At 48.6% G+C, this 270,210-nt stretch overlaps 3 protein-coding genes and 1 pseudogene across 13 annotated transcripts; 2 read left to right on the top strand and 2 right to left on the bottom strand.

The window, feature by feature from the left end:
• Positions 1-29,853: 29,853 nt before the first annotated feature.
• GTF2IRD1 (GTF2I repeat domain containing 1) lies at positions 29,854-145,286 on the top strand. 5 transcript variants are annotated; one of them, XM_043455666.1, is made up of 27 exons: positions 29,963-30,492; positions 68,907-69,035; positions 71,513-71,654; positions 74,058-74,213; positions 76,594-76,777; positions 77,552-77,862; positions 78,872-78,961; positions 81,228-81,311; positions 86,519-86,702; positions 92,053-92,078; positions 92,986-93,094; positions 93,924-93,961; positions 94,545-94,625; positions 95,415-95,504; positions 99,811-99,858; positions 100,997-101,062; positions 102,117-102,300; positions 106,629-106,678; positions 106,891-106,947; positions 108,683-108,766; positions 110,245-110,428; positions 111,285-111,313; positions 134,855-134,932; positions 137,155-137,347; positions 140,876-140,913; positions 143,577-143,713; positions 144,808-145,260. In XM_043455666.1, the coding sequence occupies exons 2-27, from the start codon at positions 68,913-68,915 to the stop codon at positions 144,874-144,876; spliced, it is 2,835 nt and encodes a 944-aa protein (XP_043311601.1). In that variant the 5' UTR covers positions 29,963-30,492; positions 68,907-68,912; the 3' UTR covers positions 144,877-145,260. The 5 variants fall into 5 exon arrangements, with proteins under 5 accessions (XP_043311605.1, XP_043311603.1, XP_043311601.1 ...); XM_043455668.1 differs by lacking the exon at positions 95,415-95,504 and having other exon boundaries at positions 29,862-30,492; positions 144,808-145,286; XM_043455667.1 differs by lacking the exon at positions 106,891-106,947 and having other exon boundaries at positions 29,965-30,492; positions 144,808-145,247.
• A 3,779-nt stretch (positions 145,287-149,065) lies between these two features.
• LOC122433592 lies at positions 149,066-150,067 on the bottom strand (annotated as a pseudogene).
• Positions 150,068-185,535: 35,468 nt separating this feature from the next.
• LOC122433566 (protein transport protein sec31-like) lies at positions 185,536-204,578 on the bottom strand. Its single transcript, XM_043456605.1, has 3 exons — positions 204,431-204,578; positions 188,590-189,025; positions 185,536-187,909 (listed from the first exon to the last, which is right to left on the bottom strand). Exons 1-3 carry the CDS (start codon positions 204,576-204,578, stop codon positions 187,633-187,635), a joined length of 861 nt encoding a protein of 286 aa, XP_043312540.1. The 3' UTR covers positions 185,536-187,632.
• GTF2I (general transcription factor IIi) lies at positions 187,918-269,745 on the top strand. Of its 7 annotated transcripts, none has more exons than XM_043456729.1 (35): positions 187,918-188,308; positions 207,111-207,214; positions 210,217-210,355; positions 213,106-213,240; positions 214,372-214,555; positions 214,722-214,750; positions 217,453-217,507; positions 217,963-218,006; positions 220,482-220,559; positions 226,922-226,978; positions 229,128-229,184; positions 231,036-231,098; positions 238,780-238,890; positions 240,307-240,372; positions 241,413-241,596; positions 245,194-245,252; positions 246,017-246,088; positions 249,750-249,933; positions 250,966-251,024; positions 254,776-254,847; positions 255,993-256,176; positions 257,046-257,104; positions 257,473-257,547; positions 258,639-258,740; positions 259,425-259,490; positions 259,815-259,998; positions 261,670-261,728; positions 262,100-262,180; positions 262,605-262,688; positions 263,053-263,236; positions 264,749-264,777; positions 266,469-266,510; positions 267,293-267,334; positions 267,805-267,880; positions 268,599-269,745. In XM_043456729.1, exons 2-34 carry the CDS (start codon positions 207,116-207,118, stop codon positions 267,861-267,863), a joined length of 2,997 nt encoding a protein of 998 aa, XP_043312664.1. In that variant the 5' UTR covers positions 187,918-188,308; positions 207,111-207,115; the 3' UTR covers positions 267,864-267,880; positions 268,599-269,745. The 7 variants fall into 7 exon arrangements, with proteins under 7 accessions (XP_043312664.1, XP_043312663.1, XP_043312666.1 ...); XM_043456728.1 differs by having other exon boundaries at positions 226,919-226,978; XM_043456731.1 differs by lacking the exon at positions 226,922-226,978.
• Positions 269,746-270,210: the final 465 nt, after the last annotated feature.

The raw sequence follows: 270,210 nt of genomic DNA, 5'->3' as shown, positions 1-270,210 counted from the left end.
CAGTGGAGGCTCAGAGTCCTAACCACTGGACCACCTGGAAAGTCCTGAGGCTGGATTTAAACAGCACCCGATTCTTAGGCTTCCACCGCCTCAAATATAAATGGTCTTTATTTTTCCAGAACTCATCATGCCAGTATTTTGGAATTCAGAGAGCTTCTGCAGAAAGATTCTTTCTTCTGAGACCAAACACCACTGTTACTTATGTGTTTTTCCCCCATTTTACCCAAGGCACTGGGTTGGCCCTGTCCCCTGCCAGGTAATGACACTGAATGGGTCACCCTCCCCAGAGTAAAGCATTTCAGGGACTAGTTTAACCTTTGGTGGAAACGCTGGGGGCTCCTGGTCAAAGAAGAGTGAGATCCCCACCCACTCATGGCTCCCAGGCCAGCAGTCAGCGGAACCCCATGTTAACTGCTTTGAAGAAAGGATTGTGAGGGGTGGAGGAAGGGACTGTCATGGGGAGGGTGAGGGGCCTGGTGTCTCTGGCCCTTACTGCCACCAGAGGGTGCATGGGACCTGAGGCAGGGTGGACAAGGGCTTGAATCTCATGAAAGGAGCCTCCTGAGTCCTTGTCTGCCCAGGGCTTGGCATCCAGAAGGTGGAGGATGGAAGGAGGGCACCTGAAGCAAGATGAGGGGGGCCCTCCACCAGGTGTGAAGCGGTGATGACAGTCTGCCTCACAGAGCCCTGCCCACAGGGTGCTCAGAGCCTGGGGGGGTGGGTAGGAAGCCCCAGGGCTGCAGCTGTGGGGGATGGGCAGATTCAGAGAGGTGGCTACAAAGTCAAAGCCCAGGAGAGCAGCCTGGAACCCTTCAGCTGGTGGAGGGGGTGGGGGGAGTGGTCTCTGACTGCATCACCCTGGAAGAGACCAAGCACTGGGCACTCCTGGGGTTCAACCCAACCCCCCACCCTCTGACTGCGGGCCAGGCGTGTTGCTTTACTTCCATAAGTCTGTTTCTTCATCTGTAAAATGGAGAACATAAAACCAGTCTTGTGCACCCGTGGAGTCTGAGTGAGTCCACAGAAACCCTTAGGTTAAAGCCTGCCCCCAGTGGTTTTCTTCACTCTCCCATCCAAGCAGGAAAGTAGCTCCTTCCCCATCTGCCTCTGTGAGCCCCCACCTCTGGCTTGCTGGGCCCCTGGACAGTCCAATTTAGAGGCAGCAAGAGTGCTTCCCCCAGGGCCAGGTCTGGGGTATGGTGGGAGGGGGTGGGAGCCTGCCACTCCAGACAGAGGGTGTCTCCACACCACCCCCTGGGCCAAGTTTCCTAACTTTGAAGTGTTAAAATAATGTCAGCCGTGCAGAAGAATTGAAGGTAGAATTCCCACATGCCCTTTACCAGCTTCACTTCTTGCCCGATCATAGGACTGTGATCCAGCCAGAACACTGACACTGGTAGGGTACTGTGAACTCAAGTACAGACTTTATTTGAATTTCACTAGTTTTTCCTCTAAATATCTCTGTTCTGTTCCAGAATTCCAACTAGGATCCCACAGGGCATGGATTCATCATCCAGTCTGCAGTTTCTCAGACTTTCCTGGTCTTTCACGACCTTGACACATTTGAAGAACACTCAACAGTTATTTCACCCAATGTCCCCCAGTTTGGTGTTTTCTCAAAATTAGATGCAGCCCTGAGGTGATGTGCCCTGTTGGGGTGCCATATCAGGGGTACCTGATTGCATCTGTCTTATTACCAGTGAGGGTTAACTTAGACCACTTGGTTAAGGTGATGTGTGCTAGGATTCTCCACCATCAATTTACTCTTTTGTCCATTTATAATTCGTAACTGTTTTGGAGGAAATGCCTTGAGATTATGCAGATGCCCCCTTTCTTCTTAAAGTTTCACCTCCGATTCTTTTTTTTCTATTTTTTGGCCATGCTGCACAGCTTGTGGCATCTTAGCTCCTGACCAGGGATCAAACTCGCACCCTTGACAGTGAAAACTTGGAGTTGCAACCATTGGACCTCCAGGGAATTCCCTCACCACTGATTTTTGCTTCTGTCTGCAGAGCTTGCCTGCTGTAATTATTACTGTGATATTCCAGTAGTGGTTTTCTAGTTATCCATTTATTCTGTCTCCCTTTATTGACTAGAATTCTTCCTTAAGAAAGAGTTGTTTCTCCCCCACTTATCTATCTATTTATTTATTTCGCTATGGACTCATAGGGCTTCCCTGATAGCTCAGTTGGTAAAGAATCCATCTGCAATGCAAGAGAGCCCAGTTCGATTCCTAGGTTGGGAAGATCTGCTGGAGAAGGGATAGGCTACCCACTCCAGTATCCTTGGGCTTCCCTTGTGGCTCAGCTGGTAAAGAATCTGCCTGCAATGCGGGAGACCTGGGTTCGATCCCTTGGTTGGGAAGATCCCCTGGAGAAGGGAAAGGCTACCCACTTCAGTATTCTGGCCTGGAGAATTCCACGGACTGTATAGTCCACGGGTCGCAAAGAATCGGATACAACTGAACGACTTTCACTTCACTTCGTGAACTCAGATAGTTATGCTGTCCTTTGTGTTATTATCCCATACAATTGCTATTTACTTTGGTGTTCACATTGTCCTGGCCCTGCCACTGGGCGTGCCTTTTGTTGGCCCCCCTAACTCGCCTGCAGCTCTGGGCAAGGCCTCAGCGTCCTCACTGTACATGGGGAGAACAGTCCTCAGGTGTGAGGAGTCAGGGTCACAAAGGAAATCCTGGGAATGGTGAGTTGGGCAAGGATGGAGGTAGTATTTCTCTGGGTCCCTCCTCCTGGGGGCCTTTAATCTTTGGGAAGATTAAGACTTGGAGCAGCAGTGTCTGGGGTGTGGGACTGAGCCGCTGGGGACTGCAGAGAGGACCAGGGTGTCCCCACGACACCTCTACCCCGATGTTCACAGCCCTGGCCCTTGGAGAGTGGCTCCCAGGGATGTGCAAAGACCCTGAGCAGGCTTAAGAATTGGACAGCATGGGGAATTCTCTGGCGGTCCAGTGGCTAAGACTCTGCATTCACTGCTGAGTTCACGGGTTTGATCCCTGATCAGGGAACTAAGATCCCACAAGCTGCGATATGCATTAGTCGCTCAGTCATGTCTGACTGTTTGCAACCCCGTGGACTGTAGCCCATCAGGCTTCTCTGTCTATGGGATTCTCCAGGCAAGAATACTGCGAAGCATGGCCAAAAAAAATCCCCAAACAAACAAAAAGAATTGGATGGTCTGGTTTTGAATTTCAGTCACTTACCCACTTACCAGGTTTATGACCTTCGCCAGACCCCTAAACCTCTCAGAGCCACATTTTTCCCTCTCTCTTTGGTAGGGACAGTGAAATACATCGCATGGGGTGGTTGTGACGATCGAATGTGACATCCTCTCCCCCCAACACAAATCTGTCTCCTGGAGGAAGCAGGTCTCAGGAACTGGGATTTCTCTTGGCCCACTTCCTCTCTTTACTCTGCCTGCCCCGGGGAGACATCAGCCGGACCCTCGAGGTCGTTTGGGAGGTCTTGGCTGTCTCCTCAGAGGGAACTGGGGGTGAAACTGGCCTATGGATGAAACACACACCGCTGACTGCCTGGGGACCCATCCAACCGGCCAAGCCTGCGATGCTTCCCACTCACCACCAGGTGTCGCCCTCGGCCCTCTCACCGCCGCGTATTCACGGAAGGCACATGGCCACATTCACAAACCAGAACGAATGCGGGCCCAGACGTCCCGGCGTGTGTCCCTACAGCTCTGCCCCTGTGGCCTCCCGGTCTTGCTTCCAGCCTCTCTGCGAGTATCTGTGTGGGACCAAGGCCAGCTGGGGGTGGACATTCATTCCATCACTAGGACCCTGCAGACCGGGACATAACCCATCCCCACCTGGCATCACTGTGGCCTCCCCACTCTGCAGCACCTAGGGTCTCAATGTGCCCCTCCTCACTCTAGGCCCTACCCCGCTCCGTGGAGCTGCCTCCTAGACCTGGAATCTCTGTCCTCAACCTTTTCATCCCGTCCTCCTGGCCAGCCCCAACTCGGCGTACTTTTTCTGTTCCTCCTCCTGCTCCCCAAAAGGGGCTGGAAGATGTCTTAATTCAGAAGTTTGGGGCCCAGTGTAAATTTAGGAGACAGTATGGCATGGAGTGAATAACAGGAGACTTAGTTCTCGAATCTTCTCTGGAACCTTGGGCAAAGCTTTCTGCTCTTTCCCTCGGGTGTCCCAGCAAAGGGAAGGACCCGCTGCCTCCAGGGCTGCCCCAGCACCCGTCTAGACACCCCTCACAGCCTCCCTCTCCCGGTCGCATCGATCACCCTGGCCTCTGACCTACACGGACAACTTGGCCTCCAATTTCCCAGAAGCCTCAAGCCTGAAACTTAGCCGGGGCATCTTCATCTTCCCCCTAACCGGGTGTGCATCCCTAGACGTCATTAGGTTCATCCCTTCTTATCCTTCATCCCTCAGTCCTGCGTGGACCTCCCCCAGGTACCCGTCACCCTCATCAGGGCCCAGCCCTCAGATCCTGGCTCAAACCCCACAGCCTTGGAGAAACCATTCCAAGCACACACACATGTTTTTCTCCTCCTGCACGCTCCCCGCCCCTCATGGCAGAGACCACAGTCTGAACTTGTGCGTCACCTGCCTCTCCCAAAGGCGGGCACTATGTATTTATTGCTCATCCACATCGCTCACTTTTAGCCCAGTGCCTGTACATAGTAGATGCTCAGTAAACAATTGTCGGATGGCTCTATCCCCACCCTGAGACACACACCTAAATCTTTAATCTCTCCCTCCTCACGGTCATCTTCCTTGCGCTCCAAACGTTCCCAGGTTTGCCCTCTGTTCTAAAAAATGTAGTCCTTGGGACTTCCCTGGCGGCCAGTGGTTAAGAATCCACTTGCCAATGCAGGGGACATGGGTTCGATGCCTGGTCTGGCAAGATCCCACCTGCTGCTGGGCAGCTAAGCCCACGTGCCACAACTACTGAGCCCTCAGGTTCTAGAGCCCGTGCTCCGCAACAAGAGAAGCCCCTGCAATGAGGAGCCCTCGTACCGCAACGAAGAGTAGCTCCCACTGTCCACAACTAGAGAAAGCCCACCTACAGCAATGACGATCCCGCTCAGGCAAATATAAATAAACAAGTAAAAATAAATGTACAACTGTGCATTGTTGTTGTTCAGTCGCTAAGTCATGTCTGACTCTTTGCAACCCCATGGCGCTGTAGCCCGCCAGGCTCCTCCATCCATGGGGTTCTCCAAGCAAGAGTACTCGAGTGGGTTGCCATTCCCTTCTCCAGACAATTGTGCATACTAGGTGTTTAAAAAAATTAAAAATGTAGCCACTTAAAAGTCTCTTATTTGTTCTCACTGACTTGTAATCTCAGTTTATTTTCTACATCTATGATCTTCTCCAAGCTTTTTGATGTTGTTCCCTTTAAAAAGGTTTTTCTCTTAGTCCTCTTTCAAGGTTACTTCTTGTTTAGAAGGTAAACAGCACTGTCTTCATTCTCAAAGTCACATCTTCATCCAGGGTCCTGTCCCCTTGAAAAATCTCTCTTCATCTCGTGGGTGGTCGTTTCCATCTCCTGAAACTGTTTACCTCTTTACCTTTCCCAAGTTTAATCTTTTAATCTCAGACTTTAGGCTTTGATCTTCGATCTTAAATCATATTCATTTTGTCACTTTATTTTATCATAATTTTAAACCTCTTAACTTTCATCTCTTGTTAAGGGTAACCTTTAAGCCCGATTTCCTGGTTGATTACAACTTTGTGTTATATATACACAATTTAAAGCTGTCATCTTCGTTTTCTTTCTCATTTCAAAAAATTCTCTACGTCTTCACTGGCTTTTGATTGTCTCAGTTTAAAATCATCATTTTTCTCGGGGATTATGTTTTCTTCATCTTCTCGGCATTCATCCTCGTTAAACCCTATGCCACTGGTGTTTTGAGGTTTGTCATCAACCCTGTTTGAAAGGTGAGCAGATGAGATGCAAGTAGAATAAACAGTTGCTGGAGGTCATAGGAGTGACCTGAGTGGCCTGAGGGGTGACCAACCGGGGCCACATGGCCGAGTCCAGGCTCTGACTCTCTGCTTCCCCCACTCCTGGCTCCAGCCTCTGCTTCACCCCAAGAGTCCACGTGGCCCTACTCGGAGATCCTGTCTCATTCCCCTGACTGTTCTGCAGGCCCCCTCAGGCAGCCCCGTGCATCCCTCTCCCCGTTCACTGCTGCTTTTTCCCAAAACCTTGTTCCAAGAGACTCGAGAGGCTCCCTAGCTTCTTTGCAAATGTCACCTTGATTTACTGAAGCACGTGGTTGCCTCAAATCTCAAGCCAGGGCAGCCAGGCTCTCATTAAGGACCTGCATGCTTTAGAATCCATGGTCTCTGACGCCCACAGCATTGGAGTCAGAACAGATTCTGCCAGGAGGATGGCCGGACCTAGAGGCCTGCTGGGCGGGAGGTCCCACCCCATGCCCCCTGGTCTTCAGTGGGGACTGATGCTGGGGTCCTCTAGCTGGTGATGGAGGGCAAGACTGTCTTCACCAAGAACCTGGCCCAGCTTTACACCAGGCTGCCCTGACACTCATTTCCTGGATGGTCCAGTCTTGTTCTCTGAAAGGCTGCTTGAAAGCCAAGCCACCGTGTTGCACAACTCCAGGGGGCGCTATTCATGTATTGCCGTGCAGGGATGCTGTGTGAAGGTCCTCCCGGTGGGCCGAGGCTCAAGGAGCAGCTGGCGCTCTCAGAATTTATTGTGAACAGAAATCATCTTTGGGGTTCATGATTTAGGCCACCCCTAGATTACCTCTGCATCCCCAGCCCTTTCCTTCCAGGACCAACACCAGTCACCAGGATCCCTTAGAATGTCCATTCCTTAGGCTTGTCTCACCTCCTTCCCACCCCTCACCCCCAGCAACAAAGAACAGAAGGGAAGTAGGCAGTTTTTAAAAAAAAGGAATAGATCTGTTAAAAGGTGCCAGGCAAAACAGTGCATATTGTACAATCCCATTTGTATACAGAATAAAACCTGCGACAATAATCGATGCTGTTGGAAGTCAGGTGTGACTAGGAGGAGGTATGGGGGGATGTCTGGGGGCATGGAAAATTCTATTTCTTCACCTTCATGCTGGTTACATGCAAGTATTCAGTTTATGAAATCCGTAAGTTGTACACCTTGTCATGTGTACTGTTCTGTACGCAATACCTCAATAAAAATTTTAAAAAATTTGTAAAGCCTTTATTGAATTTGTCACAACATTACTTCTTTTTTTAATGTTTTGGTTTTTTTTGGTCAAGAGTCATGTGGGATCTTAGCTTCCCAACCAGGGATCGAACCCACACATCCTGCATTGGAAGGAGAAGTCTTAACCACTGAACCACGAGGGAAGTCCCTAAATTTTTTTTTAAAAAAAGCAAAACAGGAAGCATTCTCCTGCAGGCAGAAGATATAACTTTCCCGGGGCCTAGACCAGGTCTGGCCAGCCCGCTAATTATCGCAGTCAGAGGGCTCAGATCTACCATCCCAGGTCACGACTCTGGGAGATGGTCTGGGTTTTTAAAGACTTTTAGATAACAACCCATTTCTGCAAGTCACCCCGCTGAGTTTGGGGTCTTATTGAGAGCCTGGAAGACTCAGGGTTCACACCCACACATGTATGACACCTTACTGTGTGTTTTTCTTTGTTCTCTTTTTATTTTTTTTAACAGCTTTCTTGAGATCTATTTCATATACCATGCAGCTCATCCATTTAAAGTGCTATGGTTTTTTCATATAGTTACAGAGTTGTGTGACTCATCACAACCAATTTTAGAACATTTTCATCACCCCCCGAAGAAATCCTGAGCCCCTGAGCTGTCACCCCCTAAGTGTCTCCACTGTTCCCAGGAACAACTGTGTTTACCTCATTAATGTTGTTGCTTAGTCACTCAGTCGTGTCCAAATCTTTGCTTCCCCATGGGCTGTAGTCCGCCAGGCTCTTCTGTCCATGGGATTCTCCCAGCAAGAATACTGGAGCCAGCTGCCATTTCCTCCTCCAGGGGATCTTCCCGAGCCAAGCATAGAATCCACATCTCCTGCTTGGAAGTGGTCTGCTCTTACCTTTTGGATAAAAATAGATGTTTCCCTCCATATATCAGATGCCAAAAATTTCATAAGGAAATTGTGGCCCGTCTCTGACAACTGCAAGAGCCATCACCTCTGGTTTTTTCTTCTTTTCTTGGTCTTACTTTCCCTAATTTCCTAACCTATTTTTGTTTATCTTTGCAAATATAACTGGGAAAACCTACATTAGGATTTGATTGGGGGTGGCATTGAATTTATAGATTAGTTGAAGGGAGAATTACCTTCCCATCCATGAATTATCCTTCCATCTGTATGCATGGTGTATCTTTCCATTTATCTAAGTGTTTTTTGTCTGTTTATTTTGACCAAGCTTCAAGGGCTTCAAGATCTTAGTTCCCTAATCAGGGATTGAACCCATGCCCCCTGCAGCGCAAGTGCGGAGTCTTAATCCCTGGACCACCAGGGAAGCCCCTGTATTTAAGTGTTTTTTTTTATATTTGTGTCCCAAAGTTAATTTTACAATGCTATCTATGTGGGTCTTGAGTAACTTTTTACTAAATGTATTCCAAAACACCTTTTACTTTGTTTTGAATTACTCAATAAATGATGCTGGGACAATTAGCTGTCCATATGGAAAAAGAATAAAATTAGATTCCCACCTCCCACATAAGCAAAAATCAACTGCGGACAAATTAAAGAAGTATGTGTGGAAAGTAAAGTTGTGAAACTTCTAAAAGAAAATGTAGGATAGGGAAATGTATTCAACTTGAAAAACCCAAAGCAATAGTGGCTTAAGTAAGCTCTCTCTTATTTAATATCATTTATATCTCAGGTATAATTACTCTAGATGTAGGTAGAGTAAACTAAACAAAACCAGAAAAACTGTTATGACTGATTCACAGTGATACCAAGAATTAGGCTTCTAACTTTTACCCTGCTGTATTCAGTATGTTACTTCCATTCTGAGGTTGCCTCAAAGTCCAAAATAACTTCTGGAGCTCCAGACATCACATCTACATTCTAAATGGCAGAATGAAGAAGGTAGGGAAGGGAAATGTCCCAGAAGTCCCACAAAATGCTTTCACTCTCGTACCATCAGCCAGATATCAGTCTAATGGCCATACCCGACTGGGAAAAGGACTGGAAATGTAGTCTCTAAGCTGAGTGGCAATATGTTCAGCTAAAAACTGGAATTCTGTTACTAAGGCAGAAGGGTAAAATTAATATTGGAGGCCACCAACACAATCAGTCATAGAACATTTTTTCTGAAAAAAAAATACAAACAGTGCAAATGTTATAGGAAAATGTTGACAACTATGACTAAATTAAGATATAAAACTTCTACTAAATAAAATAATCAAATTATTTTAGTAAATAAATATTGAAAAGAAGTGAACATTAGCTCAGTTTGGGGAAAGATTTGCAGTGCATATAGCTACACATTTTTAAATTTTACACAAAAGCATTGGGATCTATTATATATAAAGAATTCCTACAAGTCAATAAGAAAAAGATTAAAACCCAGTACATGAAACTTACCCTCATGTACCTAACAAAGACCAGAAAGGATGTGTTTTGTCTGAGCAGAGGGGTTCGAGGCAAACCAGCAAGGTTCACACAACCCCAGAGTACACTGCTGGAGGGGGAAGTGATGCCTTAAGGGCCAAGCCACGGCAAAGGCACGATGTCATTTGATAAGGCACGGGGTGACCCCGCTGACGTGAGTGCTATACACGTGTTGTTGAAAGTGGCCTTAAATCTTCTTTGAAACGAGGTACAGTTGAGATAACTGAATAAATGAAAGGGTGAAGATGCAACCTTTTACCACAGATGCTTACTTCTGGGGTGTCTCATCATCATTTCAGACATCCCTCTTCCCTGGGCCTTCTGTAGCCCCACCCTCCTGAGTGATGGTCGCTTAGTCATGTCCGACCCTTTTCGACCCCATGGACTGTAGCCCGCCAGGCTCCTCTGTCCATGGGATTCTCCAGACAAGAATACTGCAGTGGGTTGCCATTTCCACCCTCCTCAGATGCTTCTTAAATAGGAGTCAATTTGAGAGAAATAGGAGATTCTGGCCATCTTTGCTCATGTTCCCCAAGGATTTGGGTACAAGTGATTGGGAGGTAACCCAGGATGACCGTGAGGGGGTGAAACAGGAAGAAAAGCCAGTCAAGAGTGTGTCCGTGAGCAGGTGAGTTTGGGGGTGACTGGGGCTTAGAACATTCTGAGATCTGTGGCTGGCTTCATGCCTCAGGATCGTCCCACCAAGGAGGGGCACCTGGGGAGTTCAGCTTCCAACTGTTGCCTCTCCATGATTTACGGTCCCCGCTTCTAGGTAGTACCTGGACCCAGACCCTACCTTCAGGTGGAGTCTCAGGATGCTGTTTGCAGTTGATGCCAGGTGGGTCAAGGGTACATGGAGAAGGACTTCCCTGGCAGCCAGTGGTTAAGCATCCACCTGCCAATGCAGGGGACACGGGTTCGATCCCTGGTCTGGGAAGATTCCACATGCTGTAGGACAACGAATCCTGTGGCCACAACTACAGAGCTCAAGCTCCATAGAGCCTGTGATCTGCGACAAGAGAAGCCACGGCAACGAGAAGCCCGTGCACCGCAACTAGAGAGAAGCCCCTGCTTGCTGCAACCAGAGCAAAGCCAGTGTGGAGCAACGAACACCCAGCGCAGCCAACAAACAAACAAACGTATATGGGGAGGACACCAACAGCAGAAGCGTCACAAACGGCATCGTGTCCTCCCAACATCAGGGCTGCGGTCCACCCCTGCCCGCGCCTGCAGGGCTCTTCCCAGTAAGCCTGCCACATCCTCTCTTCTCTCCCACATTTGGGTCAAGCTGGACCACTCACTACTTCTGATGCTTCCTCCACTGTCTCTGCCTCCTGGATTGTCCTCGGGCATTTCCATCTGATCTGTCCTCACTCCTCTCCCATCATTTCGGTCCAGCTCAGAAGCTAGTGTGTGTCCCCAACCCCCTCCCTTGCTCTGTCTCTCATTCCCACGGCCTGTTAATTGCCCTCCTCAGAGCATCCATCCAACTGCCCGGTATTTATTCCTGGATGTCCTGTCTCCCCAGCTAGCCTTGGGCTCTGAGAGGACAGGCATGTTCAGAGCTGCTTCCTCTGCGGGTCCCAGGGTCCGTCACTGGGCCCTGCACGTAGCAGATGCACCACGGAATGCTTGAGGACTTTCACTTTGTAGATGGAGACGTGGACCTGAGAAGCAAAGCAACTTAAATCCCAGAAGCCTTATGGATCACCAACAGCAAACTGAGCCGTGCGTGCGTGCTCAGTCCTGCAGTTGAGTCCGACTCTTTGCAATGCTATGGACTGTAGCCCGCCATCCATGGGGATTCTCCAGGCAAAAGTACTGGAACGGGTTGCCACACCCTCCTCCAGGCGATCTTCCCAACCCAAGGATCCAACCTGTGTTCCTTATGTCTCCTACCTTGGCAGGTGGGTTCTCTACCCACTGAGCCGTGGGAAGCCCATAAACTGAGCTGCATGCATGGAAATCCTGGGGTAGGATTTGTTGATCAAAAAGAGGTGACCGCTTTGTCCCTGCCCTCCAGGAGTGTCCAGTCCGGCCATGAACAGAGTGACCTATGTCAGTGCCTGAGGACTGGCACTCATTCACGTGTCCGGGGCACAGGGGGCATCCTGCCGTATGTTGGGAATGCAGGCATTTGAGGATGACCAAATCAGGCTTCCTCAACGGCTCAGCAGCTAAAGAATCCGCCTGCCAATGCAGGAGACTCGGGTTCGATCCCTGGGCTGGGAAGATCCCCTGGAGAAGGAAATGGCAACACTCTGCAGTATTTCTGCCTGAAAAATCCCATAGACAGAGGAGCCTGGTGGACTACCATCCAAAGGGTTGCAAAGAGACAGACATGACTGAGCAAGCAAGCAAGCAAGCCCTGTCTGCTCAGCCACTGGTGGGACTGGGATGCAGGAAGCCTGGAAACCTAGGGATACCTCCTTGCCCTCAGTGAAGACGTGGTCCATCAAGGAGATCAGGGCAGCCTGGGAGAAGAGGACCACCTGGAGGATCAGGCGTCAGTGGGCAACCTGGGCAGTCGAGGATGAAGTAGCTCAGAGAAGTGAGAGATCCAGGAAGACTTCTGGGAGGAGGTGAGTTGGGGCTGAGACATGGAGAACAAAAAGGAAGGGTTTCTGGCTGCCCCATCCCTCAGGGACCATGGCCTTTTCTTGCCTCGGTTTTCCTTTCCTCATTTTTCTCTGAGGGTCTGGTCTCCCCAGATTCCCTGGGGTCTCATAGAGCCTCCTCAGGAGGCCCTACAGCATGAGATGCAAGGATGTTGAAGCCCTGAGTAATGTTGGACAAATCTCTCCCTTTCTCTGGGTCTCATTGTTCTCATCTGTTAAATGGGTTCATCACCCTCATCGCCCTTACAGGTTTGCTGGGAGGGAAAGAGACAAATTGTGGTTTCTGAGCCAGGAGAAGGCAAAACTCCTTAGAGGTCACACCACCAGCCCCCTTATTTCACAAAGGGGAAACTGAGTCCCGGAGAGGCAGAGGGCCCTCGGTCAGGCTCAGTGAGACCCCATCTGGGCCTGAGCTTTCAGGATGATGGCAGTAAGCTCCTAACCAGCAAAGTGGGGTTCCTCCCCCAGCCAGGGGGTCCCCAGTTGGGGGTGTGTGAGCTGTCTTCTTCTTTGGCACCGTAGAAATGTTCACTGAGGAGCATTATGCAAAGGAGCCCAGCTCAGAGATGCTTATCTGAACCTCAACAAGGTTCTATGTTAAAAACAGCAGGAGGATGAATTAGCTTTGGGATTGGAGGTGGGCAGTGGGCCCGGTGCCTTGGGGGGCTCCAGGCTCCTGGGTCTCTGGTAGGGCATCCAGGCTTCAGACCCTGGGCCCAGCTCTGACCGCCTGGGATCCCCACTGCAGTCGGGCTCCCACAAGTCCTTTTTTTTTAATGGTTTGGCAGCACGGTGTAGCCTGTGGGATTCTTAGCTCCTGGACCAGGAATCGAACCTGCACCCCCTGCGTTGGCAGCATGGAGTCCTAACCACTGGACCACCGGGGAAGTCCCCGCCCACAAGTCCCTTTCACACACTGGACACCCGAGCGACGATTCTAAATATCAGATCTGACCCCGTGGCTCTTCTGTATACGAAATGCTGTCTGTTGCCCTGAGACTTACCCTCCGTCCTGCGCTCAAGTCCTGTCCTCTCTGCTCCCTCAGACTCTTCTCCCACCAAAGCCTCAGGGCTCCCTGGCGCTCCAGCCCAGGGACCATCCTTTCTGATCATCCCCTCTTGTGAGCAAACTCCAGGAGACGGTGAAGGACAGGGGAGGCCTGGCGAGCTGCAGGCTACGGGGTCACAAAGAGTCGGACAGAACTGAGCAACTGCACAACAGCCACAGCCTCCGCGCCCGCACTCAGAGCCTTTGTACGGGCTCCTCCTGCTCCTGCGGAGCCGCATCTCCTCTTTCCCACCAGGAGACCTACGTCATCCTTCACTTCAGCGGCTCAAAGGCACCTTCTCGGCGCCTCCAGGCCAGCCAGGCTGGCTGGCTGTCTGCTCTTCCAGAGACTTCTCCTCTAGCACCTGCTCTTAGAATGGATGCGTCTGTGGGTCTAGCCACCCCGGAGCGCTACATGCTCTCCAAAGTCAGAGGGGCCTCCTCTGGACCTGGCCCCACCCAGAGGCAGCTCTTCTGCACAGGGCATGTTCGGGGGAGGGGTGGAGAGGTGTAAGGAATGACTGCATGCCTCCCTCCAGAGCTGGCCAAACAGGCCTGGGATGACTCTGGGTCCCTCACCCTGGCCTGTCCTCAAGGACAGCAGCGGGAGGAGAGGGGAGCGAGGAGAGAGGCTGGTTATTAATTAAAAAGCAAGTCATGTGTAGGTCCTGCCTTGTTCCAATAAAAAACCATCAAGGGTATTTAATTACCAGATCTAGTGATAGATGTGGGTAGGTTGACTCAGGCCAGGTAAGGATGCTGGTGGTCAGAATGTCAATGAACGCCCGGCCTCCGTGGCTCCGGCCTGGGCCAAGGCGGGGGGCTGGGAGCTGAGGGGCACCTTGGGGGGACGTCGGTGATGAAAATAACCCCCCACTGCCAGTTCCCTCCTGCCGAGCAGTTCCCGAGTTCCAGGCGGGGTCCACGTGATCGCTTTATGTGCTTTCTGTCATTTCACTCCCTCCAGCCTCGTGAGATTGGTCCTATTTTTATCTCCCTTTTTCGGCTGGGGCCATTCGGGCACAGAGAGGTCTCGTTACTTGACAAGGTCACACAGCTAGCAAGTGGCCGCGTGAGGACCGCAGTCTGGACTCTTAAGCATGGGGACGTGAGGACCTAGCATGCCCCTGTGATGCTGGCTAGGGTCATCCAGAGGCCCCTCGTCGCACAGCTGGGGAAACTGAGGCAGGAAAAGGCATCACTTGCCAAAATCATACTGCACATTGGTGGGATTGAAACCTTGGCCCTGGATGCTCCGTCCAGGAGTCTCTCTCCTCCTCAACAGCTAAGTGTGTGTGTTGGGGGATCCGGCCAGGATGGAGGGGCTCCAGGTGGGCCAGGGTCTGGGGCCAGGGCCACCTGTCCAGTCCCATCTCCCTCCACACCTCCCAGTTCCTCCCTGACAGAACCCTCAGCAGCGCAGTCAGACTGAACCAACCCAGTACTTCTCTGGGTCAGGCCCAGAAGGCGGTCTCAGCCCAGCCCTGGTCCCAGTGGAATTAAAATAGGCCTGACCTAAATACAAGCACAATGCCAGTGCTGAAAATACAGCGGTGTCAGCAGAAACTTCAACTGGTAGGAAACCAATGCACTTGGGGATGAATGTCCCCAACCCCACCCCAGGAAGGGGCTGCCTGACCGTCAACACCAACAGTTCCTGAAAAGCGTCCCCACGTCTGACAAAGAGGTGGGCAAGAGAGAAGGACCCCTCCCCGCCGCTGGCCTGGCTGATGGCAAGTCCAGGAAGCAGCCACGTCATCACAGCTCTCAGCTCTCATCGTGGCTCTCAGCTCTCATCTCACCCCAGGGAAAATGAGACCCAGAGAGGGGAGGTACCCTACTAGAGGATGTACAACCCGTGAGCCGCAGACGCAGGGGAGGCAGGTCTCTGGTTTCTGGGAAGGAGGACCAGCCTGGGGGGATGGGGAGGGTGAAGGAGCAGAAAACGGGCTCCTGAAACCAAAGTTTGGGTCTGTGAGGAGGATCCAGTTAGGGACGATGCCTTTGACCAGCCTTGGGGTGGGGGCTTCAGGCAAACCCCCCAGGGCTCTGCAGACTCCCTTTGGCACCAAAATGAACCAGCCCTGCAGGTGGGCAACTGATGATGTGTCAACAGGCATAGGAGCCAACCTTCCCTTCGGCAGGACCCACATCCTGGGCCACGCGGAGCCCTGAACTCAGAAGGGTTCCTCACTCAGTTAAATGCACTGTTGTTGCCATCTGGAAATTCTAAATAGTTCTATCTTTGGATGTGTGTGTGTGTTGTAAGTGAAGTCCAACAGGACAATGAGCATGGGCGGGAACAGGGGGGGTACCCCTTCCACTTGGGTGTGAAATTCCAGTGGATCCACCAAGAGCAGGAGACTCAAAGCAAGTGCAAGGTGAGCATGCCAGATGAGGGGGCTGCTGGCAACCTGGAGAAGCCCTGCCTTCTGCTCAAACCAGAACTTGTTTCGAATGCAAAAAGAAGACAATGACTTTTTTCCCCCCAGTTATTTATTTATGGCTGTGCTGTGTCTTCGTTGCTATGCACAGGTTTAGTTGCCCCGAGGCATGTGAAATCTTCCTGGACCAGGAATCGAACCCATGCCCCCTGCATTGGCAGGCAGATTCTTAACCATTGGACCATCAGAGAAGTCCAAAGGCAATGACGTTCTAAGAATCACAAAGAACCAAGGGACCCTATCATATCCTGTCTTACTTCCCTGCATGAGCCAACCACTCACGCTAAAAAAGATGACATAGAAGGAAAAGAAAAGACAGGGCAACTCAGAGTTTCTTTTCCTTTTGGTCCTTCCTTACACATCATAAGCCAAAGGTCAAAGGAGTTGGTCGAATGTGTGTATATCAAAAATTAAGAGAGCTGAGTTGGTTTTGCACCGTGTTTCCACTATTGGAGTCAGAATAAAATACACAGGCATGTACAAAGCATGATATAAACTCTGTAACTTCAAGGAGATTTCACATGAGTTAAATGTTCTCACAGCTGCATTTAAAGTTTTATTTACTTATTCTTTAATTTTTTGGCCATGCCTCCCAGAATGCAGCATCTTAGTTCCCTGACCAGGGATCGAACCCGTGCCCTCCACAGAGGAAGTGCAGAGCCTTAACCACTGGACCACCAGGAAATTCTCCCTTTCAGCTGCATTTAAAACTGGCATTGAACAATATGAAGATGAAAGGTAAAGAATGAAATGGCACAATGCTTATCATTTAACATTTTCTTAGAATGACATTAAATAACAAATGTTATTAAACACCATGATAAGTTGAAAGAGAGACTGCGGAAGAAAGGGGCAAGTTTCATGTTTTAGAACTCTTAAGGGCACACTTTTTCCTGCTTATGGAACAGCACACACCACCCCAGCCCTCTGTCTTCATTCTGAAGTTCTGTCACTGGCCCCAGCTCTGGGTGAGGTAGGAAGAGAAGCATGTGCTGTGTGGCTTTTTTTTTTTTTTTTCCTTTATTTAAGTCTCTGCAAACCTTACTGAGCAGGGTCAGAGTGCTGTGGGTCCATGGGGGCCCAGAGGGGCCGCTGACCAACTTGAGATCAGGGATTCCTTCCTGGAGGCAGTGACATGGGAGCTGAGCCAGGAGAGGTGAACAGAAGGCTGGCGGGCAGACAAGGGGCCTTGAGGATGCCAAGTGGCCAGCCACCTCGGAGCCTTGGGGTTCTCTGAGTGCCTGGCTCTGGCACGTGTGTCCACCTGAGTGGGAGCTGCAGGCAGCCTGGCGCTGACCCCTGGGGACCCATCATAAGGCGAGCTGGAAGATGGTGTCCCCGGGACGGAGGCCCTGGCCCTGCAGGTCCACGCCCTACCTAGGTTCACCCACTCCTCCTTCAATAAAGGTACATCTACTGTGCTTCTGGCAGCGTGCCGGGCACAGGACACAGAGCAGAAAATGACACAGACTGGAGCCCTAGATGCGTGGGGACAACTGATTGGAAATGATCAAGAGTTTGGGAAGGGCTTCCATGGTGGCTCAGTGGTTAAAGAATCTGCCTGCCAATGCAGGAGACCCGGGTTCAATCCCTGGGCTGGGAAGATCCCAGAAGCCACAGAGCAACTAAGCCTGGGTATCACAACTACTGAGTCCGAGCTCCAGAGCCCAGGAACCGCAACTACTGAAGCCCGCACGCCCGCCCTAGAGTGCTCAGCCACAAGAGAAGCGACCGCAACGAGAGGCCCTGGTACTGCAGCTCCGCTCACAACTAGAGAAAAGCCTGTGCACAGCAGCGAAGACTGAGTATAGCCAATAAATAAACAAATAAATTTATTTTTTAAAAAGAGAGAGAGCTTAGGGAAAGATGGTCTCAGCCATCAGTGGCAACAGGAAGCTCCAGGTCCATGCCTTGATGAGCTGGATCTCAGAATAGGAAGTTGTGGGACTTCTCTGATGGTCCAGTGATTAAGACCCTAGGCTCCCAATGTAGGTTCAATCCCTGGTCGAGGAAGATCCCACATGCCGCATAGCATGACCATAAAAAGAACCAGATATTGTTTTCCAGGAGCTTGGGCAGGTGACCGAGATTCCACAGGTGTTGAGGGTTGCCTCTCAGAAGGGCCCAGAGGGCAGGGACCGGTTGCCTCCGAACATGTGAGAACATGGCTCTGCTTTGGGCAGATGCTGTGCTGGGCGCTAAGCGTGATGAGTTGACCGTGGAAGCAGCCTCACACCACTGGGCCCGGTGAGCTGAGGGTGGCCTGGACATCAGCCCTGGTCACCTGCTCATAGCCTGTCCAACCACCAAGCCTGGCCCGGTAGGTGTGGACCTCCGGTGTGTCTGTCCTACCAGGTCCCTGGCCTGCCTCCCCCAGAGGGCCCTTCAGAGCTGAAGGCGGGGGGCACTCATAGATGATGCCATGGAGGCTTACACGTGCCAGACAGAGCGCTGACCTTTCAGATGCACCCTCCCTCCCAGGGTACCTCCTCACGGTGGGCAAGCTCCTCATCCCCATGTGATCAGTGTGGTCACTGATACACAGAGAGGTGAGGTTATTTGCCCAAAGACACACAGCTAGCAAGGGCCACAGCTGGGATTTGCACTCTTAACCATCAGTCCGAACAATCTCTTTCTCTTTGTCTCTTGGCTCCCTTAGGTTCTGGCTTAGATGGCCCTTTTTAGATCATTCTGGATGAAGCCCAGGGGAATCCACTCAAGTGTTAGATAACTCCTCCTATTTTGAAAAAAAAGAAAGCAGGTTCAGAGAGGGAAAGGAACTTGCCTTCAGTAGCAGCACAGCAATTCCTGACGCCCTGCTCCGGAGCAGAGCCAACAGTCCCATGCTGGCTCCCCAAGGATACTTCCCTTTTGAGATCTCAAAGGGTCCCTCAGCCTCCTGGGACCTGGGAGGTGAGAACTCTAAGACTGGGCAGTTCGTGCTGACGGGGCAGGAGGAGACTGAAATCTCACCCGCATTCAGCTTGCAGACAGCAGGACGCGGCCCTGGAATGGGATCCTGGTTATGGGGATGCAAGAGGGAGATTCTGAGGGTGAGACCCTGGCTTCTTGGGTCTGTGTATCCCCCCCTTGTCTCCTGAACAAGAACACACATTTTGCCCACAGCTCTGCCTTCCTCGGGGGCCAGAGCTGATGAGTTTGTTGAATGTATTCCTTCAGGCTTGCTACCTGGGTGGCTTTGCCCTCCCCTCCCTCGTCCATCAGCCCAGCCCCGAAGATACAGCTCCCGCAGGTCTCTGACCACGCAAGGTCTCCACTTGAACTTCAGATGGGCAGTGCTCCATCTACCCCCTTGGTGCTAAAGCCAAGTCCATTTTCTGTGACCTTGGCGTAGAGCACCGACCTCCTTTTCTTAATTACCATTGACGTGGGTTCAATCGAATTAACATTCCCATCTTCGATGCACTTTCTGGGAAGGGGTCCACCCTGAGTTCTGGGCCCAGGGCCTCCTGGGTGACATGCTTTTCCCCAGGGGAGGGTGGGGAAGGGCAGAGGAAACTTGGGGGGGGGGGTGCGGGAGCATCTTCCAGGCGGTGGAGACAGGAGGAGCGCGCTGCGTCTTTTATTTATTCTTCAGGCCACAAAAGCACCAGTTAAGTGTGTGTTCAGCCTGACCCTGGCAATGAGCCAAGGCAGTTCCTCCGGGCTGGGCCAGCTTCCAGTCCCTGGAGGATCCCAAGATTGTGCCAACTGCCTGGGACCCAAGAAGTGCCAAGGACCAGAGAATCACCTGGGTCACCTGGATTGGGGGCGGGGTGGACTCTCCCTGGGCCGGGGCAGGCAAAACGGGCAGACAGAGGCCTCTGGCCTCAGACTCTCCTCTGGGCTCGACCCAGCTTGCCAAGCGTGTGGGTCTCAGGCCCTGCTGGTCAGGGGCCCCAAGTGAGGGGACAGAAATAGGCCATCTGTGAGCATTCCCAGGGCTCAAAGGAGTCTCAGCCCATGGCCTCCGTGTGTGCTGGCATTCTCTGCTCATTTATTTATTTTCAGAGCAGGAAAGTGGATTTGCAACGCTCCTTCTGAATGTTTATCCCCGGGGGAATGTGGGACTCATGAATAATGCAGCACACAGGGGGCGGGGGGCTGGGGGCCAGGCGGGCTCCGTCCTGTCCGGGAAGGCTCCAAGTCGCCACAGATGGCAGGCCCAGGGCACCTCCTGGCTGTGCCCCCTTGCTGCCCTGCGCGTTTGGAAAGTGTCTCTGAGCCCCACAAGGCAGCGTGTACAAGGCTTGCCACCACCCTGGCCCTCTCCTGGGTCACCCCTGTGCTCACTCACAGCCTCACTCTGACTCTCAGAGCCCACCTGTCTTCCCCAGTGAAAGATACTCAGTCGTGTCCATCTCTTTGCGACCCCATGGACTCCAGTCCATGGAATTCTCCTGGCCAGAATACTGGAGTGGGTAGCCTCCCCCTTCTCCAGGGGATCTTCCCAGCCCAGGGATCGAACCCAGGTCTCCTGCATCGCAGGCAGATTATTTCACAGCTGAGCCACCAGGGAATCCCTGTCTTTTCTAACCATGCACTTAATAGCGTCAGAGATGGATGGTCATTCCCCACTGCTGGAGGCTGCAGGCTTACGGAGAACCTGGCCCCACCGAGACCAAGTGGGCTCAGCTCAGAGTGGACCGCTGGGTGGCTGCGGTGGGCACATCTCCTCCCTGTCCTTGGATGATCTGGGCGGGCTCCTTAAAGTAGCTTACGCCGAAGGCAGGAGTTATTTCCTGATCTTGTCTCCACCCTGAGCCTCCAGCCTCATTTCCCCTGGGTAGAAAGGTGGTCCTCTGGATGCCAGAGATGTCCCCTGTCCCCGGGGACTGTGCTTGGGGCAGTGGCTCTGTCCTGCCCCTCAACCCTCTGCCAAGACCCCTCAGATCACCTCCAAGTCCTGTGGGGCTGTCGCCAGTCAAACCCAACTTGGGAGTGGAAGGAGCATCCTTCCTGTCCCCCCTCACCTCCCAAGGGCTTCCCTGGCGGCTCAGATGGGTAAAGAATCTGCCTGCCATGCAGGAGACCCAGTTGGATCCCTGGGTCGGGAAGATCCCCTGGAGAAGGGAATGGCTACCTACTCCAGTCTGCTTGCCCAGAGAACCCCATGGACAGAGGAGCCGGGTGGGCTACAGTCCATGGGGTAGACACGACTGAGCGACTAACCCTTTAACACTCACCTCCCAGGTGAAAGCTCTACAGAGCCCTCTACTGTTGGGGCGACACCCTGCAGGCTTCTAAGTGCTTACCGCTGAGCCTAAAGCAGGAATGATTTTAAGGCAGATATGGGGAGGATCGTTGGGGTTAAAATAGATCAGCAAATGGCCGAGCAGAAGTTGTCTGGGGAGGGGCAGGTCAGTTTGGCTGGGAGCGGCTGGGGCATGGGGACCACCTAACCCCTTGTGGCTCCCCGTCCTCCACCCCATCCTCACGCTCTGGGAGGCAGTGACCTCACGCTACTCTCTATCATAATATTTACCAACAGTGCTGAAATTGAGCCAGGCAGCTCGGCAATTATAATCATGTTATCATTATTGCTGATAATTCTGATCATAAGCATAAATTATAAACAGGAGCAGGGCCTGGCGGTAGGCGCAGGGAGGCAGGGACACCCCTGAGCCGGGGCGTGTGGGGGCATGAGATTGGCCTCCCTCCCCACTCGCCCACTCCCCTCTTGTTTCTGGCCAAGGCCAAGCGTCCCCTCCATAGCCTGGCCCTGCGGTACTGGCCGCTGCAGGTGGCCCTTTCCCACCAGGGTCCCCCGACCATCCTGGCCACCTCACTCCAAGCCCCACTCTGTCTCCCAGAAACTATTACGGTGCAATTATTACAGAGACGGTCGTTCTAAATTGATCTTTCAGTTACTCCACAGCTGCAACCATGGAGACGGCCCCAGCTCAATTACATGCTCCTCTCTGTTCCTGAAAGGTTCCAGCGGAGGAGAGTCGGAGGAGGAGGCAGAGAGCAGAGACGGCAGAGACCGAGGCGCAAAGAGAGCTGCAGAGAGCAAGAGACAGGAGGATCCCCAGAGACAGAGAGAGACAGAAACACAGAGACGCAGACACAGAGAGAGATGACAGACCCCGGGAAAGCTGGGAGAGACACAGGCTCGGGGAGAGACAGAGAGGCCAGGGAGCATCCCACGAAAGAGCTGATGCGGACAGAGAGATGGACAGAGTCAGAGAGAGACGGAGATGATGAGGGAGAAAGAGAGACCAAGCCCAGGGCAGGCACAAGGACATAGAAACAGACTCACACGCACATTTTGCTGGAGAGAGCTTTACGAAAAGACAGCAACAAACAGACAGAGAGGAACCGAGACAGCAAGAGAGAGAAAACAAGAGACCAGCAAGTCACGTGACAGCAGACGGATTGCGGCCCTTTTCATTCATTCATTTGTCCATTCATTCATTCATTCAGCAAATGTTTGTAGAGCTCCACAGTGGCAGCTTGGGTGCGGGGGACCCCGGAGGCACACCAGGACCCCTCCCCACGTCCACCCTCACATGAGTTTAATGGGTGAGTCAGACAAGGCTCCAATCATTACTCACCCAACGTACAATTATTCCAACTGGAGCCAGGGCTCAGAGTTTCCCCTTGCTCTTTCCTGAGGGGCTCCGAGAGCCGTGATGGGGTAGGGGTCAGGATCAGTGGAGTCAGGAAGACTGAGATCTGGAGGAGGAGGAGCTGCCCTGGCAAGGCAGGCAGGGTGCTGGGTTTAGAAGGACTGTGTGTGCAAAGACCCGCTTGCACACGCTGATGCACAAGCAAAGACTTGGCTTCAAGGCCTAGACCAGACCTCCCCTTGGAGGATGGGGTGGTATGGAAGGGTGGTGGGCGAGACAGGGAGACCCTATGTGATGCCTTCTCCTTGAGTTGAGGGGACGCAGCAGAAAATCCTGGGGCAAAAAGGACTATTTAAGCACCTGCTGAGGCCCTGGACCAGCGGGCCCACGGAGTGGAGGCCAGAGGGGGCTATGCTGTTGGTTCACTATTTCCTACGGGGCCGGAGGACGTGGCCTCGGCAACCCATTCCTCTTCAGGCTGAGCTGGGTGGCCCTCTGGCTCCAGTGCCCAGGGTCACTTCATTGCTTCACAGACCACACTGTGTGCTCACGCCTGGCTCAGAGCTCCCAGGGGCCAGTGGCGACTGGGTCTACAGGATGTCTGCTACACAGAGGGTGTTTTCATGTGGAATCCCCCATCGCAGGCCTGATATGGCCCAACCAGATGTCAGGCCTGCCTGACTGCAGGGCTGGGCACTGGCAGCCTGTGACAGAGGAGCCAGTGTGGAGTGCCGCGGGGCACAAGGGACGCGGCTGTGGACTGGACCCGCGGGGCTGAGAGCGGTTAAACCACAGATGCCGGAGCCCAGACGACCCTTCAGTGCAGTTCAGTTCAGTCGTTCAGTCGTGTCTGACTCTTTGCAACCCCATGGACTGCAGCACACCAGGCCTCCCTGTCCATCACCAACTCCTGGAGTTTATGCAAACTCATATCCATGGAGTCGGTGATGCCATCCAACCATCTCATCCTCTGTCATCCCCTTCTCCTCCTGCCTTCAATCTTTCCAAGCATCAGGGTCTTTGATGAATGAATCAGTACTTCACATCAGGTGGCCAAAGTATTGGAGCTTCAGCATCAGTCCTTCCAATGAATATTCAGGACTGATTTCCTTTAGGATGGATTGGTTGGATCTCCTTGCTGTCCAACACCACAATTCAAAAGCAAAAGATGACCCTCGGAGAACATGAAAGCTAGTGCTCCTCAAACTTAAACGTGTATCAGAAAGAGCTGGGGACTGGGTACTAAAGTACGAAATTCCCTCCAGTGTCTGAGCCAACCCACCTCTGGAAAGGGTCTGAGCCTGCGCTTTTAAAAATACATATTTATTTATTCATTTGGCTGCATCGGGTCTTAGTTGCGGCGTGCGGGACCTTCCGCTGCAGCGCGCCGGCTTCTCTAGCTGTGGTGTGTTAGCGATAGAGCACTTGCATTGCAAGGCCTTAGGTGCTCCCACAGCTTGTGGGATCTCGGTTGCTCGATCAGGGATGGAACCCGCATCTCCTGCATTGGAAGGTGGATTCTTAACCACCAGACCTCCAGGGAAGCCCTTGGACCTGCACTTTTAACAACACTCAAGGGGGGAAACTGGGGCCGAGGGCCCCCCATTGGTAGCTGAGCTCAGACGGAAGATGCCACACCACCAACTCCCAGTTCCAGCCCGTCCACTTACCGCACCTGGGCCCCGCCCTGGTGTCAAGCGTGGGGCTGGGGCTGAACTCACCAAAGGCCTTGGGCTGCGGTAGAAACCCCTTCTGCAGATGAGAAAACTGAGGCTTGGAGACAAGAAACTACCCAAATGATGCAGCTGAGTTTCTGATCTTGCTGTGATAGACGTCCAGCAGGGGTGGGGGTGGGGTGGAGAGCCGGTTGGCTGCTCAGAGTCCCTCTCCCCACCACCCTCCACGGACGCATGGGCAGAGCGGAAGTCCCCCTGAAGCTTTTCTACTGACTTTGCTATTTTCCTGTAGTGTATGGGGAAGTTGCTTTGAAGTGTTTTCCCCTTTGTCTTTTCCTCTTCTGGCCCTGAGGTTGTTCTAAATCTTCACTAATTTATAACTCTAAATTTGCTTAGCAGAGCAGTGGCCCGGTACTGCTGTTTCCTGCTGGGGGTTGGGGTGGAGGGTGGGAGGCTGGAGGGCCAGGGCCTAAGAAACAGGGGCCCCTTGTGGGGGATGACACTGCGCCCCCCTTGTTCCTGCTCCTTCAAATTGGGATCATGGAAGACTGGCTTCTGGGTGGGAAGATGGAATGGTAAACTTGACCGTGTTTCTCAGGGACCTCCTTGAGCCTGTGTCTCCACGGAATGGGCATGATGGAAGATGTTTAGCATCATGGCCTGGCTTACCGTGGGCTTCCCAGGTGGTGCTAGTGGTAAAGAACCTGCCTACCCATGTAGGCATTATAAGAGATGTGGTTTCGATCCCTGGGTCAGGAAGATCCCCTGGAGGAGGGCATGGCAACCCACTCCAGGATTCTTGCCTGAATCCCATGGAGCGGCCTGGAGGGCTGTATAGGTCGCAAAGGGTCAGACATGACTGAAGCGACTTAGCACGCACACTGGCTTATAGTAAGCATTCAGTAAATCAAAGTTATTGGCGTTTTTTTTTGTTTGTTTGTTTGTTTACAGGATCTTAGTTCCCTGACCAGGGTTTGAAGCCGGGCCCATGGCAGTAAAAGCACCAAGTCCCAGCCACTGGATTGCCAGTATAAGTGTGAAATTGACACTGATTTCAAAGACTTTAGTACAAGAAAAAGAATAAAAAATGTCTCAAAAAAAGTCTCAATTTTAAAAAATATTATTACATGTTGAAATGAACACACTTTGGGTTCTCATTGTTGTTTAGTCCCTAAGTCATGTCTGACTCTTTGTGACCCCATGGACTGTAGCCCACCAGGCTCCTCTGTCCATGGATTCTCCAGGCAAGAATACTAGAGTGGGTTGCCATTTCCTTATTCTGGGGATCTTCCCGACCCAGGGATCAAACCCTCATCTCCCTCATTGGCAGGCAGATTCTTTATCACTGAGTCACCGGGGATCACTGGGTTAAATCAAATATATGACTAAAATGAATTTCACCTAGTTCCTTTATTCTTTTAATGCAGCTACTAGGAAATTTAAAATTTCCTCCGGGGTGTGTGTTTGTGGCTCACGTCCTATTTCTGTTGGCCTGGGCTGTCATAGACTATATACCAGAGCCAAACCCTGGGGCCAGGGAGCTGGGGTTGCAGATCTACCGGCTTGTGTCGTGAACAGAAGACCTCCTTGCATCCCAGTTGTCCACCCCAGCTTGCCAGGGTGCCTGAAATCCCAGGAGTAGGGCTTTGCTTCTGGGGGGTCTGTAAGATTCTAGTAGGTTCCTCTGCTGATCAGATGCCCCAATGAGGGAAATGGTTTCTGCCCTGAGCAGTCTGGGTGAGCCAGGGAACAAAAATCTGGGAGGATGGGGCCCGGGCAGGGGATGAAAAGGAGATGCCCGGAGGCCTGGGGAATGGTCCTTTGTCAGTGCAGGGAGTTGGAAATCTGGGTCACAAACTTGGAAACCCCAAGCAAGCCCATCACCAACCCTTTGTCCCTTCACAGCCCTCAAACCATTTGAGCACCCTAGCTGTGTGAGAGCTCAGTCGCTTCAGTTGTGTCCAACTCTTTGAGACCCCGTGGACTGTAGCCCGCCAGACTCCTTTGTCCATGGGATTCTCCAGGCAAGAATACTGGAGTGGGTTGCCATGGCCTCCTCCAAGGGATCTTTTTGACCCAGGGATCAAACCCATGTCTCCTGCATTTCCTCTGTCCCCTGCACTGCAGGCAGATTTTTTTTACTGCTGAACCACACGGGGGAAACCCCCCTAGCTGGTAGGGATAACATTTAACATCCAGACTTACAGATTCTCTGCTCACCTTGCTTGACCTTATTTCATGGATCCTGTATACTGCCTTGAAAGCACATTTCCATCCATTGAATCTCTTTTCCCTTTGGTTTCCAAGATGGAATACGAGATAGGTGACTCTGAAGAGAAATTGGAGTAGTTAAATCCAGAAACCATTCAAGTCTCACTTTTAAAGGCTAAATAGCAATTATCAGATAAAATCATCTTCCTGGAAATCCAAAGAAAGCCAAGGAGATGGCAGAAAAGAACGGCAGGTGGGGGATCGGGAGTCCTTGAAGTCCACCCCTGCCCTCACCGCGGGGCTGCTGTGGGTCAGTGCTGCCCGCCTCGGTACTGAGGGATGCTTACCTGTAAGATGAGGGCATTGGGCTCACCGTCCTCACCTTTCGTCCCTGTAGTCACATCCAGGGCAGCCAAGCTCCTGGCTTCCTCTGGGCTTGCCCCAGTGTCAGAGAAGGGATACCTTGATGGAGACAGCTGGGCTGTCTTTCTGTCCACATCCCCTCCTACCCCAGAGAGTCTCCATTCCAAGGAACAAGGAGCCAGAAGTGGCCCAGAATGACGGGAAAGGAAACTGTGCAAGAAAGTAGGGATCCAGGCTGGGCCCAAACCCCAGGGGAGCAGAGGGCAGAGTTCATATGGCAGTTCACTCCGGTGGCCTGTCTGCTGGTCAGAGACCCTACACCAACCACCCTGGGCCTGGGAGCTCCTGGGCTAATGAGGAGACAGGATGCCCAGATGCCCCATCACTTCCACAAAGGACCCACTGTTCTATATTCCCATCTGTGAAAAGGGGACTGGCAGGCCCACCTGGTTAAGTGAGTGAAGGCACGGAAAGGGCTTGTTGATGGGAGTAATCCTGGAGCTTTTTCGTTGTTTTTTAAGATTTTTTGATGTGGACCATTTTAACAGTCTTTATTGAATTTGTTACAATATTGCTTCTATTTTCTGTTTTGGTTTTTTGGCCAGGAGGCATGTGGGAATCTCAACTCCTGAACCAGGGATCGAACCTCCAGCCCCTGATCTGGAAGGTGAAGTCTTAACCATTGGACCGCCAAGGACGTCCCAACCCTGTGGCTGTGAGGGAGTTAGGGGGAAGGAGGAGAGAAGAACCTTGGTTTCCACATCTACATACATAGATGGGGAATCTGACCAGGCCAGGGCAAGGATGGGGCAGGGCCAGTGCAAATGAGCTTCATAAAGCCGGCAGGAGACATTCCTGTAGGTGGGAGGTAGCCACTGGCAAGGACTCCTCAAACAAACTCCTCTCTCTGCTTAAACAGCTGTTGCTGCCCTTCCCAGGAGAAGGAATTGAACTTGACAGAAATGTGAATGTCCATGACCCTGTCCTTAGAATCCCACCTCCTCATGAAGAGCAGTTCAGCAAAAAGTTCAAGTCTGACTTTGCCCCTAGAGGAAACCAACAAATTTTAAACATGAGAATTGTCTTTGGAAAGTTCCTGGCAGTCCAGTGGTTAAGACTCTGCGCTTCCACTGCAGGGGGTACCAGTTTGATCCCTTGTCAGGGAACTGAGATCCTGCAAGCCGCATGCTGCCTCCAAAAAAAAGAAAAAGGAGAATTGCCCTTTATTGAAGACCTGCTACACACCAGGCACTTTGATAAATTTTTCCCTGTATAATGTGTCATTTAATCCTCATAACAATCATATGAAGAGAGGACTACCTTGGCTCCATTTTACAGGTGAGGAAGTTGAGGCCCAGAGAGGGCAACCAACTGGGCCTAGGTCACACAGCCAGTGAACACGGAGCCAGCGGTCATACCCCAGTCATGCCCAATTGAGTGGGACGTGGACACGGTAAGCCAAGGCCTTCTGCTGTGTCACACTGCCCCCAGTCTCTGCCTGGGTGAGCTTGGGGGCAGGCAGGCTGTTGCTTCTGGGAGGAACAGCCCAGAGGCCAGAGGCAGGAGGGCACCTTTCCCTCCCAGCACTCCACTTACATATCTGCTGCTCCCGATTCTGCCTGCAGAGGGCAGTCCTGAGCATGCACCTGGCTTCAGCTCCTTTAAGCCCTGGGGTCCAGAGGTTTCTGGCACTCTGCCCCTGGACTTCAGGTCCAGGAAGCGTTCTGTCCAGAAACCAACAGCCCAACCAGCCAGCCCTTCCTTCCTGGGACCAGCTTCCCCCAGCTGGGCCCACTGAAGCCATGCCTAACCCCCAAATCCACATGGTAATGGAGGGAGCATAAGTCAGTGGGCCCAACAAGGACTAAGGAGCCAGACCCTGCAGTGACACTCACATGTTGAATGTCCGGATATAATCACTTCACCTCATTGTGAAATGAGGCTAATAGGACCGCCCTTGCAGGCTTCAGGTCAGGAACATACACCTAGTTAATATGCCTAGTAGACGCTTAACTAGCATGCCCATCATCACTGTTACCCACTGGGGCAACTGTGTGGTTGACTCAGGGGCTGCAGGAAGGGGGGAAACCGAGGCTCTGAGGGGTGAACTGTCTTGCCCAAGGTCACAGGTGTTAAGAGGAAGAGCCAGGATTTGAACCCACACGGTCAGGCTCCAGACCCTGGCCCTTCCCCTTAGACACTCTGCCACACCAGGGCCAGCACAGGGTGGGTAGGGATGTGCGTCTGAGAGGGACCACAAGACAGGGTGCTTTGAAGTGTCCCCAGGAATCAGGGTGACACGGGGGATGGTGGGTGTCCCCAAGAGGGCAAGGGTGGCGTGGGATGGAGGGGCGTCTATGGCCTCATTCCCAATCCCCTGCTCTGGCCAATATCCTCTGTGGGCAAAGTGTTCGGTGGGCACAAGGGCCCCTCTGGGCTTGGTCCTTACGGACTTCCCTGCTGGCTCAGACAGTAAAGCGTCTGCCTACGATGCGGGAGACCCGGGTTCAGTCCCTGGGTTGGGAAGATCTCCTGGAAAAGGAAATGGCAACCCACTCCAGTATTCTTGTCTGGAAAATCCCATGGATGGAGGAGCCTGCTAGGCTACAGTCCATGGGGTCGCGAAGAGTTGGACACGACTGAGCGACTTCACTTTCTTTCACTTTGGGTTGGGCGTTGTGGACATGGGGCTGCCAGGGAGAAGCTCTGTCTGGTGGGCTGGCCAGGGGGGAACCAGACCAGCCAAGGTCAGCCTTTACCAAGTGCCGGTCGTGTGCCCAGAAGGGCTGGGTGGGCTTTGCCAGGACCTAGTAGATTCTCAGTCTGGCTCTCTCCCTCTAGGCCAGGTGCTCCCTGGGGTGGCAGCCTGCCTGTCCCTCCCCACAGTGTTCAGCATAGCCAGGGTCTAGCCCAGGGCTCAGGACACTTGGTGAATCTCCAGGCTCCTGGCGATTTAAGATGCATGCTCTGCAGAGGATGGGAGGTGTGCTTCTGACTCCGTAGGAAGGCTGGTATGGAGGGGAAGGGGGTGGCAGAAGCCTGGGTCGGGCGATCAGAAGGAGCGCTGCCCAGACAAGATGGGACCAGGCGTGTCCAATCGGATCAGCTGCGACCTTGGGCTTGTCACTGCCTTCCTTCCCATCCCAGGGGACAAAGGCTGAAAGAGGAACCCGGGCCACGCCACAGGGGGAAATAACCTGGGCACGGCAGAGGTGACCAGCCGCTGCCACTTCACTTTCCCCAGCGCGCGGGCCCCGGCGTCTCCGGGGATCCTCCCGGCGCCCGCTGAGTGACCTTGACCCTCCGGGCCCGGTTCCCGCGCCCGGGGCGGGGGTGAGGAGGGGGGTCTCCGGGGACGAGTCCTGGCTTTCTAATCCGTCCCGGCGGTGGGGCGCTGGGGAGGCGGAGGGGCGCCGCGGGCAGCCAGGGGGCGCCGGGGCCGCCCCTCCCGCGGGCCCCCCTGGCGGCGGGCGCTGGGGCGGCGCGCGCTCTGGGCGCCCGGCGCGGGGCGGGGGGCGCGGCGCTCCCCCCGCGGTGCCCAGGCCGGGGCGCGGGGCGGGCTAATCCCGTATGTAAATGGCAGCCAATGGAGGGTGGTGTTGCGCGGGGCTGGGATTAGGGCCGGGGCGAATGGCTGGCAATCTTACTGGGATTACAGAACAAAGAGCCTCCCTGCGCTCCCGCTCTCGGCTCGGCTCCCCGCGCCGCGCCCCGCCCTCCGCCGCAGCCCGCGCCGGGGGTGGGGGCCGCCGAGCGCCAGCCCCCCGGCCGGCCCGAGAGCCCCCGCCGGGCCCCCTCCCCGCCCCGCGCCCCGCTCGCCTCCCGCCCGCCCCCGCCGCCGCTCCGCGCCTCCCTCCGCCTCTCCTTCCCCCATTCTCCCGGATTAATTAAGGAGGCAGCGGCTGGAGGCTGAGTCCTGGCCGCGGGCCGGGGCCGGGGCGCCGCTGGCAGGAGCGCTTGAGGATCCTCCAAGGTAGGAGAAACTTTTGCGGGGGGTGGGGGGGAGGGCGGGCGCCGAGGCCCTTCTCCCCCTCTCCTCCCATCCTCGGCGGGGGGGGCCGCCCCTCCCCCTCCAGGTGTTCCAGAATCTGGGTCCGGCTTTTGGGTGCCTCGGGAGGCACGTGACCGGGATTATAATTCGGGCCGGGGGCGGGGAGGGACGGCCGCCCCCACCTGCCGAGAGGGGGAGCCGGGAGCTGTCACCGCCGCCGCCCCCGCCCCCCCACTCCCGGGCCCTTCCGGAGGTGGGGGGCCACCCCGGACGGGCAGCGGGCGCCCGCAGGCTGCTGCAGTTGGCGAATGAGGTCAGTTGTGCTATCCGGGCGGCGGCGGGCGCCAGTGTGGGAGCCGAGGGGGGCTGGGCAGGCCGCGGCCCCCGCCCCCCCAACTCCCCCCACCTCCGCCTTGCTGGGGCCGGGCCGATCTCCAGGCCGGTGCACCCCCCCCCCCCCCCTCACAGGCTGAGTCCCACACAGCCAGTACTGCCCCAACACAGTGGTTCCTGCTGGGGTCCCTGGGGAGGGAGGGCTGGCCTGAGTGGTGACCGCTGGGCTCCTGATGGAGTGCAAGGGAAGGAGGCTCAGAGGATGGCAGTAGGGGGGCCACAAAGGTTTCCGAGGAGCAAGTTGGGGATGCCCTGTCTGTGGGTGGTCTCTGAGTTCCCGCAGATGGGTGGGGAGGCCAGTGGAGCGGGCCACGGAGTGTTCGATGCCTCCCCACTGCCACCATCCTGAGTCTCTGGGAATGAAGGGTCCTGGGTGCCCCAGCCCCAGCCCCAGCCTGTGGGCAGGAAGAGGGAAGGTTCCCTGGCCTGGGCCCAGGACAGAGAGGGACTGTACCTCTGAGAGTTCTGCCCTCCTGGCCTCGCTGGAGCGGGGCTCAAGCCCTGGACATCCGGCCCTGGGACTTGGGCTCCCAGGACTAGACCTGAGGTGGGAGGCTCCCGGGTCCTGGTCACAGCCCGAGTGAGGGGGCCCGCATGTAGGGGTCCCCTTTGCCAGGTCTCGCGTGGAGTATGGTGCTGGTGAGGTGGGCAGGCCTGGACAGCTTCTCGAGGAGTGGGCATTTGCGGGGACTCCTCTTCCTGCTCACGGCAGAAGGAAGGGGTGGCCAGAAGCCACCCCGACCCTGCTGGCCCTCGTCTCCCTCACACGTTCGGTTGCACCCGTGGTGAGGACTGCTGCTCCCCGCTACTGACCTGGGCCCTCGGGACTGGGGAGGTGCCTTGGAGCAACCCATTTATTTCAGCAGCGTCATTCCCAAAGGGAAAGGGCATAAGCATCGATTATTTATTCAGAGTGAGAGGGAGGCAGTGGTGGCAGGCAGGCTGGTGGTTGCTGGCAGGGAGGAGCCGGGCACAAGGGCAGCAAGGATGGGGGCGTCAGGGCAGGAGCAGGGGCCCAGGAGGGTGGAAGTCACCCTCTGCCTTCTTCTGAACAGGGACCTGTGGACCAAGGGACAGGCCTGGTTGCAAGAAGATGGGATGTCGGAACCCCCAACCTGCTTTTGGGATGTGGGGAGCTTCAGACCACACCCCATCCCGTAGCCTGCTCTGAGGGTGACCTAGAAAGTTGTGGCTCTGACTCAGAGGGTCCCAGAGGACCCCAGCGGAGGAGACGAGGGTGCCCGCTTGTTCAAAATGTGGGAGGACCTGGGGAGAAAGGTTGCAAAACTGGGTCTGGAAGATAGCACTGGAGGGGCAGGCTTAACCTAGTTAGGAGGACTGTTGTCTGGATGCCTGAGGAAGGGTCATGTATTTGCAAGTGTGCTTCGTTTGTTCATTTTAGGCAGCCTCCGTGAGCTGCCTGCCAGTTGTCAGTATCTGATGCTTGCAAATAGTCGGGAAGGCAGACGTCATGATAGGGGTCCGGGAGGCACCTGTTTGTCCAGCCTCCCTGTCTCCTCGACAGCCGGGGTGTCCCCAGTTTGGTAACGGTCTGTTGTTGGAGACCCCAGGTGATGTGGTGGGTGACAGCTTGGGGCTCTTGTGTCCTCAGCCTGACCTTGGAACCGAAGACCGTATCTGCTGGTCCACCCTCATTCTGGGTTCTGGTTCGAATCCTCTGGCTCTCGTTGGGGTCCCCACTGCCTCCTGGGCCCACTCTTTGAAAATTGCACCTTCCCTGAAAGGCCTTTTCTCCTGCTGTTCCTCTAAACCTCAGGGCTTCCCCCCTCCTGAGGGGGTGGGGCTTCCTTGAAGGGCCCTCCCTGCTTAGGATGAAGGTGGGTAGGGGCTGTAGAATTTGTCTTTCTCCCCTTCTCTGTCAGGACTCAGCTGGCACTCATGTCCTCGGGCTGGAAACCTGCCGAGGAACGTCGCCAGGACTGGCCAAGGTGCGACCTCTGTGTCCCCATGACATCCTGTCCTTCCGCATCCCAGCAGTGATCTCACTCAAGAGTAACATGTCCCCGATGGTACGAGGACAGGACAGGGACCGAGGCTTGCCTTCGGCTCCGTGGTGCCCGGGTTGTTTTTCAGTCGCTAAGTCGGTGTCCGAGTCTGTGTGGCCCCATGGGCTGCAGCACTGCCAAGCTCCCCTCTCCTCCACTATCTCTCGGAGTTTGCTCAGATTCATGTGCTTTGAGTCAGTGACACTAACCACCTCATCCTCTGCCGCCCCCTTCTGTTTTTGCCTTCACTCTTTCCCCGCATCGGGGTGTTTTCCAATGAGTTGGCTTTTTGCATCAGTGTTGGCCAAGGTGTTGGAGCTCCAGGGCTGCTCCCCAAATACTTACTGATTGAGTGAATGAATGAATGGATGAAATTCTGCCCCAGTGTCTGAATAGCTAAGCTGGCTCTCTCCTGTTGTTCCTGAATTCGAATCTCTGGGTAGGTCCCCACAATGATGGGACCCCGAGGGTCTTTCCCTAAGCTCCCTGCCCCAAGTCCTCTGGGAGGTTCCTCTCCCCATTACCCCACACCTGAGCCTGGGGCTCTGCTCCCGGAATGTCCATGCGGTTTCTCTTGGTCCAGGCCGTCTGTGGGCATCTCTCTCTTTGATGCCTGGCAACCAGGGACACCGCCATGTTCCTTGGGACAGATCAGCAGTGTGCGCCCAGCTCCAGGGGGCCTGTGGAGGCCTCGGGGGGCACCGGGAGCAGGACCTGCAGGGTTAATTCAGTAGTCCTGGCGAGCAGAGTGGGACCCAGGACCTACGGCTCAGGATCTCCCCGGGGGGTGTGGGGCCCGTGAGATCCAAACCCTTATGGAGACCGGAAGGTTGGAAGGATTGTTTTCTGTGGGAGAGGTGAAGGAGATGGACCTGGTCAGAAAACAGAGGCGGGTCACCCCGTTGGTGACCGGGTGACAAGAGAGACTTCTGGGTCTAAGGGTTGAGCTGTCCAGGTGAGTCCCAAGGGGATCCAGCTTCGATGGGCACACAGGTTCCTCATCGGCAGGGATGTCTGGCTGGGACCATCTCACTGGGTCAATAGTTTGTCATTTCAAGTGTTTTTTTTTTTTTTTTGCATTTGTGGTTTTCCCACATAGCACGTGGGATCTTAGTTCCCCAACCAGGGATCCAACCCTCACCCTTTGCATTGGAAGCCCAGAGTCTTAACCACTGGATCACCAGGGAATTGATATTTTGTCATTAAAGCAGCAGTGCCATGGGTTGTGTCTGATGACAGCAAAAGGGCTCAGAGCCCTGGGGGAGGATGGCATCCAGGGCACCGCCGTCATTCACTTTGGGGTGAGTTAGGTGTCCTGAATGAGCTTGGGGAGGCTGTGCTTTGTCCAGGGGCTGGCTGGGGGTGACCGCTGGGGGTGTGTCAGGCAGGGAACAAAACTCTCATTCCAGACACCCTTCCTCTTGGTCCCGAGCTGGGCCTGGCTGCCCCAGCGCTATTTGTGTGCCCACCTGTCTCCCTCCTTCAGGACCACCTGCTCCGGGTGGCCCGATTTAGCCAGTTAAAATAGGGACGTCCGGTTAAATTTGGATTTTGGTTAACTGACGGATAATGCAGTATGGGGGTTATGTGCGTCCGTGCTAAATCGCTTCAGTCCTGTCTGAGTGTTTGCGACCCTGTGGATCGTAGCCCGCCAGGCTCTTGTCCATGGGATTCTCCAGGCAAGAATACTGGAATGGGTTGCCATGCCCTGCTCCAGGGGATCTTCCCAACCCAGGGATCGAACTTGCGTCTCTTACATCTCCTACATTGGCGCCTCCTGGGAAGCCCGTGGGGATTATAAATGACACTACAAATTTGCTTGTTTAGCTGAAGTATAGACTGAACTGGCGGTCTTGTGTTTTATCTGGTAATTCTCCCACTGCGGCCTCTGGGCAGTGAGACGTTTGGGGTCAGGGGGGATGCGGGTGTGGTTGGGGCCTAGGTTTGGGGTCAGGATTCAACCTGAGGCTCCAGGGATGATCTAGAGGGAGATTGAATCAGGTGGCGCTGTTTGTGATTTCCTCAGTTCTCCAGTCTGGAGTTTAAGGGTCCAGATCTATTAGACCTGGGTGGTGTGTGTGTGGGGGGGAGCTCAGGGACCCCCAGTCTGGGAGGCCTTGTGTTTCAGAATCTTCTGTGCCACCGTGGTCCAGGCTGCTGCTGCTAAGTCGCTTCAGCCGTGTCCGACTCTGTGCGACCCCATAGACGGCAGCCCACCAGGCTCCCCTGTCCCCAGGATTGTCTAGGCAAGAATACTGGAGTGGGTTGCCGTTTCCTTCTCCAGAACTGTGGTCCATACGGGGTGTTAAGCACAGGGAACTCTGCTTAGCGTTGCATGGCAGCCTAGATGGGAGGAGAGTTTGAGAAAGAAAGTCTGCACCTCTGTGTGTGGCTGAATCATTTCGCTGTACACCGAGGCTAACACGGCATTGTTAATCAACATCGACCCCATGGACATGAGTCTGAGCAAACTCCGGGAGATGGTGAAGGACAGGGAAGCCTGGTGTGCTACAGTCCATGGGTGTTGTACAGTCCAAGGGGGTTGGACACACCTTAGTGACTGAACAACAACAATTCCGATATAAAATAAAAAGTTTGAAAAATGAGAGTTTGTTGGGAGGAGCAGGAACTTGCTGGGGATACCCTATCAGACGCCCAATTAGGATCTGTGGTCCCAAGATTCACAGAGCCAGCCCCGAGCACTGGGAGGCTGTTTCTCTGATGCTCCCCTGTCGAGGCTGGGGGTACTGTCTCTGGGGGGGCCCCCGCCACCAGTCTGGGCTGTGTGCTCACACATGAGATGGCAGTGATGCCCCGCATCTGCTGAAGCCCCAGGATGGCCCTGTGGGTTGGGTGGGGAGCTTGGTGGTACATGCTGGGGACTCTCCAGCAAGGTAGGTGGGTCACCCCAGGGAAGGTCCGAAGTGGAGATGGGGTGGGAAGCTGGAGGTGAGAGGCCCCAGCCTGAGGGGTTGGGGTCTTGGGCAGCTTGTAGGTGCCCTGTCAGGCTGTGTGGCTGGGGAGGAGGACCAGCTCTGGGGCCATGTCCCTTCCTGGCCTGCAGCTGGAGGAGACCCTCCAGGCTGCTTCTCCCCTGGAGGCTTGGGCAGGGCCAGGCCGCTTTGCTGGTGGGATCTCAAGGTACGTTGTTGCTGAACCATGAAAAGACACCAGGATTCTTGGCCTCCGGAGGAGAATTCAATCCGGGGCCAGAGACGAGGCTGGATCGCTCAGAGCTTTTGTGTAATAAAGTTTTATTAAAGTATAAAGGAGATAGAAAAAGCTTCTGATATAGGCATCAGAAGTGGGCAGAAAGAGCACCCCCCTGCTAGCGTTAGCAGTGGAGTCATATACTCTCCAATGAATCAAAAGAATGTCTGGAGGTTGTAAAGAGCTCACCAGACCTACTCCCATAATTTACATTTTAAGATAACAGGATTAGTCAGAAGGTTTAATCCAGAGACTGTCCTCAGGCAGGATACATTATTGCTACATAATCCTTGTAAAGTGAAGTCCGCTCAGTCATATCGGACTCTTTGTGACCCCATGGACTATAGCCTACCAGGCTCCTCTGTCCATGGGATTTTCCAAGCAAGAATACTGGAGTGGGTTGCCATTTCCTTCTCCAGGAGATCTTCCTGATCCAGAGATTGAACCCGGGTCTTCCGCATTGTAGGCAGACCCTTTACCATCTGAGCCAGCAGGGAAGTCCAATCCTTGTGAAGACCTCACCAGACCTACTCCCATAATTTACATTGTAAGATAACAGAATTAGCCAGAAGGTTTAATCCAGAGACTGTCCTCAGGCAGGATACATTATTGTTATACAATCCTAAGGAATGTAGAGGGAAAAAAAGTTTCTTTTCTTCCTCCATGAGAATTCCAGACCCCTCTCTCCTTGGGGACCCTTAGACTTCTTATCAACCTGCCTAGGAAATGACTCTCTCATTCCCCCCTTTTCTTTTAGGAGAATTATGTTGCCAAGGGGAAGGAGTGTCATTTTCATTCCATAACTACTTGCTGCTGTTTAGGGGTGTGGTCCCTAAATTGTTGAGGCAATATATTCTCCTAACCCTCATATTGAGGGTCAAAAGAATGTCTGGTGGTTGTAAAGACCTCACCAGACCTCCTCCCATGATTTACATTGTAAGATAACAGGATTAGCCAGAAGGTTTAATCCAGAGACTGTCCTCAGGCAGGATACATTATTGTTATATAATCCAAAGGAATGTGGAGGAAAAAAAAATTTGTCCTTTTTTCCTCCTTGAGAATTCCAGACCCCTCTCTCCTTGGGGACCCCTAGACTTCTTATCAACCTGCCTAGAAAATGACTCACTACTACCATATGGGGTGTGTGTATCTGTCCATCCATTCATTGGTCCCTCCGCAGACTGGTGAGAAACTTGCAGAAGCATATGTCTCAGTTCCTGGCATCCAGCCCCAGGCTGGCACATAGGAAGGGCTCACCTCGCATGTTACCATATATATTGTCGAGGGGGTGAGGAATAGCTGTGAAAGGCCCAGGTCTCAAGGGTGCTGTCCAAGGAGCTCAACCAGTGCCTGCGTTCACATAGCCCAGCCCCCGTCAAGACATGGGACATTCCACCACCCCGCAAAAGTCCCCTCAAGCCTGTGCACCGGCAGCCCCTGGCAACCGCTGGCCGGGTTTCTGTGTGTATAGGTCTGCCTCTCCAGTGCATCACATACACGCCATCACACAGAAGCCTGCGTCTCGCTTCTTTCACTCTGCGTGATGCCTGGTCGGGGCACCCGGAGCCGGTCCTTTTGGTGGCTGAGTAGTATTCCACAGCACGTCTGTGGCACAGAGCCCTGCTGCTCTCCTGATGGAGATCAGGCCCTCCCAGCTTGCTGAGCCCTTAGCTGGCGTGGGGCCGCCCAGCGGAAGGCGCGCCTTTTCCATCATGTTCACAGAGGTGCCCCATCCGCCTCCCCACCCCCACTGAGCCAACCCTGAGCCAGGACCGCTGCACCTTTCTGTCCGCAGAGCTGGAATTTCATCCTCCGTTTCTGGTGACTTGCTCGGGAGGCTCCTGATGAAATTACACCTGCCTGCAGCTGCCCTCAGGGCTGCGGGCCTCCACCCTCCTGTAGTGCAGGTGGACTCGGAAACAGGATGCTCCGGGTGGGGGCAGAGGGTGGGCCTGGAGGGAGGGGGGCTGTCTCAGCCATCTCCGTGTGCCCCCCTCCCCAGGGAGCCTGGGAGTCCCTGGTCTCCACTTGTGCGGCTGTATAGTTTGGGATGCATATTCTGTGTTTTCCTGAAACAAGGGGGTAGGGGAGGAGGGTGAACAGGAGCATGATTTAGGATCAAACAGTGGGGCTGTGAAGGAGACCTCGGTTCGATTCCTGGGTCGGGACCATCCCCTGGCGAAGGGATAGGCTACCTACTCCAGTATTCTTGGGCTTCCCTGTGGCTCAGCTGGTAAAGAATCTGCCTGCAATGTGGGAGACCTGGGTTCGATCCCTGGATTGGGAAGATCCCCTGGAGAAAGGAAAGGCTACCCGCTCCAGTATTCTGGCCTGGAGAATTCCACAGACTGTATAGACCATGGGGTTGCAAAGAGTCGGACCCGACTGAGTGACTTTCACTTTCAACGGGGCTGTGTGACCTCCGGTGAGTTACACTGTGTCTCTGTGCTTTGGCGTGGTCATCTATGAACAAGAGAACAGCATGTGGTTTCCAGGGCGAGTGTGAGACTCAGCTGGGGTCCCACAAGCCCCTGGACTTCCCCAGAGCCCTGGAGGGCACGAGACCCCATCCAGGGGACAGAGGTGGGGACGTGTGGGCCTCCAGTGCCCAGTGTCCACCTCTGTGCTGGGGCCACTTCTGTTCAAGTTACCTGTTAAAAAGGTTGAAAGATTCAGTTTCAAAAAATCGCTCAGTTGCATCTGACTCTCTGCGACCCCAAAGACTGCCTGCCAGGCTTCTCTGTCCATGGGATTCTCAGGCAAGAATACTGGAGTGGGTTGCTATTTTCTTCTCCAGGAGATCTTCCCGACCCAGGAGAAGAGCTACCTGTCGGGGCCCTAAATAAAACTTGTTTGACAAACAGCTGAGGTCCATGGCTGGCCATGGCCGCTCTCCTGAATGCTCGCGTGGGCAGCGGCACTGAGATTTTGGTTGGTCGCAGACTAGTCAGGCCGATTCCAGGTCTGCTGCCCTGCCCACTGTGTGGCTTGGACGGCTGCCTAGCCGGCCGAGCCTCAGTTTGTCCCTCTAGGAAATGGACGCAGTGCTGCCCATGGGCTCACGAGTGGCAGCGCCTGAGTGAAGCAGGTACCCGGTAGGAGCTTGGGGGTGCCCCAGGGGTCATGGCTTCCTAAGGGAAGGGAGCACCATGGGCGACAGCGGCATGAGATTTGGAGGTTTTAACGTCGTTTCTTGTGAGGAGGTCGTGGACTTTTCCTGATGAGCCGGCTGCCCCCGCCCTCCCACCATTGCCCCTTCCCCCGTGTCCTCAGAGGCTAGAGGCACCCTTGGGCTGTTCTTGGTGCAGAAGGGTTCTCGGGTGGCCCTGGGTGGCTCCCTGGAGCAGGCAGGACCCCTGCCTGCCCACCCAGCCAGCCGGCTCCAAGGTGGTCCTTTCGGGCTCCGAGGGGGTCTTGTGACGAGGCCGAGGCCGGCTGGTGTTTCATGTTGATCCAGGAGCTGGTTTTTCAGGTGTGGCTGCTTTCAGCAGAGAGGCCCAGCTCGGGAGAGGTAGGGCCTTTGGGAGGGAGCTGGTTGCCCCTGTTCTCCATGTGTACCTGGCTTCCAGCTGGGGGTGCAGCCCTCCAAGCAGGTGAGCTAACCACATCTTCCCTCTGATCCTGGTCCACCGCCCACCCGCCTGGGGCCAGCCGCTGCCCAAGACGCTCCGTTCTCAGCCCATCCGGGAGGGAGATGCTCTTGGTTGTCCTGGATGGGAGACCAGTGCCCCTCCTTGGGGGTGAACTCCTTTCGCTATTCCAGAGCTTCCCCTCTTTCCAGCAGGGTCCCTTTGAAACCAGACAGGCAAGGGTTCGAGTCCCACTTCTACCCCCAGCCAGCTGTGTGGCTTCAGGCAAGTGACTTACTTCTCTGAGCCTCATCTGAACAGAGGAGCGTGCTTGCCCCTGCCTGGCGGGGTTCTTGGGAGGATCTGCAGGTTCAGTTGGGGGAAGCTGATCCTCATCCCAGAGAAGTGTTTTCTCCACTTGTCAGATCTTGGTCCTAGAGGCTGGCCCTTGGAGAGCCCCAGGCCTGCCCCGAGAGGAGCTGGACACCACTGTTCGGTTCTGCTCGTAGCTGCTCTGCCCATGGAGCATGGGCGATGCTGTGCCTGACTTTGTGCAAGCTGGGGAAAGCCCAGAGGCAGAAGTGCTTAGTCCCCGCGGCCGGTCCACCCCTCAGCCCCTTGGAGTGGGTGATCAGGCTTCCCAGATGCCAAGCCCTACCTCGGTGCCAGGCTGCCCAGGGGTATGGGCCCTGTGGCTGGGTTTTGGAGACATGCCTACCCCCCCAACTTGCTGTGGGCAGCCTGTAGGAGGTGACCAGAGGGCAGGTGGGATTCTGACCCAGGAGTAGGCTGGGGTGGGGATCAGGGCTGAGGAGTGAGCAGTGTAAGAAGGGGTCCAGAGACGGGAAGTGGGACCCCAGATGTGGCAAGACCTTCCTTGGGGACCCGCGGGACGTCATTTCAGGTCCAGGCGAGGACCTTCATCGGATCGCCTCCCTCCCTGCCAGGCCCCGCCTCTTTCTGTGATGGCCATGCCGAGTTCCGTCGTTTTCTAGAACACAGTGCATTCCAGCTTGCTTCCCAGTGTGCTGTTGCTTCCCCTTGGAACACATTTTTCTGCTGCCCGTCCATCTCTCTGGGCTCATTCTCGCAGGTCCCAGCTTGGATGTCACCTCCCTCTAGAAGCCCTCCCTGATACCTCCTCCCAAGTCTGTGTTAGGCGCCCCTGCGCTGCATTCCTACCGCCCAGCCCTCCTCATCTGCTATGTCCCAGCTGCCCTTGTACTTGTCTGTCCCCCTCCAAGGGGTCAGGGCCATGCTGCCTCGTCCCTCTGCACCCCTGCCCCCGGCTCCCCCTGCTTGACACAGAGAGTGTCCTGCACCAACTTGTCAAGTATTGAATTAGAAGCAAGCTGGGTGCTTGGACATTCAGGGCAGGGCCTTGGAAGGGCAAGGGGCTTTTCTGCCCTTTGATCACAGCTCTCACTGGCCCACCCCACCCTTCCCAGTTGCTGCCTCTGCTGGCCTGGCTGTGATTCTCAGAGGCATCCAGAGGGTGATGGTGGTAGGGTGGAGGGGGGCATCTTGTCTCCATGGGCTGGGTGCAGCCCGGTTTGGAGGGGGTCCCCCGCTCCGTGAAGGGCAGGTGGTCTGTGTGGAGAGCACACAAGTGTGAAGCCTCAGAACAGTTAATCCCCTGGGCTATTTAGACACACGCCTTTGTGCGTGCACGTGTGTATGCGTGTGTGCCTGGCTGTGCGGTGATGCAGAGACTGGCTGGTGACCGTGCCCAGTAACTTGACGTTTGGCTGAATCCTGACCACCAGCCTTGGACACCGACTGCCCAGTGTGTGGCTCCCCCCCCACCCCCACCCAGGCCCAGCGGGTGGCCCAGGGGACAGACCATCAGTTAGGAGCGTGTTTGGCTCCAGAATATAGAAGACCCGAGTGTAGAGGCGTAAACCCCTGAAGGAGGGGTTTGGGCCTTCCCTGGTGGTCCAGTGGCTAAGACTCCACGCTCCCAGTGCAGGGGGCCCGGGTTTGATCCCCGATCAGGGAACCTGATCCCACATGCTACAGTGAAGGTTGGAGATCTCGTGTCTGCCAGCTACAATCTGGTGCGGTCAGATAAATAAATAGAAATAAATAGTTTTAAAAAAAGAAGTTTATGTACTCTCCCCAAGAAAAAGCCTGTAGGTTGGTCCTCACAGCTTTGACTAGGGGCTCAGCCATGCCTTCGGGGACTTTGTTCTTTTCTTCTCTAGCATGTTGGCTTTTTCTTTTAGTTTATTTGAAGATTATTTCCTTTAACACATCCACTTCAGGACTTCCTTGGTGGTCCAATGGGTAAGACTCCAAGCTTCTAGTGCAGGGGGCACCAGTTTGATCCTTGGTTGGGGAACTAAGAGCCCACATGCCACACGGTATGACCAAAAAAAAGTAAAACGCACACTTCAGTGTGTTTTCGTATATTCCCGAAGTTGTGCAGTGTTCACCACGGTCTAATTTCAGAGCATTTCATCACCTAAAAAGAAGTCCCGTCCCATTAGGTAGACGCACACACAGACACACTCATATATACACACCCATCCCCTGGCAGCCGGTTGGGGTCTGTCTGTCAGGAAGACTGATGTGACTTCTGCCCAAGGCTGGGGCCCAGGGCTTCTGTGGGGGTCCCCCTGCCACCTCCCTCAGGCACCCTTCTCCACTCCTGAGCTTCCTGGGGGGTGGGGACCTAGGAGTTCGTTGACCTCTTTTCCTTTTCAGATGGGGAAGCTGAGGCCCAGAGCTGGGAAGACACATGGCTAAGGTCCCAGAGTTACAAGAATCAGGATCTGAAACCACATCTCATGAGCCTCGGTCTGGGGCTCCCTGCCCCACTGCAGGTGCCCGGGAGCCTCCCCTGGCTGCCTGATCCGGGAGGCTGGGCGGGCGCTTGGAGGCAGAACAGCTGGTGGGAGGTTTGGGGGCAGACCATGGTGGATTGGGGGCTGATAGAGGGGTGAGAGTGATCAGGGCTTTGGAAACACCCCCAGATGAGAGGAGAGTCCCCAGTGGGCCATGGTGACTGTAGATTCTGCCTGGAGGCAAGAGGCTGCTCAGTAAGTTGATGCAATGGACTGTAGGCTGATGGCCCCTGGGAGCAGGCAAGAGAGAGGGGCTCCGGTTTCTGCCCCCCGGGAGCCCGAGGCGTCACCTTGGGGAACCCTCAAGCCTCATTACGCGTCCAGGTGCGTCCCAGGAGAGGCAGTCCTTGGGGTCTGTAGGATGGGGCTGACGAACTGGCAGAACCACCTGCAGGAGAGCCCCCTGGAGCCCGGGGTGGGGGGTGGGCAGGTGGGGTGTTGGGGATGGTGAGGCTCCCAGGCGAGGGGGACCCAGTCTCGGTGATGCAGGCCCTGAATTTATCTGGTGTGATGTTGAGTCACTGCCCGTGTGGGCCATGCTCATCCTCATGGCGCTGCTCAGAACTCGGGGTGGTGGGCAGGTGGGCGTGGCATCGAGCTGGCTCACGTCCAGGTGCCCACCACCCACCTCGGGGAGCCAGTTCAGAGCTATGTCAGCCCCACCAGGAGGGTTCTCTGCAGGCCTTGGTGGGGCGGGGGGGGGGGCGGATGGGACCTGGGAGCCCAGTGGGAGGGGACATACGGTTGTCAGGGCCACCGTCTGGGACGCTGAGCTGCCCCTCTGCGGAGACTGGAGAGGAGTGGTTTTCTCATGCCAGGCTTCAGACATGAGGGCACGGACTGGGTGACCCAGAGCCTGGGGACCGCGTGGAGGGCTGGCAGCTCCCAGAATTCTCTGCTGTCTCCCCCCACCCCCCCAATATCCTGGAAGGCCCGTGACCTTGGCAGCGCCCCCTGCCCTGTTTCTGGCTCAGAAGATGACATCTCTGTATCTCTGGGGTCCCTTCTGGTGGTCAGGACCCCAACAACTCCGGGAAGCCCACCCTGGGCCTCCCCGTGACCCCAGAAAGGGGACCCAGCCCCTGTCCTGAAGCCCCTTGCTCTCTGAAAGGAGGCAGAAAAGACAGTTTGGAATATTGAACCCTGGGAGAACCACTCAGCCCTTTCTGCAAATATCTACACACGTCACTGGGCAGTGAGCAGTGCTTGGGGGCGCTGCTCAGGGGAAGGGTTGGGGGTGGGAATCAGGCGCATGTTTGCTCCTCTGACAGGCTTTGCTTTGAAGTCTTCCTGCTGTGTGCCCTCAGGCAAGTTACTCAGCCTTTCTGAGTGCCCGTGTCCTCATCTGTCAGTTGGGGAGAGTCTTTGTGCTTGGAAGGGGAGCTGTGGGGAGCCGAAAGAAAGATGTTAACAGCACAGAACTGGGTGGTCACACATGGTTGCTCATGATGATGTCCGTGATGTGACTCAGGTTTCATGGAGTTCAGCCAGACCCGAGGCCAAGGTGGGATTCGGCCAGAACAGCTCCATGGGGGCCTGGCTCTTAACCTCCCGCCACTGGTCTGTGAGGGGGGAAGGAATAGGGTGCTGTGGATATCTTTACCTGGCAGGGGGAGACTGAAGCCCAGAGCAGGGGGAGCAGGTTGCCCAGCATCATTTTCCTGGTGGGTGGTGGAGCTTCAGCTGGACCCAGATCTCCCAGGGGCTGGACCCCTGCATGCTCCTGAGACCATGGGCTGATGGAGGTCTGCCCATCAGGAGTGATCAGGACGTAAGGAGGGGATGGTGTGACCTGGGCTGGGTGCCTCCAGGCTCTCCCTGACTCTGGGGTTGGGCGAGGACAGGCACGGGTCACTTTATTGGATCATATCACCTGGCTGGAGCTTGAGGGGAGTCCTGGGTTGTCCCTGGTGGATCAAGGCAGCCAGGCTCACCTCACCTTATCTGAGTGAGGGTAGAGGTGGGGGCGACGAGTTTGGAGAAGGAGGTGGTGTCTGCATGAGTCTGAGTATACTCAGGACCAAGGCCAGGGAGAGGAGCCAGAACGAGGCTGGGAGCCCTGGCCCTCGCTGGCTTGTGTGATGGAGGGCAGGTCACCTACCTGCTGGGCCTCAGGCATCCAGCATAGGGTGGATGATGGTCTAGATCCTGCCTCCCTCCTGGGGTCCTGGGGCCTCAGACATGACGGTGTGTGAAAGCCATGGCTGGAGAAGGGTGGTGGGTGTGCACGTGTCGGGGTCTGTGAGCATCCAGCCACAAAATGCATGTCACGCCCCCCTGGGGACCTGGTTATTCCCAGATGGCTCAGTGGTAAAGAACCCACAGGAGACACAAGAGATGTGGATTTGATCTCTGTGTTGGAAAGATCCCCTGGAGGAGGAAATGGCAACCCACTCCAGTATTCTTGCCTGGAGAATCTCATGGACAGAGGAGCCTGGCGGGCTACAGTCCATGGGGTTGCAAAGAGTTGAACATGACTGAGTGAGCAACCCCCTGATTCCATAGGGGCAGAGAATTCACCACAACACCCCTGTGTCTCCGTCTTGTTTGGTGGCCTTCCTCATCTAGAGCACACAGTGGGTGTGCAGACGGTACTTAAATAACTGTGAAAGGAATGGATGGGGCTTGGGGCATTGGCAAGTGTCAGCTAAGACGTGTGTACGCGTGTAGACAGAGGGTGTGTCCACACACCCTGGGGAGGTGGCAGGTGCAGTTGACATACCTGTTAAATGGACATCTGCATGGTGGTCACCTCCTCTCACATGTGGGTCACCGTGTATGACCTTTGGCTTCTCTTTCTTCACCTGGGAGCTCTGGGGTGGGAACTGGGCCTGATCCATCCCAGTTCTGGGTCTGGGTCACAGCAGGTGCCATGAAGATACCATGCAGTTAGAGTCTCAGGGCTTCCCAGGTGGCTCAGGGGTAAAGAACCCGCCTGCCAGTGTAGGAGACACGGCTTCCATTCCCGGGTTGGGAAGATCCGGAGAAGGAAATGGCAACCCACTCCAGTATTCTTGCCTGAGAAATCCTACGGACAGAAGAGCCTGGTGGGCTCCAGTCCACGGGGTCGCAAAGAGTCGGACACGACTGAGAACACCCGAATCGGTCAGAATCCCACGGTATCCTTTCGGTGCATAAGAGGCTCTGCAGGGTGGACTGGACGGGGACTGGGGGAGCCCCCGGAACGGGCAGGGCAACAGGAAAGGGTCCTGGCAGGGGTGTAGAGCCAGGATTTAAAAGAGCGTGAACAGGGACTTCCCTGGTGGTGAGCTCCCAGTGAATGGGTCCTGAGTTCAGTCCCAGGTCTGGGAACCAGATCCCGCATGCCACAGCTAAGAGTTAGCAGGCTGCAATTGAAGATGCCTCGTGCTGCAATGAAGATTGAAGATCCCACGTGCCATGACTAAGATGCGGTGCAGCCAAATAAAGTATTTTTTAAAAATAAGTAAAATAAAGGAGCAGGAACAAGAGGTGATGGGGCTGGAGAGCATCCAAGTTGGGGGGGGTGAGGCCTGTGGACAGGAGGAGTGTGCTTCTCACAGCAGTGAGGAGCGAGTGACTCTGGGGCAGATCGGAGCAGGTATAGGGGGGCAGATGGCCGGGCGGGGTGGTGGTGCACCTTCCATCTGGACCTGAGAACTTCACGCCCAAGGACTCGCCTTCCCGATGGGGAAACTGAGGCTCAAGGAGTGGGATGGTGCCCAGGCTCCAGTTCAGGGTTGTCGTCAAGAGCTAGAAGCCAGGTTCCTTCCCTGGGACCTTAGCCCTCCACCCATGCTTGCTCAGAGGCCAGGGCAGTGGGTGGAGTGGGAGCCATAAACAGGAGGAAGGAGGCAGCCGGTGGGCGGGGCCAGGTTGCCGGTGGAGGGTGGGAGCCTGGGTGCCAGCCCAGCGCCTGGGGGATTAGCTCACCCACAAGTGATTAGCGTGTTTTGTTTTTTTTTTTTTGGCCCAGTCTTTTCCTGACAAGAAAAGGCCTGAGGCTCCTCGTCCACATCCTTCTGAGAGGTCCTGTTTACGTCTGGCAAGGGGGCTCTCGGGAGACACGGTCGCAGCGGGGGCTGGCAGCACCCCAGTGCTGGCCTCTCCGCATCGTCTCCGGACACCCAGCCCCCCAGCTGTATGCGTGCCCGAGAACCAGTGCATACGGTACACAGCTGAGCTGCCCAGGGGCAGCTGAGTGCCAGGCCTTCGTTTCCCTCCCAGGCTCCCCACCCCCCGCCCCGCACTTAGGGAACAGAAGGGTCCTTGTGCCGCCCGTCAGGAGTCCGGGGTGAGCTCACCTGGAGTTAATGAGACAGGTGATGTCAGGGAGTCAGCTGCTCAGCAGGTGACGTCAGCGTGACGTCATCACTGTCGTCCCCGTGATGCTAAGACCAGTGGATTTGGTGGTGCCATTTTGCTCAGGAGGAAACAGACATGGAGTGTTTGGGTGCCCAGTGGGAGTCGCAGGCCGGTGATAGCTGGGCAGACACCGGACCCCAGCTTTGGTGCACCCTAAAGCCCAGGCATTCCCCCCCCACACACACTGAGAGGGGCAGACGGGACAGCACGGGGACTCAGGCCAGCCGGCCCCATGCACGTGGGAGGGGGTTGGATGTGCTGGGGGAGGGCCTCGGATGCCAAGGGTGGCGGAGTTTGGCTCAGCCTGGTTCTTGCCTCTCCCTCACTCTCGGACTTCTGCTTCCTCTAAGCAACTCATTCACCCACCCAGCAAGTATTATGGACTGCCCTCTGTGGTTCTGGGGGACAGCCATGGGCAAACCAAAATCCCCTCCTTGGGACTTCCCCGGCAGTCCAGTGACTAAAAGTCTACACTCCCACGGCAGGGGACCCAGGTTCGATCCCTGGTCAGGGAACTAGATCTCATATGCCACATCTAAAGACCCTGCCTGCTGCAACTAAGCAGATCCTGCATGCCTCAGCGAAGATCCCATGTGCCAGAACTAAGACCTGGTGCAGCCAAATATTTAAAAAAAAAAAAAATTCCCTCCCCACTTGTGCATGTCCAGTTTGGGAGACTGGTGAAACCACCACTTTCTCCACCTCCCGGCTGGCCTTGCGATCCAGCCTCCACCAGCTCGAACACACCTTCCCGTCCAATCGAACGAAGCGGCTGTGGGATTGGGACGCTTCATTGTCCTGAATTGGTGGAGGGCTTGGCATAAGGGTTCTTCTGTCTGGTTCCTGAACTTAGAGGCTTTGGGGTCCATCTGGAAGGAACCGGGAGGCTTGGTCCCCAGCAGAGACTGTGTTTCCATCTGACCCCACTAATTCTGTCTGGGTTGCTGCTTCTGTCTCGTTGCTCAGTTGTGTCCGACTGTTTGCAACCCCCTGGACTATAGCCTGCCAGGCTCCTCTGTCCATGGAATTCTCCAGGCAAGAATACTAGAGTGGGTTGCCATGCCCTCCTCCAGGGGATCTTCCCGACCTAGGGATCAAACCCACGTCTCGGGTCTCCTGCTTAGCAAGTGGATTCTTTACCAGTAAGCTACCTGGGAAGCCACTATCTCGCTGCTAATTGAGCCTTGAGAGTCCTTTCCTCGCCTTCGGGTCACCTGGTTCTGGGTTGTCTCATCCTAAAGAAGGAAGCCCTGGGAGTTCCCTAGTGGTCCAGTGGCTAAGACTCTGCACTCCCAATGCAGGGGGGTGGGGTTTGATCCTTGGTCAGTGAACTAGATCCCACACGCTTTCAACTAAGATCCTGCATGCTGCGACTGAAAGATCTCACGTGCCTCAACTTAAGATCCTGCATGCCACAATTAAGACCCAGCACAGCCAAATAAATTAAGGAAAAAAAGAATGAAGCCCTTTTGAGCCCACCCCACTTTTCATACCTCCTTTCTCACAAGGACCCCACCAGTCTCCACCCGCTTCCACTCAGCTCTTTGCCTCCACTCCCCTCAGGCCAGCCATTTGCTGCCCGCCTTCCTTGTGTTCCTCTAGGCTCCTTGCCCAGCCCCCTGACCTCTGACCTCTGCCCTTCTCCCCTCCCTGACTCTGACTCTCTCTAGTCCCCGGTTTCCCTGATTTCTCCCACTGTGTTCTCCCGGGCACGCCCGTCCACGCACGGCCTTGGCCGCAATCTTAGTTACCCCATATCAGATCTTGTCCCTCCCACCCAGGGCTCCCAGTCAAGCCCTGATCAACCCCGGGTTCTCCAACACTTTGGCCACCCGATGCGAAGAGCTGACTCATTTGAAAAGACCCTGATGCTGGGAAAGATTGAGGGCAGGAGGAGAAATGGACAACAGAGAATGAGATGGTTGGATGGCATCACCGACTCAATGGACATGGGTTTCGCTGGACTCCAGGAGTTGGTGATGGACAGGGAGGCCTGGCGTGCTGCAGTTCATGGGGTTGCAAAGAGTCGGACACGACTGAGCGACTGAACTGAACTGGGGACCCCAGGCCCGCCCTCTTGGCCTCCTGTCCAGCCTTTTCCTTCTGTTCCCTGCTCAGTTGGGGGCACCGTCATCCACTCCATCAGCAGGATCAGGAACCCAGGTGTCACGCCAGGTGCCTCCATCTTAGGCTTCCTCAGCCCCATTGCCACCCCCAACCACTCAGACATGGAGCTCTGCCTTGCTTTCTGGTCAAATCAAATCCATCCACTCCTTCGCCACCCCTCCCCCTTGCCCCCCGATGTGGCCATCTCAGGCCCGGACTGTTGCAGAAGCTTGACAGCTGCCACTTCCCCATCCCTGGTCCTGCCCCCTAAAGTTCACCTGCCAGGACCCCCCCTAAACTTCCCGACCCATTGGTGGTTCCCGTGCCCTTGAGCAGGATCCCCAACCCTCTGTACCGTCCTTGGGAGGTAAGAACTGGGCTGCACAGCGGGGGAGCAAGTGAAGCTTTGCCCCTCCCCGTCGCTTGCATTTCCGCCCGAACCATCCCCACCCCCATCCTTGGAAAAATTGTCTTCCTCAAAACCAGTCCCTGGTGCCAGAAAGGTTGGGGACCGCTGCCCTAAAGGATGGTGACCTTCTGAGGTCCTGGACCCTACCCGAGCGGCCGTGCCCGTATCTTCACCCACCACTTCCTGCCCTGCCCTGAATGTTCCAGCCATGGGGAGCCTGGCCCGTCCCCCACCCCATCCACTGCTCTGCTTGGGCTCGACTGAAACCGAGACACGTGGGCGGCCCGGGCTGGTGGTTGGGTTTCCCGGGCAGCGGGTGATTTGGCTCTCCTTCAAACAGTCCGGCCGTATTTGCTCAGCATTTGATTCCAAGGAGGTGGGCCCAGCAGGGGGCAGGGCAGTGGTCCCCCTTGTTGACGGGTATCGCTCCCCTGGCTCTGCCCCTCCCCCGCGAACTCCTGCTCCTCCGTGACCTGACCCTGCACTCGGTTTGGGTGTCACCTCCTCCAAGGAGCCTTCTCTGATTCCGCCTCCTGCCATCCTGTGCTTCTGGCATATCACTCATTTTTACCTCTGATGAAAGTATAATTTACTTACAGTAAAATGCATAAATCTTAGGTATCCAGTGTGATGAATTTTTACCTGTGTGTGTGTTAGTCACTCAGTCATGTCCTACTCTTTCCAACCCCATGGACAGTAGCCCACCAGGCTGCTCTGTCCATGGAATTCTCCAGGCAAGAATAGTGGAGTAGGTAGCCAGTCCCTCCTTCAGGGGATCTTCCCAACTCAGGAGTCGAACCTGGGTCTCCCACATTGCAGGTGTATTCTTCACCATCAGAGCCACCCGGGAAGCCCTTAACCTATGTATTTAACTCCATGTAGTATGTGTTAGTCGTTCAGCCGTGTCCACGTCATTTCAACTGCATGGACTATAGTCCATCAGGCTCCTCTGGCCATGGAATTCTCCAGGCAAGAATATTGGAGTGGGCTGCCATTCCCTTCTCCAGTACCTCATGTAACCAGCATTCAAATCAAGAAGTGTTATCCTGTTTTAATCTCTTCTTTCTGAACTTATTTTAACTGTCCTTTCAACTCCCAGCCTGGGACTCTCTTCCAGAGCAGGAGCGTCTGCTGTCTGTCTCTGTGATTTGTGGAAGGAAGTGTGATGGTTCTGGTGTGTGTGTGCGTGTGGTCACGTCCCCACGTGCGTGATCATGCTTTCGGGGTGGAGCGCGGCAGGGGCTGTGGTCGTGGGAACCTGTGCGTTTAGAGCTTGGTCCTGCTGCAAGGCCAGATGCCCCATCCTTGGCTGGGAGAGGGCCCGGTCCTGCTCCCCAGGCCGGGGCCTCTGCAGGGAGCCACCGCCCCGCCCGGAGAGGCCCCTACCGGCTGGCAGCCTGGAGATTAGTCTCCAAGGCCACAAGGCCAGTTGCCATAGGCACGCGGGCCCGAGTCAGGATCCGATTGCTCATCCTGGTCACGCAGGCGGTGGCCGCCCCTGCCCGCCCGCCAGGAGCCAGAGCCGGGCTTTAAATAACGAAGTGGAAACCCGACCCTGGGGAGCTGTCTGCCCATGAGAGCCTAGCCTCCCCGCCTGCTGGGGCAGGCCCGAGGGTGACCCAGACACTCGATGCTGCCAACAGCACCCGCCCCATCTCCTCTGGGGCACAGCCTGGGTTTGAGGGTTTCCCTTCCTGTCTTAGCGCCCAGAGCGCAGGCATGGCCCTAGCCTGGTCCTGGGGGCCCCCATCTGAGAAGAGAACACCATCATGAGTCCCCTTCCCCACCTGGGAAGGGTAAAGCCCTGCTTTCCAGAACCCAGGGCTCGTTGGAGATGGGGCCTGGTGGAGATGGGGCTTCACATGGCCCGGCCCCATCTCCTCCTCCAGGAATGGGGACGGCCTCTGTGGCTTTCCCAGGAAGCGGCGTGATGCACTGTGTGTCCCTGAGTCTGCCCTTTGCCCTGGCCTGGGCTGCCTTCCTGTGCGGGGCATGGGGCGGCAAGTGGGTTGGTTATTTAAAAAAAAAAAAAACTTGTTTTAAGAATGTGGTTTCTGTTACTTCTTTCCAAATGGCAAAAAGTCATACTCCTCATCTCAGACCACAAAACTGCAGAACAGTAGAGGGGAGAAAGCCATTTATGGATGCTGCCCATTGGAGATAAAACGTCTAGAATCTCCATCTAGGCTTTTCCATGAGATCATCTGTCTGTACGAAGCTAGTTTTCAGCCCCCGTGGGGCACTTAGGTTGCCTGCCATTTCTCATTCTTGTATGCTGGTGTGTTTATTTACGGAGGTCTGACCTGCTTGGATGAAACATCTTTGTACATAAATCTTTGTGTTTTGCATAATTTTCTCAGGATACATTGATAGGGAATTCCCTGACGGTCCAGGGGTTAGAATTGTGAGTTTTCACTGTCGAGCCTGGGTTTAATCCCTGGTCAGGGAGACAAGATCCTACAAGCTGTGTGGCCAGGAAAAAAAAAAATAGTCTAAATTGAGAAAAGGACTGGGTCAAAGGATTATTGTTGTTCAAATTTCTCAATTGTGTCTGACTCTGGGACCCTGTGGACTGCAGCACTCCAGGCTTCCCTGTCCTTCACCATCTCCCAGAGCTTGCTCAAACTCATGTCCAACGAGTCGGTGATGCCATCCAACCATCTCATCCTTGGTCGCCTGCTTCTCCTGCCCTCAGTCTTTCCCAGAATCAGGGTCTTTTCCAGTGAGTCGGTTTTTTGAATCAGGTGGCCAGAGTATTGGCGCTTCACCCTCAACATCAGTCCTCCCAATGAATATACAGGGTTGGATCAAAGGGTGGCAACTCGGTTAAAGCTCTGGAGAGTTATCAAGACAACGTTCTTTTTTTTTTTTTTCCTGGGTTTTTTCTTAAGGTGTTTAAGAAATTATTTAGTTTATTTTGGGCTGGGCTGGGTCCTCGTTGCTGCACATGGGCTATTCTCCAGTTGTGGTGTGTGGGCTTCTCACTGTAGTAGCTTCTCCTGTCGCAGACCAAAGGCTTCAAAGTGTGGGCTTCAGTAGTCGCGGCACACGGGCTTCGTTACCCCTTGGCATGTGGACTCTTCCCGGACCAGGGATTGAACCCGTGTCCTCTGCATTGGCAGGCGGATTCTTAATCACTGAACCACCAGGGAAGTCCAAGACAACTTTGCTGTGTAACTGGGGATCCCAAACCTGTCTTTTTAAAAACTTATTATTCAGGGGAAAAATAAAAGCTATTTATAAATCAGCAGCTTGGTGAATGTTAGAAACCAAGTCACCCAGATAACCACCCAGATCAAGCTCAGAGCATTCCCAGCCCCCTAGGAGCCTCTATCATGCCCCCTTCCATCTTTCACCCCACCCCACCTCTCTGCCAACATGACTACCATCCTGACCTGTAACGTCGGAGTTCAGCCTTTGTTTGAAACGAACATAAAGGGGCTCTGCTACAACCCGATCTTTCTCGCCTGGATTCTTTCATCATATCGGAGAGATTTCAGCCGTGGCGTGGCCTGTCGCTGTGGTTAGTTCATACGTCTGATGTCTTTTTCAACAGACCAGGCACCAGAGAGAACGCAGTGAAGGCAAGCCTGTGGGCAGTGCACTGAAAACAGGATACCGTCTGAATTATTGACCGTTTTCAAAGACATAAAGTGCGTTTCCGTAAAGGCCTTGCTCTGATGAATAGGAAGGACTCTGCAACCAGTGCGGCACTTAAGCTCGTGGGAGAGCATGCTGTACTCTGGGGCGACCGTGTGCCGAGTGTGCAGGGATCGGGGTACAGTCTGTGCCCTCTGGATCTTGGTTTCCCCAGAGACACATGGAGGTGGTAGGATGAGAGTCCATCCTGCCCTGAATGCTAGGACTCTATACACTTAGAGACACTGAGAGTGCTTTTCTTAAGTGGGTGAAGTTTGCTCCTGTGATCCTGTTTACCAGCTTGCTGCACTTTTAAAAAAAATATTTGTTTGCAATATTAGTTGCATGAGGGATCTTCAATCTTGGTTTGGCTGCGCAGGATCTAGTTTCCTGACCGGGGATCAAACCCAGGCCCCCTGCATTGGGAGCGTGAAGTTTTAGCCGCTGGACCACCAGGGAAGTCCCACTTGCTTCACTTTCTACATAAATCGAACGTGAACAGTCCTTGATCTCTGCCCTCGTTACCCCCAGGCCGGGTGACTTGACGGAAGGATCTTTGCAGGTGGTGCCCATCTGTTCTTTAAAAACATCCACAGACCTGAGTCTCTATAAGAGGCCTTGGTAAGTGGGCAGCTTTCACTTGACTACCCCCGGGGATGGGGAACCCTGGGGACAGTCCTCCCAGCGCGGAAGCGTTTCCTGTATAGAGTCAAGGCCTGTGTCCTTATACCCTCTACCAGAGTGATGTCAGCGCATCTGGACCAGTGTGGGGCTTCCGGAGCCAGTCCCGGAACCAAGGACTGGGTGGACGGTAGGCGTCACCAGGCCTGCATCACGGGTCCCCTTGCTAGTGCTCGGTAAATGGTAGCTGCTGCTGTTAATATTATGACTTTTTTCTTAGTTGAGGAGGTTTTTGTTTTGTGTGTGTGTGTGTTTTATTTTTGGCTTCACCGGGTCTTAATTGTGGCATGTGAAATCTTTAGTTGTGTCTTGCAAACCTCAGTTGCAGCATGTGGGATCTAGTTCCCTGACCAGGAAGCGAACCTGGGCCCGCTGCATTGGGAGCAAGGTTTGGGGAGATGAAATAACTTACTTCCTACAAGGCAGGGCTTTTCTCTCCTGGATCGGTGCCCGGCACCAGGGCTTTCTAAAAGTTATTGGGGGACTTCCCTGGTGGTCCAGTGGTTGAGAATCCGCAGGGGACGCTGGCTTGATCCCTGGTCAGGGAACTAAGATCCCACGTTCCTCGGGGCAACTAAAGCCACACATCCCAACTAGAGCAGCGGCCCACAAGCCACAACTAGAGAAAGTCCATGCACCACAATGAAGAGCTCGCACAGCCAAAGGACAAAAAAGGATTAATGGATGGATTTATTTTCATTGCTTTATATCCCACCTTATTTCAGAAGTGATTTGAAAGACTGATAAAGAAACATGAACTATATAGGAAGATGATAGAAAGAAGACAGTAACTCAAGAGTTGTGTCCTAAAGTGGAAGCGGAAGTGAATCTGAATTTGATGCACATGCATGCCGTGGAAGCCGTTTCTGTTAGCATCGTGACCGGTTGTAGGTTATCTGGTACACAGAGACTTGAGAAGTGAGAGGTTTGTTTTCTCCTGTAATCAAGAGGCTGGAGGCGGGTGGCCCAGACCCGGGGCAGCCTTCTGGGACTTCAAGGAGAGCAGTGCCTGTCCTGCCCTGGCTCTTCCATCCTAGGTGGTGGCTTCGGTCATCCTGGTCTCAAGGGCGTTCGGGCCACCAGGCAGCAGGGGGGCGGGTGGGACAGCCCGTGCCTGCTCCGTGGGCAGGAGGGTAGGGGCTGAGTGAGCCGGCTCCACCAGTGGCCCCAGAACCCTGGATTCTTTCTGTTCATTAATCATCAAATGGGATGGCCACTGTCTAGTCGCCAGTTGGAAAGGGAGTGTTGGTCTGTTTTGAAATAGACCAGAAGACAAAAATAAATGGGGTTTTTTTGGCTGTGACTTGTGGGATCTTAGTTCCTTGACTGGGACTCGAACCTGGGGTCCTGGCAGTGAAAGCACCAAGTCCTAACCACTGGACTGCCAGAGAATTCAATGGGTGATTTTTTTTTTTTTTTTTTTACAACTGGTAAAGGTTGATTGGGCAATCCCACAGACAGAGGAGCCTGGCAGGCCACAGTCCATGGGGTCAGAAAGAGTCAGGCACAACTTACCGATGAAACAACAAAAAGTAAAGGTTGACTCAACTAGGATGCTTTTAGCTGCAAGGAAGAGAAACGTCCGTTGACTGCAGCTTACAAAACACAGACTTTTATCATCCAGCTTGAAGCCCGGAGGCGATGGGCCCTGAGTCACGGGGGTCCTGGTTTTTCTACCAGTGAACTCTGTCCTCTGCGTGATGGCTCCACCACCTGGGTGGCTCCCCGCGTGGTCCTCAGGTGGCTGTCATGGTTGGAGGTGTCCCTATCAGACCATCCAGACGTCCTCGCTTCAGTCCCTTTCTAAGAGCAGCGGAAACTTTCCTACATGCTTCATGTCTCAGTGGCCAGAAGTGGGTTCTGTGCTTCTCCTTAAACCAGTCCCAGGAGAGGGATTGGGATCGCCTTGATCTAAGCCTCAGAGCATCACCAAAATTCCCTGCCCTGGGCACCTGCCTTTAGGTGGCAGGACACAATGGACACTCTCTTAGTAGGGAGGAGGGAAAGGACGAGGGGTCAGAGGTGGGATTGTGATTCAGGTGTCTCAACCAGAAATCTGGCCTGGACGTCCCTGGTGGTCCAGTGGTTCGGAATCTGCCTGCCAATGCAGGGGACACGGGTTCCATGCTCTGGGAAGAATCCCTGCTCTGGGAAGATTCCACATGCCTCAGGGCAACTAAGCCCGAGTGCCTCCACTTGAGAGCCCGCGCTCTAGAGCCTGCGAGCCACAACTTCTGAAGCCCATGCTCTGCAACAAGCCACCGCGATGAGAAGCCCGTGTACCGCAAGGAAGAATAGCCCCCGCTCACTGCAACTAGAGAAAGCCCGCGTGCAGCAGCAAAGACCCTGTGCAGCCATAAATAAGTACAATTAATTAAATTTTTAAATCCGGCTGTCTTTCACAGGACAGCAGCCACTGTAAGACCCCCCCTCCAGCTGCCCGAATCGAGCCGGCCTGGGCAGACGGGAGTGGAAGTCAGGGCCACAGCCTCTTTGTTCTCTGCCAGCCGCAGCCATGGGTGGACAGTGGGGAAGGGGCGTGAACTCGGGGCCCCGGGTAATTCCTTCCCTGCTGGGGAGCCCCTGGGACAGGACATGCAGTGGAGGGTAGGGCTGCTGGGCAGGGCGGGGAAAGGGATGCCCCCCCACCTCAGGAAGGGAGAAAATACTTTTTGTTTGTTCTCTCAAGCTTCTTTTTCAAGAAACACAGGCATATGGCAGCGGATGGTGCGGGGGCCGTGTTTGGGTGGTGTATCTGCTCTTGCCTTTGCCTTTTGCGTGGTGATAGTATTTTTTTCCCACGGGCTGTAGTGCCCAGCTGGTACATCGGGCAGTGAGACTTGAGTCAGGTGTTCCCCGGCATCCGGAAGAATTTTCAGCTCTTCCCAGCAGTGGCTCCTGGCGTTTCCCATAGGGAAGGAATGGGAGAAATTTCCAGCAAACCCAGGTCTGAGCTTTGTAGAGGTCTGAGCTGGGGAATGTGTGTCCAGGAGGTCAAGGATGTGGGCCAGAATTTGTGAGGGGGGATGCGGTGGCTCAGTGGTAAAGAAGCTGCCTGCAGTGCAGGGGACATGGGTTCAGTCCCTGAGTCGGGAAGATCCCCTGGAGAAGGGAATGGCAACCCACTCCAGAATTCTTGCCTGCAGAATCCCATGGACAGAGGAGCCTGGCGGGCTACAGTCCATGGGGTCGAAAAGAGTCAGTCGCTCAGTTGCGTCCAACTCTTTGCAAGTAACACCCACTTCCCTGATAGCTCAGTTGGTAAAGAATCTGCCTGCAATGCAGGAGACCCTGGTTGGACTCCTGGGTTGGGAAGATCTGCTGGAGAAGGGATAGGCTACCCACTCCAGAATTCTTGGGCTTCCCTGGTGGTTCAGCTGGTAAAGAATCTGCCTGGAATGCGGGAGACCTGGGTTTGATCCCTGGGTTGGGAAGATCTCCTGGAGAAGGGAAAGACAACCCACCACTCCTCGGTATTCTGGCCTGGAGAATCCCATAGACTGTATAGTCCATGAGGTTGCAAAGAGTCAGACACGACTAAGTGACTTTCACTTTCATGGTGAGTGAAGGGTCCTGGATTCATTCCGGAGGCTCCTGTAATGGATTACTATAAACTTGGTGCCTTGAAACAACCCGAAGTAGTCTCTCGCCGTTCTGGAGAACAGAACTGAGTCAGCGCCACTCGGCCAAAACCCGTGCTCCCTTTAGTGGCTCTCGGGGAGCATCTGTTACTTGGCTCTGGTTTCTGGTGGCCGCATCACTCTGGTCCTCAAGGCCAGCATCTCCCCATCTCTCTCTGCTTTGTCTTCATGTGACCTTCTGCCTGTGTCACACCTCTTTCTGTCTCCGTATCAAGACGCGTGGGGACTTCCCCGGTGGTCCAGTGGCTAAGACTCCACACTGTCAATGCAGGGGGCCTGGGTTCAATCCCTGGTCAGGGAACTAGATCCCACATGCTTCAACTAAAAAGAGTTTTGAGTGCTGCAACTGTAAGATCTTAGGCCTTCCCTGGTGGCTCAGACAGTGAGGAATCTGCCTACAATGCAGGAGACCTGGTTCCATCCCTCGGCTGGGAAGATCCCCTGGAGAAGGGAATGGCTACCCACTCCAGTATTCTTACTCCGAGAATCCCATGGACAGAGGAGCCTGGTGGGCTGCAGTCAATGGGGTCGCAGAGAGTCGGACGTGACTGAGGGACTTTAACTATAAACTATCTTGCATGCCCAAACTAAAAACAAAAAGATCCTTCGTGCTGCAACTAAGCTCTAGAGCAGCCAAATTAAATTAAAAAATAAATATTTTTTAAATTAATTTAGAAAATTTACTTGTGTAATGGCATTTAGGGCCCACCCAGATAATCCAGGATAATCCCTGCATCTCAAGGTCATTAACTTAATCATATCTGCAAAAGTGATTTTTACATATAAGGTGACATTTCAGGCTTCAGACATGACTGTTTTGGGGACCTACCACAGGTCCTTAAGGGCACATTTGAGCAACCATTCTTACAGAAGGGCTCTCTGGTAATATATACCAATTAGGAAGAAGGAGGGGGTGGAAATTCCCAGCTAACCTCACTTCTCTTCCCAGCTCAGCTCTGCCCCACACTGGAGGTGGCCTTGCCCACGTGCCTGTTTTCATTCTAAGTGTGTATTCAAGTTCTATTCATTTTCCCAAACAGCTGCATGCCCAGCTTGTGGGTGGCACGTCACTCACCCTACCCACCGCGGGCAGGCTGCTTGCAGGAGGGCCGGTGGCGTTTGTATCTTGGGATCTGGCCTCTTGGTCTCACTCTGGCTGGGGGCTGCCCTTATTCTGAGTGTGTTATATACACACTGTCTCTTGCTCTTTTTTTTTAACTCATCCCCATTTGAACACAGGTGCTCACTCACACCTCCATCCCTTTAAGGACACACTCTTCAACCTCTGGGGTGACTTTGAAGGTCTGGGGATTCCCAGTTGGGCCACTGGCCAGGGAAGCCATCCGCCAAAGTGGCCCTGGGTTCTGGGGACAGGCTCGCTTTCTGCAAGCCCAGGGAGGAGAAACAGACCATCCTCCCAGGAGTCTCTTCACCTGTGCCTGCACTAGGGTCTCACAGATAAGGAAGCAGGATGCCGGGTGGGCCCCCTCTCTGCCAGCCAGCCAAGCCCACCGATCTTTCACTGCTCCAGGGGGGAGGTGAGTTGAAGGCTGAGTCGTGGGGTGGAAGGAACCAGGCTTAGCTGGCGGGATCTGGACTCAGGCCCTGGCTTTGCTGCATCCTGGCTTTGGGACGCTCAAGCCTTGAAATCCTCCTGTGTGGGATAAGGATGGTTGTCCTGCTATATTTAAAGTGGATCACCAACAAGGACCGACTGTAGCGCGCAGGGAACTCGGCTCAGTGTTCTCTGGCAGCCGAGATGGGAGGTGGGTTTGGGGGAGAATGTGTGTGTGCACGCTTAGTCGCTCAGTCATGTCTGACTCTGCGACCCCATGGACTGTAGCCCGCCAGGCTCTTCTGTCCATGGAATTGTCCAGGCAAGAATACTGGAGTGGGTAGCCATTTCCTTTTCCAGGGGATCTTCCTGCCCCAAGGATCCAACACGGGTCTTCTGCACAGCAGGCGGAGTCTTTACCGTCTGAGTCACCAGGGAAGGTCCTTTGGGGGAGAATGGATCCATGTGTATGTCTGGCTGAGTCCCTTCGCTGTCCACCTGAAACTATCACATTATTAATCAGCTATTCCCCAATATGGGCTTCCCAGGTGATGCTAGTGGTAAAGAACCCGCCAGCCAATGCAGGAGACGTAAGAGACAGAGGTTCAATCCCTGGATTGGCAAGATCCTCGGGATCCTTGGCTGCCCAGTCCAGTATTCTTGCCTGGAGAATCCCCACGGACAGAGGAGCCTGGCGGGCTTCAGTCCATAGGGTCGCAAAGAGCCAGACACGACTGAAGTTGACTTAGCACATACCCCAATACAAACTAAAAAGTTCCAAAAAAGATGAAGATAGTATAAGGACTGGGAAAAAAAAGAAAAGAAAAAAAAATGAGGATGGTTGTGAGAATTAAGTGCTTTGGGGTCTAACCCAGTCCTGGGACCGGAGGAGCAGCCCTGTGGCTCTCCGCTTCCCCGCCGGCCACCCCCTGCTCTGACTCTGGCACCCTGTGTGTGTGCCCTGCCCGTGCCCCAAGTCCCTCATGGCATGGAGGACTTGGCACCTGGGCTCCTGCAGTCAAGTTCATCAGCCCTGGCCTGGTTCCTGCCTGCCTGCCTCCAGCCGGGAGCAGGCCCAGCCCACCGGTCTTATCAGTCAGCCACCCAGCTGGCCTGTCCCTGCTCCTGGGGTTCCTCTGAATTAGGGGTCCTGCCCCGGGGAGGAGCAGAAAGAGAACAGAGCATGTATGTCAGATGTCCTGAATCTCGTCCTGACTTCGCCACTCACTTAGTGAAAATGTCATCCCACTGGGGCTTGGTTTTCTTCTACCTTTACGATGGGCCCAGGGGACTTCCCTAGTGGCCCAGTAGCTAAGACTCCATGGTTCTAACACAGGAGGCCCGGGATCAATCAATCCCTGGTCAGGGAATTAGATGCCACAACTGAAGATCCTGCCATGCCGAAAGTAAGACCCGGCACAGCCAAATAAATAAATACTAAAGGGCTTCCCTGGTGGCTCAGTGGGAAAGAATCCGCCGGCCAATGCTGGAGACACAGGTTCGATCCCTGGTCCAGGAAGATCCCATGTGCCTCGGAGCAACTGGGCCCAGTGTGCCGCAACTAGTGAGCCTGTCCTCTGAACCCCAGGAACCGCAGCTCCTGAAGCCCGTGCACCCCAGAGCCCGTGCTCCGCAACAGGAGAAGCCACTGACGTCAAAAGCCCAGGCCCCACAGTCAGACTGTAACCCCTGCTCGCTGCAACCACGAAAAAGCCGGCACAGCAGCGAAGACCCAGCACAGCCAAAAATAAATAAATGTTTTTAAAATGGCTAATTTAAGAAAGAATGGGCCCTGTTACACTCCAGGGATGGAGGTCATAGCTGTCAGCATGCTGGTAAACGGGCACTCCCAGGGGAGGTGGACAGGGAGAGGAGGAGGGAGCTGGAGGGGGAAGCAGGGCGAAGAGGGTTCAGTTCAGTTCAGTCGCTCAGTCGTATCTGACTCTTTGCGACCCCATGAACCGCGGCACACCAGGCCTCCCTGTCCATCACCAACTCCCGGAGTTTACCCAAACTCAGGCCCACTCAGTCGGTGATGCCATCCAACCATCTCATCCTCTGTCGTCCCCTTCTCCTCTTGCCCTCAATCTTTCCCAGCATCAGGGTCTTTTCAAATGAGTCAGCTCTTTGCATCAGGTGGCCAAAGTATTGGGGTGTTGAACCCCTGGAGGAAGGTCCACTTCCCACCAGAGTGAGGTCTTCCCAAGCACCCAGGCCATGCATGGCAGTAAGGACAAGTTCAAGGACAGTCCTCCCCGCCCCCAGCCTTCCAGCTGGCCCCGAGCGCCCAGTGTGGGGTATTTAGGAATGGAAACCCTTGCTGAAGTGCTGTCTCCTTGCCCTCTCTCTAGCCCCAGGGCCGGAGGAAGTGGTCTTTCTGGGCCCAGCTTCCGTGGGGGCCTCCCTCCCAGGGGCAAGTCTGCCTTGAATCAGGGCAGCCATGACTCAGCCATGGACACAGCACTCAGCTAAGCTTTGGCTCCGACCCCGGGCAGGCCTCCAGCTGTCGGCGGCCAGCAAAGCTGCCACTGTCTGGGCCAGGAATCCCAGGCAAGTGTGGGAGGCGGGTGGCGGGCAGGAAAAGCCGAGATGCTTGGAAACTTCCCCGGAGATTATCCAGGCCTGGTACCCAACTGCGTGTCAGAATCCCTGGGGCACTGAAATGTACAGTGTCCTGAGTTCAAGGCAGACCTCAGGGCTTCTGGGGGGCGGGGCCTAGGAAGCTGGACTGGCAGGTGTGGGTGGCAGCCGGGCTACCTGCCCTCCTCACTCACCAGTGGGCAGAGCAAGGCTGGGAAGCCGGGTGCCGGGGGAGGTGTCACAGAGCAGTGTCCCTGCAGACCAGGGACCCAGGGTCTGCCCTCCACCTCCCCCAACTCCGCCTTTTGTTGTCGTTTAGATGCTCAGTCGTGTCTGACTCTTGGCCTCCCCATGGACTGTAGCCCACCAGGCTCCTCTCTCCATGGCATTTTCCAGGCAAGAATACTGGAGTGGGTTGCCATGTCCTTCTTTCCCCACCCAGGGATTGAACCCGAGTCTCCTGCATTGGCAAGTGAATTCTTTACTGCTGAGCCACCAGGGAAGCCCGATCTGCTTTTTGGCGCTTCATAAAAGCCCCAAAGGTTGTCCTGTCTGCTACCCGTGTGACCTTCAAGCACATCAGGAGAGTGGCTTCCTCCCCATTTCTGTGATCTCCTGGGTGAAGCAGCACCCCGCCCCCCCAGGAGACCTCCCTTTTGTCCCCCTCCCCTGAGGAGCTCCCAAGACCATCTCTCATCTCTAGATGAAATTGGGTGTTTTGGACCCAAGGCAGGACCTATTGTCCATGGCTTTGTCTCCCTTTTTAGTGTCTGTCCTTGTTCTCGGTTCCAAGAGGGGTGTCTGGGCTCCTGGTCCTCCTGATCCCTGTGTCCTGGGAAGACCGCTTTGCCTGGGACTAAGGGGATTCTGTGCTAAAGCCGGGACAGCCCCAGGCAAACCGGGGTGAGTTGGTCAGTCTGGCTGAGCATCAGCTGTCGATTCCATCAGCTGACCTTCCTGCTCCCTGCATCCTGGCAGGTGTGAGCAGTACGGTCCTCACGGCGCATGTCGAGGGGAGAGGACCAGGTTTGGGGTCAGAGAGACAGATGGACAGACCTCATCCTCACTACCCACTGACTGGGGCTCCCTTAGGCGAGTCTCTGCGATGAAAGGATGATGTAGCAAGGAAGGATGCTCACTTGTGCAGATGCGCCACCCTGGACGTTCCGACAAGCGTTGAGGTGGTGCTGATGCTGCCAGTCCTGGGACCACACTTGCAGGAACACCTGTACAGGACACCTGTCGGATCCCTCACTTTCAGTTTCTGGACGGTTCCTCCTCCGTGATCCAAATACGTCCAAAGTTGCAATCCCCCAGATTACCTGTTGGGAGCCTGGCAATAGCTTTTGAACATCCTGGCTCCCAGCCAAAGTGGCTGACCATCACATTTGTTATTATCCCACGTGGTTTGCTGGATTTTGGTTCCCCAGCCGGGGATCGAACTCCTACAGTGGGAGCTCAGAGTCCTAACGCCTGGACCACCAGGGAAGTCCCTAGCTCCCCGAATATTCGTTGAGTGTCCTTGAAAACTCGAGCAGGCATTCGAGGCAGTGAAAATACAGTAAAGCAGACACCCTCTGGTCTCCCAGAGCCGAGTTCCAGTTGGGGAAATCTGGCAGGAAGCACGTGAGCAGGTCACTTCAGATACTATGAAGGAAATGAATGAAGAGATGGGGGTGGGCTGCCACGTGGCTGCCGGGTCAGGGAGCTGATGGAGCGAAGGGGGCAACGGGAGAATATAGGGACCTGCCAGAACCTTCTCTTCCGGAGGAGCCGAGTCCAAGGCCCCAGAGGGGAGCACACGATGTGTTTGGGGAACAGAAAGAGGGCAGCGCTGGAGCCCAGTACAGTGGGGTTGGAAGGGGGAGGAAAGGGGCAAACAGGCCTGGGTCACATGAGCCTACAGCTCGGGGAGGCGACCTTCTGCCTGTGGTGGGAACCCCCTGGAAGCTTCTTAGCGGGAAAGCCACGTGAGATGATGTGGCTGCTGTTTGCAAGGGGACCGTGGGGGCAGGAGGAGGTCAGGGAGATCCGTGAGAGGCCATTGGCACGGAGTGGGTGATCGAGGAGGGCGGCCTGGACAGGGAGGCGGCGAGAAGTGGGCAGACCTGGGTGCGTTCCGGAGCTGAGCGCTCGGGACTCCCCTCCGGATCGTTTCAGGGGTGAGAGAGGAGGGACTCGGGGATGAGGTCCCCCGGTATCCGCCTGCATCTGAGCCGATGGCGGGAGAGGAGAGGATCTGAGTGGGGAATGTGGGCCGTGTTGTGTTTGGATTGCTTGTTGGGCACTGAACAGTTGATGCGGAGGAGGCAGCAATCTCAGGAGAGGAGGGAGAGAGAGAGGTGGAGAAGCACCAGCGAAGAGATGATGTGTAAGCCGAAAGAAAGTGAAAGTTGCTCAGTCCTGTCCCACTCTTCGCAACCCCATGGACTGCACAGTCCATGGAATTCTCTAGGCCAGAGTACTGGAGTGGGTAGCCTATCCCTTCTCCAGGGGATCATCCTGACCCAGGGATCGAACCTAGGTCTCCTGCATTGCAGGTGGATTCTTAACCAGTTGAGCCACAAAGGAATGGGCTTTCCTGGCAGCTCAGTTGGAAAGAATCCGCCTGCAGTGCAGGAGACCCCAGTTCGATTCCTGGGTTGGGAAGATCCCCTGGAGAAGGGGTAGGCTACCCACTCCAGTATTCTTGGGCTTCCATTGTGGCAAAGCTGGTAAAGAATCCGCCTGCAATGCGGAGACCTGGGTTTGATCCCTGGGTTGGGAAGATCCCCAGGAGAAGGGAACGGCTACCCACTACAGTATTCTGGCCTGGAGAATTTCATGGACTGTGTAGTCTATGGGGTCACAAAGAGTCTGACACGACTGAGCGACTTTCCCTTTCAAGCCGAGATTGCCTCCCGGCGGGGAGAGGGCCTCGGACCCTCAGCCGGCAGCACCAGGAGGGTGGGGAAGCCAGCTGTGTGGCCCTGGTACCCTCCGGAGAAATGTTTGTGGTGGGATGCTCACGGCCCCCGCAGATGCTCTTGTCCCCCGAGAAACCTGGGCGTGAGTGGAAGTCCCTTGTCACTCAAGGCTTCCTTGCTGCTTGTGCCCCAGGTTGGGAACCGGTCACCCATGATGCCACTTCTGATGGCTTCTCCCGGGTGACACAGAGCAGCCCTTAGCTGCTGCAGCCTCACCCTGTCCCCGTCCTCGCTGGCGTGTGACCTGTGTCATGGCTCAGGCGGTGGCTATCCATCCCTCCCCCCAGGGACTGTCTCCTGTACTTTCTGGGTCACTTGCCTCCTGCTCAGCTAGCATACTCCATCTTCTCTGTTCTGTGCAGTCTGTTGGTCTCATTGGGTGGCTTTCTTCTCCCTCATTTTCAGATTAGAAGCAGCCCCAGCTGATACATTTCTCACCTTACACTTTACATTGGGCTTCCCTGATGGCCCAGACGGTAAAGCGTCTTGCCTGCAATGCAGGAGACCTGGGTTTGATCCCTGGGTCGGGAAGATCCCCTGGAGAAGGGAATGTCAACCCACTCCAGTATTCTTGCCTGGAGAATCCCATGGACAGAGGAGCCTGCTGCTGCTGCTAAGTCACTTCAGTCGTGTCCGACCCTGTGCGACCCCATAGATGGCAGCCCACCAGGCTCCCCCGTCCCTGGGATTCTCCAGGCAAGAACACTGGAGTGGGTTGCCATTTCCTTCTCCAATGCAGGAAAGTGAAAAGTGAGAGTGAAGTCACTCAGTCGTGTCCGACTCTTCGCGACCCCATGGACAACAGCCTACCAGGCTCCTCCATCCGTGGGATTTTCCAGGCAAGAGTAATGGAGCGGGGTGCCATCGCCTTCTCCACCGAGGAGCCTAGCAGGCTACAATCCATGGGGTCGCGAAGAGTGGAACACAGCTGAACGACTTCACTTTCACTTTTTCCACCTTGCACATGAGAAAACAGGGGGTTTAGGTGGTTGATCCCCTGTGGTTCTGGCAGCTCCAGGCCTAGGTCTCACCACATATGCGTGGCTCCCGGCTCATAGCTCCCAGCCGGTTCCAGCACTCTGGGCCCCTCTTCTTCCACTGGCAGCAGCTCAAGCCACAGGAACCTGCCCCTCTCAGGGGTCCAGGAGGGTCTTCTCTGTTCTGGGAGCACGATGGACAAGGAATCAGGGGACGGCCCACAGCCCAGCGCCCTCCGCACCGCGCCCCCCCCCCCACCCCTTCCCTGAGCCCCTGGCTCCTTCCTAAACGGATTAGGACCTGTGCCGGAAGGAGCCGGCAGCCGTCTGGGGCGACCCGGAGGCCAGGGCTGGAGATCTGTCTGGTGCCTCCTGCTCTGCCCTGATTCGATTTGCGCCCAGCAGCTGGGAGGCTGGCAGCCTGAGGCCCTTCTGGAAGTGGCTCAAGGGACTGGGGAGGGCAGGGGGTGGCTGAGGGGAGGGGGCAAGCCTCCATGCACCCCGGTCAGGCCAGCCTCTCAGCTGCTCTCGAGACAGCCCCGCGGTTAGGCTTCGTGTCGCAGAAAGCCCCTGGTTGCTGCTTGGTCCATCAGCATTTCCTATCCAGGGCCTGGCATAACCCTCAGCATCCCTTAATGCTGCTGGTTTCAAGCTTTTTTTTTATTAAAAGTAAGGCAAGAACTTGCCTGGCTGTGCAGTGGTTAAGATGCCTCGCATATACTGCAAGGGGCATGAGTTCGATCCCTGCTTGGGGAACTAAGATCCTCCATGCCACGCGGCCAAAAAAAAAGATGGTTGATAGTGTATTTCAGGTGTTCTCTACCTTTCCTGTCTGCTTGTTATCAAAGTTATCAAAGTTACTGAGAGTGGGATATTAAAACACTTGACTGTAGTTGTGGATTTTTTTTTTTCTTGGTAAGACAACCTAGGAGAATAAATACATTTTATAAACATTTAGAAGTGAATCCATACTCACTTGGGGCAACTGCTGACCTGGCCAGTTATTAAAATTAATATTTATCTACAACTAAGTAGCCAGCTTGGGCCGGACAGCGTCCAGAGCCAAGCTCTTGCTGTTGTTCCGTCACTAAGTCATGTCCGACTCTTTGTGACCCCCATGGACTGCAGCATTCCAGGCTTCCCCGTTCTTCACTTTCTCCCAGAGTTTGCGCAAACTCATGTTGATTGAGCCGGTGATGCCACCCAACCATCTCATCCTCTGTCACCTCTTTCTCCTCCTGCCTTCAATCTTTCCCAGCATCAGGATCTTTTCCACTGAGTCAGCTCTTCACATCAGGTGGCCAAAGTATTGGAGCTTCAGCTTCAGCATCAGTCCTTCCAATAAATATTCAGGACTGATTTCCTTTAGGATTGACTGGTTTGATCTCCTTGCTGTCCAAGGGACTCTCAAGAGTCTTCTCCAGCACCACAGTGTGAAAGTATCCATTCTTCAGTGCTCAGCCTTCTTTATGGTCCAACTCTCACATCCATACATGACTACTGGAAAAACCATAGCTTTGACTGTATGGACCTTTATCAGCAAAGTGATGTCTCTGCTTTTTAATACAGTGTCTAGGTTTGTCATAGCTTTTCTTCCAAGGAGCAAACGTCTTTTAATTTCGCGAGAAACGCTCTAGCGCATCCCTGATTCCTTTGAATGTTTCCATCACTGAAGTTGGACATGTCTCACCATGTCATGTGTGGCAGGCTCTGACATTTGCTGTTCTGTGGCATCGATTTCACGAGCCACTAAAAGGCCACGGTCTGTGGTTTGGACAACACGGAGCTGGGCCCTTGGGGTGCAGCAGGAATTGGCCAACCAGTCCCTGCCCTCATAGAGCTTATGATCCGGGAGGGGGAGCAGCTCTGGGGGCAGAAGACACTCTGGCCTTTGCACCAAGGCAGCAGGCCCAGCCGTCACCTGCCGGGGCTCTCCAACCCCCAGCCCCGGTTTCGTGCACAGATGCCTTCCCCGCCAGGAAGCCAAGAGGGCAGGACTCACAGACTCCCTCTGATGCTTGCAGCTCTGTTCCTTGCTCCCTCACCAGAACTGGCCACCTGGGGCCTCCACACAGAGGCCCACAGAGTCTCAGCCTGGGGAGGGGGACCGAGGGTCCCTGTCTCTGCTCTCTGCCCTCTCCTTTGCTTGGACTGGCGAGGGGGCAGGTGGCCCATAGGAAGATGCTGGCACTGGGGCATCCTGGGGGAGGGGCCCCCCGGACCTGGTTCCTGGGGTCAGGAAAGGGAGGGGCAGGATGGATCAGGGGTGTTGGGGCCCAAGGGAGGCTGACCTTTGTTATCTAGTGGGGCCCCCTCCCGGCTGGGTGATGTAGGACCAGCAGGCCTGTCTCTGCCAGGCGCAGCCCCCATAACGGGGCCCTGATCTGAGGGCGCCCCAGCTCTGTCCTCCCGGAGTCTCATGACGAGGGGCAAAGTCCTGTCTTGGGGAAACCTCGTCTGGGATGAAGGGGCCTCTGCCCTGCTGTATCTCTCTGCAGCTCTGAGACTCAGTTGTGACCGTCTACAGGAAGTAGACTGAAGCTCCACAGCCTTGGGGCAGCAGCAGCCTTGCCCCTGGGAACTGTGATGGGGTCGCTCAGGGACAGAGGGGAGCCCAGTGATACCTGACCCATCCTGGGAAGGAAGGGGTAGGAGAGGGGGCAATCCAGGGAGCCTTCCCAGCAGAGGTGACAATTGAAAGCTAAGGGGGCAGGGGTTTCCCTGACGGTCCGGTGGTTAAAACTCCGCCTTCCAATTCAGGGGACAGGGGTTCAATCCCTGGTTGGAGATCTAAGACACCCCCCACCTCAGCCATGCTGTGCAGTGTGGCCAGATACTAAAAAAAAAAAAAAAAAAATGTTTACTTTTAAAGCTAAGGAAGCAGTCAGTAAATGCCAAAGGGGCCAGGGAGGGTATTCGGAGAATAGAACCCCTGACAGCTGAGGACCCATAAAGGATGGTCATATGTCTGGAGGATGGTGACATTTAGAGGACTCAGAGCATGGAGGTATAAGGGGGAGCTGAGGCAAGGGACAAGTCTGGAACCTTGAATACCAAGCTGAGGAGTCGAGAGCTAACGTGGGCAGTAGGGAGCTATGGAGGGTGTATGAGCAAGGGAGGGCCATGCAAGAACAGTGTGTGTGGGGAGAGCTGGCATTTAGGGCCTGCCAAGCAGACTGCTCATGACACTGGCTTGGCTCCGGGGTGCAGACCTGGGGAGACATGCCCTCAGTTACTCTGCCGTCCGTTTCTCACACCTGTAATGCGCCGTGCAGGCTGCGGCGGGTCCGGGCCTGATAGACCTCAGAGTCCTTCGTGCGTGGAAGACCCTTAGGGGAAGAGAAGACCAGTCCTTGACTCATCCCACCTGGGAGGTGGAGGTGGTCTCAGGGGCTCGGCGGGTTATGGGGGGACAGACGCTACGTGTGCCCCGCCCCACCCACCTCCACCTGCTCCCCGCCTCCCTCCCTCCAGGCGACCATGGCCTTGCTGGGAAAGCGCTGTGACATCCCCGCCAACGGCTGCGGGCCTGACCGCTGGACCTCTGCCTTTGCCCGCAAAGACGAGATCATCACCAGCCTCGTGTCTGCCTTAGATTCCATGGTGAGTGCCCCCGGGGCAGTGGGACAGCCGGCCTTCATAACTCTGCTGCTCACAGGAGCCCCGCCAATCTGGGCCTCCGTGTCCCCCACCTGCCCCAAGGCCTCTGCCCTCACCAGCAGGCGGGAGACTTAAGTGAGATCAAGCCTGTGAAAGCTCAGCCCTCGTCCCCTCACCCCTTGTCTTCATTTCGTCACCTCTCGAAGTTCAAGTCCCATCCCCGGGATGGTCACAAGTCTCCCTCCCTGAGACTTCCCTGGTGGTCCAATGGATAAGACTCTATGCTCCCAATGCAGGGGGCCCGGGTTCGATCCCTGGTCAGGGAACTCAAGATCCCCCATGCTACAGCTAAGATCACAGATCCCTTATGCCATAGCTAGGACCCAAAGCAGCCAAATAAATGTTTATGAATAACCAGATAAAATATTTCAGTGACTCCATTACACTAAGCATCGTTTCTGGAGCTTGGGGGGGGGTGAGGCACATGTGGCTAGTGGTCATGTTATCAGACAGTGTAGAAATAGAACATCTCCGTCACTGCAGAAATTCTAGGGGACCATCTCCGATGGCTCAGCGGCAAAGAATCTGCCTGCGATGTGGGAGACCTGGGTTTGAAAGATCCCCTGGAGAAGGGAATGGCAACCTGCTCCAGCATTCTTGCCTGGAGAATCCCATGGACAGAGGAGCCTGGCGGGCTACAGTCCATGGGGTCGCAAAGAGTCGGACATGACTGAGTTCAGCTGGCAATGCTGCCGTGGAGGGTGTTTCAGGGGCTCCTTGGAGGAACGGACGTGCCGTGGACAGGACAGGCTCCCCCGCTGCCCTGCATCGAGGCCTGTACAGGTGTCCTGAGGGACTGTCCTGGGTGGCGATGGCACTTGATTGACAGTGCCTTAACTCTGCTGGCACCCTCTCGGCCTTGGGCCGGGTCCTCAGGCAGTCTGCAGTGGAGGTGCGGGGAGGGCAAAGCGCTGTCTGCTCATCACCTCCCCCCATCCAGTCTCCGACCCTTTTCCAGACACTTCCTCGAGACCCTCATTCTCTGTGCCTCTGGGCGAATCCGCTCCCTGCTGTGACCTCAGCTTCTTGGGCTGTGAAGTGACCACATAGCAGAGGCTCACCTCCAGCCCTGGTGGCCTCCCCTTGGAGACAGCTGAATCTATTTGTTTGTTTGTTTTACCATGTTGCCTCGGGGAAAAGGAGCGCAGGGCTTGGTTTTAATCTTAGAGAGAGGAAATCAACACCATCCCTGCCCCAGGGGACAGTCTTGCTGGCCCGATGTCCCCAGCTTCCTTAGGGCGATTCCCTGCCGGAGCTGCCACTCAAGGCATGATTGTGGCCCAGAGAGGGTGTAGAACCTGGCCTAGATCACATAGCAGCAGAATTGTGATTAGAAGCCAGACTTCTGACTGTCCACAGAGCGCTAACTCAGATAAAACCCAGCACTTATCAGATGCTGACTGCACACCTAAAGGAAATTAGTCCTAAATATTCATTGGAGGGACTGATGCTGAAGCTGAAGCTCCAATACTTTGGCCACCTGATGCAAAGAACTGACTCATTGGAAAAGACCCTGATGCTGGGAAAGCTTGAGGGCAGAAGGAGAAGGGGGCGACCAAGGATGGGATGGTTGGATGGCATCACCGACTCAGTGGACATGTTAGAGCAAGCTCCGGGAGTTGGTGATGGACGGGGATGGACGCCTGGCGTGCTGCAGCCCATGGGGTCGCAAAGAGTCGGATACAACAGAGCGACTGAACTGACTGGCTGACTGCATGTCACAAGCTTTGCAGATAGGTTTCCCAGTGAGGTGGGTTAGAGGCCTGAGATACTGGTGGTCTTGGTTGCAGGGCCCCCGTGTTAGGGCTTCCTGTGCCGTGGGCCTGCCAATCTCAACTCTGGGGCTGCAGAAAGAAACTCTTTGCCTCATCCCTGCACATGCTGCCGTGGTTTAGAGGTTCTTTCCCACCAGCCAGGCCCCATTGAATCCCCAGAAAAAGCCCATTGCCACTCTGGGAGCTGGACAGCTTGTCTCCATTTTACAGACTTAGAAACTGAGGCCCAGAAGAGGGCATGACTTTTAGGAAGAAGCTGATGCAGGATTAAAACCTTGATTCTCCTGGTACCCGTCCCACCTCCTCTTCAGGGACTTAGAGCCCAGGACAGGATCGCCCCTGGGGCTGAGGCCAGGCCTGAGGCCAGAGGCCCACCAAGAGCAGGAGGGCCTGGGGATGGGACACAGATCTTGTGTGCCTTTGTCCTCCTCCGGAAACCATAACCTTGTCTTCTTCCCCTGACCTTGGCCAAGCTCTGTGGGGGTCGTTCATTCATTCCCACTGCAGCATCTAAGACCCAAGACGTTGAGCTGCTGGGGAGATCTCGGGCAGCTGGGGCTCAGCTCTCACCCCCCCAAAGCTGGCCCTGGGGGTGTCCAGAGTGGGGGGCCCTTTCCCGAGCTCACATCCCTGCTCCCCACGCAGTGCTCAGCGCTCTCCAAGCTGAACGCCGAGGTGGCCTGCGTCGCCGTGCATGATGAGAGCGCCTTCGTGGTCGGCACTGAGAAGGGGAGAATGTTCCTGAACGCACGCAAGGAGCTGCAGTCAGACTTCCTCAGGTTCTGCCGTGAGTACCCAGGGCTCCAGAGGGCCGGGGCCCGCCGTCCTGGAGGGCAGGAGAGCTGGCCGCTTGCTGGGTCCCTGGTGCAACACCAGGTGGCCCTGTGTTGGGGGAGACATAGGGCAAGCTGGGCAGGTGCAGGCTTCCCAACATGGCATTTTCGGGGCAGGATCACACTGCATCCCTCGGCCAAGAGAGACGAGTTGACCCAACCCTGGGAGGTCCAGACGCGGCCGCCTCCATCCGCTCGGGGACAGAAGGGGACACTGAGGCCCAGCGCTGTGGCCCCGTTCCTGCGCATCCCTGACGTGGGGACCGAGTCCACGTGCTCAGCTAATATTTATTGAGTGCCTGCTGCGTGCGACACCCTTGAAGCACAAACTCCCTCGTCCTGACGTCAGCCCTGGGAGGCTGGCACTGACCCTGTCACAGTAACAGAATCTTGGAGCTGCCTGCTGGAGGCCCCCGGGGGTGACGTGACTGAGGACTCCTCCAGCACGTAGGGAACGCTGTAGAAACAGGAGCAGTTAGGGCTGGGCCCTGGCGCTCTCTGCTGTTCCCAGAGGGCTCGGGACAGTCGCCCCTGGTGTACAGATGAGAACTTGAGATGCGGTGAGCGTAACCGGGCGGTGAGGGGTGCAAAACGCAGCTGACGGGTGATGGAGATGGGGTCTGCCCTTTCTTAATGGGGGGGTGCAGCGTGTGCACCCCCTGTGACCCCTGCCAAGGGCTCCTGGTCACTCCCGGAAGAGATGCGCCCTCTGAGCTGTGAGCCACTAGCCCCGATCCAGAGGGGTCCCTCTGAAGCCCCCAACTCTTCAGTGCTACCTGGGCCTCCAGGGCTCCTCGGAAGCAGCCGGGCCTCTGCGTTCTCTCCTCCCCGCATCCCCGGTGCTCAGGCGCACACCCCCGGCTCCGTGCGTGTCCCTGCTCACCGCCGCCTCCGTCCCTCCCGTGCCCTCTTCTGACAGGCCCTCCCGCCCCCCTGTGCCTGGCAGACGTCGCCCCAGCCTTCAGACTCACACCCCTCCCGGCCTCATCCATGCCCCTCTGCCCTAGCGCCCAGGCCATGACTGCCCCCCACCCACTCCATGCATTCCTCCTGTGCCCACAACTTCCATCTGCACGCCTGGTGCCCCAGCTTGGCGGTGAGCTCCCCAGGGAGCGGGATCTTCTTCCCCTCTGTGGGAGGTTAGAGCCCAGGTGGGCATGCAAGCCCGTGGTTTGGGGGACCCAGAGCTCTTGGGGCTAAGAGCGGGCCCTGGAGCCAGACGCCTGGGGCTGAATCCTGGCTCGGCCACCTGCTGGGCCTCAGTCTTCTCATCTGTGAAAGGGGACCGCAGTGCTACCCTCTCCTGGGTCGAGCTGAGGATTAAACGAATTAATACATGGCAAGCACCTAGAACAGTGCCTGGCACATAGTTCACGCTCAATAAATGCCAGCCAGTTTTCCTCGCTGTTAGTAGTCCTTTCATGACCCCAGCCCCACCCACCCCTGCCCGGGGCTTGGACTCTTGGATTAGCCATTTCTGGGAAGGCTGACCCCCAGTGCTGGGACACATCATTGTATCGTTACTGGGGACCAGCTCCCTCCCCAGCCAGCCCCCTCTCCCACCTGGCTCTCGGAACCTGTCCCCTCTCCAAGGTTGGGCAGGAGACCTGGACCTGGGTAGGGTGGGCAGTGGCGGGGGTCTGTGGCCCTCATGGGCCAGGCTGGGAGCCAGCCCGGAGCCTGGGGAAGGTGCACCTGGCTTCCCAGAGCCAGGCAGAGCTGCTATTTATAGTGCCGGGAACTTGGCTGGTTTATTTCAAGCTTCACAGGTCCCCAAGGAGAGCAGACTCCAAGCTGAGAGGGGGGGCCCCCAGGCCCCCCCTCTCATTCTCTTTCCAACGAAGTTTCTAGCATCTTCCCCATGCTCCCAGGCCCCCACCCTAGCCCAGCCTGGCATGAAGCACTTCACAGCCCCCTTCAGCCTCTTGCTGGGGTCCCCATCATCTCCCCATATGGCAGAGCAGAGAGCTAGGACCTTGATGGGTTAAGACAGAAAGGGGTGATGGACCGGACACTCATTGAACGCCAGTTCTGCCCCAGGTCAGCTAGTCTCCCGTTGAGAGCTCAGAGACTGAGGCCCGGAGAGGGAAGGGACTTACCCAGGGTCAGCCGGTGAGTTAGAGGTAAGCAGGGATGCGTGCCCTACGCTGAGTACTGGGCGCTCTGATGACCAGCCTGGCCCTAGGCAGGTGGCTGGGGCAGGCCTCACTCACTCATTAATCCTTCCTTCATTCCTCCGTGGGCACTCCGTGTTGGGTGCCCAGCCGCAGGACTCGACCCCAGCCAGGGACATCCCCGCTCACTGGGCTGGTGGTGACGCGAGAACTCACCACGGCCTCACCTGCTCTGTCCCGCAGGAGGGCCCCTGTGGAAGGAGCCGGAGGCAGAGCACCCCAAGAAGGTGCCACGGGGTGAGGGTGGCAGCCGGAACATCCCACGGTCTGCCCTGGAACATGGCTCGGACGTGTACCTTCTGCGGAAGATGGTAGAGGAGGTGTTTGATGTTCTTTATAGTAAGATCCTTCCTCATTCCATTTGGGGCCCCCAGGTGGGTGGGAGCCCCCGGCCCCACCCTCCCCAGCTGAGGAGGCCCCGCTCCCGCCACTGCAGGCCGTGGGCAAAACCTCAAGGCGTGGGGGCCTTCTCCCCCTCACCCTCCAGCTCTCCCCTGTTCTGCATCCCCAGGCATGGATCTCCCAGCCCAGCCCCGTTTCCTTGAACCACCATCCCTGCCCTGATCGCCTAGCCTCCAGCTCCCTGCTGCCCCCCACCTGCCCCGTGCCAGGCATCTTCCTAAAGCACAGGTCTGACCACAGAGCTCTTTCCTCCACTCCCTTCTTGGGCTCCCCGTCACCCTGGGTGTGGCATCAGCCCCCACCCCAGCCTGCCAACCCCCCCTCCAGCCCTTCTGACCACCTTCCTCTGCTCCCACTCACTCTGGCTTCATTTCACACCTCCTCACCTTTGCTCTGCTGCGCCTGTCGGGCCGGCCCTTCCCCTCCTCTGTCTGGTGGACATGGCATTGCTGTCTGAGGCTCAGCTCCAGGAAGCCCCCAGCTCCCAGCTGGGTTAGGGTCCCCTGTGGGCACCCACTGTGTCCTCACCCGGTTGCTCTCCAGGATCCTGGACCACACCTGCACTTTCTGCTGTTTCTAGCTTGCAGTTTCAGAGCCCAGCATTAGCAGGAGCCCAGAGGGTGTTTGTTGAATGACTGAATGAGGGCTAACTGACCACCCAAGTCTTTCTCCTGGAGTGGGAAAAGGGGAAGGGATGAGCAGGCCTGGCCTCCCTCAGGAAATGTCAGGTTGCCACCAGGTCTCTGGCCCGGTGGTGACTTCCACGCTCCCTGGGTGACCTCAGGTGGTCCCTTCCATCCCTAAGGGACTCCTTCCCTCTCCCCCCCACACCATTATTTCTTATCTGCATTATTCCTTCTCCTCCTGCAGCCTTTGGCTCGCTGGAGCAGAGGTCTGGGCGAGTAGGGGAACCCTGCTGGAGTCTAGATGTCAGTAGAAGGAAGCCAAGGGGAGTCAGGATCTGGAGGCCCTGGGATGGGAGGACTGGTCACGCGTGGTGGGCTGTGTCACTGCAGAAACTCTTGCCATATACAGGGCACATGCCCAGAGCCCTGCACCCCTGCTCACTGCACCCCAACTGCCTGCCTGCCTCGGGCAGAATCAGAAGTGGCTACGAGGGGCGTAGCTTCCTTCTGGCTCCTGGTAGGTGCATGCTCAGTCGCTTCAGCCGTGTCCGACTCTTTGCAACCCCGTGGACCTTGGCCCCCCCTGGGCTTCCCAGGTGGCACTAGTGGTAACGAACTTGCATGAAATGAAAGAGACATAGGAGATTCGGGTTCGATCCCTGAGTTGGGAAGATCCCCTGGAGGAGGTCAGGGCAACCCGTTCCAGTATTCTTGCCTGGAGAATCTCAAGGACAGAGGAGACTGGCAGGTCATGGTTCACAGGGTCACAGAGTCGGACATGACTGAAGTGACTTAGCATGCCTACATGCGCTGATTAGCCCACCAGGCTCCTCGGTCCCTGGGATCATCCAGGCAGGAATACTGGAGTGGGCTGCCATTTGCTCCTCCAGGGGATTTTCCTGACCCAGGGATCGAACCTGCGCCCCTTATGTCTCCTGCATTGGCAGGCAGGTTCTTTACCACTAGCGCCACCTGGGAAGCCCTCAGCCTCCTGGTGGGGGGCGGCAGAAGTCCGTGAGCCCAGGCCCCTCGCCACCCCTTCCATCCCCCCTTCCCTCATGCTCACCATCTTTTTTTTTTTTGGCCACACCATGTGGCATGTGTGGGATCTTCCTTAGTACCCCAGCCAGGGACCAGACTTGCGCCCCTGCATTGGGAGTGTGGAGTCTTGATCACAGGCCTACCAGGGACGTCCTTCCCCATCTTCTCAGCCTGTCTGTTCTGTCTCTTGCTTCCTCTCCATCCCTCGCTTCCTCCCCTGCCCTCCCCTCTCTCTTCCTTTCTCCTTCGTCCCCGCAGCAGTTGCCCTTCCCCTGTGTATTCTCTGTCTCTCACCGCCCCCCCCTCCTCACCTCCTGCCTGAGCCCCTGGCCCTGCTTTCCCTTCCACCCAGAAGCCCGGAGAAGAGAGTGGCAGGGAAGCCAGGGGACCCCTTTGATGGGCAGCCACGGCCCTCAGCTGCAGACAGCAGGGAGGTGGGGGGGCCGTCCACAGCCCCCACCCGCTCCACCTGCAGGGGGTCAGTCTGTGTGAGGTTTGCAATTGAAGGGGCCCGTGGAGTCCAGTCTCCTGGGGACCCGGCACCGTAGGGAGTGGCTCAGCATGGCCCCAGCTCTGGGGCGCGCCCGGCCCCCGCCCCGGCCTGGCTGCCCTCTCATCAGGCCTCTCTCCTCCACCCCCTGCGCCCGCAGGCGAAGCCCTGGGGAGGGCCAGTGTGGTGCCACTGCCCTATGAGCGGCTGCTCCGGGAGCCGGGGCTGCTGGCCGTGCAGGGGCTGCCCGAGGGCCTGGCCTTCCGGAGGCCGGCCGAGTATGACCCCAAGGCCCTCATGGCCATCCTGGAGCACAGCCACCGGATCCGCTTCAAGCTCAAGAGGTGAGTGAGGCCGCCGGCCCGGGAGTAGCCGAGAGCCAATAGTCGGACCGTGGGGGCCAGGCCAGGCGATGACCTTGCGTGCTGTGGCCGCTGGCCCAGCCGGCGGGGAGGGGACTTCAGATTCCCAACCGGGGACCCTGCTTGTAAGAGCTCCCAGTCTGACGGCAGGAGTGAGGCAGAAACGCAGGCACAGAGCATGCCCCAGGGCAGGTGTCGAGTCACAGAAGTCTTCCCTGGGGACTTCCATGTGCAGAGAGGCTAGGTTGGGGAACAGATAGCACCGGCAGCCCCGCAGGTATCAGGAACAGCCTGTGTGGAGGCGGGAAGCTACATCGTGGTGCTGCTTGGGGTTGGCAAGCAAGGTTCCATTAGGGGCTGGTGGGTGGGGGAGGGTACCGATCGCCCGGTCAGCCGGGAAGCAGCCTGAGTCACCCATCGGGGCTAGGGCACCGCGGCCAGAACATGAGCCTGGGGAGGAAGGATGCATTAGGAGGTGAAAGCCGATTGGCTGCAGCTGAAAGGATGCGATGGGTGGCCGCGGGGCACAGAGGTCGAGGGGCAGGGCCCCGGTCCTCGAGGGGGGGGTGGTCCAGGCACAGGGCCCTGGACGTGTCACACCCCCGCCCAGGCCTGCACGCCCGCCTGTAAATGAGGACTTGCTCCCATCCCGTGTGCCTCACAGGCTGTCGTGCTCTGGGCAGGGAGGGCTGGGGGCAGACGTAGCCCTGGCTGGACAGGGGTGCGAAGCCATCGCGTGTCCTTTCCCTCACCCAGGCCGCTCGAGGATGGCGGGCGGGACTCGAAGGCCCTGGTGGAGCTGAATGGCGTCTCTCTGCTAGCCAAGGGGGCTCGGGACTGTGGCCTGCACGGCCAGACCCCCAAGGGGCCACCCCAGGACCTGCCCCCCACCGCCACCTCCTCGTCCGTGGCCAGCTTTCTGTACAGCACGGCCCTCCCCAACCACACCGTGCGGGAGCTCAAGCAGGAGGCACCCGCCTGCCCACTTGGCCCCAGCGACCTGGGCCTCGGCCGGCCCGGGCCGGAGCCCAAGGCCCCTGCTGCCCAGGACTTCCCGGACTGCTGTGGTAAGCTGCTTCCGGGACCCCTGAGTCTGGGAGTGGGACAGAGGTCACTCCTGCAGGGGCAGCTTCCCAGGGGAGGTCGGGGTGCTCAGGGCTGCAGGAGGTGTCTTGGAGCCAGGGGCTGGGGTGGGGCAGCTGGCGTCCTAGCTTAGACTCAGTCAGACCCCAGCCTCCGCCCAGTCATCTGTGATCTGGGGCAAGAGATGCCCAAGAGGATCCCCAGGGGAGTCTCTGGAGGGGGAGAGTAAGCATACCAATCAGGTCCATGCATAATGAGCACCTACTGCATACCCAGCGTGGAGTAGGGGGTACCAGAAACAAGGAAAAACTGGGCATGAGAAAGACCTGTATCCTTATTTTGGCCCCTCTACAGAGTGGCTGTGTGTTCCAGGGCAAATCTCTCTACCTCTCTGAGCCCTAGGTTCCTCCTCTGTAAAATGGAGATGCTGAGAGTACCTGTCTAGCTGGATTGTCATCGTGATGAAATGACGGAGCACGTTAGCAGTGCGCATTCTCGGGCCCAGCCGCAGGCCTGCTGAATCTGGCACTTTGGGGGTGGGGCCCAGCCACCTGCAAACTGACAGGTGTGCCAGGTGGTTCCTGTGGGTGCCCAAGTTTGAGAAGCACTGTACTGAAGCGGCGAGTGCAATGCTTGGCACAGAGTGGGTGCTCTTGAGTCATGAGAAGGAGAAAAAGGGACCCCACCCACTGCTCCACAGCGTGGGCGGAGCAGGAGGACAGGGCTTGTATGCCTGAAATGTGTCCCCACCTGTAAAAGGGGAGCTGGGACTTTCTTCCCCATCTGCCATCCAGAGAGCAGACTCTGCTGCAGCATGTCTCAGGCCTCTGGTCAGCGAACCTGCCTTGCGTTCCTGATCACGGGGCTCAGTTCTGTGTTCTCCCTGGTCGGGGAAATGTTACCCCAGAGCTCCGACCTATGCACCCAGGCCAGATCTAGGGGAACCCCTCTTAGGGCCCACCTTGAACCTGTACCTTCCGCTCCCTTGTCCAGGACAGAAGCCCACTGGTCCTGGAGGTCCTCTCATTCAGAACGTCCATGCCTCTAAGCGGATCCTCTTCTCCATCGTCCATGACAAGTCAGGTAGGACAGTGCCCATGGCAGCACCCTGCCTAGAGTGGGGATCCAGGACTGGGGTGGTGCTTCCTGGCATGGATGTGTGTCCCCTGAGTCTTTTTGAGAGATAGGAGGACCAGCACTGCATAAGGGACTTGTGAGTAAAACCAATATGTAATAGTTACACAGTGCTGTGTGACAAATTGCCCCAAAACTTAAAACGACAAGCACTGATGCCTGATGGTTTCTGTGGATCAGGAATTCAGGAGCAGGGTAGCCAGGTGGTTATGGTTTTGGTATCTCTCATGAGGCTGTGATCAAGATGTCAGCTGGGGCTATGATCATCTGAAGGCTTGGCTGGGGCCAGAGGATCCACTTCAGCCTCGCCCATGTGGCTGTTGGCAGGGTTTGTATTCCTTACTGCGTGGGCCTCTACAGGGCTGCTTGAGTACCCTCACAGTGCGGCAGCTAGCTTCCTGGAATTAGTGATCTGAGAGAGTAAGGAGGGAGCCACATGTCTTTTATGACCCAGCCTCAGAAATCACTTGTCACTTCTGCCATGTTCTACCCATCAGAAGCCAGGAACCTGGGACTTTGCTGGCGGTCCAGTGGTTAGGACTCCATGCTTCCACTGCTGGGGGCACAGGTTCAGTCGCTGGTCAGGGAACCAAGATCCTGCAAGCTGCATGACATGGCCATAAAAAAAATGAAGCCAAGAACTTGATCCAGTTCATACTCAAAAGGGAGAGAGAGGAATTAAACTCCACCTCATGAAGGGACAGGTGTCCAAGAAGTATGTGGCCAGATGGACAGATATTTTTTGTTTTAATTTCAGGCCCTTCAGGCAAGGGAGAGGCTTCTTAAGAATATATTTATTTACTTGTTCAGCTGTGCCAGGCCTTTGTTGCAGCATGCAGGATCTTTAGTTGGGGCACATGAACTCTTAGTTGTGGCTTGTGTGATCTAGTTCCCTGACCAGGGATCAATCCCAGGCCTCCTGCTTTGGGAGTCCAGAGTCTTAGCCACTGGGCCACCAGGGAAGTCCTGTGGACACATTTTTAAAGTACCACGCAATATAGGGAACAGGAAAATGTGGAATTCATTTATACCAGAAAAAGGATGAAGTAAGATTTTGCAGCAACTTTGCCTTGTGGAGGTCTCAGCCTCTCTTCAATGAGAAGTTCCTTAAGAAACCTAATGTCCTGGGATCAGAGTAGAGACCCCCGAACAAGGTGCATGTCAGGCAGGGAGGGGGCCTGGATGTTCACGCAGAACAGCCTTGTGGAAGGCCACTGTGGGCAAGGGATCCAAGCTGAGACAGAATCTCACCAGGTACTAGCTGGGTGATCTGAGGCAAGTTACTTAGTCTCTCTGAGACTCAGTTTTCCCATCTACAAAATGGAAATAATGCTACGTTTGCTATCTATGTTTACAGATTGTTCTGAGGAGTTAACTAGGATATTGCGTGCTAAATTGCTTCTGTCATGTCCAACTCTTTGCGACCCCGTGGGCTGTAGCCTGCCAGGCTCCTCTGTCCATGGGATTCTCCAGGCAAGAATACTGGAGAGGGTTGCCATGCCCTCCTCCAGGGGATCTTCACCCAGGGATTGAACCCGCATCTCTTACATCTCCTACATTGGCAGGCCGGTTCTTTACCACTAGTAACACCTGGGAAGCCCCAACTAGGATGTTACATGTGTACAAAGTACTTAGCCCAGATAACCACTTAATAAATTAAAGATGTTCCTTTTATAATTTTAACGAACCAAATGATCTCTTTAGTGATTCCTGCTAAATTGAGGCAGAGACTTTGGCTTTGTGGGAGAGGCCAGCAGGGCTGAGGGTTCGAGGGGACGCCGTCAAGGCCAGAGCTGGTTGAGAACCCGGTTGCATCAGACATGATGGTTAGGTTTCAAAGGTCGAGACTCAGGAGAGGCCCAGGATGGACTGGCTGCGCCTGCATGATACGCACTGCCCATGGGGCGGACCGGGGGCTTCCCAGGTGGCTCAGTGGGTAAAGAATCCACCTGCAATGCAGGAGACACGAGTTCGATCCCTGGGTCGGGACGATCCCCTAGAGAAGGAGGGCATGGCGACCCCCTCCAGTATTCTTGCCTGGAGAATCCCACGGACGGAGGAGCCTGGCGGGCTGCAGTCCACGGGGTCGCAAAGAGTCAGGCATGACTGCAGAAATGGAGCACACACGTGCTGTGGGCGGACAGAGGCCAGAGGCCTCCAGACCGCGGGGTCCCCGCTCGGACGGGCCTCACTCGCCCCTCCTGTGTTTTGATAGAGAAATGGGACGCCTTCATCAAGGAAACCGAGGACATCAACACCCTGCGGGAGTGCGTGCAGATCCTGTTTAACAGCAGATATGGTGAGTGGGCGGCGGGCCCGCGGGGTGGCCCTGGCAGCGCGCTGAGCAGCTCATTATGTGGCAATCACTCGTGTTCCCCAACATGACAGCGGGAGCCATATGCTGGCACCCGCGCGCCGTCAACGCGAATGTCGTCTCCTGTCTGGGGAGGGGGCGGTTGTGTCAATATTTCCCTTCCAGATTCCCCGGGGCGGGGGGCGGGACTGATGGCCTAGCCCTAGACTTTGACTCACCTGTGGGAGGCGGGCCGGAAGCGTGGTGGGGCGACTGTCCATCTGGGGGACCATCCAGAAAAATGTTTGTCGGCCTCGCCTGCCCACAAGCTCCCCATCGCACCGCGCCGTATGCTACCACCTCACCTGTGTACCCTTCTTGGCGTGCCCCCTGCCTGGCGAGCCCTTTGCAGGTTTTTCGGACCAAACTCCTTACTTGTTCTTCAAAACTCAGCCTGGAAACCCTAAAATCCCCGATGGTTTCCTCTCTGTTCCGTGTCGCATGCGTGATGCACCATGTCTGTATCTGTCCCCAGACAGCCCTGGCCCCTCGGTGTCCCTGGCACCCAGGACAGAGCTGGGCTCAGAGCGCGTGTCAGCTCACAGTATTCCGGGAGACAGGCACAGGTGGTAACCGGGGCCGGGGGGGTGGTCTTCCACGAGATGGTTCTTCAGCCAAGTGTGCAGGGCAGCCACTGTTGGCTCGGAGGCTGGGGCCAGACCTGTAAACTCACGCTGAGACCCGGGATCCCCAAGTCCCCCCCCACCCCTGGTCCCCTCTGCAGTCCCGTCTCACTGGCTCAGCCTCTGTTGCGCTCTGCCTGTGAGCCCCACTCAATGATCAGCTGCAGTGTGGCCCTGGCCATGGTGGGATGAGATGACGCAGGTACCCCCAGATCACTCGGCACGCAGCTGTGATGTCACTGAACTCACTGGCATCGTGCAGCCCCCCGGGGGGTGGTCCTTCTGCATGAGGAGACCGAAGGAGGAGGCCGGGGGGAGGGGGCACCACCCAGAGCTACAGGGACAGAGAGGAGGGTCTGGGACCTGCAGAACTGCTGCTCCTGTGGGGTCAGGGGAGGGCACCGCCCTGGGAGTCCACGGCCACTTGCCGGATGCCCTGGAGTTGCCCAGTCCTCCCTAACCTTGGCCTTCTCACTGTGACCAGACCGGCCCCAAATCAAGATGGCTTCACTGCCCTCCCTCCCCTCCTTGTTGTTCAGTTACCAAGTTGTGTCCGACTCTTTTGTGACGCCATGGACTGTAGCCCGCCAGGCTCCTCCGTCCATGGGGTTCTCCAGGCAAGAATACTGGAGTGGGTTGCCACTTCCTTCTCCGGGGGATCTTCCCGACCCAGGGATCGAACCCGAGTCTCCTGCTTGGCAGGTGGAGTCATTACCACTGAGCCACCTGGCCAGCCCCTCTCCCCGCTTGCTTGGCTAAAGAAATAAACCCTCTTCCTCTGCTCACAGCACTTCTGACAGCAGAAATCTGTGTTTTCCACGCCATGCAACCCTCCAGTTCTGTGGACACTAGCTGGGGGCCCGACATCTTGTTTCAGTTCTGACCCTAACTGCCCGGAGTTACAGACTGCCCCCCAGGTTAAGGGCACAGTCCCCCAAGACTGCACCCTTGCTTCAGACACCATTCACAAGTAATGGGTCCCCAGGGTACCCACACTTCTGTCCAACTTGTCTACCCATCTGCAGTTCCCACCACCCCCTCCGGGGATTTAGCGACTTGCCAGAAGGATTGCCAGGTGGCTCAGCGGCGAGGCATCCACCTGCCAATGCAGGAGGCGCAGGAGATAGGGGTTTGATCCCTGGGTCGGGGAGATCCCCTGGAGGAGAAATGGGAACCCACTCCAGTATTATCACCTGGACAGAGGAGCCTGGCAGGCTATAGCCCATGTGGTCTCAAAGCGTTGGACACGACTGAAGTGACTAAGCATACACACATACACACATGCATACACACACACACACATACACGCGTACACACACACACACACCAGAATTGAAGATCACATGTGTACCTAATTATATCACATACCGCACTTGCTTCTTCCCTTTTTTTTTTTACAAGAATTAATGTTATTGATTTATCTTGTCTGTGCTGGGTCTGTGTTGCCGCACAGGCTTCTCTCTAGTTGCGAGGCTCAGGGGCTGCTCTCTAGATGTGGCGTGTGGGCTTCTCTTGTTGCAGAGCATGGGCTCTGGGGCACAGGCTCAGGGGCTGTGGTGCACGGGCTTAGTTGCCCAGAGGCACGTGGGATCTTCCCCGATCAGGAACTGGCCCCACATCTCCTGCATTGGCCGCTGGGTTCCTCACCCCCGAGCCCCCAGGGAAGCCCCTTTCTCCCTTCCTTTTTGCTCTCACTCGTTGACCTGTTGGCTCCCTTCTCAGTCATGCGTTTTGAGCCCCCGACCTTGTGCCAGGCACTCAGACCGGCTCTGGTCTCAAGGTGCTTCAGCGGGTGCCTGAAGATGTGTCTGCGGTGGTACACAGTGGTATACGGTAGTGCGTGCTGCTGTGTCATAGCGTGCAGGGGGTGGGGGGCCTGAGAAAGGGAGGATGACTCAGAGCCAGGCTTGGGGAGTTGGGGTGGCTTCCTGGAGGAGGTGTTCTCTGATCCACCCTGGGGCTGGGGAGGCTTGAGTCCCGTGGGCTTAGTGGGCTGGGCCGTCCGGGTTGGGGTGGGGCTGAGCGAGGCGGGGTACTGCAGAGGGCTCTCAGCACCTGAGCTTCTCCCCTTCCTCCCCAGGCAGGTGTGAGCCGGATGGGGGAGCAGAGAGAGGGTAGCTGGGGAAGGTTGGGTCCGTCTGCAGTGGGTGGGTTCTGCCCTCACCGCGTGGGCACAGCAGGTGCCAGTCTTTAGCCTGTTGTGTGTGCTGGATGTTTCCAGAATGTTGCGCCTGTCCCCGAGGCCAGCACCGTGGCCCACCACTGTGGCCAAACCCAAGGAGGAGTGTTGGGGTTGAAGTGGTTGAGACCTCGCCCCTCCTCAGGCCAGGGCTCCCTCTGAGCTGTCCCTTCGGCTCCCCAGGGGAGAAGCTGCTCCCCACGACTATTGGGAGACCCTCTGGGTGTGGGGACGTTGTCTGGATACCTGAAGCGTCCCACAGACCCAGGACTTGCAGATCTTGCTCCTGGTCCCCACCCATGCCGTTTCAGCTCCCAACTCTGGGCGAAGTGGGCCAGTGATGGGGCTGGAGGTGCAAAGGGAAAAAACAAGAAAAGAAATGCGGGGACCCCAGCCTTCAGGAAGCCTCAACCATCTCTACCACTGAGGAGAGGTTGAAATGACACAAGGGCCCAAGGATTGTACATGGGGGCTCCATCCACCCCTTCCAAGCAGTCAGCAGCTGGGGCTTCTGCGAACCAGATCTCTGTCCGGGCCGGTGGCAGGACAGGCCCAGCAAGTCAGATGAACCCGAGTGGAGTTGGATTCACATGGACTCGAAAAACCCAAGAACCCATCACTCAAGTACTGAGGCTGGGGGGTGGCTGGTGATACTCGGGAACCGGTGCGGGGGGTGGGGGAGAAATGGTTTGACAGCTGCTGAGATTTCAAGGGTTTAATTAGACAACAAGCCAAGTGTGATCTTCACAGTGGGATCTGGCTGCCAAAGCCGCCAACGCAGACCTGGGCTGCGTCAACAGAGAAACAGTCTTGGCGGCGCCCCAGGGAGCATCCTGGACAGGGACTCTGCCCTGCCCGGGGTCCCGGCGTGGCTGACGGCAGGGAAGGCGGTCCAGGTCTGGGCTGGCACTTGTCTGGATGCAGATGAAGCCTGGCATGACCCGAGGAGCCAGGCCAGGATGGAGAGCGGCCTGAGGGGCAGAGAGGAGCTGGCGGGGCCTTGGGACAGGCTGGAGACACCCTTGGGCAAGGCATGAGCAAAGCGGACACCCGGCCCAGCTTTGTCTCCCAGGCCTTGGGGCCCCATGATAGCACCATCAAGCCCATACTAGGCATTCAAAACTATTGGGTGAGAGAATAAATGAAAAGGAGGAGCCTGATGGCCCAGTGGTTAAGAATCCATCTTGCAATGCAGGGAACGTGGGTTCGATCCCTGGTTGGGGAACTAAGATCCCACATGCCATTGGAGCAGCTAAGCCCGCACGTGTCAACTACTGAGCCCACGCATCACAAGGAAAGACCCTGCCTGCCACAACTAAGACCCGATGCAGTCAAATTAATTAACTAATTATTTAAAATACTAAAAAAGAGCATAAAAGGAGAAGCTGGGGTGTATGAGTGACTGAAATGGCAGGACCACACCACATGGTCTGGAAGAAAAGAACAAAGAACCACTTCCCGAGCTCGGATTCCGTCTACATTGCTGTTGGCAAAGCTGTCCGCTTCCGGCGGCGTCTCATCTATGTCACTGACGAGGGAGCAGGGCACTGGGCCCCTCCCTGGAGGAGAGAGCATGCCTGTCTGACCGGAAGCATCTTGCCGAGAGCCCAACATGAGCCTGGAAGCTTCCTGAAGCCGCTCATTCACTCCCAGATACACAGGGAGCACCTACTGTGTGTCCTGGCCTAGTTCAGTCCCAGACAGTGAACCAATGCGCAGATAAATGTGTTTGTAACGTCAGGTTATGATAAGTGTGGGATGAAAAACAAACCAGAGTGGGCTTGGGAGGGAAGGAGGGGGCTGCTTTAGGCTGGTAAGGTGGCAGTTGAGCAGATGCTTGAATGGAGAGAGGGAGGGAAGGAAGGCTATTGTGATCTGGGAGAAGAGTAAGTAGACAGAAGAGCAGGTGCAAAGGCCCTGGGGTGAGTGTGTGCCTGGCACATTAGGGAAGCAATGGGGAGGCTGGAGAGGAACTTCCCTGGTGGTCCAGTGATTAAGACCCCGTCCTCCAATTCCTGATCAGGGAACTAAGATCTCACATGGCAAAAGAAAGAAAAAAGAAAGCTGGAGAGACTAGGGTGAGCAAGCAGAGAGTGGTGGAAGGAGAGAGACAAGGTCAGAGGTTCTGGTCACATAGGGCTTTGTAGGACTTTGGCTGTTGCTGAGTGGGATGGGAGACTATGGGCGTTTTTTGAAGAGCAGAGTGACATATTTCAGGACGATCCCCTCTGGCTGCTGTGTGGCCAGAGTGGTTGGTACCTGGGAGGTGGGAGGTGGTGATGACCAGGCCCTGGGGCCCCGCATGTCCTGCAGCCTCCATCCCACGTTCAGCCTTGCCGTTGCCCTTCCAGCGGAAGCCCTGGGCCTGGACCACATGGTCCCCGTCCCCTACAGGAAGATCGCCTGCGACCCAGAGGCTGTGGAGATCGTGGGCATCCCAGACAAGATCCCCTTCAAGCGCCCCTGCACCTACGGAGTCCCCAAGCTGAAGCGGATCCTGGAGGAGCGGCACAGCATCCACTTTGTCATTAAGAGGTAGGGGGCGGGGTGCAGAGAAGCCCGCGCTCGGGGTACCGGGGTGGCAGGGCTGGGCAGGGGGTGACAACAGGCATGACGCGGGGCCCTGGGGCAGTGACAGGGGGTTGGGGTGAACGAAGGGATTCTCTGACAGTTGTGTGGCCTCCTCCTTCTGGCCTCTTCTGAGAATGAAATGGAAAAATGGAGGCACAGTGCTTGGCCCATGTGGGCACTTGCTAAGTTTTTAGAGGTGTTTTCCTGCCCCTAAAGAAGACCTGAGGGTTTCATGGTGGTGCAGTGGTGAAGAATCCAACTGCCAATGCAGGAGACGCGGGTTCCATCCCTGGGTCGGGAAGATCCCCTGGAGGAGAAAATGGCAACCCACTCCAGTATTCTTGCCTGGGAAATCCCATGGACAGAGGGGCCTGGCGGGCTACAGTCTATGGGGTCACAGACGAGTCGGACACGACTGTGTATCTAAACAGCAACAATAAAGAAGACCTGAGGCCTTTGCCCTTAACTGGCTTCAGAGGGGGCCCACCTGAGCTCAGACGGGACTGGGCCGCCTCTCGCCTTCTGCGCCTCCCACTGGGTGGCCCCGCCTGCTGCTAGCTTGTCTGCCTTCCCTGTTCCTCCAGGTGACCAGTTTCCCGGGGCAGGTGGGTGGGAGAGGGCAGGCACGACGGACTCCAGAACGGCAGCCCCTGCTCCTAGACCTAGACCTACCACCTGCCCGCCCATCGCCCACCCCCGCCTTGTCTCCCAACTCCCACAGGGGGCCTTGCCCTCACATCCGGCTCAACTCACTGCCGAGCCAGCGTCTCCAGGCAAGGCCAGGCTTCCTGGGATGCTTCCTCCTAAATAGTTAGAGGTGATAGGGAGGGGGCCAGAGGCCATTCTGTCCAGCCCCCTGCCTCCAGCGGCCCTGATTGCATTGGCCCCCTCCCAGGCGTCTGTTCCGGGAGCTCTCTGAGGGCGCACTCCCACTGTGTGCGTGGACTCACATGCCCGCTTGCGTGTTTGATGCGCTAGACTGTAAGCTGGGGCTTTGTGGCTGGTTGCCGAATCCCCAGCACCCACAGCAGTTCCTGGTATGCATGAGATGCCAATACCTATCTGTGGAACAGATGGATGGATGGATGGATGTAAGTGCTTGTCCAAATTTGGATTCATGCCATCTGATTTCTTAGAGCTTAGGAAATAAACAGGGTGATAGGAGAAAGGAAAAATGGTGGGGGGAGGGGGTGGTGAATAACCGTTGAAGGTGGTCAGGAGGTCTCTGAAGGTCCCATCGGTTAAGCCAGACCTGGAGGCTGAGAAGGGCCGCCCACACCCAGCTGGGCAGTGTCTAGGCAAAAGAATTGACCTCAGTGAGCAGCCCAGACACCCGGGATGCCAGAGAGTGGGGATTGTCTTTGAGAGCATGCCATTGTTCTGGAGCCTTGGGAAGGACCTCTGTAGGGTTGCTCGATGCCAGCCTGGCTCCTAGAATGGACTCTAGGGAGCAGAGCAGGAGACTGGTGTGAGTTGGTGACTGCAGCCACAGGCCTGGTCGGCATGAGGGGTGGAGGTAGAGAAGTGGCTGGATTGGGGATCGAATCTGAGTGGTGATGCCAATGGCATGTGTTGGTGGGTGGACTGTGGAAATGGGGTGGGGGGGCGGGGAAGAAGGATCACCCCCACATGGCTGCTTGAGTTCCTCTTGGAGATGCTCAGGAGATGAAATTTTCAGAGGCCCCACTGAGAGTTCAGAAGCTCAGGTCTGAGTTGGAGATAGAAATCTGAGAGTTGCAGACTTCCCTGGTGGTCCAGTGGTTAAGACTTCACGCTCCCAGTGCAGAGGGCTTGGGTTCAATCCCTGGTCGGGGAACTAAGATCCCTCATGCCATGCAGCATGGCCAAAAAAAAAAACTATAAAAAATCTTGAGAGTTGGCAGTGTGGTCCAGGAAGGGATCACAGGGCAGAGGAGAGAAAGAGAAATGAGCAGAGAAGAGAGCCCACATTGGACCCTGGGATCTCCATGTTAGAGGCTGGGGTCAGGAAGGGGAGGGGTCGCCAGAAGAGGAAGCTGAGCATGGCCCAGAGCTGGGCAGGCATCTCGCTGCCACTGAGGGTGGTGACTCCGAAAGTCAACTCTAACGGCGGGGGACCCCCTCCCAGAACCCTTCACCATGTGACCGCTTCCAGGGTACCCCGCTGTCATCCATCGGCCACCTCCATACGCACCTTGGTTTCTCTGCACCTTCCCTCCTGGTTCCCTGAGCTCCTGCTGCCTCCCCTGTCTCCATCCTTTGCTGAAACCCTTCCCTCTGCCTGGAGCTGCTCCCCACCCTCCTTCCCATCTGTCTTGTCTTTCAAGGGTCCCTTTCCTGCCTGGAAGCTGCCCGTTGTCCTCCTTCAGAAAGAATTTACCCCTCCAGCAGCAGGTGGCTTCTTCCCCCCATCAGCGCCCCCACGAGCCCTCCATCACACGGGTGGCAGTGGGACCACCTCTGAGCCGCCTCTTGTGCCCTTGTCCCCTCCCCAGGGCAGGGATCCCACTTGATAAATCACTCTGGAGGTGATTTGAAATCAAGCGCCCTTTTTTCGGGAAGTGCCTACTGTTGTCTAGCTTAAATCTGTCTTGCTGCTGCCTGGGTCCTTTGTCTTCAGTTGTCTCCTGGTAGCGAGGGAGAGGGAGCAGAAAGCAGCAAGGACACCCCAGTAACCCTTTACATGCTGACTGTGGTGTTTGCATCCTCACTGTGACTGACCTTCATCTCCCTCTATCCAAACTGCAGTTCGTTTAATCCCTCACTAGTATTTGCCAGGCGCCTCCTGCAGGCCGAGCCCGTCACTGAGTTCTACTGAGGACCTCGTGAAACGGCAGGCACAGTCCTCACCTGCCCCCAGCAGTGATGGTCACTCCTGTGATGAGTCCCGGGAGAATCAAAACAACTTGTTTTCAGGTGCAGACTCGGTGGCATCTGAGCAGCAAGCCTGTGGGACTTCCTGGAGGAGGAAGCTCGGAATCAGGCAGACCGGGCTTGAAATCACATGCTGTGTGATAAGCTTGAATAGCACTTCTCTTCTAAGCTTCAGTGTCTTCATTTGTAAAAACGGAGATAATGGTGCCCACACCCCTCACTGACATAGTCCAGTGGCTAAGACTCTGCACTCCCAATGCAGGGGGCCCGGGTTTGATCCCTGGTCAGGGAACTAGATCCCTCATGCCATAAGAAAGAATTTGCATGCACAACTAAAGATCCCCCATGCCGCAACTAAGTCCCGACACAGCCAAATAAATTTTTTTTTTTTTTTTTTTAAATGATGCCCCACCTTTCAGGTGTTTCTCAACCTAAAATGAGGAGGTGGACCTAACATACCTGGCCTGTTGTAGCTGCTCAATAAACACAAGGCCTTTCCCTTGACCTCATCTCCCTCCACATAGGCGAGTACTTGAGCATATCAGTGCCGAAAACCTAGGTTTGAATGGCCCTACCATTTCCCAGCTGTGTGTCCTTGGGCAAGTTACTGAACTGCTCCGTGCCTCGCTTGCCTCATCTGTAAAATGGGACCGATGATTGTTCAAGCCTCATAACACTGATTGGAGACGAAATGGATGTGAGTAAGGGGCTTAGGGGCTTCCCACGTCAGACCTTCTCCCTGTCATCTGCCCGCCGCCTCCAGTTCTACCAGGGACTGCAGGCCAAGGTCTCGAGCCCCCTCCGGCGTGCTCCCTGGTAGTAAATGTAACCATAGATCATAAAACAGCCATTAATGCTGGCGGCCTCCCATCGCTGGGCGGGGCTGAGGAAGTGGTTCGGAGAAGAAGGCAGGTGGCCCCAGAATTACTCCCTGTGGCTGCTTCTCAGCCTCGGGGGACCCTGACAAGTATGAGCCTCCAGGGACATCGGAGGAGCCAGAGGCCTCTCAGAATCAGAGAAGGCGTCTTGCTTAGAGGCTCACCGCCCCGGCCACCCAGACTCTGCCTTGTGTCACCAGCCTTTTTGCCTCCGTTTGAATTTCCCTCTGGGCCCGCCTTGGGCACTTTTGGGTCCGGTTATATTTTGACTCAGACATCCATTCCTTTTGGGGGCTTCCCTGGTGGCTCAGAGGGTAAAGAATCCACCTGCAAGGTGGGTTCAATCCCTGGGTCGGGAAGATTCCCCTGGAGAAGGGAATGGCAACCCATTCCAGTATTCTTGCCTGGAGAATCCCATGGACAGGGAGGCTGGCGGGCTATACAGTCCATGGGGCTGCAAAGAGTCGGACACGACTGAGCGACTAACATACACACACTTCCCTTCATTTGTCCCACGCCACCTCTGCAGCCTGAGTTTAGTGCCCAAAGCCCTGGCCCCTTGTCCAGCCGCTCCATGGCACACAGGCTGTACCGCAGCCGCCCCCCTGCCCCCCGACCGGCTGCGGGAAGCTCCTCAGCCTGCTGGGGGTCACCCTCCTGGGGGCTGGGAGCGAAGCAGACAGAACAGCAGCCCTGGAGGCAGGCAGCTAGCCTCGCCGACCTTTACTCCATCCTTGTTTCCTGGAATTAGAATTCCAGGTGTCTTATCAGAATGACTCAGGAGTCCCCGAGTGGCCCCTGGGCCATCAGCCATCCCCGCTCCAGTCCGTTCTCTGTGTGATGGTGGAGTGATCTGCGGGTGCCATGCCCTCTTGGAGGCTCCCTGTTGCCCATGGGGTAGCGACCACCTGCCTGGGCACAGCGCTGCAGGCTGGTCACCTCCCACGGGACACCTCCAGCTGGCCACGTGGAACTGCCAGCCGTCCCCCATGTCTCTACCTGACCGCCTCTCAGGCCTCTCACCTGAGCTCCTCATCCGCGGCTCCAGGAAGTCTTTTCCGACCCCCTTCCTGCTTGGGTCCCCTAGGCTTCTGAGACACCCCTGAGAGGTCCCATATGTCACCCTGTGAGGCTGCAATCTGGGACAAGCCCGGCCTGTGTTGGGGGATCAGGGTCTCCTGTCGCTGAGACCCAGGTGGTGGTAGGTAAAGACTGCGGAGCCTTGGTGGGAAAGAGGTGTGAGTTACCCAGCAACTGTGCCCAAGGACAACAGGGGGCTGGAGGAAGCCGCCCCCCTCCACGTCCCTGGGTGTCATGATGAATAGGTTGGACCCTCTGGGACCCCCCCAGGGCCTGGCCGATGGATGCCTTCCCTGACTGTGGAGAAGTGGTTTGGGATGTCTGGCTGTTGGCGGGTATCTGGCTTTTCTGGACCATGCCCTCTCCTGCCCCCACATGTGGCCAGCCTGCACCTGGGGTGCCCAGGTCTGCAGCTGTAGCCGTGCATGTGGGACTAGAGTGACTGTCATGGAGGGGACCTGAGCCCGGCTCCCCTCTCATGCCCGTCTCTCCTCTCTCCCCAGGATGTTCGACGAGCGAATTTTCACAGGTATGTGTGGGGACCGTCCAGTTCGTTCTAAAGCCGCCAAGCTGATGCCCCTGAGTGCCTGAGCTGCCATCACACTGGACCCTGGGGTGGGAAGGGAGCCTGGGGGTGGCTTCCGCATGCTGGGGCAGACATGGGGGGCCCCCAGCTCCCAGGTGCAGACAGACTGTCAGGACACCCAGCCCCAGATGTTGCCAAATGCTAACATGTGAGAGGTACTCGCCTCAGCTGTCAGCATTTTTAACTTTAGTTTATTTTAGTTTTCCATAGTCCCTCAAGTGGGTTCTGTTCTTTTCCCTGAAATCCAGCTAGTGAGCTCCGGGGTCTGGATGCAAACCCACGTGCCCAGGCTTTGAGCAGTGGGCGGGCTGCCTCTCACGAAGAAGAGGTGGGCTCTGCTGGGTAGAGCAATGGGAGCTCGCATCTTGGGGTGCAATGTGTCTGGGTCCCTACCTCCCCCCAGCTTCGTGACCTTGGGCAGGGTCATATGGGCCTCAGTTTCCACATCCGAGAAATGGTAAGGGCTCCGTCCTCTGGGTTGGTGCTCTGGGTTCCTGGGATAACTAAATGTAGAGGGTGGTCCCGTGGTACAGCCCTGGGGAGACTCAGCCCCTTTCCCAAGGGCTGCCTGAGCCCCAGTAGCACGTGTGTGGTCGGGGTGGCCGTTTCCGGCTTCTCCTTCCTGCCCCATCCTCTGAGATCCTCACCATCATTACTCCTCGTCCCAGGAGGGGCCTCTCCCCCTGGACCCCTTCCCGGCTCGGCTGGATACGGAGACCACAGGGAGGGGCGGAAGCCAGGCCACGTGTGAGGGGAGCCCCCCAGCAACTGCCCCCAGGCGTCCCCCAGGCCGAGAAGGCTGGAGACCTCCACCCTGACCGCCCTGCCCCTCCCTGCCTCTCCCCACCAGGGAACAAGTTTACCAAAGACCCCACAAAGCTGGAGCCGGCCAGCCCGCCAGAGGACGCCTCTACGGAGGTGGCCCGTGCTGCCATCCTGGATCTGGCTGGGACCGCCCGGTAAGGCCATCCACCGTCCCCACCCAAGCTCTGCGGGGAGGAGCAGGGACAGGCTGGCTCCCTCCACCTGGACACCCCACATGGGGCCGTCCCACACAGACACCGCGTGCCCCGCCCCACTGCGGGCCTGGGAGAATCTAAAGGGGCCCAGAAAGAGCACAGAGACTCCGCTGATTTTCTTCCACCCAGAGGACTCTCATCACCCTTCGGGATCTAAGAAACCTTCCCTGCCACCCAGACTAGACTGGCGTCTGCCCTGCCTGACCACAAGACCCTGCACTCCGCTCATGGCCTGCTCACCCTTCACCAATGTCTCCACGGAGGCCCTGGGCTCCTGGGCGCCAGGGATGGGCCATCTGTCCCGGAGTCCCCACATCCAGTCTGGTTCTACCCCGACGGTGCTCTGTGAATGAACCGAATCATCCAACCCAGGGCCCTCCCCAGCTTCACGTCCCCCATCCCCAGAGTCCCCAACCCCCTCCAGGCTGGGGATCCCTACATCTCTCAATCCCCCCAGCAAGCCCTGATCAAACCCCCGCCCCGTGCTAAGCTGTGGGGCTCCTAGACTGGCCAGACCCAGGCCTCAGGAGCTCCCAGCAGGTGGGCAAGGTGGGCGCCTAGAAGGTCACTCCAGGAAAGGGAGCAGGGCCTTGGCCGGGGCAGCCAGGAGACTGTTATCCTGGGCAGTGGGACCCTGGGAGTCTTGCTGGGGTGGGAGCCGGTGCAGTCCGGGGTATGTTCTGGATTGACAGCCATCGAGGCTCCGTGACTGCTTGAAGGGCGAGAACTGGAGCTGATGCTATGTCGTTTCTCGACTTCCTTCCCACAGGTCAGACAAGAGCGGTCTCTCCGAAGACTGTGGGCCAGGTGAGGAGCTGGAACCCACTGCGTGTGTCCGGGGCGGTGGGTGCCTTGGACAGGAAGCAGGCTCAGACCATGAGCCCGGTTCAGTTCAGTTCAGTCGCTCAGTCGTGTCCGACTCTTTGTGACCCCACGGACTGCAGCACGCCAGGCCTCCCTGTCCATCACCAACTCCCAGAGTTTACTCAAACTCATGTCCATCAAGTCGGTGATGCCATCCAACCATCTCATCCTCTGTTGTCCCCTTCTCCTCCCATCTGCAGTCTTTGCCGGAGGACTAAGGAATTTCCTCTGCTCACCAGTGTCCCTCCTTCCCAGCTGCAGAGCAGGCTGGGGGCCGCAGAGGCACACATGGGATGTGGTGGCTTTGTGTAGGATTCTACCACCGCCTCCTCATCCTTGGCGATTCCGGTCTCAGTGGTCAGGTCTATACGTCGCATCTGTCTATAGATCAGACACCAGAGCTGATTTGACTTTCTCTGGCGCTACTAACGAGTCCCAGACAGGAGTATTTAGGAGTGACCTGGCTCGCTGGGCCAAGTTCACGCCCGCACCTGACCGGATCCCTTGTCTTCCCCTCGTTTTGCAGGAACCTCCGGGGAGCTGAGTGGGCTGAGACCCATCAAAATCGAACCAGAGGATCCGGATATCATTCAGGTCACTGTCCCAGGTAAGGGCTGATCCTGCCGCCCCTACTTGAACGTTCAGAAATGGAGCAGCTCCCAAAACGGGGGCCCTGGAACTGCCGCAACAAACACATCCCCTCCTGGACTGACCCACTCTGTCTCCCGAGCACCTGCCCCGGCCAAGAAGGTGTCTCCAGGCCGCTGTTTCTCGGTCTGGTCTGCCCGTGAAAGGGTGCAGCGTTTTGGGTGCTTTCTGCAGCCACCTCTGCCCTCTGGGCTGGGAGTCAGGTCTCGGCTCCGACCTTCCTTAAGGTTCCCACAGCCATCACCTCTCTGGCCTGGATTCCCTGGGATTTGCAAAGCAGAGTGGGGAGAAGCAAAGGTCATCGGAGGGACTTCCCTGGCGGTCCAATGGTTACGACTCCACACTGCCATTGCAGGGGGCACAGGTTCAATCCCTGGTCAGGAAACTAAGATCCCATATGCTGCACAGCCAAAAAGTAAATAAAATAAAATGCAAAGAATTTTTTTAAAAAAGAAAATAAAAAAGAGGTCATTAGAATAAGAAGATCTGAGTTTGACTCCAGACCTGGATCCCTCTGAGCCTCAGTTTCCCCGTCTGTGAAGGGGGGCATGTCCTTGGCCTCTGGAGGCTCAGTATGGGGTAAACCCAGGGCCCCTGCTGACCCCTGGCACAGCTACCCTCCCAGAGTCCAAGGGGAGGCTTCCTGAAGGGTCCTGCTCTCTGGGCATGCAGGGCTGGGGGTCCCTGGGGACCATGGCAGGGTGGGACAGACAGAAGATGCTGTCATCATTTGGAGTTTTGCCTCCAGACCCTTCCCCAGCCTCTGAAGAAATGACAGACTCAATGCCTGGACATCTGCCCTCAGAAGATTCTGGTTACGGGATGGAGATGCTGACTGGTAAGAGATGGGCTGGGCTCCCCTGGTGGATCAGACAGTAAAGAATCTTCCTGCACTGCAGGAGACCCAGGTTCGATCCCTGGATGGGGAAGATCCCCTGGAGAAGGGAATGGCAACATACTCCGGTACTCTTGCCTGGGAAATCCCAGGCAGAGGAGCCTGCCGGGCTATGGTCCATGAGGTCACAAAGAGTCATATACAACTGAGCAACTAACAGTAACAGTAAAGAGATGGGCTGGAACCCACCTCCCTGGGAATTTTCTGGGTATTGACTGCCCCCCTCAGCAGAAACGCAGTAAGTGCCTGACTCCCCCAACCAGCCTAGGTTCCTTTCTGAAAATTTGAAATAGGCTCTGAGTTATATTCAATTTGGTTACTATGTCTTTCCCAGGAGCTCCCATGTGGATAAATTTGTTCATTTATTCAGTAGCTATTTATCGAGCACCTACTATGTACCAGGTCCCATGCAAAGGCCTGGGGACAGCAGTGAACCCAACAGACCACAAAGTCCCTGCCCTTGTGGGCTGACATGCCAGTGCAGGAAGACAGTAAGCAAATCATTAAGAAAAGTAGGGAAATTCCCTGGCGGTCTAGTGTTTAGGGGGCTTCCCTGGTGGCTCAGAGAGTAAAGGGTCTGCCTGCAGTGCGGGAGACCCTGGTTCGATCCCTGGGTCAGGAAGATCCCCTGGAGGCGAGAATGGCAACCCACTCCCTTGCCTGGAGAATTCCATGGATAGAGGAACCTGTTGGGCTGCAGGCCACTGGGTCGCGGAAAGTCGGACACGACTGAGCACGCACCCTCACCCGCTCTGACCATGGGAGCTAAGAATAGATGTTAGAGGGCTGGAGAGAAAGACAGACGCTTGTGATAATTTAGACAAGAGGAATGATTAGGCAGGTGGAGATTAGCAGGGGGAGGGTGGAGTTCTCCATGTTTTGTGTTTTGAAAATGTTCAAAACCACAAAAAGTTGAGAATAATTTAATGAATCTCATACGCTCAGCTCCAACCATTATCAACAGATGTTATTATAGGTAATAAGAAATAAGAATTTGAACTTCCTTAGTGGTCCAGTGGCTAAAACTGCACACTTCCAATTGCATGGACTGCGGGTTCAATCCCTGGTCAGGGAACTAAGATCCCGTGTGCCATGCAGTGTAGCCAAAATTTTTTTTAATTAAAGAAGAAGAATTATACATAGTTAACATTTTTGAAAAGTAAATAATTAGACAAACAGTAAATTATACAAGGTTTGCAGATATGCTGGAAAATTATGTTAGTCCTTAAATGATTTGAGTTTGGAAAACTCTATAATAAGGGCAGCAGGGCCAGGGCAGGAAACTTTAGGAAGAGGGCTGGAGTTTGTTACCCTTGCGTGTGATGTCTAGTGTGGGCTTGATGAGGGGATGGGGAGGGGTGGGGTGGGGGGTAGAGTTACTCAAGGACACCATGCAAATGCATAGTAGTTGTATTTCAATGAACAGAGTACAAAAAAGCTTATCATGTTCAGCGTGAGACTCGAGTGCAGAAAGATATGGACAGTATAGCGTTTTTCCAAATTTGAATTGTAAAAATAGTATGACTAGTGTTTTATTAATATTTTAAAAAATCATGTGCAAATATGACAGCATGCTCACATATATTCATTCCGGCTGGTGGGTCCATGAGGGTTGGTTACCATGTTCTGTATGCCTTGCTGCACTTTTTAATTTTCCCCTACCAAAAATAAACAAATGACTAGGAAAATACATAAGAAGGCTTCCTATAGGCCCAGATGGGCGGTGACAGAATCAAGGCAGAGTGTCTCTGCCGCTTCCATCTTCCCTGTCAGGGAGAACGGTCTGGAAACAGGAAAGAGTGACCTGGATCTGGGAGTCCAGTGCAGTAAGGATGTATCGAGGGTTTCCAGGTCTGCTGTGGGTGAATGGGTCTCCAGGTAATACCTGAGATCCGCTGTCTATAGGATGTGAGAAGTCACGGCAGACAAAGATGAGCTGACAAAAGACTTGGAGATGAAGTTTTGCCCAAAGCAAAAACAGGTGGACTGTGCCTTAGTCCCAGGCACAGTTCTGGGACAGATGTCTACATGGGCAACTGTGAGCCCTCAGAAAGGACCCCATGTGGGGTCATCCACAGGAGTGGGTCGACTCATTATACCATCAACATTTTCAACTGACCCTGGGCTGGCTGGAGAAGCTCCTTATGACTTTTATAAACAAAAGGGTTTCGACTCTAAACACAGTTTTAAGTAATGTTTTCAGTTTAAATGAAAGGTAGTTGGGGACTTCCCTGGCAGTTCAGTAGTTAAGACTCCCCCCTCCCAATGCAAGGGACACGGGGTTTGATCCCTGATTAGGGAACTAAGATCCCACATGCTACTCAGCACTGCCAAAAAAAAAAGTTATTTGAATTTCAAGCAAGAAAAGGGGGCTCCAGGGGGATCCCAGCCTCCACGAGAGGAAGATTTCCCCGTGTCCTGGAGGGCTCGGTCCTTCCTTGAACATGTATCGGTGAGACCTTAGGCAGCAAGATTATGCAGATTGCAGATCCCTGGGGAGGAATGGTCCATCCATCCAAGAATGATGTACCCCGTGGCCTTGACAGGCTGGAACACTGCGCTGAAACGCACAGGAGAAAGTCACAACCCCAGGATGTGTGTTGTGGGTTGCGTTCGCTGGGGACCAGTCTCTCAGATGGAGCCTAATGCGTGGCATGTTTATTAGGGGCCTGCCCTTGGAATCAGCACCTGGGTAAGGCCGGGGACAGAAGCAGGGGAGGGGGACAAGGGAGAAGGCAGGAAGCGGGGAGCTGTGTGTGTGGAGCTGGGAGCTGGGCTGGTGATCCACCTGGTCACCCTCCATCACTGTTTCCAGGAATTGATGTCAGCCCTCGGAGCTGCCGGCCTAGGCAGAGTCAGGTGGGCCCATCATCCACTGCCCACAACGTACCTGTTTCCCTGACGAATGTTTAGTCCTAAAGCTCTGGCCCTTTTTAAGTCAGGGGCTGAGCAGAGATGAAACCTTCCAGAACCTTCTGGGTTGAGCCCCAAGGCTCCGGCTTGTCTAGCGATCCGAAAAGCAGGCTCCCTTTCTCCCGCATCAGAGGGTGGGGCCTTGACCACATCATGGGAGCTCTCCCTCTCATGGGAGTCCCTGCATCCCTTCTCACCGAGCATCCTTTCCACCAGCTGGCCGAGAGCAGACCCGGGATCCTCCTGCTCCACCCCTCCTCCTCTGTCCAGGGGTTGGCCCCGCGTGGGAAAGCCCCTGGCAACACAGGGCAGGCTTCCCAAGCCACAGTTTCCTTCTGGTGGCTTCAAGTGTTGAAAATCCCCGTGCCTTCCTCCAGTGCTGGCATGAAAGTCACGGCTGACGGAGGTCCCACCCCCGGCACCCCACCCCTGCTGTCTGCACTTGCATCTCATCTGCCTGCCAACATCTGTCATCTCTTGTTTGCAGCCACCCTCCCCACACACACGGCTCCCCTATTCTTGCCTATGTCCCTCTTCTTCCTGGACGCTTGGATCCAACCCACGTATTCCCCTCCTCGGCCCCCCAAGGCCAATCTCCCCCCTCCCCCTTATGGCCTGAGCCCTCATCTCCAGTGTTGTTCCCTGGGCCATGTCTTTGCTGCCTGTTGGACCTGCGTCTGGGGACAAGGTTGAGTCCTTGCCAGGGTCAAGTCACCTTGTCAGAGGCCCCGGAACCTTATGACCTTAGATTGCTTCACATCCCCATCCCCTTATCTGTCCCCATTTTTAAGATTTTTTTTTTTATACAGACCATGTTAAAACCTTTATTGAACTTGTTATTGCTACAGTTTTATGTTTTGGATTTTTGGCCACGAGCTGTGTGGGCTCCCTGACCAGGGATTGAACCCACAACCCCTGCACTGTAAGGCAAAGTCTTAACCACTGGACCACCAGGGAAGTCCTGTGACTCTTGTTTTTCTTTATGGCGTCACTGCCATCTGACCTCATGTGTTATGTCTGACGTCGCGGCAGGAGGACAGGCGTTGTCTTGTTGCTGCGTTTCCTCAGTTCCTAGAGCAGAGCCTGGCAGGCAGTGGAAGGAAGGATGGGGTGGCATGGGGCTGGTATCCAGGCCACACATCCCAAAGGCGTCTGGTCTCAATAGCTCACGTGGCAGCGAGGGTGGGTGCTTGTACAAAACGGGGGTCCCTGATGCCGTCTGGGGGTCACCATGCCATGCTCTGGACTCTGGGCCTGCACTCCCTGCCTGTCCAACCTGACTTGGGAGGTGCGGGAGATGATACGTGCGGCTGCATGGTTCCCTCTTCTCTTTCAGACAAAGGCCCCAGCGAGGACCCTCGGCCCGAGGAAAGGCCAGTGGAGGGTGAGGCACTGTCCACTTTCCGCTTTTCACTCCCTCCCTACCCAGGCCTCCTCCCCTCCCCTCCCCTCGCCCGACTTCTCCCTTTTGTCTCTTCCAGACACTGGGTTTGGGGGTGGGTGTCCTGTAGGCTACTTGAATTGGGAGGAGGTTTATAGATCTGTTTTCTAGAACTAGGAGGTACGTGGTCAGGGGTAGGAGCAGCTGTTCCTGGTAAGAGAAATTGTAAGACTTTCTTATTTTGTTTTATATACACCCTACTTCTTTCCAGAACGCTTTTAAGGCTGAGGTCTGAGCCTCGTCTTCCTGAGCAAGTCGAACTGAGGCCTGAAAGCACAAAATCGGCTTTGGGTCCAATAGACATGTTCAATCTCAGGAACATGGCTCATTCCCAGCCTGCAAAGAGTGGGAGTAGGACAGGCAGGGAGGTCAAGGTGAGGATGGGGCTGTTTCTGCCCCTGGAATGGAACGAGTGGGTATCAGAGGAGAGGAATGTCTCTTTCCCAGTCCCAAAAGTGGGGAGTGTGACTGTAAAGTTTTAACAGATATCTACTGCCACCTGGTGGCAGCGTACTCAATTTGCAGGCTTAGCGCACACACACTAGTTAAGGCGCTGTGCTTGACGAGGCTTCCCAGGTGGCGCGGTGGTAAAGAATCCACCCGCCAATGTAGGAGATGCGAGAGATGCAGGTTCAACCCCTGGGTCAGGAAGATCCCCTGGAGAGGAAATGGCAACCCACTTCAGCATTCTTGTCCGGAACCTCCCATGGACAGAAGAACCTGGTGGGCTACTGTCCAGGGGGTTACCAAGAGTCGGACACGACTGAGCACGCATGCATACATACATAAGTCACTGTGCTGGTCTAGAGTGACGTTCACATAGAAAGTCCCATGGTCATCCTTAGGCTTCAGAACCTTCCACTCAGGCCTGGTGATGCCCTAGACCCGATTTCACGAGCTGATATTTGAGCCTGGGAATTGTGGACCTGTCTGCAGAGAGGCCACTTCTGCGGTTATGGGTTATCTGCCATCAAGGTCTCAGCACAGGGCATCCTTGGCGCCAGCAGAGATGGGACATGAGCTGAGAAGCAGGGTCCTGCTGCCGCTGGGGAAGCTCATCAAACTGCCCTTTGCCTTCCAGATAGTCACGGCGACGTGATCCGGCCTTTGCGGAAGCAGGTGGAGCTACTTTTCAACACGCGATACGGTGAGCGAGGAGCCAGGCAGGGTTGGGGGTGTCTGGGTCTCCCTCCAGCTGCCCTGTTATCAGAGGGACTGACCCCCCCCATCCCAGCTGCTTCCTGAACAGAGAGGGGCCGGGGGGGCTGGGGCACTGCAGGGGCTGCTGCCCAGCCCCCTCCTCAGCTCCAGACATCCCGCCTGGGGAGACTGAGGCACTGCTGGAGAACCCCACCCTCTGAAACACAGCACCGCCGTCTCCTCCATCAACACACTCACACTCACAGTCTGCCTTAGCCTCAGCTTGGAGAGGCCGCTGTGTCAGCTATAAGTGCCCCTCTGTCCCCCACAGACACCCTCATTCAGGGTCCTCAGGAGGATGCACGCATGACAAGATCTTTCCTACTAGAAAGGCAGGGGAGAAGCCTACTCTTCATTCAGCCCCTGTGGTTGGCCAGGCGCTGGCAAGGTGCTTTACACACCTTCTCCCATCCCGTCTTCATAAAATCCCTGCGTCCTAATGCCCATTTTACAGATGAGGAAAATTGAGGCCTGGGGAAGTGCCATGGCTTGTGTGAGGCCCCGTGACTAGTGAATGGCGGTGCCTGGCCTGGGCCTCAGATCTCTCCAGTTCCCAAGGTGTGGTGTTGGACCACATGGGGGGTTGGGGTTATTTATGGTGGCAGAGGGACCTTCCAGAGGGCCTTTTTGGCAGCATGGGGATGAGTGGACTTGGGTGGAGCTGATGCCAGGTTTCACCTGCTGTCAGTGGTTTCTCTTGCACTGCCAGGGCATGAGGGCATGGACTGAGCATAAGATTGGGGGTCCCACTGACTTGGATTCACGTCCCTGGGAGCTGAGGGACCCTGGGACCTGAGACAAGTCACATCCCCTCTGGGCTCTGGGTCGCTTACCTACAAGACTGAGGCTGACGGTACTTAACCTCTCAGGAGGGTCAGGAAGGTTCAGCTAAGAGCCAAGTTTCAAAAGGGCTCCGGCCCCCCCATGCAGACATGGGAGGTGGGAATTGAGGCTCGTGGCCCCTAGATCTGGATGGCCCTATAGCAGCCGTATCTCTGCAGCCAAGGCCATTGGCATCTCGGAGCCTGTCAAGGTGCCCTACTCCAAGTTCCTGATGTACCCAGAGGAGCTGTTTGTGGTGGGGCTGCCTGAAGGCATCTCCCTCCGCAGGCCCAACTGCTTTGGGATCGCCAAGCTCCGGAAGATCCTGGAAGCCAGCAACAGCATCCAGTTTGTCATCAAGAGGTAAGGCCCGGCAGGGTCCACGGGAGCTGCTCCAGGCTTGCCCAGCGCCAAGGAGAAGTGCCAAGTAGCTATTTTCCTGCTTAGATTGGGGAAGGTGCTTTTTTTTTTTTGCATGATAGGATGCTAGATGAAGTTTCGTCTCAACTGAGCAGGTACAAGTTTGCCCAGCCTCAGCTGAGGCCTGAAGGACCGAAAGCAACCAGATTGATGCCCTCTCAGTCCCCAGGAGAGCTTGGCTGGATGTAAAACGGGAATATGCCTACTGGCTTGATCTCCTGGACCATTCTGAACATCCTCTGCAGGTTGGAGGCATCCAGATTGACAATGCCCCATTTTCCCTGGATTGGAAAATTGGGTGTTGGCATTTCAGGTTTCTTCTCTTTGCTCAAGCATCTAGTTTTCGTCAGCGAGGACCCAAGGAGCTCCATTGTATCCAGCCTGTGTGCCCAACTGAGATATAAACTCCCCCTGGAGGAGATGGAGGCAGCTATTGAATTTTTAAAAGATGAGGGAGGACCTGGGGGTGACCTGTTTCACGCTTCTCTGTGTTACTGGGATGTCTTGTAAATTTAGGTTTGGTTTGGTTGAAAGTAACAAGAAAGAGGAGACACTTAAAGGTTTGTTCTGCCCGGGGGAGTAGATGGCCCCAAAATTGGGAGACTCAGGGTGTCCTTCACGCCTAGAGTGGCAGGCCAGCATTGGGGTACAGGGCAGGGAGCTCTCTCGTGGAGCCTGGCTTGCACCAGGTTAAGCAGGGAGGGTGGTACTCCAGGTACAGATAGTGGATATGTGGTTCTTTCCTTCCACAAATGCACCTTGAGTGCCCACCCATGTGCCAGCATCAATGAATACCACTGAATCCTGCTGTTGAGTTGGCTGATCTCATCAAATAAAACCCCAGTATAATATCAGGTGGAGATAAATGCTGTAATGCAGGTTAAAGGGGCAGAGAGGGGCAGGAGGAGCCTGTCGATGGAGGGGACATCAAAGCAGAGACCTAATGAAGCAGCCCTTGCAGATATCTGGCAGAAAAGCACTGAAGCAGTGGGAATGACAGGTGCAGAGGCCCTGAGGCAGGGACACACTTGTGCATGTCAAGTCTAGCAAGGTCCCGGTGTGTGACTGGTGTGGATTGAGCAAGGGAAGAGTGTGAGTGGCGAGGCACAAGAGGTAGCAAGGGCTGGATTGTACAGAGTCTTGGGCCGGCGTAAAGGGTTTGGATTTTATTTCAAATGTAATGAGATCTCACTGGATGGTTTTGAGAAGGGTGGGACCAGTGAGGAGACTGTACCTGGCCCTGAAGACACAGTGGCATCTTGGACTCAGTAAAGGTGCTGTGGTGAGAAGTCATCAGGTTCAGGCTGTGTTTTGAAGATGGAGCTGGTAGAATTTGCCAATGTATACGATGTGGGTGTGAGAGGAAGAGGGGCCTGAATGACTCAAGGTTGGGGACTGAGCAGCTAGGATGGTGGAGATGCCGTTTTTCAAGGTGCCGATGATGAGGTTGGAGGTCAAAGTCAAGAGCTGAGGGACTTTCCCTATAGTCCGGTGGTTGAGACTCCACATGCTGGGGTCCAGCCTTAGCAGGATCCAGGGGTACCCTCAGGATGAACGGCGTCGGCGAGAAAAAGAAAGAGAGAGAGACCAGGCTGGGGGGTGTAGTAGAGTCTGGCAAATCTTTATTTTTTACTGTAGCTTTTATATTCTAAGTTAGTACATTTTTAAGGGGAAGATAGTTTAACATTACATCAGCTTTGTCCTTCAGGAAACCAGGGTGTTTCCTGTAACTTCTTTGTGAGTGTCTTATACATTATCTTCTGGCCTCGGGGCCTATTGACATTTTATGACCTAGGTGAATGCAAAGCTGTTTTCCTGTAATCTATTCTTTAATGAACACAAAGGTCAGTCCTTTTGCAGAAGTTATTAGTTAAATTTATCTAAAAGGTTTACAACACAAAGACTCTGCAGCTCTGGTGAGGCAGCCCCTGTTTAGCATTGCTGGTTAAAATGAACAATTCTAACCACTTTTAAAATAATATTTTTGTGTTCTCTAATAGGGCTTCCTCACCCCCCGAAGGGCTCTGTGCCTATTAGGGCCTTTAGTGAGATCAGGCTCTTTATGCTGTTCATGATTAAGGTGTTGTGAGCAGTCATGTACATTAGTACGCATTTGCCAAGCAGGCTAGAATGCCAGCAAAGGGGTCTAAGTTGAAACACTCCTTTCATCCTGGATAATCTTATAGGATACTGCCGTCCGGGGGACATATTGATTAAAGTTCTAAGTTGATTCTGTTTGGAGAGAGATCAGGGAAGGCCTTCTATCTGTGTCACAGAAATTAGGGAGTAGTCTAATATAGCAAGCATCAGAAAGACAGAGATCATCTTTAAGGTGAGCACCGGGGCAGCTTTTCGAAATCCCTGAGGTCCTGATCTGCCTTGCTTGTCAGGTCTCCTCCTCACGACCTTGTCATGGGCGGGATCTCGTGTGCTGGCTCCCGGCATCCACACTTCCGATGCAGGGGGCACTGGTTTGATCACTGGTCTGGGAACTAAGAGCCCACATGCCCCACAGCATGGCCAAAACATTAAAAAAAAAAAAAAGTAGGAGTTGGGTCTGACTTGTGTTACATCTGAGGTGTGGGGGACCCTTGCAGAGAGGGGTGGCAGGTAGATTATGGGGCTCAGACACAAGGGAGAGTTCGGGGGGCAGACAGAACGTGGGAAGCTGTCAGCATCCAGGAGGAACGTAACACGCGGGGGCCGCTTGCCTCGTCCATCCCCTCAAACTGAGAACCGGAAGCACTTGGGTGGAGTCCGGCTCCTTCTGTTCCTCCCCTTGACCTTGGGCAGGTTGCTCAGGGTGTCAGGTGGGGCACCCTGTACCCTTTGTAGGGTGGCCGTGAAGGTCACGGCTTAGCGAAGGGCTCGTCACCCTCAGTCAAGATGGTTTGGGGTTTTTTTGGCTTTTTTTTTAGTATCAGGTTTATTGAAGTTTAATTTTACCCTTTTTAAATGTACAGCTCTTTGATTTTTGACAAGCTCATACAGTCACATGACTACCCTCAAAATCCAAAACAGGACTTCCCTGGTGGTGCAGTGGTTAAGGCTCCGTGCTGCCAACACAGAGGGCACGGTTTCGAGCCCTGGTTGGGAAACTAAGATCCCACATGGTCTGTGGCATAACCGAAAGATTTACAAAATAAATAAAATTTTTTTAAAAGATACAGAAACTTCCCTTGTGCCCCTTTGCTGGCTACCCCAGCTCCGGGCAACCACTGATGAGTTATCTGTCATTTTGCCTTTTCCAGAATGTCATATAAATGGCATCATGCACTGTGCATCTCACTGGTACTGACTTCTTTCACTCAGCTTTTGAGACTCATCCATGTGGTTGTCAGTATCAGCAGTTCATTTCTTAAATATATATATATATATATATATACACCAAATTTTAAAATGAATTTAAGTAATCCCAGTTTCCTGAATGCCAAGTGAAAAAAATGATTCAAGTAGAAAAGAGTGATTAACTTTGTCCAGTGGAACCGTTGGGATGTTAGGGTTAAGGACTAGTTGGGGTGATTTTAAGAGATAATTGGAAGAGAGAGATTGAGCACTTGAATATATTTATTTTGGTATTCCTCCTTTTAAAAAGTTAGCTAAAAATACTATTGGGAATATTAGTGGAAAAAAAAAAAGCCACTTCTTACTGATCTTACTTTTAAAAAGGATATGTTTTAGATGGAGATGTAAATGTTCTGAAATTAGCTTCCCCAATGGCGCTCGTAATAGAGAACCCTCCTGCCAGTACAGGAAACAGAGGAGACACGGGTTCAATACCCTAGGTCAGGGAGATTCCCTGGAGAAGGAAATGGCAACCCACTCCAGTATACTTGCCTGGAATATACTGTGAACAGAGGAACCTGGCGGGCTACAGTCCATGGGGTCACAGAGAGTCAGATGTGACTGAAGTGACTTATCATGCATGCAAGCATAGCTGCATAAACAACTTTGTTGAATATACTAAAAACGTGGACTTTCCTGGGGGTCCACTGGTTAAGACTCTGAACTTCCAATTCAGGGGGCATGGGTTCAATTCCTGGTCGGAAAACTAAGATCTCACTCCCGGCTGGATCCTCAGAGCCCAGCACAGCTGCCAGATCTCACACCCCCAGATCTGTCGGCAGGACCCTGCCTGGGGGACAGGGACCCCAGACCGGACTGTCCAGAATCAAGAGGGCCCATTGTACAGATGTGCAGACTGAGGCCCAGAGGGCAGAGCTGGGGAGGCCTCGAGGGACCTTAGTGATAGCCCCTCTTGTGTTTTGTAGGCCTGAGCTGCTCACGGAAGGAGTCAAAGAGCCCCTCGCGGACAGCCAAGGTACCCTGCCCAGGGTCACGGGCTGGGCTTGGGAAGGGTCCCAGGCGTCTGCCACCACCCCTCCTCCTGCTTCCTCCTTCCTGGTTCCGTCCCCCCTGGCATCCCCCACCACCCTCCCCACCAAGTTTGTCCCCACCAGATGCCACCTCTGTCCTGGGTCCCAGGAGCTACCCGCTCACCCTGGCTTCTCTCCCCTCCCCCAACGCCCCCAGAGAGGGATTCCGGGGACCCTCTTGTGGACGAGAGCCTGAAGAGACAGGGCTTTCAAGGTAAGGTTGCAGGTCAGGAGGGGGTCCCCTGTCCCAGCGCCATGACCTTGACCTGACCTTTGGAGGGCCAGGCTGGGGGTGGGAGGGGTTGGCTGCCAACCTCAGGGCCCCCCAAGGGGGGTGGTCTGAGCCAGGTGGGTAGGCAGCCAGGCAGGGCTGTAGTATATCAGCTCTAGGGAGACTCTCCGCCAGGCGTCTGGGGGTTCAGGGGACGGTGGGGTACGGGCTGAAGGAGCCGCTCGCTGTCAGTCGGGGGAGGCAGCTGACCTGCCCGCTTTGTGTTAGGCAGCCGGCCATGCCGTTAGTGCTTTGAAATCAGAGGAGAGGAGTTGCCGAGGGCAAGGAGGATTCTCCTCAAAGGGAGGACTGTGGCCGGGCCGAGGAGGGGTGGACAGAGGTGGGTGGAGGATGGGGCAAAGCTTGGGCTCAGGGCTGAAGAGGGGACCCTGGGTGAGAAACAGTGGGCAGAGGAGTCTCTGTCCCATCCCTCCCGATGGTGGGGGCTGGTAGGACTACTCTGCCTTTTGGTTAAGGTCAAATCAGTGGGTTGCCCAGGTGGCTCAGCGGTCAGGACTCCACCTGTCAATGCAGTGGACACAGCTTCCATCTCTGGTCGGGAAGATCCCCTGGAGGAGGAAACGGCAACCCACTCCAGTTTTGTTGCCTGGGAGATCCCGTGGACAGAGGAGCCTGGTGGGCTACGCACAGTCCATAGGGTCACAAAGAGTTGAACACGATGAGCATGCGTGCGTGTGTGTGTGTGTGTGTGTGTGTGTGTGTGTGTGTGTGTGTATAGCATCAGTGGGGGCTGCTGTGACTCAGAGCAGCTGTCCATGTGCATGTTACAGCAGCTCTGGAGAGTGGCTACAAGTCCCCCCGGGTGGGTGTTCCCCAGGTGGGCCCTGGGTGGTCCCTGTGACTCTCAGGAGAAAGTGGGGTAAGCCAGATCAGAGACAAGAAGGGCCAGCCCCTGGGGGTGGCAGAGCCTGGGGACCTGGGCCCCAAATCCCAGAGGGGCACCTGCTTACCACCGAGCCTCTCACTCCTCCCCAGGCCAGAATTTTCTACCGGGGCGGGGTGGGGGGGGGTCGAGTCTCTCACCTTACCCCATGGCTGTTCATCCTTAGCCCTTCTAGCAAACTGGGTCCAATTGCCCAGAGACCCATCCCCTCCCTCCAGCCTCCCCCCACCTCTCTTTGCCCACAAGTCAGCATCAGGCTCTAATCTCCCCAACATCCGGGGGCCTCATGGCGGGTGTGGACACATGGGCTTCTTAGCAGATACCCTCCGGGTGAGTGAGCGAGTGACCGTGGGAACAGGCAGGCTGGCTCCCTGCCTCCACGGGGTCATGGTCAGTGACCTCAGGTCCCTGCTTAGCCTCCTGCCCCTCTTCTGACCCTGACCGAGGCCCCGCTCCACTCACCGTGATGCAGGAAACTGCTTCCCTTCATGGGGTCTCTCCCCTCCAGGTCTGGCTCATCGGTGTGGTTTTCAAATGTCAACAATTAACTTAATTTCCGACTCATCGCTGTTGTCGCAACAGTGTGCGTCCTTCCGGAGCAAACACACGTCCCCGTCAAGATGTTAGTGCTGGAGTTCTCCGAGGGGCCCCCTCCAAGGAGCTGATAATTGCCCAAGAAGGAGTTCCCCATAATTAGAAAATCATATTCTGTAAAAGTCATCAAGTGCCTTTTCATTTAACAGCCCAAATCCGTAATTGTTTTTCACTTGGCAGAAAATTATGACGCCAGACTCTCGCGGATCGACATTGCCAACACGCTGAGGGAGCAAGTTCAGGATCTGTTCAATAAGAAATATGGTGAGCCCCAGGGTGCCCTGGCCAGAGAGGAGGAGAGGTGGGGCCGTAGTCTCCTCCGGGAAGACCACTCAATCCGCATGCAAACATTTCTTGAACACTGGGACTTCCCTGGTGATCCAGTGGTTAAGCCTCCACACTTGCAATGCAGGGGCTACAGGTTCAATCCCTGGTTAGGGAACTAAGACCGCACATGCCACGAATGTGGCAAAAAATACTACTACTACAAACCACTGGATTGTTTAAGATGGTAAATGTTATGATATGTGAATTATGTCTCAATAACACCAAACAGACAAGCTGACGTGGCGCAAACCAGGGGGGACATGAAGACTCAGCAGTTCTGTACTTGCTGAATGTGGGGCTCTGAGTTTCCTAGGAGCCAGAGCAAAAAGGGAAATGAGACCAGTTATACCATTCTGATGCGAAGAGCTGACTCACTTGAAAAGACCCTGATGCTGGGAAAGATTGAGGGCAGGAGGAGAAGGGGACGACAGAGGATGAGATGGTTGAATGGCATCACTGACTCAATGGACATGGGTTTGGGTAGACTCCGGGAGTTGGTGATGGACAGGGAGGCCTGGCGTGCTGCGTTTCATTGGGTCGCAAAGAGTCAGACACAACTGAGCGACTATAACTGGAACTGGATACCATTCCCAGTGTCCATGAGATAAAAATTAGTTTATTGCCCAGAAAAAGTTCAGCTGTTTCTGCTTGTCCAAGACGTGGGAGATTTCTGCAGGCTTGTCTTCATAAGTGGGCTATCTGGGACACTTAGGGGTGTCCAGCCCTTGGTCCAGCAGGATGCTCCCATGGTACACCCCACCTAGTCAGGGCGCCATGGATGTTCTTGTCAGCCTGACAGCAGACAGCAGCTCAGAGTGGGTCAGCAGTGGCCTCAAGACAGCCCCCAGGCTGTAGGACAAAGTACAGGCCCTGGGATGAACATACCACGGCCCTCTGCAGAAGGTGGGCAGCGGGAGTGAGGCTGAGCCCCAGAAAGAGGGCCCTGAGGTCTGAGCCGCACCCTAGCTGGCTTCCCTGCTCCCACTTGTGATCTGCCTTCTCAGGCCAGGCCGGTCCAGAGCCAGGGTGAGGCGGAACCTCACAGAGGAGGGAGGATCAGGCATTGTAGGGAAGGACCACATGTGCCCACAAGGTACCATCTGCAAGTTGGCTTTCAGATTCTCAAGCTGTGAGGCTGACACGTTAGGAGCGGTCTTCTCCCCAGCAACCATAGCCACATATCCCGTGCCTGCTCCTCGGCCCGGCTTGGGCACAGACCCACACCCCAGCCCCCTAAGGCCCCCCACTTTCCGGTCCCCTACTGATTGTGCCTGTCTGTAGCACTACACAACACCCCCCATTCCCAGATGTGCAGGGGTATATCACACTCGTATGGAGAGCACCCCTGGCTGCTGACAACACACCAGCCCTGCCTCCGGCTCCCGACAACACTTCTCCGTCCCTCTCGTCCGCAGGGGAGGCCTTGGGCATCAAGTACCCAGTCCAGGTGCCCTACAAGCGGATCAAGAGTAACCCCGGCTCAGTCATCATCGAGGGGCTGCCCCCGGGGATCCCGTTCCGAAAGCCTTGCACCTTTGGCTCCCAGAACCTGGAGAGGATCCTCGCGGTGGCTGACAAGATCAAGTTCACCGTCACCAGGTACTCAGGGAACGGGGGAAGAGAGAGGAGGCAAGGGCTGGGCGGGGCCTCGAGTTGTGGACCCTTGGCCTGGCCTTCGGGTCATCCTGGCCTTCCAGCTGGACAAGGCGGCTTTCCCAGCACCACCTGGATCCTGGGGGTTGGAGGAGGGGGGCCTGCAGGCCAGCTGGGGTGCAGAGAGCCTCAAAGAGATGAGACTAGGTCCCCCGCACCCCCCGTACACCATAGCAGGGGCAGCCTTCATGGGCCCCGTCTCCCTGCCTTGGTGGCTGCTCGCTGCATTCCCGTTCCCCTGGGAGAGAGGCCTTGGCCCGCGTCAGAGGGGAGGAGACCGAGACAGTGATACGCATGGCTCTGCGGAGCCGGCAGGGCGGCGCCAGTGGGAGACCCTGCTCCACCTGGTGCCCAGAGGCCCTGCCAATCGTCCCAGGGTCTCAGGGTCCCAGCGTCCCAGCATCCCAGCGTCCCAAGATCCCAGGGTCCCAGGATCCCACCATCCTGGGGTTCCAGGGTCCCAGAGTCCCAGAGACCCAGGGTCCCAGGATACCAAAGTCCCAGAGTCCCAGGATCCCAGCGTCCCAGGGTCTCGTGCACACGGAGCCCCAGGCATCCTGTTAAATGCAGTTTCTGGGGAATTCCCTGGCTGTCCGGGTATTAGGACTCGGTGCTCTCACTGCCCTGGTCCCGGGTTTGATCCCAGGTCAGGGAACTAAGATCCCACAGTCCATACCATGCAGCCCACCACCACCCCCCCCAAACTGCAGACACTGGTTTAGCTGGTCTGGGGTGGGCCCCACACATTCCTCACAAGCTCCCAGACCCTCCCCTGACACTCCCGACTCTGTTTCTTTTCCAGGCCTTTCCAAGGACTCATCCCGAAGCCTGGTAAGAGGCGCTGGCTATGGGAGGGCCACTTGGCGTGGGGGCAGGGGCAGGCCATGGCACTAGGGGCAGAGGCCAGAGCGGAGCTCACTGTGGGGCCCAGCTTCTGGGGCCCCAGAGCTGGAGCCCCGCCGTGTCTGCCCTGGGAATTGGCCCCAGGCTGGGGGAAGCAGGGAGGAAGGTCAAGTTAGAATCTGGACCCGGTTCCTTCGTCACAGAAAGGGATGGTGGCGGGGCACGGGTGACTTTTAAGCTTCACCCAGCGGGGATTCAGGAGGGAAGGGCCCGGCTGGGTCAGTGACCCCCAACTTCCCGCATGAGGGGCCTTGCTGAGCAGATAAGGTTGATGGCAGGTGGGTTCCTAACTTCAGAGGAAGGGGTGTCTGCGTGGGAACCCACTAGCCTGGTGGTGAGATGTGGGTAAGCATTTACCCACTTTGTAAAACGCCTCTCCTGGCCCTTCTCAAGGCATCCACTCCCATCCACCCTCCCCCAGGCTATGTCCTGGCTCTCCCAAGCCCTGAATGAGCAGAGGCTGTCCCCGTGGGGGGGACACGACCACCTGATCAGCACTGAGGGATGGCCCAGGCCTCCGAGGAGGTGGCTGCCTGTGCTGGGCCCAGAGCCTTGCTTCCTCTCCTCCCCTCCGACCCAGAGCCGCTGGCAGCCCCGGGCCCTTGGGGAGGCTGTCCTGGGGACATGAAGAGCCTGCAGTATGGGAATCTGAGGGCTTCTCTGGTGGCTCAGTGGTAAAGAATCCACCTGCGATGCAGGAGACATGGGTTCGATTGCTGGGTCGGGAAGATCCCCTGGAAAAGGGACTGGCTACCCACTCCCCGGTATTCTTGCCTGGAGAATTCCACGGACAGAGGAACCTGGTGGGTTACGGTCCATGGGGTCGCAAGAGTCAGACACGACTTAGCGACTAAACAACAGGAATTCGATGTCATGGCCCCGGCCACATCACTCACCACCCGTCTCTGTGCACCCTGACCCTCCTGCCTGGATCTGTTCCCTGAGCCCTGGCCTGGCTTGGTGGGCTTCTGGGGAGGGGTTGACCTGGAAGGATCAGACTCATCAAGGGGTACAGTGATGTGGCAGCTGCTGTCGGCTGTAGGGACCCCCAGGAGGAGAAGCAGAGGGAAGGGGTGGTGGGAGAGGATTTGAGAAGAGGAAGGCTTTGATGGGGCCTCGAGAGAGCCAGGAGGAGAGGGAAGGAGAAGCAGGTGGTCAGATGGGTGAGCAGCAGGGATCCAAGGCCCAAGGGGTTTTTCTAGAACTCTCAGAGGTGCGATCAGATGATGTCAGTAAGGTAGAGACGGTGGCCCTGGCGGAAACCTTGCCAAGAGGTTTCTGGGCATCAAACCCAGTGCGGACCGCTTCACCTGGGTCCGTTTTACACGTGTTTCTGGAGTTCCTTCCTCCCATTGCCAGGCAGTGTTCTGGGTACCATCATTACAGCGATGGACACACACAGGAGGCATCTCGTTTACTCCTTAGATCTGGGAGATCGGGACGAGAGCCCGACTTTCAGGGGGAAACTGAGACTCGCATCTCAGCGATGTGCCTGCGTCACACGGCCAGCAGGTGGCCTGGCCAGCCTCTGGGTCCGTGATCTGGAGCAGGTCGCCCCCGTGGGGAGGTGGGGCCCGCGGCTGCTGGGGGCTGCAGGACAGAACATGGAAAGGAGGGCCCAGGTGCTCGTGAGGACATCACAGGCCTGTGGGTCCCCTTCTCATCGCATTCCCGGGCCCATCCCTGCCCTATGACAGGCCGCCCGGCTGGCTGTGGACCTGCCTGGCTCCAGGATCGCGGCCGGCGGCCTGTGGTCCACTCGCCTGCCCCGAAGCAGGGTCCCCGCGACCCCGTAGCACTTGCACCACTAAATCAGCTTCAAGCCGCTGCCCACCCCGACTTCCTTTTCTGCCCAGTAGGTGTCCGTGCTGGGTAGTGTCCGTCCTGCTCCTACGAGCGGCCATTGTGGGAGCGGGCAGGCCTCCCTCTGCTGGAGAAACACTGCGAGCCATTGGCCTCCCCTCTGCATGGCTTGTGCTCCCCAGGCCTTCCTACCCAGGCCCCGTGGAGACTGAAAATACAGCAGCTCCAGAAGCATGCATGTATTTTTATGAGTTTGAAAACAAAACAAGAAAACGTCATTTCTGACCCCTGATGTGTGCTGGGCTATGAGTTCAGCGCTTGGCCCTGTTACCTTTTTCTTTCCCTTGCCCGCCCCCCGCCCCCCCCCCCGCCTTTTTCTTTTTGGATTGTGCAGGGCCTTCACTGCTGCGCGCAGGCTCTCTCTAGTTGCAGCAAACTGGAGCTTTGTGGTGCGCAGGCTTCTCATCGCGGTGGCTTCTCTTGTGGAGCACAGCCTCTAGGGCTCGTGGGCTTCAGGAGTTGCAGCGTGCAGGCTCAGTAGTTGAGGCACACGGGCTTGGATGCTCCACGGCGTGTGGAATTTTCCCTGACCAGGGATCGAACCCGTGTCCCCCGTGTTGGCAGGCGGATTTTTATCCACTGTACCACCAGGAAAATCCTTCTGTCCCTTTTTTAAGGATGAAGAAATAGGGCAAGGGAACTTCGGTGACTTTCCTGGGATGCCCAACCCGTAGTGGAGGAAGCATTGACCCCACCCCTGGCTCCCTGCTCCATCTGATGCCAGACAGGTGGCACATCATTCAGAGCAGCCACCGAATAGTGGCGAGTCGGGCTTTGGGGAGAAACGCTGGGGGCAGAGCGGCAGCCAGCAGCCTTTGCCTCCTTCCGGGGGTGACCTCTTCCACTGACCACGGCTCGCCCTCCCGCATGGGGGTTTTGATGGTGCATCTTTCTGTTTGAGCAGCTTCTTGAGTCTCTCAGCCTTTACCCCGTGGTGGCCACCTGCCCCCCCATTTTTCTGTGCCAGTCTGCCCACCCTCCCATCAGCTTTCCCCATGACCCCTGTTGTGTGTGGAGAAAATGAAAATGTTAGTCACTCAGTTGTGTCCGAGTCTTTGCAACGCCATGGACTGTAGACTGCCAGGCTCCTCTGTCCATGGAATTTTCCAGGCAAGAATACTGGAGTGGCTTGCCATTTCCTTCTCCAAGGGTATCTTCTCAGCCCAGGATCAAACTTGGGTCTTCTGCATTGCAGACAGATTCTTTACCATCTGAGCCACCAGGGAAGCCCCTTGGAAATGCTTTCTCTGCCCACGTGGTACCGGAGAGGATGGCAGACTGCCTGGAAGAGGAGACGGGAATGTGGCCCTGGCCCCAGGCCTCGGAGGTGGAACTGCCAGCGCCTTTCCAGGCATTGGCTCCCCGGGCCAGGTGTCAGCCCCGAGGGGCCGGAGCAGGCCAGCTCTGCGCTTACTCATGCCACTTGTCACACTGGGCTGGGAAGGCGTCCAGGCTCCCTGGGGCCTCCGAGGGTTCACCAGAGGTCACTGGGTGCCGCTCCTGCCCCAGAAAGGGCTGTCCCCAGACTGTCGGAAAGTCACGGAAGCCTGATGTGGGCCAGCTTCCGGGGTTCTAAGGGGAATGGGGTCTAGAGATTGGGTCTCGAGGGAAGGTGGAACGGTGGCAGGCACCAGAGCCTGGAGGAAGGGGGGCTGTACCGGAGGCGGGAGCCCTGGGCACGTGGAGGGGTGGCAGATAATGTGCTTTGGGGTTGAGGGCTGAGGCAGTGTGGGGGCCGTGAGAGAGCACAGGCTGGCGCGCGGACAGACCCAGGCTGAGAGCCCTGACCCCTCTTACTAACCATGTGACCCTGGGATCATTATTGCTCATCTCCAAACCTCCACTTCCTCTTTGGTGAGATGGAGCTGGTCATACCTGCTTCCCCAGGCGATCTGGGTGGCTGAGTGGTGGGCAGCGGTGGGTCAGCCGTGGAGGACGGTTTCCCCCTGCTGATGACTCAGAGAAGTATTTGTAAAGTTGTCAGTTCTGGACCAGCTGTGATGGGAAGGGCTCGGCCAGTGGGGTTGGCAGTCATTACTGTTATTCCAGGGGGTCGGGAAGGCTTCCTGGAGGAGGTTCTCTCTCTCTCTTTTTTTTTGCTCTGCTGGGTTTTTATCTGATGCACATGGGCTTTCTCTAGTCGTGGCGAGCAGGCTCCTCTTCATTGAGGTGTGCGGGCTTCTCTTGTGGAGCGCGGGCTCTAGGCGAACGGGCTTCAGTAGTTGTGACTCGAGGGTCCAGAGCTCGGGCTCAGTCACCTTGTGGTGCACGGACTCAGTTGCCCGGCAGCATGTAGAATCTTCCCGGACCAGGAAGAGAACCCGTGTCCCCTGCTTTGACAGGCGGATTCTTAACCACTGGACCACCAGGGATGTCCATAAATGGCTATTCACTATTATGATGATACATTTCTTCCAGATTTCCCCCAAGCTTATTAATTGTATATCTTGTGCATTCTATAAACTTACAAGCACGCATGCTTAAAAGATAAGCATTTTCCTGTGTCTTTAAATCACTTTATAATGCTCTGTCCTCGGGGTGCATGATAGTTAAATTCCAGCCCTGTCCCCCAAGAGTGAACAACGGGGCAACTCCGCACACCGTGGACACCTCACATCTGCTCATTCAATGGTCTGCCAGCTACCAAGCCTTCCCATACCAGCACATTTGATCTTCTTTCCCCCTTCCTCCCCAACCTGTCCTACAAGAGGAAACAGGCTCAGAGAGGTTAAGGAGCTCACTGGAGGTCACACAGCCCGCTCCCAGGCTCTTCCCACCCCCCCCCCCCAATCCATACTAGGTAGGTCTTTGCTGCCCCCTTCTGGCTACCAGCACCTATAACATTACTCCTGTCTAACCCTTTAGGCTCACAGTCCTCTGAGCTCATTTATTTGCACAACAACAAAACATTATTGAATGCCTGCCTTCTCTATGCCAAGCAAGGTCTGGGACTACAAAATAGGAAAAAAAAAAATCTCTGCCATCATGGTGCTTATATTCTAGTCGGGGAGGCAGATAAATAAAAACAAATAATATATTCAATAGTGATGAGTGCCATGGAGACAAATACAAAAATAGGACTTTCTTTCAAGAGCACAGTTTTAGAAAGGCTACCAGGAGTAAAGGCCTGAATGAAGAGAGGGTGTAAGCCATATAGAAATCTAGGTCAAGACATTCAGGGAGAAGAGTCCCATCAGTGCAAACGCCCTGGGGCCCTGGACATATTTTGAAAATAGGGTCAACAGGATTGCTTTTTTTTTTTCGGCCAAGCCTCACGGTATGCAGGATCTTAGTTCCAGGGATTAGACCAGGGATTGAACCCGTGCCCCCTGCAACGGAAGTGCGAAGTCTTTATTATTGGACCACCAGGAAATCCCCCAACAGGACTTCTGAGTATGGACGAGGGATGTTGGAAAGAAAGATCAAGGATGGCATCAGGACTTTGGAGGAGGAGGGGAGGTAGGATCTGAGTGGTGGGCCGATTTGACACCCAAATGAATAGGTTAGGAAGGCAGTTGGATCTGTAAACAAGAGAGAATCCCATTTGGGGGAGGGTGTGACTCAGGGGCAGAGCATTCAGCTGCAGAGAGCCCCACAGGAGACACGCAGTCGGGAGCCATTCTGTATCCCGTGTATATCAGTCATGAAACTGGATCATAGTAGTGTTGGGCCTGGACGGTCACGAAGGGTCCGAGGAAGAACTCTGGGGCCCTCTGAGAGCAAAGGAGAGATAAGTGAACCCCCAGAGGGTGTGATGTCCTGGAAACTGAGTGACAAACTTGGAGAAGGAAACAGATCACCCGGGCCCAGTGCTGCTGCGAGGTCAGGCCTGAGATGGGGCCGTGGGACGGAGCAGCCCAGGGGTCCAGGGGTGACGCGGTCACGAGCAGTTTCAAGGAGGGCAGGGGACCTGATTGGAATCGTGGGCTCGGGGGGAGAACGAGAGAAAAGACGTGGAACTCATTAGGGACAAGGCAGAGAAGGGGTAGGAGCTACAGGGTGAAACGGGGTTTAGCAGAGGGGTTTGGATATTGAATAGTGATGGTGTGATTTTAGAGACATGAGTGACCCAGTGGCAGAGAGGATGGGGAGATGGCCAGAGGAAGGGCGTCCCCCAGGGAACAGGAGGGGTATGGGGGATGCTGAGACCATGTGCCAGATAGCCCCTCTGCCCAGACAGGGACAGGGGAAGGGTGATGGGGACAGAAGACTGTGTCTCGGGGCGGAGGGGTGTGGGAAGAAGGATTGTTAGAGTCAGGGTCCTAGGGGAAGGACTGGGAAGATGGGAAGGAACAGTCCCGGAAGAATGTATGACCTGGACACTGTGGAGAGGCCGCCACTGTTGATGACCAAGGGGTTTAGACATGGCTGGAGGGAGGAGAGGTCGTCAGGACAGGGAGGGTCAGGGCCTTGGAAGGCGTGTCTGCCCGCAGGTTGATCCCCAGGAAGTAGGACGGCAGCAGCCTGGGTTTCCCGAGCCCTGAGCAAGTTCAGTGCCTCGCTGAGCGCCCACAGCATGCCTGGCCCTGGGCCTCTGACCCGAGCTTCGTGGTGTCTTCACAGCAAGCCTGCAACATCAGTACTCTCTTCATTCCCATTTTGTAGCTGAGCACACTGGGGCTGAAGGAAGCAGTCAGGTGGTTAACGCAGGGCCACAGTCACGCCCAGGGCTGTTCTGGAGCCTGGGCCAGCGGTGTTGCGCGGTGCCGGTGGACGGCAGCACCAGGATGAAGCCGGAATCATACATGGCCTTGACGTAAATGCTGGTGACTCAAGCTTTCTCCCATAGCATTGCAAGCTTTTTCTGTCAAGGAAATAATAGGGTTGGATTTGTCTTGTCTTATGATTACCATGGTAACCACTCTTCTACCCACTGAGGTGGATGGGAGAAGGCAAAACTGGGGCAGCGTGGGCTGCAGGACCCAGGGGTGTGTGGAATTAGGATCTAGAGGTGGCGGGGGGAGTGAGGGGGCAGTGAGGGCAGAAGGTTCCAGAAGGGTGACGGTGGTGTCCATCTTCAGGGCTGGATCTGTAGGCCCGTGAGAAACCCAGGAGCACATGTGCAATTGGCCGGACCCAAGTGGTGCCCAGAGCCTGCAGGTGGCACGGGGGGTGGGCCCAGCCTGGGTGAAGGTGGCAGCTGCAACCACCGCTCTGGCTAGCGTGGATCGGGCAGAGAGGTCCCAGGGCAGAGCCCAGGAGCTCACTGCCCTCCACGGGACCTTGAGGGCGAGGAGCCTGTGAAGGAACAGATGAGGTGGAGCCTGAGGGAAGAAGGTGGAGGGATTTGCTGGTCAGAAGAGCTGAGTCAGGCAGCTCTTTGCAGATCTCAGACGGCAGCAGAGGCCTAGGCAACACCAGAGGGATCAAGGAAATGAATATTCTAGAACTGATCTTGAAAAACAGCAGTTAAGGGCGGGGGGAGGGGGGGGTCTTGTTAGGTAGTGAGTTCCCCGTCACTGGAGGCATCCAAGCAGCCACTCACCTCAGGGCGCTGCAGGAGATGGGGGAAGGCTTTATCCATTGCAGCTACCTTTGGCTTGTGCATGCTGTGCCTGTCTGCCCAGAGCCCCAGCCCTTTAGAACCAGGGAGGGCGCAGACCCAGGGGCCTCCCCACCCACTGACACCCCTGCCGCCCTGCTCCAGGCTTTCCCACAGCTGTCTGCCCCTGGTCTCTTCTGGCTAAACACACAGTTTCCCTAGGCGTCAGGCCAGCTTCGTCTTCTTTTGGTTGGGTTATTTGGTCTCCGGCAGCTCATCCTCCCTGCCACCTGAGGGAACTCTGTGGTGAGCAGCCAGGAACCCCCCCCCTACTCCCACTCACCACCCGAGAAAAGGGGCTAGGGACCCCATAGTCAGAGCAGAGCTACCGACTTCCGCTTAAGGCCAGCAAGTCCGGTTTTGCCCTTGACCTGCACCACCCCTGCACCTCCGGCTCCTTCCCCTACTTGAGGAGTGGGACAAATCCCCAGCCACACCAGGGCTGTCCTGGGTGCTCCAGCGAGGCAAGAAGAAGAGGAATAAATGGCCTGTTGTGTTCGGGCGGGCAAGGCCGGCTAGGCCGGAGCGTGGAGGGCCTGGAAGGCCTGGCTTTGCAGCGTGGACTGGACCCTGCAGACCCGGCCTTGGCAAGCCCTTCCGCTGATGTCCCCACGGCCGGAGCCCGAGCACCCCCGCGGGCCAGGGTCCAAGCTCTGCTGGGCCCCAGCTTTACCTCGGAAGGGCCCTGCTCCATAAACCCTCCACTTGGCTTTTCATTTAAGGAACTCTGTCAGATTACATTCTGCTGAGAAAATATGACTTGCTGGCATCCCATTTGACCTACTTCCCACCCCAGTGTTGCCTGAGGCCCAGTTTGAGAAGCTCAGCTCTGGGTGAAGGGTCTGCCAAGGGGAGGGCTGTGATCCCTTTTGCGGGAAGGATCCCCGGTGGCTCAGATGGAAAAGAATCTGCCTGCCAATGCAGGAGATGCAGATTACATCCCTTGATGAGGAAGATCCCCTGGAGGAGGGCATGGCAACCCATTCCAGTATTCTTGCCTGGAGAATCCCGTGGACAGAGGAGCCTGGCGGGCTGCAGCCCCTGGGGTTGCAAAGAGTAAGACACGACTAAGCGACTAATACTTCCACTTTTCATGAGCAGAGAATGGCCCCAGCCCCACATGGCACCTCTTGTCATTGTCCCCATGGGGCCTCTTCTAGGTCTGCTGTCGCTCATTGGGTGCTGGGAGGGGTGGACTTTCCGGAGAAGGGCCTGACAGTGACCCCAGCACAGGGCACTGGGGAAGGGACTGAATAGGAACAGGAAGAAGTCCCCTGCTGGCCCCACTCAGGAGCTAGGTGACCTTGGATTTACTGTCTGTGACCTTGGATGGATTAACATACTGTCTTTGACCTGGGAAAGTAAACTTGCTATCTCTCGGCCTTGAGGTCACATGGAGCAGGGACAGCCTCCGTGGTCCACCCTACGGCCTTGTCACACACACGCCCCCTTCTTCTCTTCCCTACCGCACCCCCTCTCCACCCTTCCAACTCCGTCAGGCTCTTGAGGGCTCAAAATAAGATCGTCCTTTCTCAAGTTTCTAAAGATATCACAATTCCAGCGCCCGCCACATGTTTCTCCACTTAATTATCTCTGCTTTTCTTTGTTAATTAGGCTCCAGTAATGATCTCCCTTCTGCCATTCCGGGAGGAGCTGGCATCTGCTGGGCGGGGCCCGGAGGCCTTTGTGGGCAGACAGCCGGCTGCCAGGCCCAGAATTGGCCGCCTGCCTCCTTTCTTCCAGGCGAGGCGGCCCCGTGGGCCGTGGAACAATGTGGTGTCAGGAGACCCCACCCTTTCCTGGCCTGTGGGGGTCCAGTGGGGGTCACAGGCTGCCCCCCACCCTGCCCCTGGGGCGGTTGGTGGTGGTCCCAGCCCTGTCCTCCTCCAGCTCTGCTCCCCCAAGGGTCCCAGCTGTTGTTAGGCAGGGGGCTCGGGCCCCAGACGGGAACAGTGAGGGGCTTCAAACTCTTCTGCAGCATTCCAGAAAACCTCACTCGAACTAGTTCCCCAGCTGGGACCACCCAAGCCGACAGGAACAACCATCGCCTTTATTTGGGCTGGAATGGGATCAGCTCGGGGGTCACCAGGCGCCTCGTGCCCAACCGAAGCTCTCTGGCTGATAAATGCGTTTTTGAGCCACAAAAAGTGGAGGCCTGGGTGGGGGGAGGGGGCACAAAGGATGGCTCAGCACGCATGGTTTCCTGGGCGGACTGGATCTTGCCAACCTCCAGGGAAAGAAAGTGCAAGCGTTAGTCCCTCAGTCGTGTCCGACTCATTGCGATTCCGTGGACTGCAGCCCGCCAGGCTCCTCTGTCCATGGGATTCTCCAGGCAAGAATACTGGAGTGTGTTGCCATTGCCTCCTCCAGAAGATCTTCCCAAACCAGGGATCGAACGCGGGTCTCCTATATTGCAGGCAGATTCTTAACCGTCTGAGCCACCTCCAGGGGTCTGGTGGCAAAAGAGACCTCGTGGTGGTGGGAGGCGGGGATGGGGACACTGGGACCCTCTGTAGTCCCTCTGCAGGCTTGGGGACAGGACAACACAGCCTGCAGAAGGGACCCTTCAGGTTTGGGAGCAAAAGGCCAGTTACTTAGTCCGTGAACAGTCCCGAAGTGTCCGCTGGACTGGACACTGGGGCTGAGGGCTTCCCTGGCGGCTCAGACGGTAAAGAATCTGCCTGCAAGGCAGGAGACCAGGGCTCGATCCCTGGGTAGGGAAGACCCCCTGGAGAATCCCATGGACAGGGGAGCCTGGTGGGCTACAGTCCATGTGGCTGCAAAGAGTTGGACACAACTGAGTGAGTGACACTTGCCCTTTCTTCACCTTTCTTCGCTTTCTTCACTTTCTTGCCTCATGGTATTCACATTCTGGTGTGGTTGCAGAGAACAGACGATGTGCGAAGGATCAAGGGTACCAGATGTTGAGGGCTGAGAGTCAGATGGGAGAGGTTGTGTTTATTTTTAGGGAGTTGCAGCAGTTGATGTGGGGGTGGCCAGGGAAAGCCTGTGAGCAAAGGCCTGAAGGGGGCAGTAGTGAGCCGGGGGGGGGCGGTCACGTAGGGAAGAACCTTGCTGGCCAAGTACCGACTGCAGAGGCCCTGAGTTCCCCTGCCTGGGTGGGAGGTGAGGTCCAGTGGAGGACATGGTAGGAGATGGGGTGGAAGTGGGAGAGAAGGCCGATTGTGGGAGCTGGATCAGGATGCCGACCCTTATTCCGAGGGAGCTGGGAGCCAGTGCAGGCTTTGGAGCAGAGGAGAAACAGAATCCAGTTTAGGATCTAACAGGACCCTTCAGGCTGCTGGGTGAGGACACGCAGGGAGGCAGCGGGGGCGATGTAAGGAGGTGGTCAAAGCAACGCAAGCGAGGCCCGGGGGTGGCTGTAGCTGTGGTGAGTTTTCAACTCTGGGCAGAGTTTGTAGCTAAAACCAACAATTTGCTGGTGGGGGCTGTGAGCAAGAGGATGGGTGGGGGGAGTCAAGCTTGACCTCAGGGCTTTGGACTGAGCTTCTGCAAGGGTGGAGGTGTCAGTAGGTAGCTGAGATTCAGAAGATGCAGAAAGAGGTGCCGGAGAAGGGACTGGGGGAGGTCTCAGGCATGTTGGGGGCTTATTAAGTCTGGGGGCTTCCCAGGAGGCTCAGTGGTAAGGAATTTGCCTGCCAATGCAGGAGACACAGGAGACGCGGGTTCGATCCTGGAGTCAGGAAGATCCCCTGGAGGAGGAAATGGCAACCCACTCCGGTGATCTTGCCTGGAGCATCCCAAGGACAGAGGACCTGGCGGGCTGCAGTCCTTGGGGTCGCAAAGAGTCGGACACGACTGAGCATGCTCACACATCTCCAAGAGCAGTTTGACATACAAGCAGGGGATTCAGAATGTGATCGTTCACATCAAATGATGTGTCATTTGAAGAATCACAAGCGCATTGCTGGTAATATTTGAAGCCCAAACGGGGACTTCCCTGGTGGTCCAATGGTTAAGACTCCACACTTCCAATTCAGGGGGGCACATCCATCGTCCGGGAACGAAGATCCCACATGCCGCCTACTGAGGCCAAAAAATAAAAATACATAAATAAAGCCCAAACAGAACGAGATCATCAGAAGTGAGTGGAGTCAGAGGGTCAGGACCCTGGTACCTTCGGTCTTTGCAGGTCAGGAGAAAACCAGGAGGAGCCAGGAGAGGGTGGTGTCCTGGGGGTGAGTGGAAGAACCCTCTTCTCCCTGGGAGGAGGCCCTTCTCCCCTTGTGACCCTGAGGCTCCCACGGCTCAGAGACATGGCTGAGCATCTTGCAAGGACATCAGAGGTCAGGCCCTGAGCGACGATGGCTTCTCAGCCGGCCCCAGTCCCCACTGCTCAGCATTATAGATGCTGCACAAGGTGAGCGGGAAGAGGCTTCCTCTCCTCCCCGCAAAGTAGAGGAGGCCTGGGCTTCCGTTGTCTGTTTCATGAAACAGCAGGTTCCCTTCCACCTCTCGGGTGGGGACCCAGGGAGTGCAGGGCTGGGTGAAAACTCCAGCAGAGGGTCTTGTTCACCAGGGGAAGGAGAATGGATTTGCCCCATGGACAACAGAGAGGCCCTCAGCGAGTTTAAAGCAACAGAAGGACATGGTCAAACAGACTGTTTAAATAAATCTGAGTGACTTGCAGAGGAGAGGATGGATTCAGGGAGGCCAGCCGAGATGTTCTTGCTGCATCAAAGGTGACAGGATGTACCTGGATTTTGTTGTTGTTGTTCAGTCACTAAGTCATGTTTGATTCTTCCCAACCTCATGGACTGCAGCCCGCCAGGCTCCTCCGTCCTCCACTGTCTCCTGGAGTTTGCTCAAACTCATGTCCGTTGAGTCGGTGATGCCATCCAACCATCTCATCTTCTGCCTCCCCCTTCTCCTTTCGCCTTCAGTCTTTCCCAGCATCCGGATCTTTTCCAGTGAATCAGCTCTTTGCATCAGGTGGCCAAAGTATTGGAGCTTCAGCTTCAGCATCAGTCATTTCAATGAATATTCAGGGTTGACTTCCTTTAGGATTGACTGGTTTGATCTCCTTGCAGTCCACAGGACTCTCAAGAGTCTTCTCCAACGCCACAGTGTGAAAGCATCAATTCTTGGGCCCTCAGCCTTCTTTATGGTCCCTCTCTCACATCCATACACGCTTACTTGAAAAACCATGCGTGCATGCGTGCTAAGCCGTTTCAGTTGTGTCTGACTCTTTGCAACCCTATGGACTGCAGCCCGCCAGGCTCTTCTGTCCAAGGGATTCTCCAGGCAAGAATACTGGAGTGGGTTGCCATTTCTTCCTCCAGGAGATCTTCCCAACCCAGGGATCGAGCCCACATCTCTTATTTATGTCTCCTGCATTGGCAGATGGGTTCTTCACCATCTGGCACGCCCTGAAAAAAATGTAGCTGGAGGCAAAGGGGCGCAGAGGGGTGGGGTTTCCTGTGGCTGAAGTAACTCAGTGGCTGAAAGCAACACAGGTTCATTTCCTTACAGGAGGAGTCAGGGTGCCCACATGGCGGGTTCCTTCGAGAGGCTCTTCGGGGGAATCTGTTTCCTTGTCTTTTCCATCTTCTAGATGCTGCCTGCCTTCCTTGGCTTGTGGCCGCTCCTGCATCCTCAGAGCTCATCCACCCAACCTCTGTTGTGCCCACTCCTTCTGCTTTTGACCTTGCCTCCTTCTTCCAGGGACTCTTGTGATTGCATTTGGGGTCCACTCAAATAATCCTGCATCGTCTCCCCATCTCAAGATCCTTAAGCGTAGCAGCATAGTCCCTTCTGCCATGTGAAGAAACAGGCTCCAGGGATTAGGGGATGGACAGCTTTGGGGGCCACTATTCAGCCGAGGTTTCCCTCCTGAGTGACCGTGTAGGAGGGTGGGGTCAGGGACCCACGAGACGGGAGGAGGGACAGGTTTGAGGGAGGCCTGGGGAGAGCCTGGGCAGGGATGTGCAGAGCACAGGTGCTTGGGGAGGCAGGTGGAAACATGGGTTTGGGCTTATGGGTGCAGAGAGAGCTGGATGGGGTAGAAGGAAGATCAGGTTCCTCCCCACGTGCAGAAACTGAGTCGTGATGAGCCTTCAGTACGATTTTAGACCCTCTGCCTGTCCTCGCAGCATCGGCGGAGAGGCTGTACTGCCAGGGGGCCAGTGATCTGGGATGAATCGTGGCTTCCTGCTCACTCTCTGTGTCACCCGGGCAGATGGCTTTCTCTCTGTGCCTCGGTCCCCCCATTTGCAGGAGGGAGATACTCCTAGGGCCAGCTTCCTAGTGTTGTCGGGAGGATTAAGTGAATGAATCCGTGCCGAGGTCTAAGAAGAGTGCCTGGCACATGGGAGTTTAATTTCTCGGGCAGTTATTTGCCGAGTGCTTGTGATGTGTCGGGCGTTTCTGTGGGTGCTGGGGCTGTAATCGTGAACACGTGCAGACAGACCACATGCTCGGCCCACAGGGAGCATCTGTTCTCGGGTCCCCAGCTGCAGAGTTCGCCACTGTTGTAGCGAACTCAAAATACTTTCTTTCTCCCTGCCCTCTGGCACAGCGGAGCCCCAGCCTATGTGGTCAGCTGACTGCCTCTGCCCACCTTGCCCAAACTGGGCACTGATGCTCTGCCAATCACACTTAGTGGGCGGCCTTCTGCACCTGGCTGGTCGTGGCCACAGTTCAGCCTAGGCCTTGTTGGCCTTGGGACCGTGAAGGAGGGAAGGGGAGGGGAGAGGGAAGGAGGTAACTTCCCTTGGGAAGGGCCATGAGTATGTCCGCTCCCAGGATCGTCCATCCAGGATAGACTGCCCCTCCAAGAAAACCTGATGTTTGCTCTGCCCAGCCTGTCTTGCAGGTTCAAGCTGCAAGCGAATTTTTAATTTACAGTTAAATGGAGCTGCAAGAGAATTTGGCAGGAAGCCCTCTGCCAAGCTGCTGGGCTGTTCTCAGGTGGGAAGTTGGCACCCAGGGGTCAGAGAGACCTGGGTTTGAGCCTCAGTGCCAGCCATCGGAAACCATGTGGCCTTGGCGGCTTTGACCAGGCACCTTGACGCCTCTGAGCCTCAGGTTCCTTATCTGTAAAATGGAGATCCTAACACCTGGAGGTCAGGCTTGTCGTGAGGAATGAAGAGCATCACTGTGTAAATCACCAGGTCCTGTCTCCGCCAGGCATGTGTCGTTAGCCGATGGAGGGCTTGCATCCTAGTGTTCGGCAGATGGGAGGGCCTGGAGGAACCCCAGAAGGGGAGGCCCCGGCCAAACAGCCCTCCGTTGGCCATTGTTTCAGGCTCTCGTTGCAGTGGGTCAGCTGGAGGCCAGGCAGCTGGGCTCCAGGAGAAACCTGGATCACCTGCCCAGGCAGGCTGTGGTCCACCCGCCACCCACCTCCATCCTGGGGAAGGGAGATGGATTGATGGAGGCACAGAGCCCGGCCCGAGAGAACCCTGGGAGAGAAGGCGTGGCTTCTTCCCTCCCCTCCCCCTCCCCAGGGAACCCCATGCACTGATCAGCTCCATCGTGGTCCCCAGCACGTGACTCATTCTGCCATCCATCCCTGCTTGTAACGAGCGATCAGTTGGTTGATGGCTGTACCTTTTTATTTTGAAATAATTTTTCATTTACAAATACTTGCAAAGATAGTACAGAATTCCCAGATACAGTCTCACCCATGTAGGACACTAACGTCTTGTAGAACCATGGTCCACTTGTCAAAACTCAACATTGGGTGGTGCCTGTAATGAAGTAAGCTTCAGGCTAGATTTCTGCGGTTTTTTCATTGATATCCTCTTCACATTCCAGACTCCAGTGCAGGATACCACACTGCATTTACTATTCATTATTTTTTATTTTTTCATTCATATTCATACATACTTGTTTGGGCGCTTGTTAATAAATACTACAGTGAACGCCCATGAACCCACCACCTCTAAGAATCTAAGAACCAGAACAGAGCCAGTAACATACACCCACCCACATGCTCTCCTTCATTTTGTCTGCCTCCCTCCCTAGAACAAATATTCTGAATTTTATCTGTCTCATTCTCTTGGGGTTTTTTCCCTGAAACATTGCAAAACTACAGGAAAAAAAGAATAGTATAATGCCTGCCTGTCAGTATTTTCTTTCACTGAATTCACTAATTATTATTCTTTTTTTTTTTTTTTTGGCCAAGACTCTTGTCTTACTGGATCTTAGTTCCCCAAACCAGGGGTTGAACCTGGGCCTTCTGCAGTGAAGGAGTGGAGTCCTAACCACTGGACTGCCAGGGAATTTCCTGGAGTCTTTGGGAGCTGGTGGCTCAGACAGTAAAGAATCCACCTGCAATGCAGGAGACCTGGGTTCGATCCCTGGGTCGGTGAAGATCCCCTGGAGGAGGGCATGACAACCCACTCCAGTATTCTTGCCTGGAGAATCCCATGGACAGAGGAGCCTGGCGGGCTGCAGTCCATGAGGTTGCAAAGAGTTGGACACAACTGAGCGACTAAGCGCAGCGCATTAATTCTTAACATTTTGCCAAGTTCCTTCCCTCCCTCCCTCCTGTCTCTCTCCCACCCACAGACCTCACCCCCGTTGGTTTCTGTCTCTGCCTCTTTCTCCATCAAAATGACTTGCAGGCATGTCTTGACTCTTCACGCCTAAATATTTCAACACACATGTCTCCAGAACAATGCTCTTCTTTTTTGCAGACCCATAATACCGTTGTCACACTTACGAAACTTGCTAACTCCCTCTCATCTAGTATATAGTTTGTATTCAAATTCCCAAAAAATGTCTTTGATGGTGTCATCCCCTGTGATTTAATCACTGCTCAGGTTTATTTTTCTAAAAAAATATGTCTATTGCATAAAAGACTTGCTTAAACCAAAATTTTTTCACTTTGCTTATTTTTTTTAACTTTTATAACCCAGGTGTCTTATTTTTTAGAGGTTTTTTTTTTTTTTTAATTTATGTATCTATTTATTTTTGGCTGCATAGGGTCTTAGTTGTGGCATTCAGGCTCCTCATCACCAGCTTAGCTGCTCGGCAGCATATGGGATCTTGTCACATGTGGGATCTTAGGTCCCTAACCAGAGATCAAACCTGCATCCCCTGCACTGGAAGGCAAATTCTTAACCTCCAGACCATCGGCGAAGTCCCCAAGGTATCCTATTTTAGAAAGTCTGGAACTTGCTTCTGTCACTTTGTAAGACGTAACATAGCATTAAAATGTATGGCTGTAGCTGTTTGTTTTCAGGGCTCTGTAATATTCCACTGCATTGACTACACCACGATTGATTCATTCATTCTCCTGTCCTAGGCTATCTGGGTCTTGCTGTTACTTGCCGTTACTAAGAGTGCTCTTTAGCCCACCTGAGCATGTTTCCTTTGGCACATGTAGGAAAGATTCTCTTGGGTACATGAGATCACGGGTGAGGGCTTCCACCCCAGTGCAGCACGGTCGTCCCCTCTCTGAGCTTCAGTTTGCCCGTCTGTAAAACAGATGACGGAACTCCTGCTGCCCCTACATACAGATCCTGGAAAGAGTTAAGAGGTGAACTGAGTGTACACTTTCATCGTGGCGAAGGCCTGGTGCCAGGAAAGCGAAGTATCCTACAAGTCACGGGGGCCCAGGGAAGGACGTGGCTTGTCCCCCATCTGAGCGACCCCTGCTCCCTGCACAAGGCAGCTATTCCACCAAGATGGGGTGCCCCTGGATATCCACCTTCTGGTCTCTTGAGAGCCAGGCCCACCTGGGTCTACTTTTTTATTTTAAATTATTATTATCATTCTGTGTGTGTGTGCTCTTTGCAACCCCGTGAACTGTAGCCCACCAGGCTTCTCTGTTCATGGGATTCTCCAGGCAAGAATACTGGAGTGGAATATTGCCATTTTCTTCTCCAGGGAATCTTCCCGACCCAGGGATCAAACCCGCATCTCTTGCATCTCCTGTATCAGCAGGTGGATTCTTTACCACTAGCGCCACCTGGGAAGCCAGGTGACAATCAAAAATAACAATTAAAAATAATTGTAATTATTTTAGTGAATTTATTTATTTTTGACTGCCCTGGGTCTTCGCTGCTGTGCATGGGCTTTCTCTAATTGCAGTGTGTGGGCTTCTCATTGCAGTCGTTTCTCTTGTTTCGGGATTTAAGGCACAAGGGCTTAGTTGCCCCGCCACATATTAGATCTTCCTGGACCAGGGATTGAACCTGGGTCACTTGCATTGGCAGGCAGATTCTTCTTAAGCACTGGACCACCAGGGAAGTCTGTGGGTCTGGTTTATGGCTGGATCGCCCAGTCCAAGCCGGGCAGAGAGGAGAGGCTGCTTCGAGAGGAGAGAGGAGAAATAGTTATTATGTTCTTCCCCCAGAGATCTGGGCTCTCCCCTCTCTCGCTGCTGGCTTCCTCTGTGTCATTTTGGAACGTGGTTCTCAGCACACAGTCATCAGCCTGAGCTGGGCACCTCAGACTCGGCTCAGAAAGGCCAGGCTGCTCCGGGCTCTTGTACTTTGCCTCCGGAGAGTGATGTGGGGCCACCCCAGGCGTCACCCTGAGCTGCCTGGCTTAAAACTGTGTACCCAGCATGGCTGTGATTTAATAAGCTTGGTTGCTTGCTTTCCCCAGGCAAAATTCGTTTAATCCTTGGGCTAACAGACAGCCGATTAGAAAGCACAAGAAGAGAGCTCCTGGGGCAGACCATAGAGAGAGAAACCAGAAAGCTGGAAAAAGCAAACATGGGCAGGGGAAGTGCCAGCCCGGGGCAGTGGGGGACAGGTCCCTGTGGCCAGGGCAAGTTCAGCAGCACTTTCTGGATGGCACTGGGGTTCAGGTCATGAGGGTGACCTCCCCCTACCCCCAAATTGTGTGCTTAATTAGAAAAGGGGTACTTGGTGTGGGGTTTTTTTTTTTTAATGTTTATTTTTATTCATTCATTTCTGGCTGTGCTGGGTCTTTGTTGCTGCTCAGGATTTTCTCTAGTTGTGGCACACGACCTTCTCGTTATGGTGGCCTCTCTTGTCGTGAGCACGGGCTCTAGGGCACGCGGGCTCAGTCATTGCAGCTTCCGGGCGCCAGAGTGCAGGCTCAGTAGTTGTGGCACATGGGCTTTGTTGCCCCCAAGTACGTGGGCTCTTCCTGGATCAGGGATTGAAATCGGGTCTCCCGCATTGGCAGGCGGATTCTTTACCACTGAGCCAGCCCGCTTGATGAGTTTTAGAAAATGTCCTCCCCTAAATGAGTCAAGCAAACCCAGAGACTTAAAAGAAATAAAATTCCATTTTCTGGAAGAGTTTCCTAGGTAAGATTTCATTTCCTGAGATTACGTGAGATAACTGAGGCAGTGGTCTGCTAATCATGTCAATGATAACTTGACATTGACAGCAGAAGAGCTTACTTTTTTTTTTTTTAATGTCTCATTAAATTTTTTTAATCATTAAATCCCTCCCTATCAGGCCAGGATTCCCACTGGAGGGATGTCAGAACTGGCTCAGAGAGGAGTTGAGTGCTTTTCCAAACACCACACAGCATTAGGGGGTACAGTCAAGATTGCCTTGGAGTCTGCTGTCACTGGCCCTGGGGATGCCCTTTCTCCCCACTGTCTACAGGCATTCAAGCAGGTACCTGGAGGGTACCTTCGCATGGAGCCCTTGTGATGTTTCCAAATGGAGACCATTCTGAAACGTTTGCAACCGTCGCGGTCCTTACAGCCAGCCTGGGTTTGCAGACGCTCCATCAGGTCCCCCCCAGGGAAGAAGAGTAATGACAACTAGCCCGAGACCACGCCAGGCAGGGGCAGGACGTCCTCAGCTCCATGTGGTCGTTGTTGCAACTTTCCAAACAAGGAAATGCAGTGGTGGCCCAAGATCATGAGCTAATAACAGAGCCAAGACTTGAGACCAAGCAGTCAAACTTCAGAGCATGTGATCTTAATTGGTCTTAAATTCCGGCAACAGGGCTATACCTCGGAGTCCACGAAAGACCACGGGGTTTCTGGCCGAGACCCCACGGGCCCCAGGGGTTGTGCCTCACCCCCAACACACACACACACACACACTGTCTCTCTCATGTTCTCTGATCCTCGTTTTGCTCATTAGCAGATCAGACTCAGTGGTGATGGTTGCCAGGGCCACCCTGCCCTGCTCACAGCCGTCCTTGGGGAGGTCCCTGGTGACCACCGGCCTGGCTGCCGCTTCTCCAGGGAGTGGGGCGTACGATGGTAGTGTCAGGAGCCTATCAGTGTCAGGAAGGAGGTGCCCGACACACAGCCTGCCAAGAGGCCTGGTGGGCTGAGCCATGCAGGCTAGCAGGGAGCGTGGCCTTCCTCCCCTGTGTCCGGGGCTTGCCAGGACTTAGGGGGTGCTAGCTGGGGACAGTGACCACAATTCACAGCACAGGAGACCAGCTCTGTCCTAGGCACCTCTGAGCCCGGACCCGAGTGTTCGTCCTCCCCCTGCAGGCCTGGAGGTAGAGTGAGGGCACCTGTGGTTCTAGTTCAACCTCCCAGGTATTGGGTCCCTCCTTGGCCCTCATCCCACAAGGCCTTCCCTCATTTTTCCTCCAAGTACACAGAGTCCCTTGGAGGATATCAAGCCAGGGACTTGGAGAGTCCCTGCAAGGAGAGACCCAACCAGTCCATCCTAAAGGAAATCAACCCTGAATATTCATTGGAAGGACTGATGCTGAAGCTGAAGCTCCGATACTTTGGCCACCTGATGCGAAGAACTGACTCATTGGAAAAGACCCTGATGCTGGGAAAGATTGAAGGCAGGAGGAGAAGGGGATGACAGAGGATGAGATGGTTGGATGGCATCACCGACTCAATGGACATGAGTTTGCGCAAACTGGGAGATAATGAAGGGCAGAGGAGCCTGGCGGGCTACAATCCGTGGGGTTGCAAAGGGTCAGACACAACTAAGCTCGCACACACACACACACACACACACACACGCACTCACAAAACATTTGTTGAGCACTCATGGAGCGCCTGGAGCCCCGACGTGTGCCGATCAGGCCGAGTCCCACAGGGCCGTGGGGGGCACAGCTGTCGCCCCCTCTGAGAAGCCCTCCATGATCCCCGGCTGGGTTGGGGGTCCCCCCTCCCCGCCCCGTGCTTCCACCCGGCTCTCACTGACAGTTCTCAAGCCTGGTGGGTCACCCAGTGCTCTTCACTGTCGCCTGCCTCATCTGGGACTGTTTTCTGTGCTCTGACGCAAGGTCAGCGCCGCATCCCCGTGGAGCAGTGCTTGTGAAATATTTGTCCAAGACAAATACTGTTTCAGGACGGTGAGCAGAAATGCTGAGAGGTGACACGACCCACCGTGACTGAACCAACGCAAGCCTAGGTTTTCGACTCCAAGTTCATTGCCCTCCCGGAGCCTGGCGTGGCCTCTCCCCCAGGGCGAGGGCAGTGTGAAGCTCAGGGCTGCCCTTTGCCGCTCTCCACCCACTGGCAGCAGAGCGGCAGGAGTCTGCAGGGGAAGGCGGGGTGGGTGAGTGAGTCCCCCGCTCCCAGACACACCCACGTGCCCAGGTGACAGTCACATCCAGCAGCCACGAGAACCTGAGCTTGCGGGCTTGTCTTTGAGGTGCTGTTGACTTCCTTTTGTTAGTTTGTTATTTATGGCTGCATTGAGCCTTTGTAGCCGCTCGCAGGCTTTCTCGAGTTGCAGTGAGCGGGGACGACCTAGCTGCAGTGCCAGGCTTCTCATTGTCGCGGCCTCTCTCGGGCTTCAGTAGTGCTGGCGCACCAGCTTAGCTGCCCCGCAGCATGTGGGACCTTCCCCGACCAGGGATCGAACCCACATCCCCTCCATTGGCAGGTGGATTCTTCACCACTGGACCACCAGGGAAGTCCGCTGTCTACTTCCTTTTAATCCAGAAGGCTTTGTCATGTGCCGACTGAGTTCCGGCCCTGCCCTGGGCTTGATAGGAGACAGAGGCATGCAACTGTGAGCTGATAGAACAAGAGAGTTAGAGGAAACACCTTAAAGATCAATCCTTCTTTCTAGAGATGGGAAAGTGAAAATTCAGGAAACCCAGTGTGCCTGGTAGAGAGAAAGACCCGGACTTCCGGGTCAAATAGGGTATTCCTGGCCCTACGAGGCTGTGTGACCTTGGGCAGGTTAATTAACCTCTCTGAACCTTTGTGTTCTGGACTGTGGTGAGCAACGGCCATGACCATGTCTGGGAAAGCTGCTGGCATTGTCTGGTGCACATTGGGTGGATCCAGGTTGATCTCTCCCTGGCCTCTGTGGCGCTGCCCTGTCCAAGCAGAGTCCCGGAGCCATCCCTGGTGGCAGGGGAATAGCTGGATAGAAAGTGTCTTCCACCTCCCCGCAGGCTCGAGGTGGCCCTGGGGCAAAGGACTCTGTCCTAGTTGTCTGCTGACGTGGAGGAGGGTCAGGTTGATGCTGGCCACCTCTGGGGCCCTGAAGACCATGGGGAAGGGCTGTGATGGGGTGTGTGGGAAGGTGGGAGGGCTCCAGGGTGCCGAGTTCGGGGTCTCGGTGTGGCCAGGTGCAGCCATCACTGCCCGAGATGGGGACACAGGAGGAAGATGCCATCTGGTATGCCTGATGCTAGCAGTGCCCCATGGCACCCGGGTGGCTGGTTGGCCGTGCTTGAAGAGAGAGAGATCCCGGAACTGTTGAGATTCGGAGATCTGGATGCTAGAATCAGGAGCGTGGGCATAAACTGGACCAGACAGGGCTCTGGGGTTGGGGGGGCGGGGCAGGGACTGGGAGGGCAGCGGGTTACGGAGGAGGGGTGCCAGGCGGTGTGGGAAGCTCTCTGCCCTGCAGGGCTGGGCGGGTGAGGCCCCTCCCTGGCAGTGGCTGGGGGGAAGGCTGGGCCTCGTGCCCGGGGTGTGAGGTGCAGGCGGGGGCAGCAGACAGTCTGAGTGGCACAGAGCCCTGGGCCTCCCAAATGGAACTGAGTTCTGTGAGATTTTTCCAGATTAGAACAGGAGTTGTTTTTCTCCGCCGACCCATTCTGTCTGCTCTGCCCCTCACCTCCCAGGCCCTGGCTCCCTGCCGGCTTCCAGCTCCCCGCCCCCGCCCCCGAGGCCCAGCCCTCATGGTGAACTGTACCAAGGTGCCCCAGGGCTCTTCCTGGAACGCCCGCTCCTGGGACACATGCCCACGGCCGCTCTGCCGGGACCTCTATGCCATCCATGCCCCGCTTCTCCCCGGCCCAGCACAGGCCTGTCTCTGGGGGCTCCACTGACCCCAGCTGCTCTTCCAGACCAAGAAGAGGGCTGACGCAGCGGGGCACAGGGTCCGGGCAGAAGGTGCCCCCCCAGGTCCCCCCTGGACACTGACCAGGAAACGTGTGCAACCCCAAAACCTGCCTGGTCGCAAGCTTTGGGCTCTGGGTCTGCGAGGCAGCCAGGTGACTTCCTGCAAGCCCAGCTCAGTCAGGCTGGCACAAGCCCCCCCACCTCTCCACCCGCCCCCCGACCCATCCCCATCCCTTCCCCCCGGCCCCGCCCCGTGCTTCAGCCGCGACCAGCACACCGTGACCTTTCACCTTTCGATGCCTGCGCAGGGGCTGATCCTACACCTGGGGTGTCTTTCTCCACCCCCACTCCATCCTGCCTTCCAAGAGACCCCACCTTGAACATCCTGCTCTCCCAGGGGGCCTCCCCAGATGTGTACAAGCAGCGTGGGCACCCTGATTCATGCCCCCCCTCCCATCTCCTCGGGGGTGTCCCTGGTCACACTTCTGGGTGGGCGCGCGGCCTAGTTGTCACCCCCGCTAGGCTGCGAATCCCTGGGAGGGGGCTCCTGGCCTCCTTCTCCTCGGGGCGCTGCGTGCCTGATACAGGGCCTGCGCTGGGGAAGCTGTTCAGAGAATGCGGGATGGCTGGATGAATGTATGGACAGATGGGTGGTTGGATGTACGAACAGATGGGTGGATGGACGTACAGACAGATGGGTGGATGGATGTACGGACAGACGGCTGAGGCCAGCAACAGGCTGCAGGGGAGCGGGCGGGCCCTGGAGAGCCCGTGCCAGCAGGTGGGGGTCTGGGCCGCCACGTGGGAGAAGGAGCAGGTCCCAGGGCCGAGCCCATGGGGACCCTCACGCCCCCTTGCCTTCCTCTCGTAGACGAAGATGATGCCAACAGGCTCGGGGAGAAGGTGATCCTCCGGGAGCAGGTGAAGGAGCTCTTCAACGAGAAATACGGTCAGTGCATAGTGAGGGAGGGAGGGTAGGGCTGGGGGGCAGCCTTCCTTGGGGGTCCCCCCGCCTCTGCAGCCAGCCTGGCCTCCAGTTGTCCCCAGCTGGCCTGTCTGCTCCCTGGGGACATAGTTGCGCTGTGACTGATGAGAGCTGACTCCTCATTCTCCGCCCGACCAAGAAAGCTGGGGGAAAGGAAACAGTCGGCGGTACACACAGCTGGGACAGTGGTCAGCATCTCTGCCCCTCTAGGGCTGGGCTGTGTGGCAGAGGCCAGGGCCCACAGTCAAGTGCCTGTTCACACAGACGCTTGTCTGCCCAGCACACACTCAGCCCTGAGAATCTAGAGGAAGGAGTCTGATCCCGCCATCAGGGGGGCTCAATGTGGGGAGGGAACTGGCCATGGAATAGAGGCAAAGTGCCAAGTCCCCTGCAGAAGGCATCCGGGTGCCAGGGAAGAACCCAGGATGGTACAGTTGATAATACAGCCACCGCCAATGGAGCAGTTTCTAGATTACTGCGTGTCAGGCAGCACTAGGTGCTCTGTATACGTTTTTTCCCCCCAGCACTTTTTTATTTTGCAAAACTGAAACTCACACTCATTGAAGAACAGCTCACCGTTTCCCCCTGCTACTTTCTGTTTCTATGAATTTGACCTCTCTCATACCTCATGTAAGTGAAAAGATACAGTGTTTGAGGTTCATCCACGTTGTAGCTTGTGTCAGAATGTCCTTCCTCTTAAAGGTTGAATAAGATTCCCTAGTATGTGTTTTAGGTTTTGTTTGTCCATTCATCCACTGAAAGACGCCTGCTGCTCGCACCTCTTGCCTCGTGTGCGGCTCTGAATACATTTTGTTTGTGATGAATTTAGTAGTATTATCTACTTTGTATTGTAGTTGAGAGTTAGAAGGCTGTTTTGTTTTTTTTTTTTTAATTTCAGAGAGTGACAAAAGAAAACAGGAAAATGTAGAAATGTAATGAGGAGGCAGGGGTAATGGGAGCATAGCCATGGCTGAATCAGTGAACAGGAAAGCTCCTTGGAAGAAGGGATGTTTGAGCAGGAACTCGCATGTCAGGGGGGACGGAGGGAAGCTTGCCAGGCGTAGGGAACAGCTCAGTGACTGCAGAGCAGTGAGAAGGCAGGTGGGCCAGGAGTGGGAAGGTGCAGGGGGAGAGGTTCTCGATGAGTGCAGAGAGGGAGGCAGGCCAGGACTTGGGGTTTCGTTTTGAAAGTAACAGGAAGCGACTCTGCTGTGTGGTTTGTTGTGTCTTTTTCACTTTTTATTTTGAAATCAGTTTTCAAAGCAGAGAGAATGACTCAGTGACCCACCGTGTAACCCACAGACCTGGCTTCTGTGCTTATCGACATTTGGCCAATCTTAATTCTAAAACCAATCCATTGGGCTTCCCGGGTGGCGCTAGTGGTAAAGAACCCATCTGCCAATGCAGGAGACTTAGGTTCAATCCCTGGGTTGGGAAGATCCCCTGGTGGAGGGCATGGCAACCCACTCTGGTATTCTTGCCTAGAGAATCCCATGGACAGAATGCCACAGGCATGGTTTGATAGCTTTAGTACTTTAGAACAAACCTAAGACATCCCGTCATTTCGTCCATAAATACCTACGTAAGGACTTTTATTTTTTCTAACACAACAGGAGTAGATTTTACATTTATACATGTGTTTTTTTGGCCTTGTGGGATCTCAGTTCCCCAACCAGGATCAAACCCATGTCCCCTGTAGTGGAAGCAAGCAGTCCTAACTACTGGACCTCCAGGGAATTCCTTGGATTTTTTTTTTTTTAATTTATTGACGTGTAGTTGATTTACAATGTTGTGTTAATTTCTGCTGTACATCAAGGTGACTCAGTTTTATAAATATATATATATATATATTCTTTTTCATATTCTTTTCCATTCTGGTTTATCACAGGATATTATAGTTTCCTGTGCTATGCAGTAGGACCTTGGTGTTTATCCATCCTGTATATAATAGTTCGTACCTGCTAATCCCAAACTCCCAATCCTTCCCTCCTCATCCCCCACCCCTAGATTTTTAGTTTTGCTAATTGGATTAAAAAAAAAACAAACCAGTGGTGTGTGCGTTGACTTACAAACTCCCTGGGGTGCTGTGGCTACCTAGTGGGGCCCTGCTGGGTCCCAGCCCTTCCCCAGAGAGCTTGCCTTGGACCAGGGAATCCTCCCTCACCCTGACCCCCTGTGCGCTCTAGGTGAGGCCCTAGGCCTGAACCGGCCCGTGCTGGTCCCTTACAAACTGATCCGGGACAGCCCAGACGCCGTTGAGGTCACGGGCCTGCCCGACGACATCCCTTTCCGGAACCCCAACACATACGACATCCACCGGCTGGAGAAGATCCTGAAGGCCCGCGAGCATGTCCGAATGGTCATCATCAACCAGCTCCAGTGAGTGCCCCCGGCACCTGCCGCGGGGGTGTGGGGTGGGTGCTGTCTGGAGCTGGGAGGGGAGCCCCCAGAGCCGGCCCAGCCAGCAGTCGGAAACAGAGAATCGTTGAGAAAAGGAGTGAGAGGAATTCTCGCTTGCACAGAATCCAGTAGACAGCCTAGCTGTCTTTCATCTTTTTTTTTTTTTTTCAATGTGGACCATTTTTAAAGTCTTTATTGAATTTGTTACAGTATTGCTTCTGTTTTATGTTTTGGTTTTTTGGCCTCGAGGTGTTTGGGATCTTGACTCCCTTGACAAGGGCTTGAACCCGCACCTGTTGCACTGGAAGGCCACGTCCTAACCACTGGGCTGCCAGGGAAGTCCCAGCAGTCTCCTCTTAAAGATGAGGAAGCAGATATCCAGAGTGAGAAAGGGACAGTGTAAGTCACAGTGGGTCAGCCGGGCTCCAGACCCAGACGTCTTAGTCGGTGCAGGCTGCTGTAACAGAATACCATGGACCAGGTGGCTTAAACAACAGAACTTTATTTCTCACTATTATGGAGGCTGAGAAGTGCAAGATGAGGGTGTCGGCAGATTTGATGTCTGGTGAGGCTCTTCCTGGTTCACAAGTGAGCATCTTCTCACTGTGTCCTCACAGGGTGGAAGGGATGAGGAAGCAATCTGGGGCCTCTTATATAAGGACGCTAATCCTTTTCATGAGGGCTCTGCCCTCTGTACCTAATCACTTCTCAAAGGTCCCACCAATAAATATCATCACACTGGGGATTAGGTTTTTTTCAACATTTGAATTCTTCGGGGACAGGAGCACTTAGGCTATAGTGCCAGATGTCCTGATTCTAACCCCTTTCAACTGAAACACATGGCTTCAGCATTCATAGATATTTATTTTTTCAATTTTAATTAAATTTGATTTTTTTTTTTACTATACCACTCATTTTTACCTGTTTTACTGTATTTAGAAAATAACAATAATTCAGTACCCCCAAGCTTAGAGATAGCCACTGTCTGTATTTTACTGTATATCCCTATATATTTTTTTAAACACAATAGTTTATTTGATTATTTTGGGGGTTTACACACAGCAAACCTGGAAAATACAAAAAGGTAGAAAGAAGGAAGATAACCCATAATCCTCCTATTTAGAGTTAACACTGGTGGTGCATTTCTTTGACTTTCTCTTCTACCCATATTTTCTTTTCAATTTTATACTCCCATGTTTTTGAGGGTTTTTTATTTTAAATTTTGTATTTATTTATTCACGCATTCGTTTATTTTGGCTATGCTGGGTCTTCATTGCAGCTCCAAGGGCTCAGTAGCTGAAGTGCTTGTGCTTAGTTTCAGCATATGGGATCTAGTTCCCCGACCAGAGATCAAACCCTCACTGCCTGCAGTGGAAGCTCAGAGTCTCAACCTTCCTGGCGGTTCAGTGATTAGGATTCAGCATTTTCACTGTGGTGGCCTGGGTTTGCTCCCTGGTCAGGGAACTAAGATTCCACAAGCCACACGTATTGTGGCTTTTTTATTTAAAAAATACAGCTATTGTATTATTATTTTTTTTTTTTTGGTGCAGCCAAAAAAAATTTTTAATAAAATAATATAAAGTAAAATAAAATAATTGCATGTGTCCAAAAAATTGTATTATTCAATTGATCTGAGTTGTCCAGCTACAGAAATAGCAAGATGCCAGAGGATTGTTTGGACTTGTGATACTTTAAAGATGCAGTAAAAGATCTATTGATTTGGGGGGAGAAATCATATTATTCAGTGAAAGTGAAAGTCGCTCAGTCACGTCCGACTCTTTGTGACCCCATGGACTGTATAGTCCATGGAATTCTCTAGGCCAGAATACTGGCGTGGGTAGCCTTCCCCTTCTCCAGGGGATCTTCCCAACCCAGGGATAGAACCCAGGTCTCCTGCATTGCAGGCAGATTCTTTACCAGCTGAGCCACAAGTGAAGCCCCACATTATTCAGCGGGGCCTCAAATGAAAAGTAGAGGTTTCCCTCCCTGCCCATGTATGTTCACCCCCTGAAGTAACTTCTGGAAAATAGGAGAAAATGCCCACCCACCCCCAATAGATGTACCTACCAGAGAGAAGACCTTTTGGGGTTTTCCTTCCATGTTTCCACTTTTCTTTTTTCTTTTAATGCCTATTATATACATATATTTATATAAATATATAAGTATATATTAATATATATTATATTAATTATATTAATATATAATATATTATATATCATAATATATAATAATATATTGTATATAATAAGTAAATATATAATACATAGATATTATATATAAATATGTATATATAAGTTCAGTTCAGTTCAGTTCAGTCGCTGAGTCATGTCCGACTCTTTGCGACCCCATGAATCGCAGCACGCCAGGCCTCCCTGTCCATCACCAACTCCCGGAGTTTACTCAAACTCATGCCCATCGAGTCGGTGATGCCATCCAGCCATCTCATCCTCTGTCGTCCCCTTCTCCTCCTGCCCCCAATCCCTCCCAGCATCAGGGCCTTTTCCAATGAGTCAACTCCTCGCATGAGGTGGCCAAAGTATTGGAGTTTCAACTTCAGCATCAGTCCTTCCAATGAACACCCAGGACTGATCTCCTTTAGGATGGACTAGTTGGATCTCCTTTCAGTCCAAAGGACTCAAGAGTCTTCTCCAGCACTGCAGTTCAAAAGCATCAATTTTTCGGTGTTCAGCTTTCCTCACAGTCCAACTGTCACATCCATACATGACCACTGGAAAAACCATAGCCTTGACTATATTACATCTAATTTGGGGGGGTTCTTATAATAATGCTGCAAGTAAAATAACCATTAAAATAAAAAGTAAAAGACATATTAGGGCTTCCCTGGTGGCTCAGTGGTAAAAAAACCACCTGCCAACGCAGGAGACAAGAGTTCGATCCCTGATCCAGGAAGATCCCACATGCCGCGTGGCAGCTAAGCCTGTGCTCTAGAGCTTGGGAGCCACAAGTACTGAAGCCCGCGTGTCCTGGAGCCTGTGCTTTGAAACAAGAGAAGCCACCACAATGAGAAGCCCTGGAACTGCAACCTGAGAGCAGCCCCCACTCGCTGCAACCAGAGAAAGCCCGGTAGCAACCAAGACCCAGCACAGCCAAAACTAAATAAATAAAAATAAACATTAAAAGAAAAAAAAATTCCAGGTTCCTTTTTTTAAAAAAAAGATATATTTAAAAAATAGTACTGCCTCACATATCCATTGACATAAATGTAGGCACACACTTCGGATCACTTGGTCAGACGACAGCCCCGCTTTCTAGAGGAAACCAGTCCGAGGGGCGACCTACCTGGCTTGGCCCTGACGGTGTCAGGCTCACCATCATCCGCCTGCTCTGGGCGGGGACGCTGACCGCTTTCATCCGGGGCTTTCCTGGCTAACGTTCCGGCATTGATGGCAGCCTCTTCATCTCACAATGTCGCCCACATTCAGGAAGCAGGTGAAATGGAGGGGCAACCTGGTGTTCTGACTGCCGCCTCATTTCTCTCTTTTTCAGACCTTTTGCAGAAATCTGCAGTGACACCAAGGTGCCAGGTAAGTCAGAGGCTGAAGAGGCCACCCCTCTGCTTCTTGGGGACCAGAGTCTAGGGACACATCTGGGCCAGGGGGCACGCGATAGAGGAAAGTGTAGTCCTCCTGCCTGGAACCTCCCCAGGGAGCCTGAGACCTCCCTCCGCAAGGCCAGTATCCCCAGAAGGTCCCAGGAAGCCTGCAGCTGCCCTTCGGAGAGGCCCTGCCATGGAGAGCTGAGCCTGGCAGATCAGCTAGAGAGAAGGAGGGACAGGCAGGAGCCAGCAGGAGGGGGCGTCAGGTAGGATGGGGGAAGCCACCTGGGGAGGGGAGAGGGGGTGACCTATGCCCTGCAGGGGTGAGGCAGGTGGGCGCTGCCCAGGACTGGCTGGGCCCCTGGACCCTGCCTGCATTTTCAGGGCGACACCTGCACTTAGACCCTGGTCTTCTAGAACCTTTTGGGGTCCTGGAACCTGGGAAACTGGGATTCTGATCAAGCAGGTATGTCAGAGGACTCAAGAGGCTGGAGCCCCGGGGATTGGGAGGTGCATCTCTGATTAAGAAACACGGATTTACAGGAATTCCCCAGCAGTCCAGCGGTCAGGACTTGGCACTCTCACTACTGTGGGTCTGGGTTCAATCCCTGGTTGGCGAACTAAGATCTCACAGGCCACATGGCATGGCCAAAAAAAACAGAAAACACTGATCTAGTCCCACCTCTCATGGTACAGCTGGGAAACTGAGGCCCAGGGAGGGGAAGGGACTTACCAAGGCCACACAGTGAGCTAGGGCCTCCTCGAGCCTGGTGTGCTGACCATCCATCTGAACCACAGGCCACCGTGGACTGTAGGCCCCAGCGTGGCTGTTCAGTGGGGACAGTGACAGGATTCAGCGAGGCTACCCCACCCCAGCTTGAGACTTGAGGCCCTAACTCCAAATGGTCAGGGTTCCCCCGGAATGCCACAGCCTTCTAGCATGTGCCGATGCCAAGGGCATGGCATGGGATAGGGAGGTGACTAGGTTTGGGAGCTGCTCCCAAGTCAGAGGCGAACACGGCAGAAGGCCCATGGAGGCCTCCGGGAGGAGAGTTTGGAACACATTATCAGAGACTTACAGGCTTCCCTGGCGGCTCAGACTGTAAAAAATCTGCCCTCCAATGCAGGAGACCTGGGTTCGATCTCTGGGCCTGGAAGATCCCCTGGAGAAGGTTATGGCTACCCACTTCAGTATTCTTGCCTGGAGAATCCCCATGGACAGAGGAGCCTGGTGGGCTACAGTCCATGGGGTCGCAAAGAATCAGATACAACTAAGCAACTGACACTTTCACTTTATCAAAGACATATCCACTACCCCCAACCATGGCCATCTTTAAGGTCTTAAAGTGACCCCCACGGTGGCCACAGCCCGTGGCGAGCACCTCTGAGTTGTCTGCATGTGGAGCCTCCTTCAAAAATCCCTCCTCCCTGGCTCACAGGCTGGGCTCCTTCTGCCTCCATAGTCTTCTATGTCCCGGGATCTCCACTCATACCACATCCAGACCCCAGCCTCTGGCTTTGCTTCACCAGCTAGACAGTCGCCCACTCAGGCCCAGCATGCCCTCATCTGTGTCATTAAGACCTTCCGATGGGCTGTGTCAATAAGCTGTATCCAGTCAGTTAAGCCCAATCTCCACTTACGCAGCACACAGCTGCAGATTTCTGGGGGGAGCCACACCGTGCAGGGAGATCTTAGTTCCCTGACCAGGGGTGGAACTTGCAGTTCCTGCAGTGGAAGTGTAGAGTCCTAACACTGGACCACCAGGGAAGTTTCCAGTACACAGCCGCAAATCTTTTTGCTAAGTCTTTCATAATCACATGAATTGGATTCAGTAACAGCACAACCCCTGCTGGTCCTACTCTGTGCTGGGCTTGATACTGGGCTCCTTCATACTTTTAGTCTCCTTTGAGTCTCATATCATACACTTTTCTCCTTTCGGCTCAGAGAGGTTCATCATTTTCCCAGGGTCACACAGCTAGTAAGTGGCAGCCGTGGAGTTTGAACTTCAGGCTTCTGGCTCTAAACCAGGCTTTCTTTCCATTGGGAAAGAAAGGTCACCAGTGCCTGTGACCTGTCGTTTGTCACAGCACTGTCAGATCTGGGTCATCACACATCGGCGCTAACAGTAGCAACCATACTGGTAGCAGTTCTCAGCTGCTGAGTATTTACTGGAGACCAGTTACATTATCTCATGAGACACTCCCAGCAAACCTGCAGAATCTCACTCACATTTTACCTGTGACAAAATGAAGGTGCAGGGCGATTACCTGGCTCTCCTTGAGACCCAAGACTGTATGCCTCTGAGTCTGGGAGTTCGGGGGAGCCTGGGACCTTGGACTCTACCTGGTCCAGGGAGGGTATAAGGAAACCCTGGGCCTGAGCTGGGCCTGCTGGGGAAGCCTCCCTGGAGGAGGAGGCTATAGTGTCAGCAAAGCAATAAGTGAACGGGAGGAGGAGGGTGGGCAAGTCGGGCATGGGGGCTGCTCAGGGAAGGCAGCTGTGGAGATGGGCCTCAGCGCTGGGGGATCAGGAGCCTTGAGTGCTGAGAAGGGGACTTCAAACCTGCGAACAAGGCCTTCTCCAAGGGGGGGTCAGGAAGCCGAGACACAGTGGCCCTGGCACCCGGCATCAGCAACCCTTTCTCCCACCAGCCAAAGACAGCAGCATTCCCAAGCGCAAGAGAAAGCGGGTCTCCGAAGGGAACTCCGTCTCCTCCTCCTCCTCATCTTCCTCGTCCTCATCCTCGAACCCGGAGTCGGTAGCATCCACCAACCAGATCTCACTCGTGGTAAAGTTGCGCAGAACAGGACCTGACCGCTCTTCCCTCTGGCTTTCAGCCGGCACTCGGGCAGGGTCGTCTACGCTGGGGCATGGGTCCGGGGTGCGGGGAGACGCCGGGCCCTGAGCAGGGTCTGCAGACATACCTCCCTGCTCCACCTGTGAGCTAGTCCACCCCTTCTCTCATCAGGCGCTCACAGGCACCCCGGGGAAGGAGTTCACAGGCCCACTATGCAGATGGGCAAGCTGAGGCCTCAGAGTGGGAAGGGACCTGACACCTCCTCCCACTCGATAGGATCTTGAGCAGACTCCCAGTTGTTCCCAGGGCAGTCAGATGCTAGTCTAATCTCTGTGCTCACATCACATGCTCTGAGCCACAGGGCTGCGAGGTGTGGGTGTTACCCACAGTACGTAGACGAGGAAAACTGGGGTCAGGGGCCCATTAACTCTGCGGCCTCACGCTGGTCAGTGGTGGACGGACACCCCACTTCCAGAGCACCACCTGCTCTGCCACGTGACTGGTTTCTTCAGCCACGTGGCTCCTCTCGAGGGGAAAGCCTCATTAAAGGCACAAGTCAAGCGTTCTTTCTGATTTCAAAATATTAGCTTTGAAAACCTGGGTCCAAATGGGGAGAATATTGGAAGCCAGTTGAAAACGACTTTAGAGTTTGTTTATGCTTGGACCTCTTGCCGAAAAGCACAGAAGTTCAGGCTTTGCCTCTGTTCCTGCCAGGGTGCTCACAGAGGGTCCCTCAACCCTCCCACCACCCAGAGAGACAGGAAGACTTGCTCTAGAACCTGGGGCCTGGAGGGGGCTGAGTTTATGGGGCTCAGGCCACCTGTTCTGAGCGATCCCCGATTTCTTCCCCACATGTCTGCCCACACGGTTGGTCCCTGGGGCACAGGTGGGAACAGGTCAGAAAGCTCCAGCCCTGGCCCCACGGTCACTGGTGAACCGTGAGACCTTAGGTCACACCCCCCTCTCTTGGCCTCCCACAGCCTCAAAATAAAAAGCATCCGAAGAAGTCCTTCACAAAGCGTCCCAGGGGGCTCTCGGAGTCACCTGGAGTCCTAACCCAGGCTGTCTGTCCCCCCTCTCTCTAGCAATGGCCAATGTACATGGTGGACTATGCCGGCCTGAACGTGCAACTCCCGGGACCTCTGAATTACTAGACCTCAGTGCTGAATCAGGACCTCACTCAGAAAGACTAAAGGAAATGTAATTTATGTACAAAGTGTATATTCGGATATGTATCGATGCCTTTTAGTTTTTCCAATGATTTTTACACTATATTCCTGCCACCAAGGCCTTTTTAAATAAGTAAAAAAAAAAGAAAAAAAAGCATTGCCTCTGTTCCTAACTGTTGCTTGTTCTCTTTTGGAATTTGTGGCTGCAGCTGCCGTCCCTGGAATGAGGTCAGGAAGTTTGGCTCAGCTGGCCTGCCCAGGCCTTCCGTCTTTGCCAAGAACAGAGGCCACGGCCCTGACCACAGGGCCCTGGGTACAGGCTTCATTCATTTTGCTGCTGCTGGGGTCACATGACCTCAGAATGCAGTACCAGAAGAAGGCGAAGTGCAGGGCCGAGCCTCTGTGGTGGGGGGTCGTCTTGTCCTGGCCCCAATAACAGGTACAGTCAAGAAGGTAGATATGATAAGCAGGCATGGAATCTCCATAGCTGGAGGGAAGACATCTTGGAGATGGGGTCTTTGGAATGAGCCTGAAGAGGTGACACGGGTTTTGTTTTGTTTTGTTTTTTGGCCTCGCTGTGCGGCATGTGGGATCTTAGTTCCTGGCCCAGGGATTGAACCTGCACCCCTTGCTTTGAAAGCATGCAGTCTCAACCACAGGCTGCCAGGGAAGTCCCTGAGGTGGCTTTTTGCTACTGTGTGTACATGCTCTGTCTCTCAGTTGTGTCCAACTCTTTTTGATCCCATGGGCTGTAGCTCACCAGGCTCCTCTGTCCATGGAATTTTCCAGGCAAGAATACTGGAGTGGGTTGCCCTTTCCTATTCCAAGGGAACCCTCCAACTTAAGGATTGAACCCACGTCTTCTGCATTTGCAGGCAGATTCTTTACAGCTGAACCACCTGGGGAGCCCCAGGTTTTTGCTAGAGCTCAGGGTGGTGAGCTCAGGGTGCTAGAGCTCAGCTTTAGGCAGAGTGGTGGGTCACAGCTACCGGTCAGAAAGACCAGTTTGGTGACAGGTGGAAAGGTGAAGGAAGTGATGAGACTGGACTTCAGAAAGACAAGTCAAAAGGGTCTGGCAGTCATTCAGGCTTGCCATACTGGCCACTCCTTCAGTCCTGATGGGGAAGCCGGGGAAGGACAGGACGTGGAAGCACATATCAAGGTGCCTTTACCTAGCACAGACTCAAGAAACAGTCCTTGAACACGCCGTTGTTCAGTTGCTCAGTCGTGTCCAACTCTGCGACCCCACAGACTGCAGCACACCAGGCTTCTCAGTCCTTCACTGTCTCCCAGAGCTTGCTCAAACTCACGTCCATTGAGTCAGTGATGCCGTCCAACCACCTCGACCTCGGTCATCCCCTTCTCCTCCTGCCTTCAATTTTTCCAGCATCAGGGTCTTAGGAGTTGGCAGGATAAAGCTGGGAGGGCTGGGGCTGGACACCGTCCTGGGGGAGAGCCACATGTGCATAGGCAGGGAGGCTGGACTGAGAACCTGGGCGTTCTAGGAACGAGAAGGAGTCACTGCCGCAAGGGAAAGGAGGAGAGTGGCTGGAAGTGAGATGGAAAGGTAGGCTAGGGTAGTCCACAGGCTGTGCCCTGCATGTGGTGCTATGATGAGGGGTGAACCCCGGCAGAGATGCAGCGTGGGTTCTGCTGGCCCAGTCTGGTGCTCTGCAGCCGCATTGTATCCTTTCCCCCCTCGTCCTGGTGGAAGACCTTGTGGGCTGGGCAGAGGTGGGGAGGGACGCGGGTGAGAGCCACGGGATGGCGTACCAGGGGAGAACCAAGACCAGGTCTGCATTTTGGAAGGGCCTGCCTTCCCCCGCAGAGGAGACAGAAGCCGGAGTCCACGTGGGAGGCTCTTGCCGTTGTTCCAGCCAGAGCTGGTGGGGGTTTGGGCCAGGTGAAGAATAACAAGGAGGTCAGCCAACAGGGCTTGGAGGTCAGTTAGACGCTAGTGCTGGGGCGTGGAGGGGTCAGGGTGGACTGCGGCGTCCAGCCAGGGTCCAGCAGGAAGCCTACGATGTGGAGGAACTGAGTCCTGAGTCAGCTAAGTACACAATCCAAACAGGCCAGGAGCTCCTGCCAGCCCTCTGGGTCAGCCCAGGGCCCGGAGCCGAGAGGGAAGGTCCTGTCCCAGCCTTCCAGACTCTCTTCCTCCTGGAAAGACACAAGAAGCCAGAACCACAAGCTTGGCATGCCCCCACCCAGACTTTTCCTCTCTCTGCCACATCCCAGTGGCCCCAGGACCCGCTGGGGCCCTCCACTCCATCTTCAGTTCCCTGGCCTTGAGCCCAGTCTGCCTTTAATCTCCAGGATCAGGGGAGGGGCGACCCCCTACCATTGACCACCCACCGCCCTCTAGGCATCAACTGCCTAGGAGATCAAGGACCGCATGGTGACTGCCACCTCGCCCTCAGACCCTCTCTCCCGGCACTCAGCCTTCCTCCGTCTAATCCTGTCTGTCCCTGCATTAAAAAGCCCCCACGGGGTTCCCTCCCCTGCAGCACTCCGCCAACTTCCCGGCCCTCCCTGTCTGTCCCCCTCCTCTGCCTCCCACCCCACCGATCTGTGCCCTTTTCTTCTCCACGGCAGCCAGCGGGCAGTGAGCGCGCCTCCAGCCTGGCCACTGGCCTGCATCCCTGCAGCCCGGCCGGCCCGAGGCTCGGGCCCACCTGGCGCCCCAGCCGCCGGGCTGGCGCCTCCCGGTTGTCTAGACCGGCCCGGGCCGCCCCGCCCCCGCGCTCAGATCTGCGGCCAGAGCCGGAAGTGGCTCCTGCCCGGGGCGGGCGGGGCTCCGCGTGCTGCAGACGGTGCCGCCGGCGGCTGCGCGGAGAGGCGGGGAGCCCCGGGGAAGGGCGCTGGAACCCCGAAAGGCCGGACTCTCCTCCTCTGTCATCCTTCGGATGAATGCAAATAGGCGGGTTGGTGCAGCGAACCTTCGTGCCAGCCTTGGTGCCAGGCTTCATTGCAGAAATAAAGGGGATCTCCGTTCCCAAGTCAAAGCTTTTGAACCAAGAGGTGACCTGTGTGCGTTTCCCTTCCCGTCCAGGGGGCTCTGGGCTTTGGGAGGTGTGTCCGGGCTGAGTACCGAGGATGTGCTTAGGGGCCGCTGGCCGCCTCCCCTCCACCCCCCACCCCGCCTGCTCGCTTAGTCCACAGTGTGCCCACCCATCCCCTCCCCTCCCCCCCAGATCTGCCAGCAGGCCCTGCTTTCCGCAAGAGAGCCCAGATGCTGTTTATGCAACCTCCCCGGAATCTCAGTGTACTGTACTTTTTTAAAGTGATTTGATTCAAAGCACTCATTCTTTAATTAAACTTCATTTAGCTGCCATCTGTCTGGGTTCAAAATTGGCTTCGTGTTTTGCAACTCTAAATGAGAATTGTTATTGAATGTGTAAACACATGCACCAAAAAAAAAAAAATCACAAAATACTTTCAAAAGTAATAAATGAGGAATGTGCAGAAGCAACGTTAGGAGCTGCATCTTAAACGTTCTAATTGCTGGGGAATGTATTCTGGTGGGTACATAATCATGTTATATACAAATCTTTGTATAGAAATCTGGTATCAATGAAAAGATCAAGATTATGGAAAATGCCGGAATTATATCAGACTGAAAACAGTAATAAAGCAATCATCGGAGCAGGGACAAAGCGAGGGTGAGGCTGGAGGGGGGAAGGGCAGCAATTCTCATACACCTGCTCCCCTGCAGGGAGCCTCCCTCATCTGCCCGCTGCCCCACTTCTACTGAAAAGAGGAAGGTGAGCCTGAGCTCTGCTGGCAGGGGCTTCAGAACAGCCCTTCCAGATACCTCTTTAAATAAGGAATCAGGGGACCTCGGTCCAGGGGATAAGACTCCAGGTTCCCAATGCAGGGGACCTGGGTTTGATCCCTGGTCAGGGAACTAAGAGCCTGCCTACTGCAATTACTGAGCAGCCAAAATACATTAAAAAAAAAAAAAAAAGAGTCCAAGTTTTATAGAGGTTGTCTACTGACCTCCAGGTTAGAGGGCCTCCTCCCTCCCACCTGGCCCCAGCAAGGAACAAGAAAGAAAAGATGGAAAAGGACCGTGGCACCTCTTTGAAGCCTTGTGTTCGTGGCTCGATAAGAGGTCAGTGCTCTTTGGGGGAAATGGTCTTCAGGATTTTTTTTTTAAGGTAATAACTTTATTTCATCCTTATTATATTTATGTCTTCATTACAATTAGTCCTCTATTAATAACAACACAGTTTATTTTAATGCTTGTGGAGTCTTGATTTATTTTTTCCTCTGCTTTTAGGTGTGCTAGTCTTGGTGCATGTGCATTTTCTACCGCATTGCAACAGGCAAGCTTTGGTTCAATTTTCTTGTCCTACACAAAGGAAGATTTTGAGTGCAGAATCTTAGCCAATAGATCCTGGGTTGCCATTTTATTTTCCTCTCCTTGGGTGGATTTATTGGAAGGAAATGGGTAAAGGACAGGGGGAGAAAGGGAAGGGATGAGAGAGGAACAAAGGGAAGAGTTCTCAGCTATGTTGAATCTTGATTCACAACTTTGCCTCCATTCATGGTCGGTGTTCCAGAACTTTTCCTTGAACGCCCTTGTTTTTCTCCAATTTCATGTAGTGATGGCTCTCTGTACATACACACTTTAATAAGTTTTGGTACAAAATGTGATGAGGGCTTGGTTTTCTTCACTCTGTTTCCCTTCATAATCTAACCTTCCATATTGAGTCCCAAAAACCAAGCTCGGCCTGATTCTTGCTGAGGGTACAGTGTGGAAGAATAGATCACATAGTAGTTTTCAAACACAGATTCCTTAAATTTGCATTCTGGAGTGAAAACGTCTGAGCTGTAGAGATAGCCTTCACCATTCATGGCCACATCGAGGCTGGCCTTCACCCCTTGGACGGCCACCACACGCAGGCCCACAGGGATTAGATTGAAGAGGGTGTAGTCGCTGTTTTCGTCCTTGGTCCCATCGATGGTACCATCTGGGTGCATCTGCAGGAAATATCCCTGCTGGCTGAATAACCTTGTCACAATTCCTTTCAGCTGGGGTTCACTTAGGCTGCTGCTGGACCTCAGGCTCCTTCCACAGAGACACTGCAGCATATGCACTCCTTTCTTCAAAGAAAGCTCAAGAATCTTCATGGAGTAGCGCGTGTGTGGGGTTGGTCAACTCCCCGCCCACCTCCGCTGATTGTCCAACCAAAAGGCGGGCTGCCTGGGGAAGCCGGGTCCCAAATCCATGGTGCGCGCGTCCCCGGCGCACAGCCGGTTTGCACGGCGGCCCCGGCCGGCTCAGGGCCGGGGCTGGGACTGGAGCGCGGCTAGTCTTCAGGATTTTTCAGTGAGGAAACTGAAGCATGAAGACAGGGAAGGAGCAGGGCTAGAGGCTGATGGTCTCAGGAAGGGGCGGGTTCTTGCTGACGTTTCTGGGTGATCCAGGTTGGAGGATGCAGGAGTGGAAAGTTGGGTAGCAGTTGAGGTGTGGATTAAAGCAGATCCCAGCATCCCTAAGACTCTCTTTGGCTGATATGTCCCCTGTGCCCCCTTGATCTTGTCTCCCTGGCCGTCTCTCCAGCACCTCCCCATTTTACCTATCACTGAAATGTCCCCTCCTTGGGGGCCTCTCCAGACCACCTAGTCTAAATCAGATACTCTCTACTTCATAAATTTTACATTTCATCTCCTTTAAAATTGAAAAAAAAAAGGAAAACAAACAAAAACATGTATTATGATTCTTCCCTTAACTTTTTCTTTGGCTGCACCTCGCTGCTTGCAGGATCTCAGTTCCCCCACCAGGGATCAAACCTGTGCCCTCAGCATGGAGTCCTAACCACTGGATCACAAGGAAATTCCTTTCCTGTAACTCTTAAATCCTCCTTCCTAGTGAATCCAGTAAGCTTGCCCCCGCCACCCTCCCCCAAGCCCATCTCTGGGGAACCATGACAGGTGCCTCTGCCCATTTTTCCACAATAAAAGTCTGCTTGCTTGAATTCTGGTCAAGTGTTTGGACGCCAGAAGCCCAATGTTTCAACATCCGTGTCCCTCAAACACCCACTTAAGATGCAGGAAATGGGAGCCAGGATAAACACTCGGTGCTACAAGAGGTACCAAAAACATTCCACCTGGCTTACACTGTTGCAGATAATAATAAAATAACCACTCTATGCTAACCGTCTACAATGTCAGAGCCATTAGGTAAGACCTTTTGTGTGCAATGTTAATCCTCACAGCCCTGCAAAGTAAATATTCCTTCTTCCTCTTCCAGATGAAGAATTTGAGGTTCAAAGGAGATCAAGGGCTATTATCTGGGGTTACACAACTAGGAAAAATTGAGCACTGAGCCAGGATTCAAAACTAAGCCTGGCTGACTCAGAGAATTCAGGCCACCAAGCACTGCCCCAGGGTGGGTCCTACATGGAGCTGACCCTCACCAACTCCGGACGGAAAAGCAGTGGGCAACCTACAACTGGGAGGGGTTCTCATCTGGTTTCCTCCTTGTTTTGACAAAGAACAGAGGTACATTTTAAAAGGGGAGGGGGTAAATGGATACCAGCCGGTTCAAGGCTTGCCCAGGAAAGTTGCTAAGACACTCTTCTCAGTCCACAGGAAAAGGACATGAACAGGAGGCCACAGCTGGAAGGACTAGAGAAAACACAACACATACACTCACACGTCTACACATTCACACACAGGCTCATACACATATTTTTAAAACTGTTAATTAGAGGTGTTGTCACAATCCCCAATTATAGCCAAGTCCTTGGCTCACAGATGTTGGGATTGGCATCTGAGAAGGTGCCGCAGAGAGGAAATCTTCCTCAACCACAACTCTGAACACGCCCACCTGCGCTGCCCCCGGAGGAAATCCTCCAGCCTCGCTCTGGCATCTGGGGCCCAGCCCCCAACAGCTCCTTCTGTATCTCCCAGTGTGCCTTGGGCTCCAGCCAAACCATGTCCTCGCTGTTCTCAGAACATTCTAGAGGCTCACATACCTCCACGCCTCTGCCCCGGCTTTCAGCCTGGCTGGCCCGCCCCCTTTGCTTTACTTGACAAGGGTCTGCCCCGCTCTGTGGTCCAGCAAGAAGGGCCTCTTCTTGTGCTGCCTCCCCAGGCAGTCCCGGCCCAGCAGGTGCTCTCAGAAGATGCCACACAATGTCCTACTGTCCCCTGAGGGGAAAAAAAGAGCTTATTGAACACACAGCCTGAAACAGTAGCTCCTAATATCTCCTAAATGTACATGTGTGCTCAGACCCTTTAGTCGTGTCCGACTCTTTGTGTCCAGCCCCAGAGAATGAGATGATTAGATAGCATCACCGACTCAATGGACATGAATTTGAGCAAACTCCAGGAGACAGTGAAGGACAGAAGAGTCTGGTGTGCTGTAGTCCATAGGATCGCAAAGAGTCAGACACGGCTTGTCGACTGAACAACAACACCATCTAACTCCATCCACGTTGTAGAAAATAGCAGGATTTCATTCTTTTTTGTGGCTGATAATCCATTGTGTGTGTGTATATATTTATATATTTTCTCATATAGGTTATTGCAGAATATTCAGTAGAGTTCCCTGTGCTATCCAGTAGGTCCTTGTTAGTTATCTATTTTCTATATAATACAGTGATCAAGATTGCTGGGAGAAATGTCAATAATCTCAGATATGCAGATGACACCACCCTCATGGCAGAAAGTGAAGATGAACTAAAAAGCCCCTTGATGAAAGTGAAAGAGGAGAGTGAAAAAGCTGGCTTAAAGCTCAACATTCAGAAAACTAAGATCATGGCATCTGGTCCCATCACTTCATGGGAAATAGATGGGGAGACAGTGGAAACTGTGTCAGATTTTATTTTTTGGGGCTCCAAAATCACTGGAGATGGTGACTGCAGCCATGAAATTAAAAGACACTTGCTCCTTGGAAGGAAAAGTTATGACCAACCTAGATAGCATATTAAAAAGCAAAGACATCACTTTGCCAACAAAGGTCCGTCTGGTCAAGGCTGTGGTTTTTCCAATGGTCATGTATGGATGTGAGAGTTGGACTGTGAGGAAAGCTGAACGCTGAAAAATTGATGCTTTTGAACTGCGGTGTTGGAGAAGGCTCTTGAGAGTCTCTTGGACTGCAAGGAGATCCAACCAGTCCATCCTAAAGGAGATCAGTCCTGGGTGTTCATTGGAAGGACTGATGCTGAAGCTGAAACTCCAGTACTTTGCCACCTGATGCAAAGAGTTGACTCATTGGAAAAGACCCTGATGCTGGGAGGGATTGGGGGCAGGAGGAGAAGGGGACAACAGAGGATGAGATGGCTGGATGGCATCACCGACTCGATGGGCATGAGTTTGAGTAAACTCCGGGAGTTGGTGATGGACAGGGAGGCCTGGCATGCTACGATTCATGCGGTCGCAAAGAGTCGGACACAACTGAGCAACTGAACTGAACTGAACTGAACTAACATGTGTTTTGCTTTTTGTGTTTGGGGAATTTTTTGACAGTACTACACAGCTTGTGGAATCAGTTCCCCGACCAGGGCTTGAACCCAAGCCCTCCACGGTGAGAGTGAAGTGAAGTGAAGTGAAGTGGTAGTTGCATAGTCATGTCTGACTCTTTGCGACCCCATGGACTGTAGCCTGCCATTTCCTTCTCCAGGGTCTTCCCAACCCAGAGATTGAACCTGGGTCTTCCGCATTGCAGGCAGATTCTTTACTATCTGAGCCACCAAGGAAGCCCCACAGTGAGAGTGAGGCATCCTAGCCATTGGCCTGCCACAGGACTCCCTGAAATGCACTCTCCTTTTTGGGGGGCGGGGGGCACACCATGAGGCATGTGGGATCTTAGTTCCATGACCAGGGATTGAACTTATGCCCCCTGCATTGGAAGGCAAAATCTTGACCACTGGACTGCCAGGCAAGTCCCTAGTAGTGTATATACGTTAATGCCAATTTTCTAAAGATTTTGAGATCTGTGACTCTTTCCGTTTTAGAAAAGAAGTTCACTGGTATCATTTTTATTAGATTCTATATTTAAGTGATATCATATGATGTTTGTCTTTCTCTGTCTTACTTCCTCTGTCCTTTTTTTTTTTTTGGCCTGCACCCTCGTGGCTTATAGGATTTTAATTTCCCAACCAGAGACTGAACCTGGACCCTCAGCATGGAGTTCTAACCTCTGGACCACCAGGAATTCCCCCTCTGCCCATTTTTTAACAGATTGTTTACTTTTGCTATTAACTTTTGAGTTCTTTATACATCTTGGATGTGTGTTGTATGTGTTAAGTTGCTCAGTCATGTCTGACATTTTGCAACCTTATAAAGTGTAGCCTGCCAGGCTCCTCTGTCCGTGAAATTTTCCAGGGAAGAATCCTGGAGTGGGTTGCCATTTCCTCCTCCAGGGGATCTTCCCAACCATGGGATCAAATCAGAATCTCTTATATCTCTTGCATTGGCAGGCAGAGGAGTCTTTACCACTAGTACCACATTAACTAATACCTTATCAACTGTATGATTTGCAGATAGTTGCTCCCATTTGATAGGTTGTTGAAGCCTCATTTTGGCGGGCAGGGAGGTCTCTGACACTCTTTCCTTCTCCAACAACTTGCCCTACTCAGCAACTAAAAGAGCCTATGTGCCACAACTAAGGCCTGGCACAGCCAAATAAATAAATAAATTGTTGTTCAGTCATTAAGTCATGTCTGACTCTTTCCAACCCCATGGACTGTAGCATGCCAGGTTCCTCCGTCCTCCACTCTCTCCCAGAGTTTGCACAAATTCATGTCCATTGAGACGGTGATGTCATCTAACCATCTCATCCTCTGATTAAAAAATAAAAAACAAAACAGCCAACATGTAACTACAAGACCAGAGCTGTGAAGGAAATGAACAAGATATAAGGAACCAAGGCTAAAGTCGGCCGGGGAAGAGACAAGGATGAAACTGAACCCTTAAATGTCAGGAGGAGTTGGCCAAGCAAAGAGCAGAAGGCAGGCAAATGCCCCAAGAGAGAGGGAGCAGGGCATGGGGCCCTGGGGAGGGGAGTGGGGAGGACATGGGCTTCTTTCTGTGGAGGTGGGGTGAGATGGGGCTGGGGGGGCAAGACTTCATCCACAGTGCCCTGGCTGCTGCCAAAGAGTTTTATTTTGTCAGGGGAGCAATAGCATCCAATGATGCTTTTTATTTTTATTTATTTATTTTTTTTTCCAATGATGCTTTTTAAAACTCACTCTGGTTGCTGTGTGGAGAATCTAAAGAACTCCAACAACTCAAGAGAAAACACATACGACCCAACTGAAAATCCGGCAGAAGACTTGGGTGGCTGTTTCTCCAAAGAAGATATGCAAGTCATCAAAAGCTGCTCAACATCATTAGTCATTAGGGAAATGCAAATCAAAACCACAATGAGGTATCACCTTCTAGCTGTGCTCGTCACTCAGTCGTGTTCGACTCTTTGTGACCCCATGGACTGTAGCCCTCAGGCTTCTCTGTCCATGGAATTTTCCAGGCAAGAATACTGGAGTGGGTTGCCATTCCCTTCTCTAGGGGATCTTCCAGACCCAGGGATCGAACCCGGGTCTCCTGCATTGCAAGCAGATTCTTGACCTGTGAGCCGAAGAAGGCTATTATAAAAAATAAAACAGAAAATAGCAAGGGTTGATGAGGATGTGGAGAAATTGGAATCTTCCTTCATTGCTGGTGGGAATGGGAAATGGTGAAGGTTCTGTGGGTTTCTCAAAAAGTTAAACATAGAATGATCATGCGACCCGTGTGATATTGCAATATGAAAAGAAATATATATTTTGGCTTTCATCTGTTTTCCCAGTACCAGCTCCTAAAACCCTTGGGATTTCCTGATGAGACAACAAAATGTCTTTTGTAGTTCATAACAAGCCCTTGAAATGTATCTGCGTTATGTTAATGAGGTGACTTTTGGACTGCCCCTAAGGAAGGGGGCTGGTTGACAGGTGAACAAACCTTAGACTGGATTTGACTATTCACCAGTAGCCAATGATTTCATCAGTCTTGCTTACATAATGGAGTCATCATAAAAATCCCTATGGTACAGGCTCAGAGAGCTTCCATGTCGTGGATGAACCAGAATGCCTCCACGTCCCAGAAGGTTAGCACACCTCAAACTCCACTGGGACAGAAGTCCCTGTGCTCTGGACCCTTCTGGATCTGGCCCCCTGTACCTCATCATCTGGGCTTGCCAGGTGGTGCTTGTGGTAAAGAACCCGCCTGCCAATGCAGGAGACATAAGAGACGCAGGTTCGATCCCTGGGTTGAGAAGATCCCCTAGAGGAGGAAATGGCAACACACTCCAGTATTCTTGCCTGAAGAATCCCATGGACAGGGGAGCCTGGTGGGTTACAGTCTCTGGGATCGCAAAGAGTCAGACACGACTGAGCAACGGACACACAAAAGACCATTTTTCCTACCATCCATCCATGTTGGGAGAAGCATGTAATATTGACCATACCATCCTCAGCTTGCCATCAAAGACTCCCTGGCCCAGACCCAGGTGATCAGAAGTCCGTAGACACTTACAGGTGGGTGTCTGGGAGACTCAAGCTTGTGTCGATCCAACCCAATCCTGAAGTCCCTCCAGAGCATCTTGAAACTCCCTCATTGTAAAGAAAAAGTACCTGCCGAGAGGGCTTTTTGCCAGTGATGGCAGTGCCAGTGCTAAGTACTCTAAATGCCACAGTAGGTGATGCCACCAAGAGGAAGCCCCTGGAGATCACTGAGTGGCCACGGGCACCAGTAAAAGAATGGTTCAGGGCCCAGTGGGAGCTGAATAACTCTCTATCTGGAGGAGGGAAGAGGAAATTCTATCTCCTTGGATCATGGGGATCCTTTTATTTTTTAATTTTTTGGCCACACTTTACAGCATGTGGGATCTTAGTCTCCCAAAAAGGGATCGAACTCTCACTCCCTGCATTGGAAGTGCAGAGTCTTAGCCCCTGGACCACCGTGGAAGTCCCAGAATCCTTTTTCGTGTCTCTATCCTGCACATACCAACTGCTGGCCAGTTGCTCAAAGGTTCAGGAGTCACACTCCTCTCCCAAGCCTGAGTCTGACACACGGAGGGTTTTCTTGGGACCAGTGGGATGAATGAGTAGGTGCTTGAGGCCACAGACAGCATGCTGGGAGCCAGGCAGGGCCACACCCTGCCCAGGGTGACCCACAGGAAGTTGGTGGCTGACTCACGATTGAACCTGGGTACCCACTCCCAGTCTGGGCCTCTCTGTGTATCTCAGGGGTGCCCCCCGCCACACCGGGAAGAGGTCTCTCCACCCTCAGACCCTGAGCAGGGGCAGCTGTTGTCAGACACTACTCTCTCCACCAGGTGTTTGTTTTTTTTTTTTCCTTTTTTTTTATTCTCTTTCCGAGAAATCTGATTTGAACACTGAAAGCCAAGCCATCTCATCCTAAGATTTAGCAAATGAAAATTCGGGATGCTCTGTTAAATGTGACTTTCAGATCAACACCCAATCATTCTTTAGTCTAGGTATATCTCGTGCAATGTTTGAGATAGAACTTTTACTAAAAATAATTATTTGTTGTTGATCTGAAATTCAAATTCCTGTATTTTTCTGGCAACTTTACCTTGGCAGCCAGACTCTGCTAATCTGCAAAGAGAAGGTGGTCTTTGAGTTGGGGGAGATGGAGGAAGAAGCAGAGCAGACAGGCTCAGTTCAGCTCCCCTCTACCCAACGGCTGAGCCTAGCGGGCCCCCATCAAGCTGAGCTGTTGTTCCTTCCACAGAGCACCTTTGAACAATCCCAGAGGCTCTCTGCTTGCTCCCAGCCTGTCTGCGTTTCTCAGAAGCAATCCAGACACCTGCTGCAAGATGAGGAAGTTGTTCAGACAGCCGGAGTTGACAGGAAGCCCCTGGCTGCCACAGAGAGGAAATTGGAGCCAGGAGGCAGAGCAGGGGGAGGCGGGGCCAGGACCAAACCCCTGTGGCCCCCACCGCCTCCCCTCGGTGGCAAGGAGTGGGGAGGGTGAAGGCTCCAGAAATTGAAGACTCACTGAAAAGCCATAGATCAGCGGCATGATTTTGCGTGTGATTTGGGCTGGACCCCTGGATCCCGTGTGCCGCAGCCTTGCTCAGCTGCAGGTACGGTAGGATCCAGCTGCAAGTCAAGCCCCACCCCACCCCCAGAGCAGGCAAGGTAACTGAGCCCTGCTCCTCAAAGCCAGGATCACTTGGGAGCCTGGGGCCAGCACTCCATTCCACCAGCCCTGCCAGGTCACAGGTCAAGTCTCCTGCTTGGCATCCCCTGGCCCCAGCTTCCCTTGGCCATGCCCCTCGGGGCAATTAAGCCTGTATACCACAACTACTGGGCCTGTGCGCAACAGCCCTCGGGATGCAACTACTGAATCTCTGGCGCCCAGAGCCTGTGCTCTACCACAAGAGAAGCCACTGCAATGAGAAGCCCGAGCAGAGCAATGAAGAGCAGCCCCTGCTCGCCACAACTAGAGAAAGCCCTCTCGCAGCAATAAAGACCCTAAATGCACAAATAAAGGGGGGGGTTTGGACACAGAAACTGACAAGCACTGGGAAGACAATGTGAAGAGACCCAGGGAGAATGCCATGTGAAAGCAAAGGAACTCCAAAAACCACTGATAATCCCCTGGAAGCCAGAAAGAGAAACCTGGAAGAGGTGCTCCCTCCCACCCTTAGAAGGAACCACCCCTGCTGGTACCTTGATCTTGGACTTCTAGCCTCCAGAACTGTGAGACAATACATTTCTGATGCCTTTATTTTTAGTTTCTGGTAGTTTATCCTGGCAGCCCGAGGAGGTTAACACAATAACTAAGAGGGACTTCCCTGGGGGTGCAGTGGTTAAGATTTCGCTTTCCAATACAGAGGATGTGGGTTCAATCCACGGTTGGCGAGCTAAGATTCCATATACCTCGTGGTCAAAAAACCAAAACATAAAAACAGAAACAGTATGGTAACAAACTCAGTAAAGACCTTTTTTATTGAATTTGAATAAAGACTCAATGACAGACATCCAAACATTTATATTTATACATTATTTATTTATAAATTAAATATATATTTGTATTTATGTATTTATACTACTATTTCATCGAACATATAAAGTGAAAGAACGTTTTAGTTGCTCAGTCGTGTCCGACTCTTTGCGACCCTATGGACTGTAGCCCGCCAGGCTCCATGGAACTTTCCAAGCAAGAACACTGGAGTGGGTAGCCATTCTCTTCTCCAGGGGATCTTCTCTGACTCACGGATCGAACTTGGGTCTCCTGCATTGCAGGCAGTTTCTTTACTGTCTGAGCCACCAATGATTCATATCAACATTTTTTAAAAGAAAGAAAGAAAGGAAAAAAAAAACTAAGAGGGGAAAATGGACATATTGGGAGGGGTATCTGTAGCTTAGGATCTGGAAAGCAAATCTCGGTTCCCACGTTGGGCTTCTGACCCAGATGCGTTAACCATCATGGGCACAGGTTCAGTTCTGGGCTACATGTTTTCTGTTGTCTACTTTGGTGCCCAAGGCGGCCTGGAGCCCGGTGTAACGTGTACAAGTTAGAACTGGACTTGGAGTGTGGAGCTGGAACATGCCAAGGCAGGGATGAGAGAGCTCTGGTCCCAGCACACACACACACTCTGTTGAAGATCACCAGTGGGACAGTATTCACGTGGAAAATGAGCTTTTAAGCATCTCGGTTTGTGCATGCCTGCATTCACTAAACACAACTGATTGACTCTGTTCTAGATGGAGGAATCAGATTAAAAAGGCCCATCCTAGGGAGAGACAGACCTGCACATGGGGTATTACAATGTAGACGGTACGGTCGTCCCTGGTGGTCCAAGTGGTTAAGATGCTGTGCTTCCAATGCAGGGGGCCTGGGTTTGATCCCTTGTCCAGGAACTAAGATCCCACATGCTGCACGGTGCAGCCAAAATTAAAAAAAAAAAAAGTGGACAGTGGTGAGAAGTTGCTATATATCACAGGGAGCCCAGCCTGGTGCTCTGTGATGACCTAGAAGGGGGAGATGAGGGGAGAGGAGGGAGGCTTGAGAGGAAGGGGATATATGTATGATTATGGCTGATCGGTGCTGTTGTATGGCAGAAACCAACACAAACCTTGTAAAGTGATTTCCCTCCGATTAAAAAATAAATGTGGACAGTAGCAGTGAGAGGTCACACTTTCCAGAGGGTTGCCTTTGTGCCAGGCCCTGCTCTAAGCTTCCAACAGATACTAGCTCATTGAAAGCTTATAATAACCCTTTGAGGTAAGACTATTATTATCTCCCCTCTGCGTCAGAGAAAACTTGCTCAAGGCTATAGGCAAGGCCAGCATTTGAACTCAGGAGTGGGAACTCCCAGCTCTCACACTGTTCATTCTCTCTACAAAACTATTACAGTAAAAGGAATAATAATAAGGTGCTACAACAGTAAATACAGTAAGAGTAAATATGACCCTAAAAGCGGGCACAGTTTCCTGCAGAAACAAAGAGGGAAACATGACCCACTCTGCCTGGATGGGCTGAAGGATGTTTCCAGGAAGGACCCATCTCTTAGCAGAGCTTTGAAAAAAGAATTCACCTGAACCCAGTGGTGGGAAGGTCGTTTCATGCATGTACGAGACCAGGCAGGTGTGAAGGGGTTGGCCATGTCTAGCTAGCCTTGGTCTGTTTGTTCCAGAAGTGTTCTTAAAATATTAAAGATGAAAGGCTTAAGGGAACACAGTTCATCATTAGGTCCTCTCTGCTCACTTCAATTGCAATTGAAATCATGTTTCTTTTTTAAAAGAACTATTGAAATTTTTAAATTAAACTTTTTTTCATTTAAAATATTTTGAAAATAAGTATTGTCCTTTAATAGCTAATCCCATTGATTCTATGACATGCTAGCCATTTTTGAAGCGACCTCCAAGGATATGAAAGGTCCAGGGACTTTCTTGGAGATCCAGGGGTTAGGACTTTGTCTTCTAATGCAGGGGTTACAGGTCCATACCTGTTGGAGTGGGGGGTAAGGGGGTGGGGTCCCTCCGCATACATCTCATGGCCAAAAAAGACCAAAACATAAAACAGAAACAATATTATAACAAATGCAATGAAGACTTTAAAAATGGTCCACATCAAAAAAACTCTTTAAAAATAATAAGAAGAAATAAAAATAACAAAAAAATAAAAGTTTCAGTTTGCAGATCAAAGATTTCCAGCGGTGATTAGAAGAAGATCCTGGAAGACAGCAAACATGGATTCTCCACTGAACTGGAAGTTTATCAAAATTTTCCATGAGGTGGCAGCAGTTCTTCAAGTAGTTGCAGAAAATAATCTCGCTTGAAATTTTTAAAAACATTTTTACCAATGAAGTGCTCTCTTTCCTGCGCTTGAATTTTGCCTGTCTTGAAATAAAATCCGTGATTTACGAGTCCTTTGATTTAAAAAATGGAAACTGTTTTCAAGTGTCGTCGCTCTCCTCTTGAAAGTATTTTTTCCCAAGGAACACGAATTGAGGGTCTCCTCTCTTTCAAGGTCATTTCCAAAGCATCTAACAAAAGATGCAAAAATTCAATTCCCACCGCAGCTACTGGAAAGCAGTATTTAATTTTAGCCCTGCCAAACAAAGTGAAGCGGGCGGTAAGTGATTTTGGCATGTGGAAGTGTTTCATGCTTCAAGACCGACCGACTGTGTCCCTTACTTTTCTCTCTCAGGATGGCTGCCCTCTTAATTCCTAGTTTCTCGGCAATTACACTGATCTCAATTTACACATAAGAGAAAGATTAAGAAAAGAACCAAGCTGGCTGAATTGCAGCAGAGAACAAAAGGTAGAATGGATGGGCCCTTACAGAAGAGAATTGTTTCAGTCTCAGAACAAAGGGGACAGATGGATCAAGCCAGTCTGAGCCCTGGCTCCGCCCCTTGCCAGCTGGGCCTCTCACCTGATCTCTCTAAACCAGCTTTATTCAACCACAAACATAATGACAACGATATCTTTTCACAGGATTGTAGAGAGCAAAGCAGAGTTGTTGTTGTTTAGTCACTAAGAGGTGTCCGACTCTGCAACCCCATGGACTATAGCCCGCTAAGCTCCTCTGTCCATGAGATCTCCCAGGCAAGACTACCAGAGTGGGTTTGCCATTTCCTTCTCCAGGGGATCTGCCTGACCCAGGGATCAAACCCGTGTTGCCTGCATTGCAGGTGGATTCTTTACTGCAGGGTCACCAGGGAAGCCTCCAAAGCAGAGAACATACCCTTGAAAACACTTTAAATTAAATGCTTCGTGTGCTATACACATTAGCTGGGCTTAGGGCAGCCATCTACCAGGTCACCAAAATATTTTTTCCCACTGGCTTTTTTTAATCTGTGGGACTCCCACCCAGGACAGACAGTAGAAGTAAAACCAAAGTCATCACCCTCCTGTCAATCAATTCTTAGCTGGTTTTCCTCCCCGGCTACACATCAGAGTCACTAGGAGCCCTCATCCCAGCCCGTGGGCAATGGACACAATCCTTCTGGAGTGGGGTGTGGACTTGAAGCAGCCACTTCATAAACCTCTGACTGTCCTTGACAGGACTTGGCCTTACCCCGAGTGGTCACATGGTTTCCTTGCTGAGGACACTGCCAGCCAAGAAACCGAAGCTTTTGCTTAAATGAATCTCTTAAACAGCTGCTTCAGATTCAACCTAACAGATCCCTTCGGGCCTAAAGCTGGCCTGACCTCACTGAGTTAAATGGACATCCTTTCATTCTAGTCTTAGAGCAGCATTTTAACTAGCACCTTTATAGAATTATTCAACATTGAAAGTGCATATCTGTGGCCTGTAATTTGAGAGATCTTTAATTTAATATAATTATAGGGACACTTCTGAAATTAATGTCCAAATAACCGAAGGCACTAGATGACTACCGTGATACATTATTTCAACACCTTCCTCCATTCCTCATCTCTTCTTCAAAATGATGCTTAGATTCAGAGCTTTTAACTAATTTTAAGTATTTCATTTGTTGTGACCGGGTTTAGTAAGTCCCTCTAGTGAAAATATTAGCAGTTTTTGGTTAGTTTTAAGTCAGAGGAGATTTATTAATTAATAAAGAGTCATCAAATATAAATATTCCAGGGAATTCCCTGGCAGTCCAGTAAGTGGTTAAGACTCCACATTTCCAATGGAGGGGCTGCAGGTTTGATACATAGTTAGGGAACTAAGACCCTACATGCTGCATAGCTGGGCCAAAAAAAAAAATTCCAGAAATGTTTTCCATACTATCTGATCAAGATTAATTTGCTATATTACCTTTCTCTAGAAGGTATCTGCATACATTTGAATTGAACTCATTATTTTTCAAAATAAGTCCTAAATTTAAAAAAAGCAAAACACTATTCTGTAATAAAACAAAAAGCTTCATATAACTTCTCAGGATTAATAGCAAATGAAACAAGTTCTTCTTGTAAAATGTGGTCCTGAAACGTCCTGGTAGACAATAAATGTGCATTGAACATCCCCTCTTCAGAATCAACAGTGTCTTGCAGCCTTGGAAACCAAGGAAAGGCAGCAACTTCTGGCCAAAAGCAAAACTGAGGCTGCTGGGGTCCAGGTATTTCTCTTACAGGCCACACATCCACTGGGATGCAGCCACACTGCATATCTGTAACGCCTTTTGTTACATCATCCCAAACCATATCCTTAGCCCATCCTAACTACTTCTTTCATTTTTTTACTTAAAATATAGTTGATGTGCTCTTTTATATTAGTTTTAAATGTGTGTATGTCCTCAGTTGCTCAGTCCGACTCTTTGAGACCTCATGGACTGTAGCCCTCCAGGCTCCTCTGTCCATGGGAATTCTCCAGGCAAGAATCCTAGAGTGGGTTGCTATTTCCTCCTCCAGGGGATCTTCCCAGCCTAGCGATCGAACCTGCATCTCCTACATCTCTTGCATTGGCAGTGAGCCACTGGGAAGCCCTAGTTTTAGGTGTTGCTGCTGCTGCTGCGAAGTCGCTTAGGTCGTGTACTACACAGTAATTCAGTATTTGCATACAGCATAAAGTGACCACCATGAAAAGTCTAGTAATAGACTTGGGCTGCAGACAAAGTCTGCCCCTTTGTAATAACAAGGGTATTAACAATATTATTGACTATATCCCTTATGCTATATATTACATCCCTGTGGCTGATTCACTTTATAACTGGAGGCTCATAACTCTTAATCCCCTTCACCAGTTTCACTCCCTCTCCCCCCAGCATCCTAACTTTTCATTCATACTCTGTGCCTACAAAGTGCTTATGTTTGACAACTCTCCCTACACATAAAGTCATCCTCTGTGGGTCTTACAAGGCCATAAAACAGTCATGATCTTCTGCAGATAAAGTAAAAAAAAAAAAAAAAATTGTTGTTGGTTTTCAATGTTCTAATTAATTTCTGCTGTACAGCGAAGTGATTCGGTTATACATATTTTTTCATATTCTTTTCTGTTATGGTTTATTACAGGATGTTGAATACAGTTTCCTGTGTTATACAATAGGACCTTATGCTTTATCCATCTTTTTTTTTTTTTTTGCTTTATCCATCTTATATATAATAATTTGTACCTGCTAATCCCAAACTCTCAATCCTTCCCTCCCTTACCCTCCACGAACTGTTTCAATTGTGGTCAAATGAGCATAACATCAGACATGCCATCGTAACCATTTTTAAGTGTACAGTTCAGTAGTGTTAAGTATATTCATGGTGTTGTGCAACCCAGCTCCAGAACACTTTCCATCTTGCAAAACTGAAAACCCATCCAACAACCCCTCTTCCCGCCCCCCCTCCCATCTCTCAGCCCCTGGCAACCACCATTCAATTTTCTGTGTCTGTGAATATGACTACTCTAAGGACTGCATACAAGTGGAATCATACAGTATTTGTCTTTTTTGTGCAAGCAAATGTTTGTTTGGTTTTGTTTTTAATTTTTTTTCAGGCCAAAGTTTTGAACTATAATTGTGTCCCAACCAGTTCACAGCCAGAGGGCAGATGATCAGAAAACTTGAACTTTGTAAGTATGTAAAATGGATTTACACACAGTTATATGTGTTACACAGACTGCAGACCACACGCTTCCCACAGCCCAAGCTTGGGACAGAGTCCGTCTGTGGGGCCACTGAAGGGCGGTTGTGCAAACCTGCTGCCCCAGGTGTTTCATCTGAGTGAGCAGAGAATAAAGGTGTGCTTGTGGGCGCCGGGAAGGGTCAAGGTCTTTCAAGTTACACAAGAATGGACCTGCAGAGAAGGTTCTTGGGACACAACCTGGAGCTGAAAGTTGACATGCAACCAGTTGCCAGAGGCAACAGCAGCCACCTCCGAGATCACACCCAGGGCCAGGTGTGCAAAGAGGCCTTGGGGCTCAGAGCTCTGGCCTGGGAATTGAGCAGAGGGCTCCATCTGGTTCTGCAGGTTTGGCTTTGAGGCTGGCTTCCTAGGCCTCCCAATGTGATTTGCATCTCCCAGGCCAACTTGGCCCAGGATCAAGGCAGACTAGATCCAGGAGAAAGCCGAGAGCAGGTGCCCTGAGGACTGCGACAGGAAGCCCCATGGGGAACACTTCTTATTGTCTCGATGCTGAAAGCCACTGTGTTCTTCCTTTAGGAAAGGTTCTGGCTAATTTGCTCAGGGGTGGAAGCCACGGCTGGCTGGTCTGTTGGTGACGGGGCCAGATTAGGCCCCGCAGAGGCCGGCCGTCTGGGTGTCCCGCGCTGCCTGGGACCTAGTCTGGGGCTCCTAGCCTGTGGCTTCTCCCGCGTTCACAGGAGGGACATCAGGCCTGTGGGTGGGGAGGAGCCTTCACTGAGGGCTCTGCGCTGTTCCTCTTCCCCTCTCCTTTTGCCGCTGTAAATCCACCCGGATAGTTCTTCCCTCCCAGAGGGCTTGTAGGGACTGGCCGCCTGTGGTGGCCGCCAGCGCTCCAGTGGGCCCGAACAGGCGGCTCCCCCGAGCCTGCCAAGTGAGCTCAAGGGAGAGGCCCCTCCTCGGGCCTCCCGGCCTCCAGCCTCAAGCCCAGGGCCTCGCCAAGGCTGAGTGGGCGCTGCCTCTCCAGGCGGCCCACCTCCCGCCTCGTCCCACCCTGCCTGCTTTCCGAGGCCCTGATCCCCGGGCTCCAGACTGGCTCCGCCCCAATCTTCCAGGGACTCCGGGCTGCACCTGCCTGGGGCTCTTCCATGGGGGCGCCTAGGGTTCCATGTAATATTCCGTGTGGTTTTATGGATTGGGAGGAGGCATAGCTTCCTTGGGATGCTGAACTGGCCATGATGGTGCAGCAAGGACACAGATAAACACGGGTGAATGAGTGCTGTGGGGCCGCCCTGCAGGTGCCTCCCTCCCTCAAATGATCCCCTTGCATTCTAACTTAATTCCCCCACTGGCCTGAGGGAAACTCACTCTTTCTCCCTCTCTTTTTTTTTTTTTTTGTTCTTCGACCAGGGATCGAACCCATGTGCCCTGCAGAGTCTTAACCCCTGGGCCACCAGGAAAGTCCCTCTCTCCTCTCTCTTATCTCTCTGCGCGCCCCCCCACCACCACTTCCTTCCTCTTCTCTCACAGTTCTGCAGCTTCTTAAAAGTTAAACACACATTTTCCTTAACACCAACAATTCTACCTCCAGCTATTAATCCAAGAGAAGTGAAAACATGTCCACACAAAGGCTTACACAGGAACATCCAGCTTTGTCCATAACAACCCCAAACTGGAGACCATCCAAAGGTTCATCATGGATGAACAGTGAGTGGTACATTAGCACAAAGGACTAGTATCCAGCGATAAAGAGGAACGGATTACTAATACCTACAATAGCGTGAATTCATCTCCAAAACGTTCGACTGAGTGAGGGGAATAAGCCTGACACAAAAACTACATAGCGGGGACTTCCCTAGTGGTCCAGTGGCTAAGATTCCGTGCTCCCAATGCAAGGGGCCCAGGGTTCGAGCCCTGGTCAGGGAACTAGATCCCACTGTCACGATAAAAATAAATATAAATTTCTATGAAATTCTGGAACAGGCACACTAGTGACAGAAAACAGATCAGGTAAGGCCAGGCCTGGATTTCGGGGGAGAGGATTTTTTTAGGGTGATAGAAACGTGCTATATGTTGATGGTGGCAGGGGCTTGCAAGGGTAAACACATTTGTCAAAACTCCTTTAACTAAACACACAAAAAGGAATCATTTTATTCCATGTAAATAAAATACTTGAATGAAGTTTTTGTTGTTCGTTTAAAGCAGCTTAGTCCGGCTTCCCTGAGTGGGTGGCACAATTTCGCCTGGAAATAGCAGCTGGAATGACAGGCATCCTGACTAACGTGTCCAGCACACACTTTTTAGGCGGCACAGAAGGCCCATTGTCATCAGATGTGAGTCCCTCCGCAGCTTGGTCTGTGCCTGGCCCCAAGTCCCAGCTGGCACCGGCTGTTTGCCACCCCCTCTGTGAGCTGTGCACCTTGACACTTCGGTACCTCTGACATGCTCTTCTCTTTGCTTTCCCAGGTGGCTCAGTGGTAAAGAATTCGCCTGCAATTTGGGAAACCTGGGTTCAATCCCTGGGTCGGGGAGATCCCCTGGAGAAGGCCATGGTAACCCACTCCAGTATTCTTGCCTAGAGAATCCCAGGGACAGAGAAGCCTGGTGGGCTGCAGTCCACGGGGTTGCAAAGAGTTGGACGCAACTGAGCAACTAACACTTTCACATTGCCTTTAATACCCTCCACCCTCCATCTCCTTTGCTAGAAACTTCCATGTGTCCTTCAAACCCTGACTCAAGAGGCCTTTCTCTACCTCTTCTGGGCCTCCTGACAGTGCATTAGTCATACTATGTGATGACCTCTTTTCAACTCTGTGCTCCCACCAGTCTGTAGACTCCCTGAGGACAGGGCCGTATTCCTCCCTGCATCCTCCAAAGCATTCAAGCATATTCTCTTGAATGCCTGTTAGTCAATATGGTGGGCTTCCCAGGTGGCACAGTGGTAAAGAATCTGCCCGCCAATGCAGGAGGCACAAGAGACTCGGTTTCAATCCCTGGGTTGGAAAGTTTCCCTGGAGTAGGAAATGGCAACCCTCTCCAGTATTCTTGCCTGGAAACTTCCACGGACAGAGGAGCCTGGTGGGCTACAGTCCATGGGGTTGCAAAGATATAGGCTATATGGCAGACCTAAATAAGTTCTCACAGTCTCCCTAAGAAATAGATGGTATTCTCCCCGACATGCAGATGAGGATATGCAGCTCAGAGAGTTTAGGCAAGGATGCGAATATCTCAGAGGCAAGATGTGGTGGAGTTAAGTCTAAGGATTCAGAGCCTGAGCTTTACCTTCATTCAGTCAGTCAACAAACACCAAAGGTCTACCGTGTGCTGGGGCATTGTCGTCCTAGACCCAGCTGTGCCTAGTCGCTCAGTCATGTCCAACTCTGTGCGACCTTATGGACTATAGCCCACCAGGCTCCTCTGTTCATGGGGGTTTCTCAGGCAAGAAAACTGGAGTGGGTTACCATGCTCTTCTCCAGGGGATCTTACCAACCCAGGGATCGAACCCAGGTCTCCCACATCGCAGGTGGATTCTTTACCGTCTGAGACACCAAGGATGCCCAGAGGGTGGGACAATAAATGAAGCTCATTAATGGACCACTCATTACCTGGTGGTCCAGTGGTTAACAATCTGCCTTCCAATGCAGCGGACGCCAGTTCCATCCCTAGTCAGGGAACTTAGATCCCACATGCCTCAGGGCGTCTAAGCCCACACGCCACAATGAAAGGTCCTGTTCCCCACATCTAAGAACTGATGCAGCCAAAAATAAATAAATAGGCATTTTTTAAAAGTGAAGGTCATAGAGGAGAAAAGATCACGAAGAGTGGAAACGTATACTGGATGGATGGAAACACTGAATGAGTGAGTGAATGAATGAATGAGTGAATGAATGAATGAATGAATACTAGCTACCTTACCTCCTCTTTGCTTTCTGTACCAGCATGCACCTCTATATACAGCAGGTGCCCACCGTATCTTCTCTACTCTCCCAACCCGCACTCTGGAGGAACCTAAACCGTAGAACCTTTGCTCACTCGGTCTCAAAGACAGCCAGCTATGGATCTGAGGGATTGGTTGGGCTAATGGATTTCCAGTTCTTTAGTAGGCTTATAGTCACAGCTGTGTTTTGTTTTGTATTAGAAAAAAATCTGGTTGGTTTATTAACCAGGTTTGTGCTGGAACTGCTTGCATTTTTGCTAGAATCTGAATTTGGAATATGTGGCCATCACACATGTAAAGGGCCGAACAAAGCTTTTCCTATCAGTTCATACATCTTAAGGGCTTTTCTGGGGCCTTGAACAATGCTGAAATATAGTAAATGTGAAATATAAAAATGCAGATATTTGTTATGAATAAGTTTTGTCCATTTCATTTGCTGAAACTTGATTTTGAGAGAGTGGACTTTCTCAGTCTGAGTTCTAAAGAAAAAAAAATATCTTTCATTTCCCATGTCTGCCTGCAATATGTCAGGAAATAGCTCAGAGACCATTTCACTTTACTTGAAAACAAAGTTAACCTTTAATTTGGGGCTGAGTGTCACTTGTTTCCTCTTGCTTTCCAATTCATTGGTGAAGCAGAAAATATTGTGCTGTTTTCCTATTAATACATGGTCCCACCCAGAACAATGCAATTTAGAAATTAGTACCAATATTTTGCTTTATGTTTTTACAAGAATTAAACCTATTTGGACTTCCCTGGTGGTCCAGGGGTTAAGACTCCGAGCTCCCACCGCGGGGGGCACCACTTTGATCCCAGGTCAGGGAACTAAGATCCCCAAATGCCATAAGGCATGGCCAAAAAAACAAAACAAAGAAGCAAGAACACCTATCATCAAGCTATGATGAAACAAAGAATTGCTACTTAGAACAATGTGGATGAATCTCACAATATTGAGGGAGAAAAAAGAATACAAAGCAGTATGTACATGTCATGACTCCATTTCTTTATTTTTTATGATTTTTATTTATTTATTTATGGTTTCGGCTTTCCTCTTGAAATCAAAAACTTGTCAACAAAGAAAAGTTGGCGGATGCACACTTCCCAGTTTCAAAACTTATTACAAAGCTACAGTAATCAAAGCAGTGATAATGGCAGGACAGACATATAGACCAATGGAATAGAAGAGAAAGCCCAGAAATAAACCCAAGGCTATTCCATAGGGAAAGGACAGTCTTTTTGACAAATGGTGCTGGGAAACTGGAAACTAAATATTCATAAGCATAAGAATGAAATTAGACCTTTACTCTGAACCACACACAAAAATTAACTCCAAATGGACCAGACCTAAATGTAAGAGCTAAAACTATGAAACTGTTCTAAGAAAACATAGGGGAATATCTTCATGGCCTGAGATTTAGCAATGGTTTCTTAAATATGATACCAAAAGCACTGGTAAGTAAATAAGTAGATGAATTAGACTTCATCAAAAGTAAAATTTTGTGCATCGAAGTACATGTTATTTCATTACTGAAGAGGGCAAAGGAATAAGTTGGGAAGTTGGGAGTGGAATATACACACTACTATATATTACACTGGCCAAAAAGTTCATTTTGGTTTTCCTGTAAGATATTATGGAACTTGAATGAAGTTTTGGCCAACCCAATATAAAATAGGTAACTATCAAAAACTTGCTGAATAGCACAAGGAACTCTGCTCAATACAGTGTAATGACCTGTATGAGAAAAGAATCTAAAAAAGAGTGAGTATATGTATAACTGATTCTCTTTGCTTTGCACATGAAACTAACACAACATTGTAAGTCAACTATATCCCAATAAAAACTTTTTTTAAAAAAAGAATGAAGAGACCATGCACAGAATGGGAGAAAATATTTGCAATCAATAAATCTGATGAGAGACTGATATCCAGAATATATAAAGAACTACTACTACGCCTCAAGGACAAAACGGACAGCCTAACTGAAAAATGGCCTGGACTTCCCTGGTGGTATGGTGGATAAGAATCCGCCTGCCAATGCAGGGGACACCAGTTTGATCCCTGGTCTGGGAAGATCCCACAGGCCATGGAGCAACCAAGCCCTACATCACGACTGAGCCCATGTGTTGCAACTACTGAAGCCCAAGAGTCTAGAGCCCATGCTCTGCAACAAAAGAAGCTCCACAATGAGAAGCCCGGGCACTGCAATGAAGAGCAGTGCCCACTCACCACAACTAGAGAAAGCCCCGAGCAGCAGTGAAGACCCAGCACAGCCAAAAATAAATACACAATTAAAAAAAAATCGACCAAGGACTTGATTTCTCCAGTGATTTAAAAACGGCCAATAAGCACTTAAAAAGATGCACAACTTCATTCATCATTAGGGAAATACAAATCTAAACAGGCACAATGAGATACCACTTCATACCCACTGGTGGTGGTGGTGACTTAGTGTATCTGTTATTGTTTAGTTGCTAAGTCGTGTCCAACTGTCTGTGATCCCACGGACTGTACCCTGCCAGGTTCCTCTGTCCATGGGATTTCCCAGGCAAGAATACTGGAGAGGGTTGCCTTTTCCTCCTCCAGGGGATCATCCCAACCCAGGGATTGAATACTTGTCTCCTGCTTGGCAGATTCTTTACCACTGTGCCACCTGAGAAGCCCTCACACCCACTAGTATAACTAATATTAAAAGCTGGCGAGCACAGACACACACACTAATAAAAAAAGAAAATTGCAAGTGGTAGCGTGGATGTGGAAAAACTGGAACTCGCCAATTATTGTTAAGGGGGAATGTAAAATGGGGCAGTCCCTGTGGAAAACAGTTTCATGATTCCTCATAAAGTTAAACACAGAATTACCATATGACTGGACAATTGCTCTTGTAGGTTTATATCTAAAAGAAATGAAAAGAAGGACTCAAACAGATACTTGCACATGAATGTCCATAGCAGCATCATTATTATTTTTTTTAGTTCTACCAGTTTACTGCTACCAACACATTTCCCTCCACCCTCATGCACACATGGTCAGTCATGTAACTCCATGGACTGCAGCCCATAGCCAATCAGTTCAGTTCAGTTCAGTCGCTCAGTCATGTCCGACTCTTTGCGACCCCATGGACTGCACCACACCAGTCCTCCCTGTCCATCACCAACTCCTGGAGCTTACCCAAACGCATGTCCATTGAGTCGGTGATGCCATCCAACCATCTAATCCTCTGTTGTCCCCTTCTCCTCCTGCCTTCAATCTTTCCCAGCATCAGAGTCTTTTCAAATGAATTAGCTCTTCGCATTCAGGTGGCCAAAGTATTGGAGTTTCAGCTTCAACATCAGTCCTTCTAATGAATATTCAGGACTGATCTTTAGGATGGACTGGTTGGATCTCCTTGCAGTCCAAGGGACTCTCAAAAGTCTTCTCCAACGCCACAGTTCAGAAGCATCAATTCTTCAGCACTCATCTTTCTTTATAACCAGCTCTCACATCCATACATGACTACTGGAAAGACCATAACCTTGACTAGACGAACCTTTGTTGGCAAAGTGGTTTCTGCTTTTTAATATGCTGTCTCGGTTGGTCATAACTTTTCTTCCAAGGAGTAAGCATCTTTTAATTTCGTGGCTGCAATCACCATTTGCAGTGATTCTGAAGCCCAAAAAATAAAATCTGCCAATATTGCCACTGTTTCCCCATCTGTTTGCCATGAAGTGATGGGACCGGATACCATGATCTTAGTTTTCTGAATGTTGAGTTTTAAGCCAACTTTTTCACTCTCCTCTTTCACTTTCATCAAGAGGCTCTTTAGTGCCTCTTCACTTTCTGCCATAAGGGTGGTGTCATCTGCATATCTGAGGTTATTGATATTTCTCCCAGCAATCTTGATTGCAGCTTGTGCTTCTTCCAGCCCAGCATTTCTCATGATGTACTCTGCATATAAGTTAAATAAGCAGGGTGACAATATACAGCCTTGACGTACTCCTTTTCCTATTTGGAACCAGTCTGTTGTTCCATGTCCAGTTCTAATTGTTGCTTCCTGACCTGCATACAGATTTCTCAAGAGGCAGGTCAGGTGGTCTGGTATTCCCATCTGTTTCAGAATTTTCCACAGTTTATTGTGATCCACACAGTCAAAGGCTTTGGCATAGTCAATAAAGCAGAAATAGATGTTTTTCTGGAACTCTCTTGCTTTTTTGATGATCCAGCGGATGTCAGCAATTTGATCTCTGGTTCCTCTGCCTTTTCTAAAACCAGCTTGAACATCTGGAATTTCACGGTTCACGTATTGCTGAAGCCTGGCTTGGAGAATTTTGAGCATTACAGTAGGTGGCAATGATTTAGCCAATGAATAGCTACAGCAAATATAGTATATACATATGATTGAATATTATTCAGCCATAAAAGGGATGAATTTCTGATGCATACAACAACATGTAATCTTAAAAATATGTTGATTGAAGCCAGACACAGAAGGACAAATGTTGTATGATTCCACTCTGAAGAGGTATCCAAAGTAGGCAAGTCCAACGACTTTTCTGATGGTCCAGTGGCTATGATACCGTGTTCCCACTAAGGGGCCCAGGTTTGATCCCTGGATGGGGAACTCAATCCCACAAGCCGCAACTAAGACCCAGTGCCACCAAATAAATAAGTAAAAAATAAATATATAGAAAAATACAATAAGCAAAGTCAAAGAGACAGAAAGTAGAATAGAGGTTACTAGGAGCAGAGACAGAGAGAAGTGTGGGGGTTATTGCTTAATGGATAGCTTTTTGGGGTGATGACAAAAGTTCTGGAAATAGGGTGATGGTTACACAACATGAGGAATGCATGTAATACCACTGAATTATACACTTAAAATTATTTCAATGGTAGATTTTATGTTATACGTATCTATTTTACTACAATAAAACAAAACTGAAATCCATACCAAATTGAAACTTACTCTTCAGCTCCTTATAAAGGCTGAAAAGGCATGTCAAAGGGAAATCTTTCTCACTGTTTAGGTAACGATGCTGTTTGTCTAAACAGGACTTGGATGAGAATTAAGGAGGCGAACCCATGCTAAACAAGCTCGTGCAGACTGAACTAGAAAACCAAAATACCTATTCACCTAGTCACAGTTTATAATGAGAAGCAGAAGCGTGCGATGGACCAAAGGTGCTTTTGTTCTAAGCTGTTTATGGTCTGCCTGCAAACTGTACCGAGAGGGAAATCCCTGCCAGGCTGGGGATTTCCCCGCTGGTTGGCAGCGGCCGGAGAGATTGCGGCACGGTTCAGTGGCACCCTTGGCCCTTTCTTCCGCCTCCGCATCCAGGACCGAAGTACCCTAGGAAACAGTTCCTTCGGCCACGTGCTTCCGGGATTGGCACGGATGCTCGGAATCAGCGCGCTGCGGGCCACCGATGAAGCCGATCAGCCCGTGGTGCTAGCGGAGGGGAACGGCAGGTCTACCTCGGCCGCGCGCCTGGAGAACGATGGCCCGGGGCTGCGAGGGAAGTGAGGAAGCCTGCGGGGTCTGGGAGCCCAGGAGGCGGTCCCAGGCGCGCACGGTCAGCGCGCCCCACCTGGACCCGCGGGGACCCAGAGGGAGAGCCTTCAATGGGGCGGTGAACTGGAAAGCCCCAGGCAGGCCAAGCAAAGGAGGGTGAAGATGAGAGATAGAAATACAAAAATCTTGCCGTGGGGAGAATATGTGGGTGTTTGTGTATACAGGCAGCTGTCTCCCTCCCCTCACCCCTCTCTCTCTCTCTTCTCTCTTGGTGTGGGAGAGGATTTTCTTACCATTGCTTAACACCAAAGACATGGGGGGTGGGGAATGGATAACTCGGACCACGTAAAAACGAAACTTTTCAGTTCAACAGCAACATACAAAAAATGTCACAAAAACAAACTGGGGAAATATTTGTAACCCCTTAAACACAAAATTTGCTTTCCTTTAGAAAAGCAGTTAAGGAAGGGGGAGGGATAAATTAGGAGTTTGGAATTAATATATATATTACAATATTGTATATAAAATAGATAATTAACAAGGACCTGCTGTATAGCACAGGGAACTCTACTCTATATTTTGTAAAACCTATAAGGGAAAAGAATCTGAAAAAGAATATACATTTTATGTATGTATGTATATATATAAATATATAAAACATGTCTATATTTGAACCACTTTGCTGTATGCCTGAAATTAACACAACGTTGTAAATCAACTGTACCTCAACTAAAAATAAATAAGCAGCACTCATGCAATAAATAAAGGGGAAAAAGAGACCAAAATACCTAATTGTGAAATGCAAATGATTAGTTTGCAAAAACATAAATGCAAATGACTAATAAAAATATGAAAAAATGCCCAACTTTGTTCACAATGTGCACATTAGAACCCCTAAAAAATCTTTACTTTCCACTGAGATTGGGCAGATGTGGAGGAAATGGGCATTTTCACCCTGTATATGTACAGTGGTGCTATCTTTCTGGAGAGTAAACACAATACACAATGTGGATCAAAATTTTAGGTGCATTGATTTTTTTCTTTTACATTAAAAAAATCATTTAAATTTTTTATTGTGGTAAGAATATGTGACGTGAGAGCTGTGCTGTTAAAGTTTCAAGTGTATATTATAGTTGGCTACAGGTACAGTGATTTACAGCAGAATTCTAGAACCTGTTCACCTTGCTTAATGAACTTCATCCCTGTTGATTAATATCTGCCCTTTTCTCCTTTTCCCCAACCCCTGACAACCACCATTCTCCTCTTTGAGTCTACAAGTCTCACTATTTTAGATATCTCACATTAGTGAAACAGTTGTATTTGTCTTCCTGTGACTGGCTTATTTCACTTAGCATAATGTTCTCAAGGTTCATCCATGTTGTTGCATACTGCAGACTCTCCTTTTTAAAGGATGAATAGTGTTCCATATGGCCTTCCTTGATGGCTCAGAGGGTAAAAAATCCGTCTGCAATGCAGGCGACCCAGGAGACGTGGGTTTGATCCTTGGGTCAGGAAGATCCCCTGGAGGAGGAAATGGCAACCCTCTCCAGTATTCTTGCCTGGGAAATCCCATGGACAGAGGAACCTGGCAGGCTATAGTCCATGGAGTAGCAAAAGAGTTGGACATGACTTAGCAACTAAATAACAACAAATATACCACTATAGGTTTTCCTGCCTGCCCCACTCCCCAGGATGCCTCTGATTAGAGGTATGGGACGTGTCAATGAAAAATTAAGCAGTCAGTCTAAGAAAGAAATGGAAAACTTATTTGAACCAAATTTGAGGATTATAACCCAGGAAGAGCATCTCAGAAAACTCTGAGATCTGTCTGCCTGGTAGAAGTCAAGGCACAGTTATGTAAGTTTTCTGGGCCATTTTATTAATGTACATCAAATGTCGTATGATTTTTAAAATTGATCTTATTAAAGTATAGTTGATTTGTAATGTGTTCATTTCTGCTCTACAGCAAAGTGATTCCATTATACATTTATGCACACCCTTTTCCATGTTCTTTTCTGTTAGGTAGTTAGGATAGGGAAAAGGACTGCAAAATGACGGTGGCTAAAAACAGGAAGGGAAAAGCCCGTGAAAATAGAACAGAGGAAGGTCAAAGGAAGGTCCCAGGACCGGAGTAAGGACTTCAGGTAGAACAGCGCTCCTGCCTAAGCCCAATTTGCATAGGACAGGCCCAGGAGGAAGAAAAACCATATAAAAAGAGGAGCCAAAGCTCTCTTCTCTCTCTCTCTCTCTCTCTCTCCCACACGATGGGGTGCTCTTCTCTTCATGTCTTTGGATCGACGTGCCCTCACACCTCGAAGATGGATTTTCCTGCTATCTTCTAAATAAAATAGAGCTGTAACAGTGAGCTGCAACACTGATTTATATAAGAGCTATAACATGGTCTGTCCAAGACCCGAGAGCTGTGCCCCGCCGAGGGGGCTTTAATGTCCGTCACTCCAAATTTTTGTTGTGACGAGACAAAAACCGAGGAGCATACACTCGCCTGACATTTTCCAGTCTGGTTTATCACAGGATATTGAGTATAGTTCCCTGGGCTGTAGAGTAGGATCTTGGTGTTAAGCCGTCCTATATATTGATGTAATAGTTTGCATCTGCTAAGCCAAACTCCTCACCCATCCCTCAGGAATGATATCTTTTAGGGAGTTGTCTTGTTGATGCTGAGAGAAGGTTGCTCTTTGTGGTTGAGCATGTTGAGGATCCGGGAGGTGTGGTCGATACAAAATGCAGATACACAGATAGGGAGAGAGGAAGGAGGTCAGAGAAGGAGGAAGGCAGAGAAGAATTTTTCTGTTTACATTTTTCTTGTCTTGCCTAAAAACATGGATTTTATTTCACAGAAATCTAAGAGAGTTTCTCCTCAATTAAAAAAATTCATGTTATTTTATTTTTAAAAATTCTTTTTTTAAGGTATATGTCTTTATTTTTATTATTATTTTTAAAGTATTTATTTATTTGGCTGTACCAGGTCTTTGTTGTGGCATGCAGAATCTTTAGTTGCAGCACGGGAACTCTTAGTTGCTTCATGTGGGATCTTAGTTCCCTGACCAGAGATTGAACCCCCTATTCCCTGCATTGGCAGGGTGGAGCCATTGGACTGCCAGGAAAGTAGTCATCTTTTTTTTTCAGTTCTACCCGTTTATTGCAACCAACCCATCTCCCTCCACCCTCATGCATGCATGCTCAGTCATATAACCCCATGGACTGCAGTCCATCAGGCTCTTCTGTCTATGGACTTTTCTAGGCAAGAATACTGGAGTGGGTTGCCATTTCCTCCTCCACTCATCTTTTAATATTCATTGCAAATGCTACCTCTCCCATTTAAAATTGCCTGCTTTCAGAGCTTCCCTGCCAGTCCAGTGATTAAAACTCTGAGCTTCCACTGCAGTGGGCCACGGTTCGATCCCCGGCCAGGGAACTAAGATCCCGCATAGCCGAAAGGAGCAGCCAAAAATAAAAAAGTTGCTTGCTTTATCACCAGCCATCTCATACTGTCTCATTGTGTTTATCTGAGTGTACCTTGTATTTGATTCATTTGTCACATCAGCCCAGCTGAGATGACTTTAGCCTGCAAAGACATCAGTAGTGAAGAATCCAGACTTGGAGACATGCTGATTTAGCTTAGAATCTGGATTTTGCCATCTGTATATCATTAGCCAAGTAACTTAACCTTTCTGAGCCTTTTTTAGCATATGAGGAAGTCCTAAGCACCTACCACAGTGGGTAGTTGTCAGTGTAGTGAGGTAATCTCAAGTGCTGAGCACAGCATGTGTCATGGAGGGAATGCTCAGTAAGTATTTCCCCTTATTATACATTTTTGAAGGACAGAAACCTTGTCTCAGTCTTTCCGGAATTTAATCAGTGCTCAGCCTCTTTGCTGTTGCTCACTTTAGGATCAGTCTGAGTTCATTTGGAATTGAACTGCACAGTTTGCTGGAAAAAATGGAAATCAAAAACCCCAGGTACAACCCCAAATCTGGCTAACCTCTCTCCTTAGATTCTGGGGAAAGAGAGACAATGGTTGGTGTGCCATTCCACTGATGGGGAAACAGTTTAAAGCAGTACTTGACCCAATGATGATGGGCTAACTTCAAATTTGAACAGTATCATTTTTGGCTTCTTTCCCCACTAATAAAGAAATCGAGGAAAACAACAGAATGGGAAAGACTAGAGATCTCTTCAAGAAAATTAGAGATACCAAGGGAACATTTCATGCAAAGATGGATTCAATAAAGGACAGAAATGGTATGGACCTAACAGAAGCAGAAGATATTAAGAAGAGGTGGCAAGAATACACAGAAGAACTGTACAAAAAAGATCTTCATGACCCAGATAATCACGAGGGTGTGATCACTCATCTAGAGCCAGACATCCTGGAATTTGAAGAGTCAGGTGGGCCTTAGGAAGCATCACTACAAACAAAGCTAGTGGAGGTGATAGAATTCCAGTTGAGCTATTTCAAATCCTGAAAGATGATGCTGTGAAAGTGCTGCACTCAATATGCCAGCAAATTTGGAAAACTCAGCAGTGGCCACAGGACTGGAAAAGGTCCGTTTTCATTCCAATCCCAAAGAAAGGCAATCCCAAAGAATGCTCAAACTACCGCACAATTGCACTCATCTCACACGCTAGTAAAGTAATGCTCAAAATTCTCCAAGCCAGGCTTCAGTAATACATGAACCATGAACTTCCAGATGTTCAAGCTGGTTTTAGAAAAGGCAGAGGAACCAGAGACCAAATTGCCAAAATCTGTTCGATCATCGAAAAAGCAAGAGAGTTCCAGAAAAACATCTATTTCTGCTTTATTGACTATGCCAAAGCCTTTGACTGTGTGGATCACAATAAACTGTGGAAAATTCTGAAAGAGATGGGAATACCAGACCACCTGACCCACCTCTTGAGAAAACCTATATGCAGGTCAGGAAGCAACAGTTAGAACTGGACATGGGACAACAGACTGGTTCCAAATAGGGAAAGGAGTACGTCAAGGCTGTATATTGTCATCCTGCTTATTTAACTTATACGCAGAATACATCATGAGAAATGCTGGGCTGGAAGAAGCACAAGCTGCAATCAAGATTGCTGGGAGAAATATCAATAACCTCAAATATGCAGATGACACCACCCTTATGAGAGAAAGTGAAGAGGAACTAAAAAGCCTCTTGATGAAAGTGAAAGAGGAGAGTGAAAAAGTTGGCTTAAAACTCATCATTCAGAAAACTAAGATCATGGCATCTGGTCCCATCACTTCATGGCAAATAGATGGGGAAACAACGGAAACAGTGTCAGACTTAATTTTTTGGGCTTCAAAATCACTGGAGATGGTGACTGCAGCCATGAAATTAAAAGATGCTTACTCCTTGGAAGGAAAGTTACAACCAACCGAGACAGCATATTAAAAAGCAGAAACATTACTTTGCCAACAACGGTCAAGGCTATGGTTTTTCCAGTGGTCATGTATGGATGTGAGAGTTGGACTGTGAAGAAAGCTGAGCACCAAAAAATTGATGGCTTTGAACTGTGGCGTTGAAGAAGACTCTTGAGAGTCCCTTGGACTGCAAGGAGGTCCATCCAGTCCATCCTAAAGGAGGTGAGTCCTGGGTGTTCATTGGAAGGACTGATGTTGAAGCTGAAACTCCAATACTTCGGCCACCTGATGCGAAGAGTTGACTCATTGGAAAAGACCCTGATGTTGGGAGGGATTGGGGGCAGGAGGAGAAGTGGATGACTGACAGAGGATGAGATGGCTGGATGGCATCACCGACTCGATGGACATGAGTCTGAGTAAACTCAGGGAGTTGGTGATGGACAGGGAGGCCTGGCATGCTGCGGTTCATAGGGTCGCAGAGTCAGACACGACTGAGCGACTGAACTGAACTGAACTGATTATTAATTTATTTTAATATTTTTTATTTTTATTTATTTTTATTTTATTTATTTGGCTGTGTGGAGTCTTATTGCAGCACACGGGATCTTCAATCCTAGCAGCTCCATCTGGGCTCTTCAGTCATGGCATGGGAACTCTCAGCTGTGGTTTGTGGGATCTTAGTTCCCTGAGCAAGGATTGAACTTAGGGGCCCCCGAGTTGGAAGTCTTAGCCACTAGTCCATCAGGGAAGAATTCCCTTTGGTGGTGGTTTAGTCATTAAGTCGTGTCTGACTCTTGCCACCCCATGGACTGTAGCCCACCAATCTACTTTGTCCATGGGATTTTCCAGGCAAGAATACTGGAGTAGGTTGCCATTTCCTTCTTCAGAACTCCCTTTATTCTTCGATGAAAACTTACCCATTGTATTTGTCTTAATTATAATAAACACAGGTTCAGGAGGGGGTTAAAAAGATTGCTTTGATTCACCAGAGAAAGAGGCTTGGTAAATGCAAAGATAAGAATCAAGCACCCAGACAAGAAGCTGACATTTGGAACAAAAATAGAAAAGGGAAAGAATGGGGCTATTTTTTTCTCTCAGTATTGAGTCCAATACTGATTTTACAAATGATACGTTGCAAGGCTATCAATTATACATTTTATTTAGAAATAATTTATTTGATTGGATTTTTTCTCAAAGGTTTCTGAATACAATCTTCCTGGCAGAGATAATATTCTAAAAGGAAGTGCTGCTTATAATACCAGTTATTCGATTAGTTGCATTACCTGATCTGTCAGATATGATTACAGGTTCACTGCATCGAATGATAAGTGTTGTTGTTCAGTCAGTTGTGTTGGACACAGTTGTGTCCAACCCTTTGCAACCCCATGGATTGCCCCACACCAGGCTTCCCTGTCCTTTGCTATTTCTCAGATTTTGCTTAAATTCATGTTCATCGTATCCAGTGATAAGTGTAAGTATCTGTGAATATATTTTCCTAAAGCTCAGAATAAAAAGCATTTAAAAAATCCTTAAGTAGTTAGAAAAGAAACCTGGACATTTTGTTCTTAAGATATTTTAAAATACTGCTTTGAGTGCTAAATTATACCACTTAATATTTATAGAACACTTAACTAAGATTTTATAAAGTATTTTCATTTACATATTGCCTGATTCCCCCAAATCCCTGAGGGAGGCAGGGAAAATACTATAGTGATTTTATGTTTTAAAAAACAAGTTATGCAACAATTACAGCAAAAGTCACGTAATACTAAATAGAAGATAACACTCATCTGCATGTGTGTGTGCTAAGTCGCTTCAGTCGTGAACAATAGACTGTGTGACTATTGTGTGTGTGACCCCATAGACTAGTCTGGCAGGCTCCTTTGTCCACGGGATTCTCCAGGCAAGAATTCTGGATTCTCCTCCAGGGGGTCTTCCAGAACTTAAGTCTCCTGCATTGTAGGCGGATTCTTTACCAACTGAGCTACCAGGGAAACCCAACATTTATCTAAATCCAGCTAAGTAAGTGGTGTCCGACTCTGTGCAACTCCATGGACTGTAACCTGCCAGGTTCCTCTCTCCATGGAATTCTCCAGGCCAGAATACTGGAGTGGTTTGCTGTTCCCTTCGCCAGCGGATCTTCCCAACCCAGGGATCAAACCCAGGTCTCCTGCGTTGCAGGCAGATTCCTAACCATCTAGCCACCAAACCAACAAATAAAACTGTTTATTTCAATCGGTGTTACATGAATATTAGATTCACAGCTCAGGCCAGATGTTTGCACGAAAAGGCATAGCAAGAGCTAGAAGGGCTATTTAGGTCACATCTACATTATTAATTATTATGAATAAATTATAACTTCGGTTTATTTATTTTTTCCACCTTTGGAAGAGTTCTGTCAAAGATACTGTTTCCACAATTGTAATATTCAAATGGTTCAAACAAAAAGCTGTTCACAAATAGTGTTTTATAAACAAATAGTGTTTTATAAACAGTTCTTAAAAAAGCATCCTTATAATAATGAAGAATTTATCTGTTAGAGGGCAGATAACCAGGCAGGAGCTAAAGATGTCATTTTGGCCTTTTCCATGTCATCTGGACAAGGCATGAAATTCCTAACTAAACCCAGATCTAAAAGATCAAACTATTATTTTAATCAAGATATATATTTTTCATCCTATTCTCTCTCTGTAAGTGCTAGATGGTTGGGTGGCATCACTGACTCAATGGACATGAGTTTCAGCAAGCTCCTGGAGTTTGATGGACAGCAAAGCCTGGTATGCTCAGCCTATGGGGTCGCAAAGAGTCGGACATGACTGAGCGACTGAACTGAACTGATGCCATAAAGAAAACCAAAGAAATTGGATCCGAAATTTATTGGTCCTGCATCAAGCCGAGTTACAGGGAAAAAGACCTCTGTTTAGTGTTCATCAAAAGATGGATCTACTTTGAAAAATGGGTATGTCAAGAGTGTCTCAGCTTTTGCTAGAGTTATGGTTTGGGGCAATATAAAATATAGGACAGGGTCACAAAAAGATTAATTATTCAGTTTGGATTCCAACCAACCAACTTTTTAAAAGGAACACTAGGAAATTTCCTGGTGGTCCAGTGGTTAGGACTTGGAGCTTTCACTGACAGGGCTTGGATTCTGTCTCTGGTGTGGGAGCTAAGATCCTGCAAGCTGTGCAAACAAACCAAAACAAATCAAAGAAAAACTCAATCACAGTGACCTTGACCAAGTGGTAGAGATGCGTTTCTGCCAGCAAAGGCGGCTGATAGGGGGATGGATCCTGTGATAATGGAGAAAGCAGATTCCTGACACAGGTATTAAAAATCCAAGATGGTGATGATTTTTCAGGACTAGTGAAGGCATTCCAACATTGCCATGTGACTTGCTATTTAAAAGCAGTAAACAAGGCTGTTTGTGCTTGGAGAATGTGTGAAGATGCATTTAAGTTGGTGGAAGAGCTCACACTTGGTTTAGATCTGTCTCTAGCCTGGCTGAGTCTCCTCTGACTTGGCTTTTGTCTCCCACAGACAGCAGCACCCCCGCCCCCTTATCTGCGGTTTCACTTTCCACGGTTTCAGTTACAGGCATTTGGAAAACATTACAGCCATCCCTTGGTCTAGAAGGGTGATTGGTTCCAGGGACCACCCCCCCACCACCTTCCCAAAACCCCCAGGTGCCAAAATCTGCAGAAGCTTAAGTCCCTTATATAAAATGGCTGTAGGATTCACATACAGCATACATACACCCTCCTGTGTACTTTTAATAATCTCTTGATTTATAATACCTAATACTATATAAATGCTATGTAAATCATTGTAAATATGATGTAAATGCTATGTAAATCGTTGCTGGGCGCCCACCCAGCAAAGGCAAGTTTTGCTTTTTTGAAAGTTTCTGGCATTTTTTTGTTTGTTTGTTTTGGAATATTTTCCATCCACAGTTTGTTGAATCCGCAGATGCAGAACCCGCGGATATGGAGGGCTGGCTGCAGATGGAAAATTCCAGAAATAAACAATTCATAAGTTTTAAATTTCACACCCGCCGGCTCCGTCCTGCCCTGGGTCGTGAATCATCTCTTTGTCCAGCGTATCCTGCCCGGTAGTCTCTTGGTAGCTGCCTGGGTTATCAGATCTACTGCGAGGTATCAGCAGTGCTTGTGCTCAAGTTAACCCTTATTTTACTTAATAATGGCTCCAAAGAGCAAGAGTAGTGATGCTGGTGGTTCAGATATGCCAAAGAGAAGCCGTAAAGTGCTTCCTTTGATTGAAAAAGTGAAAGTTCTCGACTTAGTAAGGAAAGAAAAAAAATCTTATGCCGAGGTTGCTAAGATCTACGGTAAGAACGAATCTTCTATCCGTGAAATTATGAAGAAGGAAAAAGAAATTCGTGCTAGTTTTGCTGTAGCGCCCCGAACTGCAAAAGTTACGGCCACAGTCCGTGATGAGTGCATAGTTAAGATGGAAGAGGCATTAGATTTGTGGGTGGAAGACATGAACAGAAAGCGTGTTCCTATTGACAGCAACATGTTGCGTCAGAAAGCACTGACCCTCTATGAAGACTTCAGCCAGGGAGCCCCCGAAACAAGTGACACCAAGCCCTTTACTGCCAGTAAGGGATGGCTATACAGATTCAGGAATAGGTTTGGACTGAAAAATATAAAAATTACTGGACAGGCTGTGTCTCCTGAGGAAGCAACTGCTGCCCCGTTTCCAGCGGAGTTGAAGATGTTGATTAAGGAGAAAGGATGTTATCCAAAGCAAGTCTTCAATTGTGATGAAACCGGGCTCTTCCAGAAGAAAATGTCCAATAGGACTTTTATTCATAAAAGTGCAAAGGAGGCACCAGGGCGTAAAACACGGAAGAACAGATTAACTCTGGTGATACCTGGGAGCTCACCTCATCATAAGAAGGGTGAGTATAGTGTAATAAGATATTTAGAGAAAGACACCACATTCATGTAACTTTTATTGCAATACATATTGTTATATTGGTTTTAGTTATTATTAATCTCTTGTGTGTATTCACTCAGTTGTGTCTGACTCTCTGTGATCCCCTGAACTGTAGCCTACCAGGCTCCTCTGTCCATGGAATTTTTCAGGCAAGACTATTGGAACGGGTTGCCACTTCCTTTTCCAGGGTATCTTTCCATCCCAGGGATCGAACCTGCATCTCCTGCATTGGTAGGTGGATTCTTTACCACTGCGCCACCTGGAAAGCCCATTAATCTCTCATTGTGCATAATTTATAAATTAAACTTTGTTATAAGGGACTAACTTGGTGGTCCAGTGGTTAAGAGTCTGTGCTTCCACTGCAGGGAACTTGGGTTCAACCACTGGTCAGGGAACTAAGATCTTCATGCATGGCCAAAAAAGCCCCCTAAAACGAAGAACTTTACTATAGGTATGTACATACAGGAAAAAAAAACATAGTATATGGAGAATTCAGTACTATCCTCATAGATAAGGAGGGGCTACTGTATGCAATAGAATGGAGTGTCCTGTTTTTGGACACTCACCTGCAGGACTGCATATGCTAGGTTAAACATTAAAAAGAGAGATGTATATGAAATAATTTGAAATAATCTGCAAGATTCTGCATTGGCAGTTCAGTGGTTAGGACTCTGAGCTTACACTGGAGGCGGTATAAGTTTGATCTCTGGTCGGGGAATTGAGATCCAACATGCCGCATGGTACAGTCAGACTGCAATCTCAGTCTTGGTACACACATCCTGTTATGTTGAATGTGATTTGAAACAAAAGTTGAGTGTGATTTGAAAAAATGAGTATTGCATAAGAAATCATTCCTAAATATACAAATCAATGATTTTTTTATTTTTATTTTTCATTTGTTGCTGAACCCCTAAAACAGCAGTGTGATCTTGTGTTGGAAAACAGCTGGCTGTGCTGAGTTGGTATCTCAAGTGGCTTGTAATTCTGATCACCATTAGCATAGCACCCGCACCAATGAGGTGAGGGAAAAACTGGTTAGCCAACAGCAAGTGCACCACTAACAGCCAAGGTGAGCCGGGTCTTAAGACTGAACATGTATGATATTTATGACTGTAAGCATGGATTTGAGGGTTAAATCTGCTAATAGCAGTACATGGGGAAAAAAGGTTGACTTCTATACGCTGTTCATTGTCCCCCAAAGGTCCAGCTTTCTGTCCAGAGGCAATTCAAAACCACCTAAAGTTTTAAGACCAGCTTTAGGATTCAATAGTTCAACCTCAACCTCAAGGAAGCTGGAGTTGTTCATGAAGCAGCAGCAAAATTCCAAACGGAACTGTTAACTTCATAAAAAGGGGACTGTCTCCCACATAAGTTTTTAATGACAAGGGTAGTCGTGACTAAATGAACCCTTGTCTTACTTCCTAACACCCTTCCAATGCTCCTCCATTACTCCACCACACCCAGTGCATCCTCCCATCACTGTCCTCAACTTCTCAGTATCTCCAATAATCCGTTCAAGACCAAAAAACAAACAACAAAAAAAGTTGTGTTAGTCCCTCGGTCGTGTTGGACTCCTTGCTATCTCATGAACTGAAGCTCACCAGGCTTTTCTGTCCATGGAATTCTCCAGGCAGGAATATAGGAGTGGGTGGCCATTCCCTTCTCCAGGGGATCTGGACCCAGGGATTAAACCCTGGAACCCCTTGCACTGCAGGCAGATTCTATACCGTCTGAGCACTCAGGGCTCTTATCCCTCCATAAAGCATCCTCAACTGATGCTCACAGCAGCTGAGTTTGCAGCTCCTGGGGTGGTTGCTATTACTAGCTGAATTGTAGGCTTCTCAAGAGTTAATGTTTATCCCTAAGTATGTCAGTTGTACTTGGTATTGGGAAGATGGAGTTTAAATATTCCAAAATGTTAATGAAGTATGAGTGTAAAAAGAACTGTTCCTATGAAAAACTAAATGCTGTGCAGAAACTTGACAAAGGAGAGTCCTAATCGAATAAATCGAGGACAAAATGACAGTAAAAGATTGCAGGGGAAATCGGGAAAACGTAGACGTCTTCTGGAATCAGATTGCTTCGCAGGGATCTTTTAAATTCTCCATCTATTTTAAAAGAAATCCAACATGGACATTCTAGATGAGGCTTTATGGGTGCGGTCTACGGAAGAAGATGGGGAAGGCTAATCTGCGAACCCAAATTCAAAGGAAAGGTCTTGGCCCTACATCAAAAGACTAGCTGCTCGGAAAGTTTTCTTGCGAGCGACAAAGGCTGGAAAAAGCGCCGTGGTCGCCACCTACCGAGGAGGAGGGGGAGGGGGGAGGATGGCCGGCGTGGCCAGAATCTCCGGCAGGGAGGAACATCACATAATCACTCGATTTTTTTACATAAACATCTAAAATCTCTGGCCTCGAGTTTTTTAAACTTCTAACTTGGGATGAATAGTAATATCTCACCATTTTCGAAATTCGCGAGCTAATGAAAGTTGAGAAGCAAAAAAAAAAAAAAAAAATACCGGGGGTGTGGGGTTTGAGAAAATTGCTTAGCGGTTGACAGAACAAAACGGGCTGCAAATCACGTTTTCTGTTCGCCCTCCATGGCTTTTCCGTCTTAAGTTTCCTTCTACATGTCGAGTGAAAAGTGAGCAAAGCCTGGAGGTGGAGGGGTAAATAAAAACAGAATGGTGCCCTTCCCTCGCCCAGTCCGAAGTTGCGGCAAGAGTCTCTCGAGGCAAGCTTTAGAAACTAACAGGAGTTCTTTGTGTCCCGGAGGGTGGTGCAGGGCGGAGGAAGTCCCTTGGCGGAGCAGGGAAGGCGGCAGGCCGGCCTGGGGCTCCCCGGCTTTTGCAGTATTCCAGCCTCTCAATTTGCAGGGAATCTCGGATGCAAGAGTGAGCGCGAGCCATGGGACCGTGGCTGCGGCCGGCTGAAGCCTGGCAAGGGTACCGACTCGGCCTGGATTTTCATCCCTGCGTCCCCGCTCCCCTCCCCCACTCGGGCAGCCGCGCAGGCCCCAGGTGCAGCCATGTTCCTCGCTCCCACCACCCGCGCCTCCATTGACAGTCCTTGCCCGAGAGGGCCGGGCGCCGAGCTCGCCGCGTCCTCGGGCTCCGGGCTGGTCGGCACGAGGCTTCCTGGGAGTCGTAGTCCAGTGTCCCCCGCCGTCGCATTGGTGGGGACGAATCAGAGACTACAACTCCCGCTGGGCGGCGCTGCGGGTGCGCACGCGCAGCGCGCCTTCTAGGAACAAAAAAAAAAAAAAAAAAAGAGGAGGAGGAGGGTGAGAGAGAGAAGCTCGGAGAGCAGAGAAAAGGGGCCACCGATCGCCCCCCCGCTTCCCCGCACGCGCTCTCTAGCCGTGGCCGCCCGCCTGCAGCGGTTACCCCGGCCTATCCCTCGGTTCCCCTGTGAGAGGATCTAGGCGCTGAGCGAGGCCGTGCCAAGGGCGGCCATGCGGCGGTGACAGGAGCTCGGCCGAGACGCTCGGGCCCCCTCGCCCTCTCACCTCCTGCCCGCTCGCCGGCCCATCTCAACCCCAGGCTGCTCCGCCGCGGCCACAGCTCGCGCGCGCGCGGCCCACATTCGCTTCCCTTCGGCGCCCCCCCAGCCCCGGCGCTGCCTGGAGGCGGCTGCACTCGGGTGAGTCCCCGTCGCCTCATCCCCGCTCCCCCCCACCCACCCCCGCCCCGGTTGCCATCTCGAGCAGGGCTTTTGAGACTTGCCCCCTCCCTCCGGGGGGGGGCCCTGCACGGACAGCTGGGGGGGCCTGGGGACCGTCGGTGGCCGTGTTGTGGGGGCCCCCACCCCGCCCCCCACCAGCCCCGGGCCGCCGGCGTTGGGGGTGGGGCAGGAGCAGACGCGGTCGCGGGGGACGACAGTTGACGCGCGCGCCTGGGTGCGTGGGGGAGGGGCGCGCGCACCGGTGCGGCGTGTGGTGGTGGGGGGGGGGGCGCCTCACGCGTGAGGGCCCCGCGCGCGAGCGAGCGAGCGAGCGAGCGAGCGAGCCTGCGGGCTGCGCATGCCCGGCCCGCTGATTGGCCGGCTCGGGCGGTGCGGGTGCGCGCTCGGTGCCAGGCCCCAGCCGTGGGGTCGCGCTCGGACTGGTGTCTCCGGGGCTCGTGCGCCCGGGCAGCAGACGCGCCGGATTGGCCGGCGGGCGGCGGGGGTGGGCGGTGCCGCGCTGCTTGGTAACTGCGGCCGGCCGGCGGGCGGGCCGCGGAGCGCCGCCCCTCCCTGCCCCTCCCCGCGCCCAGGTGGAGCCCGGGAGTGGGCTTTGTCCCGGGCCCGGGCCGGCGCGCCTGCCCCCGCGGGGCCTTGCTCTTTGGGGGAAATAAACACAATGACCGGAAGGAAAACCTCAGCCTGCAAGCTTGGGAAAATAAGCCATCGGGATTCGGCTAGTATCCAGAGGGGGTTCAGAGAAGAAGACGAACCCCGAAAAGCAAAACCCCTGCCCTCGTTCCTCCCGACTTCGTGCTTATCCAAGTTTTGCCTTTTAATAAGGTGATTTTTTAAAATAAAAGTGTTCATGGTTTTACGCTTGTTGGTGTCTGGGAATGTTCAGACATCGGGTCTAATTGGAGTAGCGCCCACTCCTCGGAATCCGGGGCTCCGGGCACGCTTCTCAGCTTTTTGCGTTCAACTTTGCTGCAGACAATGACTTGATGGGCCGCTGTGCGTAAAAGTGGTCTCTGGGTGCTCAGAAAACAAAAGGGGAACTTAGTTTGCAGACGAGCGTGTGCATTAGAGTGCCGGGCGGAGGCCGGGTCTTACCCACGCCTCCAATCCCTCCCCCCACCCCCAGCTAAGCCCCAGGATTTGAGGTGACCGATTTTATGTCCTGCAGCAGATTTTTTCCTGGTCCGTTTTCCAGCCACTGCAATCTGCTACCGTGCACTTTTCGTTTTTCGCCTGCTGCTTGTGATCTTGGCTCACACCTGTAGGCTGGAATGACTTTTTCTTCCCTTGAGGCCGTGGAACTCTTATTGCTCATATGCAGCCACTTCTTTAAAGCCTTCTCTTATAATGTTGGGTCAGAATTTGTTGCTGCTTCTTAGGGTCAGCTCGTTTGCCTCTCTTTATTTCCTCTTCGAGTTTGGTTGGTTCTGCTTTGTGTACACGTGCCTTGGCCTGGTCACTAGGTTTAAACTCCTGGAGAGGTAGGGATTAAGCCTTTTCTGTCTTTGTCTTTATCCCCCTTCCAGTCTACAGCAGTCAAAGCTCATATTAGTAGCGACAGCTAGTGCTTGAATAATGTCTTTATATGTCAGGCATTGCTCTTAGAAACTTAACGTGGTTTTCTTATTTAATATCCATAACAACCCCCTAATTCCACTGTTTAGAAGAGAAACAAGTCTAGAGAAGCTGGGTGATTACCTGTTGGTCACCAAGCCAGTAAACCTGGAACCTTTATGACTCTTAGACCTTAGGCTATCGGTTCTCAGAACCCAAGCATTCCCTGCGGGGCTTGTTAAAACACAGTTGCTGGGCCCCACCCCAGACGTTCTGATGCTGCAGGTCTGGGATGGGCTGGAGAATTTGCATTTCTGTCTAGTTCGCAGTTGGTGCTGTGGTTGCTGCTCTGAGGAGGAACACTGTGAGAACTATTCACTCTGGTATGAAATTAAGTTGTGAGGGAAGTTTATTCTAGGTGCATGCTTTTCCTTACATTGAAACGAGATCTTAAAGAATCAAAGTAATTCAGACTGCTTACTGTAGATTACTTGGCAAACAGGGAGTTAAGAATTTTTGTTTATCTTGGCAGGCAGAGCAGCTGGAACTCCCCAACTCTTCCCCCCTACCCCCAGTTCCATGCACCAGTGATTTGACTAACTTTTAAGAAAGTGACTACAAAGACTTTGTCATTGAAGCATAGGCTTTGGCTTTCATTGTCTTGGGGCACAGGTCTTGGTGAGAATGATTTTAATTTTTAGTATAGTGGATTTCTGTTTTGGGAAAGTAAGTAATCTTAAATTAGATAAGGGGAGTGGGATTAGTTTCTAGTAATGTTCTGTCATTTTATTTGGATGATCCTTAGATCAATGGTGTGTTCCAAAACATAAAATACAAAAGACAGAGTCTGCTCAAGTAAATCAGAACACTGAAAAAGTACCAAACACCTCACCTTTTATGTTATTACTGGTGACCAGCTATTTATCTTGCATTCCACCTAGTTAAATTCTGTCATGTTTCATTCTTCATTGAAAATATGAATTTTTCAAATATTGCAGTCCTCTTCACATAACTGCTGTGGTGTAACTAACATGAAATTGTTTTAGTGGCTTAAACAGATGCTGATCAAGTGATTTTTATGTATGTCTAAGGGAAAGCATTTTTTTTTGAAGAATTGTTTGAGATGTAATTCTCTTTGAGAATAGTATTAATATTTAACTTTTCCTGAAATCTATTAGAGGTAATCTGCCTGAAAGTTATGGGCTTCCCAGGTGGCCCAGAGGTAAAGAATTCACCTGCTAATGCAGGAGACAAAAGAAACTCGATTCAGCCCCTAGGTTGGGAAGATCCTCTGGAGAAGGAAATGGTAACCCACTCCAGTATTCTTGCCAGGAAAAGCCCATGGACAGAGGAGCCTGGTGGGTTACGGTCATGGGGTTGCTAAGAGGCAGACACAGCTGAAGACACACGCACACACACCTGAAAGATAATTACCAAGAATTTTTTAGTAGCAGTTTACCAAAGGTTCTTACATTGATACTTTTTTTCTTCAAAAGTTGTCTACATTTATTTGAGTTAAGCTTATTCATTGTTACTAAAAGAAGGTAGGAAATGTAATTAATCAGTTGATCACTATAATTGTAGAGTTGGGTTTCCTTGTAATCAGTGAGCTTAAGTGGCAGTATGGCAGTGTGAAGAATGTGAAGTGAAAGTCCTTCAGTTGGGTCGGACTCTTTGCGACCCCATGGACTCTACAGTCTATGGAGTTCTCCAGGCCAGAATACTGGAGTGGGTAGCCTTTCCCTTCTCCAGTGGATCTTCCCAACCCAGGGATTGAACCCAGGTCTCCTGCATTGCAGGCGGATTCTTTACCAGCTGAGCCACAAAGGAAACCCCAATATGAAGAACAATACTCGATTAACCAATGTGTAGCTGAGGCAACTTGTGTGGGGGTAGTAAAACTAAGTATTTGAGAGAATGTGTGTATGTAATACTGGAAAAAATTAGGTGTATAAATCAGAAGCACTGAATGCATCTTTTTTTTTTTTTTTTTGAATGCATCTTAATACTCTTCTTTTTCTTCTTTAGCAGTTTCTTCTTGGCTTTCCTTTACTGGAATGCTCCCAGATGCAGTTTTCCCGTTTTTGGTTTTTCTTTTTTTTTTCCTCTTTGTTTCTGCAATCCTTGCCTTTCATACCCCATGCCTGTTTCTGATGCTACTCCTCTGCTTTTTCCCACTTTGACCTAGTGGGAAGATAAGAAAAAGTTGCATAGGGATTGTCAGAGTTGATGGCAGATTGACTCATGTTCCTTGGTTGTAAGTTGAAAAATTATGGAGGACTTTAAAAGAATTCGCTTATTTAAAAAGTGTAACTTCGGAGGCTAAATGAATTTACGACTGAGTGAGACGGAGTATGGCTTAGTGGGTGCCTGTTGACATAGGTTCTGAAATTACTCCATCTGTGTTACTTTGAACAATTCCCTTTCACATCTTTGTATCCCAGTTTCCCTATTTTAAAAAAGGATGATGATAATAGAAACTGTTTCTCTTTTAGGGTTGTTCTGAAGGTTGAATGAATTAAAATTAAATACTATGTTTAATACTTTACAGAAATTGAATTTTCTAAGGAAATAAAAACTGCATGTAGATACCAATCCTTGTTATACTGATTACAAGGTTAATCTCCACAGACTCTGGAGAATATAAATTCTGTGAGGGCAGGAATTGTTCTTCGGGGATTTTCCCCATCTGACAAAGTGTTTTTGTCTTTGTAGGATGGCAAAGGAAATACATCACCCCTCCCCCACCTTAAAGTACTGTCTGTGATTGTGCCTGGGAGTTCGTAGGTGAGAATTGTGGAGTGGGTTGCCATTTCCATCTCCAGGGCATCTTCCCGACCCAGGGATTGAACCCCCATCTCCTGTACTGCAGGCAGATTTTTTTCTCATCTGAGGCACCAGGGAAGCCTGTATGTGATTGTATTCTGGTATAATTGTAGAATCAGAGCATAGTCAAGTGTTTGGTCCTGTTTAGGGTATCTGGTTAAAATGAGCCCTGGTTAGTAGACAACTGTCTATAATGTGAATATCTATAATGGAGATTAATGTCTGCCTTGTATTGGAAAATAGTCTTTAGAACTGGTTACCCAACACAGAATCCCTCCACCAGTTTTCTTCAGCTATCATTCAAGTTTTCAAAGCAGTACCTTCTCCCTGCCCACCCCCCCCTCCCCCAGGCTGTTGACATATTTGAGATAGAAACTCATAAATGTGTTGAAGGGCAATTGGAATTTCTTTGTTTTTATTGGGCAATTAAAGAAGGTAAGAAAAGTTTAGCTTTCTTAAGTACGGTCAGGTCTCACTCACCTTAGTGTTTTCACTAGAAATTGACAGTTAAATGATACCTGAGAAAACTGCTTATTTCTTGTTCATTATTAAGAATTTGATATATTTAGAAAAAGCTCTTAGTATTGACTATAACATAAATGTGAACAGAGTTTTGTCTCGATTGAATTTTCAGACCAAAATTTACTTAAAATGAGATAGTGGAACTGAACTAAAATTAAAAAGTGTTCTTGGCCTCAGTCTTAAACACTTAGGTTAGATTACTTTATTGAAATGATAATTTGACAAAGAAGGATGACAACATGTAAAATGCCCACTTTATAAGGAAGGACAGTGCAAAGAGATTGACCCTAGTACTGGAATTAGTTTGAAAAGTGCCTAAAGTAGTTCAGGGAAATTTGGTAGATTCCCACTTTTCTCCTGTTCTTTTCCTTTTTTTCCATTTAAAGCATTTTTAAGCCTTTTAAATTCAGTGCCTTTAATTACAATCACAGCATTGTATAACCATCACCACTATTTCTAAATCTTTCTCATTGCCCCAGATAGAAGGCCATGAAGTGGTAACTTCCCTTTCCTTCTTCCCTAGAGTTCCGGGACATCTCTTAATTTACGTTTCGTCTCTGTGAATTTGCTTATTTTAGATAGTTCATGTAAGTGAAGTCATGCAATACTTGTCCTTTTGTGTCTGGCTGTTTTACTTGGAGTAATACTTTCCAGGTTCATCTGTGTTGTGTGTATCAGAATGTCATTCCTTTTTTTTAAATGGCTGAATAATACTGCCTTGTATGATGCACCGCATTTTGTTTTCTGTTGGTTGTTGATGGACGTTTAGATGGTTTCTACCTTTTGGACGTTACAGTGTTGCAACATGAACATTGTTGTACAAGTATTTTGAGTCTTCCCTGTTTTCAAGCTTTTGGTGTGCATACTTAGTGAAATTGCTGGCTCTTCGCTTTTTCTTTTTACCAATTTCCTTGGGGCAGAATTGTCTGAACAGACCTCTCAATAGCAGAGAAAACCGCTGAGAAATGAGTTTGTCTCTTGGTGAAGAATTGGCATCCGCCATTTCCACGATGAAAACCTCTTTCTTTCAGATAGCTCCTTATAGTGATTTTTAAAAACTGTGGTAAAATATCCATGCCACACGCAGTGTTAAGTGCCGTCTGTACAGTCACAGGGCTAAGCAGCCATCATAAAGTCCAGCTCCAGGACTTCTTCATCTTCCTAAACTGAAGTTGCCCATTAAGCCAGTCCCTCTTCCTTGCAGCCCCTGCACTCACCGGGCTACTTTCGGTCTCTAGGGGTTTGACTGTTTGATCTGTTTCATTTGGCTTTGCTGCACAGATCTCAGTTTGCTGTGTGGAATCTTAGTTTCCCCACTAGGAATCAAACCCAGGCCCCCCGCTGCAGTGGAAGCATAGAGTCTGGACAAGTCCCCATATGTGTGTGTTTTAGAAATAAGTGATTTAATTAAATTTAAAATTAAGTGCTTATTCAGTTTATTGAACGCTTATGTTTAGCACGCTGTCAGGTGCTTGACAGATTCTGATAGGAACCTTGTGAGTTAAGTTCACATATTTATTGTCATTTCCAGACTAGGAGATTGGGGATTAAAGAATCCCACAGCCAACCATATCTAGTATTGGAGCTAGGCCTTTAATTCAGAATTTTGGCCTGATTCCAAAGCTGCCGTTCATAATTGCTTGGCTCTGTTGCCTGCTTTCTGTGGACAATACATTAAAAAGAGAAAAGATGGAACTTTTAGGCCAGTTACTTGATTTTCATTTCCTCCTCCAATTCATACAAAGTTAGAAAAAAACAAGGGAGGCAGGTTAACAAGTAAACCAAATGTTTTTTAAACTTGAAGTAAAGTAAAAGGAGTACATTCTTTGTGTATTGGTAGAGAAAGCTGCTACTTTAAAAAAACTCTGGACTATCAGTATAAAAGTATACTTTATACATGTGTGAAAAATTTCAAACTAGTGCTGAGAAAAGTTGTGGATTTTCCTGAATAGTTGATAAGGTGTGTGTTTGTTTTACAAAGACAGTGTTCTGGATGGTGTGAAACTCAGTATTGAACTTGTGATCCACTATTGGGGAAGACCCTCTTTCCCTGACTCCATTTAATTATTTTATCATTTTTTCCTTCACCTGTTTTGTTTTTTTTTTAAGTTATTTTACTTACTTGACTATATCATGGGGCCTGTGGGATCTTAGTTCCCTGAGCAGGGCTCAAAATCAGACCTTCTGCTTGGAGTCTTTAACAACTGGACTACCAGGGAAGTTCCCTGGCTTTTTTATTTTTAAATATTTTATGTATTTATTTGGTTGCAAAGGGTCTTAGTTGCAGTGTGTGGGCTTAGTTGCCCCAAGGTATGTGGGATCTTACTTCTCTGACCAGGGATTGAACCCGTGTCCCCTGCATAGAAAGGCGGGTTCTTAACCACTGGATCATCAGGGAAGTCTCCCTTGGCTTTTTTTTTTTTTTTGAAGGGAAGGATTTTTATTTGTTTTCTTCACTTCTGTGCTCGATACATATAGGTCTCAGTAAATTAGTGTTAAGTAAATGTATTCATTTTACATGTAACAAAGGCTGTGTGCCTCCTCAGTTGGTTCAGTCATGTCCCACTCTTCGTGACCCCATGGACTGTAGCCTGCCAGGCTCCTCTGTCCATGGGATTCTCCAGGCAAGTATACTGGAGTGGGTTGCCATTTCCTTCTCCATCCCTTGGCTTTTCAAAAAAGAAAAATTTGACTATTTTTGTTAGCTGTCTCAACAGTTTTTTGGAAATAGGGTAGAGAGGGCATAATGTTTTAAGTATGAAAGTAAACACTTGGAGATCATTTCAAATCCTAACCTTTGCAATGTGTTTTGTTTTGTCTTGAGAGATCACTTGATGTTTACTGATAAAATTACAAACTTTATTTCTGCAGAAATTAAGAATTTACACTAGTGGTAAAGAACCTGCCTGCCAATGAAGGAAACAAGAGATTTGAGTTCCATCCGTGGGCCCCGAAGATCCCCTGGAGGAGGAAATGGCAACCCACTCCAGTATTCTTGCCTGTAAAATCCCATGGATAGAGGAGACTGGCAGGCTACAGTCCACAGGGTCGCAGAGTCGGACACAGCCAAAGTGACTTAACACATCTTAAAATGTAAGCGTAGCCTACTATAAAAACTTAAAAGCCTTGACTTAAATCAGTCTTGATCCATCTTGAATTAACCAGTGTCATGAGTGCTGACTGTGGAGACCTGGATCAAGGACCTGTCCCCAAACCCAAACACAGTACTGTTGAAACTAAAAGACCCTGGTACACCATTTGATTGATACGTAGTCTGTAGGAGTTTTATCTGACAATCTTTAGATAAAGTTGTGTGTGCATGTTTATACTTTGACATGAAATTCTAACCACTCCTTCCTTAAAATGCAAGAAGCAAAAAAAAAAAAAAAATCCAATTTTATTTAGCTAATCGGGAAAAATTTTAATCAGTAATTATAGTGTAACATCCTTCACTCTCCCAGTTCTAATACTCCACTTGTGACTGCAAAAGCAAAAAAGTTAGAACACCTTTGAAGTCAGGCAAAAGTAGGAGGAATTTTAATTAGTGCCTATGTTTTAATTAATATGCATTAAATATTTAAAAAATCATTTTGAAACACTTTCAACAAAATAATTATAAGAAGAGCAAACAAACAAAAATTTCCCACATACCCTTCATCCTGCAAGCCCATTCGTGTTTTGCCAAACACCACTGTATGTAGCACAGGGCGCCCAGCAGCACGCTGAGTCCTCTGTCCAGGGACTGAACCCTGGCCTCGGCAGTAAAAGCTCAGAGTCCTGACCACTGAACCGCTGGGGGCTCCCCAGCATCACACTCCTCATCCCGTTGTCCCATCTCTATGATATACTTCCCTGTAGAGCGGTTCCTCTGTCTTTGATGTTCATGCCCTTGGCCTTTTTGAAGGTTACAGAGCAGTCGTTTCATAAAATGACTCTCAAGTCTGGCTTGTCCAGTGCAGTTTGGACAGGAACATCGTGGTGTTCTTGTGTTTTGCTGGGGGGGCATGATGCTTATTTGTCCCGTGACTGCAGTTACTTTGAATACTTGGTTAAGAAGGTGGATGATGTGCGCTATATTTTCCTTTGCCTAGTAAGTGTTTTGTGAGACAGTACTTAGGGATAATGAAAATATCTCTTTTAAGCATTGTGGAATGCTGGGAATTTTAAAAATTTAGGCTGAGAATTTTAAACTTTTTTAGGGGTGACGTTTAGTGCTTGAACCTAAAAACCTCATGTAGAGGAGTTACCTAAGTCCTTGAAAACAATGAAATTTAAATATTGTGGGTAGTGGAATTTGAAAAATGTTAAAAATTGGGTTATAGTGTACAGTGTATGCTGCTGCTGCTGCTGCTGCTAAGTCGCTTCAGTCGTGTCCGACTCTGCGACCCTATAAATGGCAGCCCACCAGGCTCCCCCGTCCCTGGGATTCTCCAGGCAAGAACACTGGAGTGGGCTGCCATTTCCTTCTCCAATGCATGAAAGTGAAAAGTTAAAGTGAAGTCACTCAGTCGTGTCCGACTCTTGGTGACCCCATGGACTGCAGCCTACCAGGCTCCTCCATTCATGGGATTTTCCAGGCAAGAGTACTGGAGTGGGGTGCCATTGCCTTCTCCGGTACAGTGTATAGTGTAGTTTAAAAGAACTTGGGAATTAAGAACAGTCAGATATGGATGAGACTCTAGTAATATAATAATTCTGTGATCGTGGGCAATTTACTTTCTAAGTTATCAACTAGTCTTATGTTAGAAAAGGTCTGCTTTGTAAAATGTGTCTGGCAGCAGTCACAATAAACATGTCAAGATACTAAGTTAGCTTCTTGGGATCTTTCAGAAGTTAAACTAATGGAGTCAATGAATTACTGTAAATACATTTTCTTTAGAAACTGCTCAGTGGACATAATTAGAACAAATGGTTCGTGCATGCTCAGTCGTGTCCGATTCTTTGCAACCCCATGGACTGTAGCCCTCCAAGCTCCTCTGTCCAGCTCCTCTTCTGTCTTCTCAGGCAAGAATACTGGAGTGGGTTGCCATTTCTTCCTCCAGGGGAATCTTCTGGACCCAGGGATCGAACCTGCGTCTCCTGCATTGCCAGGTTGATTCTTTACTGCTGAGCCACCTGGGAAGCCCAGAACAAATGGTACTATGCTGAAAAAAATTTAAGATCTTTATAAAATCTTTGTTCACAACCCAAAGTGATTTCACTAAATATATACTGACATTTTAGGGATGAGTGAGTTTTCTCTCCTAAAAACAACTTTAGCTTTTAGGATATTGTAGCTAGAACACAGAGGTATTAAATACAAGTTTCAGAGGTAGAAATTTTTAGGCAGCCTAATAGATTGCCGGTATGTAATATTACATGATAATTTATACTAATTTTAATGGAACTGAATCTTGTTTAGGATAAAATCAGCTGATTCAGCTATTAGGTCCTTGCCTTTTATTTTAGGCACCATCTTAAGACAAAATATGTAGTATCTTAGATGACGAATTTTAGCTTTTTCTTAGTTGTCTTCATTTAAAAAAATTACTTTTATAAAATCAGAATTTTGTAAAAGTTTGAAATTCCATTTTACTGTTCTTCGAATTAAGTGATACTGAAAGTTATTTTACATTTCTCGCTGAAGATGAGTGTAGTTAAGACTGTAATGATGCCTTTAGTCACAATTTTGCTGAAATTTGGCTTTCGTGGCTTTTAGTAAAATTAAATGAATTGGTAAATTTGAGTTTTAGCTAACCTTATAAACAAAAAATAACCTGAGACTAGATCTCAAATAATGGAGACAACTAAAAAAGATGTGTGTGTGTGTGTTTAGTCATTCAGGTGTGTCCGACACTTTGTGACCCTGTGGATTGTAGTCCGCCAGGCAAGCCCAAGAATACTGGAGTTGGGTAGCTTATCCCTTCTCCAGGGGAATCTTCCTGACCCAGGAAACAAACTGGGGTCTCCTGCATTGCAGGCAGATTCTTTACTAGCTGAAGCTACCAAACAATAACCAAAAAAAACCAAGGAAGAGATAGCTCATCTTAAATTCTGGTACAGTGAAAGCGACCACAGCACAGGAAAGCCATGCTGCATTTTGTTGGAGTGGAGGTCAAAAAATTAAGTTTCGGTGGAAGATTTTCCTGGTTAATTAAAGTATTCCTCCCCCCCCCTTTTTTTTTAATTCTTAAGCCTGTTTAATTGCAGAATTGAATACCATATTATCTGTCCTAAATACTGTCTGTAGCCTTCCATGGCCAATATCCTCGGGATAAGTATGTTAATTGATTTTTAATGTTTTCTCAGTTTTAATTGATCCACGTATCTGCGGTTTAGTAATTATGGCTCTAGAAATAAAACACTGAGTTCGGAAACTTACTGGTTTTTGTAGTAAAGTTTATTTCACCATGCTTAACTAAATGTACAGTGTGGATCTTAGTTGCTTATAAGTAAAAATAATAGAGAACTGCCTATAGAAAACTAAAAATGAAATTTTTGAGAAGAAAATATTGAGCCTGGTGCCTGGCTGACTTCAAATCCATTTCTTCTTAGCTGACCATGGATCTTGGTTTTTGGATTTTACTAAAATAAAGTGTTGCTTAAACGACTCATGGCTGTTTGTCATTGTTAATGGTGATGTGTGTGCCTGACCGTGCCTGTCAGCAGAGTTTTGTGACGTAAGTTAGGCGTTCATCTAGACAATCGGTCTGCAAGTCATTCATATTTTTTTCTTTGAACAATATTCTTTATTTTTTCAGAAAGTACTGTTGATGTTCATATGTACCCTTCAGTGTCCCTCTAGTATTTGCCTTTTGGACAAAAAGGATATACTTTTGCTTCAGTTTGCTTCTAAGTGCTTCCTAAGTGCCTTAGAAAGATTGCCTAGTAGTACAGTTCTAATCACCTTTTAACCTGCCTTTCTTGGATTATTTTTGTGCATGAAAGTTGGAAGTTGGAGATGCAATTCTAGTCCCTGGTTATAAAATTAGCTGTCTCTGTGACTTTATCCAGACAGCTAATCTTGTTGGGTTGGGTTTCTCATTTCTAATATAATGGAACAAAGAGGTTGCACTAAAATATCTTGAATTTTCTTCTTGATCTAAGATTATAAGCTTTGAGATTGAAATGGAAAAATGCTTGTTGAAAATAACTATAGCATCACAAAAAAGAAATAAGACATAAATGTAATAAAAAAAAACAACCAAGATCAGAGTTATGACTTCTCTCCCCCAACTGATTTAACAGTCTGACCTGAAGCTTAATTTGAAGCAGTATTACTTAATTTGAAATTTTAGTAATACTTTAGAAATCAACCCAATCAGAAATCTTAAGAGTCTCGATGTTTTTATTAGAGTGATGTGGCCTATGTCAAAATGTTATAGAACTCTGTTTGACTCACTATAAAATCTCTTTAGTATTGTGCTGCTCAGCATTAATGGCAAGGATCAATAAATTACAAGTGGAAGTGTGGTCAAATGAAAACACTACCATGGGGGACTTCGCTGGTGGCCCACTGGTTAAGACCCCATGCTTCCATTGCGAGGGCTGTGGGTTCCATCCCTGCCTGGTTGGGGAACTGATATACTACTGCAGGCTTTGTGGAGCAAGTGGCCATAAATAAATAAGTAGCAGGCATACCGGCTACAGCAAAAACAAACCATAAAAAACCCAAGCACTTACATGGAATTAATTACTGGCTTATTTTGAGGTAGAAGAGATCAGTACAGTAAGGACACAGACAAACCTAATCCCCGAAATGGATCTCCAACAAGAAACCCAAGAAGATTTTACAGAATGACTGGAATCCGTTTTCAGAGACGTAAAAGAAGGCATTGCTGCTTTTAAACAATAGCTGACAGGTTAAAAGATAAAAAGGCGAAACAGCAACAGGCCAATTAAGTTCAGTTTTGAAACTCATAAAGGAGAATTAAAATCAAATCAGGGAAACAAAAGATGAAGTTAAAAAAAAACATTTGGAGTTGAAGAAGTAAGGAAATTGAAAAAACAGGAAAGAAGGTGGAACGGACTCTGGTAGCCATGATTTTTGTGTCCTCGAACACTTTATTAACCCCTTTCTCTGATGACCGTGTCCTGCTTTGCCTTTTGAATAGCTGCTTACCTTCCTTTTCTGCGCAGTTCTGGCTGTTCTGCCAATCACAGTGTATCCCGGTAATCTTGTTCTGACTAGCCACTTACGTGAGCTTGGGATACAAATCCCCAGACCTTCTGTGCAGAAGGTAGCAGGAACATACAGGGGTCACAGAATTGGTGTGTGGTCAAACTTTAAATATACGCACATGGCTGCCATCTGTCTTAGGAAAAAACCCGTCTTCTTAAGGAGAAGTGAGGTCGGCCGGGAGGGAACAGAAGTCTAATGATGTCCCTTGTGTTCCTTGACTGGCTGTGTGTGGGGTCAGTGCCACCTTTAGGCTGAATAAAACAAGAAAATTTCCTTTGTTTGTTGTGGTGCTTTGAATTGGGTAACCTTGCAGTTTAAGAATAGTTCTGGCTAATTCATAAATGGTTCTTGAAGATAAAGACTACTGTAAATTAGGTGTTGTTCCCAGAGTTGGTGGGACTACTAAGAATGCTCTAGAATTATACAGCAAAACTTTTGTAAAACTACCAAAAAGTTGGTAGGAATTTTGAAGATCTGTTATGAGAAGGCTAATTTTAACGGGAGGATTGGGGACTTCCCTGGGGACCCAGTGGTTAGGATGCTTCGCTTCCACTCCAGGCGGCAAGGGTATGATCCCTGGTTGGGAAACTTAAGATCCCACAGCTGCACAATGGGCCAAAAAAAATTCTTTTTTAAGGGAACTAATAGTAGAAGTGGAAATCTCTTTTGCTCTGAGGGCATCTGCCAGTTTCACCATATGAACTTGAGTTTTGAAAACCTTTTGGGATGAAGAGGCAGAAACCAAAGCACAGAATCTGCACAAAATTCAGGGGTCAGATTCGCCATTCCCCTCAATAACTTGCGACCCCCGATTGAATAAGGCTGATTAAGAAATAAGCCAGCTTGTATCCCTGTTTGTGGTCTGGGTTAATATCTGGGGGATCTGAGGAAGGTGAATCCTTGGATTATGGTGCTCTCCCAGGCAGGTACTGTTCCCAGACACCAGGTCTCATGTTTAAAACAAGGTTTTGATGTAAAACGACCAGCATACAGTAAAAGACAGTCAGGTATACATGGGAACAAGAACCATACATTTGAAGGTAGAACTATGAGAAACATCAGAGGTACAACTGCAAAACTTGAGATTTTGAATTATCCTAGACTATAAAACAACTCCCCCTACTATGTTTAAAGAAATATGTCAAGCTTGAAAATCTTTTGGGTGAAGAAAATTTTAAATGTGACATAGCAGCAAATAGAAATTGTATAAATGAAAATTATAAACAAAGTAAAAAACCTGATGGGTAGTTTTAACAGCAGAATAAGTACAAGTGAAGAAAAAAATGAGTGAAGTGGAAGATAAGTCAGAAGACCAGAGTTTAGTTCCGGGAGGAAAAATGAGAAACATACAGAAGAGAGTAAGAAATTTAAGGATTAACATACATTTAATCTGAGCCTCAGTGTGGGATAGGAGATAGAAAGTGGGACAGAACCAATACCCGAGGAAATAACGTGTGTGTGTGTGTGTTGTGTGTGTGTGTGTGTGTGTGTGTGTGTGTGTGTGTGTGTGTTAGTTACTCAGTTATATCCGACTCCGCAATCCCGTGGACTGAAGTCATCCAGGCTCCTCTGTCCATGGGATTCTCCAGGAAATAACGTGTGTGTGTGTGTGTGTGTGTGTGTGTGTGTGTGTGTGTGTTACTCAGTTATATCCGACTCCGCAGTCCCGTGGACTGAAGTCATCCAGGCTCCTCTGTCCATGGGATTCTCCAGGAAATAACGTGTGTGTGTGTGTGTGTGTGTGTGTGTGTGTGTGTGTGTGTTACTCAGTTATATCCGACTCCGCAGTCCCGTGGACTGAAGTCATCCAGGCTCCTCTGTCCATGGGATTCTCCAGGAAATAACGTGTGTGTGTGTGTGTGTGTGTGTGTGTGTGTGTGTGTGTGTTACTCAGTTATATCCGACTCCGCAGTCCCGTGGACTGAAGTCATCCAGGCTCCTCTGTCCATGGGATTCTCCAGGCAAGAATACTGGAGTGGGTTGCCATTTCCTTCTCCAGGAGATCCTCCCAACCCTGGGATTGAACCTAGGTCTCCTGCACTGCAGGAGATCTTTACCATCTGAGCCACCAGGGAAGCCCCAAGGAAATAATAGCAGAGAATTTGCCACAATCAAAGGATGACAGTCCTTAGTCAAGATGCCCAGTGAGGGAGGTGGGAGGGGGGTTCAGGATGGGGAACACATGTAAGTCCATGGCTGATTCATGTCAATGTATGGCAAAACCCACTACAATATTGTAAAGTAATTAGCCTCCAACTAATAAAAATAAATGAAAAAAATTTAAAAAAAAAGATGCCCAGTGAATGATAAACATACTGAATAAAAGGAAATCTAAACTTTGCCCACTGTGCTCACATTCTGAAGTGTTTCAGTGCATTTTTTCTTTCTTCTCTGTGTTTAAAAAGATTAAAAGCAATCCGCCATTTTTCTATTTACTCTTACATGGAGGTCACAGTCGTTTTGGTCATTTCCCTTTTTGTTCCAGAGAACTCACTGTCCCATCTTAGTTACTTGAAATTTTTTTGTTTCATGGTCTCTTTTTTTTTTTTTTTTCCATGGTCTCTTTATTTGGGAGACTTCTGAGTTTTGATATGACAGATCGTATCCTGGGGGTTTTTTGTTGTTGCTCATTTCTAGACATACAGAGACAGACAGACAGGCAGCCACAGACACACAGAGACAGACAGACACACACACCCCTGTTTAAATTAAACCAGAAGAGTGCCTGTTTCCTTTTTGTGAGGTGTTGTCTCCTTCAAAGTTCTTTTTCTCCTAGGCTCCCTGGATACTTCCGTTTTGCTCTTGTTCTTCCTCTCTCCCAGGGTTGTTGTGAATATTTAATAGATGACTAATGAAACATGATAGCTATATTTAATAAATGTTTATTATTTTTTTTTTTTGTCTATCTTGCTCTTATTTTAAACTGACTCTTTATATAGGGTGAGAGGTGAAAAGACCCTTCCTGGGAAGTGATTGACTGGGTTCTCTGATCAGAGAGGAGGCGGCCGAGGGCAGCCCACCGGGGTCTCGGAGCTGGCCGGTGGTCTGGGGCGCCCCCAGCCTGGCCTTCGGGCCCGGCTCTGGGAGGACCCGCCCATCAGGCCTCAGGCCTCGTGCTCTGGAAGCTCGTGTCACCACCGGCCTGGTGTGTCCTCGCGTGGTCACCATTAACGCGGCGGTGCGATGACAGTTTCTTTCTGGCAAAGGGCAGAGGAGAGGATGCAGTCACGGGTTAGGGGTCCAGGGAATGTTCCATGCGCCGTGTTGACTAAGGGCTCTGTGGGAAGTGATCCAGATGCAGCCATTTCTAGAGAGCAGAAAGCCCCAGACAGAATCAGCCTTCCCCATGGAGCCCGACAGGACTCTGCCACCTCCAGGGTTCTTCCCATCAAAAGTACTGAGATGGTCCCGAAAGTTCTGGTAATGAGGCGGGAGCTCTCGTCTCCTGGGGCTTCCCCACAGGCTGTTAGGATGGTGATCCTCCCAGTTATTAACACACTTTGAACGTGATGGATATCATGGCATATCTGTGGCAATTGAAGGTGAGAAGTGGAAGCAGCAATAGGCAGGAAATTGTTCTAATGTTATATTCTGGCTCTGAGGGTGACTGTATGACCTTGAGAAATTATTGCGTTTGTAACATGGGAACACATCTTTTTTCTCTTGCTAGAGAATTAAAGGAAAAGTGAGATTATTAAGAAATGCTATGAACTTTCAGAAATAATGATAGTATTAATATATTCTAAATGAAAATTATTATAGAAAAACAATATGCCTTGTCCATTTTGATTTAAGTAAATTTAGATATAACTTTGGGCTTCCCCGGTAGCACAGTGGTAAAGAATCCACCTGCTAATACAGGAGACACGAGAGACTCGTGTTTGATCCCTGGGTCAGGAAGACCCCCTGGAGAAGGAAATGGCAGCCCACTTCAGTACTCTTGCCTGGAAACTTCCAGACAGAGGAGCTGGGTTGGCTACAGTCCATGGGGTCACACAGAGTCAGACACAACTTAGCAACTGAATAACAATAATAGTTAAATACTCAGGTGTCTTTAGTAAATTAATTTATATATATGTATTTGTTTTATAGAATTACTGTTGGTCCTTAATTTTTCAGTTATCCTCGCATATTTCATTTCATTATTTGGTCTCTTGCTAAAACCTAGAATTAACTGAATTGAAAAGGGATAGTTTTTAATAGGCATCTAATTTGCATGCTATTTATAGGAAAACAATTCTTTTAGTATTAGAATTTTTTAAAGTTAGATTTTGGCTTCTTAGAATGTCTTTATATGATGTATTTTTTGCCTGTTAAAATTTTTATTATATATATTAACATATAATATAAAATTTACCATTTTAACGATTTAAAATTTCCCTGGCATTAGTTACATTCACAGTGTTGTGGGACCACCATCACTGTCTATCTCCAGAACGTTTTTGTTGTCCCAAACTTAGACTGTGTGCATTGAATAAGAATTTCTCGGTGCTCCCTTTTTCTAGTCCCTGGGAACTATCATTCTACTTCCTGTCTCTTAGTCTGATAGGTACTCTCTTTTGAGTGGATCACACATTTGTCCGTTTGTGTCTGGATTATTTTCACTTAGAATAATAATATTTTTAAGGTTCATCTCTATTACAGCATGTATCAGAACTTCAAGCGTTTTTAAGGCTGAATTACATTCCATTATATGGATGTGTGATATTTGGTTTGTTCATTCATCTGACAGTGGGCCTTTGGGGTTCCACTTTTTGGCTCCTGTGAGTAATGCTGCTGTGAACACGAGTGTGCAAACACCTGTTCACGTCCCTGCTTTCAGTTCTCTCGAGTATATACCCAGAAGTGGAATTGCTGCATCATGGTGATTCTGGGTAATTTTTTAGAGGAATACCAAACTTTTCCACAGTGGATGCACCATTTTACACTCCTGATAGTAATGCACAAGGATCCCTATTTCTCCATATCCTTGCCAACACTTCCTGTTGAATGGTTTATGTGTTGTATTCTTATAGTGCTTGAAATTCAGCTGAACCTCTTTGCTGATACTAAAGTTTTCTAGAGAGAAAGTGTTATAAAGGAATCTTAGATGTTATTTGTCCTGCAGCCTGTTTCCTTAGTGAGACAGTAGAAATCCTGTGCCCCACCCTGGCTGCTTCATCCACTCTTAAGTAATCAATGCCCTCAGGAGAAAGGGAGGTGGTGTGTGTTGAACTGTGATAAACTGCCTGAATTGTGAAGTGCACTACCTCTTGCTGTCATTGGGAAACTTTCTGGGTGACAGATAAATTTATTTTGGGAGGTGATGCTGACCTAATTTTATGGAAATAAAACTAGATGGAAAATTAGGGGATAGGTTCTATATCTTATAGGGTAATAGGAATTTGGGGCAAATAGAATACTTTTTTTTTTTTAAACAAATTTTATTTATTTAGTTTTTGGCTGCACTTTGTGGCATGCAGGATCTTAATTCCCCAAGCAGGGGTGAAACCCATACCCCCTGCATTGGAAGATGGGGTCTTAGCTACTAGACCACCAGGCAAGTCCCTAGAATACTTGGTTTTTGAGTCTCCTACTTTTTCTCTATCGCAAGAAAACTGTAAATTAGGCAATTCATGGAGGACCCTCCCAGTTCTAAATATACATTGAGCCGGACAATGAGTTTCTAGCACTCACTTCCTTGATGCTTCTCTTTCCTAGGGATCATGGCCCAAGTAGCAGTGTCTACCCTGCCTGTCGAAGACGAGGAGTCCTCCGAGAGCAGGATGGTGGTGACGTTCCTCATGTCTGCTCTCGAGTCCATGGTGAGATGGCTCTGCAGTTGTGTAAAGTTTTCCATAGTTGGATAACATGGGGCTTGTGAAAATGATTGATTGGTTTTTGGAAAACATATACTATGTCTTTTATTTTCAATATATACAGATTTTTTGCTTGACTAATAGTTAATGGGGTTAAGCCTTTCAAATCAAATATTACTGCATACTATGTTTCAGAATGTTCTTAACTTACCTGAATGTATAATTTTTTACATTTAATTTCAATTTTCAACCTCCTAATATCTTAGGCAATCCCTTGTTTTGCAAGCCTTAACTTTGAATTTAAGTGTGATATTTGAAGTTAGTCTGAGTGAGTTTGCATATTGTAGGGTGTTGCTGGGTGTCTTACTGTATCGGTGTAAAGAACATTTCCACAATTTTTGGCCTTAAGAGCATATTCACTATTTTACATCTGTTCTTTATTTTATTGTGCTTTGCATTCACAGTTTCTGAATTTGGTGACCTTCTACCAAATATGTAGTGTAACTTTATTTTTAAAAAAACTTACTTATACATAATTGCAAAATAATTATTTTGTATTTCTATATTACTATCATAGTACTATAATTTGCTTATCATATTTTTATGAATATGTATGAGTTCATAGATTTGAAAACTATCAGACTTATGTATTTTCTGACACAATGAAATTATGTATTCTAAGCAGGAGGAGGCTGTGTATTTCCTGTCTTTAAGTATTATATATATATAATATAACACACACACACATATATATATATATATCAGAATACTAGTGGAATCTCTTGTTTTTCCATTTGGGCATTTTCCCCCCTTCTTTCTACTACATAGGAATTTAAAAAATTATCTCCTTCAAGAGAGCAATTTTAGAGTGGTTAGTGACTGTATATACTATTACTCTCTGAATGTCACTTATTTCTTGCTTTTGGTCTTAAAAATCAGTCAACATTTGTGGCTGTCATGTTAAATAATTTAGAGATTAAATCTACTCTGTTGATATTAAATCATTTTCTTTAATATGAATCTCTGCATAGCATGACATAAAGTTGCATAGGACCCATTCTCTTCCTTAGACTGTCTTCATAGTTTTCTCACCTTTGGCAGCGTTTATTTCCTCCTCACCAGCAGGAGTAAAAGTCTCTCCTGTTCCCAGCTGTGTATTGTGAAGTATGGTAGATTATAGGTTGGCTTCATCCCTCTTCCTTTGGCCCATAGGCTTCTTTGATCTAAATCCTTAGACAGTACATGAGTCTTGCTTTGCTGTGTCACCAACCCTTTGGTGACAGGGTTGTCCAACTAAGAGTGGATAGTGCAGCAAGAATGCACCCTCATCTATCACACGGTACGTAAATAATAGTTCCTTACAGGTGAGCAGCCAGGGTCCATCTCACAGAAATGTAATATAGCACAACTAGAGTACAGCAGTGTTCGTCATGCTGAGAAGGGTGTGGGCTCACCTCAGGGTCACAGTTTCTCTGCTGTGGCTTTATCACAGCTCAGAAGCTTTCTGATCATGAAAGTAGGTATGAAATGATTGATTACAGATACCATTTTAAAGTGATATTATACAAGTGATTTCCATTTAAGAAATTAGAGGGTGGTAATGGTACAAATCAAAAACAACGGGAGGAAGCTATAGTTTTCAACAAGTGATACTGAGAACATAGGCTGTTTGGGGGAAAAAAGTCTTTATTGTGTGTTAAGTTAAATTCTAGATGAGTTAAAATTTAAAGATAGTCAGGATTAAAAAACCAGGAGAAAATGTATGTAAATATGTATTTAATTCCGTAAACAACTTTTCTATGCCTAATATTAGTGAGGTACCTTTATGCATTAATAGAGAAACACTAATATAGTATAAAAATAAGTGAAAGATAAGCCAATTTACAGAAAACTGTCTAAAGTTCCATATTCTTTAATACCCTTTGATTTTGATGCTAATCATTGGAGTATTGGGGGTTTTTTGTTTTGTGTTTGTTTTTTTGCCGTGGCTTGTGGGATAAGTCCCCAGCCAGGAATTAAACCTGAGCACCGAGTCCTAACCACTGGCCCACCTGGGAATTCACTGGATTATTGATTATACTGAAGTATAATAATGGTTTATAGTTTTTTTAAAAATGGTTCTGGGAAAGTTGCACAGAAACGTTTGCTAGGATACTGAGAGTTAGCCCTTCTAGAAGTACAGATGGGAGGGGAGTGTCAACTGATGACCCTTCTTAGAAAGCAATTTTTAGTAGGTTTTGAGGACCTTAAAAGTTTTTACTTTTGAGTGTTTTTGGACTGTTGTTTCATGTCTCTGTCTTCTAAGAAAGTCAGTCAAGATACACATAACTATTTTGTTCCCAGATGATTTTTTCAGTGTTGTGTTTCAGAGTGATAATTGGAATCAGCAACATTTTCTATAAGGGAAGAATATTTAGTCTCTTAGGAATGTACTCAGTAGAAGTGTACCTTTCTGAATGGGTTTCCAGTGGTGTATACATATGGAGATACTTGTGGAGGTGGGCGTATGTGATGGAAGCTGTAGTGTGGCTTCTAGGCCCCCCTCCCCTGCAGGGCGGCTGGCTCCTCTGTGTCAGAGGCTCCCTTGCCCAGGGTCCCCCTTCCTTGGGGAGGCCCAAACCAGCTCCGAGTTCGCTCTCGCTCTGCAGAACCCTTACCGCGCAAGGTGGGGGTCACTGGGAGTGCTCGCCAGCAAGCCCGTGTCCACATCTGAGTCTGTCTCTTGGGTTTTTGACCTATAACAGGTTACAACCTTTTTTCATACAGATTCTGTGAAATTCTTAAAAATCAAGGTTGTAAACAATTTAGAAATAGCAGTCTCTTAAAAAAAAAAAAAATGCGAACTCTCTTCTAGATATGCTAACTTAAGGTCAGAAGCTAGAAACTTTACCTTATTCCAGATGAGGCATTAAGGCTGGTCAGGTGATAAGATTTTTTTATTCATCCAGCTGAAAGAGTGCTGTTAAACGTCTGTGTGTAACATAAGATTTACTATTTGTGTATTTTAGTGTAAAGAACTGGCCAAGTCCAAGGCGGAAGTGGCGTGCATCGCAGTGTATGAAACAGATGTGTTTGTTGTTGGAACCGAGAGAGGACGTGCTTTTGTCAACACTAGAAAGGACTTTCAGAAAGATTTTGTAAAATACTGTAAGTATTGTATTTTTATCTTCTGTATTCCATAAATATTTATATTTATGGAGAACACATTGTTTTCGCTTCTAAAGCTGAATGAGATTTATACCCCAAAAAAGACTTTTCTGAAGTCCATGGTGACGTCTCAGAATGCTCAAAGGAAATCACTGACGTGGTTACCTATAAGGGGAGAGAGATACTGAAGAGCTTAAGAAAAATAGTCACTGTTTATTGTACTATGCTCCTTTCTTGACTCTGGCTTAGTGAAACACCTTAGAAGGTAGAGAAACGTCAGAGTGATTAAAATTTCTTAATTCAGATAAGCAAGTCTTGTCCCTGATAGATGTTTGATGTATTGGAGAAAAAAAAAAGTTTTCCTCTGCATTAAGTTTGAGTAAGCATGAAGAAAGTTCCACAGGTCTTCCTGACCGACCCCTCAGTGGAGTCATCTTATCCTCTGTTCTCTGAGGTTTGCTATCCTCCAATCAGGAGTTCATCCAGGTAATGTGTTTATTTGACATTGGAACAAATGCATTAGAGAAATTTACTGTAGGGTGTTAAAAGCTAGAACCTCTCACAGTATGAGTGTTCATATCTGTGTCTAACCTAACACTGTCCATAGCTTTTGTCTTTAAGATCCAAACTTAAATTTCCATTATCAAGTCAGATCCAATTCGTGATACATTAAGGCAGATAATGGGTGAATAAAAGTTCATTCTTAAGTCATTAATTTCAATTCTCAATTGTATTTTTAAAAAAACATCTCTCCCCTCCACTGTACCCGCCGCCCCCGGCCACCATTATCTTTTCAGCTTCGTGGTAGTAATCTGTTTAAATTTTCTCCCTCATTATTTCTTACCATTTTGAGAATTTTTAAGACTTGGATTATGTTTATGTATTTGAATTTATACTAATAATGTTGCTTTGATCACGTGTGTGCCAGTTGCCATCTGTCCCATGAATACTGTAATCCCACTGGCAGCTGTGTGTACATCCCTGTTCCCTATATGCTTTGCTAATGGGCTTCTTCAGTGGTGAGAACTAAGCATTAGGGGAATTGTCCTCAGTTGCAAATTATAGTCCCTGCCTGTTAGTATTCATACTTTTTTTATTACCAAAATGTTGATGCCACAGAGAATAATCTTCTGGTATATAATGCTTAAGTACCTCTTACTCCTATAAACTATTCTGCAGATAAGATCAATTGTCTCTGAAACCAAATCAATGGGTTTATGAGTCAGTTTAGAAATTCTTAGTAGAGAGTTCTGAGCTCTTTTCCAGGGTTTTGAAAGACAGTATCCTATGGAAATAAAATAATGTGACTCACTTAGGTAATTAAAATTTTTCTAATAAAAAGTAAGGAGAACGCATTATTTGTTTTAGTGGATATATTTTAACCTGACATCTAAAACATTATCATTCAACATATATAATCAGTATAAAAATTATTTTTTGGTACACCTGTGCAAATCCTTTATTAAAGCAACAACCAAAATACCAGATGGCTCACATGGTTTTTCTTTTTGCTTTTTTGCCTCTATATCAACTTACATATTAATCATTTGTTTATACTTTTAAATTATTTTTAAAAGGTAAACATTTATAGCTCACAATCAACAGAGTGACATTTCCACCAGGTATATTTTTCCATCTTATTTCCTGGTTTTAACAAAGGACATCCAGAACCAGGGGCACAGCACATCAAACTTAAGTGCCAGCACCTTCTGTGAGCAGCACTAGGTCGTCTGAGAGATACACTGAAGGTTTACATTTTTCATTAAATAAAAATAATTTATGCCAGAATATTTTTAGAGCTATTTGCTTTCTGTTTTTGCATTCTCTGTGAACTTCAATTTTGATGGTGGCATTCTGAGAATTAGACCCCTTACAAATGAAATCTCTCTAAAAAAATCTCAATTAAAGTTCATTATCACCATCATATGATATTTTCTTGTGTAATAGACACTCAGTCCTTCAGAAAGCATACTAAGCAATTGTTTTATTCGATCTTCTCCCCCACCACTAATTTGTTTAATCCAAATCTTGTTAATCACTGTAGAAACGCTATAAATCATTAGGAAGATGAACTTTGTTATCTCCTAGAGGATTTTAAAATGAATAGGTGAATGTGAAAATGACTAGTACCTTGAAGGATGGGTGGTTGTTTAGTTGCTAAGTTGTGTCTGACTCTCTGCAATCACATGGACTGTAGCTTGCCAGGCTTCTCTCTCTATGGGATTTCACAGACAAGAATACTGGAGTGGGTTGCCATTTCCTTCTTCAAAAAATTATTAATGGGGTATTTTGCATACAATTTTTTGTACTAAATCTTCGAAATCCAGGCTATATTATAAATTTACAACACATCTTAATTTGGACTGTGTACATTTCAAGTGCTAAGTAGCCACACGTCAAGTGTTTGTAGAGGCTTTTCTGTTAGACTTGGCAACAAGAATGATTTTTGTGGTGATAATCTTCCCATGTTAAATTTGTAGTTACTCTAAAGTATTTTTTCATTTTAAAATTACTAGTATCTAATTTTTACTTGGTAGAATTGTCACCTGTAGTTGCTCTTGTTTCAGAGATGATCTCTGTTTCTTATAATTTCCATTCATTTGTCTTTTAGGTTCTTATTTTTAAAGTTCCTCCTCCTCCCTTTCCTTTCTGTCAAATCATAAGTGTTAGCATTTAGAAAAAATATTCTTAGCAAAAATCAAATATTAAGATAATGGATATGGACCTTTTATCGTGTTAATATTTTATAGGTGTTGAAGAAGAAGAAAAGGCTGCAGAGATGCATAAAATGAAATCTACAACCCAGGCAAATCGGATGAGTGTCGATGCTGTAGAGATTGAAACACTGAGAAAAACAGTTGAGGACTATTTCTGCTTTTGCTATGGTAGGGTTATATACTTGAATTGCCTAAAAAATATGTTATACAGTTGGCTTTTCTAAAGGGCAGATCAAGTAATTGACTTAACAATCACGTAACACACTTTGACAATTGAATGAGTTGATTCCTAGATACTGGATTAACATTACGAATGACCTTTCTTTAGCTGTTAGAGTTGTTTTTTTGTTTTTTAATGCAGTTTTAGGTTCACAGCACAATTAGAGAGGAGGGCGTAGAGATTCCCTGTCTACCCCTTGCCTCTTCTACACATGCATAACTTCACCACTGTCCGCATCCCCCACCAGTGAACCTGCAGTGACAGCATAATGACCTGAAAACTCCTGTTTATTTTTGACAAGTGTGCTGATCTCAACAAGTCCCTGGGAAAAAAGCACTTTTCGTTAGTCTAGTTATGCAATATATAGCTCTTTTTAGGGAAAGAAGAAGGAGGGGGAAGATACAGGTTACACTATGAAGTTGTAGGTAAAGCTCAACTCTGGGGACTGGAGTTTCCAGCATGTGTGGGCCCCCTGTCTGATACCCGCAGACAGCCGAGAGGATATGTTTGTTTGTGAATGTAGGGGTGTGTTTACCTAATAAGGTTTCATTGAGAATATTTGCCCCAAATTGCCTTGTGTTTTATGGTAACAGTAGGATTCGTCAGGGTTCCATGTTCTGAGGCTGAATTGTATATGAAAAGATTGTATTATACCAGAGTGGGCCATTGCTCTTTTCCTTTTGTGTGAATTTTAGGTGTGTATTTTATCAGTATATACTTTCCATTTTGGCCTTTTGAATTCGTTTCAGGTTTAGACTACTGCTAACATAGGAATAGGGCCCTCTAGTATTTGAAAGTAGTTTTGAAATCAAATATTGCAAAAGCATGTTGCGGGGGAGTTCCCTGGTGGTCTAGTGGTTAGGGTTTTGGGCTGTTCACTGACGTGACCTGGATTCAATCCCTGATTGGGGAACTGAGATTCTGCAAGCGACATGGCAAAAAAAAACCACAAAAACAAAAAGAAAAAAACCTACTAATGCCATTTATTGAACCATGATAACTGATCATGGTTAAGTTTTTCAGATCTTACCATTTAATGATTACTGTCTTTCTGCCTTTTCCATATCTCTTAACCTCAGGGAAAGCTTTAGGCAAGTCAACAGTGGTACCTGTTCCATATGAAAAGATGCTCCGAGATCAGTCGGCTGTGGTGGTGCAGGGGCTTCCAGAAGGAGTAGCCTTCAAACACCCTGAAAACTATGATCTCGCAACCCTGAAGTGGATTTTGGAGAACAAAGCAGGGATTTCATTTATCATTAAAAGGTGAAGTACTTCCTCCCTTGCCCTCAATAGTTTTTTCAAATAAAGTTGAATATTCACCTTAAGTTAAATATGTTTTTATTATTGTTTACCATAGAAACCATTTAAATTTATGCTTTTTGATAACTTTTTGTGTTTACATGTAATATTTTGTTCTGTTTTACTGCAGACCTTTCCTAGAGCCAAAGAAGCACCTAGGTAAGTGATTGCTTTGCTTACATAATAACAGGACTGATTACTAAATCTGTTGTGTCAAAATTTAATGTATTGTAATGATGTCGCCTTTATTTTCTTTGAGAATATGATGTAAGACATTTTGGAGTGGAATGGTACATGTTTATATAAACCAGTGAAAAGTCTATTGAACTGAAAAACCAGAGACTTACTGTGTTCAGCTCGGCTGCTTGCTTTAAGATGTGTTCAAGACTTTGTGTTTGCAGGGTGTAAGGATCTGCCCTCATACCCCAGAATTCTGAGGGGTTTAATTTACGTAGTATCCACTGAGCGGGCAGAGAGATGGAGCACAGGATTGGGTGGGGTGGGGATGCACAGCGTGTGTGTAAGCATTAAAGGTTTCCAGTGCTGGTGTCTAAGGGTGGAGTCGCCACAAGAGGAGCTCGGTGGACACCCTGGAGGAACCGTTAGCGGAGGTTCCAGGGAGGAAGCCCAGGAAGGAGTTTACGAGGCAGAGGGAATTAAGATGGGCCATTGAAGAATGAACAGGTTTTCAACAGGACTTCCTTCTGGGAAGTCCAGACATTCTCTTTGAAGGGAAAAGGGGGATTATTTAAAAGACTAGCACCCCTTTGAGACTTGTAAAAGAAAATAATCACTGTCATTGGCAACTTCTAAGCAATGTAAATGTGAAAGGACATGATAACATATGGATACCCAAGCATGTATTGTTTTCTGATTGGTAACCTCTGTTATTCTCACCACGATGAAAAGATTAATTTTTTAGAAGCTTTCTTGGGGTATTGTTGACATGCCATAAATAAAGTTGACCCGTCTAAAGTATACAGTCCATATGGTATATGGAACGGCTTTGGCAGTTTGGTTAGTTGACCCTGTTTATTTCTGGACTTTGCACAGAGTGAATCGTGTTGTATGTAAATCAAGACAGTTGACTTCGCAGTCTGAATGTTTTTTATTTCTTAGTCTCGTTGCTCTGGCAAGGATGTTCAGTTCAGTACTGAGAAGAACATGGCTGTAGCAGACATCACCTTGTTCTCCATACTAGGCGGAAGACATTTGAGCTTTCACTGTTGAATTAGCTGTAGGTTTTTGTATGTGTCCTTTTTGAGATTGAGAAAGTATAGACTTGATTTTCATGTTTCAGTTAAAATTCATTTTTTCTTGATCAACATTTTTTTACCCTGATGTATTGCAAATTAGCCATAGTTTGCCATTTGTATTTTATGAAGTCTGTGATTCTAGAAACATGTTCTGAAACATTGAGGCCTAGTGGTTAGTTAAAGAATATTTCTATAGAGTATTTATAATAATGAGTTGTCCAAGTGGGTGACTTTGTATGGCTCAGCTCTTTTGCCATATTGACTTCCAAAGTAATTGAAAAGTTGCAATTATAATGGGATTGCATTTTCCAGTGTAAAAACTTTTAACAGGCTTATTGAAATATGATTGACATACAGTAAACTACACATATTTAAAGTGTATGGTTTGCTAAGCTTCCGCACATGTATACGCCGTGAAAACTGTCATTGCAATCAGGATAATGAAACCTGTCTCACCCCCACACTTCCTCACACCCCTTCGTAATTCCTCTCCTCCTCTGCCTTGTCCCCAGACTGTCACTCATGTTGTCAGCAGAGATTTCCTATATTTTTTTATGGAAATAGAATCTTAGAGTATGTACTCTTTTTTGTTTGTTTGGCTTCTTGCTTTGCGATTTTCCTGCATTTCATGTATCAACAGTTACTGTTTTTTTTAACTACTGATTAGTATTCCACTGTACAGATACTCCCAATTTGTTTACTGATTCACTTGCCCATGAACATGTGGGTTTCCATTTCTTGGCTTTTATAAAGAAAGCCACTATGATATTTGAGTGCAAGTTTTTATGTGGACATTGTTTTCATGTCTCCTGGGTAGATAACTTAAAGGGAATGGAGAGATCATAACAGTAGTTAGTTATATATTTACCTTTTTAAGACACTGCCAAAGTGGCTTTCAGTGTGGTGGTTTTGGTTTACGTTCCCACCAGCAGTGTGAACTGTAGTTGTTCTGCATCTTTGTCAGCATTTGATGGAGTCAGTCTTGTTCTTTTTTCCTGTTTTTTATTTTTGCAGTCATAGAAATTCACCGTTTTATGGTGCATAAGTCAGTGGGTTGCAGTATGGATACAAGATGTGCAGCTATCACCCTGTCTCATCACGCTAAGAAGGATCTTGTACCTGTTAGCAGTCATTGTCGTCCAGTTCTTCTGAGTCAGATGTACTCATGCTGGATCTTAGTTCCCCAACCAGGGGTTGAACCTGTGCCCATTGTAGTCGAAGTGCAGAGTCTTACCCTATGGACCACCAGGAAAGTCCCCAGATCTACTCCTAATAGAAATCTGACTTGCTTTATACATCAGTATTGTCTTATTCAGTAATAGTATATTGGTGTACTTATTTCACTGATAAAAATAGGAGCTTTCCCATTAATGGGAGGTTTGTGGAGGGTTGAGGGGCTAAAAGCTGTTAGATAATTATCATCCCTAAATATCTTCCTTAGAGAATGAAGGACACTCTTTCAAACTAACAGCAGTACTCATTTGAATGACCCTGAACTGTGAACTCCCTTTCCCCTGTTCATTCTGTTAGGACCTTTGGAAGCATAGTCATACTTCATATTAGTGTTGGAAAAATCTAAATCTTAATTTCTACTTTTGTACCTAGGTGGTCGTGTGATGGTTACAGATGCTGAAAGGTCAATGCTATCTCCAAGTGGAAGGTAAAGCATATTTCATTAGTACTAATAAATCTCCATACTTCAGCAAGTTTTAGTGTTTAGATTATTGATGTATTAGAATATTAAAAAGGCCTGTGTTTGAACCCTTTGGAGGGCCTGTGAAAATGCGCTTTTTGACTTAGTTATGAATGGCAGTAGTTAACCTGAATGAAGCTGGTGTGATTAGTCTGGTGACCACACTGTGAATAGGAGGACCTTCTAGTAAGACCATGTTGTTTTATTTTACTTTTCCCTTCGAAAATGTTGATTGGAATTAGATTTCTAAATTCAGTTGACAGGTCATTGATGCAGGAAATAAGTATGTGAATTTTAAAGTGAGTCACTTTTGCACTGACTGGGTCAGGTGAGTGTTTGTCCTGTGAGATCCGGGCATTTGAGCGCTGTGTGTAAGTGACCTTCATCGTGCAGAGCTTCATCAGGGCTCCTTTTCCTTTCAGCTGTGGCCCCGTCAAAGTGAAAACTGAACCCACAGAAGATTCTGGTATGTACCAGTGCTTTTAGAATCACTTGTGAAATGTAAGTAAAGAAGACTTTCCCTTAATCTAGAAGCTTGTATTTGGACTCATTACTTACTGCTTTGATGTGAAGTAGAACAAATTTATTCCAAAAGGTGACATTATTCGTTAATATTACTGCTGCTGCTTGTTCATGATTTGAGGAACAGCTTCTAAAACCTTGCAGCATATATAAATAGTTCATACTTGGATATTGTTCCATTGTATGGGATATACTACTCTTTCTTTATCCATTCACCATTTAATGGACATTTGAGTTCTTGCCAGTTTTGGTAATTTTGAATAACAATATGAACAGCTGTATATGTGTCTGTGCGGAGATGTGTCTTCATTACCTTTTTTTAGTAGATTCAGAGGAGTGAATTGTGGTTCTTTGCTTCACTTTTTAAGCTACTGACAGAGAACTGTTTTCCTTAGTGACTGTATCATTTTATGTTCTCGGCAGCAGCGTGTGAGGGTTTGGGTTTCCATCACTTGACCAACGCTTGTTATTGCCTCTCTTTTTTGTTTTATTGCAATTCTAGTGTTTTCTTGTCTGTCTGCTTTTTCCCTCACTCCCTTCTTTTCTTTTGCTAAGAAATCACATGTTGGTGCTAGATGTTACTGCTGCAGTTGGGATGTCATTTCTTCTAAGTAGGCAAAGCTGGAGTATCTGTTGATGTGTATTTGTATTTACATACATATGTTTATCCATTTCCATCTATGATTTTTCATGCTCATATCTTCAGTTCCACTCTTGGACACCCCAGGGTTTTTTTTTTTTTTTCTTTCCTTCCTTTCCTGGAGAGCTTTCTGAGTCGTGGAAACCTTGTTTAGCATGTTTACACGTTTCATTCCGCACAGGCCTGCCTCACTGCAGCCTCTTTGTCTCGCTGACCCTTTGACACTGCCGTTGGGCTGGCACCGCTGATGCTTGTCCCTCATTGTCCTCAGTCTCCCAGGCCCGTTACTCAGCTTCTTCTGCCCCTCATAAATAGATGGTCTGCTTCTGCCACCTTGCTTTGGGCAATTGAAACTCCCTGGTGCAGCTGCATATCTTGGTCAGAGCAATTGAATGGCATTTGAAATGAATTGTTGAGGTTAGGAGAAGAGTGTGTGTGTGTGTGTGTGTGTGTGTGTGTGTGTGAGAGAGAGAGACAATGAATGAGAATTTTTATGTATGTTATTTTTAGAGGGGTCTGCAAGAAAGGCAGCATTGAATTCTCCTTATTGGGAATAAGTATTTGAGCTTGTCACACAGTTTGTTTCACAGAAGCATTTTTCTTTACTTCTTTTCTTTCATGTCACAGGAAATCTCGGTTTAGTTTTTAGTTTATTGTGCTGAAATCACCATTTTGTAATCTTCTTCCCTTTATTTATATATTTGTCTCCTGAATAATTTGGATCCAAAAATAGACATGCTGATTTGAGAAAAATCATATTTTTTTAACCATCTTAATTGTAGATTTAATAGTACACATAGCGGTTTATTTATAAGGGTTTTTTTTTAATAGGTTTATTTTTTTTCTGCCTTACACTTTGTTTTTGAATATGTGGGGAAAATACCTTTTCTTAAGAACTCACTAAAGAATTTGTTGAGAATCTTTTGTAAAATTGTTAATAAAATTGAAGTATAATATATGTGAAATAAAAGTGTATATATGGCCAATGAATAAAAATGCCTGTGACCTAACCCTCAATGGGATACAGAATATTAATAACACCCCAAGAAGGGTCTCTCCTTCTCCCCTCTCATTACTCTTCTCTGAAAGTCAACTGTTTGCTTAAGTGTGTTTTTTTAACCTAAGGCTCATATACATTTTAATTTTTTTCAGCTTTCTTGAGATATAATTGACATTACTTGAATTTTAACAACATAGATTTCTTTTGTCTAATTTTGACCTTCCTCTACATGGAATTGTACAATATACACTCATTTATATCTGGCCACAAAGATCTACCTCAAATTATTTATCCTCATTTTGGGCAAAATGTTATGCTAAAAGGTATGATTTGTTACCCTTATTAATAAAAGGACATGTTAGGAGGGAAAAAAATCAAGTGTATCTCATTATTAAAATCATTAAGAAGTATGCCATCTTTACTGTAGAATATTGGGTCATTAAAATTGATGTACAGGTGATTTTCATTGATTTATAAAAATATTTTTAACTATGAGTGAAAGCAGTGTGACTAATTTTCTTTAATTGTAACGATAACTTGATGGAGGACAGATTTAGCTTTAAATAATCCCAGAATGTTAGTAGTGTGATTAAAACTTTGTCTTAGTTGGGTTTTAGGTTATTTTTGTCCCCGTGACACCTTGCAAGCTTTTGTCTTTTGGAAACCTTTAAAATATGAATTGAATGCATTATTTTGCATTAATAGCAGAGCACAAGGGACTTCCCTATACAATCTGAATGCCTCAGAGTATAGTTATATAATTTAATTTGCTTTTATAGGCATTTCTCTGGAAATGGCAGCTGTGACAGTGAAGGAAGAATCTGAAGATCCTGATTACTATCAATATAACATTCAAGGTAGTACTATTTAATAAAGTTTTTCTTTACAGAAATTGTTGGTGGTTATAATTAAAATTTGTTAATTGCCTGAATTTCTTAGATATTGTTTTATTGATTGGTCCTTTGGTCCTTGACTAGCAGGTGTACTTGTAATTTCTCATTGGAATAAAATTGATTTCAAAATGGGGCACTGAAAGTCGGTCTACAGGGGAAATGTTAAATAATCATTAATATTCTTAAAAAGGACAAGTAAAAGTTGTAGCTTAAGATAGATTTCAGTTTCACTTTTCAGAGTTATTTGCAAGGCATAAAAGGTCTTCTAAACCTTTAATATCTATTTGTGGGACAAAAATAGCTTCACATTATTTTTATTATTTTAAAAGTCTATAAAAGATAAGATATCAAAGATAAGACATTATTAAGTTTTAGGTATTTATCATTTTATTCTGTATCTTTGCTTGAATGATAATCAAGAAGGAATTAAAGGTCATAATTTCACAATGCAGTTTGCTTTTCTGCATTGATGGATTTTAGTTTAGAAGAACATCTCTAGTTTATGGTAAGTTTAATTGTCATAGATGCATAAAGTACATCAAACATTTAAAGTATAAGATCTGATTGGTTTTATGTATACCCATAAACCCAAAAACATAAGTCTTCACTGCACTCAAGATAATGAAATGTCCATAACCCTCAAATTTCCTTGAGCCTCTTTGTAATTCACAGCTCTCCCCAGCCAATGGCTGATTTGTTTTCTATCATTTTATTTTAGTTTGCAGCTTTAAGAAATTTATATAAATGGAATCATCATAAAGTATGTACTGTTTTCTTGGGGTGGGGAGCTGTGACTTTCAAATTCCATGTAATTGTTTTGAAATTCATCCACAGTGTTGCATATGTCGATAGCTAATTCCATCTTGTTGCTGAATGTTACTCCATTGTTCATCTGTACCACAATTTATCCCTCTGTCTATTGATGGACATTTTGGTTGTTTCTAGTTCGGGGCTATTAAAAATAAAGTTGCTATGAACACTTGTTTGGAAATACGCGTTCATTGCTCTTGAGTAGATGTCCTAGAACTGGAATAGCTGAGATCTGTGGTAGGTATTTAAGCTGTTCTCCATTGTGCTTTTACTGTTGTACATTTCCATCAGTGGGGACAGTAGTTCTAGTGGCTCCATGTCCGCCTTAACACTTGTATGGTCCGCATTATTTTTAGCCATTTTATTGGGTGTCTTGTGATACCTCTTTTTGATTTTAATTTGCATTTCTCTAATAGGTTTAGTTCATTTAAAATAATGTTTTTATCAGTTCTGGAGTATTGTAAAAGTTAGGGATAAATTTATTCTACTTTGTAATCACGTATACATATATATTAAATCTATATACATATATTAAGTTGTCTCCTAGTGAATTTCATAATTTTTATGTCAGTTTTGATTGTTTTATTGCTATGATGCTAGTAATCACATGGCTAGGTTTAGGTAAGTCTAAGGGGTTTTAATTGAAAAGTTAAAATTTTGGAAAATATTTAGCTCTTTAGCAGTTTTTGGTACCTTGCTAACATACTTAATAAACACTGTTTAAGAAAATCTTTTTTAGCGCATTATGTTTAATTTTTAAAAATAAAATTCTGCCTTTATCTGTGGCATTGTCTTTTTAGCTTTGCTCTTACTACACAGGATTATGTAAGATTTTTTTTTCCCTTTGAAATAGGGAGTGTGAGTGATTTAAGGTAATGCTTGAGTAATGGGAGTGGAGATCTGATATTTGTAGAAGAAAAGACTGCTGAAAAGACCAAGTGCAGTTGAAGGCAGGAGCCAGACTATTGATTTTCATCTAGCCTGAGAGATACAGTCCATGCAGTTTTGGTATTTTTTGTAGTTCTTTGTATATTCTGAATATAAAAGTCGTTTGTGGTTGGATTGGCAAATAGGTTAATTTGATGATGTCCAGCTTAGTGGGGAGTTTTTTCCCTTGTATGAATTGTGCTTAAGTACCATATCTAAAAAAAAAATCTTAGAGATTTTCTTCTGTGTTTTATAAACACTTTTATGGTTCTACATTTAAGTCTATGATTGGTTTAGACTTAATTTTTATATAGTGTACAGAATACCAAGTTCAAACTTTCACATACAGATATCCAGTTTTTCCAGCACCTTTTGCTGAAGAGACTATTGTTTTTTTATTGTGATACTTTTACATCTCTGTCGGTTTTCTCCAGTATATTCTGTTACATTGTCAGTTTTCTCAAGCATATCCATATCTCTGTTTCTACCTTTTTCCAAAGTTGCATTGTCTTGAGGATCACAGTTTATAAAACCCCTTGGGGCATTTTGGTGGAGATTATGCTCAATCTATAGACTAAATTTGGTTGAATATCTTAATATTGAGTCTTCTGATGCTTGAGCATGATATGTGGATGTTATCTGTTTAGCTCTTCTGTGATTGATCTGTGCTTAGTTTTCAGCGTACATATCTTACACATATTTTATGAGGTTTGTATCTAAGTGTTTAATGTTTTTCAGTGTTACTATTTACTATAATTGGTTCTGGCTCTGAAACTGTTTCTGTTTTTTGTTTCTTTTTTACTCAAACTTCTAGCTTTTGCAAAATTTCAGTAATTGTTTTGTTGTTGCTCTTGTGTGTCTTTTTTGTTGTTGCTTTATTTTTAATTTAGTTTTGTTTCTTAACATGGGAACTTAAACCATTGAGATATTTTCCAATATAAGTACTTAATGCTGTAAATTTACCTTTTAAGCATTAGTTTAACTGTACGCTATAAACTTAGACATATTAGTATTAATAGTTCTTTTTATTCAGTTCAAAACATTTTCTAATTTTCCTTGTGATTTCCTCTTTGTCCTTTGGTTTACATGGAAAGTGCAGTCTCTTCAGATACTTGTGCAGTTGTCAGATAGCTTTCTGTTCCTGATTTTTCGTTATATTTCCATTACAGTTGGAGAACATTCTTTGTGTAATTTCGGTTATTTTAGATTTGTTAAGGTTGCTTAACAGATGATCGTCAGCTCTGCTGTTTTCCTCCTGGCGTTTCTCCCCTCTTGTTCTGTCCACCACGAAAGTACGGACACCTTCAGCTGCCTCTGTCTGTTTCCGGCCTCATGCGTTCTGAAGGCCTGTTAGGGTCAGCATGCTGGAGGCTCCTTTTCCCTTGGCTCCTCTCCTGGCAGCCCCCTTTCCAGCCCTGTTACCAGTGTCCTGAATGGTAACAACCTCAGTTAGTTTGGTCTGTTTTTGTAGTTCGTGTAAATAGAACCCATCAGCATGTATCAGGCCTCCTCTGTAAAACCTGTACTTCGTGAGACATGCTGTTGGTTGTACTTACAGATCATTTATTTGCACTGCTGTGTTGTACAGTCAGTACCCACGGGAATGGGTTCCAGAGTCACGCCCCCAACCCCCTGCAGTATCAAAATCCACAGGTGATCAAGTCCCTTATATAAAATGGTGTAGTATTTGCATGTAACCTACAAACATCCTCCCCTATTCTTTATTTAAATCATCTCTATATTACTGCAGTATCTAACACAATGTAAATGCTATCTCAGTAACTGCCAGCATGCTTGAAGTTCACATTTTTCATTTTGCATTCTGTAACTTTCTGGAGTTTTTCTGTTCCAAATATTTTTGATCCATGGTTGGTTGAATCTGCAGATGCTGAATGCACAGATTCAGATGGCCTACTGTATTCTAAAATGCTTTTTAAAAATGTTTAAAACCCAGAAACATAATGTACATGTTCCCAGGTTTACAGAATCTCACATGAGGTGACATGTTGACTGTGTTATTGACTCCCTTCTTTAGGCCCTTCCTATTCCCATTTTTTCTCTGAGTTAACCACTTTATTGAAATTGAGGTTTGCCCTTCCTGATAATGATTTTATACTTTACATGAGTATACAGTTCCACAGAATGTCTTTGTATGTGTATCTAGGCACATAACATTTTATGTGTTTTCTCAGTTTTCAACTTTGGAACAAACAGTATCATACTCTATATGTGTTTTATGTATGTTCTCCTGTATCAGTACAGGTTTCTGAGATTTACCTATTTTGTCAGGTACAGGTTTGGGGTCTTTTTTTTTAGTATTTGTCCTTTTTTTGTGACTGGCTCATTTCCTTTATTTATTAATTTACTTTTGGCTCACTGGGTCTTGATTGTTGCACACAGGCTTTCTCTAGTTACAGCGAGCACAGGCTGCTCTGTTTGCAGTGTTTTGGCTTCTCACTGCTGTGGTTTCTCTTGTTGCGGAGCACTGGCTGTAGGCACGCGGGCTCAGTGGTTGCAGCACACAGGCTTAGTTGCCCCGCATCATGTGGGATCTTCCTGGACCAGGGATCGAACCCAGGTCCCCTGCACTGGCAGGCAGGTTCTTACCCATTGGACTAGCAGGAAAGTCCCATGTACTGGTGAAATACTGTCATTGCAGCAGTTAACGTATGTGATTATACTACAGTTCATTTGTTCATTCTTGTATTTTAAAACCATTCATGTTTTCTGCGAAACTTTTCTAATTCCAGGATAGACTTAAGATGGCTCAGATGTGAGCACTGGGAAAGCATGATTTGTCTGCAAAAACGGGTAGACACTCCTCAAGTTGTGAGGATGCATGTGCGACTCATTTAATGACAAAGTCCAAGTCACATGCTATTAAAATGTGTCTAAAATTGAACAACATAATTTGATAGTATAGTGATATGTGAAGGTAGCTGGACAAATATTAACCAAAGGAAACCAAGTTTAGTAATAATAATTTGAGGCCAAAAAAAAGAAAAAGGTAACAAGTATAAAGAGTAAGACTGTATAATCAATATACTAATAAATTACTAAGTTGATAGGATAATCATTAACTTTTATTACCTAAAAATATAGCCTCAAAAATCAAAGTAAAAAATTGATTCAATTTGATATAGTTGATAAATTTGTGAATGTGGTCATACGGGAGATTTTAACAAATGACGAATGCTTATAAAGTAGAGTATTTGAACTCTACAGTTGATGAACATAAACCAGTTCATGTATATCCAGAATTCCATACCCAACAAATAAGTGTTTATTTATAAAATATGGAACTTTTACAAAAATTAACTTTATAATTGTTTATGGATAGCCTTAAGATATTGCCAGAAAACATTGTAATTAATTAGAAATCAATAATCATGTTATTTAAAATAGAAATGCTATAACATGGGAATCCTAAGAAATATAATTGACTTAAAGAGGACCTTATTAAAATAATTTAGAGCATAACAATATTGATAATGATATATAGCTAGACTTGTGGAAGAGCAGCTAAAGCAGTATTATGAAGTCAGGACATTTTGCTGTCATACAACACATTTTTTCTGTATATTTTAAGCCAGGGTTACATAACTAGGAAGCAGTGAATGTGGCATTTGAAGTCAGGTCTCTCATTGAACATTTTGCTCTTCATTGAGATTCCAAATATAAATAATTTTTCTGTTTTCTGTGAAATTATTTTCTATGCTATGTCCTTTACTTATAATGTATAGTTTTGTGCTTCTTCATGAAATTCCTCATGCATTTGCAAAGCCTTTTAAAAGTCTTAGGATGTTTTCCAAAAAATATTCAGAGAAAGGGAAGCAGTTTGTATTCATATTCAGATAAGAACATGTTTATGTTAAGTAGCCATTGAGAACACAATGTTTTGTTCTCTCAAATCTATTACTGTCACTAAAAGCATAATACATGCAAGTGTGTTGTCAATATCTATAGCATTCTGTGAAGGTTTAATTAAGACAAAATACATTGTATATTAATTATTGGAGAAACCATGTTATTAAAAATTTTTATGGATCTGTAGGAAAGGATTTTGAATTAATAATTGTCATATTTCTATTTCAGTGGAGTTTCAAGCTTATTAATAGGTTAATTACATGATTTTAGAGATTCTGAGGAAGGTATAACAATTTGATTCTGCATTTTTCTTTAGTATGGCAAAGCATTAAGACAAATATTTGTCAAGGAAGAAACAAATGCACCTTGTAAGATGTATCTGTGCTTGTAATCTATATGAAGTAAAAGTTACAGTTTGCTGTCACGGACATGACCCATATCCACCATTTTAGACATATCATTCCCATTCAATTCATGTCTAGTCATTTTCAAAATTTCTTTTGACTATCTGTATATGGCTTTATCTGAATACACTTTTTCCATTCACTAAGACCATAAATTGACACCATTCATTTGTCAGTCTTTTTTTTTTTTTTTGCTTTTTTTTTACCCATGGAAAGGCTGTAGTATTCCATCTCTCTCACCCAAATTTGTTTGCTGAAGTGACCCAAAATATATTTTTGGGATTCATTTTGAAGTGTTATCTTTGTGTCCCAAAGCAGGCCCTTCTGAAACTGATGATGTTGATGACAAACTCCCCCTTTCGAAGTCTTTGCAAGGTATAACTTTTTCACTTCCATTTTCCCACATAATGTTCTTATTTAATGTTTCTTTATACTGGACAGACTGTGTTTTTGTATTTATATCTGTATTATTACTTTTCTAAATGGAAAAGGAAATGTATTGGCCTTTTTTTTTTTTTTTTGAAACATAAATGAACTTCACAAGCAACAATTTTTGAAAACCAATTTTCCCTTTTGTGAATCTAGTAATGAATCTCGAAATGGGTACATGACACACTTTCATATTTAAGGTAAAGTACACATTTATACCTTATATCAGAATAGTCAGAAATAAGGCTTATATTGTATATAGTTAGTAATGTAAATATCAGTAAGGTCATGTTTATATGTTTAGAAAGATTGTAAGATATCATTTGTAAATCCCTAATTTTATTGATTGAATGTCTTTTGGGGAATTTCTGTGTAGTGTTCCCTACCTTGATGACCATAGGCTATTTGTGATGGCTTTACTTTACCTCTGCTTATTCCGGCTTTGAGTGCGTTAGATTTCATTCTTTTTTCTTCTTTGGCTGCACTGTGCAGCATGTGGGGTCCTAGTTCCCCCACCAGGGATTGAACCCATGCCCCCTGCATTGGGAGCACAGAGTGTTAACCACTGGACCGCCAGGAAAGTCCCAAGATGTCTTTTCTTTAGCTCTACTTTTAATATAAATGTAATTGCTTAATTTACATTTTGAAAGAACAAAAAGCACACACAGAATCATCGTTTACGTGTACTGTTATCATGTTATGACCTGATGGAATATCACCTTAGTTATTCTTAGCCAGTCTTCCCTTTTTAAGTGCTGGTCCCTTCTCCATTATTTCTCCTTGTTTTGACCTCACATTTTTGTTTTCTTTGGCATTACAGTCAAAGAATCCAGTGCTCCATAAATTCAAATATTAATGTATAATGGGGAGAGGGGAGCTGTGTGTTGAGAAAGCGTAATTTAAGAAGTTAAGTAAAGAATAATTCTTGGCTACAGAGTTACCCGTTGTTTTGAGCTCAGGTGAGTTTTCAGAACATAAAATAAATGGAAAAGAATCCCAAGATAATTAGAGCTCCATAAAATTAGACATGGAAAACCCCAAATTTTTGGTCTTAGCATGGCACTTTAAATTGGAAGGTGCTGGGCACTGAGTGACAGTTTTGTTTTGTTTTTTTAAACTGTAGTCAGTGTTCTTTAAAAATCAAGATAAAAGCATAGAAAACCTGTGTCTGAGGGTGGGGGTTACCTTTAGTATAGTTTCTTAAATTAGTTATCAATGGATGACAAAATAGACCTGAAGTTTCCTCCTGCCCCCTTGCTTTATTCTTCCCTATAGGTAATACATTTGTATTTCTACACGAAGGCAGTGGTTTTCAATCTTCTCAATGTTAGTACCTCAGACATTTAAGGACAGAGGATCAATAGTCAGGGGCAGTTTGGGCACTTAACCTAATTGGCTCTCTTGGGTTTTAGATGACTTCTTTCTTGTTTATGAGTAAAGTTTCTCCATTAGGATGAGCCTCTTCACTGTTGAATGCCTAACCTGATACATTGCTTTATGTTCCAGTTTGTAGAAGCAGGCAGATTATATTACCTGAATTAAAATGCTTTTGAGACTAAAGGTAGTATCTTAAGTTTTAACTTCTGCGTTTCCTTTAAGTGCAACTTTGATTAAATAATGGGGATTTAGTTTCCATAGCTTCCACCATAGTACAAATGGAAAGCAAGAAACGTTTCACAGCCAAACCTGAACTTGTGTTTCTAGACCTGATAGAGTCTTAGGAGCAAAGACAGAACTGACTCAGATGTGTGTTTTTGTGTGTGCATCAATGGCAGATGAGCTTGGCACTCTGAAACATACTATTCTAGTTCTCAAATTCGAATATCTATCAGTAATTATATTGTATAGTTCTAGTAACTAATATTAAATCCCCAAACCTACTTAGGTTTACTCTCTATATTTGCATTTTAAAATAATTCTTTGAGTTTTCACACCAGAAGTGTTACTTGTTTTTCTGAATTAGATAATATTGTTTGAATTAACTGCTAAGAAGTTAAAAGAATCAGCTTGTATTTGTATTTGCATTGTTACCTAGTTTCTCTTCTCCCAGCGTCAGTCTTTATTGGTTTATTATATGGGTTTATCTTCTTTTTAGGCAGCCATCATTCTTCAGAGGGCAATGAAGGAACAGAAATGGAAGTACCAGCAGAAGGTTAGATATGGGAATTCTTACTTTGCTGTATATTTATATTATGTTGTTCTGTACTTCAGGGAATACTGTCCTTAAAAGCTTATTTGGAAATAAAATGATTTTTATGGTATGAATGCCTTCTTAAGCCAACAGGTTTTCTTTTTTAGCCCTAAAGATGTTATACCTCTTTTACTGTATTGAATAATAAAGCATGTGGGGACTAAAATTTAAGTGGTAAGTAAAATTCTTCATGATGCAAAGTGTTGCCCATTTTTTCTTGGTTATCTTATGCTATATTTGGAAAGAGTGGTTTTAATATTTAAAATTTAAATTATTGCTGGCTCTGTTCATATTAGGGTAATGTAGTCTACATAAGGTTACTAAAAAGAGAGAGGATCTCGCTGCTCATTTTTATACCCACAGCCACCCCGTGGACTGCTTTGTTAACCAGCCATCCTCCTTTGATTGTTGGATTGAATGAATATTCAGCTACAGCTCTCTAAGTTATTGGAATCTTGAGTTAAACCGTTACTGTGCAGAATGGCTTCCAATTTGTAAACTGTTTAGATAGTTCCAAAAGAATTTTTGTAGGTTTTTCTCCCAAGGAAAATAAGTGGTAAGGCAACTGGATCTTATTTTAGAATTACTATTTCTCACATAAGCTGGTCATGTCAAGTCTTATTTTTTTAAGACTAAAAAAGGAGTCTATTCTGTACCTTTTTATTCCTTATATTTGCTTTAAAAAATTTTTTTTAATCCATAATTTGGTATTTTACGCTCTTTGAGTGGTGGGAGTTCTGAAGGTCCCTGGAAAGTTGACTGATCTTTCTAAATTCAGATTTAGAATTGTAGTATTTAATGAAATACATTTCTTGCAGAAATACTGAGATACTCATTTAAAATAATATTTTAAATTTCTTGTTGAATTTTCTTAATAGATGATGGTGTTGGTAAATTTTTTTTTTGGTTTGTTTTCTTTTACTGTGTGCAGGTAATTAGATATTTTCTCTGTAACAAAATCCTGTTTTAGATAGGCAGTATTTACAACAAGGAAATAATCTGTTTACAAGACGAATTGTACTGGTGTTCATTGGGCAATGTGATTTAGATATTAGGCTTTGAATCACTTTACTTTTGAGGACATTTTTATTGTCATATTGCAGTGTTAGTGGAGTTGAAGTTAGGTTCTAGTCTTTATTCCTTTACTAACAAGTAAACATAATCTGTGGCAAATCAATTAATCTCTCAACCTTTGCAAAATGAAAGGAGAGTTGATAAAGATACTCTCTAGCTGAGCTTCTAGCACTAACATTCTGATGTACATTTGTTTTATGTAGTAACACAAATATTTAATTTTATAAAGTACGTTACATGCAAAGTTAGTTAGGTGATACAGTCCTGTCTGTATTTGTTACAGTAGTCACTGTTTTGATGATATGAAGGTTCCCACGGCAAAAACTTTGTGGTTTTATTTAACAATATAAGCCACTCCTGGTATTTCTGAAAGAAGAGGAGAAATAGTTTTTTTTTTTTTTTTTTACGTAATAAAGCCTTTGTTTATATCCTAGCACCTTCTAGTTATAGCAGGAAAATAATTTTAACTTCATTATAATCTTACTCCTCTAGAAAGTTTGAGTCCTTTAATGCAGGTAACTTGGTATTGTCTAGTTTTCCAGAGTTTCTCTACTTTTTGTTTTCTCTTCTCCCTGTTTAAAAGGGTCAGAGATTTTCATTTAACAAGTATGAGCTGAATTCAAATGACAGTAAAGTTTTATGGTAGGCTGCTTTTGGAATATCAAATCCGTAAAATGTTGGAACATAATAGAAAGTGCTTTATAATGAATGTCATTTTAGAATTTTATTTTTTTCAAGATTCTACTCAACATGTCCCTTCAGAAACAAGTGAGGACCCCGAAGTTGAGGTGACTATTGAAGGTTAGTTATCTAAAAGCCTTGATTCCAAAAGTGTACTTCTGGTCATAAAAATTATTTGTCACATTCACATTGCCAAGTATGCATTTCATTCATTTTTAAAGGAAACTTGTGGGAAAAAAAAAATGGAAGCATATATGTGTATGTGTGACTAAAGTAACCACATCCCACAGCACACCCAATGCTTTGGGAGTTTTAGACAGCAAAAGTAAGCTGTGAAGATGAGCGGTGGACCAGGCTATATACTGGTACTTTCTACCATTGGGAAACAGAGAATTTTTAAAAAGAGAAAACTATGACCAGACCGGGTGCACACAAAAACAGATTTATAGCCTATTACTGAGCTGTGACATAGGAGACTTAACTTAGCACTAGGACCCCGGTTGTCAACCTTAGTGAAGTGGAGGAGAAAGTGTTGATAGTTCAATTTCTAAAGCGAGTTTTCCCCATAAAATGCTAACATATAACGTGTCCTTCAAAACTTTTGAAGCAGCAGCTGTAAAAATATTCTAAACTAATGTAAATAAAGTTGCTTCAGACCTAGTTTCTTCTTCAGAGATAGCGCATGAATGCAGACGAGCCAGTGTGTCCTGCATTATTTAAAGATTCAGCTAATTATTAACAGGAGCATGCCTTATATTTCATAATTTTTAAATGTATTGGTTTTTTTCTTTTTAAGTTATCTTACATGACTCCTATAGGTTTTTATTCTCCTCAAAGTAATTCTTTTCTAAAGCAGAACTTTTGTTAACCGCCCCCCCCCCTCCAGTGTCCCTGTTCTTAGTGATAGGTGTCACTTCATTGTGACATCTAAAAATAAGTTAGATGTGTACACATACATGTAGTTTGGCAAAAATTAGTAGGTGTTTTCAGTGTACAGCTTTATAATGAGCAAGTAAAATACACATATATCACATTTCCCATAGTGTTTTTCTCATAACTTTACATCTTGGTACTTCACTATTTTTTTTTTAACTGCTGCATAACCTTTCTTGGTTTGCCATCTCTGTCTCTCCTTTTCTTCTTTATTTATAATAACCTGTCTTCTACTGGTGTCCACTTGGTTATTTATGGTGTTTGGCTATTTCAGACTATTGAAAATGTTTTGCTTCTAAATTATAAGCTGATTGGTAGCTTTCACCCAGTATCAGAAATTTTCTCCTACTTTGCATGTTAACATCTCAGTTAATTTAATATACATATTTTATCATTAGCATAATTTTACTAACCTAAAATTGTTTTGAATTGTTTCTAGTCTAGCATTTAATAATTTAATTTATTCATTTATTCATTCATTCATTTATTCATTTATTTATTGGCCACACCAGGCAGCTTGTGGGATCTTAGTTCCCCAGCCGGGGATTGAATCAGCGCCACCCCCTCTGCATAGGAAGTGTGAAGTCTTAACCCCTGGACCACCAGGGAAGTCCTCAATAGTTGACTTTAAATTAGAAGCTCAACTATGAGAAGAAAATCTAGGTTATATAATATCTAGATATTATAAATTGAAATTATAAGTTAAAATCTAGATATTATAAATACTCAGAACCTTTTCCTTCCTATAGAGATAAGAAAAATAGATGATGATTAAAATTATTAGTAAAGGGACTCACCTGTTGGTCCAGTGGCTAAGACTGAGCACTCCCAATGCAGCAGACCCGAGTTCAATCCCAGATCAGGGAACTAGATCCCACATGCTGCAACTAAGATCTGGTGCAGCCAAATAAATATTTTATAAAATTATTAGCATAAACCTTTAAAATAGGACTAATAACCACATTGATTTATCTTAAACCTTAAAACCCAAAGGCTATATTAGAATTGTTTAGAAAATAAACACTTGCTTTTCATAGTGTAAACCTTTAAAGGGATGTCAAAATAATTAAGAAATCAATAGCTTACAAACCTAAAACATGTGTCAGTCTTTTCAGTTTTCATTCTTTGAAGGGAATGATAAATCCCATTTCTTTTAAACTAAGACATAGTGCCAAAATGTTGATTTATCATCCAAATTTTCCAACTAGTAGAATTTTGCTGTTGAGGCTGCTGCTTTATGTTCAGAAGACCAGAGAAATACCAGGTCTGTGTAAAGTAATTACTTTTTCTAGTAACATTTTCCATGGGATAGATGCTCACAAACTGTATACCAACTCTAATTAAATTGCTAATTGTTATCCATACATCATGGAAGGTAAATTGTAAGTCTGTGATATTAACAAGGAAGGTCAAATGAGAACTCACAGCCACATCTTTTTGATAAGTATATTGTATTTTTTTTTATAGAAAGATGACTATAGATGGTAGAAACTAGAAAAATATCCATGGTTAGAAAATGAAATTTTGATACATTTTAATATTAGAAAAAATATATCACGCATTGAAATGGTAACTTTAAAAACATACAAGAAATCTGAAAAAAGACCTCTAGTGTAATATGCTTAGTAGTGGGGTGGAGGGGAAGAACCTGCTTTCCCGAACAAGGCACGTTTAAAAGGAAAAGTGTACCTAGAGGACTATGTTAGTTAGGAAAATCCTTGTACTTGAAAAGAATAAGATAATCCTGTTTGCGTGGTGGTGACTTTTGTTTTCTCCTATTGTATATTCCTGCATTCCCCAAAAAGTTTATAAAAAAGAAAAAACTTAGTCTTCAAGTGAGTTTTGTAGTAAGATTCTCCACACTAACCTTGGTATCTTAATTTGCCGCTATGTGATGTGTCTGCTTGAAGGGTCTGCTTGAGACCGATGCAGACACGCTATCCTGCAAGAAATAGCCCCCTGAACTGAGATCTGCTCTTCCATTTGTTGTTGTTCAGTCTCTCAGTTGTGTCTGCCTCTTTGCAACCCCACGAACTGCAGCATGCTAGGCTTCCCTTCCATTTGTGGTGATCTGTTTGCTATTGAAGTCAGTGGTGCACATGTGGAACCTCTGTGACCTTTGGGAAATGGCCCTTAAAATTATATGGCTGTGCTTGCCTTGATTTCATAAACACCATGACTTCATTTTTGGGTAAAATCAGACTGTTGTCAGGTCTTTGGCTTAGGCATGTGTTTGATAAGGGCAGAGAAAATCTTGCCTCAGAATTATTTGAAGTCTGGCTGTCATGAATGAGCTAAAAATGGGAAGTATTTTGCTTTAAAAGGTTTCCTTATATGCCCTTCACTTTCAAACATTTTTCCCCAACTTGAGCTATTCACACGTGTTTATTTGGCTGAGGCATAACCCCTTGATTATTATTATTTGTCTTCAGATTGCTTTTAAATAGATTAAAAGGGTTTCATATCTTCTTTTTTTTACAATTTTTAAAATTTCATGTCTTCTTAAGTAAAACTCTTGGAAATTTAAAGTTTTCTTTGGTAAATAAATTAATTACATAACTATTTACACATAGGAATGCAGTTCATAACACTGCATATATATACATGGACTACTCTTTGGATAACACTGTTTTAGGGTTGAGTAGTTGGATTTCATCCTCTGATGGTATCCTTTTTTGGCTGAAATTTAGAAATTTTTGACTGTCGCATATAATTTTCAGGATTGTGCTATTCAGACGATCGTTTATCAGTCCACAGATATCAGACACCTTGTATGTACTGATGGCTGGAATAGGTGTTAGAGATTTTGGAATGAACAAGATAGGCCAGTCCATTGGAGGGTTTTGAACAGGGAAGTAGTAAATTCTTTTTGAAGAAACAGGGCTGCCGTAAAGCCTGAGAGAGCAGATCATAATGGAAGCAAAGCTATTCTAGTTACTCAGAGGGAGATACTTTAGACTTGCGTGGTGACAGTAGGAACAAGGAGTGATTGAATTCTGGGTATTTCTGAAGATAGAGCAGTTGTTTTGGTTGGTTGTTGTTTAATTATTCTTATAAATGTTACTTGAGAGTTTGTAGAATCTGTATAGTTGGGTATGTTATCATTTGAATATTTTGTTTTTAATTTTATAGTTGCTAACAAATCACTTAGTTGACATCCAATTATTATATAAAAATTAAGACTTTTGGAGGCTTTAGGACCTGGATCCGTGGGTGAAAAATGCCATTTATTAATTTGAAATGTGGAGGGTAATTAGTAGTTCCAACTAATTTCGAGGGAAAGAATACCTGATTTATTTTTATTTCATTTCTTTTAGTTTGAATAGGTGTCAGATGATTTGATAAAATGACCAGTTTGATCATGTTGAAAATAATAGGTATCAGAAAAAAAGTTTTTATATGTTAATGCATTCATCAAGAATTAGATAAATTCAATAACACATTTGAGCTCTGATTTCTGTGTTATCTATGGGCATATCTGTAAGTAGTATGTTGCAAAAAGGAAAGCCGGGTTTTTCTTGATAGAAATTTTGAATTGGGGACTATCTCTGCCCTTTTATTCATGGGGTGGGAGGCTTGTTTTTAGCACTGTGGCATAGCTAGGCCATATTCCTCACTCATTTGCAGCTTTTGCATGCTAAAATACCTTGAAATTCATTTTATAAGCTTTTAGTTTTGAAGATATAAACATTTTTAGTTTGGGCTTAAATTTGAAGCATCCAGAGATGCATGGTTATTTTTTACACAAAAGTGATTGTTTATGATGTGGAAGTGCCATGATAATTAGAAAACAGTGCTCCCTGCTGAACTGATTGTTAGAGGCAGACTGATTCCTGCTACAGAGAAATAATTTTAATCCTTTGTGAAATGGATTGTGAGGTCAAGAGTAACGTTTCCTCATACTTTCCCAGAATCAGAGTTTTTTGCTGCAGTAGTGGAGAAAAAAATAGGTGTGTTTGAGTTCATAGCTCTTCTTGACGTAATTCCATATTTCATATAAATTAAAACACTCTTTATAATTAAGTAGTAAGTATATGAAATGGGTTAGTCTTTTAATAGAATTTATGTTGTATTTTATCATCACAAATAACTTCATCTGTTCATATGTAATAGATTGACTTCATTACTGTCGCAAGAGAAATGTGATAAATGCTTTTTAATGTTTTATAGTCTTTGTTAAATCATTTGTTAACTTGTTAAAAAACACTCCTAGATTTGTCTTTTTTCTAGTTATGGTTAAGGAGGTTATTTTTATAAAATATATTTATACTGTGAAATCCTTTTGTTTTAAAGTAAGTTAATCTGACTGAAGAAATGAGGTTGTTAAGACACTAAAGAAAAGCAAAGCTCTCTTGCCCTCTCCCCTTCACCTCAGTTTCAAACTTTTCAGATTACAGTTGGGATGAATTTCTTTACCATCATAAGCTATATTTTCTTTTTTTATTTTTTACTCTTTCAGTATTCATTTTATCTAATTTTATTAACAGTCATTTAAAGTTATAATTTATAGAAATATTTAGGCTATATTAGCCTGTAAGGAAAATAGTTTTGTTTTAAATATCGTTGCTTAATGTTCGTAAAGAAATACACTGAACAGTTAAAATGCTTGGACAGTATTCATAGGTCAGATAAGTATATTTCATTTTATCCTTTGCAAACTAGCCTAAAAATATTCTTTGGCTTCTAAAAATCTGTTTTGGAATTGGAAAAGAATGATTTTGTCCGTCTGTTTTCAGAAACAAAACATTAGAGACACCTAATATGTTTTCCAAAATATATCTACTTAGGGCCTTAAATAATTAGGTTCAAACCTATTATGGAATCTTTTGACTATTTTTAATCCTTGTACTAACTTGTGAGCCCAGAATTCTTCATAGTCAAGTTTTTATTTTACTAGTAGTTTGTCATTTTAAAAACGTTCTTTACTACAGATTTTTTTTTTTTCTGGTTTTGAACGTGCTTTTCTACAGTGGAATTTAACACTTGGAAGTTTCCATAGTGTCATGCCTTGTTTGTATGATAACTTTTGTCTGAAATAGTACCCGTTGGAGTGAGTACATCTACATTTACCAGCGCAGGTGCTGTGCTTGGTCGCTCAGTTGTGTCCAGCTCTTTGTGACCCCATGGACTGTAGCCTACAGGCTCCTCCATCCTCGACATTTTTCAGGAAAGAATACTGGAGTGGGTTGCCATTTCCTTCTCCAGATTTACTGGCATGTAAATAGGTCCTAATATGACTTTATCTGGCCCCAGTGACTCAATACCTTTTTCTCCTGTTGGTTTGAATGGTCAGTAAATGATTTCAGGTTTTTAGAAAATCTGTTGATGTTTTAGTTGGCCCTCCATATCTCCAAGCTTTAACCAACTATGGATGAAAAGTATTTGGGAACAACTTTTCTTAGAAAGTTCTAAAAAGCAAAATTTGAATTTGCATGTGCCAGGGAGCTAATCTGTACAGCACTTACATTGTCTTAGGTATTATAAGTAATCTAGAGATGATATAAAGTATAAGGGAGGATGTGCATAGGTTATATGTGAATAATATGCTAATTTTATAGTGACTTCAGCATCCCTAGATTTTGGTATCCACAGGGTTTGTGGCACCAGTCCCTATTATCCTGTAAAGGAAGAACCCACAGTCAGTGAACAGGAGAATCGGTGTGCCCTGTCCTCTGATGCTATGATAGGAGTGACATTTAAGTATTTTAGGCTCACACTTAGATTCCCTTGATTAATATACAGAGTATATAAAAGTTACCCTTTGCTCTGCAAGGCAACATGGTATATGATGCTAAATTTGGATTTCATGTTATTCTTTGAGAGCTTATCTATTAGTTAATAGCTGAATGAATTATATCCATGATCTCATAACATAGTTAAGTCATGTAACATTCTCTGATCCTGTTTGTTTAGCTATAAAATGAGAATGAAAGTTACCCTGAAAAGGGTAATTTATTGTATCTTATGGTATCTCTTTGTTACTGCTGTTTCCTTTAACTCAATAATTATTTTCTTCCTCATTCCACATTTATTTTAAGTGTAGATTTCTTAAAATGATATTTTCAATAATTTACAGATGGTGTTTGAGTAGAAATCTTAGTTGTGTGCCAACTGATATTTTCCAGGGATCAGAAGAATATGACAGTGACAGCTTTTCTTACTTGATCCAATGTCCTTAATTCTAACACCAGATATACTGAAGCATCATAGCAGAGTTGAGTTGTAGCCATAGCTACAAAGAAATCTTACTATAGATGTCTTGGGTGGTCTATATTCTGTGCTTAAATATACGATCGCCATACATAGGTATTGTATCAGATGAATCAACAATGCTTGTTTCACAAATAATGTAATCTTATTTCTTTTAGTTTTGTTTATTGAAAGTTATCTGTACAGTTAGTTATCTGACATCCTTTATGTGCTTGAATATTGTATAAGTTTAAATATTTTTCCATTCAAGCTACATATTCTTCCCCCTTTCTTACATATTTGTATGGTTTCCTTAGCTGTCTCCATTGAAACCTTTTTCATGAAAGGCTTAAAATACACTGTAATTCTTGACAGCCCTCTAAGAAGAGTTAGGAGAAAAGGAAATTTCTAATGACTTAATTCAAGCTAATTTCAAGCAAATTGAAAAAAGAAGACAAAGGAAAATGAGGATGATTCACTTGATCAGCTCCCAGAAGAGTAGGAAAGCTGGAAATGTAACTGGGAAAAAATGATGCTGAAATGGCAATACAGAAATTAACAACTGATGTTCCAGTCATACTTAAATCCCCCCACGTCTTTCAAATGTTGAGATCTTTACAGGCAGTGGCTGTCATGCATTTTGCCTGTCCCTCCAGTGATGATGGTTTTCTTTTTCAAGATGATGACTATCCTCCACCTGCCAAGAGACCAAAGAGCAGTGAACCTCCCCAGCCACCCGTCACAGAACCTGCCAATGCCGGCAAGCGGAAAGTGAGGGAGTTCAACTTTGGTAAGATCCCGGTTAAGTGTGGTATCTTCCATTGTTAATTAGAATTGGTAGGCTTGAGGACATTCACTGGTGGTCCAGTAGTTAGGACCACTTTCACTGCTCGGGCCCAGGTTTATAGCCCTTGGTCAGGGGAATTAAGAGCCCACAAGCCATGGTGCAGCCATCAAAAAAGAATGGGCAGGCTGAAAAATCATTGTTACTGACTTAGTAATTCAGTTATCTGTCTGAGATTTAGATCACTTTTTAATTTCAGGTATAATTTTTTTGAAGCTTGATTTTATTTTTTGGCTGCAGTGGGACTTGGTTGCAGTGCACGGGCTTCTCTTGTTGCCTTGCACAGACTCTCGGGGCCTGGGCTGCAGTGGTCATGGCTCACGGGCTCAGTTGCCCTGCAGCACATGGGATCTTAGTTTCTGGATCGGGGATCGAAGCCACATCCCCTGCGTTGGCAGGCGGGTTCTCAATGACTGGGCCACCAGGGAAGCCCCAGACAGAATTTTGATACTAATTTTTCTTGCTTTGTATAACTACTAGCCTCTAATCTAATCAAATCCCAGTGGAGACAATGTATCCATTTGAAGGGACTAAGTGAAATATTAGTGGCAAATTGGGTTTGTGATCCTTATTTTGAATAGATAGAACAGTTAGCTGTATGTATTAAAAAAAATAGTACTTTAATATATTTTAACTTGTCTTTAGTCATAATTACTGGGCTTCCTAGGTGGCCCTAGTGGTAAAGAATCCACCTGCCAATTCAGGAGATGCCAGAGATACGGATTCAGTCCCTGGGTTGGGAAGATCTCCTGGAGAAGGAAATGGCTACCCACTCCAGTATTCTTTTGTGGAAAATTCTATGGACAGAGGAGCCTGGTGGGCTATAGTCCATGGGGTCACAAAGAGTCAGACATGGCTGAGCATGCATGCAGTTCACCACACCCATACTAAGTTTACGTGTGTTTTTTAGCATACTATTACGAATTACAACTATGCATAAACTCTTATTTCCATACAACTCAGACATGTGTTGGAAGGTTTCCTGCACAGTCTTGGAGACTGTCTCTCTCATTTTTGCCTCACTTTTGTAGTGTTTAATTATATGGGTCTTTTCTACCCTCTAGCTTTACAGAATTTATGAATTTAAAAAGAAGTACTCTGTAAGAAGGGTTTTGAAAATAAACTTTAAATACCCCTACCTCCAGTCTCTTATTGAACCAATTCTAAGTACCATTAAAAAAAAACAAAAACATACAACTAAACAGTTCTTAGGAAAGCAGTAAAATTATATAGGTGGTTTGTTTCAAATTAGGATATATTATGTAGAAAATAAGTCTTGAGATGTTGGGTCATGTTAAGAGCATATTAGTGCCCCAAACAGGGATTTATTATTGAGTTTTAACTTTTTCTCTAAATTTTCAGAGAAATGGAATGCTCGAATTACTGATCTGCGTAAACAAGTTGAAGAGTTGTTTGAAAGAAAGTATGGTAAGTCTTAAACTCAGTAATTCTTGTGATATTTTGTTCTTAAGCTTTTTAACCTTGGATTGTTCATTTAACATGAGCAAGTCCCATTCTACCAGTGTCATGCCTTCCTTTTTCAATCTGTCCCTGAGAAGGCCGTGGATCGTGTCTGTCCAAATCTTAGAAGTTTTGTTTCTAGATTATAGCAAAGCTTTACAAGAGTTTCCTTTATTTAATTGTCAACTAATATTTCTTTTAACTTTCAGCTTGCATATTTGAGAGTTTGTTTATATATATTTGTTGTAGATTTTGATGCAAAGCATTTTAAAACTCCGGTGTCCAAGACATCGTGTCATGTCACTTCTCAAAACTTCTCACTGAAGAGTGCTGAGTCCAGTGAGAGGAAGGCGTTCTCTTAGTCTCAGGTCCATTGTCACACCTAAAAACATTGTATGTACTATGTAATACCCAGTTGCATTTACATGTCCCTTATTATTTAGACAAACTGACTCTTTGTAGTTTAATAAAGTATCAGTGTCTGTTCATTATATTTGATTTGTAACACTTCCCATCCTTTTGGCTTTTTGCACCTGTTGTATTATTTTGCTCTTGGATACATAAATCTTAGAATTTCTACATTTTGGAGAAATGTTCTGCTTCAGTTATTTTACTAAAAAATCCTTTTTACAAAAGCATATTTTAAAAATATTACTTCTTCATTATATGCTATTTGTACTAGCTGATATTAACTGGTAAATTTTTCTGGATTCATTTGTGGTTAAAATTTCAAAAGAAAGTCTGCCTCTATCTGTATTATTTCAAAATAATACATTGTTAATATATCCTTGCAGTTTGGTTAAGTAAAGTACTGACATCTTTGGTGTTCTTTTCCTTTCAGTTCTTTTGTGCTGTTTTTCTTTTGATGCCGTGATAATAAATGGAATTTAAAAATAAAGTTATAAAAATTACAGTCATATCTATGTATTCGATTATTAGTCTTTTCTGCCATCTGTGCTGAATCCTTGTCATTTCATAATTTTTCCTTTCTCTTTTTACCTTTAAAGCTCAAGCTATAAAAGCCAAAGGTCCTGTGACGATCCCGTACCCTCTTTTCCAGTCCCATGTGGAAGATCTTTATGTAGAAGGACTTCCAGAAGGAATCCCCTTTAGAAGGCCATCTACTTATGGAATCCCTCGCCTTGAGAGGATATTACTTGCAAAGGAAAGGATTCGTTTTGTGATTAAGAAGTAAGACTCTTAAACTTCTTCTTTGACCTTGATTATTGCATCTTTCTATGTTGTTAACAGATACTCATTGGCCACTAGGGGCTATATTTAAAGTAAGGTGTTGTTTTATTCTCTGCTTTTCAGTGTGGCTGTATAAGTTTTGACAGAGTTGGCTTTTGGAATGTGAATACCTGTCCAAACCTGACTGGCATACAACCAGTATTTTCTTTTCCCGTTTTATGCTAAGTATGCTAAAGAAAATACTGAAGTATGACTGTCTTATTTTTTAGGTCTGAATTTTAAAAAACATATGTGAAAAAAAAAAAAAAAACGTATGTGGAAATAAAATAGGTTGTAAAAATAAACAATAGAAATAAGAATGAAAAGAAAGAAAATAGCTGAATGCTATAAGTTCTTTAGTACTGACATAAGGGTTGTAGCAAGAAGTTTTTATTTTAAGTATGTGTAACATTTGGAAGTGTATCTGCTTCCATTTAAAAATGGCAACCACGTAACACATTTCCATATTTTCTACCAACTAAAATTCTATTAAGATTACAATAAAAGGTTTAAAAAACTATTGGAACATTTATTAATATATTTCAGCAAATGTAGATGTGTGAAAACTTTCTCTTAGCTACATGAAGCAAGTCCTAGATGCATTTGTAAATGTGAACAACTGGAGACTAATTGTCCATAGGAAATTATTAAATGTAATTGCTGAACTAAAATTTTCAATGAAAAGTCTAGAAGATTTGTTAGTATTATAAATCATAGAGATGATTATGTACATGAGACATGAGAAAGACTAGTGAGTCCTTATCTAGTGACATCTGTTTGTTGTTCTGTCGCTAAGTCATGTCCGACTTTTTGTGACCCCGTGTACTAAAGCTTGCCGGGTTTCCCTGTCCACTATCTCCTGGAGTTTGCTCAAACTCATGTGACATCTGACTTAATGTGAAAAGAGAAGGAAAGTGTCAAAAACGCATAGCATTTATTTTCCAAGCGTGTGGAGCAGGATAAATGAAAAGAAAACAAGATATAGGCCTAGTCACATTTCATAAAGTTTCAGTGCCCTAAGGATAAAGGCAGAAAGTACTAGGTTCCAGAGAACAAAACCATGTCACAATAAAGCACGAAAGTTACACTGATGTCATATCCTTGATTTGAGCAGTAACAGATATAACACTGTTAAGTCATTCTTTCCAAGTTCTATGTGAAAATATGTTGAACCTTCAGTTCTATAGCCAGACAAACATGTATGAAATCAGAGATTCCAGCATAAAAGAGATTGGGTAGCAGTTGGGATGTCTCCAGCAGTAAATAACAGAAACCCTCCTTCAGACTGGACTGGTACTGTCAGTAAGCTGCTTATCTCACCTAGCTGGGAGTTCGGAGGATTAGAACAGTGAGGGCTCTGCTTCTGCTTCTCTCCAGATTCTTCCTTCCTTACGCTGATCGCTTCCTTAGACGAGTTCTGAGTCTGCTTTCAGTAGCTCCAGGAATCACAGCCAGACGCAGCTACTGAGGGGAGGGACTAGCTGCCTGTGTTTCTCTGAGAGCAGAAAAACCCGACTTCTCTTTGGTTCAGTTTGTGTCAAATGCTTATTCCTCAGTCAGGCACAGGCCTGGGAACGAGAACACCATGATGGATTTATTCTGTAGTCCTCACTTTTCAGTGGGAGGCGGGAGGTTCACTTATATACATGACTTTGATTTTAAGTTCTAATATGGATGTCTTTTTGAGTTATGTGCATATTATAACTGATTTAATTTTTTCCTGACTTTGGGCTATAAATAGTAAGGTCAGTAACAGCAGTAGGATAGTCATTTGCAGAAATGTTCATATTCTGTATTCTGGTTGAGAAAATGGAGACATTAACAAACATCTTGTCCAAAGAGTATAACCAAGCTGACTTCTTCCTGCGTTGGTATTAAATAGGGGAACAACACAATTTAACGAAGGATTAAAAAAGACTCAAGAGACTCCTTAGTTAATAGGTGAGCTATCCTCTACAGAGAAGCTTGTTACTAACAGATATTCTTCTTTCAGACAAATGGTAGTTTAAAGATTTTGGCCTCTATTTTTCCATGATCAATCAGGTGTTGTCAAGTGTAACTCTGCTTACACAAGGCCACGTGGTAGGCAGCCATGCAGACTAGCAGAGTTGGCATCACCTGAGAGTTTTGAGAGACACCGAATCTCAGATCCTACCTAGACCTACTGGACCCAACCTGTTTGTGATGCGGGTCCCCGGTGATTCCAGTGCTTATTAGAATTTGAGGCTCCTGGGCATGGGGAACAAGCTCTGAAGGCCCAATGACAGTAATGGCAGCTCAGCGCAATGTGTCCAGTACAGCCAAGCAGTTTACATGATTGCCCACGCCTTTCTTTTTTTTAAACAGATGAGGGATTATGGGAAAGAGAAGGAGGAAGTAAATATTTCATAGTCTCTCATGAAACTGAATGGTAAACAAAAAGGGCTTGTTATAAAACCCTGACACCAAAAAAAAAAAAAAAAAGAAAACCCTGACACCAATCCTAGGCAGGAATCGTAAACAACCTTACACACACACACACACACATTGAGATATTAAGAAGCATATAGTTTTCAGAACTCCTATACTGTCATTTTCTTACAGTGCTTGGTTTTTAATTTGTTAGAAGTTTTAATTTTTTTTAATAACTAAGGAAAATATGCAGATTAGTTTGTAGATTTTGCTTATTGCTAATATTAGAGCATATAAAACTATATATTTGGTATTTAAATCTTTGTGCAAGTTCATCACAAGATACTCATGCCTTGCACGTTCTTTTCAAGTCCTTTTGATATCCTCATTTATTGGACGCCATCTTCCACGTTTGGAAAATACTTAGTAAGCCTTTCCCTAAATGTTAAATGTGGTTAGTCTTGATACACATACGCTATTGGTTTATTGTACTTCAGCAAATGTTTTATTTCACAGCTCCTCTATTACCTTAATCCTGCATTAGTTTCCAACATTTCTGAGATTATGGTCAGTACATTGTCATGCTTCTCTGTGATTCCACTCTTCCCGCCCCTGCTCTGTTACTTGAGGATATTACAATAAAGTAGTGATACATAAGTCAGATTGTGGAAATTCTCTGGAGTGTTTATGTATTTGGAAAATTTTATTTATTTATTTTTGTTTGTTTTATTTTTTTGGAAAATTTTAAAAGCATGTGTATTCTGAAATATAGTTCAGTTAGTTTTGAAATTTTTTTAGGATTTTTATAACTAGATTATAGATAAGTTAAAGTAAGGTTATGTTGAATGTAACGTGAAATTGAAGAATCTCATTTAAAATTTTGTAGTTTGATTCTTTTGCTCTTCTGCTTTTGTAAAATACCTTTGATTTACCAAGTTAACTGTTTTTTGTGTGTGTGTTTGAGGACACATGTCCATGAAGACCATTATGAAACAGCTTGCAGTTACCAACTTGTCTTAAATCTCTTAGTATTTAATTGTGCTCAGGAGTCCAGGCTATCTTTTGAAAACTGGCCTTGAAAACTGAATTATTATATAAGTGCTAGTAATTACTACTTTTGCTAAATATTGATGGGGTAAATATTTAGTATTTTTTCTCACCTTTCAGACATGAACTTTTGAATTCAACACGTGAAGACTTACAGCTTGATAAACCAGCTTCAGGAGGTAGGTCTCCAGTCTTATGTCAAATTGTATATTAAATCAGAACATGATATACAAGGAATATTGTTCTAGATTCTTGAGCTCCTTTTCTTCTCAATAACTCATTATAAATAAATGTAAACATCACATTTCTGGGTAGACTATAAAAGGACGATGTCTGTTCTCCATTTGAGATGCAAAATTTATCTGGAATAATGTGTCGAACAGTTTATTATGCTAGTCTAGATTAATCAGTTGAATGATCATCCATCTTGATACCCACAACTTAAAGACTTAGCACAGAAAGCCATGAGCATCATCACTTGTTGGTTAAATGTGTTTTGAAGGAAATAAAGTCATGATTTGTTCTCTTAGTTGCTTTTGCTCTGTAGTGGAAGACGGGTGGGGACATAAAATGAAAAGTTTATCACTTACAGTTGGTATAATAAAAGGATTGCCAGCATTATCATAGCCCCAAACGTAACAAAAACTGTCTGCTAGCTGTACTTTAGTAAAATGGATTCTCTTTCCTAGCTTTAATGATGACACGTTATAGTACTTCTGTAATATGACTATTATTAAATTATAAATTTTCATTTTGTCATTGTTTCGTGAGTTTTTACACTTTTCATTCAGTGTCAGTACTGTTTTAATAAACACATTATGAAATCTTAGAAATAATTTTAGAACAGAGAAACAATACTGCCTACTTAATAATTTATTTCATGATATTTAGTAATTTTATTAATGTCATCAAAGTGAAGAATTTGTGTATGTTACTCTTACAGTCAAGGAAGAGTGGTATGCCAGAATCACTAAGTTACGAAAGATGGTAGATCAGCTTTTCTGTAAAAAATTTGGTAAGTCTAATTTCCTCCCTAGCTAAAGTATTAACAGAATAATTTTTCCAAATTTTGCTTTTTAAGAAAGTAGATGCCATGGATGGCTCATCTCCAGCTCTCTTGTACTGTTTGCTTTTTGAACACATATTGTGAAAAGTTTTAAACCTGTGCGGAAGGGGAGAGAATGTTGTGATGAAGCCCACGTCCCCTTGAGTAAGTTATCGGTACCGCGGACAGGCTTTCGGCACCGAGCGGCTCGCAGACAGGGAGTCCGGTCAGCAGCGTGCCCCGGTGGAGTGTGGAGGGCCGTCGGGCGCCCTGGCCCGGAGGGAAGGCCGGGTCTGTAGTGCCCGCTGTGCCCTGTGTCCCCAGATGGTTACAGGACTTAGCTTTGGTTTACCATTGTGACGTCTTTTGTCACTTTCTTACTTAGGCATTTTCGACTACTCTTATGGAAAGTTTCACATATCACTGACACTGCATTTCTTTCCACCTCACTGGCTCTCTCCATTCTCTCCTCTGCCGCTCCCGTAAGTTCAGGCTTTGCATTTTGGATTCCTCCACAGCTCAGTCCCAAGCCCTTTGGCTGTGCCTTCTCCACAGTTAGTCTCACTCTGTCTGCCTTAAAAATGCTGTATCATCTGTATTGAACAGTGACTTTCACATTCAAGTTTCTAGCCCTGAGAACTCTTTGTAACACTGCGCCTGTGTATTCACCCAGCTGGTGGGCAGCTCTTCCGACTCCATACACCCCAAGTCAAGTCCTTGACTCCCCCTGCACCCTGTCCCTCTCCCCGTCCCCCCAGCCGCCACCACACTCCCCGGGGCGTCCAGGCCAAACCCCTGCAGTCACGCTTGATCTCTTCATTTCCACAAGGCCTCCTGCTGACTCTGCATGTACACCATAGCGCAGATCTGCACCTTTGTCTTCCTCACTGCTGTCTCCTGATAGTCAAAGCCGATCGCTGTACCCCAAAGCAGCCAGCTTTCCATCTCAGTGAAAAACTACAGCTTGTCACGGTTCTGTGCTCTGGGGCTCCCCTTTGTGCTGAAACAAGCTGCACAGCCCCTGACCCGGCCGCCCGCCTTCCTCCTGGAGTCTCCTCGCTCCCTGCCCTGCTCCTCACTTCGGTGCCAGCTGTGAGGACCACCTGCTTGTTCTTTGCTTTTGTAAGGTCACCCCCTCCTTGGATTGCTGCGCTGCCAGCGCGCTGGTTTCTGGAATGCTCTTGCCTCAGGTGTGTGGTGCCCGTGCTTTATGTCTCAGTTTAGGTGTGTCTTCTCTGGAGAGGCCTTCACCGGGTGCTCATCTGACATAAACCACGAACCACGCTGTCTGTCATCATGCTTTAATTGTTCCCGAAGGACTAGTGGCTGCCTTTTTCCTTCCACTGTAACACGATTTGTACAATAGCCCACACCTCGTGTGTCTTGGCTGTTCATAGAACAGTGCGTGGTGCCCGTGCAGATGATCAGCAAATACTGAGTGGACCAGTGTCATTAAAAACTACTGAACCTTTCAGTCATGTAGTGTACATGGGGCCTCACTGCATTATAACACTGCGAAGATCAAAGGAAGCCCAGAAGTGCCACAGAGAATCACGAGGACACAGGGCTTTTCTCAGTTTTGTGAAAGAAACCATGTGAGTTTTACCACAAAAAGTTCAAGTCTTCTGGGTGCAGATTCTTGTTCCTCCTGTGGTTTCCAAGAGTGGCGTATGGCTCTGGCTCTTCCAGACCCAGGGAACCAGCTTTTAGGTGCAATTCAAGTGGCAACCACAAACTTAGTTCATTTAATTGTTTGCTGTTTTCAGAATCCGTGTACTTCAGCTTTACTTACATGGTTTAGCTCTCTGAGACTCTTAATACCTTGAGGAAAAGTCAGAATTTAAGTTTTTCCCCCTCATAATCCTGGATTGCCCAACATGAATACTTGGGTAGCTTAATGAAAATTTACCTCTCTGTGAAATCAGAAATCAGCTAAGGAACAATGAAGAATTTACACTTTAAAAATCCTTAATATTTAAAAAAAAAAATCCTTATATTTCCAATCCATTTAGTGAAATAAGATTGTGAACATTATCATTAGAGATGCCACCATGGTATCATCCTAACTCATAACTAGTTGGCATAGATAATGGGCATCTACATGAACAGGCTTAAACTTTAGCCTCTAGGATGTTTAGTTCTAGCAATCAAGCCTGGTATGTAAGAAACAGCCAATCCTAGTAGATCATTGGTGCTTGCTAATAAGCTGACATTTCCCTCATGGAAGGAGAAAGCTGTGGGTGCAATAGTAGAGTCACAGAAAGAAAAATTGGCCAGTAGAAAATATTTTGGCATTATAGCCGAGCTAAGAAAATAGGTAAGAGTTTGTGTGAGATGGTGGGGGAAGAAGGAGGCTTCAGAGGGAGTGGATATGTTTATACTTAAGGCTGAGTTGAGTTGCTGTAGGGCAGAAACCAATGCAACATTGTAAAGCAGTTATCCTCCAATGAGAAATTTAAAAAATAGATGAGAGTTTATATCTTGTTACATTGCAAGCAACAAAATTCTGCTCCTGGCCTGTACTTAAACTTTAGAGAGAGAGACACCAGCAGAATTGTTGCTTTCTTCAAGGCTCCTGACAAGGAAAGAGGAAAACTTAAGATTGTCGATCATATCAAACAAAAGTTACACTGCAGTTCAGCACCTTGAACCCCTGTGTGTCTGGTGCTGAGAACTCAGCCCCACAGAAGACAGTGAGTGCTTCCCCGCTCCCCAAGGATTCGTTTATAGATTAGGGTGATATGCATAGCAAAGCAACAAGTAAATATGTAGTATATTAGAAAGTGTTAAGCGTTCAGGAAAAAATTAAGCAAAATAAAGCAGAATGACTAGGGAGATGGGAAAGGTTTCTTAATATAGAGGAGACCTTGTTCATGATGAGATGAAAGCTAATGCACTTGACCTTCCCCCTTTCTGTAACTTGTGCTGTTTCTTAGCGCCAACAAGTTGGTTCTTTTTTATTTTATAGGAAGTTTTGTTAGAATTAAGATTGTGTCCTTTATTGTTATATTTGGCAGAGTAACTGTAATAAATATTACTCCCAGGTGTGAGTGTGAACGCCTTCACCATGTTTTCAGAGGTAATATTTCTTTAAACAGCTCTGATCTAAATTACATTGTGTTTGGTTTTTCAAATACACACTCCTCACTTATGTTGTCGGGATCCTACAATATAGTAGAGCCGTTCAGATTTGGTACTGATGAAATGACGGAAGGAATTAAGGCAGAAGGTGTTTGAATTTGAGAGGAAAGTCAAAGTGAGAGTCAAAAAAATACAGATTCTTCAAGAAGGCACTCTTTTTTCAACCATCAGATTATAAAATATTTAACACACAGAATACAAGGGACACCTATAAATGCCGATATTTTGTAAATTGATTCTTTCTTGTTACACCTCTGTTTGAATGTGGCTTTAAAGTTGAATTAGTAATTACATTTTTACATTTTATAGTGTCAGTGCTGCGCCTGTTCAGAAACAGAATAGTAAGATGCAATACCATATTCCCGTTTTTGTATTCAGTGATTGTTAAGGTCATTTTAAAGATGCTTTTTTAAAAGTTGACATGTCCTTTATTATGGATTTTTTAAAAAATATAGTCTCCAGTCTTCTGAATTGCTTTTCTTTTGTAAAGCTGAAGCCTTAGGGAGCACCGAAGCTAAGGCTGTACCTTACCAGAAATTTGAAGCACACCCTAATGACCTCTACGTGGAAGGACTACCAGAAAACATTCCTTTTAGAAGTCCCTCGTGGTATGGGATCCCAAGGCTGGAAAAAATTATTCAAGTGGGCAATCGAATTAAATTTGTTATTAAAAGGTAGGATTATAATTTGCAGAAACATATTTCATGTTGTCTTTAAGAAAAGTTAGTTTCATAAATATGGGCTTTTCCCCCTCCCAATTGGACTTTACTCTCCATATTTAAAACTGAGGTATTAAACAAAACAAAACAAAACAAAACTGAGGTATTACATTTAGATTCGGTTTTCAAGCAGGTGTCTCTGTAGTACCAGGCACCAGATGTACAAAATTGGATCCAACAGAAACTCCGTCCTTGGGAGCCTTATTGCATCGATCAATACAGAAAAGCGTCAGCTTTGGGAAAGAGGGTGAGGGTAGCATGCAGATGGTTCACTTTGCACAGAGGATGCAAGAAAGGGGGTTCAAATGAAGGAAATAGCATAAGTAGGTCAGGGCAGGGAGGTGTCAGATGGCCTTGAATATTCAGATAACCACACAGTCTGTGTGGAAGGGAGTGATGCCCTTGAGGCCATTAGACACTGAGAATGGCCCTGGGGAGGAAGCCTTGCTTTAAGTCATGTACAGTCAGTGAAGAGTTGAAGAGGTTTTAAAGCTGATTCCTCTTACAACAATTTGAACTGGATCTTAAAAGGGTCACTCTGGCTTGAGTTTGGAAGATAGCAGAATGGGCAATTTGCGGGTAGAGTATGGGAGCAGAATGCCCATTTAATACAAAAGAATTGTCCTTGAGGTAGAATTTGCTTGCTAATTGGAGTTGTACATTTGTGTATCTATTTGTTGGGACAAGCTTCAGGGTGACAAAGCCAGATACATCGAACTGTATTGTACTCTAGTTCACCTGAAGGATAGAAACCCGAGGTTGAACTGGGGTGGGACCAAACAAAACTGTTTTGCCACAAGTTAGCTTAAAATGCCTTTGAGGACATACAGGTGGTCCCACCTGAATCTTTGTAAATTGCTATTTTCAAAATAATCTAAAGTCATCAAGGTGATGTTTTATTCAGTGCAGATGAAGGTAGAATGAAGCATATGGGAAGTAAAGGCGGTCTTAAATGCTCTCATCTTGACACCAGTTGTATTTTTACAGACCGGAGCTTCTGACACACAGCACTACTGAAGTTACTCAGCCCAGAACGAATACACCAGGTAAGAAAGTTGTGATATCCTTTTTAAAACCTTGTAAATCAAAAATAGTTTCTAAGCTTTCATTAAACTTTTAAAGCCATAGAATTGCTGTTTTCTCCCTTCCACTCAGAAAAACGTTTCTTAGAAGATCAACACAGGCACTCCTTGTTTTATCAAGATGAACGTAGCAGTTTGGGACAAACTTGAGCTTTGAATTTAGACCCATCATGGTGTTTAGTAGAAATACAACGTGTCACAAATGCAAGCCATGTATGTCATGTAAAATTTGTACATGGTGGGTTGGTTTACACTTTTCATTTCATTTATTTACATCCTTTGTTTGAATCTCTGGTGTGTATTGTATACTTCCAGCACAGCCTGATTCAGGTGACCACATTTCAAGTACACAGCTGCCACACGTGGCTAATGGGCCAGACCATGAGATTTAGACCTTCATCTTTTCACAAGGACTTTGGTTTTAAAACGACAGATACTGTGATTGCAGCAGCCGCACTGACATCCTGCCCAACAGAAAAGAGCTTTAAAAGTCTCGGTCTCAGTTGTCAGAACGGTTTTGTTTTCTTTATCTGAGGTATATAACGGTGCCTTTCTTTCTTTCTGATGTTTTTATTTTTCATTTCATAATGTCAGATAACGTGTAGGTCTGCTTATTAGGTTCTGTAGGTTCTGCAACCTTAGGAGCTTCTGTTGCTAAGAACCAATAGTGGGTTCTTCTGAATTTTTGTTGTTAAATCTTTTCCCATTCCTTCTTTTTCTTTCTTTCGTTTTTGCAGTTAATTGTTCTCGTAAATGATACGGTTAACTGCTGTACAAAGTGGGTTATTTGTCTGTACTAAAGTACTGATTCTTGAGTTTTAGGTACCTAGGTGCAACTGGTGAAAGTCATCAGTATGCTAAACAGATGGTATAATCTTTTTGTGTTCATCAGAGCATGAGAAGTATTTGAAAAAAAAAAAAAACTATGCTAGGGAAACAGACCATCCTGTGCCCAGAATTCTGCCAGGGAGAAGAGGTGATGCTTAATTTTTCAAGTTGAACGCAGCTTCATCAGTCCAGCAAGCTCTTCAGAATGCATTTGACTTAGGCAAAGAAACAAGATATTGGTGACAAATTGAAGACTGGATGTGACAGAGACTTTACTAAGCAACGTAATGCAAACAGAAATATTCCCAAAGGTAGAGCTGTTGGTATGCATTAGTCTGAATGTGATGGAAGTCTATGTGTGAGTCTTCATTTCTCAAGACAGACCTCAAGGTCAAGCTTGTGATTATTGTGATGACTGATTTTATTAGGAGCATTTCTCATAGTGATTGTGAACTGAGGATGTTGACCATGTATCATTGGAACAATCTGTAGGCACCACAGAAGTTACTCTGAGGATTAAGTAATAGTTTCAGCAGTACTTGATCTGCTGTTTTCTGGCATAGACAGTTACAGGCCTTGTATCTGAAGGCACTCCATTCTCCCAGTCATTAACAGAACTTGGCCTTTGGCCTTTTGTGGACGACCTTGGAAAGAATCAAAGCTTGTCCTTCTTCATTCCTACAAAATGGTATTTGGTCTGCCAGTGCCCTGAGTGTTAGTCTTGCCAGGCTGATTCAGGTCCTCGAGTGACTGACAGAAGAAAGTGTCAGTCACTGCCGTCAGACACGTCTGCCCGACTCCTGGTGACAGCTATGGCTGAGACACACGTGAGCGCGCGTGGTTCTCAGGTTGGGCAAAGGGAGCTGTCTCGTGTGAGAAAGCTGTGGCACTGGCCAGGGAATTGAGCTTTGCAGGGGGAGAAAGAGAAGGCAGTTGGTGCTTGTGTGGAGTGGTGCAGATACCTGTTTGTATTAGCGTAGAAATACCAGAGGAGGAAGTGCAGGGTGAGGCAGAAGGAGAGCACCCAGCTGACAGATGCCCTTGACCTTGGAGAAGGGAGACTGCCGATCTGTATAGTAATGTTCCGATTTGCTTTATACCATACTGACTTCGTCTAGTTGAATGGCTGAGTTACCATATTAAACCCTTGGGATGCTAGGTTTTCTTTTAAGGAAAAGGTTTTAAAGTACCTTCTTGGTAAAAGTAGAGGAAAAGGAAGAGTTTCTGAGGCTCCCAACCTTGAGAGTATTTTTAGAAGTTCTCCAGCGTTTCCCGCCGCCTCTCCCACAGACGTGGCTGACTTTCGCTCGTGGAACGACTCATGCGCTCTCTGCCCTTTTGTCTAAATTACTGTCTCTTACCCTCCTTCCTCATCCAACACCTCCAAGCATCCTCCACTGTCCCCAGGTTCACCTCCATCCTCTGCATCCTCACCTCCACCAAGCAAGCTCCGATAATCTGTCCAAGTGATAACCCTACTTATCTTTCCTAACAGCTTATTTTTTCTGTATTTTTATGTTGTATTTAAAGGGATGTGGTTGTCTTACAAATAAAGGGTAAGGAAATAAACCAGATTACATATGTGACTAGTGCTCAGTGACACCTCCCTAATCACTTTATCATTCATTTTTTTTTATTGCTAATTAGAGGCTAATTACTTCACAACATTGCAGTGGGTTTTGTCATACATTGACATGAATCAGCCATGGAGTTACATGTGTTCCCCATCCCGATCCCCCCTCCCACCTCCCTCTCCACCCGATTCCTCTGGGTCTTCCCAGTGCACCAGGCCCGAGCACCTGTCTCATGCATCCCACCTGGGCTGGTGATCTGTTTCACCATAGATAATATACATGCTGTTCTTTTGAAACATCCCACCCTCGCCTTCTCCCACAGAGTCCAAAAGTCTGTTCTGTACATCTGTGTCTTTTTTTCTGTTTTGCATATAGGGTTATCATTACCATCTTTCTAAATTCCATATATGTGTTAGTATGCTGTAATGTTCTTTATCTTTCTGGCTTACTTCACTCTGTATAATGGGCTCCAGTTTCATCCATCTCATTAGAACTGATTGAAATGAATTCTTTTTAACGGCTGGGTAATATTCCATGGTGTATATGTACCACAGCTTCCTTATCCATTCGTCTGCTGATGGGCATCTAGGTTGCTTCCATGTCCTGGCTTTTATAAACAGTGCTGCGATGAACATTGGGGTGCATGTGTCTCTTTCAGATCTGGTTTCCTCAGTGTATATGCCCAGGAGTGGGATTGCTGGGTCATATGGCAGTTCTATTTCCAGTTTTTTAAGAAATCTCCACACTGTTCTCCATAGTGGCTGTACTAGTTTGCATTCCCACTTTATCATTCATTTCTTGCTGTGATGAGTGAGGTTTTCCTTTGTGTAAATCTGTAGGCATACATGTGTTCAATAAAACAAGGAATATCTGTTTAGAAAAGTGAATACAATTGAAGCTCCTCTAGTTGAACCTGGTACGGGGTCCTGGGTCCTTATATAGGTGGTCCTCCTACTCTTGAGAGGGGTCTTCGATGTATCTCCAAGGAGGAATGTTTAAGAACTATTCATTCTAAATGCTTCTGAACAAGTTCTTCTTTGCCTACATTGTGCACTTAAATTGGAATTCTATCTCCCTGAACTTCTTGACAAGTGCAGGAAATCTTTCTTTTCCTTATGAATGGAAGTTTTTGCTCTTAAGAAAAGTTGTATGAAGAGTGTCCCTGGATATACACCTGAAACTGTTACAGTGTAATATGCTGATTACATCTCAGGTTTTAAAAAATGGCATCACTGGAAAGAATAGCATCCAATCTGATTTTGTGTCAGCACCCATAAAGGACATGCTTAATTTGATTCATTTTTGCTTTCTAGTCAAAGAAGATTGGAATGTCAGAATTACCAAGCTACGGAAGCAAGTGGAAGAGATTTTTAACTTGAAATTTGGTAAGTAAAAGATAGTCTTAGTTTTAAAATGTTAATGAAAGGCAGTGTTCTTTATGAACATTTTAGCAGTTCAGGACCTAAAGAGGGAAGCTCTCAGAAGTTGGGTTTGACTTTCTTTCCGCTCTGACATTGGCTGCTTAAACTGAGCAAGTTACCTTCTGTCCCCTGGACTCCCGATTTCTCGTGTATCAGAGCGGGAGAGTGTGGGAGGTCGTGGGAGGGATCTCAGTCCCGCTGTCTGTACCTGTGACCTGGCTGGCACCACGTGACACATGGGTTTGATCATCTGTTTCAGCGTCGATTTGTTGACAGTGGTTTCTTGGAGTGCTGTCTGGAGGATTCTGACAAGGTTCAGCAAGTGTTTCAGTTGATTGGGTGTGTCTCATGGAGAAGGAAGGAAGGAGTAGAGTGGTCCCAGTATTCCCGGGACATTGCCATCATTGATTTAATATCTGATATTAACATTTGTGTCCTGGGTCAGGAGCCTTCAGTACACTTGACCAGTCTGCTCAGGCGCATCTTCTTGCGCACCTCTTACCTTTGGCATGTGGGATCTTAGTTCCTTGACCAGGGATCAAACCCAGGCCCTCAGCAGTGAAAGCGCACAGTCCTAGTCTCTGGACTACCAAGGAATTCCCTCTTATCTTTTAAACAAGATGCTGGGTTCAAGGGCTAGGTACTTGCCATATGGCTGTAGTTCATTTCCTCCCAGAGCACAGAGACAATTTTGATTGTCCTGTGGGGATAATTGATTGTCCTGTTCAAAGGGACAATTAATTATCCCTTTGATTCAAAGTGTTAAAATGTTCCCCTTATTTTTTTAGGCTTGTTCTTCAGTTTTCCCCAATGTACTAAGTAAAATACCTACAATGTTAAGTGGAATTGCTAGATTGTTGGGAACTTTGGCACAATGTATTTGAGAGTGCACAGATGTCAACTACACTTACTGTGGTTATCACTTGAGAATATATGCAAATAGATCACTATGCCATACACTTGAAACTAACATACTGTTATATGTTCATTGTATCACAATTTAAAAATACAGATAATAAAAGCATAAGAAGAGACTGCTGTCAGACAAAAGTAAAAGATTATCTATAAAATTTTACCTTTTGTAAGTTATGTTTCTCTTACACTTTCAGCTCAAGCTCTTGGACTCACAGAGGCAGTAAAAGTACCATACCCGGTGTTTGAATCAAACCCCGAGTTCCTTTATGTAGAGGGCTTGCCAGAAGGAATTCCCTTTCGAAGCCCTACCTGGTTTGGAATTCCACGACTGGAAAGGATTGTCCGTGGAAGTAATAAAATCAAGTTTGTTGTTAAAAAGTAAGTTCTCTTTGCCATTGCAATCCTTTCTGGAATTTAGGCAATTAAGTTGTATTTCTATTGAAAATCTTCTCTAACCTCAGGTTATGGCTAAGCCTTTGAGGTCCATGATAGAAGGTGTAGCATGAGCCTGGGACCTCACCTTGTCCATTGCTGCTGTTCTTTAATCTGCACTTGATTTTTTTTTCCCCTTGATTTTCTTCATCAGTACAAGGAGAGTTGTACTTGCCCCGCAGCGGTGGTGCTGACATTTGCTGAGAGATGCTATGATGTCTCTATGAGTATCTTATCCATAGATACTTGAAGGAAGAAAGAAAGTGCTAATTTTTAATGTGCTTTGTTTATTCCTGGTTAAACTTATGGGCAACTGAATTTCAACAATTAAGTTTCTCATTTGTATGTCTGCAAAATTTCAGGAGCTGAAGAAACTAAACTCCTATTAGTTTTCATTTTCATGAAAGTGAAAGTTGCTCAGTCGTGTCTGACTCTTTGCCACCCCATGGACTGTATAGTCCATGGAATTCTCCAGGCCAGAATACTGGACTGGGTAGGTAGCCTTTCCCTTCTCCAGGGGATCTTCCCAACCTAGGAATCAAACTGGGGTCTCCCGCATTGCATTGCAGGCATATCCTTTACCAACTGAGCTATCACGAAAGAAGTCATTTGCTCTTCCTAAAATCTTTTAGCAGCTAGTCGTGGGAAGGAAAAGTGAATTTTTTTTTTGTCAACAGTGGTAGAGATTATTTTTGCCTTACAGAGTTATTTTGTATTCACCATCATTTTAAAAAAAATTGGTCATCACAAGTTTTACTAGCTGTGAAGACCAATATTATACTGGCCACTGTAACATTTATTGGTTTTCTCTCTAGACCTGAACTAGTTATTTCCTACTTGCCTCCTGGAATGGCTAGTAAAATAAACACTAAAGGTAAGAGATTATGTATATCTTTATTATACTTTGGTGTGTTAAAACATGCTGAGTCCCTGGCAGATATTTGTGTGTGTGGGGGGGTGGCTTTTTGATTTGTTTTTGAGATTTTTAAGGTATTTTATTTAATTCCTGCCCCCCCAACCCCAAAAGTAAACATTTCATTGGTAGTTTCATATTGCAGTCATCCTTCATTCATGTGTCCACAGCTTTGTTGAGACTCATGTGGAGTATTATACCATCAGTTTAACTCTTCAGGTTTCTTTGAAAAGAGCCAAACTGTGAATTTCACTACTCTGCTTTTATAAGCACTTCGTTATGGATTTTTTTACAATATCCAAAAGAAATGGTATATGCTTACTTTACAGCTTTGCAGTCCCCGAAAAGACCACGAAGCCCTGGGAGTAATTCGAAAGTTCCTGAAATTGAGGTCACTGTGGAAGGTGAGATTGCTCTGTGGTCCGTTTCTGTCCACTCTCCAGCTCACTGATTACAGCTTTTGCTTCTTCATTCTAGTATTGACATTTTTAGGAAAATGGGCCTTCACAAAACTTGTTTCAGGTGTGGAAAGCTTACCTGTGGTAAGTCTAGATTTCTCAATGTTTCTAAACAGTTTCAAGTAGAAGATGAAATTTCTCCTCAGCCTCGCCACTACTTGTTACTTTCTGCTTTTAGATAATAGTCATCCTAATGAGTGTCCTCCGTTTTATTGCTGAGTAATATTCCATTGTGTGGACGTGTACCGCATTTTGTTTATTTATTCATCACCTGATGGACATCTGGGTTGTACTACTTCTTGGCTATTTATGAGTAATGCCACTCTGAATATTCATGTACAAGGGCAGTGATGGGTTAATGAAAAGCGCTTTTGACCTGCCTTCAGGGTGATGGGGTGGATAGATCCAGCTTCTCCAGAAATACCTTGCTTTTATCACTATGCCATTTAAGAAAGCTTTGGTTTTTATTCAGTAGCTTGAAGTAATTAAAGATTAGAATGTTGAATCTTCATATTTTATTGAATTCTGAGGCCCTAGTCAGGCTTTTAGTGGAAAACAACTCAGAACCCGAAACATTGTTTCTGTGTATTTCTTAGAATTCAAAGAAAAGATATGTCAAAACTAGCTAGAGAATCCAAAGGAGAGCTTCATAGTGGAGATGATATACTTGTATCTAAAGTTGTGTTTATGTTCAGAGGCTGAAAGAAAAACATAAAAGCAAACATAAGAGACCAGTGGCTTCAAAATGGTGTGATGAGTCAGTAAGTGAACTGAAGGTCCCTCATATCAGCCAGAAAGCTATATGGGGTTTTGGGGGAAAATGCCTCATTGTAGGAATGGAAGTAGAAAAATGGACAGAGGTCTGTAGAACTCAACAGCAGTGCCCTTTTCCGTTGCAGACTGTTTATATCCTCATTGGACTCAACTTTTCCAGCACAGGTTGGCCTTCAAGAGCAGGTTGTACAGAAGTCACTAGCAGGTGATTGACTGTGTGTGCTGACTATGTTTTTGTTTGTTTGATTTTTATGCTTCTTTAGGCCCTAATAGCAACAATCCTCAAACCTCAGCCGTTCGAACCCCTACCCAGACGAATGGTTCTAATGTTCCCTTCAAGCCTCGAGGGAGAGAGTTTTCCTTTGGTAAATATATACTTCATTTTTCTTGATTTCATTACTTCAAGTAAAAGAAATTAGTAAAATACTCTATTTTACTAGTTGCACTGTTTTTTATTTGGTGAGTTAGTGTATATTAACAGTTTAAGGCAAAGACTGCAGAGCCAGATTGAGTTCAGATCTGGCTCTAGTACTTATAGATGGGGATAACGTTATTTCCTCTGCCATAGGGTGATTTTTAAGATGATAAATATATATCATCTAAAGGGTAGAACTGTATCTGGCACAGAGTAGATACTATAATTGTTTGGGGGGGAGGCATATTTTGGTCTTTGTTTATTTTGTTAATTTGTAGCTGACATATTAGTAATATAAGTTAAAATTAAGTTAGTTGCTCAGTTGTGTCCAACTCTTTGCGACCCCATGGACTGTAGCCCACCAGGCTCCTCCGTCCATGGACCTTTCCAGGTCTCCAGCATTGCAGACAGACTCTTTACCGTCTGAGCCATCAGGGAACTCCAGTAATATAATAAAACAGTTAAATTAATGCATCAGGATTAGAATAGTTACCAAGACTGTGTTGAAAACCTATATATTTTTTATTTTGCCCTGAGTAAAAGATGCACAATAAAAGAAGATGATGAAGTTCCTAACCTTGGATGTATACTAGTAACTAACATTTTTTTTCTGCGTTTTTTTTTTTTCATGCAGAGGCCTGGAATGCCAAAATCACAGACCTAAAACAGAAAGTTGAAAATCTTTTCAATGAAAAATGTGGTAAGTTTATTTTGAAGTATTACTGTTATTAAAGTATGAGGTAGCTTTTTTATAAAATAGAAAAATGTGATCAGTGTAAAAATGTTCAGCATTTTAATACTGTTATCAGATGTGTGTGGACTTTGCAGTCATGAATTTGATCGTTTTTCCCACATTTCTTCAAGAAATTGAAGGCATTTTTCTAAAATTAAAATTCATGTGATTTTTTTTTTTAAAGAATAGTTTTAGTAACTACAAAATGTAGTTTGAATGCCTTTTTTTTAAAGGTTTAATTTTTTAGAAAATTATGTATATGAGAAACGGTAAGTGTGTTTGTTTTTTTAGGTGAAGCTCTTGGCCTTAAACAAGCTGTGAAAGTGCCGTTTGCGTTATTTGAGTCTTTCCCAGAAGACTTTTATGTGGAAGGCTTACCCGAGGGTGTGCCATTCCGACGACCGTCTACTTTTGGCATTCCAAGGCTGGAGAAGATACTCAGAAACAAAGCCAAAATTAAGTTCATCATTAAAAAGTAAGGAAATAAGATGAAACGAGCTTGCCCCCTGAGTTGGTACAGTTTGACTCTGGGAGATGGCATGTGGATTCATCTTTGGGGCCCTAGAGTCAGAGAAGCTCTTTAAGCTGTACTTTTGTATATATTTCAAAATTTTTGTAAGTGGCCAAAAGAGGAAAGGAGAGCTGTGATTTACCAGAGGGATGACAACTTGATTTTTCGAAGTCTCCTTATGTTTTTACTGGTTGATACGGCTGGAATTGTTAAGTGGAGGTTCAGTGTTCTAAAGCCTTTTTATTTCTCCAGTTTACAGAATAGTTTAAATCTCTCTTCTTTTTGCTTGGGATCTGTGAATTATACCAGCACAGCTGAAGTAGATGAAAGTAACTGGAGTTAATAAAATATGTATCAGTGTCCAGCAATTGTTCAAAATTAGTTGAAAGGAATTTTAGGATTTATTTATTTATTAATGGCCACCCTCTGTACTTTCAGCTGGGTCTCTAGAGGCTAAGACCCTGCCTCTGCTTCCTCAGAGAGACTGAATGTTTAATTTTTACTTTTTGGCCTTGCCATAAGATCATGGCATCCGGTCTCATCTCTTCATGGCAAATAGATGGGGAAACAGTGGCTGACTTTATTTTTCTGGGCTCCAAAATCACTGCAGATGGTGATTGCAGCCATGAAATTAAAAGATGCTTACTCCTTCGAAGGAAAATTATGACCAACCTAGACAGCGTATTAAAAAGAAGCAGAGACATTACTCTGACAACAAAGGTCCATCTAGTCAAGGCTATGGTTTTTCTAGTAGTCATGTATGGATGTGAGTATTGGACTACAAAGAAGGCTGAGTGCCGAAGAATTGATACTTTTGAACTGTGGTGTTGGAGAAGACTCTTGAGAGTCCCTTGGACTACAAAGAGATCCAACCAGTCCATCCTAAAGGAGATCAGTCCTGGGTGTTCATTGGAAGGACTGATGTTGAAGCTGAAGCTCCAATACTTTGGCCACCTGATGCGAAGAGCTGAATCATTGGAAGAGACCCTGATTCTGGGAAAGATTGAGGGCAGGAGGAGGAGGGGACGACAGAGGATGAGATGGTTGGATGGTATCACCGACTCGATGGACATGGGTTTGGGTGGACTCCGGGAGTTGGTGATGGACAGGGAGGCCTGGCGTGCTGTGGTTTATGGGGTCGCAAAGAGTCGGACACGATTGAGGGACTGAACTGAACTGAGGCATGTGGGATCTTAGTTCCTCACCCAGGGATCAAACCTGCGTTCCTTGTATTGGAAGCCTGTTATTGAAGTCTTAACCAGTACCTCCAGGGAAGACCCAAGAGAGAGAAGACTCTTGGGTGTTTGACTTTTCACAGCCTGTCTTTATATTTCCATGCTGCCTGCATGCAGAGCTCTAGTGTTTCCTTCTGAAGCCTAGCATTGCATCTTTCCAGGATATATTGAAACCATAGGAAGAAGCTATTTAAACTAAATAGGGCTTGGTGGATGTTAAAATCACAATTACAGTTAGTCTTTTTGTGTGTTTTCCTTTAGATATCCATGTTATTTCTGTTCCTGCTAAGATTAATGTGTATGTATAGAAAGTTACTAGCTTTTTCAGTATCTTGCCTGTTTAATTTTTAATGTTTTACTATTGGAATACTAACACACATGCTTTTTCTCTTATTTTTAGGCCAGAAATGTTTGAGACTGCAATTAAGGAGAGCACCTCCTCATCTAAGAGCCCTCCAAGTAAGCATTTTGCTACAGAAAACACTTTATCAGGCATTTACTTTGCAGCAGTAGTTTTAAAAATTATTGCAAGAGTAGCTGTTGAAATAAAACCTGGAAAGTCCATTCAAAGTCGGGGTTGTATCTGGTTTACAAGTTTTAAGTTTTTTAATAACTTTAGGATCTCTACATGTCTGGTGCTCTACAAAGCAGCATGAGGAAGACAAAAAATGAAAAGCATCTTTCAGGAAGCCCAATGTCATAGAACAAGAAAACATGTCATGAGGAACAAAGTTGGCTTAAAAAACGGTCTTTTTTAGTCTGTATTGTAAGCATTAGGGAAGATCTAATTACATTTTGTATATATTTTAATCTGAAGTTTCCGTTTTCAGGAAAAATCAATTCATCACCCAATGTTAATACTACTGCATCAGGGGTTGAAGACCTTAACATCATTCAGGTGACAATTCCAGGTATGATCGCTCTGCCTTAATTATAGCTTGTTAGGGCTTCATGGAGATTGAATATACTGCACATTGTCTGTTGTCCCCCTAGCCCCTGCAGAAATTTGTAACCAAATACATCACTATGTCGGTTTATCTCTATAAACAGTGCTTGGCAATTGTTAGATTCAACATGAGCTAAAACCTGTAGGCCATCCAGATGCTAGTGTGTTTAAAAAATTTGTATGAAACAGCAAGCAAAACTCTTTATAGCTGGAATGATGTTGTTGCTTTTTCAGTTTAGTACTATTATTAAATTGTTTGGTTAAATCATTTCAATCTTGATTGATTTTTTTTAAACATTCCCAAAACATGAAATTACATAAAGCACCTAAAAATGTATCTGGTATTAAAATGGCATTGTTAAGTTACAGCTTTCTCTTAACCTTTTTAGACGATGATAATGAAAGACTGTCAAAAGTTGAAAAAGCTCGACAGCTAAGAGAGCAAGTTAATGACCTCTTCAGTCGAAAATTTGGTAAGTTTTACATTTGCGTATGGCTTTCCAGGTGTCTCAGCATCTGCCTGCCAATCAGGAAACGCAGGTTCCATCTCTGGGTTGGGAAGATCCCTGGAGGTGGAAATGGCCACCCACGTCAATATTCTTGCCTGGGAAATCCCATGAACAGAGGAGCCTGGTGGCTTTTACAGTCCATAGGGTTGCAAAGAGTCAGACATGACTGAGCATGGATGCAGGCATTTGCGTAGTACAACTTGCAGTAAGCCAGGAAACTTTGACTCAGATCTTAAAACTGAACTATGTTCAGGTAGTTGTCATCTGTGCTTCTGTAAACCTTCACTAAGGTGGACTCTCTGCTTTTATGCCATTTGTCTCACTATAGGTGAAGCCATTGGGATGGGTTTCCCCGTGAAGGTTCCCTACAGGAAAATCACAATTAACCCTGGCTGTGTGGTGGTTGATGGCATGCCCCCCGGAGTGTCATTCAAAGCCCCCAGCTATCTGGAAATCAGCTCCATGAGAAGGATCTTAGATTCTGCTGAGTTCATTAAATTCACAGTCATTAGGTACGTGAGTGACTTGCTTGGTCATAAGAATGAACCTGCAGATCACTGAGGCCGAGTCATCTTCCAAAATGTGGTCCTCTGTAGTAAGTTTACTGTGCAATGAAATGAACTAATACAGTCCTTTAGTTACTGTGAGATTCTTTCGTCCTTGTGCTGACTCTTAATTCTCTGGATTTTAAGGCAGGGTGTTGTTAGCACACCATGACCTGTGGACCAGCTCCAGCCCGCCATGTGTTTTCATTTTTTTGTATTGTTAAAACCCAGTCACTCCTGCTTGTTTACATATTGTCTGTGGCTGCCTTCATATTGTAGTGATAAAATTAAGTAGCTGGAACAGAGGCAGTGTGGTCTGGGAATATTTATGTCTGGCCCTTTACAGGAAACTGTTGCCAGCCCCTGCCTGAGGCATCTCTTCCCAGGCTTCAGGTCAGACAAGGATCCAGTGCTAAGTCACTTCTGTTTCCTTGTCTGTCCAGTGAGATGGTAGTTGTTCTCTTTGCGAGTGTGAGCTGCTTATCCACAGAGTAGGAATGGTTGCTACACCTGCACACTCACGGCACCGTGAGGATTCTGTTCGTTGACATGTGCTTGTCACTAAGTGCTACACACATCCTCTTTGCCATCACCTGAGTAGAAGTTCCCAGGGCCCTTCACGCTTCTTTTCCACCTCCCCCAAACTTCTCTGTTACTGAGTATACCCATTCATTGTCAATTCCCACTGTCTGCTTAGGACCAACACTCCGAAATAGTTAATGTATTATCCTCGCAAAGCTTCTTCTCATTTCACTAAAATTACTCTAATTTCCTATTATTTATTTATTTGTGTGTGTGTGTGGAAAACATAGTTGTGTTTTTTTTTTTTAATGTATTCGTTTTTAATTGAAGGATAGTTGCTTTACAATATGGTATTGGTTTCTGCCATACATCAGCATGACTCAGCCATAGGTATACATGTGTCCCCTCCCACGTCCCCCCTCTACCCCCCAATCCCACCCTCTAGGTTGTCCCAGAGCCCCTGTCTGGGCTCCCTGCGTCATACAGCCAGTTCCCACGGGTTGTCTAGTTTACACGTGGTCGTGTATATATCCATGCTGCTTTGTCCGTTCGTCCCTCCCTCTCCTTTCCCTTCACTCTCCATCTCCCCAGAACTTAGCTGTGGTTAAATATACCCATTCACTGTCCAATTCCCACTGTCTGCTTAGGACCGACACTCAGAAATAGCTAATATATTACCCTCCCAAAGCCTTTTGTCATTTTACTAAAATTACTCTATTTCCCTTTACTTTAGTCCTATTTTTTCCCCTATTGTCTTTCCTGTAGCATTTTCTAATAATGTGCCCTAATCCTTACTTATCTGTTTGTAGGTTTAAAAGTAGAAGATTAAATGGTAGTGGACAGCTTTTGTCTTTCTAGCACATAAGTAACATGGGCTAAATGTTAGTTGAATAAAAATATACATGTAAATGCTTGTAGAATAAAAAAAACACTTGTACCATCTGTTTCTCTCTTTAGACCATTTCCAGGACTTGTGATTAATAACCGTGAGTATTTCTGGATGTCTTTTTTTTTTTTTCTTTTCTGGGATGTGAGAAAAGGGGGTGGGCTTATGCAGGTCTGCATGTACACCTACAGGTGTAATCCAGCAGTAAGCATTCAAAGTTGTTGTTTTAGCCCTCAGTATAAAGCACCGGTCCAGAAAGTTCTGGATGTGATATTGGGCAAGTTGCTTCGCTTTTTAAAATCGTGTAATAAAATAGTAACGACACTTGCACCTTTTTGGCAGTTCTAGAGCATTTTAAATGACACATTGTATGTCAAGCCTCTAAGACAGGGACTAGCAAGGTCCTTACTGTGTAAATATAAAGTTCTAATGCAACACTGCTGGGCCCATTTGCTTATGTCAGACTTGAGAAATTAAAACAGAGCAACCTGCAAAGCCTAAAATATTTACTCATTGCCTCTTTGTGATGAAGTTTGTTAACTCCTGATCTATAGTATGTGTTCAGTAAGCACAATCTACATTTATTCCTGTTTTTACTGTTAGTACTTTTACTATTATTTTCTGATTACCGGGCTAGAAAAAGCGAGTCTTCTAACCTGATTTAGCGGCTTCTGTTAATATTGAGGCATTGTGTCTGGCAGTCATTGGGCTCTCTGATAATCTTGCACAAATAAGTGTAAGTGTTCTTCCAGTTCCCCAATATTCCTCTCATTTTAAACAGGTTTTTGTGTGTGTGTTGTTGTTGTTGGGTTTTTTGTGTGTGTGAAACAATTATGCTAGTATGTTTTATGTTCTTCTGTTACCTTTCTTGTTAAAAATTTTCCAAAGTGACAGTCATCCTTAACTGATACACCATTAGCATTTCAGAAGTTTTTCCAGCTGGTATTCTTTCAACTCTTTAACGTCCATCTGTGTTGAGCGTTCTGTTCTGTATTTGTTGGGAAGGTGTTGAGGAGTTTTCAGTGACCGCTGCGCAGCTGAGCCCTGTGAGCTGTTGGTTCCCCGCCTGAGCTGAGCCACGCGGCTGTTGTGCCTGTTCCCGCCGCGCGGTCGGGCTTCACGCTCTCAATGCCGCCTTTGGCTGTCTTGCCTTTAGCGTCACGGATTTGGTCTTATCTCTTCTGCCTCCCAGTTTTGAGTTTCATTTTATCCTAAAATGTATTTATTTGCTATTTCCCCCAGCCACTAGTTCTTTTTTAATAGATTCTGTTTTTATTGTACTCTATCTTGGCCAAGTGTGTCAGTATCTGGGGATGTCAATAATGAATGAAAAGAAATCTTGCTTCATAGATTTTTCAGTCATCTTTGGCATTCAGCTTTAATTAACTTCAGGGATCTTTAAATGACCAACCCCATGATAAAGTGTGGGGTTTTTGTTTTGTATTGTTTTTTGGAAAACTTTTGATTGCAATTCATCCCTCTTCTATGTAACTTTTAATTTCAAAAGACATGTATTTTATGCCTCCTTACCCCTTTACCATATGTTTAAAGTGTTCACTTTTGTTCTTTTCCTTTGGTGGTAATATTTCACAGAATTTTATGGTAATTACTGTGAGTTAGTTACTTGGATGGGATCTACCGCAACTTTTAATCTTTGTTCCCTCCTTCTCATAAGGAAAATAGTGCCTCTTCTAGCAGAGTTGGAGCATCAGGTTAGAGAATGTATGCAAAAATGCTTTTCAAATTTAGCAGTGTATCATTATTACTTAAATGAATCTGCTTTCTTTTCAGAGTTGGTTGATCAGAATGAGTCGGAAGGCCCAGTGATCCAAGGTAAATGAAGCAGGGTAAATCATGGAAATATTCCTGCTTATGCAGTAAACCAGATCACATCAATTTTGTGGCCTCACGTGCTAATGTGTACCTAACTCTAAGTAAAGTTAATTCCACAGCACACGTGTCCACATGTGTGCACACACGCGAGCACATGCAGACTTGGTCTCTTTGACTCCTCTGTCTGAAAGCCTAGGCGGGCTCACACCGTCGGTCCTCACTGAGAACTGGACCGCATGGCATTGGCTCCACCTCCCCACGTCAAGCTCAAGCTCAGGAACCTGAGACCAGTGGCGTTGAGTGTGGTTGTGTGACGAGAAAGTGTCTTTTAACTTGGTGCCTTATGCCCTTCATTTCTAATGGTTGCTGTAAGCCAGACTGTTGGATGAAAATGCACGTGTTGTAGTTTTAAAAATTCCTTAGAAGCAAGTGTTTGTTTAGGCCTGCTGCGTGATTCACTGAAAGTAATGAAAGACTTTTATTAAAAGGGATCCCGCAGAAGGACGGGGAAAAAGACATAAAGAACCTCCTACTTCCCTGTTGGACCTGTGTTAAGATTGTTATTTCAGATTTTGATTGTGTGAGATAGCAGGTTTCAGAAAAGCAGATTTCTGACCGTCCGGTCGAGTAACTGTTTTTAGTTCCCACATCTGTGGCTGTTGTTTCATCCTAGATGGGGGCTTCGTGTATGTCTAGAGAGCTTTCTCCCACTAGGCTTTTTACATAACTGAAGGCAACTTTTGATCAGCGTTTTAATAAAATCTTCATGTGTTTCTCTTCAGAATCAGCCGAGCCAACCCAGTTGGAGGTTCCTGCAACCGAAGGTAAAAAGGGTAGCCTGGTTGTCAAAAATTGAAGTGCCAAAGACAAAGGGTTAATTGTAGTTTTGAAGCGCTTTACTTGGAACCACGTGGTGGTTTTGTTCCTTGGTTTCTGGGTGAAGTGGGTTTGTAGTTTATGCCCAGAAGCATTGTATTTAGAGATGACTTATGGGTTCTTTTCTTCCATTTTCCCCAAATGACTCTTAATGAATTCTGAAATAGTTGAATGCCTGCTTTATAACCTAGATTCAGCTAGTGTGGGTCCTTTACCTGCATAATTAATAAGGCGCTTGTGACTTTGAAAATCTAAGGAACACAATTTAGAACTTAACTGCTGGAGAAGAGTCTCTAGTTGCTACCATTTTTAATATCCTATCGAGTTGTAATGAATAGTTTGGTATGAGTAGATGTATAATCAAGCAGATCTGCATTCATAGTGCAGTTAATCGGTTCCCTTTTGTTTTTCTTAATAGAAATAAAGGAGACTGATGGAAACTCCCAAATCAAGCAAGAGCCAGACCCTACGTGGTAGAACTCTTCCCTCCTAGGGTAAATCAGCTTCTGTGTCCAGGACAGCGTGTAGTGTCTAGGTGGACCTTCCTGCATATTCGTAAGCTGAAGTGTTTTCCCTGCTTCGGCCATAAACAGTGGCCCCACCTTCGGGGCACCTGAGGACCAGGTGTAAGCATGCTGGGTGGTCTGAGCTAGAAGGCTCAGGCATAGAGATTTTCCTTGGATCAGCGTATGTCTATCAGGCGAAGATGTTAAAGCACTTTGCCTCCAAAAGAAAGTGTTTTGTTTTTGATCTGTAGGTTAATTCTGTCCTTGCCATTGGATGCACTTTGAGTCAGCGTCACCAGACTGACTCTCCCCTAATCACAGTAACAGTATTTGCAGAGTCTGGCCGAGCTACACAATCCATTGTGTATCATGCATATGATTCGGCCTGATCCAGTCATTCCAAACATCTTAAACCTTTCCAGGAGGGGCATTCCTAGACCAGGAGTCAGTGAAACTTGGTGTTCATGTCGTGCGGAACCTCACTCAGCCCCAGCATTGACTGTTTCATGATAGTTAGAGGGTACAGTTACCTCTCACCTGCAGCTGTAGTTTTTTTATACGGAGACTTTTTTGGTCGTGGAATGGGCCGTGTACCTCCAGTCCCTGGACTGAAGTGGTAATTAAGTTGTGATATTAGTGAAAATCATAAATTCCTATAACCAGATTAACCTGTTTTCTCGCTTGTCTGTTTTCTCTCCTGTTTTAGCTTAAAGTATCAGTGGGTGAGAAGAGCTTTTCGGACCTGTTACTGCCCCAGGCTGTGTAATATACTTGTATAACAGAAATACCTTCTATACAAACCTTTTTTTCTACTTTTAGATAGAAATGTCTACTTTTTCAGCAGTTCTGTGAATTGAATTAAAGAGCAGAGTGACTGTAGATTTGGAATGGCTGGTTTCCTTGGGAATGTATTATAAGGATTTTACAGCAGTGCTGGAAAAACGACAGGGAAAATGACAGGGGTGGAGCTCATCAGCTTCTTTACGTATTCAGCAGAGCCTTCAGCGATGGTGTTTGTTTTCCAATCAAGTGAAGATATCTCCTACTGGAACATCTCAGCTTCGGCAGTGAAGAAAACCCCTGTGATATAGTTCAAGCTCTTTAGTTTTTCTATTGGAGAAAATCATTTAAATGATCCTTTTGTTCACGGCTCTCCTTAATGACTGAGTGAACAATTAGTATCTGTATATTTGACTAAACCTTTTCCTAAGCTCTCTATCATGGTTCATATGTTTTTTATCATCATTAAAACAAAACCATCAGGATCAGCTAACAGCCAAGTAAGAGGTCGGTAATCTCAGCGTGTGACTTATAGATGGAATACAGAGAACCTCTTCCATCCGCATTTACTTTTCATCCAAATAAAATGCATGGCGTACCCGAAGTTTGAGGTCAGGGATGAGTGTTGGGGCGAGCCTCACTGCCGTGTGCCCAGTCGTGGCGTGGAATTCCTTGGAACACTGCCCCAGCTCGGCTCAGAACTCAGGGGGCGGGGGGCGTTTCGTTGCCTTCATTACTCTGCGGTTGAACCAGTGACGCTGAGGCCCCAGTGTGGGTGGTGAAGGGTCAGTCAGCTGACCAGGCACCCTCTGACATTCTGCGCCATTTGTAGGAGAATCTTACAAGTGTTGAGATTTCACCAACAGTAAGAGATGTAAAATACCAGCTATACGAAAAGCTAGAGTATGTGATGGCATAGAGTTTTCATTAGCTTTATCACAATATTCACAATGGAGAATTATATTACATGGTAGCAGAAATAGGCATTTTTATGTGTTGCTTATATTTTACCTCAAATTAAATTGTAGATATAGGGTAATAAATAAAATCCATCCATGCCTTTCACACACTAACTCATTTCTTTCTAAAGTGTTTTCGTGACTGTTGGGAAACCTGGGGTGGCTCGGCGGTAGGCGGATTGTGAGGTGAGGTCAGGTCGCCGCTGTCCAGAGGCTCCGTGCCTCGTTAGGACACCCCTGCCGGGGGTGAATCTGAGACCACTGTGCCTCTGGTCTGAGCTGGGGCTGGAGCCCCCACCTTTTTGTCCGTGACCTGCCAACTGCATGCAATGTTTGAGGTCAGTCCCTCCCAGGATGGCGCCATCCCGTGCGTGAGCCCCTCCCACGTAAAGCACTGGCTCCAGGTCTTTCCTATTCTCTCTGCATCACCTTCTGCCTCTCCGTGACCCTTCCCAGTGTGGGAAAGCCACACTTCCAGGGAAAGCCAATCCGATTTGTTGATAAATGTAGCAGCCGACCACCCCGAGGAGACAGCTGCTCCAGTGGAGCCTCGGGGTTCCTCTCAGGTCTTCTGGCAAG

Source organism: Cervus canadensis, chromosome 32 (assembly GCF_019320065.1).
Source record: "Cervus canadensis isolate Bull #8, Minnesota chromosome 32, ASM1932006v1, whole genome shotgun sequence".
NCBI classification, from domain to species: Eukaryota; Metazoa; Chordata; class Mammalia; order Artiodactyla; family Cervidae; genus Cervus; species Cervus canadensis.
This window is presented reverse-complemented; position numbering and strand designations above follow the sequence as displayed.

What these genes read in the sequence shown, in the direction of transcription:
- GTF2IRD1 (XM_043455666.1), top strand. Translation starts at nt 68,913, where the DNA reads ATGGCCTTGCTGGGAAAGCGCTGTGACATCCCCGCCAACGGCTGCGGG. An exon ending in AGACTTCCTCAGGTTCTGCC is followed by an intron (nt 71,655 to 74,057) that starts GTGAGTACCCAG and finishes TCTGTCCCGCAG; the next exon opens with GAGGGCCCCTGTGGAAGGAG. An exon ending in GATCTGGCTGGGACCGCCCG is followed by an intron (nt 93,095 to 93,923) that starts GTAAGGCCATCC and finishes TCCTTCCCACAG; the next exon opens with GTCAGACAAGAGCGGTCTCT.
- LOC122433566 (XM_043456605.1), bottom strand. Translation starts at nt 204,578, where the DNA reads ATGGTGACCACGCGAGGACACACCAGGCCGGTGGTGACACGAGCTTCC. An exon ending in CGGCCAGCTCCGAGACCCCG is followed by an intron (nt 189,026 to 204,430) that starts GTGGGCTGCCCT and finishes TTGCAGGCTGAG; the next exon opens with GTTTTCCTTCCGGTCATTGT. An exon ending in CACCACCACACGCCGCACCG is followed by an intron (nt 187,910 to 188,589) that starts GTGCGCGCGCCC and finishes TTTTGTTCCTAG; the next exon opens with AAGGCGCGCTGCGCGTGCGC.
- GTF2I (XM_043456728.1), top strand. Translation starts at nt 207,116, where the DNA reads ATGGCCCAAGTAGCAGTGTCTACCCTGCCTGTCGAAGACGAGGAGTCC. An exon ending in AGAGCCAAAGAAGCACCTAG is followed by an intron (nt 214,751 to 217,452) that starts GTAAGTGATTGC and finishes TTTTGTACCTAG; the next exon opens with GTGGTCGTGTGATGGTTACA. An exon ending in AGGACTTGTGATTAATAACC is followed by an intron (nt 264,778 to 266,468) that starts GTGAGTATTTCT and finishes CTTTCTTTTCAG; the next exon opens with AGTTGGTTGATCAGAATGAG.